The sequence below is a fragment of the Peromyscus maniculatus genome, chromosome 16, assembly GCF_049852395.1.
Source record: "Peromyscus maniculatus bairdii isolate BWxNUB_F1_BW_parent chromosome 16, HU_Pman_BW_mat_3.1, whole genome shotgun sequence".
NCBI lineage: Eukaryota > Metazoa > Chordata > Mammalia > Rodentia > Cricetidae > Peromyscus > Peromyscus maniculatus.
In genome coordinates, this window is record NC_134867.1 from 47,471,919 (window position 1) to 47,760,276 (window position 288,358).

At 40.6% G+C, this 288,358-nt stretch overlaps 4 protein-coding genes, 2 long non-coding RNA genes, 1 other non-coding gene and 1 pseudogene across 11 annotated transcripts; 6 read left to right on the top strand and 2 right to left on the bottom strand.

Annotated features, from left to right (window-relative positions):
- The first annotated feature begins 81,192 nt into the window (after positions 1-81,192).
- On the top strand, positions 81,193-82,111 carry LOC121823085 (uncharacterized). Of its 2 annotated transcripts, none has more exons than XR_006064393.2 (3): positions 81,193-81,281; positions 81,533-81,624; positions 81,841-82,111. It is a non-coding gene; the product is annotated as an uncharacterized LOC121823085 (long non-coding RNA). The 2 variants fall into 2 exon arrangements; XR_006064392.2 differs by having other exon boundaries at positions 81,193-81,285; positions 81,841-82,110.
- Positions 82,112-93,426: 11,315 nt separating this feature from the next.
- Positions 93,427-211,616, bottom strand: Epm2a (EPM2A glucan phosphatase, laforin). Of its 4 annotated transcripts, XM_076552756.1 has the most exons (4): positions 211,071-211,413; positions 152,594-152,768; positions 103,905-104,146; positions 93,427-95,926 (listed from the first exon to the last, which is right to left on the bottom strand). In XM_076552756.1, the coding sequence occupies exons 1-4, from the start codon at positions 211,357-211,359 to the stop codon at positions 95,649-95,651; spliced, it is 984 nt and encodes a 327-aa protein (XP_076408871.1). In that variant the 5' UTR covers positions 211,360-211,413; the 3' UTR covers positions 93,427-95,648. The 4 variants fall into 4 exon arrangements, with proteins under 4 accessions (XP_076408871.1, XP_076408870.1, XP_076408872.1 ...); XM_076552755.1 differs by lacking the exon at positions 152,594-152,768 and having other exon boundaries at positions 211,071-211,616; XM_076552757.1 differs by lacking the exon at positions 103,905-104,146 and having other exon boundaries at positions 211,071-211,433.
- LOC121820813 (uncharacterized) lies at positions 115,528-152,732 on the bottom strand. The gene is given in 3 exon segments (XM_016002913.3): positions 115,528-115,556; positions 115,559-117,210; positions 152,594-152,732. Coding segments are annotated over 2 exon segments (1,590 nt in total). The 5' UTR covers positions 117,120-117,210; positions 152,594-152,732.
- LOC143268900 (uncharacterized) lies at positions 123,340-124,448 on the top strand. The gene is made up of 2 exons (XR_013045090.1): positions 123,340-123,429; positions 124,233-124,448. It is a non-coding gene; the product is annotated as an uncharacterized LOC143268900 (long non-coding RNA).
- On the top strand, positions 188,608-193,209 carry LOC143268898 (uncharacterized). Its single transcript, XM_076552758.1, has 2 exons — positions 188,608-190,265; positions 192,001-193,209. Exons 1-2 carry the CDS (start codon positions 189,827-189,829, stop codon positions 192,054-192,056), a joined length of 495 nt encoding a protein of 164 aa, XP_076408873.1. The 5' UTR covers positions 188,608-189,826; the 3' UTR covers positions 192,057-193,209.
- Positions 190,273-193,209, top strand: LOC143268899 (uncharacterized). Its single transcript, XM_076552759.1, has 2 exons — positions 190,273-190,449; positions 191,269-193,209. Exons 1-2 carry the CDS (start codon positions 190,289-190,291, stop codon positions 191,522-191,524), a joined length of 417 nt encoding a protein of 138 aa, XP_076408874.1. The 5' UTR covers positions 190,273-190,288; the 3' UTR covers positions 191,525-193,209.
- A 4,105-nt stretch (positions 211,617-215,721) lies between the features above and the next one.
- Positions 215,722-227,409, top strand: LOC107402145 (small ribosomal subunit protein uS2 pseudogene; annotated as a pseudogene).
- Positions 226,267-226,399, top strand: LOC121823322 (small nucleolar RNA SNORA70). The gene has a single exon (XR_006064732.2). It is a non-coding gene; the product is annotated as a small nucleolar RNA SNORA70 (small nucleolar RNA).
- Positions 227,410-288,358: the final 60,949 nt, after the last annotated feature.

The following is a 288,358-nucleotide window of genomic DNA, read 5'->3' on the forward strand; positions in this document are numbered from 1 at the left end:
AGCCGGGAGGACGTGACTACAGAGCAGAAGACAGTGTAAGGGTTGACTCTCTAATTTTGCTTTGCAGAGAATTAAGAAATATTCTGAAGCTCCAGAGCTCAGCCCTGGATAAGACTTGAGTTCTCACTTTGCTTTCAGTTGTAAGAGCTAGGTTTGCTTTCTCGAGTACTTTAGGAATGTCTTGAGATCACCTTATATGTTTAGTATTTAAACAATTGGCTCCAAAATTCCTGTTGGAAAAATTACCTTTCTTTAAGGCAATATCTTGATAATCGATTAAAGCTCTAGGGGAAGCTTCCAGGGGAAGCTCTACCTGGACTTTCTATTTTAGTATCTTCTAGACTGGCCAGGACAGAGAATGTTCCTCTGGCAGGTTTGTAATGGAGTCCAAACCAAATGAAGAGAGAGAGAGGTGTGGAGGACACCTGAACTAGGAGACTGTGAACTGTAGCAGGAAAGATGAGTGGGTAAGAAAAATGTGCCATACACACATGGTAGAGTTTATTCAGTAGGAGAATAAAATCATGTCATTTGCTGGACAACAGAGGCTATTTGTTTAGTAAATTGTAGAGTGATATTACAATATCTCTTTGGCCTCAAATCATAATCTCAACCACTACAATACGAAATGTTACCTCACAGGTTTAGACTGTGGTCGTTCATCATCATTGCCAACTTAACTGGATTTAAAACCACCTAGGAGATACACCTCTGCATGTGTCTTGAGGGCATTTGAGAAATGAACCCCAGACCATGAACTAGAGCCCCAGAGGTAAAAAGGAGAAACTAGCATTCCCTGCCCTTGCTTTCTGACTGGACTCAGTGTCACCACCTGTGTCACTGGACAGTCCCTCTGTTCTCTAACTTCCGGTGGTATCCTGAGTAAGAGGAATGAGTCACGTGAACAGAAAGCCATGAAGGAAGGAGTAAGAATGCTACTAAGTGAAAGGAAAGAGAGAAAAGAGAAACTTCTTGCTGAATGAAAAAGGACCTGCAAGGGTTTGCCCTGGCAATCAAGTATCGATATGGCATGCAAATAAACAAATGGGATGGATTGTGTATGTTAATGAATTCATCCATAAGCTAATGAAGTCTAGCCAAGGTCTCATCGGGAAACTTATAAACATGAGTCTTTAATATCTGTTTTACCTGGGGATAGGGAAATTTCTTGTAAAAAAAAAAAAAAGTAGGCATAACATTTAAGTGATCCACATTTTCAACTGGCATAATCATGCTAGACAAGCATCTGTCACCAGTCCACCGACAGGAGACACCATCATCCCTCTCTGCCTGCCTGTTGTTGAATCTGTCTGTATCTTGTCTCAATGATGGCCAAGAAATGACATGTGCACTGTTTATTACAATGCCAGGTAAATGTAATGGAGGTATGCTAAGGAAGCTTTTACGTAAATTCCCCAGTTTTCTGGATGAAAAGGGAAATAAAGTTTCTCTCTTTAAACTGAAGGAGAAATGGGTCATAACTGGAAGTTTGAAGAGATCAAAGAGGATAGGAATAGTTACCTCGTATAATAAGAGATAATAAATCTAATTTCCAAAGAAACCCATGAAATTCAATGTCAAAAGGTAAAGATGACACCAGTGAACTTGATTTTGTGTTTCCTTTCTAGCAACAATGAGGAACAGGTAAGGGTTCAGGTAACAGGTGACGGGTTGAACTTACCTTTGTCTGGTAAGTGCAGTGCAAGAGGCAAGCTCAAGATCAGGACTGACCACGAATTTGAAGGGGCAAAGATGGCAGCAGAGCACCAGATGGTTGTTCCCACTGGGACAGGGGTATGTTTGAGTTAATACATGAGAGGTAGTGAGCTGGTAATGTAGGAAAAACAAAGTCTGGGATGGACCCAATTCATATTTGGGAGTGGTTCAACATATTGTTAATAATGATGTACAGAACACGACCATGTGGACAGCCATGTTGTTAAAGAATTCAGCACCCACAAACTGCTGAAGAGTAACATCTAAATCTTTGCCGTACATCCTACTTTAGTTCTAAATACTGCATGCTTTGAAAGGACTTCCTATCTATCCATTCAGTAAGTCCCACCTATTAACTACTTGTGCACAAACAGGAAACAAGTACCTCAGCTATGACATGCTGCTGTGTGTTGGGTGTGAAGTGTGATCTACAAGCCTATGTATCAAAGGCCTATGTATTAACCCCCATCTGGTTTCACAGCTTAGAGAAGTGGTTGAAATTTTAGGAGGGCTTACTTTGCAGAAGTAGGTCACTGAGGGTTTGACCTAGAAAGACTTGCCAATTCCTGACTCCTCCGCCCTCTCTCTTTCATCCCTGGCTTCCAGAGGTGAGCATCTTTGTTCTACCATTGTCCCTCCACCATGATGCTCTGCTGAACGAACATCTGGTCCAAAGCATGGACAAATGTGGACCAAAACCTCTGACACCAGAAGCCAAAAGCAATCCTTCTCCTTATAAATTTCTTACCTCAGGTATTTTTTCTCTGCACTGAAGGACTGAATAAGACACCTAACTTGAGTCTAATTCATTATTTGACTGTTCCTTCTGCAGGCCAAGAAAGTGGTGTCATCCATCTTGTCTACCTAAGAAAGCAAGCAAGGCTGCCCAGTCTCTCCCATCCCTTACCAGCAACATGAAAACAATAACAGCTGTTACTGATTTAATCTCCTCAATTTGTATTTTGAATGATCTTCATTCCCCAGTCCAACACTCATAGCCTGATATTTATATCCTCAAAAATACAAAAGTTAATTATTGTAGGAATGTTTTAGCTTCTTTGTTCTGGCTTCATCTGTTCTTAAATCAGTGTTCCATGTTCCTGTTGGGCTATGATTTCTAACCTGCCTAAAATGTTTCCATGGCTATGTATCATCTTCCCCACAGAACCTATCCTTTTTAACAAAACTAGTCCGCATTTGCCATAGCAAGTCTGCCTATCTCTGGCTTCACCATTCTTTGCTTCTCAGCATGCCACATACCTAGTGCCCTGACACCTGTCAGATACTTGGCTTTTTCACAATTCAGCCTTTGCAAAGACCTTTATTTTTCAGGAATGTCCTCTCGATCCCCTCCACACCCACCTTCTTCTGTAGCTGCTTCAGTTTACACTTCATTCGCCTCAAGCATGCTTTCCTTCAAAAGCCTTCTTGAGAGTTCCTAATGACTTGAAGGACTTCACCCGAGCGCCCTTCAAGCTTCCTGGTCCTTTCCATATTGAGGCATTTTTCATGTTGAGATTGCTTGTTTCTACTTTGTCTTTTCTATGAACCGTGAGCTTGTCTTTCCGGCACTTTGTTTTTCCAGTTGAATATCCCACCGTTCTTAACACGGTTTCAAAATGAATGATGGGAAATCAATACAGATCTTCTGCTTGAATGACTGGCACTTATCAAATCTTATCTTTACTGCTTTGGCAATGAGTACACATCCTGTGGTTTCAAAAACTTAAAAGTTCTGCATGTACCAGTGCTTTTTGTAGGTCCTAGAATATATACAAAAGGCTGGCAACCCAGTGCAGGCATGTGGATAACACTGAGCTGCAGAGCTGCATGGGTGATAAGAGCTGGGACCCAATCAACCCAGCCAACCTGGGATCTACTAGATTAGAGAGTGACTGGGGAAAGATGACGAACACCGTCTAGAGTAACGTGGGTTGGTATTTCTCACTTAGAGTGAATATTTGGCTTTAGACTCAATAGCTTTCTTTCCCTAGTTGAAAAAAAAAAGTTCTTTGCATTAAATTTATATAGAACAAAAGAGCAAGCATATTTGATGACTGAGATAAGGTCTTACATTCCTACATGACATTTCCTATCTTTTTCTTTTAACAGCATGAGGTAATATCTTTATGGGACATGTTTGGGGAACGATTCCTACTCATGAAAAACAGGAAACAAAATTAAGCAATTGTCACCTTGGGGGTTAAAAACATAAGGAGACTGAACTCTCCGGCTTTGATGGTTGCCTAGTTGTAGCAAACCACCTTTACTCGCTCAGCCAAGGGTCTTCAAATTGCACCTAGCCGGCCAGTTCAGGAACTGAGATGCAGTAGCAGATGACATGGGCAACACCATCCTCCAGCATGAGCCCCCCGTGTCTGCCTTTCTCTTGATCCAGAAGCTCCCAGAGATTCCCGCAGTAGAACAAGGTAGCAGGACAATTTGGGACATTCCTCCTTGATTAGCAAATGGAAATGTGATCCCAGACAGGGGGATAATGTCATTACTGGTTCTTACAGACTACTGTCTGCAGCTCTGTTTTACTTCTGTCGCTGTCTTTGAATTGGGAGTTGGTGCACACCAGGCATTGAAATGTGCTTACTGGAGCCACTTAGCTACTTAGCAGAAGAGACCATTGATAGAAAAGTGTTCTTACACTCTAAGTAAGCTTACAGTTTAGAGGCGGGGTCTTCACTCTGCCTCCAACTCACCAACCATATTATTTGGCCTGTTATTCAGCCCCCTTGAACCAGAATTCCCTCATCTATAAAATAAAGATTATGTCCCCATAAATGACTGTTGTGAATAGGAACTGAGATCACACATGTAATGTGCCTAATAAAGGCCTTAGCAGAGCTGCCAATCAACGAAGAATACCCACTCTCCCAAAGAGTGTAACAATCCACTTGGGACACAGAAATTTACATAATTAACCATAACAAAATGTTATAAATATAATTAAGCAAACCCTATGGGACTCAATGCAAGGACGTAATTAATTCTGCTGGAAGGGGATGAGGGAAGGAGGGGGAGGTATTACAAAGAATTCTCTGACTTTGCTGTTTGCTGTTGACTTTCTTCTCTTCACCTCTATAGTCAACAGACAACATACGTGCTCTGGTAAACCACTATTAAAAGTAACCTTCCTTTGGTGCCACACCTCTCTCTAGTCAATTATTTCTTTTTTCTGCTATTTGAAGCGCAACATAGAAAGATTTGGGTGTATATGTGCGGTGGGGTTGTTTTAAAATTACTATGATCTAACCAGTATCCTTTCTATTTCAATATCTTTTATCCTGTTGGCCACTCTGCAGATATCTTACAGAGCTTCTCTTCTTGGGCAAACACCTAGTTTAGGCTCTCTTTTTTTTTCTCTCCAAATTCTTTCTTTTAAAATCTCATCTAGCTCTTTAAATATATATGTGTTCCACAATGACTCTCAGATCTATATTTTCAACTTTTATCTACTTCCTGAGCACTTAACATATTGTATATTCAACTGCTGATTTGACGTGACCATATGTGTGTCTAACAGGCTTCCCAAACACCAATCTAATGTATAATGATTTCTCCAAACTTCCTTTAACAAAACAAGTACAACAAAATATAACCTCTTCGTGGTTATACAGCATTTGCCTGGTGTATGCAAGAATCTCACTTGCATCCTCATTACTAAGGAGGAGGGAGGAAGAAGTGAGGAGTAAAGAAGAGAGGAAGGAAGGAAAGGAGAAGGAAGGAAGGAAGGAAGGAAGGAAGGAAGGAAGGAAGGAAGGAAGGAAGGAAGGAAGGAAGAGAGGGAGGGAGGGAGGGGGGGACGGAGGGAGGGACGGAGGGAGAGAAGGTGGGAGAAAGGGAAGAAGGAAGGAAGCAGGAAAAGGTCTATTCTTTATTTCTCAGTTGGTAAATGATGACATCAAGAGTTGCTGTTCATCCCCTTTGTTCATACACACGGTTTCTGATGCATCACTAACTCCTATTGATTCTACTGCCTTCCCCAACCTCCAGCTCTCCTGCATCTGCCATGGTTGTCGCTCACTTAGACTCCTTGCAGTAGCATAGTGCATTAGTTACTTTTCTGTCACTGTGATGAAATACAAACAAACAAACAAAAAAAAAAAAACCACCATGACCCAGGCAACGTATAGAAGAAAGAGTTTATTTTGGCTTGTGGTTCCAGAGGGCTAGAAGTCCATCATGGAGGAACAAGCATTAGGGGTGGTGGAAGAAAGGGGAAACTGAGAACTTACTTGTTGAGCTACAAGCACAAAGAGGCAAGAGCAAGGTCAAGGGGTGCAAACGCTTTAATCTCAAAACTCTCTGCCCAGGGCCATGCTTTCCCCAGCAAGGATGCACCACCTAAACCTCCCCAAACAGAACTGGGGACCAAGTATTCAAATGCCTGAGACGCTGAACATTTCTCACTCTTACATCTTACAGTGTCCAACTGTGCCTCGCCATTCTCTGATCTTTGTAAAGCTTCTGAAGTGGTTTTCATACTTGACTGAGGAGATGGGTCAGTGGTTAAAAACACTTGGATTGTGTTTAAGAACCACTCCATAAGATGGAACCTGTTTGGCTATTTAACACTGCTAAAATAGCCGAAAACCTGAGAGTAGGTAGGTCATGGGCCTGAGGGTAAAACCTACTACTGTTTGTCTGCTAAGTGAATATATTTATGCATGAACTTACACACACACACACACACACACGCACGCACGCACGCACGCACACGCACACGCACACGCATATGCATACATATGGACAGACAGACAGACAGACATGTATGTAACAATAATAATCATAGAAAAAGAGGCTATCAACCTGACAGTGGGGGGAGTAAGAAAGGGTAGCTGGGACAAGCTGGAGTGAGGAAAGGGAGGGAGGAAGTGATGGGCTTCTATTTCAATTGAAATTAGTAAAAATAATATTTTTAAATAAAATATTTTGAAATGTGATTTTTATAAAGTACAAATCATGTGACATTTGGTTGTTTTTAAAGCTTACACTGTCTTCTCATTTCAATTGCAAAATGAATGCCGTACCAACAACTAGACATCTGTATGTCATCATACATATCAGCTTGCATTTGTTTCTTCACTCAATTGCAACTTTGCCCCCAACCCTTACAGACCTGGTCTCTCCCAAGCTTCCTATATTTCAGAGGCCTGTTCCAATGCCCTCTCCTCAGCAACTGAGTCCATGCTCCTGTCCCAGGATCACTTTCTGTCCTGCCACTAAATTCTGCATGTGTAGTCCCTTCTCAATGCATGCTACATTTTGTGCCTGTTCTTATCTCCCTCTTCTAGAAACTGGCTCACAAGAGAAGGCATCTCTGGCTGCATTGTTTACTGCTGTGTCTTTGGCACTCAGATCAATGTGTGGCATTTGATAAACACCCACAGACTGTTTGTTCAATAAATGAATAAATATGAGAATGGAGTCCTGGAAGCACTAGGTAAGTGGCATTGTTGCATATATTAAATTAAAAAGAAGGCATAGTATTCTTTATGGTTTTATTTACCTATGTATTTTTTTTATTTCAGTAGCAAATGTATTTGAGAATACGCCATTGGGAGAAATCGGTGGTGAAGTTGGTGTGTGGATCACAATCTGGGGGCTCTTTCAAGAGCAATTCTCACGTAACGATAAGTAAAGAAGGAATAATTCAGGCTGCCAGTGCACTGCAGTTTCTGGAAGGTCCTGTGCACAGAATGGCAAGCGAAAGCATTCATTTACATTGAGCAAGAATAAGAACAGACCTTTTTCTCCTAGATGGACGAAAAGGTCAAAGCCAAGGAGAACACTTGTGTTGCTCCAAGTGTTAAAGATTAGTGCACCCATTTTACAAGGATGTAGTTCTATCGATGTACGGTGCTGAATGAAGCTGAGACACAGCTTACAGCAGGCATTCAAAGTGAGGCCGAAAGAAAGAATGCCCTACATAGTGCACATCCCAGGGGACCTCAAATGCCATGGCAGGAAGCATTTGTGCAAAGGAAGCTGGGGTCATGGTAAGTCCAGCAGCCAGACCCTCTGTTGCTGCAGATTCATGCTTTGGTGAAGGCTCCAGCATGCTGCCTGATGTCCATAACTCTCCAGTTATGAGGGCTTTTAACAGGATAGTCCTGGCGCTCTTTCATCTTCCTCCTGTGGAAGAGCCTGGATGTATTTTTGCTCTTATGAATGGTAGGAAAACCTATCCCTCACAAAAAGGCATCTCAGTCATACAACCATCCACCGCCCAGCCTAGGAGGCGTGATAAGTGCACTGCCTGTGCCATCAAATCGTTACCTAAAGCTTCCTCTAACTCACCAGTGCCAAGAGTAACCTCATCTCTAGACTATGAGTCTTTAATTCAACTTCAAATGGCCACCGGCACTGTTGAAAGGACATTGCATTAACACGAGGTATGTGATGTTATGTCATTACAGGCTGTTTTATACAGCAATCGTGAATTGTACTCACTCTTCCTGTCTTCGCCTGCTTCCCAGATAATTATGAGTTTCATATTCAAGACGCAAGCAACAGAGCAGTGACAGCTTGTGTTCTGTGGCCCCTTCCATTGTGCTATTACTGTAAATCAGGTAATACTACAGAGAGAGAGAGAGAGAGAGAGAGAGAGAGAGAGAGAGAGAGAGAGAGAGAGAGACCCTAGAATAAGTACCATCAAACAATCCAGGCAAAACCCCAGAGCCAATTTTGAGATATCGGTGCTAATGTCACTATAAAATGGACAAGGTGGAAGTTGCTTTATTAAAACTTGACAACCCTCAAACAAAGTGAATACAATGCGAGGTGACACTTCCTGTCAAGAAAATCTTGCTTCCGAGGGGGGACTTTTTAACATTATTGCACATTAGAATCCTCTGAGAAGCTATTTTTAAAACACACCAAGAGGTTATGATTTAATTGGTTTGAGGTGGGATCTGATGATAGACATCTTTTTTAACTCCCTAGAATGTTCTAATGAGCAGTTACAGTGGAAAATGACTACTCTTGATGGATGAGCAGGAACCTGTAGCTTCCACGGAGCCAAGCTAAGAGAGCAGACTCGAGCTTTGAAGCAATGACTTCTATAGCCAATAATACACAAGCAGGGCAATGCATAATAAAAATAAATGAGAAATAAAGGAGCACAACACGCTTAGCTGGAAATCAGTGAGGGAAGGAAGAGGCACTGAACAGTTGAAAGGCCTTAAACACAATTGTGCTATGCCCGTGGTTGCTGGTAAGTTAAGAGGCATGTAAACACTGTGGTGTTGGTTTTGGTTCTTCTGATGATGGTTGTGATACCTTTACTTTGTGTGTTTTACTTTTTTTAAACCTATCCCGTAGGAAAGCAACTCCCTTTGTTGCTCTTCTGCTTAAAGGCCCACTTTGAGGTATCTAGGTAAGGGAGGAAATCCTTTCAAATGAATTTCAAGGCTGTGTCAACGCTGTTTAGAAGCTAGAAAAATATTATCATAAAACTGGTAGAGTCAGTAATATTTGGAAATTTCTCAGCAGGACAACGAACAGTTCTATCACTCAGCTTGCAGACCATTGGCTCTCCTGTGTCGTCACCTGAGAACCCCAAAGCAACAGTTCTGCTTGACTTTGCCATTGCTACAACTGCTTCTCAGCTCTTTGCAAATGGAGTTTCACTTGCCCCTCTTGTCCACCCATTTCTTATTGCCTCCTTCCTGACAAACAAACTGTCAGAATGTCCACTTACAAAGCCCAAAACCATCACCTCAACCTTTGCAGTCATGGAGTTCTCCTTGGCAGTAAAGGGAGATTGCTAAAGTGCTAATCAGTCCCTTGTCTTTCTTGGATCTGTGGAAATAAAGACTAACCAAATATGGATAATAGAGGCTATTTATTCTGAATCTGCACTATCAGTGGAATGGGCCACCATTATCTGTGTTTTAGCAGAGGTTCCAAGATGGGAAGAAGAGTGGAAAAACTGTACACTGAAAGAAGGCTTTGGTTACATCTTGACTGGAGATTGTTGACCTAGGAAGGCTGTGGCCAAGCTGAGTGAAAGCCAGGCATTGATTGGAAATGACTGATGAGAGGTACATAGCTCTCTATTTGGTCCTAAATCAAATGTGAGAACATAAATTGGGATTTATATGTTTTTCATTCATTTTTTATTTTTGTTTTGTTTTGTTGTGTTGTGTTCTTGAGACAATGACCCAGGTATCCCAAATTGACCTTAACTCACTACATTTCCAACTCCACAGTTCTGGGTTTACAAGCATGTTCTACAAGGCCCCTAATATGTGGTGCTAAAAATTGAACCCAGGACATCTTGTGCATTGTGTAGGCACTCTACAAAATGAGAGCCATATCTCCACCTCCAAGGATGGAAATTAAGAATGTAATCAGTTATCAATTAAATCCTGGCCATTTGTGGCCACTTTTTACCAGGACTACTGCTTGACTTCTGGGGCTGATTTCCCAGATTGACCACTATAGATAGGGTAGATTTCTAGAAGAGTGCTGTAGGGTCAAAGTTCAATAATGCTATGGTGTTGGATTAGGGTGCTATTTAATCCTCTGTTTTCTAATTTGTTCCACATACCAACCACACTGATAGCTGCCAAACACACTTTTAAAAACACACTTTAAAACATCTTTTATTTTAACACACCACTCTCACCAAAAGATAGATCTACCAGACTGAAACTTAACAAAGAAATAAAGGACCTAACAGATGTTATGACTCAAATGGACCTAACAGATATCTACAGAATATTCCATCCTAACACAAAAGAATATACCTTCTTCTCAGCACCCCATGGAACCTTCTCAAAAATTGACCACATGCTTGGACACAAAACAAATCTCAACAGATACAAAAAAATTGGAATAACCTCCTGTATTTTATCAGACCACCATGCCTTAAAGTTAGAACTCAATAACAACAAAAATTATAGAAAACCCACAAACTCATGGAAACTGAATAATACCCATCTGAAACATCAATGGGTCAAGGAAGAAATAAAGACAGAAATTAAAGAGTTCCTAGAATTCAATGAAAATGAAAGTACAACATACCCAAACTTATGGGACACTATGAAAGCAGTGCTAAGAGGAAAATTCATAGCTCTAAATGCACACATAAAGAAGATGGAGCAATCCCATACCAATGAATTAACAGCACAACTGAAAGCTCTAGAACAAAAAGAAACAAACTTACCCAGGAGAAATAGACGCCAGGAAATAATCAAATTGAGGGCTGAAATCAACGAAATAGAAAACAAGAGAACAATACAAAAAATCAATGAAACAAAGAGTTGGTTCTTTGAAAAAATCAACAAGATAGACAAACCACTAGCCAAATTAACCAAAAAGCAAAGAGAGAACACCCAAATTCACAAAATCAGAAATGAAAAGGGAGACATAACAACAGACAATGAGGAAATCCAGAGAATCATCAGATCATACTTCAAAAACCTGTACTCCACAAAAATGGAAAACCAGGAAGAAATGGACAATTTTCTGGATAAATACCAAATACCAAAATTAAATCAAGACCAGATAAACCATTTAAATAGACCAATAACCCCTAAAGAAATAGAAACAGTCATCAAAAGTCTCCCAACTAAAAAAAGCCCAGGACCAGATGGTTTCAGTGCAGAATTCTACCAGACTTTCAAAGAAGAACTAATACCAATCCTCTTCAAAGTGTTCCACACAATAGAAACAGAAGGAACACTACCAAACTCTTTTTATGAGGCTACAATTACCCTGATACCCAAACCACACAAAGATGCAACAAAGAAAGAGAACTACAGACCAATCTCCCTCATGAACATTGATGCAAAAATACTCAACAAAATATTGGCAAACCGAATCCAAGAATACATCAAAACAATTATCCATCACGACCAAGTAGGATTCATCCCAGGGATGCAAGGATGGTTCAACATACGGAAATCAGTCAATGTAATACACCATATAAACAAACTGAAAGAAAAAAACCACATGATCATCTCCCTAGATGCTGAAAAAGCCTTTGACAAAATCCAACACCCCTTCATGATAAAGGTCTTAGAAAGAATAGGAATACAAGGAACATTTCTAAACATAATAAAAGCAATTTATAGCAAGCCAACAGCAAACATCAAATTAAATGGAGAGAAACTCAAAGCGATACCACTAAATTCAGGAACAAGACAAGGCTGTCCACTCTCCCCATATTTATTCAATATAGTACTAGAAGTTCTAGCTAGAGCAATAAGACAACAAAAGGAGATCAAAGGGATACAAATTGGCAAGGAAGAAGTCAAACTTTCACTATTTGCAGATGATATGATAGTATACATAAGTGACCCCAAAAACTCTACCAGGGAACTTCTACAGCTGATAAACTCCTTCAGTAAAGTGGCAGGATACAAGATCAACTCAAAAAAATCAGTAGCCCTCCTATACACAAATGATAAAAGGGCTGAGAAAGAAGTCAGAGAAACATCACCCTTTACAATAGCCACAAATAATATAAAATACCTTGGGATAACACTAACTAAACAAGTGAAAGACCTTTTTGATAAGAACTTTAAATCTCTAAAGAAAGAAATTGAAGAAGATATCAGAAAATGGAAGGATCTCCCATGCTCATGGATAGGTAGGATTAACATAGTAAAAATGGCAATCTTACCAAAAGCAATCTACAGATTCAATGCAATCCCCATCAAAATCCCAACACAATTCTTCACAGACTTGGAAAGAAAAATACTCAACTTTATATGGAAAAACAAAAGACCCAGGATAGCTAAAAGAATCCTATACGATAAAGCAACCCTTGGAGGCATCACCATCCCGGACCTCAAACTCTACTATAGAGCTATAGTAATAAAAACAGCTTGGTACTGGTATAAAAACCGACATACGGACCAATGGAATCGAATTGAAGACCCTGACATTAATCCATGCACATATGAACACCTGGTTTTTGACAAAGGAGCCAAAACTATACAATGGAACAAAGAAAGTATCTTCAACAAATGGTGCTGGCATAACTGGATGTCAATATGTAAAAGATTACAAATAGATCCATATCTGTCACCATGCACAAAACTCAAGTCCAAGTGGATCAAAGACTTAAACATAAATCCAGTTACACTAAACTTAATAGAAAAGAAGATAGGAAGCACTCTTGAACGCATTGGCACCGGAGACCATTTCCTAAATAAAACACCGACAGCACAGACCCTGAGCACAACCATTAATAAATGGGACCTCTCAAAACTGAGAAGCTTTTGCAGGGCAAAAGACACAGTCAATAAGACAAAAAGACACCCAACAGATTGGGAAAAGATCTTCACCAACCCCACATCTGACAGAGGATTGATCTCCACAATATATAAAGAACTCAAGAAACTAGACATCAAAGCACAGAACAGTCCAATTAAAAAAATGGGCTAAAGAGCTAAACAGAGAATTCACAAAACAAGAACTACAAATGGCTGAAAGACATTTAAAGAAATGCTCAACATCCTTAATCATCAGAGAAATGCAAATCAAAACGACTCTGAGATACCACCTTACACCTGTTAGAATGGCTAAGATCAAAAACACCAATGACAACCAATGTTGGAGAGGATGTGGAGCAAAGGGAACGCTCCTCCACTGTTGGTGGGAATGTAAACTTGTACAACCACTGTGGAAATCAGTATGGCGGTTTCTCAGAAAATTAGGAATCGAACTACCTCAAGACCCAGCCATCCCACTCTTGGGCATATACCCAAAGAATGCTGATACATACCATAAAGATACATGCTCAGCTATGTTCATAGCAGCACTATTTGTAATAGCCAAAACCTGGAAACAACCTAGATGCCCATCAATGGAAGAATGGATGAAAAAAATGTGGTACATATACACAATGGAGTACTACTCAGCAGAGAAAAACAATGAAAGCATGAAATTTGCAGGCAAATGGATGGAACTAGAAAAAATCATCCTGAGTGAGGTAACCCAAACCCAGAAAGACAGTTATGGTATGTACTCACTCATTGGTGGATTCTAGATATAAAATGAACAATCAGACCACAACCCATAGAACCATAGAGGCTATATATATAGCATGGAGGTCCCTAGGATGACTGTGGCATATAATAAATTTCAGTTTTACTCAATTATTGAAAAAAAATAGCCAAATGAATGGAAACACATGAACTATGAACCAAAAGCTGAGGGGCTCCCAGCTGGATCAGGCCCTCTGAATAGGTGAGACAGTTGATTGGCTTGATCAGTTTGGGAGGCATCTAGGCAGTGGGACCAAGTCCTGTGCTCATTCCATGAGATGGCTGTTTGAAACCAGGAACTTATGCAGGGACACTTGGCTTAGTCTGGGAGGAAGGGACTGGACCTCCCTGGACTGAGTCTACCAAGTTGATCACAGTCCTCGGGGGAGGACTTGTCCTGGAGGAGGTGGGAATGGAGGGTGGGCTGGGGGTAAGGGGAGGGCGTGGGAGGGGGGAGAATAGGGGAACCCATGGCTGATATGTAGAACTGAATGGTATTGTAAAATAAAAAATATATATCACAAAAAAAAACAAAAAAACAAAAACAAAAAAAAAAAAAAAAAAAAAACCCTGCCATTCTGCAGCTCCAGTAGATATGAGTTGGCAAAGAGAAACTATTTTGGAGCATGCCTTATGGTGCCTGCCTGTTTGATGTGCTCTCCCTGCCCCCTTTCTTCCAAGCAGGGAACATGAAGGGTTAAAGAAAATGAGATAAAGAAATAAAATTGATCTGTATGTCCAGATACCCTCTGCCTATACTCTGGGTACTCACAAAAGTATTACAATAAACATTCACTTAAATGCAATTAAAAAAAAATCTTTTAAACATTAAGCTTTAAAAATACTTCATAGATATACACATTGAACACTGAGGATATTGCCCATATCTACTTTGCTGCTCTCACCTCCTTCTCTCAGTGCCCTTTGTTCCTTTAGACAGTTTCATTTCGACTTTCATGTTTTTGTTTTGTTTGTTTTAGTTTTTGCTTGTTTTTTGTTTTGTTTTGTCTTTTGGAGACAAGGTTTCTCTGTATAGCCCTGGCTGTCCTGGAACTCACTCTGTAGTCCAGGCTGGCCTCAAACTCAGAGATTCACCTGTCTCTGCCTCCCAAGTGCTGGGATTAAAGGAGTGCACCGCCACTGCCCTGCTCATGCTTCATATATATACATATATACCGTATGTGTGTACATGCACATATTTATATGATTCATATATCTGTATATAAAAAGCAAAAGAAGGCATACAATATTCATCTTTTAAAGATTGACTTAATTTGCTTAATAACATTTATGCCATTTTCTTGCAAGAAACATAACTTTAGTCTTTATGGCTGAAAAAAAAAATCTGTTGAGCTCAAGACCGAGCACTGTTAGAGACAAGCTTTGTAATTTATACAATCATACTTCTCAAATGAGATGACCAGGCCTCAAAGAGTCCCAGAAAAACACAGCAAATACAATGCACAGCTTTAGTCCCTAGGCTAAAAGTCCGTAATGAAGGTCATATGAAGTCCCAAGTTGCAGAGACAATTCAACACACAGGCCTGGCAGCATTTTGTACTTACAGGAGCTATTTACATGCTGCCCAGAAAATCCTGTCTGTCACCTTGCTCCTTCCAAATAGTGACATGGGGGGAATTATTATAACACAGGGGCATACAATAAACTTCTTCTATACAAACTCAGATCATATCCTGCCTCAGGGAACAATGGCCTAGTACAGGTTTATCGACACTGCATCCTTAACTGTCACTCAGGATTCCACAGTGCCACATTCTCCACTTTGGCATTAAATCTGTGGTTAATTTGAAATCACATTCTTGCCTTTGTTATCTCTGGTTTTCCTCCAGGGACCTTATCAGTATGTGTGTATGTGTAATAAGGATTGGGAGTTTTATTTTCTTAGTCGTTGATGGTAGCATTTGTCATAGAGAGGGGTGATAAAATAAAGCTCCAAAAAAAAAAAATCAAACTCTTGGTTGTAATAGAAGCTGAGACTTCTGCAGGCCTAACTAAATATCCACTCTGCCAAAGGCAGCAGGGGAATTATTTTTTATTATGTTGAAAAGTGGGGGAAATGCTAGCAGAAGGCAGAAAGCAAGAGAATTCCTTTTAATGCCTTGTAGTTTTCCAAAACACTTTTCAGCCCAAAGTAACACAAACACAATCCTTGTTGTTATTGGGGCTTTTGTGGAAACGAATGAACAGGTTACATTTTTGTTCTATTCTATAAGGCCAAGAAGGAGACAAAATGGTAGCTCTCTGTCATTTTGTTGTTTATTCTGATGTTTTGATTGTTGGGGTCTTATTGGCTCTCTTGAGGGACTCTCTCTTCTGAAGTCAGCTCCCACAAATAACTAGCCCACTAATGTGGTTTTCAGAAGCAAACCAACCAATCTAGAATTCATACGCCAAACACCTCCATCGTCAGGCTTTTGCACTGTGGCTGTTGTACCTCATCTGTGCTAATGTGTCCTACCTGTACCTAACCATCATAGGACCAAGAAAGAACCGCACAGCCAATGATAGCACCACAGCCTGCTGAGTCTACTTACCTGCCTTGCCTGTTCCTCCATATAGAAACCTGACCAATACCTTTGGTACAGTTTTCCCACTTGACTATGCGTCTGCCTAGTTTTGTTCTTTGGAGACAGTGCATTCCTATATGCCTGCGGGAGCATGGCCACCTTCTTAGGCTCTGTGACTAGCGTGGCATCTTTCCTGTGACAATCACTCTCTGAACCGCTGGTCTTTCTGTACCTCTGTTTTTTATATGAAGAGAATCTAAAAGTGCTCATGGAAATTGTCCAAAGAAAGACAAATGGAGATCTATGTGGACCATTACCGACACTGCTGAATTCTCAGAGCAGGGACTGGGGCTGGCCAAACTGACTTTAACCTCTGATGGGGGAGGAAGGCTCACAGCAGGTTCAGAAGAATGGATCTCCGCTCTGCCCTTTGTATCACTTGCTTCCCTTCTTTTCCCTGGAATCAATTGTAGCATGAATCTTACAGAGTCTTATTAATAAAATCAAACCCAAGGCCAGTTATTGGGGTCAATGCTGGTAGATCAGAGAGACAGAACAAGCCACAGATATCTCACCTTGCCAGTTCTCAGCTGGTCCTGTTTCTTCAGACTGGAAGCCTCTGAGTCATCATCCAGAATGAATCTCAGCTGAACTGTGTTGCTCCAAAGCCTGAAAGCTTAACCAGCCAAAATGCTTAACCAGGCCAAATGCTGCTAGCCAAATGCTTCTAGTTTCTGGTCTCCATGCCTTATATATCTTTCTTTTTTCTACCACCACTCCCTAGGATTAAAGGCTTGCTTTCTGGGATTAAAGGCGTGATGAGTCACCATGCCTGTCTGTATCCTTGAACACATGGATTTCTGCCTCTGGAATGCTAGGATTAAAGGCGTGCTGATCCTTTATGTTTAATATTGTGGCTGCTCTGTCTCTGACCCCAGATAAGTTTATTAGCATGCACAATATTTGGGCAAATACAATACCACAGTCAATGTCAAGCCCAAACAAACAATCCCTAATGTTTTCTATTGTAGCACCGGAGACTCTCATACACCCGTGAGACTGATGGGCAGTTGGCTCCTGACTTAGGAGGATTCTGCTTACGACTGGCTGATGTCAGTATATACAAGAATGACACACATGCAGCAGGAACTATGCTTTCATCCATCTTTTCCCAGGCTAGTGTTAGGTCACGTGGTCTCTCAAGAGTCTGGGCAAGGGGAAAGAGCCACAGCTGGACCGCACAAAGGGAGACAACAGACGTCACAAAGCACTATGTTGCTGATTATGGAGCTCAAGAGGCTAGTCTAGGTGCACTAAATGCATTTGTTACTTCATACTTTCAGCATACGTGGGATGGATGGGTCTCTTATAAGTTAAAACACATTGGTAGAAGGAAGACATCTGAAAGGTCCATGATCACGTCTCTGAAACACAGCACAAATCTTTAATCCTGTGTCTTTATTCTATTCTGATTCAAACAGAATGATGGAAAAGAATGCAACATTTTGCTCATAGGACAATTTGTCTCTTAATAATAAGGGCATACTTAATAAAATAAGCTTTATATTCAAGAAGTATAAAGAAGGTGGTATGAAAACATTCATTATTTCATAAAATTTCTTAACGTCTAGGCAAATGTTTTAGCTGTTATAAATTCCCTTTATACACACCTCAAAGCTTTTCAAAAATAGAAAACCCTAGCTCATTTAGGCTTTTATAAATTCCTTTTATTCATATCTCAGAGCTCCAAAATATGAAAGAAAAAATTAAAAATTATGAGTATGCTAAGTCTAGAGTTCTAAGTCACTGAAAAATGTGAGTAACTTTAACGGTAGTTGTGTATGATAGAAATTACCTCCAATTCCCATTTTTAAATGAGTTGAAATTTAGAATAACCGCAATTATGCTACATTTATTGTTATTTTTGATACATTACAAAATAAAAATAGACAACCAAGTACAAACTTCGTGACGTAACTGAAAAACATGTAGACTATATTTGGGGATGGAGCACTTTAATTACAAATTGTCTGCAAACACACATATACACAAGGCCGGTGCTTTTCTAATTTTAAAGATATTGGCACATGCCTTTGACAAAGGAATTAAGCACATATGAAAACTGCTTCACAGAGAACTAAAAGCATTAATATATTCCTATATGCATTGTCCTTTCTGGTTATCCGTCATTAACGGTAAGCCATTTAAAGAGATGAAAATATATGCGTTTACTTTTATTTAGGAAGCCAAACTTTTCTGGAATGAGATTTTCATATAATGTATGTTATCCAAGCTTTTCCAGGAGTATAGATTCTGAAGAAAAAGACTGTGTGTATGGTTCATGCCTGTCTCACATTTAAGACCAGGAGTCAGGAAGCGACAGGAGAGGAATCACTGAGTTTTAAGACAGCCTTAGCTACACAGTGATTTCCAGTCCAATTTGAGCTACAGAGTGAGACCCTGCCTCAGAAAACAAGAGTAAACAAATAAATAGTGATGTTTTCGTGGGTACTAGGACTAGTTTTCAGCATATGCTCCACGCATGTCAGTTACAATTCTCAATAAGGTGTCAAGAAAGAAGTCTTCTGTTTTCTCCTGTGTTTTCTTGGCATTGGTGGCATCTCAAAGAAGGAAGTACAGGATTAAGGATAAAATTTCAATGGCTATCATTAGATGTCAGGTTCTTCCAGAGGTAGGAACTACACAATGTCACTGTCTCTAATTATTACCTATCAGGAGATATTCTTGTGCACCCAAACTATGTAGAAACTGGGTTGGTTTCTGTGCTTTCAAAGTCATAGAAAATCATATAGCAAAACCTTGTGCTTTTACAATTTCTGCTTTTTATATGAAATCATAGTAAAAAAAATCTGAAGTTCCTCAAATAATCAAAAATTCCTTTGAATGATTTGGAGACTAATATGTAACTAGCGGAAAGAATTATGACCTTACAATGATAAAACAAATAATTTAAAGGAAAACATTGAGTCCAAAAGGCAGAACTCTCTCTTCATGAAGATTAGTGATGGCTGACTCCTTAAGACTGAGAAGCACCAGGTGGTGGTGGCGTAAACATTTAATCCCACCACAAAACTTTAATCCCAGCACTCTCGAGGCAGAGCCAGGTGAATCTCTATGAGTCGAGGCCATCCTGGTCTACAGAGTGAGATCCAGAACAGGCATCAAAACTACACAGAGAAACCCTGTCTCAAAAAAAAAAAAAGAAAAGAAAAAGAAAAAGAAAGAAAAGAGAAAGAAAGAAAAAAAAGACTGGGAAGCACGATAGAGGCACCAAGACATCCTGTTCCTCAGCTAGCCCAGTTCCATCGGGATAAAGAAAGTAAAGTGCATCCCTCCTTCCTGAATTCCCAAGGCCAATACAAGTTGAAAGCTCCAACATTCCTTCTTCCTTAAAAGGACCTCAGGGCTTGCAGCATGCTTCTGCTAGAAGATAAATATGCTTCAGGCTTGAGTGAGCCTGTATCCTGAACTGCGGCTGTACAGTCATCTTCATTTCTACCTGGAATGCCTTTCAAGATGCCTACTTAAAGAAAAGTGGAAGAAACTTGCAGAGGAAAACAGTAGAGAAAGAAGCAGAAATCATAAAGCCTGCTGCTGAAGCAAAAACGTTTTACTGAAAGCTCAAAACCGCCTGAGAATGAAATCCTTTTTACAAAGCTCATCAGATAGTCTTCATGTGACTTCAGTCTCTGGGTGATGTAAAGCAAGTGTCTTCTCTCCATCCCTGTGGACAATTAACTTCTGCTCTGGATTCTCTAGTCTCTTGGTATTTCACTGTAATTTTTGCTGTTTTCATGGTTTGCTCACCTTGTTGGTCTTCGTATCTTATGTTGTTTGTTGTATCTGTATTGCTAGGCAATTTTCATTGCTATATTAAATTTCTGAGATTAAAAGAATAAGACATATAGCCTCAAAAGATACAAGCAGAATGGAGATGAAGGACGCTCCTGTTTTTTAATCATTAAAAGTGAATGGCACTCACAGTAATCAATGCAGTCAAAATAAATTACTGGAAGGTCAAAGAATGATGAGTGAATCCTGAGAGAGGTCTACAGAAACAAAAATAGCATGAGGAAAATAATGCAGCTGGACTAGAATCAGCTGACAAGCCACAGAATGAAGAGCAGGGCCCCTTGTCAAAAAAATTACCCAAAAAAAAAACTGGTTCACATTCCAGATGAGAACTCCATAGCTCTGAAATGCTAAATGGTTTGCCCAAGGCTAAACATTGGTCATGCAGGACAAAAACTAAAATCAGTTTACTGGTTCCATATCCCTGGCCCATACTATTGAAGCCATATTTTTAATAGCTGAATTTTGAAACAAAATATTTCAAATTTGTAGAGGGCTTTTCTTCAGTTTATGGGAGAAGCTTGGATTGCTAAGAGCATATTTCAGGAATTCCTTGGCTACTAAGATGCTTATTATATAGACAACACAGTTTATAGATTTCTGCATCACTTTGATCTTTGTCATAGTCTTCCCTCATTCATGGTTGTGTTTCTCCTCGACTTTCAAGAAGAGTAGAAAGAGAAAGAGAGAAACAAATACCAGTACACATTGGCAAATGCTAACCATTATAATGGAAATCTTAAAGAAACACTGAATGTAGGAAGATAGAATGGTATATTGACCTTCCGGACTTCACCAACTTATAAAGATAATTAACAACTATATCTGACTGTCGTGGTTTTGAGTTGAGGTCTCATGTTACCCAGGTTGGCTTCAAACTCACTAATCATCAAAGATGACCATGAACTACTCATCCTCCTGCCCCCATCTCCTAGGACTGGCATTACCAATGTGCACCACTATTTCTGGGTTATGTGGTGTTGGGCATAGAAGCCAGAGCTTCATGTGTGCTTGTCAAGCACTCTACCTACTAAGCTACATACCCAGCCCAACTATCCTGACTCATATCAAACAGTAATGAAGTTTTGCCAGTTCTAGTGGCTAAGTTCAGCCACTGAAAGGAAAAAATGGACAAATGTAAGTTGGAGTTGCATCTTGAAGAGGCAAATCCAGCAGGCAGAACCCAGAAAATGAACTCAACAAGCTAAATTGACTGATGATGAGTCACAAGTGAGTATGAATCACTAACCTCCATCAGAATGACCACAGGGAGCTGGCTGTCCACAGATGGCTGAGCCCTTAATGGAGTGGAGATAATGTTGAGTCAGACTTCACCTGAAGTCATGACTTTTCTGGAGTTCATGAGCCCTTTTTCTCCACAACCGGTCTCCTTACCTTTATTCATTCCATATGTCAATGAACCATGCTACTTGCAGCTTACTGACATAGGAAGAAACATACTTCATTGCTTTCTTGGAAAAAAATCAGCTGTAAGAATTACCTGGCCAGGAAATTGTGTGGAAAAAGAGCAGGCTGGAAAGTTCAGGCACCAAGGATGCCTTAGGCAGAGAGGCTGGCAAGCATCCTACACTTCACTATAATAAATAAAGGTGTTCAGTTGCTGTTGCTATTGTTATTTTTGTTGCTTTGTGAGAGTGAGGGCTTATTGCTTTTGAGCAGTAGAAACTGTCATCCCTGTGGCAATCTCAGAGACTAAACATAGCTTGATCCCTCATTGTTAATAGGAAAGGTATTACATTGACCAGCAGAGTAGCAAGTATTTGAAGTTTAGATTGGTATTGTTTCCTTCAGAGCAGCAATAAATGCTCTCAGGCTGCCTCCACCCCAGTGGATTCCTATGACCATTTAATTTTTTTTACAAAAATAATTATGTTTATAAATATACTTAAAAGCTTTGGAGTTATTCACTCATTTCTTAGGATTCTAAGGATGAAGATTTTGCAAAGGTCTGTGATTGCATATTATTATTTATTTTGTTCACACAGATGCTTCCTTGTGACCACTTCTAAACATATATGGGATATATTCAGTTTTTATTACTTTTACTATTATGTTATTCCAATCTACCAGTATTTCCCACCTAGACCACTAACTTTTCCCCTTATATTCATTCTTAACTCTAGGTAGTTTAGAAAAAGTGTCATGTGATTGTCTCAGTGACTGTCTGTGGCTAGCTTGTATCAGGTCTGCTCTGTGTCTCAACAAGAAACCCATGGCTCCCTGGACATGTTCTTCACATGACTGATGCAGAGACAGCAGGCCAAGAAAAACCACACAAGCACATCTATAGCCCCTGCTCAGGTCATATCCACATGGCATTGGCCAAACTAGTCAGGTGACCAACCCTAATGCCCAGCCCACCATAAATCACATCACCCCAATGATCTACTGGGGGTGGGTGCAAATGTGCAAATGCAAGGCTAACAGTTTACCATCCCAAACCAGGGAGAGCTTTTCAGTGGACACTCTGCTTCATCCTACTTCTGTTCTGTGATTTCATTATCACATAAATAAATGTGCTCTGTAGGGCTTTCTCTACAGGAACAGACTCTGCTTGCCTTCCGAGCCTTATCCCTTACCATCTTCTTTTGCCATTGCCAAACTCTAGCCATAGCAGACTTGTTTTAACAAACTTTGTCCTAAATTATATAACTCTCTGATCATGATATTTCCACTGCCTAGAATAACTAGCCTTCCTTTTTCCTTTATTCAAACTTAGAGCTGAAGGATGTCTCTTCACAGAAAAAAAGTCCATGATCAACAAGACAGGGTAAAATGCTCCCTTAATACACTTATCAATATATTAACCTATGGTCTCAAGAGAAATAAAACCAAAGGCTATTTAAAGAGACATAGATATATGGCAGATGATTTATTTGGGATCATGTAATTATCAAGGTTGTTTTAGTTGGGTTACTATTGTAATGAAACTCTGATCAAAACCAATTTCTGGAGGAAAGGCTTATTTTCATCTTACAAGTTGTAGTCTGTCATCCTGGAAAGTCAGGGCACAAACCAATGCAGAAGCCATAGAGCAATGTTGCTTACTGGCTTGTTTCTCATGGCTTGCTCAATCTGCTTCTTACAGCACCCAAGACCACAAACTCAGGTTTAGAACCTTCCCCATAAACTGAGACTTCCCACATATATCATCAATCAAGAAAATGCACCACAACTTGCCCACAAGGCAATCTGGTGGGGACATTTTCTTATTTCAGAGTCCATCTTCCAAAATGACGCTAGCTCAGGCTGACATAAAACTAGTCAGCACAAAGGCTGAGAATTCCCAAGACAGTCTGTTTGCAAATTAAAGAATGAGGAAAGCCAACACCACAGCATAGTCCAGTGCCAAAAGCCTCAGAACGATGGAAGTCAACAGCATGACTCTCAGTCTTGGGCGAGAGGCTGGATAAGCCAATGACTGTTGATTCAAATTTAGAGAACTAATGTACATGTTTTAGATCAGAGCGTATAAATAATGAACAGAGCTGGACAAACTTTATGGCTGTGGGGTTAGAGTTGAGTGCAGGCAAAGGGAAGATTAGGACTGGGTCTAGACAGATTGATGTAGAGCAGGTCCAGGTGGGCAAGCATGAGAATGGGCAGACATCAGTTCCAATAGGCTATGTCAACAGCAGAGACCTAGACACGCTGAAGGTTTGGGGATGGTTGGGAGTTCTTTGCCTATCATTCAGGTAAAGCTCACACTGGATGGTTAGAGGACTAGTTAGTGAGTCTCGGGTTCATTATGGGGTCCAGATGAACATCATACACTTTTCTTGGTGTGGTATTTCTGATGGGCTCTTGACCCTGATTTTTCCTACATGATTACTATATGCCACCATACCCCTTGTATCCCATTTCACTCCGATAAATTTCTAGAATGGCATCATTTGTACACTAAGGGATAACTTACATATCAATCTATGACACAGGGGTGATGATGAACAGATAGTGGCATCTATGCATCCACTGCATCCACCAAAGCATAGATTTATCCCCCAATGTCAAAATAAAGTAAATTCAACTACGTTTAGTTCATTGTTCAGATACGTTAACTTGATTAGTTTAATTACTCAATTAAACTAATAGCTTTGGACACTTTAAAAGAGCTCTAATTTGCTTGTATATAAAGGCTTAATATGAGTTTTCCTTGTTAGGGTCAGGGTGTCTTCTCACCCATTATTAGCAGCTGTAGACAGATGTTAAAGCAGCTGTTTGTTATTGATAATAAAATATATCAAGTATTGTCGGGCGGTGGTGGCACACGCCTTTAATCCCAGCACTCAGGAGGCAGAGCCAGGCGGATCTCTGTGAGTTCGAGGCCAGCCTGGGCTACCAAGTGAGTTCCAGGAAAGGCGCAAAGCTACACAGAGAAACCCTGTCTCGAAAAACCAAATATATATATATATATATATATATATATATATATATATAGCATTATAAAAAAAAGTAAAAAATTACTTGTAAAATGGAAAGTCCCAGGCACAGAAAAAAATATAAAACCACTGTTTTGCACAATATGAAGTAACTTACAGCAGAGTACAGCTTGATGTCAACAAAACCAAAGGTCAAAATACCTAGCATTCTGATGTGTAAGAAAAATGGGGCAGGGAGGACTCCTCCATGGCTTGAATGCATCTCCATAGTTTATGTGTCAAAAACTTGGTCATCACTGTGTAATATTGGGAAGTTCTGTAGTAGAATATTATTTTACGGTGTGTTACTTTTGTTGCATGTTGCATTTGTTTAACTCGGTGAAGCTGTGTTACTGCGCCTGTCTAAAACACCTGATGGTCTAATAAAGAACTGAATGCCCCATAGTAAGGCAGGAGAAAGGATAGGCAGGGCTGGCAGGCAGAGAGAATAAAAAGAAGGAGAAATCTGGAAGGAGAAAAAAAATAGCCAGAGAAGGAAGAGGACATCAGGGGCCAGCCACCCAACCATATAGCAAGACACAGAGTGTAAGAGTAAGATTTATAGAAGTAAGAGAATGAGAAAAGCCCTGAGGCCAAAGATAGATGGGCTAATTTAAGTTAAGGAAAGTTGGCTAGAAACAAAGCCAAGCTAAGGCTGGGCATTCATAATTAAGAATAAGCCTCTGTGTGTGATTTATTTGGAAGCTTGGTGGCAGGCCCACAAAAGAGAAAAACAACAACAACATTTTAGTGTACCAAGGTGGGGCTCTCAAATTTCCATAGGGCCTGAGAAAGTTAAAACAAGCAAACAAAAACTGGACATGGCTCCTTTAAGAGCTTCTGCTGATCAGTAAACCCTTGAGCAGCCAATACACTGAGTAGGAACAAAGTAAAAATGCCTGCACAGCATAAGCATCAGCATTCTAGCGCTCTAGGAAGGTGGAAGGTAGTTCTCAGCACAAACCACTTGTGAACTTTCAGCTTGGCTGTCACAGCCTGAGAAGTGGGCAGAGCCAGTCACCAAAGCCACAGCAGAGATCCTTTTTCTTTTTTAAATAATTAAACATATAAGTTTATTGTAGGCCAATTATACCCCAATAAATTTGTTTTGAACCTCCCCAAATAATTACATTTCTTTTTTTTTTCATTTTTCTTTATTAAGAAATTTTCTACTCACTCCACATACCACCCATAGATTCCTACCTCCTCCCTCCTCCTACCCCCCAGCCCTCTCTCCCAAGCCACCCCACATTCCCACATCCCCCAAATCAGGGTCTCCCATGGGAAGTCAGCAGAGTCTGGCACACTGAGCCTAGGCAGGTCCAAGCCCCTTCCCATTGCACCAAGGCTACACAAGGCATCATACCACAGGCACTGGATTCCCAAAAGCCTGCCCATGCATCAGGGATGGATCCCGATCTCCCGTGGCAGAGATCCTTAGCAGTTTAAAGTTTGTTCAAGTGGTCAAAAAGGCTGAAGATATTCAATAAAGGAGGTCCAGACCACAAAAAAAAAAAAAAAAAAAAACTCTAAATAGGTTACAGTATGTTTAACAATGTACTTAGGCTTAAGAAAAGAAAAGGGGATATAGTCATAAAAAAAATGAATAGTTTATAAAGTAAAGTCAGTAAAGAGAGAGTAAAAGAAAAAAAAAGCCACATAAGATGGGAAATACACAGGGAGTTGAGTTTGTATCCTGTATAGGATTGTGTTGATTTTGAAGTTTTTGAATGCTAAAGAGCAAAAGACAGCTGCTAGGACACTTGGGATTGTGAACTGGAGTGCTAAATGGAACCAATCTAGATATTTTAGGAATGTCTTAACTTTAAAAAAGAAGTGAAAAAAAATATATTTGTCAAATGGAAATCAAAAATGCTTTGCAGAAAAGGTTTTGTTTTTGTTTCCACAAAAAACAAGAGGCTGTGGATTCCTTCAGGGTTAATATGGATCAGGTTTGATCAGGTGAGACCTCCTGAAACTTGACAGATGATATCTATCAGCAAAAGTCACTGCTGGTCTTCTCAGGATTTGGCCACTATCTCAAATTTTCTCCCTGGGACCCTAAAGATACTTTGTTCACAGAGAGCATAGAGAAAACTATGCCCATATTCCCAAGAGTTGGGAGGATGGGGATGGTTTTCGGTATTTGGTGGGTTATGGATGTTTGTTATCATTTTGGGGAATATAGAATATTGATATAAATTTAAAGTTATTTTCATTACACTGTATATATGTTTCTACTCTTTTTTTTTCTTTCTTTTTTTTTTCTTTTTTCTTTTTTGTTTTTTTTCGAGACAGGGTTTCTCTGCATAGCTTTACACCTTTCCTGGAGCTCACTTGGTAGCCCAGGCTGGCCTCGAACTCACAGAGATCCACCTGGCTCTGCCTCCCGACTGCTGGGATTAAAGGCGTGTGCCACCACCGCCCGGCTGTTTCTACTCTTATTTGGGGGATTTTTGTACGTTGATAAAAATTTAAGGTTGTTTTTGTTACAACATATTGTATGTATGTTTCTATTTTGTTTGAGGTATTGTGCCTATGCAGTTCATTTGGAAATGTAGGGGGAAGTTCTAGTTTTTAAAAGCTATTATTATAAACTATATAGGATAATCAGGAAACATAGGTTAGTGGTTAATCATTTATAACAATCAAAATTGTAGGTATGTTAGGTATGCTTTCCAGATCATATAGAGATATATTTAGATAGATAAATGGTTTTCAAAGACCTACAGAATATGGCATTTAGAATGTTTTGTTAACTTAGGGTTTTTCATGACAATGAGACACATCTGCTCCTGGCAGTACCAGTTTACTTCATAGATGATGGGCATCAAAGAAATTCCTTATGGATTTTGTTTTCATTGTGGCAAGGTTAGCCACTGGGCAAATAAACTGTTTTTTTACCCTTGACTGCTGCAAATGTGCTGTGCAGACTGGACATGCAGGACACACAGAAAAAAAGACTGTTGTATTTTGCCAAAACAAGGCAGGACAGCCTTTCAAACTTCCTGCTTTACAGAAGAGTCTGTCAGATAATTTGGCAGAACACAGAGGAAAGTGACTGACAAACTTTGCCAATACAAGTCCTTCAAAGTTCCTGCTTCACTGAAAAGTTTGCTAGATATTCTCGGCCTGTAGGCTGAAGATGGATGTGCCAACAGTGCAGAGGAACTTTGGGTGGCTGTCCAGGCAGCCAAATGTCTTTGTTGCTAGATAATATTATATCTTTCTGGGTCTTTGATGGAGTTGAAGACCAGATAATTACAGTTGCAGTTTTCCTTAGTTATGATAGAAAGTAAATTAGGTATAAAACTTTGGAGTCACTAAGATGGATGGATGGTGGAGTGCTTTCTCTGAATTTGCTAAATGCAAATGGACAAACTAATTCTTACTTGGTAACTGTTTTGTTGTGTATGGTTTTACAGAGGTTTTAAAGTTAGAACCTTTTTTTTATTTAGACAAAAATGGGGAAATGTAGTAGAATATTATTTTAAGGTGTGTTACTCTATGTTGCATTTGTTTAACTCTGTGAAGCTGTGCTGCTGTGCCTGCCTAAAATACCTGATTGGTCTAATAAGAAGCTGAAGAACCAGTAGCAAGGCAGGAGAAAGGATAGGCGGGGCTGGCAGGCAGAGAGAATATACAAAAGGGGAAATTTGGAAGGAGAAGAGAAGTAACCAGAGGAAGAAGAGGACTCCAGGGGCTAGCCACCCATCTGCCCAGCAAGCCACGAAGTAAGAGTAAGATTTACATGAGTAAGAGAACGGGAAAAGCCCAGAGGCAGAAGCTAGACAGAATAAGTTAAGAAAAGCTGGCAAGAAACAAGCCAAGCTAAGGTCGAGTGTTTATAATTAAGAATAAGCCTTCGTGTGTGGTTTATTTGGGCCCCCCAAAAGAGGAAAAACAAACAGCAAGTGAGATCTAATGGGGTCCAGTTCCTAATAAAAGGGAAAGAGCCCTTCTGATCCCCATTCACCCTGTCTAGCCATTTTACCTCCTGCTAGGGCACAACAAAAGCAAGGACGCTCACACCAGACAGCAGACACTGAGTTTGGGATTTCACTCTCTCCAGACCCATAAGCAAAAATGTTTGTGCTTATTAAATGACCCAGGCTCTAGTATGTCCATGACAAGAGTCCAAACCAGACTGAAACAGTATTTGTGTTCTAGGAGAAACAGAGAGAAATTCTCAGACTACCAGTCAGTTAGGAATATCCCGCTGACTCAGTCCACTGCTTCAAATACCAGTCTTTTTAAAAAGCATTTTATAGATGTACTTAGAAATTATGCTTTCCACGTTACCTGGGTCTCCCTATGTCAGACAAATCAATGCTTAGTATATTATTTCAATGCTTCTACACAATATTCAGAACACACATACACAGGATGAATTAAGGCAGTAAGATAATATAAATGCAAACATGAATACAGGCATATGGGAATCAATATGAATTTCCATGCTCCCATAGATAAAGACATATGCTTTTTCTTTAATGACCTTTTCCCTTCATTTTACTCTTTCAACACTTCTTTGCTGGTGAAAATAAAGCCCTGTGTTTACATCTCAGCTCTACCATTTCCTAGCGGTGTGTGTTGAAGTTAATCTTCCTGTGCCTTGATTCAGCTACAAGATAGCATCTCCTGCTTTTCAGAAAGGATGATTTAGATTAAATGTGCATGGACAAATGCTCAAGCCATTGTCACCTTCTCCATCACTGCCTTCTTGTCTAGCTATCAGGCCCAAATATCTCTATTTCTCCTGTACAGCTCCCCTGGATTTTGCTAGCAGCTATTGTATAATCAAATCTAACAGCCTTTTATTAAAATTTAGAAGTCACACTAAGCCCGATTTTGATTAACTTGTTAATACTTTCTGGTTCAAAGTCTGAACTCCATTGCCCACCGGGCTCCCTCTAGCCTCACTCTCCAGCTGCACTGTACTGAACTCCTCTCCTTAGTTCGTTCTAGACTCTCTGCCCTGGTTATGCATCTGCAACTCCTGACACCTCTCCTGGGCTTTGTTGGTAACTCCAGGCTCTGGTCACTGCAATCCAGCATCTTAGCAATGACACCCTCATGCTTGGAGCAGATCTCTAAGCAAAAGTCCTCAAGGATGAGCAGCTGCACTAGGTTGCAAAGTAATGCATGCCTCATGATGACAGCTTCACTTTTATAAGTTTTTATACACAGAATCATAATTTAGAGGGAATACAGAACATAGGTGTCATAGTTACTGTGAAGGCCCTATGAATCAGGATCTTTGCAGAAAATACCAAGCTGGCATTGCAAGTGTCCCACCCCAAGATCCCTGACACCAGAAGAGAGACTCATGTCCCAAGCCAGTAGTTTAGGTCCACAGCAAAATCTGCACACATGAACTTTCAAAAGAAAGTTGTCTTTTCTGTAAATTGTAACATTGTGATAAGGGCAAAACTCAGATTACTATTTCTCCAGTTTGGATGGTAAAGTCCTATTGCTGAAGACAACACACACACACACACACACACACACACACACACACACACACACACATCACTGAACACAGAGGAGTCAAGCTGTTGCCTAACTAGAGCCTTCACCCCTACTGACTAGTGTTCATGGCACCAGAAGGTACTCTGTACACCACCAGAAAAGGTAAACACCAACCCAGCAACAAACCCTTCAATCTACAGTGGTTTCCTGCCTGCAAGATGTACTGGTACAATAGTGGCACAAAGTTTGTGGGAGTCACCAACCAAAATCTGACTTGAGTTATGGCCCAGTCCTTGAGATGGAACTCATTCCCAATGCTGCGTAGGTGGCCAAGCACCTGAAACTAGATATATTATGAACCTAAGAGAAAACCAAATACTACTTTTATGCTAAAGGGACATAGCAATAAAATGATTCCTAATGATGTTCTGCTATGCCCATAGATCAGTGTCTCACTTGGCCTTCATCAAAGAAGTTTCCTCCTGCAGGAGATGGGAATGAATACAGAGACCGACAATTGTACAATGTGCAGAGGAGTGGGAGACCTTGGAACACTCAGTCATGAATGAGATGTCTTTGTTAAACATAAGTGTGATGAGGGGAGGGCTCTTCGGGGCTAAAGGAACTCTGTGGAAGAGTAGGCAGTTTGTAAAAGGCAGTGGGGATGGGAGCCACCAAGGAATCTGTGCCTTCTAGACACAATAGGACTGACACACACATCAACTCACAGAGACTGAGGCAGCATGCACGGGGCTTGCACAAGTCTGTGCCAGATGGAGTTCCAGCACTGAGAGGGAAGTGGACACCACAAGCCCCATCCCTAACCCAAAAGTTATCTCCAATGGACAACCTCACAGAAAGGGAAAATTAGTTTTCTCCAAGGGAGACTCACTGAGTATGTAAAAAACATTTAAGGAAGCCACACAGTAGACCAGCCGTAGATGGTCAATATAAAATAAACTCAGCGGTATTGGGGGAGATGTTTTGTCTCATATTGCTTTGCCTGACATTTTTTTAAAACCTTACTTGCCTTTTGATTATCTAGTATGGTTTCAGATTTTATATTTCTATGAGTTTATTTTTCTTTTCTTTCCTTTTTCTTTTCTTCCTTTTTATTTGTGTGTGTGTGTGTGTGGTTGTATATGTTTCTCATGTTTTTTCTTCATTTTACTTTGTTTTTTTTTTTCTCTATTTGCTGTTTTATTCTAGTTTGTTTACTTATTGGCCTGTTTGTTTTCTAAAGAAAGAGAGAGAGAGAAAGTGTTCAGTTGGATCGGTGAGGAAGTAGGAACCACCTGGGGGGGAGATGGGAGAGAGGAAGCTTGTTCAGAATATACTGCATGGAAAAAAAATGTTTTCAATGAAAAAAAAAATACTTTTCCAGTTTGGGCCCAAACTAGTAATCAATTCATGTTATTTCATGTATATACTCTTTTTTTTGTTTGTTTGTTTGTTTTGTTTTGTTTTTTGTTTTTCGAGACAGGGTTTCTCTGTGTAGCTTTGCACCTTTCCTGGAACTCACTTGGTAGCCCAGGCTGGCCTTGAACTCACAGAGATCCGCCTGTCTCTGCCTCCTGAGTGCTGGGATTAAAGGCGTGCACCACCACCGCCCGGCTCTTTTTTTTTTTTTTTAAATGTAGATAAACATTGTGACCCTGGGATAAGCTTTATGGCTGGGAATTCTGCTGACATTACCAAAATATTTATTTGCTTCAAAAATGTTTCTTCTGTGTTGTTTAGTTTTGTATGACAATAATGTGTTGTTTTAGGAAATAATTAAAAGTGTGTTGCTGAGGTGGCTCAGCTGATAAAGAAACTTGGGCCAAGCCTGATGACCTGAGTTTAAACTCTGAGACCCACATAGTGGGACAGAACCAACTCCTGGAAGTTGTCCTCTATCTACATATACATGGTAGCATATGCCTGCGCGCGCGCGCACACACGCACACACACGCACACACACACACACTGTAATGCTTTTTTAAAAAGAAGTCTTAAAAAAGAAACAATTTATAAATACAAATAACCATCCCCAATCTAAGTCCCAAACCAATATTCCACGGTTTTCTTTTTCGGTAGTAACTGGAATCCAAATGGCCAATGTTCGCCTTTGCAGTCCATCAAGCTTTGGCTCTGGACTGTTGTTCTAGCCTTCCTCTTGCTGTGTCTCCTCACATGTCTCCATGTTGCAATTAAACCATGTTTTGTTTTGGTTTTTATCCTGGGTAAAGATGACCTCCTCGATTTTCACAAAGATACTCTCTGGATCTCTTCTCCATACTATTTTAATACATTTCTAATAAAGAATCAAGTTCATTTTTATTGTAGAGTTTCATGGGAGCTTCAAGGGCCTGCTCTCTGACAACTGTTGAGTTTGAATAAAAAAGACATTACGAGTCTTGTTTCAAAATGACCTCTTCTGAGAATATTTACTAATTCCTACCCATATGGCATTGCACAAAATATTTTCTTATTTCTATCCATCTTAACCATGTCCATCAGAAAGCAGAGGATAACCAGGTTCCTGGGATCAGCCTCTGTATTTAACTTACAATGCCCTGGAAATAGAAAACAGCCTGGTCTAACTCCATAATTTAATTAAGTTCAATTCTGTGGTTGAATAGCATCATCTATTAAAGTCTAATACTTTAATATTTTACCTAGTGCACCTGGAAGATAGGAAGGAAGTTTCGCATGGTCAAGACACCTAACCAAACATCGTATCATCACCCTTGATGCTCCCTCTTTGCCTCAAACCCTTCTCACTTGGCAATCCCCACTGCCCTTTAAAACACGTCTTCCTTTTCCTGAGAGTGAAATAGTTGTTTTTGTATTTATTCCATTTGCTTTACTCAGTAAATCAAAAGCTGAGCATATAAGCTCACACCTTGTTGGCATCATTCCCCACTTCACAGAAAATTATCAGAGTATCAGCGTAACAAAAGGAGAGAAGGGGAAATTCCATCACAAAAAAGAAGGCAAACTTTTCATGTTACTGTTCATCCTTCAAAGACCAATGTCAATGCCATGTCCTTTAAAAGGCTTTCCCGGCTTTCCAAGAATAGACAGACTCATCTGCTCCCAGCCCCTGAAGAGTGGGTTGAGTAATACACTCTGCAAGGTTCTAGGGAGAATTACTAATGGACTACCTACATTGAGGAGGAGGAGGAGAAGGAGGAGGAGGAGGAGGAGGAGGAGGAGGAGGAGGAGGAGGAGGAGGAGGAGGAACATCTATGGCTGGTTTGGCACCTGTCCAAAGGTGACTTTAGTTCTCCCTTCCTGTTGTTCAGAAGAAATTCTTCAAAGACAGCATGGAAATCGTCAAGGCAAAAGTGCATGGCAAGAAACCATGCCCCAAGCCATACTGCAAATTCATGAACTGTGAGTGACAGGCACAGGGCCCTTCCCATTTCTGGGGATTCACACCTGTTGGAGTGAAACATGACAAGGGGCAGTTTTACTTCACGTGCCCTCTTTGTTTTTATTTCAAAGTTTAGAAGCCTATTTATCCAGTCAAAGCACTGTCAAGTGGTCTGACATAACACTGAAGAATTAGAGCCTGACATTGTTTTCATTTTTTGAACTCGTCATTGCTGTTTCCTTTACAGTGATGTCATTCAATGCCGCAAGTCTGTGGACATCCAGTTGCTTCAGACTCATACTTGGAACACTGTTTTCATGAGGCAGAACGCAGCTAACAGCTCAAGACGAGGGAATGTTTTACTTTCCAAATGTGTGCATCGATGATAAATTATCACACTTCCTCATCCTTTGCCAAAAAGTAATGGTTCTAACATTTCAAACACTGATATTTCAAAATATTCTCAAGGAACAGATGACAGAAACACATCCATTATGGTAACAGAGCTAAGCACAGGAAAATTGCTGAGGGAAATTGCATCTGGGTGAGTGGTCCCAGATGGTCCTCTTGATGAGCAACCTGCTCTTCCCCATACAAACTTATGGTGACTGGATCCTCAGACCAGAAAGAGAGTGGGTGAAATTCTGCCACACCCTGCATTCGTGCTTCGGCTGCCACATCACGTAGCACATCCCTCAATGCTCTCCATTGCCTGTGCTGCGTGATCTATTACGTCTGACTGATGATGGGTAAAAATGATCCAAGAAGCTCCCTAACTTGAATCAATAGAAAGTCTCCTTCATTTCCAATATTGCAGAATTCAGGATAACAGGAAGCTCCTGAGCTGGTATATACATTTGCAACTTTAAAACTCCAAGTCAGGGAAGTCAGGGAAATTTGCTCAACTGAGTTCTGTTCTCTGCAATACAAATATTCCCATGTCTTCTAGTCAAATGTTCTTAGCAGAAAGTAGGTTGGTAATTTTTTCCTATTTACTTCTGATTTCAACAATACGGAAGGTTGTATACAATGAACCACTGTTCTGATTAAGATACATAAAATATTTTTCTACACGTCATGTTAAATGCACTGCTACTGAGATGACACACATGAGAAAACTGATTTTAAAAATTAGGTGAAGTGGTGACTCTGGTAGCAGACAAACAAGGGTGGCTTTTCCCTAAGGATTTCTGTTGTGCTAATATGACCTGGAACTTCTGATCTCAGTTGCTTATGGTATTGGGACCTACAGGAAAATCCCAAGGCACTCCCTCATGCACTGAAAGCCCTGCTGTTGCCAGATGGGGAAAAAAAAAAGGAATTTGCCTATCTTGTTTTTGACACTGGATAAAAGTTTAAAAAAAAAAACTAACCAACCCTGATAATTTGAGACATTAACCTGGTCCTCAAATCAACTTCTGTCCCAAATTCACCAATCAGTATCTGCCCTTTCACATTCATTGTAGCATACTTCACAATAGACAATTGATGAATACAATCTAAGGCCAACCTACATACCACTGATGGGCAAATGAACAAAAGAACTTCACATACAAAGGAATATCACTTAGACCTGAGAAGGTCTTGCCTTTTGAGACCACCTACAAGAACCTAAAGGGTATTATGCTAAGTGAAACAAGCCAGAAACCTATTTGTGATCAATGTTACTAGAATGTAGAATCTAAATAAAAAATTCAAATGTACTAAAACCATAATAATCAAAGACAGGAGAGTGGAAATGGGTGAATATATAACAGAAGAAAAGGTAGCAGACTCATGAGATGAACAAGTATCTACTCTAAAACCTGACATGATAGATCATTAAGTTGTGCTGTATGTAGGTTAAATCAATTTGCAACCAATAAAACATGTAGTTTGCACTAAACACATGTGCACATAAGCAACACCAAATGAGGTCAGTAAGATATAAGTGTGTGTGTGTGTGTGTGTGTGTGTGTGTGTGTGTGTGTGTGTGTATACATGTGGTATAGGTGTAAAATTAAAGAAGTCATGAATTTTAGAGGGAGTGGGGCCTTGTGGAGGGAGTTGGAGAGAAAAGATAGAGGTGTGTAAATGATGGAAGTATAGTATTTATGTTCAAATTCTTTTTAAAACTGAAATTTAAATTAAAAAAATAAAAGCACAAACAAGTAACATGTCATATTGTAACTTGATTTAATGAAGTTCAAAATTAATTTATTAGAAAATAATAAATAAAAAGAAAGGAAGAAAGAAAGAAAAGAAAAACCTTAGCCAGGCAGTGGTGGCACACACCTTTAATCCCAGCACTTGGGAAGCAGAGCCAGGCTGATCTCTGTGAGTTCAAGGTGAGACTGGTCTACAGAGTGAGAACCAGGACAGGCACCAAAATACAGAGAAACCCTATCTCGAGAAACAAAATAATAATAATAATAATAATAATAATAATAATAATAATTTTAAAAAATGAACATTTTATCATTAATCTTATAAAAGATTAAGCAGCAGATTGTTGCATAACTAACTCAAATACAAAATATAAAAACTAGAAAAGAGACTGGATTGACAACAATGGCTATAATAATGCCTAATTAGAGACTCAGAAAAGATTTTTAAAAATCAGAGACAGAAAACACTGGAAAGTTTAAACAAACACACAAAGCAGTGAGAACTTCTGATAACTTTGAAAGGCCTTTAAACAGAGAAAGTGCAATATATCTCAGGTAGCAAAGATCACACTGAATTCACTTTTAGACACAGGAATAAGACTGAAAATGACACAAAGAACAACAAGCTTCCAAGAAAAAAAAAAAAAATCACCTGCAAAGGGATAGCAATAGAATGACGGCTGGCTTCATCAGAAAGAAAAACAGAAAACATTACCCTGTACCCTCGGTTGTATTCCAAGCAAAAGTGCCTTCCAAGAACTAAGAGGAGACAAAGACAACATCAGACAAAACAGAGCCAGGTGGGTGTATAAACAAAGGGACCTGTGAATGTAGAGTACAAGGTGTATGTTTGATATAAAAGAGTGTGTAGCTAGAGTTTTCCTGCTTTGCCCACAGTCAGGACAAATCTTTGTCACCCGCCAGTCCCACAGCCGCTCAGACCCAACCAAGTAAACACAGAGACTTATATTGCTTACAAACTGTATGGCCGTGGCAGGCTTGTTGCTAACTGTTCTTTTATCTTAAATTAACCATTTCCATAAATCTATACCTTGCCACGTGGCTGGTGGCTTACCGGCGTCTTCACATGCTGCTGGTCATGGCTGTGGCTGGCAGTGTCTCTCTGCCTCAGCCTTCTGCTTCCCACAATTCTCCTCTCTCCTTGTCCCACCTACTTCCTGCCTGGCCACTGGCCAATCAGTGTTTTATTTATTGACCAATCAGAGCAATTTGACATACAGACCGTCCCACAGCAAGAGTGGTTCTTCACGGGAGTCTGACATGGCCAGAGGAACAGCAATATAAACATGTGAGCCAAGCTGTGGAGCTGCTGACTACACACAACTATGAAATCAGTCTCTAATTTGCAGTGACACTAAAACCATGCACAAAGGATAAAATATATGTTTTACTGAGTATACGCTTTGCACATGGACCTTGAGGTCTGGCTTTTCTAATCCTGTGAGCAAATCCCCACAAATATTGCTCATTTGATTTTTATCTGGCTGTGACTAAAAGAAGAAAAGTGGTAAGATGTCGTCCACATCACAATTGGCACTTGAGAAATCAGTCTTCCTCTTAAATACTTAGAATACTTGGCTTGTGATTCCAGTAGAGTTTTCTGCTTCCTTTCAAGTTGAATTTTGTTCTTGTTCTCTGTACACCAAGCCTAGATAATTTACACACACACACACACACACACACACACACACACACACACACACACCAGCAGGGGATAAAATGGTTTGCGTACTATCTCCCTCTACTTCTTATGTGACCTAAGTAGACATTGCCCATTGCAGGACAGCCTGTTGGCGAGCTCCTTGTCATCTCGGAACACTTCTCAGGTGCTCCAGACAGCCATTATCAGTCAATCAGAGCCGGCACTGGACATCGCACCCTGCTGCCTTTCCCAGATTACTGGCTAACAACTTTGCTTTCTATGGCAATGGCCCTTGATTGCTTCTCTCTTGCATCGTTAGAGAAACTCCACTTTACTTTTTGTCTTAGAGATAGTCCTTTGCCTCTTGCTGCTGGTGAGGAGTAAAAAGTTAAAACAAAATGTTAATACTGCTAGACATTCATTATGTATGGTTTAGGAATAGCCAATCTGACTTTCTTCATTTTTATTAGCATGTATTCATTGTACAAATTAAACTACTTTATTATGAAGTTTCACATATGTATATAATATACGTTGATCATCTTCAGTTTCCTAGTGTCTTATGTTGTCCCTGACTGCTCTCCTTTCTCTACCTCAAAGCCCTCCTTCTACTTTTGTGTATTATCGCCATTTCTCTTTAATTATTATTGGTACATGTTTACATACATATAAATATATAAGCATAGCCTAATGAGTCCGTGTGGTATTGCTCATCTATGTTTTTTAGGGCCGACCACTCGGTATTGGATGACCACTTATAGGGCACATCCCTAAGGAAGAATAATTCTCCTTCTCTCAGCAGTCATTAGTTGCCTGTAGTTCTTCATCTAGGGGTAGAGCCTCATGAGATAGCCCATGTCCATAGTGGCATGTCAGCTAGTGTTGTCCCTGTTCGGGTCTTGCTTAGACAAGCATATTGCTGAAATTTCACGAGTGCAGCTTCCCTGTCCTGTGTAGAAGACACAGTCTCCCAGGAGATGTCCTGGTCCTTGACTCTTACAGTCTTTCTGTCCCCTCTTCCATGATGTTCCTTGAGCTGTGGTGTAGATGTGTCACAGATGTACCAATTGGGGCTGGCAACCCCACACTCAGTTGTTCTCAGCATTTTGGCCAGTTGTGACAATCTGACTTCTAAATAAACACACTCTATGTTTACTTCTTAAAGTCCCACATGGATTTCATGGCTTTCTATATAACATTATAGCTCATAGTGTATTACACTTTAGACATATGAAACCACATCACACAAACCTTTTGTTCCACACATAATGAGTGAAAATACATGGGGGGCACAATGCTAGAATACAGGGAAACAAATGTTTCTATCTTCGTGAACAAATGGTCTAATAAGGCAAACAAACACATACTCATGTAAGAACTACAGTATTAAAAACAAGGCGAGGATAGCATGATGCAGTGAGTAAAATCATGTACTTTGTGTGTGTGTGTGTGTGTGTGCCAGATAAACCCAAGTTACTCACTGTCTTGCAATGTTGGGCTACAATATAACACCTACTTGACCTCAGACTGTGCCAGTAGGGTTATCAAGAGAGACAGAACCAACACATATGATTAGATACACAATAGAGTATAGGAAAATGCATAATGCGTAATGGATGCATGCATGCATGAATAAATAGGGAGGGAGGGAGATTTAGTCTAAAGAACCGACAGATATAATGGGTCAGAGTACCTGTCCACTCTGAAGCAGAAGTTCTGGTGGAAACTAAAGTTACAATCTCAAGGCCAAAGGCAGCCTAGCAGCTGGATTCCTGCATCTCGGGACCTGTCCTGAAGATTTTCACCTGAGTAACTGAATGGAGGAGGAACACATGCACCACAGGAATGAGCTCTTGTCCTCGAAGGCTAACCATTTGTGAGTCAATTGCATCAGTGTAGCATTGTAGCCTAGTCAAGCTGACAAAACTAACTTTAACAGGGTCATTTCTTCAAGGGTGAAATTGGAGTTAACAGTGGAACTTGCTTCATGGGCTTCTTGTGTGGTTGCAGATATATCTCCTTAGTTTCTAGATGAAGTATCTGTTAGGCATCATAATGTTAATGTCATGGGGGCGGTGCAGCTCATCCTGTGCTTCACTGTCAGGGAAGCCTGCACTAGAGAAGCCTGAACTGGTGAAGCAGAGACTCCACCAGCCTGGCTTTCCCCTCCTACAACCTTTGTGAATGTGGCTTGCTCTGTCCAGGACACTTAAGCCAGTCTTTATGCCTAAACTAAGTCAAAATCTAATGTGGCCCATAAGTCAGCTCGAGTCATGAAAAAGTTGACAATAGTTGACCATCCTTGACTTACACACTCTGCAACTTCAGATGGTTCACTTTAATAATATTAATCTACTTTGTAGCAGTTCAAATATGGATTAAAAAGAAATCTCAGACCAAAATCTAAAAATAATTGAAAGTAAATAGGTGGATTAAGTTCTGAATCTGAAAATGAAATCTCTAAAATTACTTCTCTCTCTCTCTCTCTCTCTCTCTCTCTCTCTCTCTCTCTCTCTCTCTCTCTCTCACACACACACACACACACACACACACACACACACACACACACGCGCGCGCATGCACACTACATATGTGGATTTCTTTATAGATGGTACACCTCATACAATGTCTATACCTCATACAATCCAATACAATCCTGTAGCTCAGGATTGGTACAACTCTCATACCTTCCTGTTTCTTCCCTCTGAACTTTCTGATGAATTCTTCAAGTCAGACTTATCGCATCCATCTATCATGTCCACCAGGCACAGTCTGGGGAAAATGAAGCTTCTATGGTGGAAGAAGTCAGTTAAGTCCCATAGTATCCTTTTCTGATGTCATAATGTTTCATTTCATACGCGAATAATCTATTTCCATGTTCTATTGGGTTTTTGTTGTTTGATTTTTAAAATATGATTTTACTCTGCAGCCTAGACTGCCCTTTAACTCACTATGTAATTCAGGCTGCCCTCAAACTGACAACAATTCTCCTGCCTCAGTCTCCTGGGGGCTAGCATGATATTCCTGACCATCTCTGGCTTCTATTACTTTTTTATCTGTATGAATTTTGTGTCCTATAGTTACAGCCAGTCTGTTACATGAAACAAAAAGCAAAACCCAGCATTTCCCATACTTGGCTTTTGTGTCAGCATTTTATTTTCAATAAACAATGCTTGTCATGGATAGAAATGTGATGAAATCATTCCGAGATTCCCCAGGCTTCCGACTGCATGCCTGTGGAGACACCTTCAACTGACAAGTTGTAGAATATTCTTCCCTTCTTCTAGGAGCAGGGGGTGCCCGCTTAATGATGTATTTTAGTTTTTCCTCATTTCTCTGTGCAAAGCCAGCAGGTTCCAATTTGTTTCTGATGAGCTGAGATCTTGTAAAAGTTACTTGACCCTGATGTGATGGAATTTTCTGAGCTCCGAATATGAAGAGCCCCTGCTCAACTCCCTGCTGGCTTCCCTGGGGCTGGCAGGTTAATAAGGGAATGTTTAGATGCCAGAAAGCATTAGAAGAGAACTCTGGAAGCGAGGCACCAAGCAAACGGGGAGAGACTGACAAACACAAAGAGAAACACAGCCGGAAATGAGAGGGATCCCGCCAATGGCTTGAGACCCTTCAGCACGGAAATATATGAAGGCTTCCTGAGAAACGCTGACATGCAAGCCACCCTGAAGTGCTCCGCTCATCTGCTCACACAGAAGTCTCCTTGGAATGACCATCACATGTTTGCCGACAACAACTGGCCTCCTTCCCCTTAGAACATCTCCCACTGGATCCTTGGATATATTGGAAATATGAACAACACATTTATACACAGTCTTTTTTGTGTTTGTATAGCAACCATTTAAGCATGTGTGGTGGGGTCGGCATGAAACACTGTACATAGTAACATTTTAAAATAGAAGCAAAGCATGCTGGGCATGGGATCTGTTCTATCTCTAATGGAATAAGTCATCCATATGAAAATAGAAAATAACCATGCCAATACAGAGAAGACTATCTGACAAGAGGAAAATACCAGTATAAAAGAGGAAAAGTTGACAAGAGAAGGCAAGGGAAGGGGGGAGATACAATCAAAGGACATGGTGCACATGTTTTCAAATGTCTTCCTAAGAGCTCTTACTTTGTACAATGGATATATACAAATAATAAACAACACTTTGTAGTCAAACCTTCACCAACCAGAATGAAGGGTGCATTTTCAAAAGCTGGATGGAAAACTGTGATCTTCCAACCCCCAAAATAAAATTAATTAGAGTGGACAGTAGAACCCAGATGACACGAAGGTGGATATATTCAGGGTTAAAGGTTTATGTGGGGACAGGAGGACAGGGGAGAGGAAGAGAGGAAGAGAGGTAGAGGTGGGTTAGCCAAGTCTACGGACACATGGAGAAGTCGTATAGAAATCCATGAGTTTGTAAGCTAATGGATCTATTCTTTTTTGTTTGTTTGTTTGTTTTTTGTTTTTCAAGACAGGGTTTCTCTGTGTAGCTTTGCGCCTTTCCTGGAACTCGCTTTGGAGACCAGGCTGGCCTCGAACTCACAGAGATCCGCCTGCCTCTGCCTCCCAAGTGCTGGGATTTAAAGGCATGTGCCACCACCGCCCGGCTAAAGGATCTATTCTTTAAAAGGAATGTAGAGAGGTTAATTGGGAGGGGCTAAGGCATGAAAGGGAGCAGAAAAGTTATGTAATTCTATTTTAACTAAAGAAAAAAACCTGTAAAAATGAAAAGAGTTAGAACATGTATCCCGAATGAGTGGACAATGTTTGTCTCAGAAGACGTGAGTTTTCTTTCTTTCTTTCTTTCTTTCTTTCTTTCTTTCTTTCTTTCTTTCTTTCTTTCTTTCTTTCTTTCTGGAGACAGGTTTTCTCTGTGTAGCTTTGGTGTCTATCCTGGATCTCGCTCTGTAGACCAGGCTGGCCTCGAACTTACAGAGATCCGCCTGGCTCTGCCTCCCAAGTGCTGGGATTAAAGGCATGTGCCACCACCGCCTGGCTAAGACATGAGTTTTTAAACAAAAATCTCAGTGCCAGGTACAGGATACCTGGCACACGTTATTGATTAGAAAGACATCTGGGGCACCCAAAGAAACACAAGTGATTGTCACTGTTCTTGATTGCCTACCATAAATAGATAACAAGACCCAATTGCTGGAGATACCACTTACTTCAGGTGTAGGGCATTGAGAAATCAGCCTCATACTAACTAGGAATCTCTCCTGATAGCTAAGTTACATAGTTATGCAGGCTGCTGGGAGCAGAAAAGACATCATAATGATCTTACCCAACACTAGGCACTGAATGCGACAACACTGACCCATTGGCACCCTGTGCAATAGTGCATCCACTGGCACAATAGTGGCATGGAAGTTATGGGCTAACCAACTGCTTTCTGATTGGACATGAGGCCTGTTCCACAGAAGAGATTCCATATCTACTACTGTAAACCTGGTCAACTGCCCATGACCAGAGGGATCATGGGCTGGGAGTAGAAGATGTTGTGTTACTAAATGGTCATGTCATCAAACTAAATTGAAAATATAGACACTAATATCCATAAATTTTACTGCTTTCAACTTTGGGAGAGAAGTTTCTTTTTTTTTGCGGTGGATAGCAGCTAATGAATAGACTCATAACTGGTCAAAGGGCAAGTATAAATAACTGCGTACTCAGACACAGATGGGTCATCTAGATCGACCTCCCACCATCCTAGGCTCAGGGAACTTCAAAGAGGAGGAAACAGAAAGAATGGGAGAGCTGGCAAATGGAGCAGAATTCTGTGAAATACTGACTTCAGGGTAGGATGTGGTTGTTGCATACCTCAGTGCATAAGCCCTGCACAAGATCGAGCCAGTCAAATTTTCAGCATGAATATGGAAGGAGGTCCCTGAAGTCCCATATTTATCAGAGGAGCTATTGGAAATTGATGGATGCTAAAGAAAGGACAGTCACTTTCCTGTGGGGATGTGGCTGCTGGTAGTTGCTTGTGCCCCAGTGGATAATCACACACCCCTGTGCATATAGGTAGCACTAATTGAATTCAGGGGATAATTAATAACAGAAATTATAAATATCATTGAAAAGAAGTAACACTGAACTGTATTATGAAATTTAGATTTATTTTCTTTACTTCAGTTGACAAATATAAACTATATATACTGGAAATGTATGTGTTGCTCAGAAATATATACACTGTGAAAAGGCTAAATTAAAACCTGCACTGCTTTATAAGCTTATTATTTGTGGAGATGAGGACACTTAAAATCAACTTTCTTCACAGTTCTTTAACATATTGGGCTGGGGAGATAGCTAAGTGGAGTGTTTAACACGCAAACCTGAAGACTTTAGTTTGAGTCTAAAATCCACATAAAAATGTCAGGTGTGAGGATGTGTGCTGATAATCACAGCACTATAGGCAGATTCTTGGGGCACACTTAACAGCCAGCCTAGCTTATTGGGTAAGCCATTGGCCAGTATAGAGACCCTGTCTCAAAAAGCAGGGACTGTGGCTCCTGAGAAATGATGCCTTCGAAAAATACTCTCTGTGAATGAGTTCAGCCAATTAGATTCCACTAATACAGGACATCACACAATCTTTATCTTTCTATGCCTGGCTTATTTCACTTAATTTTCTTCAGGTCTGTCCATGTTGTTGCAAATTGGGCAGATTTCTTTCTTAAGGACCTAAGAAAATTTCATGGGGTGTATATGCCACGTTTTCATTATCTGTTCACTCATTAATAGACATTTAGGTTGATTTCACATCTCGGTTATTACAAATGTTACAGTGAATGTCAAAAGGCCCCTCGACTCCAAAGCATATTCATTTCATTTCCTTTAGAAACACAATCATAGTGAGAATCCTTTGAGCAATGTCTATACTGTTTTCCATAACTCTGTGCTAATCAACAATCCTATCAATAATTTGCAAAGGTTCTGTGTTTTACCACTTACCTGATTTACCACATAAAAGCTTGTGTTTTCTCTCGCCCCCGACCCCACACACCACCAACCACTTTTAACTCCCTCCACGCCTGCCATCCTCTTTCTTTACCACATTCCTGTCTTTTTGTTTTGTTTTATGACACACCAATTTTTGCAAACACCTTCTGTGTGGTCATGAGTTTGGAACTATCCACTGGAGCCTGGTGAGTTCATCTGGCAGCTACACAGCTAAAGACTTTGAATTTATGTGCTGGCAGGAAAGTGCAAATAAGCTAATTTCATAAAACACCACAAGCAAGAACAAGTAAGGCCATGTAGATACTGATAAGGTTTTCTAAACTTTAGGAATTTAAAAGAAACTAGAAATCTGGGGTTTTACGTAAAATCCCTTGATTGCATTTAATATGGAAATGAAGCTTGCTTAAACAAACAAAACACTTAGCAAATCCAATCCAATCACTGTGTTTCGTGTCCATGTCACATTGGGGAATATAGAGAAAAAAAACCTCTTCAAGGCCTGTCCTTCAGGAGTGTTGAGTACACACGAGCTCCCCTTCCCCCTCCAGGGCATGAAGAGGGAGGAGTTGCAGCGAGATCTGGAAAGCAGAAGGCACTGGGTAGTGGCACCATTGTTGGTACTATTACTGCTTGCTTACTATAATAATGAAAATTATAAATATCATCAAAAATTTCTGTTCAGAGGTAATTGGGGTTAATATTTTGATATATTTTTAAGATTTATTTTATGTACATGAGTGCTCTATCTACCTTTATGCCAGAAGAGGGCATTAGATCCCACTAGAGATGGTTGTGAGCCACCATGTGGTTGCTGGGAATTGAACTCAGGACCTCTGGAAGAGCAGCCAGTGCTCTTAACTGCTAAGCCATCTCTCCAGCCCCTTGATATATTTTAATATGCAACCAATTACATGAAATTAACACTAAACATGGAGATTTTGCAGGTGTGCATATATATGCTAACACGGGACTGAGGATGTACCTCAGTTGGTACAGTGCTTGCTTAGTGTGAAGGAGGTCCTGTTTGATCCCCAGTGCCACATGAGTTAGAGATGGTAGCAGATGCCTGAATCAAAATGTTAAGGTCATCCCTGGCTACATAGTGAGTTTGAGGATAGCTTGAGAGATTAATGAAACCCTGTCTCAAGAGAAAAAAATATGGTCATAATCCATACTCAATTTTGATCCTGCCACGTTGTATTAATGAACATTTTTATATACTAAATGTTAAGATGGTATTTTTACTTTTACTAATGTATAGCTCTGTATCAAAGCAAAAGGAGACAGCAACCCATCCTTTCTGATGATAACACACAAATGGTTGCTATGATTAAAAAGAATAACCATGAGTCAGACACATTCTAACAAGTGATATAGTATTTTCCCTATTTATATATCATCTCTGGATTGATAATGGGAGGTTACCTAATGTTTATGCTAAAGCCAAGTCCCAAATCATATCATCTTGGGAACAAAATTCTTTCACAGACTGCAAATTTAAATGCCTACACCTACACACAGATAAACTAATTTCATGAAACCAAGAAAGTAGGGACAATTATTGGTGGGTCTCTGAATGCATTTGAACTATTTCCCAGCGTGTGACCATCTATGAGGACAGTAAGATGGATTCACATCTTTATGTTTGACTCTCCTTGGTTTTCTCTTTGTGGAAACCTAGTTGTTACTCACCACGTGACAAACACGTGTCTCAAATCACACAATTCTCTAAAAGGGTTTTGTGTAACTAGGGTGAGATAATACAAATGCGGAATAAAAATGATGAGAGCATTGCATATCATGCAAATTTAATGAGCAAAATAATTCAGGAGGGTAACAACTATAAAGTATTAGTACATAGGCTGGGTTTGCAACAAATGGCCTATATGGTTCCTCTCCAGACCAACCCAATTCTTAACCAGCTTGAAAGTCATATAGAAGCCTCTTTCCATGAACTTGTTCATTACTTACTCCACCAGTAATTCAGTATTGACACCTAGCAAGGCCACCAGGCCCTGGTCATATCTGTTATTCTGTGCCACTGTTGTACAGGTTACATTATCTTATCAGGCCCAAGAACTCTGTCACTCCAAAGGCCTGCTTAGCTCGTTGACAGTCTTTGGAAAGATTGAACATTAGTGGCCCACTACTGTGCTCTTCGGCAAACCTCCAGCTACGCTGGTCAGTCTTGCCCACACTGTGTGGCATCACCTTGAAGCTGTTGCCCCAGCTCTTCTTCCTGTGAACCTCAAAACCCTTTCTCTTGTGCCCCATTGCACGGGACCGTCCTTCTCTCTCCTGCTGTGCCAATGTACTAATATAATATGTTCATCTTAATGGATTAAGTTTTTACAAAACACACAACGGACAGTGTATTTTAAGCTCCTCGTATGTTTCCCTTTGGCACAATTCCTTCGAGTCTTAACTTCTGCTTGAAATGGGGAAGACGGAAAGCAGAGGGAGAAAAGAGCCACAAACATTTCAGTAAAGATTTAGAAGTGACATCAACCCCCCCCCAACTTTGCAGTCATTTAGCAGGATTCAAGGAAGAGCTTCTAGACTCTAGGCACAATGGGTGTGTTGCTCTTAAACATTAGAGAAGAGTCAGGAATTTCCAAGTAAATGAAGTTGCACTGTACCGGGACATGAACAGTGAACAGTCATATTCTGTTCAGAAAATACTAAAAACAGCTGGGAGCATGAGATATGCTAGGAGGTGCAGTAGGTTACAGGAGGTGTTGGTGCCAGCTAAAACACTATTTCATTGTTTTAAAGACAACAGAACATTTTAAAAAGGAAGATGAAATAGAGAAAACAAAAAGAGCAATGCTTTAGAATGACTGCCAGAGAAGTCCTCTGGAAGAGGGTGTGTCTTAAACTTGACAAAAAAGACATGCATTCTTTGTGGATTTCTGGGGACCTCTCCAGCACTCCACCTCTTCCCATTCCCATGGGGTCTTCATTTATCATGGTCTCTTTTTCCTTGTTCTGCCTCTCTAATCTTGATCCAGCTGGGATCTCTCGCTCCCCCAAGCTCTCCTTCGCTCGACCCTTGCCCTTCATTACCCCCACTCATGTCCAGTTTGCTCATGTAGATCTCATCCATTTCTCTGTCGTTGGGTGATCCCTGTGTCTTTCTTAGGGCCCTCTTTACTAGGTAGCCTCCCTGGAGTTGTGAGTAGCAGTCTAGTCATCCTTTGTTTTACATCTAGTATCTACCTATGAGTGAGTACATAGCATGTTTGTCTTTCTGAGTCTGGGTTACCTCACTCAGGATGATTTTTTCTAGACCCATCCATTTGCCTGCAAACCTCATGATGTCATTGTTTTTCTCTGCTGAGTAGTACTCCACTGTGTATATGTACCACATTTTATTTATTCATTCTTCAATTGAAGGGCATCTAGGTTGTTTCCAGGTTCTGGCGATTACAAATAATTCTGCTATGAACATAGCTGAGCATGTGACCTTGTGGTATGATTGAGCATTCCTTGGGAATATGCCCAAGAGTGGTATAGCTGTGTCTTGGGAGACATTGATTCCCAATTTTCTAAGAAGGTGCCATATTGATTTCCAAAGTGGCTGTACAAGCTTGCATTCCTACCAACAGTGGAGGAGAGTTTGTTCCCCTTGCTCCACATCCTCTCCAGCATAAGCTGTCAAAGATACCTCCACAATAGATTACAGGCAATAGTCAAGAGAAAGCCCAAACTGACCTACTTTGGTGATTGATGGCCAAACACCCTAACTGTCATGGTAGAACTCTCATCCCATAACTGATGGAAGCAGATGCAGAGATCCACGGCCAGGCCCCAGGTGGAGCTACAGTAGTCCAATCGGTGAGAAAGAAGAGGGATTGTATGAGTGAGAATTGTTGAGACCATGATTGGAAAAAGCACAGGGACAAATAGCCAAACTAGTGGAAACACATGAACTATGAACCAATAACTGAGAAGCTACCAACTGGATCAGGCCCTCTGGATAAATAAGACAGTCAATTAGCTTGAACTGTTTGGGAGGCCCCTAGGCAGTGGGACCAGGACCTGTCCTTAGTGCATGAGCTGGCTGTTTGGAGCCTGGGACCTATGCAGGGACACTGTGCTCAGCCTGGGTAAAGGAAGGAGGGGACTGGACCTGCCTCAACTGAATCTACTAAGCTGAGCTGGATCCCCAGGGGAGTCCTTGCCCTGGAGGAGATGGGAATGGGGAGGGTTTAGGGAAGGGGGGGAAGGAGGAAGGACAGGAGAATCCATGGCTGATACATAAAATTAAATTAAATTATAAAATTTAAAAAAAAAAGGCAACATGAAATTTACCTCTCAGCATTAGGTTTCTGTGTGGAGGCTAATGACACCACCATAGTTACTAAGAGCATAGCAACGGATTGTTATGATGGGGAGCATAAGGCAAACACTCAAGCCAGTCCAAAATAGCTCAAGAAAGAGGGTGCACATGATACTCATCCATTTACACCTGAAAGGGGGCAGATTTCACACAGGTGCACAATAATTTCTGGAAATCATGCATCTTACACTGTACTTATTGAGGTTGCTAATCAAGTTGGGAAATATATTTTTGATTTATGCCTTATCTTCTTCATTTTTCCTAATTGTGTCTAATTTTGTCTTTCAAAGTTGTTCTTTGTTCCATGTCATTCCACAATGTCTATTCTTCTAAAATAAAACTAGGTTGGTGCTCAGTTGGTATCATTTTATTCCTAAGGCCCTTCTGTTGTTATTCCCAAGAATCTGTTTTTAGCTAACTCAAAACTGAGAAACGTTCGTGAGACACTGACAGGTTTTGTGTGGTGTTTTATATTTAACTTGTTTATATCAGATGTCCAAAGGTTGATGATATTGAGGGTAAGTGCGTGCCTATGGACTGCCATGTGTGGAGGCTGTAAGAACCTCATCTCTTCTTGTTGGTCATAGTGCCTCATGACTTTACCATCTGACTGTGGGGTGAAGGAAGTTTCTAAGACAAAAAAAAATTAGAAAGGCATCAATTTCAGTGTTAATTCTGCTTCCAAGGCATCTCACTTGCCTTATCCTCATTTTGGCCTTAGTAGGATTTAGTTGCAGAACAACCTTATTAGCAGGCAAATATGTATCTAACTGATAGAATACCTGGCATCATTACTGGGCCAAGAAACTATGGCTAGACAGCTCATAAGTCTTAGGGGAGAATACTCTACTATTATGTTGTAAAGGGAACATAGTATTAAATGATTCCTAATGACTTATCACTATACCCATAGATCAATGCATCTCTTAACTGAGAAGCTTCTATTTGCAGTAGATGATGATGAAAACAGAGACTCACAACTGGCCAAGGGGCAGGGGACAAGAGGCTGAAAAATGCTCAGCCCTAAATGCACTATATATATATATATATATATATATATATATATATATATATATATATATACACATTTGTGTGTGTGTGTGTGTGTGTGTGCATGCCACACTTCCTTTCTCAAGGCTCAGGGACTGCTGTGGTAAAGAGGGCAGAAAAACCATAAGACTTAGAGGCAGTTAATAACTACAAGGAAACATTTTCTGGACATATCAAGAAAGCCACACATATGAATTCACATCAGTTGGGACAGCATGTACAAAATCTGCAAGCCCAAACCAGGCAAAATTCCAGCAAGGAGAGGGGAGCTGGGTATAGAATCCTACGACCAGCTGTGGAGTGAATGACAATTCTTAGCTGCTGGGAAAGGGAGGCTCAATTTTCTCTAAGTGTATAGGTCCTGGTAAGTTGACTGTGTACAGAAGGCCACATATCCAAGACTGTTTGGGGCAACATAAATTGGTCGTCAAGGATTCTTATAAGGACACAAAGTTGGGTGGATAGGGAACGGAGTGAATCTGGAAAGAGCTGGGAGGTGGATATTACCAAAACATATTGTTTTGAAACTCTCAATGTGTGTGTGTGTGTGTGTGTGTGTGTGTGTGTGTGTGTGTGTGTGTGGTGTGATAACAAGTTATTAGCAACCATTAAACAGAACTTGCAACTTGCTTGTCAGATCATCCAATTGGAACAAAATCCACCCAAACTGTTTTTAATGAAGTCATTGGACACATGAGGAATAGGGCATCTGAAAGGACTGGAAGCCGGTGGTTCTGTTCTAAGTGCACCTGTGATCTGGGCAGGGCAGGAAGTGGGTGAAGAACAAACCAAAGAAGAAGAAGGTCAGCCAATCTCTGAAAATGACACAAAATCTGTGCCAAACCAAGTTTGTACCGTGTAACTATGTAAGCCTAGCACACATAGCCCACACCCCACACACCCTGGATGGGAGTTTAATGTGCTTGCTCACTTACCAAAATGCTATTTTTAGGGTACATTGTTGTGGGATATTTGTTTACACTGTATGAAGATGTGTCTATACTTTGCCTCACCCGTCTAAGGTACCTGATTGACTTAAAGAGTTGAATGGCCAATAGCTAGTCAGGAGAGAATAGGTGGGACTTCCGAGCAGAGAGAGGAAATCTGGGTTAGAATCTGGCACAGCGGGAGATGCCAGTGAGACACGGAGATAAGCTGGACACACAGAATGGAGGAGAGTTAGAAAGTCATGTGGCAGAATGTAGATTAATAGAAGCAGGTTAATTTATAAGAGCTAGTTGGGAACAAGCCTAAGCTAAAGGCCAAGCTTTCTTTTTTTTTTTTTTTTTTTTTTTTGGTTTTTCGAGACAGGGTTTCTCTGTGTAGCTTTGCACCTTTCCTGGAACTCACTTGGTAGTCCAGGCTGGCCTCGAACTCACAGAGATCCTCCTGCCTCTGCCTCCCGAGTGCTGGGATTAAAGGCGTGCGCCAGCACCGCCCGGCAGGCCAAGCTTTCATAATGAACAAGTCTCTGTGTCATTACTTAGGGGCTGGCAGTCCAAAGGAAATCTGACAAAGTCCGACTATGGTGCAGTGGTACTAGCTTAAATCCAAGTCTTTGGGAGGTAGAAGCTGAGCTCCTGAATGTTTAGCCAGCCTAGGCTTGATAGTGAAAGTGGGTGTGAAAAAGGAGTTTTAGAGTTGGCTAAATGAAATATTTTAAAAATTACTTCTATAGTAATTTTAAATTGCTTGTTATTTTATCTTAGAATTGTTTAAGCCTTGATATATATATATATGTTTTATATGTGTGTGTACACATACCTGTGTGTATATATTGATTTGAATGAGATGTCCCCATGATCTTGACACTCGAATACGTGGTCCCCAGTTGATAGTGCTGAAGAATAATGTCACTAGATGTTGTCAAAGAGATGGCCTTTGAGAATTTAAAGAATCATATTATTCTAGTTCATTTTCTCAGCTTCATGTTTACAATCAAGGTGTGAGTTCTCAGCTTCACGCTTTGACCATCATACCTCAACTCTGCCATCATGGACTCTTGCCCTCTGGAATCATAAACCCAAATAAACTCTTTTTTGTATAACTTGCCTGGTCATGGTATTTTATCACAGCAATACAAAAGTTATTACATATTTACACACACATGCATACACACACTCACACACTCACATATAAATACATGTATTTGGGTAATATACTAAAAGCAGTTTACATACTTATATATAATATATAAACTATATGAATGAATAATAAATATATACACATACATATATAAACATATATACACACATATATGCATACCTAAACACATATGCATATATATGCACAGGTATATGCACAGACGTTAAAAGATAAACTCTACGTGATAATAGTTTATTTGATCGTTATGTGATTTGTTGGTTGGGCAGCACTAAGCAAAGGAGTTCCAGAGAGTTCCAGCCAGCAGCTTGAGGGACACAATTTATATTCTAGACTCAGAGGCTCGACCATAGCTGAGCGTTCACTTTATTTGGGCATGCTATGTGATAAGGCATTAATTATCCTTATCCGGGCAAGTTTTGACTAGTTGGCTACCTGTGGTTATCTCAAGTTTATCTGGTTATGATTGGATGTACCATGGTTATCTGTTATGGAAATAATGCAAATTGTTAGATTTCAGATTGTTAGCATATTTATTGATTTAGCCTGTAGTTTGTTGTTTAGGAACTAGAAGTAACAGCCTTGGGCTAAAGACCTCCTCCTTTCTTACTTTAACAAACATACAAACATATGTATAAGTGGATACATATGACACAACTCTCTCTCTCTCTCTCTCTCTCTCTCTCTCTCTCTCTCTCTCTCTCTCTCTCTCTCTCTCTCTCTCCCCTTCCCTCTCTTCTCTTCCTGTCCCTCTATCCCCCAACCTGTCTACCCTCCCTTTCCTCCCTTCTCTCCCTTCACCCTCCTTTCCTGTCACACCCCAGCATCTTCAGTTGGTCATCTTTCTGTGGGAACGCTCACCTCACGATGCCAAAAAGTGAAGAGCCGAGGTTTTTTATCATCTACCTGCTGTTCTTCTCTGCCCACAATGTGTCACATTCCCAGCACGTGGAACTAACAACTGCCACTCATGGCAACATGGCCCCTGTGGTGTGCAGGTGCACATGCGAGTTCACCACAGGGCGCCAAGCAGCTGCTGCCTCATCTGTGGGGGCAGCTGAGGCAGCATTTAGGACAGTGGGCGGGCAACCCATAGGGAAGGGGGAAAAAGTAAAACACGAACTCAACTTTACATTCAAACTGGAACTCTGTAAAACTGCCGCCCTGAATCATGTTCCTGATGCTCTGCCCTCACAATCCATCCACCAACCTGATCCCTGCCTGGCGTCTGCCATGTCTGGACCTGGAAACATCACAGGGTTTTTTTATTGGTTCCCAGAAACAGGCAGTTTCCAGGGATTCAGGGAGGAAAGTAGCGACCTTTCCCTGGGAAGTTCTTAGACCTCTGAGAGCCACACAGTCCATACAGAAGCAGTCTCACCTGCTAAGTAGTCCCAGGAGGTTTTTCCCTCTCCCTTGCCGCAGAGGCAGCTGGGGAGCTGGATCCACTTTGAGACAAGAAGAGCAACATTCACCTCTAGTCCCAAGGAAAGAGAAGTCAGAATGGGAAGGGGGATGTAGAGCCTCTGCTTACACAAACTCCTCAAAACTCTGAAGTGCTTAACACAGAAAGAGGATGCAGGGCCCAAGCAGATGACTCCACTGCTAAACATGTTTGATGTCCTGCGTTCAATCCCCAGGACTCCCATGGTGTAAGAACTGACTCTGACTTCTGCCGTGTGCCATGGTGCACGGGTGTGTGCATGTGCACACACACGCACCCCACAGTGACAGTATCAGGGAATTTCTACATACAAACAGAAGTTTCTTCTCAAGGTCGGTAAACAAATGCATGAATGAGTGTTGTTTCCCCACTGCAGATACCTGCATAGTACATCTCAGGGGCCAATATGAGAGGCAGTTACTGGTGATTGACAAGTTCTAACACGCTTCCTGAATCTTTCCGCTGCATGACATCAAGTGAATCCCTTCATAACTGCACCCACTGATTTTAAAACTCAGAACATGGGAGCATTTATACTAAAAGAACTCTAGACTTCCTTCTACCACTGCCATTATTATCTTTGTTGGTTTGAATGGAAAAAGCTTACCACCCTCTGGGCAGCTCCTAGACTGTGGCCAATGATCTTCCTTAATACCCTGTGATGTCATGCCACCTGTGTTTCCTTGAATGTCCCCACCTTCCAATACTGTTTTCCAGCCTAGTCTCATACTTGTGTACCTCTGATGCCTCCTCACAGGTAAAAAACAGTGGTCTGCAGTGTCTGAGTGTCACTCACATTGACTACCATGTTAACTCCATCTCTTTGCACTCTCCCCCAGCCAGTGCAGGTCACTGAAGGTGACTTGTCTAATGTGAAATGAGACTAAGAGGCCAAAAACCTACTGCCACTACCCTAAAGTACAAAACATAGTGAGGAAAGTACTGAAGGTCGCCTTTCAAAATGCTCACAAATCTTTGTTTTTGCCAGGGGTCAAAAGAACCTACTAAAGTTTGACTCTTTCAAAACACAGGCTACTCTGAGGTATCTTGGACCAGTGGATTTAAGCTGTTGCCTGGCAACCACCCGAAAGCAAAGATGGCCTAAGGCCTAAAGAAATCTAGTAAATTAGGGAAGAAAATTGCCTTGGTGCCTGTGTCAAAGTCATTCTGATTTTGTAGTTCTCTAAAAGGACAGTAAAAATCTAACATGCTGAATATTTTTTTCCTCAGGAAAAAAAAAAGGAAGAAGTTGACTTGGCTAAAGGAGAAAACATGCCTGATACATTTTCCCTAAACCTATCGCTTATGAGTTCACTGTGGCCTACATTCCTAAAGCTTTCCCTTCACCATCCTACTGAATTTCCCAATGATCAAAGGAAGAATGGTACAGGGAGGACCTTCAGCGGCTGCTTCACAGTGTGGCTCCTCTGCAGTTTGTTGAAATACTGCAATATTTAAATTGGCTTACCTTTTTGTTAAGAGTTCTCGTTTGTGAAAGTCTGGCTAACGCAGTCTTTCTTAAGAAATGTATTGAATCTTTTTCTCTAGAAAGATTTCAACACACTTCCATATCTGCCACCCTGTTTTAGATGTGCCAGTCAACACTGCCGGTGGCAGTGAACAAACCTCCAAACTCCAGGTAGCCTAAACCACAAAGGATTATTTCTTGCTGAAGTTTAGTTCAGTATATCCCATCTCAGTAGCCTGGTGCATCATGGAGCTATACCATCTGGATCCTGTGATGTCCTCGGGATAGAAGAAATCTGATGGTTCAAATTGGTTCTTACTGCCTCCATCCATATGACACCAACACACTAGCCTGAACTGGCCACAGGCCTTAAACAAACTTTTCTAGAGCCTACAGGCTATAAGGAGCAGTCCAGAATTTAGTAGATGCTAACTACTTCGTCATGCCAAAAGCAAGCACAGTGATGGGAAAGATGATGCAGAAATGCAGGTTTGATTAATCAGATTGCTATTGAATCCTGGAGGCAAGTCACACAGAAGACCTGAGAGGGCTTCTCTGATATGCAGGGAGAGCCCAGCAGTTCCTGGACCAGGTCTAACATCCAACCTTGCATTCCCTTTGAAGTCCCCAGAACATGAAAGGCAGTAAAATACACTCGCACACCTTCTAATGCTCCTCGGTTCTTCCATCACACAGTCTGGTATGCTGTCCAGACATCCAACCACGTCGACAAGAAGTCTTGCAGTTTCTATCCCCATGTTCAGAGACCAAGAAATTAATACTAAAGAAGTATACTATATAACTAATGTTATTAGTGTTGATCGAAGTTGTCCATTGAAAATGTGACCAGAGGTCTACAGTGTGCCTACCTACACTGTAGCTCATATGTTCTCCAGGAGCTGAGCAAGAAATGCTCTCTAAGAGAGAGATGTTGGTCTTATGCAATGGGCTCATGTTTTTGTCACTTTCGTTTCAGAGTCAGAAAAATGAGACTCAGAAAGATTGACTGGCTTATCTGTGTATAGGACCTGTAAATGCTAAAGCCTGAGTAGAAGCCCAGGATCTATGAATGCTAACCCAGAGCAAAGGGTTTGGTTCAGGGGAAGCCCAGAACTAGCTCTCATTCTCTGCAATGCTTTCTTTGCAAATGCCAAAATACTATCATGTATCTATGGCGAAGGAAATGACAGACAGCCAGGCCACTCTGATAACAGCCCCTGCAGTGTCAGCTCTGGGCTAGTAATAGGCACCAACAAATACATGCTTAAATCAGGTAGAAATTAGTAGTATGATGAAGATGAACAAGGGTCTTTGATGGAGTAATTGCATCCCTGTAGGGTGTTCAATTGGCTTTGTTTTGCTGATGCCCAGACTAGAAACTGCAGTCTCCACAAGGGAATTGAAGGAAGGAGAAACAGGCACAGGCATGGAGCTTTCAAAACTAAATGATACATGAATAGGTGAAATGCTGTTCAGGAAAATTTACACCTCTTTAATGGCTGTCTTTATACTCTGAGAAAGAAAATGTCAAAATAGCAGCGTTGTACCATAGGCCTGCCCCGAATCCTGCCAGGTAGGAGTGAGCCACACACTTGCGTAATCATAGCCAGACTTCTTTTGTAAAAGCCTATGTTAAGCCCTTGTGGACTTTGCATGCATGTTTTAGTCTTTCAACATTATAGCATCTGGACAGTCATACCACTAAAGGGACAGTACAGTCACAATGTAACTTTCAGAAAACCTCATAACCCCCAAGCATGCCCCTGATGAAGGAGACTCCTGAGGCTTCAGTGAGATGTCACATGCATTCTAGGGGACATGGGTTGATTTTTCATTGATGTCATCTGTGTAGAATTCTTATGATACCCATCTAGCTCCTTGATCATTATCGAAGAAAAACCTGTCTCATTTTTTTGAATTAGCCAAATGCATTATTTAATATATAATATATAACATATAACCCTTGTGGGTTATGGAATCTGAATTCTCTTAAACAGAGTAACAATTGTTTAGATTTGATAGAGATTTTTGTGCATTTCTGTAATTACATTTTAGTATAAACAGGTTCCTAGACCTCTATGGTTCAGCTTCCCATTTTCCAACTTTACCTGATACAAATGTAATGTGCATCAAATAAAAATGATACTCGCTGTTTGAAAATTTGGTCTTTCCTCCAGCTGGTGGGCTCTAGCTAAGATGTTCATTATCCATGTCAGACAAAAACAGCTGCAAATTCTGCTCAGTCACACCACTGTCCAGCACCACTGTCCCAGCAACAACCGAGATTCTGATACATACTCTGTGGCTGAACAATAGTGTCTGGTGTGTTAGCAGTACTAAGTGCATTTTGACTTGTGTCTTCATCTTCATAGTGGTTCTATCAGAATGCAATCTCACTGCAAACTGAACAGCAGCAGCAATACGAATGTCCTAAAATAGTGATTCTCAATTTCACAGACCTTTCTTCAATGGTCATAAAAATTCATTGTCCTTTAAAGTCATTAAAATAAAATGAAATTAACAATGGGACATAGATCCATGTTGTTTTAAAGTTATGCACATCATTCCACACTCCAAAGATTTTAACACACTCCTGAATTTGACCCTTTCGTATCACTCTCCTCCCAGAGTTCTTGTTCAGGAAGATGGTCCCTCTGGGTGGTTAAAACTTCTGTGCTGTTTGTGTGCATATTTATTGATTGAATTGATCTTATGGGTGTTCATGGTTTTATTGATATTAACATTGATCCTTGGTAGATAAAGCTGGCCATCAAGTGAGTAGATTTTTTAAAAGTGTGATATAGATACACAATGAAGTACTATTCAGCCATGAAGAAATCATATCAAAAGCAGGAAAATGTATAAAGTTGAATACCATCATGTCAAGTAAAATAAGCCAGTCCCACCAAAAAAAAAAAAAACTATCACATTTTATCTTATACAGAGAATATGTGGAGGAAGAGCAATACCACCTAAGTAGAAGGGAGACGATTAAAGGAGAAAGGAGGAATCTGAGGAGGGACAGACAAAGAGAACAAGGGTCATATGTGGAAATATTACAATGAACCTGACTATTCTTATAAATAATATGCACTCAAAAAGAAAGCAAAGCAACCAGACTGACTTTTAGGACAGGGCATAGACAACAGGGAATGAAGGAAGATGCCTCTAGGCATCAAGGATTTCCCTCTGAGGCCCTTGTGTTTTCTCTGTGTTACATTTTTCTGTTAGTAAGATTGGTAGGAACCACATTTAAGAGCAAGAAACTTCTCATAGAGACATCAAAATGACTCGAACCAGTTTGCCTTAACTAATACAAAATCCCAAAGTAAAGATTTGATTGGCTAAATGGTAAAGAGCGGTAAGATCCCAACATCATTGGGGTTAACATGACATCCAATAATGATACACATGGGAAATCTATAGGTTGATGGGTTTGGATATCTGTGAAATCTGTGAAACCATCCCTACAGTCAAGATTCACCAACCTGAGTCTGTTTCCTCATTTCTCCTCTCCAGCTCCTTACCTTCAGTCAGGCAATCATTCATGTGTTTCCCATTTGCATTTTCTAGAGCCTAACATGAATGGAATCCATTAGTCATGTGATATGGAGTCTGGTCTCATTCATGGAAGACAATTATTCTGGATTCTTACACATAGCTCATTCCTTTATATTATAAACTCCTAGTCTATTACACACCAAAATGTGTTTACCTACTCACCTGCTGATGTATATATTTCAGTCATCCCCGCCTTGGAATTTTTGCAAGTAAAGCTGCAATGAGTACACATGGATAATCTTTGTGTGCCTGTATGTTTTCAGTTATCTCAGTAAACACTGAGGAGTGGAATGATGAGATCATCTGGCATGTTTAAGAAAGTGTGTATGTAAGAAAGTGCCCACCTCTGCTGAAGCTTTTGTATCACTCACCATTCTAGCCATCATGCCTTAGATGCTGCTCTGCGTTCTGTCCAGGGTGGTCAATATTGTCAAATTTAGCTCTTCTAATAGTGATGGAGCAACAGCATTTTATTGTGGCTTTAAATTGCATTTCCTTAATAGCAAATTATGTGAGATAGTTTTCCATGGGCTGATTTGCTATTTTTATATCTGCTTTTAGGAAACATCATTCAGAATGTCTTCCTATTTGTAAATGTGTAGTTTATGTTCATTTTACTGAGTGGTAAAAGTTCTTTTCTATTCTAAGTGGATGTTTTTCACACAAATATGACTTGAAAATATTTTCTTCAATCATTTTATGACTTCTTCGTTGTTTTCCTTTAGTGTGTCTTTTTGTGTACTCATTCATTCATTTTTTGAGACCAGGGTCTTGTGTACTCCATGGTAGCTTCATATAGCCAGATATGACCTTGAAATTCTGATCCTCCTGGCTTCATCTCACAAGAACTGGAGTGTCTGGTTTTTGTTGTTCTGAGGACTGAACCTGGGGCTTTGTACATGCTAGGCAAACACTCTACTTACTGAGCTACATCCTTGGCCCTTAATAGTGACTTTTAAGAAATTTAAGTTTTGGTAAAACCCAATTTATCTTTTTCTCATTGATGGGTCATATGTTTAACGTTGTGTCTAAGCAATCTTTGTTTCTGCAACACTACAAAGATTTTTCTCCAATGATTTCCTTCTGAAAGTTTTACACTTTTGAGAAGTGGTCTAGTACTCATTTGCAGTTTGTCTTATATGGTGTAATATAATCTTAAGTTTTCATATATATAGTCAATGGAATATATGTAATTATAAATGAATATATATTCAATTATTCTAATACATTTACTGAAAATACATGCTTTGTCCAACAAATTGCTTTTGTACTTTGTTATAAACCAGTTATGATATACATGTGGCTCTACTGTTATTTCCTATCTATTTCCAACTTTCCTTGTCTAGTCTTTCTGAACAATGCTAACACTACATTGTCTTAACAATTGTATCTTTTTAATAAATATTTATTCCAGGTAGTTGTAGTTGTCCAACTTTGTTATTTTTCAAGATTGTCCTTGGCTACTCTAAACAATTTGTATTGAATATGACACTTAGATTCACACTATCAATTTCTATTTAAAAAAAATGACATGTTAGTGCTTTGAATATAATTAAGTCTGTAGATCAATATGAGAATTTCCATTAAAATGATATTCACATTTTAGACCAATAAATACAGCACATAATTTCATTTTTCAAAATATTTTCTGTCTCACTAATTTTATGGTTTTCATGATACAGGTTTATACACGTTATGTCAGATATATTCGTAAGTATTTCATTTTTGATGCTACTGTAAATGACATAATCTTTAGTTTTAATTTTCAATTGTTAAGACAAATACATAATTGATTCATGTATAATAATGTTGTATTTTACAATCTTACTAAATTGCCTTAGTTAACTGTTGGTGTTTTCTTTTGCGAGATAGGTTTTTCTCTTTAGATATGTTGGCCTTCAAATTACAATCTTCCTGCCTCATTCTGTACATTCCGTGATTATAGACATGAACATCCATACTCACGAGTTTTATAATCTGTTTTGTGTACTTACCATCATTCTATGTGAATGTTCTCTATAAACAGCAAAAGTTTCACTTCTTCCTTTCCAATCCGTGTTGTACTCACATTTGAAAAACATAAAACTCTTGGTATGGACTATAATTTTGCCAGCATTTTGAGTAAGAGCCTGCTGAATCGACAGAGCAAGTTGGATAGAACTGACATCTTGACAACAGTCACTTTTCTCATTTGTCACCATGTCCATTATTCTTCATTAATTTCTTTCAACACAGTCTTCCTTGGTGGAATTTTACTTTTTCTTGGCTTTTGTTTCCTTGAGGTTTTTTTCTTGGTTTTCTAAAACATAATCTCGCTTTAGCCAAGTTGGTCTAGAATTCATGATGTAGCCCAGACTCATCTTCCATTTTTTTCCCTCCAGGTGTTAATTTAGAAACCTTCTGTTTCTGTGTGTACTTCTGCAATGCACATACCCAATCATCATACATGTAATTTCATATATTATAGTTTTCACTTCCACATATATCCAACTAAGGAGCTAGAGATATGGTTTTACTAGTAGAGTGCTTGCCTAGATGTCCAACTTAAGTCTTTTTTATGTCTTTCTACTCTCTATTTATGTGAATATATGAAATACTTTTGTAATGAACTTTTTAATTTCTTTATCTCCCAAATGTAACATTGGTGGATCTTTTGGTTAATCAATTTTTATCTTTTCATCACAGGTTGTATTTTACTGTTTCTTTTTCTATAGGGTAACTTTAAAAAAAAAACTTGTTTATAAAATATATTTTAATCATGTTTTTCTTCTCCCTCGACTCCTCCCAGATCCTCCCCACCTCTCTACCCACCCAACTATATATTCTTTCTCTCTTTAAAAAAAAATAAATACAGAAAAAAAAGAGAAACAAAAACAAATCCAAAAATCAAAATACCCACAAAAACATAAAACTAAAAATCAAAATAGGCAAAAGACGGGAAAAAAAAAATGATTCCCTACCCCAGGAAAAAAAAAAAACGCAAAGAAAACAAAAAATTCACAAAACTATCATTGCTTTCATTTTGTGGTAGCTAAGTGGGCGTGGTACCTACCCTGAAATGAGATTGATATACCCAATAAGACTGAACTTTCCTTTGCTAATGGGAATCAATTGTAGATAGCTTTTTGGTTAGGGGTGGAGCCCGTGTCCACTTCCAACTCTCAGTACTGGGACCTCATCTGGCTTGAATCTCTGGGGGTTTTATATGTGCTGCCTCTGTCTCTGTGAATTCATACATTCATCTGTCCTCTTGTGTCTGGAAGATACTGTTTCCTTGGAGTCATTCATCACCTCTAGCTCTTAAAATCTTTTTGCCTTCTCTTCACAGAGATGTGTGAGCGTTGAGGAGACGGGTTTGATAACTTTTAATTATCTACCAATATTTTCATCTATTTATAAATATTTTGACTTTTGCCTTGCTTCAGTTGAGTTCCTTGGAAACAGTTTGACCTTTTGGTGAATTGTAATTAAAATATGTTAAGCATGTTCTGAACAGCTTTTAGTCTGAGGCTAATTTTGCCTCACTATTGATGCAAATTCCTTCTGTGTGCTTAGTAAATTTTCAGTGGATAATTAGCTTTTCTAGTTGACTTGTAAAGATACTCATTCCCGGTCCTGTGGCTGGGGGTTTTGCATTTACTTTTAATCTCTCTGGTTCAGCATCACCTCTCCAGCACACTGTCTTGCCATCTTCAGCTGATCTGTGGTCCTCAGCTCCATCTCTTCCACTTGGGGAGTCTTCTGGGACTCATCTAGATTTTGATTCACTGGCCCAAATCATGGAAATTCTCTCTTTTTTTTTTTTTTTTTTTTTTTTTGGTTTTTTCGAGACAGGTTTCTCTGTGTAGCTTTGCGCCTTTCCTGGAGCTCACTTGGTAGCCCAGGCTGGCCTCGAACTCACAGAGATCCGCCTGCCTCTGCCTCCCGAGTGCTGGGATTAAAGGCATGAGCCACCACCGCCCGGCGGAAATTCTCTTAAGGAGGTAGCCTGGGACCAAATGTTTTGTTTCTAATCACTCAAGAACCAATGTCCTTCACTTAGTGATTAATAACATCAAGGCCTTTTTTTTTTTTCATTTTGTCTGTTTTTTGCTTGTCTAATGATGGACTGTTCCCTGACACCATCTTCATGGCCCTCTTTTTAAAAAGAATTGGGACTACTACTGTTATTGTTACTGTTGCCACCTTATAAATCTTATTCTTTCTGTTTGTCTGAGATAAATCTTGGTGCTCAGAGTGATCTTTGCCTTGGGAAAGAAACAAATCAGTGGCCTACAGGTGTAACATCGGGATGGTGCCAGGGTCATTATGTCCCCATAGCAACATTTATGCTTTGAACTTATATTAACTCCTCTTCGTTGTGTCTATTGTCCAGGTCTCTACTTTTTTTAGCATAATAAGAATGAAAGAACGAAGAGGTGATCACCACCAAAGGCAAAACAACACTGTACCTTATATACAGGATACATGTTCAACATTTTTGTCTTCTTTACATCTTTACATATAGTGTAGATAATTATGTGTGCCCCCAATTAAAATCATCTCACAAACATTGACAAGCAGCAAGGAGAATTCTGGGAAGAGGAAGGCTGAGTCAGAGGAGACACCAGCTCACCATCCAGGGAGCAGCATGTAATGGCACACAAGGAAAGTCACAGAACAAATGGCAACACATAGATTAACAGAAATGGGCTGAGTTTAAATGTAAGAGCTAGTCAGTGGTAGGCCTGAGCTAATGGTCAAACAATCTTAATTAATATAAGCTTCTGAGTGGTTATTTTATAAGTGGCTGCAGGGTCCGTGGACCAGGAAAAACTTCAGCTACACATTGATCGTTCTCTGCAACCCTAATCTAAACTCCAAACAAAATATTTATTAATTTACCATAGGGATAGTTTCAAGGACTGCCCAAGTTCAAAGAAACGCATACCACTTACTCTACACAAAACAAATTCTAAATAGATGTGAAGGTTTTAGGGAATAAATGGTAATGAATATATATATATCTTCTAATGTGGTTCCTAACCTAGTTGCTATTCTACCAAAACTCAACTACTTGCCAAATCCAATGACTGTGGCCACTGTTAAGCTTTTTGTTCATTTGCTTGTTTCCTTCTACATATGACTTCTCTGAAATAGTTAAACTCCTGAAAACTTGCATCCTCTTGCAATCTTTTCCCAATCACTGCTCTTGTGGGTTATTCATCTATCATCTCGATTATTATTAAAATGTAATTATGGACGGCATGCAGCGATTGGTATGCTGGGAAACAGAAGACCACAAAAAGAAGGAAAATCGGAGATGACTCATTTGAAAGAAACATTCCCATCTTGCTATGTTGTTCCTTTGATTAATGAGGGAAGTAAACCCAAATCATGTTCCTATTTTAGACTCATTTTATTCAATAAAGAATTGTGTTGCACAGCGTTCTGAATATATAAATCACTAATATGCCTGGAAGTGCTGTTCCTCATGCAGGGAGAGGAAGAGTGATTGTCTGGTGTTTACTCTCACACACACACTTCATAATCCACAACAGAAGACAAAAATATTGAGGAAACAAGTTGCACAAGAGTGAAAAATACCCCCTGACCAGACGGCTGTGTTTATTCTCCTGCTGTGATCCATCAGCGAACAGCTGTTCCTGGGCTTCGTCAGATAAGAATTCTCTCAGTACAGCAAGTTGAAGGAAGAAGACACTCATTCTTTTTCCAAACAGGTAAAGCTACACCGTTTATAATTACTTTCACTGTATCGCAAACATTAGCTGCCATATATATATATATATATATATATATATATATATATATATATATATATTGATGGTCATTACTGAACTAAACTCCCAATCCAGCTCTTCTATCATGACCAAAAGAGCAAGAAAATGGCAGTTTGTATTACAAGCTTATTGGATAAGGTACAAACATTTAAAAATTAAACATTAAATTCCACAGTACAAACATTTAAGAATATTAAATGTTAAATTCCATATTAGTTTTTAAAAAAATAAATCTACTTTATTCTCTGTCAGAATTTATCAAAAGATTTATAAGTGAAAATTGAATGCTAGTAAAACCTTATATCAAAAAAATGCCTACATTAAAATACATATACAAATTAGATAGCATTCTACTTGGAAAATAAGTCATAGGTTCAGCTGTTATTTATTTTTTTTCAAAATGTACTATCACTGGTTGCTGATGATAAAGATAAGCAGGATACCTTTTTCTGGTGAGCTATAATGAATCCACACATAACTAGCATGTCTTAGCAGTGTGCTTTACAATTACAGAACTATGGAAACCCCAGAGAGTGTGGCATTGACATGTTTATCTTGAGAGAAAAATATAATCTAGCAAATTAATATTTTTTAATATTGGGAAGAAACTAATAGAAGCCATGAGTACTGCAGAGAAGTGAATTAGTTTTGCTTTGGAGGCTTATTTATAATTCATTTAACAAGAATCATGCAATTTGTGGATTAATTCCATGGAGGACAGGATTAAAATTCTTCATGTGGAACATGTTTGACTTGGAGAATTGAAATCTTTTTGAGTAATGTCTCTAAGGAAAATGTATCCAAAATTTCATTACTAATCCTAAAGTTAATCCTAAAATGATTGAAATGTGGGAAGAGGGTGAACATTAATTAGCACTCCGTGGTGTATGCTATTTTTTCTTTTGTTTTATACATGCATATAAGCACTCCTACTTTGCCAATAAAAACATCTCATCACTATTAATCACTCCAAGTATTTTTGATCACCTACCACAGGGCAGGAATAGCATAAGATGTCAAAGATTGAATGATGAGTAAAATACAGTCTAGGACTTATGATTTATTGTGTATCAGCTTAAATTTCTAAAATAAAAGGCAAACAGATATATGAAAAGTAAAGAAAATGTCAAGTAACAAATGAGTCAAGTTCATCCATTCAGATACTCGAGTCACCTGTTATTTTTGGAGGGAAATTTTCCTCTATAGTATCATTACCGAGTAGAAAATAGCTAGCTACTAATATGGGAGAAGGTGTCTAAGAGCTACACAAAAAAAAGCAAAAGCCTCTTAGGCTCAGGAAATAACAAATCTGGGGCCTGGTAGAGAGCTCTGTCCATGACAAGAATGTAAAGCCCATTGGTATCAAAAATCTTGTCATATAGAAAGGGGTTTTGTTGTTCTATGGTATCAAGTTTGGCCTACAGTTGCCTAGATGTGTATTAAGTTTGACTTGAAGTTGTCCCCATATGCAGTGAACTTGTACTCTTACTCAGTGTGAAGCAGCCGATTGCCTAATCTATGCCAAGTAGTTACATCTCCTTCAATTACAATCGGCAAGTGTCCAAACCCTGTTTGAACAAACCAAACTGAGCTGGGTGCAACCAATTGGATTGTTTCTAAACCTCACTTCGATTTTCTGCATATCACTTCCATTTCCATGGCTATAAAAACCTGCTCGTGTAGGTAGAGTTTGGCATGTTGAATCATTTTAGAACCATAAAAAAAAATAATTAAGATGTGCAAAAGCAGATTTGTTGTAATTGTCTTTAACATAGCCACGGTCTGGGTTGTTGGACTGTGTGGTAGTCTGGAAGTAGAAGCTTCTGGAACTGATCATTACAGGAGGGCATGGATAGATCATAGTCCTAAGCAGTGACTGCTGGTGTACACAAGTGTGGTCTGGGGGAAAACTGGACAAATGTGAAATGACTCCACTTCTCTTGCAGATACAGCAGTGGGCACTCAGTCTGTAGTGTTCAACTTTCACTGGAGAAATGGGAGATGAGCAGCAGTGCTATGGGGAGTATACATGTGTACATGGGCATGGTGAAGAGTGTCGAAAGCTGCAATCAGGAACTTTGCAAAAGATACGTCACTGCCATCCTTTCCAATGCCTCAGTAAGTCTAAATCTTCTCTTATACATTACATCCCAACCTCAGTTTCCCCTCCCTCCACTCCTCCCAGTCCCTCCCCCACCTCATGTCTCCCCCAGATACAGATCCACACCACTTGTTTCAGAGAGAGAGAGAGAGAGAGAGAGAGAGAGAGAGAGAGAGAGAGAGAGAGAGAATAAGACGGGGGCAGGCCTCCCAGGGATATCAACCAAACATGGCATAACAAGTCACAATAAGACTAAGCACAAACCTTCATATCAAGGCTGGACAAGGCAACACAATAGGAGGAAAAGGGTCACAAGAGCAGGCAAAGGAGTCAGAGACAGCCCCCACCCCCACTGTTAGGAGTCCCACAAGAACACCAAGCTACACAATCATAGCATATATGTAGAGGACCTAGCTCAAACCCATACAGGATCCATGTTTTTCACCTCAGTCTCTCAAAGCCTCATCAGCCTGGCTTAGGTAAGTCTATGTGCTGTGTTCTTGTGGTGTCCTCAACCCCTCTGGCTCCTATAATCCTTCTCCCTCTTTTGTGGGAAACCAGAAGCTGGACACATCAGAGACCTCGGTAAGTCTTAAGATGATAAGAATTTGAAAAGAATGATGTTGTAAGTGGAACTGGATTTTATGTGAAAACTTCCCCTAGTGACTGAATGTTAGGCCAAAGAGGCTCACTCCATATAGATGCAAAGGTCATTCATTTCCCTGCTAGTCAACCAATGTCATGGCCACTATGCAATTCAAAATTTAGAAAGAGAGAAATACAGTCAAAGCAGAATTAAACTTTATGAAATGCTGTTCTGACAGTGTTTGTTGGTCCCAGAAAAACTTGCAAACGTCAAGCCCACCTTCAGGGTAAGGTAAAACTTCCTTACTAAAAGCCAACAGTCTCGTCAGAGTTGAGATCCTGGGATAGGCCATCACTCTGAAATCCAGATAGATAGAATACAGAGAATCACATCTAAACTCGGATTACCTGAAGCAGGTTATGTGAATGATAATATTAACCAACTTATAGAGACTAGATAGGACAAGAATGAGAAACTACCAGGGTCCAAAGCCTTACAGAAAATCTCACACTTTTATGAGATCTACCTCCAGAAATATCAGCAGCTATTTATATTCAAGAACTCCAAGAAACTCCCTTGTAATTCTGGAAGAGAAGGAATGGAAAAGCCATCTTTGAAATATGCTTGGACTGCTCTCTGCTACAAAAGAAGACTTTAGTAGACTGTTGTCTATCACACACAGAGAGGGAAGGGCACTTACCCTACTCTAACCATCTGTGGCTTCCTATCTCACCTGTGTGGAAGAAAATGGGGAGTTCTAATTTCAGTGGGAACACCCCACCAATGAAAAACAATGATAGCCAACTTTTATTTGGCCTCTTCCAGAACAATGTAATAAAACAGGATATTAACCTCAAAATATCAACCCCTAATAATAATATTGGAAACTCAAAAGTCCCAAATAACTAATTACGTTATCTAAACGTGATGGAAGTGTGTTACTATTCTAATACTCTCTGTCTATACATTATCATATCCATTATATATATTATGATATATCACAACCAGTTTATAAAGTGTATTTATTAATCATTATAGATAGTAATAAGTAGCTTGAACCCTTGGATAGTCTTTTGATTAGCAGATTCCCTGATGAAATATTCTCATGTTTCATCAGTATGCTGAGTATGGTTTAATATTCCTCTTACATATTGTTAAATAATATTTTCCATTTTCTATAACTTGAATGTATAGTCACAAGCAACATAAAATTGCTCAGCAGGAAGTGTGTGTGTGTGTGTGTGTGTGTGTGTGTGTGTGTGTGTATGTGTGTGTGTGTGTGTGCCCACACAGCCCATTTCAGTATTGTCAATGCATGGAAAACTTGCTAGTTTGTTTGGAAATCAGTTTCAGTTGCAGAAAAATACTATTTCTTGGACTCAAAGAGCAAAACAGCCTAAGGGGTGTTTTTTTTAATGTTTGTGTTTCTTTGAAGGTTAGTTTTGAACATTTCCCCCTTTCTTGTAAGCTTTATTTTCTTCATCTATTAAGTTTTATCATTTCAATTTTATGAGAAAAATCATGCCATTTAAATTTTCAAACATTTACATATACTCTGTTTTTCTGAGCTCTACGTTTTCTCTGGAGTCTTTGCATTGTGTTTTATACCTTTATAATATTTTATTCTTACCAAGGGAATATAAGATGACTGATAGCTTTGAACAGTGCCATTTCTCTTCAGAGGACTTCAGGTCCTAACACTCAAGTCTTCTCTTCTTTCTCTTCTTGTGTTTGTTTGTTGTCATTCATGGATTTAAAAAAAAACCTCTTTGTTCTACTTATTGTGAAATTTCTTTAACTTACCTTTCTATGCATTGCTGAAGTTTTATTTTCATCTATTATATGTTTAATTTTCATGAGGTGTTTCTAGTTTATTCTCTCCTTTTCTTAGAGGTACCAAATTTCTCTTTTCTTTAAATCTGTTAGCTATTTTTCTGTTTCTGGATGGTTTGACTTTTTCTGACACATTAGAAGCTTTCTTCTAAGCATATTCATCATTGAATTTTGCTATATACTTAAGAGTGAAACATTAAGACTCATATTATGCTTTACACATATGACCAGAGTTCTCTAAACATGGGTTTCATTCTAGAACAACTGAGTGACTAATTTTCTTTTCTTTCACTCTACGTTGTTTTTATTGTGGTGCATGTGCGTGTGTGTGTGTGTGTGTGTGTGTGTGTGTGTGTGTACATGTGTATGCCATTGCACACATGTGGAGGTCAGAGGACATCTGTATGGAATTGTTTCACTCCTTCCACTTGACATGGGCTGTTGGGAGCACACTCCGGTCTTCAGGCTTGCTCAACAAGCACTTTTATCTACTAAGCCATCTCTCTAATCCCTGATTTTCTTTTAATGGATCACTTAAGTATTGAAATCGAACCCTCATTTGTAAATATAATGCAAGTCTCCATTTACACAAGTTTCCTAGAAGATTCTGCTCCCAGTATCTGTTACCCCTGTATTCTTTAGGGTGTCCTTTACTCTTGAGTAATTGCTTCTTTTCATTGCTCTGTTTAAGACATGACAAAATATCATCCATTGTTAAAACATGACATTTAAAACATTCCAAAGAAGCTCTTCCATATAATCAGGATGCTTATAAAGAATGGGAAGCATCTCTCATTCCCAGAGACAATTCACTGCAGGTACATTCAGAATTTACTTTACTTTCTGCCTATAAATAACCACAGTGCACAAGGCTTTTTATTGTTTCTAGACATATACCAATTCTAACAGCATCAGTCTGGTCAAACTTTTATTTCCAGAAGCAGTAGTTCTGAGAGGCCAAACAAAAGTTCTGAAAAATGGATAAATATTAAGACTCTACAAATGTCTCAGAATTTGTCTTTGGATGAGGATTTTTGAAATGTGCTCAAAGAGCACATAGAGTTTTCTAAAAGGCTTTTAACAAGCTACCTGGGGAGCCCAGTTTTAAAAAAATGATGTACTGAAACAAAGAGTTCCACACAGCTCCAAAACATTTTATAAGCAAGAACTTTCAAAAGACAATCCAGGATCAGAAGTGATGCCCATGATGTATCTACATTACAATGTTCAAGATGATGCCTCATCTTGGTTATTGGAATTGTCTCTATAATTTCCTCCTGAATAGCAGTCATAACCAACCTGGCCTCCACCACTGTGTCTGTAAACCATCTATATCCATATCCGTATCCTCTAAGTCTATTGTCATACCATACGCTTTCATAGGCCTGGTACCCACCTCTGGTGCCCTAAGAAGACAGGCCTGCATGATCCATATGGACCTGGCATCCATCCAGGGACTCTCCATTCAAGGCTTTCATGACATCTGAGAAATGCTCTGAGGTGGAAAAGTGACTGTCCAAGTTCGTCCAACTTTCAACTTGACACAAACTAGACTCATCTAGAAAAAGTCTCAATTGAGTAATGAATGGTCTTTGTCAGGTGAGTCTGTGGGCATGTCTGTGGGAGATTATTTTTTAACTGCTATAGGACAATGACCTGGAACTTTAAGCCAAATCAATCTTTCGCTGCCCTTACTTTGCTTTTGGTCAGAGTGTTTTATCACAGAAACGGAATCTAGAACAGTGACAAAGTCAACATTGCAGGATTGCTCGATCTCCCTGGTCTTGAAAACAACTCCCTCGGGTGGAGGACCAAAGCTGCTCCGGCTGCCTTCAAGCAGACCCTCACTAGTACTGAAGCTGACCGCGTCCACAAAGAGCTTCCTTTCTTCTGAAGACTCAGCAGAGAAGTCAAGTCCTACACTGAGAACGTGTAGAGCGACGGGAGAAATGATGCGCATGTGAGGGAAGTCAAGTGTCTAAAGTGAGAACCAGGGATTAAAAGCAGCATGGAAAAAAGACAAACAAAATTAAATGACAAGAGATTCAGGAAAAGACTAACAGAGAACTGTTATTTCTTTATATTAAACTTTCCCTGTTTGTACTGCTGTATAACGTTCTGGGTCCCAGTTGACCCAAGAATAATATGATACAATATAGCCTTCTTACTGCCATTTAATCTACAGATCTGTGGGGACTACACCTACCAGAATACACTTCAACTCTTTCTCCACTCTGGATAGGAGCAGGAGTGATAGGCATTATGGAGATTTTTCTCACCCTCCCTCACCTTTTATTAAACATTGATATTTGCTTTACACCATATATCCTGATTATAGTTTCCCCTCCCTCTACTCTTCCAAGTTCCTCCCTACCTCCCCCTCCCAACCAGATCCACTCTCTTTCTGTCTCTCATTAGAACAGAATGGGCTTCTAATAGAACAACCAAACACAACAAAATAAAATGTAGTAATATAAAACAAAAACTACCACATAGAAGTTGGACAAGACAAGCCACCAGGAAAATAAAAGAGGCCCAAGGATCAGAGACCCCTTGTTCATAGACTTAAGAGTCCCATAAAAAATACTAAACTGGGAGCTATAACATATACACAGAGAACCTGAGGCAGACCTGTGTTTGCACTGGTCTTGTTGCTTCAGTCTCTGTGAGTTCCTATGTGCCTTGCTCAGTTGATTTAGAGGGCCTTGTTCTCCTGGTGTCCTCCATCCCCTCTAGCTCATACCTCCTTTCTGCTTCCTCATCTGTGAGGTTCTCTGAGCTCTGGGGAGGAGGGATTTGATAGAATCATCCCATTTAGAGCTGTGTGTTCCAAGGTCTCATTCTCTGTGTTTGTTCCCATCTGCTTCAGGAGGAAGCTTCTTTGGTGATAGCTAAATAAGGCATGGATCTATTACTATAGTATAATCATTAGAGATCATTTTATCACTAATTTTTTAAGACCAGTAGTATTTGGTTTTACCCTAACACTCTGGGCTATCTAGTCCAGATAGAACACCCAACTAGTGTTCCATTTCATGGAGTGGATTAAATCAGATATTAGTTGGTTACTCCCACAAACTTTGTGCCACCATTGCCTTAACATATTTTACAGGCAAGACAGATTGTAGATCAAAAGTTCTATGGCTGGGTTGGTGTTTGTGTTTCCCTTTTGGTAGCCTGAAGAGTACCTTCCTGTATGAAAGACACCAGAATGTAGGGGTAAAGGTTCTAAGTAGTCAACAGCTTGCCCTCTCCATGTTCAGTGAGTTATCTGGGTGTTGTCTTCAGCAATGGAGTCTTGCTGTCAGTTTGTGGAGAGCAGCCTACTGTCTTGGCAACAGTATGGGTTATTTGGGGATTTCCATGGGGCCCCTTTGGCCAACAGCTCAATTGGATGTAACCCAGTTCCTGTACTCAAAGCTTCCTTTGGTGGCAGGAGATGGCCAGTTGGGACTCCATCTCCCTCATTATTTGGAGACTTCACTAGGATCACCTTCATAAATTTTAGGAAGTGGTTTCCATACCACTCCTCCAGTGCTCCTCAGTTCTAGCTGTATCTCCCCAAATTCCCCCCTCCAACTCCATCTCTCCTCCCAGTCTCCACCTGATCCTCCCATTCCTGCCCGACCCTGGTCCTCCCATAAAATCTACGGTATTTCTCCCTCCCGGGGAGATCTGTGTACACACACCCCAGTCCCTTCCTGTATACCTAACTTCTCTGGGTCTACAGATTGTAACTTTGTCATCACTTATTTAATGGTTAATATCCACATATAATTGAGTACATACCATATTTATCTTTCTGAGTCTAGGTTACCTCACACAGGATGATTTTTTTTCTAATTCTATCCATTTGCCTGAAAATTTCAGGATGTTACTTTTTTAACATCCAAGTAACACTCCATTGTGTAAATGTACCATGTTTTCTTTATCTTTGGTTGAGGGTCATCTAGGTTGTTTACAGTTTCTGGCCATTATGAATAGAGCAACAATGAACATGTTTGAACAAGTGTCATTGTAGTTGAATAGTGTCCTTTGGGTATATATGCCCAAGAGTGGTATAGCTGGATCTTGAGGTTGATTGATTCTCAACTTTCAAAGGAAACATCAAATTGATTTTCATAGTGGCTGCACAAGTTTGTACTCCCATAAGCAATGGAGGAGTGTTCCCCCTTGCTCCATATCCTCATCAGCATGAGCTGTCATTTTTGTTGTTGATCTTAGGCATTCTGACAGGTATAAGATAGAATCACAAAGTAGTTTTTGATTTGCATTTACTAAAGGCTAAGGATGTTGAAAATTTTTTAAGTGTTTCTCAGTCATTTGAGTTTCCTCTATTGATAATTCTGTTTGGATCTGTACACCATTTTAAAAATCGGAATATTTGATTTTTTGGTTTCTGGTTTCTTGAATTCTTTATGTATTTTGGTTATTAGTCCTCTATAAGATGTAGAGTTGGAAAAAACTTCCCATTCTGTAGGCTACTGCTTTGTCTGAATTATAGCATCCTTTGCCTTGCAGAAGCTTCTCAATTTCACAAGGTCCCCATTTATTAATTGTTGATCTTAGTTCCTGCACTATCAGTGTCCTTTTCAGAAAGTCTTGACTTGGGCCAATGCATTCAAGGCTAATCCCCACTTCTCTTCTGTCAGGTTCAATGTATTTGGTTTTATGTTGAGATCTTTGATTCAGTTGGAGTTGAGATTTGTGCAAGGTCATAAGTATGGATCTATTTGCATTCTTCTACAAGCAGACATCCAGTTTGACTAGCACCATTTGTTAAAGATACTCTCTTTTTGCCAGTGGATATTTCTGCATTCTTTATCAAAACCAAGTGTCCACAGATGTGTGGATTTATGTCTGGGTCTTCGGTTCAATTCCATTGATCAACATGTCTGTTTTTATGCCAATATCTTGCTGTTTTTATTACTATAGCTTTGCAATTCAGCTTGAAATCAGGGATGGTGAGACCTCCAGAAGTTATTTTATTATTCAGGATTGTTTTAGCTCTCCTGTGTTTTTTTGTTTTTCCATATAAAGCTTAGAACTGTCCTTTCAAAATCTCTGAAGAACTGTGTTGGATTTTTTATGGGGATTGCATTGAATCTGTAAATTGTTTTTTGGCAAGATGGCCATTTTTACTAAGTTAATCCTACCAATCCATAAGAATGAGAGATCTTTACATCTTCTAATAACTTCTTCAATTTATTTCTTCAAAGACTTGAAGATTTTATCATACAAGTCTTTAACTTGCTTGGTTAGAGTTATGTTATTTGAGACTTATAGTTATAGGTATGTTTGAATTGCTTATCTGATCTTGGTTTAACTTTGGCAAGTGGTATCTATTCAGAATATTACCCATTTTGTTTATTTTTTCCAGTTCAGTGGAGTATAGGTTTTTAAAGTATGACCTTATGATTCTCTGGATTTCCTTGGTGTCTGTTGGTTATGCCCACCCTTTAATTTCTAATTTTATTTTTTTTTTTTTTTTTTTTTTTTTTTTTTTTTTTGGTTTTTCGAGACAGGGTTTCTCTGTGTAGCTTTGCGCCTTTCCTGGAGCTCACTTGGTAGCCCAGGCTGGCCTCGAACTCACAGAGATCCGCCTGGCTCTGCCTCCCGAGTGCTGGGATTAAAGGCGTGCGCCACCAACGCCCGGCTCTAATTTTATTAACTTGGATATTATTTCTCCACATTTTCGTTAAGTTGGATAGTGGTTTGTTGATCTTGTTGATTTTCTCAAAGAACCAGCTCTTTGTTTCATTGGTTCTTTAGCATTTCTTTGTTTCTATTTTATTGGTTTTAGCCTCCATTTTGATTATTTCTTGACATCTACTACTCTTCAGTGTGATTTCTTCTGTCTGTTCTAGAGCTTTCATGTGTGCTGTTAAGTTGCTAATGTGAGATCTCTCCAACTTTTTATTTAGGCACTGAGTGCAATGAACTTGCCTCTCAGAACCTCTTTCATCGGGTCCCATAAGTTTGGGTATGCTGTGAATTCATTTTTACTCAATATTAGAAAGTCTTTCAGTTCTTTCAGAATTTCTGTCTTGACCCATTTTTCATTGAGTAGAGAGTTGTTCAGTTTCCATGGGTTTGTAAGCTTTGTGCTGTTCTGTTGATGTTGATATCTATCTCTAATCCATGATGGTCTGATAGGATGCAGGAGTTACTTCAATTTTCTCATATCTGTTGAAACTTGCCTTGTGTCTGAGTATGTGGTCAATTTTGGAGAAAATTCCATGAGGTGTAGGGAATATGGTATATTCTTTTGTGGTTGGATGAAATGTTTTGTAAATATTTTAGGTCCGTTTGGTTCATGATGTCTGTTAGCTCTAGCATTTCTGTTTAGTTTTTGTCTGGATGACCTGTCTATTGGTGAGAGTGGGATGTTGAAGTCTCCCACTATCAGTGTGATAGGTCAACATGTGATATAAACTGTAGTATTTCTTTTACAAACTCAGGTGCCCAAGTTTGGGACATATATGTTAAAAATTGGAATGTCATCTTGGTGAATTTTTCCTTTGATGCATATGTTATACCCTTCCTTGTCTCTTCTGACTAGTTTTTGTTTGAAGTCTGGTTGTTTTTTTTTTTTTTTTCATTTTTTTTTTAAATTTTACAACACCATTCAGTTCAACATAATAGCCAGATTCCCCTGTTCTCCCCCTCTCACCCCCCTCCCCCTCCCCCCAGCCCACCCCCCATTCCCACCTCCTCCAGATCAAGGTTTCCCCCGAGGACCGGGATCGACCTGGTAGACTCAGTCTAGGCAGGTCCATTCCCCCCCTCCCAGACCGAGCCAAGTGTCCCTGCATAAGTCCCAGGATTCAAATAGCCAACTCATGCAACGAGCCCAGGACCCGGCACCAACGCACAGCTGCCTCCCAAACAGATCAAGCCAAATGACTGTCTCACCCATTCAGGGGGCCTGATCCAGTTGGGGGCCCCTCAGCCTTTGGTTCATAGATCCTGTGCTTCCATTCATTTGGTTATTTGTCCCTGTGCTTTATCCAACCTTGGCTTCAACAATTCTCACTCATATAAACCCTCTTCTTTCTCACTAATTAGACTCCCAGTGCTCCACCAGGGGCCCAGCCGTGGATGTCTGCATCCAGATTCCTCAGTCCTTGGATGGGGTTTATGGCACAACTATCAGGGTGTCTGGCCATCCCATCACCAGAGTAGGTCAGTTCCTGCCGTCTCTCGACCATTGCCAGCAGTCTTTTGCGGGGGTATCTTTGTGGATCTCCGTGGGCCTCCCTAGCTCTCTGCTTCCTCCCCTTCTCATGTGGTCTTCATTTACCATGGTCTCCTATTCCTTGTTCTCCCTCTCTTTTCTTGATCCAGCTAGGATCTCCCACTCTCTTTCCCTCGACCGTCGCCCTTCATTTTTCCCACTCATGACCAGGTTGTTCATGTAGATCTTGTCCATTTCTCCGTGTGTGTTTTTTTTCCAGGTAGCCTCACTGGTGAAGTGAGTAGCAGTCCAGTCATCCTTGTTCCACATCTAGCATCTTCCTATGAGTGAGTACATACCATATTTTTTTTTAGATGTTAGAATGGCTATACCAGCTTGCTTCTTAGCCCCATTTGTTTGGAATATCTTTCTCTAACACATTATCTTAGAGATAATGTCTATCCTTGATGCTGAGATGTGTTTTTGGATGCAGCAGCAGGATAGATCCTGTTTTCAAATCCATTCTGTTAGTTTGTACCTTTTTGGGTAATTGAGGTCATTGATACTGAAAGATACCAGTGTGCCATGATTGTTAATTCCTGTTATTTTGTTGGTCATTGTGTGTGTGTGTGTGTGTGTGTGTGTGTGTGTGTGTGTGTGTGTGTGTAAGAGAAAGAGAAAGAGAGAGAGAGAGAGAGAGAGAGAGAGAGAGAGAGAGAAAAGGAGGGAGGGAGGGAGGGAGGGAGGGAGGGAGGGAGGGAGGGAGGGAGGGAGGTAACTTCCTTCTTTTGATTTTGCTGGTCTGAGATTATTTACTCTGTGTTTTTTTTTTTCCTGAGACAGCGTTTCTCTGTGTAACTTTGTGCCTTTCCTGGAACTCACTCTGTAGCCCAGGCTGGCCTCGAACTCACAGAGATCCACCTGTCTCTGCCTCCTGAGTGCTGGGATTAGAGGTGTGTGCCACCACCGCCCGGCTATTCTGTGTTTTAATGGTGGTAGTTAACTACCTTAGGTTGAAGTTTTCCTTCTAGTGCCATCTGTAGGGCTGGATTTATAGATATATGTTGCTTAAATTTGGCTCTATCATGGAATATCTTATTTTTCTATCTATGGCGATTGAAAGTTGGGTTTTGTTGGGTATAGTTGTCTGGGTTGGCATTTGTGGTCTTCTAGAATCTGCAGCACATCTGTCAAGGCCCTTTTGGCTTTCAGAGCCTCCACTAAGAAGTCAAATACAATTCTCAGAGGTCTACCTTTAAATGGTACTTGGTCTTTCTTCCTTGCTGCTTTCAATATTCTTTCTTTGTTCTGTACCTTTAGTGTTTTGATTATTATGTGCTGAAGGGACTTGCTTTTCTGGTCCAATCTATTTAGTGTTCTATATACTTCTTGTACCTTTATAGGTATTCCCTTCTTTAAGTTAGGGAAATTTTCTTCTATGATTTTGTTGAAAATATTCTGGGCCTTTGAACTGAGTTTATTCTCCTTCTTCTTTTCTTATTATTCTTAGATTTGTTTTCTTTCATATTGTTCCAGATTTGCTGGATGTTTTATATCAAATTTTTAGACTTAACATTTTCTTTGATGGATGTATCCATTTCTTCTACTATATCTTCAGCATCTTAGAGTCTCTCTTCCATCTCTTGTATTCTGTTAGTGAAGCTTGCCTCTATAGTTCCTATTTAAATTTCTGATATTTTATTTCCAGAATTCCCACAGTTTTCGTTTCCTTTATTGATTATATTTCCTTTTTCAGATCTTGAACAGTTTTATTCATTTCCTCTCACCATTTGTTTGCATTTTCCTGGATTTCTTTAAGGGATTTATTAATTTCCTTTTTAAGAACCTCTATTATCTTCATAAAGACAGTTTTAAGATCATTTTCTTGTGCTTCAGCTATGTTGGAATATTCAGAGCCTGTGTGGTAAAGTTGCTGGGCTCTAGTGGAGATACATTGTCCTGGCTGTTATTACCTGTGTTTTTATGCTGGCATCTAGGAATCTGAGATTGGGATAATTATAGGTCTGGGTGCTGATTTCTGCTACTGTATTTGTTGGGTGGATGTTTTGTACTTTAGTTTCTGTTTCCTCTGTTTCTTGAGACTTTGGAAATATAAAAATAAGGCGGCAGTGAGGGTGGTCCTGCAGTGAGATTTAAACATCAAACAGAAATGAGTGGACCTAAGCTAGGTAACCATTTCCAAAGGAAGAGCTGAGAGTGTGCTCTAAAAGATAACCCTGTATGGTATGTTCCCATGTTCTGTGTGTGTGTGTGTGTGTGTGTGTTTCCCAATGGCATGTCTCTTGTCTTCCAGACTTTGTTAATGGACAATTTTCAATCTATACTAGCAACTTTATTCAAGGCCTATTTTAGTGGAGGTTTTGTTTAAATAGTCTGAAACTCTTGCCTAAGCTGGCCAAAAAAAAAAAAAAAAAAAGAAAGAAAGAAAAAGAAAAAAATCACTGTAGCTCCCAAGCTACTCTCAAACTATACTAAAATGCTGTTAGTCATTTAATTCTGCTCAAAGTACCTGAAAACTACATATCCTGTTCTATGTAAATTAATTATCCTAACTCCATTTTCTTTTAAGAGGACTTCAAAAAGGCCCTGGGTTCTCTTCAAAAGTATCTGACATAGGCAGAAGTTATAATGAGAGGAAATGGAACTAAACAGACAAACAATGTCTTGGTTGTTTGTATTTGAAATGCTTGCTTTTTCAAATTTTACAAAACTTGTGAATAAAACAAAAACCCCGCATTTTGATAGGAGCCCATGCAAGTGAGGAGCCCTAAACTGTAAGCTTATGTGTCCTTCTTCCTATTCTGTTTTTGTTCAGTTTTGCAAGGTAGTTATATGAACCCGTGGGCTTCTCACCAGCACATCTCCATGAGGCAGCCAGAGAAACGCTGGTCCAGAGGCAGAGGGCGAGGTGTCTTCTGGCTGGCTGCAGTACCCGGTGACAGCAGTGCTCTTCGTGGTGTCTATGGCAGGCAGTAGTGATGACAGCATGACTGAGGGTGAGCTTTGATGTTATTTCTGGCCATGACACCCCAAACCTCCAGAGTTCCCTTTCTGCACAAACTGTGCTAACTAGAAGGAAATCTGCATCAGCTGCTATAAGAGTTTAAAAAAAAAAAAAAAGAAAAGAAAAGCTGGGTGTTGTGATAGATGAATGTAATCTCAGAACTCCAGAAACTAAGCAGGGGGATTGTAAGTCCAAAGTCCAGAACTAGCCTGGGCTACAGGGGGTGGGAAAAAACCTGTAGAAAAACAGCAACAGAAAACAAAACTTCAATCCAAACTCTTACTTGATAAAATGCCTGAGCCTCATCCTTCAACTTGTGGATTGTCAAAGTGAATAGACAAGAGGTCTTCACTCTTGCTTCCTTCGCTATTATTTCCTAAGTGACAAGTTCACATCTGTCTCCCACATTTTGGCTCCTCAGTTTAATTACCAGCACTCACTACCTGGCATGTACGTAGTAGAGGCTCACTCAACACATGTTAAGGAAACATCATAGCACTCGTTAAATGAATAAATTATTCCCACTCTATACTCCATACTCATGACTCTCGTCACATTTAACCCATTTTGCTAAAATTTTCTCTTTTTGCATTTGCACAGCCCAAGGTTATAAGCTCTTTAAATGGCTGACAACATTTTTCAATTATTAAAAAAAAAAAAAAACTAGTTAAGTACTCAACAAATGTTTGTTGAACTTAGTGTGTCATGAGCTAGGAATTGGTATTTCTGACAGACAGTTTACCTGGCTTCTTTTTATTTCTGTAAAATGAGAAAGTTGGTCTGGAGATGGCACCATAGTGTTCCCTGCAGTTAAGTAAAAAAATACAACATACATTTTCCTACCTCAAACTACTAACACTATCTACAAAAATTTTAATGTAAACAAAAGGCCCTCCAGGTATATGAACTTGCAGAGAGAAATTTCATTAAAGCACATTGGATGGAAATGTGCTGATTATTTTATATTTACCCAAAGGAATTATAAACAATAAAATGTTTATTCATGGAAGCCATATTGAATAACCATAAAAAGTTTATTCTGTTTTGAGGCCAAGATAAACTTGTCATAAATGAGTGTGCTGTTTTAAGACTTTTTAGGAAACAAAATGTTTTGTTCTTCTTGGGAATTTGTGAGTGTTTTTACGCCTGCTGTGTGATATTACCACACACATTTGATGGTCTCCTGTAGGAATCTTCTGTCATATTCAAGAAAAATATTTTAGACATGTGGTCACATTGGACCATTTCGGATAACTCATTTTAACTAAATTTGGTTTCTGTAAAAAATAAATATAATATAAATTGCACACATTTGAATAGTTCTGTTTGGGCTTTCAGCTGGCTCCTATGAATCTAAATTTTCTATTGAATCTTCCCAATAAAATGAATGGAAATTCTAACCTGATGCAGGAGAATAGCTTACAATATCCTGCATACATAAAATAATGTTCTTTCCCCATGAAGAGGGTTTTCTTTATTAAGTTCAACTATAACCTTTGAATTAAATAATTAGTGGGCATAGTTTGCTGAAAATGTATCTAATGGGACTGACTCCAGAGGAGAATTTCCAGAAGTCAAATAACTTAGAGCAACAGTCTATGGAAGGAAGGGAATGAGGAGAACGGACAGAGGAGAGCAAGTGCCCTTTCTCTTCTCATACTCTCATACAACAAAAGAAAAATGTCCTTGAGTCATTGAATTTGTTAAGATAAAAAATAACTCACTTATATCAACCCTAATAATAAATAAATTGAATAAAGCCAGGAGGGTGAGGAGAAAGGGCCCTCACACATGTCTAAAAAAATAAAAAACCATTTGGTCCTGCAACCAAAACTTTTGCCAAGGGCTTTTCAAGGTGCAGCTTGCTGCATGAGACTCGAGGCCAGCAACCTTCAAATTTGAGATAATCCCGGGTACTGTCTCACTAATGAATTGATATCAACTCCTGCAATGAGACCCTGAAAGCAATTGTTCTCCTTGTCCAGAACAAATTGTACTCAATCCTCTCTTTACCTCTAGAAATTTCCAGTTTCCCCAACCTTCCTGGTCATGCTCTTAGTCTGCACTGGCATGCACCCACACACAGCAGTGTTTCTCCTTACTCCCTAATAAAGTTATCAAGAATAATGAGAGGCGGTCCTTCTGTGCTGTTGCTTAGATTGGTACAGTAACACTATTTCTTCTTTTGTGAAAGTTAAAATAAAGCAGATCTTCTAGCTCCTAACTGTGACATCTTTCAAAGGATTGAGATACCCTTAATTGTCATGATGGAGACAGTGTGCTAGAAAGGTCTAAGTTAGAGAAGCACAAACACAAACCCCTGGTCTCTGCAGGTCAGCTCACCGTGGCTGCTACAGTCCTGGGCCTGTTACTACTTAATATTTGTTCTTTGGAGATTTCCCAGTGTGGAAGGAGTGTGTGTGTGTGTGTGTGTGTGTGTGTGTGTGTGTGTGTGTGTGTGTGTCTAATTTCTAGAGGAGCACTAACACAGCAAACAATTATCCTTCTGTCACCTTGGAACTCAGAATGTGGTCACTGTCCAGTTGTGAAAACAATTCACAAGAGGGGACACCCAGAGCAACAGCAAACAGATTCGATGGAACGATGGCTCTGAGCTGAAACAGGGTGGGTAGGTCTGGGGATGTGGGTAGAGAGGCACCCTTTACATTCAGACTGTTGCTTGTTGGCACAGCCGGGGCCACAGACATTAGAGAAGGATAATTGCTGCTCAAATGGACAGCGAGGGATGGCAAACTTTTAATTTACGATTTTGCTGATGACAGATGGTACATTTTATGGTCTGCTTACTTTGGAAAGTTACTCCTGAAAGTCACAAAGTGGTTTCAATGACAACCTGTGCTTTATTTTTCTTGGAGGAACTGCTAAGACTCTCCAGGAGAAGCATAGAAGTTATTCTACACTTGAAATTCCAAGGATGTCATTACAGCTCTAAGCAGGCAATGTACAGGTAAGTAGCACACCAACCATGTGTCGGCAATTCCATCTGTGTATGCAAAGGCTCTTTTCCTGCTCTGAACCTTCGGAAACAGTAGAACATGTTCTGGGCAGTGTCAGCACTGTCCTGCCCTCAAGACCTCCAGCTCCTGGTACCTGGGGCTGCCTGGTGCATGGGTTTGATAACCTCTGCAATTGCTTACCTGGTCCTCTGTCTTCTTCATAACAGGGCTGCAACCCGGGGAGTCCTGAGAAAGGTGGGCACATGAGGATGCAAATCCCAGAAAAGAAAAGTCTGTTGTATTCCATGGAGATGAAGCCATACAAGAGGCAACTATGTGTCACTTGTAATGTTCACCACATTCACAAAAAGAGTAGAAGACCTTGGCATCAGATTTTATTGTGTATTTTATCACTGTGTCTATGAAATAGAAAAGGATTGAAATTAAAGGCGCCACAGCCAAAAGGAAACAAAACAAAATAATCTGCTTTCAGACTCAAGAAGAGCAAATATTAACATTGAATGCAGGTGCATTTAACACAGGAAGCAAAAATGTATGGAAAAATCTATAGACAAGTTCTTCTAGAGATCCCGGCCACCCTAGCCATTCATCTTACAGCCTAGGGAATACATGTCATGCTGAAGAAACTTACTTCCATCACTTGATAACTGTCCTAGCAACAGTCTACATTCTTAATCTTACATGCACTAAATTCATTGAAAAAGAAATCTATTGCACATGAAAACAAAACAAAATTACCTGTGGGTTTTGTATTCTCTGCTCAGTTAGTCTAGTACCTTGTGTGAGCTTTCAAGTATACACGTAGCATTGACTTTTGCTCTTTGTTAGTGGTGTTTTGGGGAACAGGGTCTCCTTATATAACTCAGGCTAGCCTCAGACTCGCTATCCTCCTCCTGCTCGGTCTCCCAAGCACTGGGACTGTACTTGTGTCCCACCATGTCTAGCTTGCATGTTTGTGTGGTGGTTGGAGGACAGGTTTCAGGAGTCAGGTCTCTCCTCTCCTCCTATCCTAAGGCCCAGAACTGAACTCAGGTCAGTAGGCAAGTGTGTTAACCCACTGAGCCCTCTTCTGGGCCCTGACATGCATTTCTTAACATGTTGGAAAAACAATACTTGGTCTCTTGGTATAAATTTAAAATTCATGATTTTAAAGCATGACAAGGAAGATGTAACTTGGTCAATTAGCTTTGAAAAATAAATCCAAAGACTGGTTCTAGAGAATCCATTGCCAGCTGGGCCTCTCATGTGAGCTGAGCTGCTTGATTTACAAATATAAATGAAACTTCCCTTGAGCTTTCTTATATATGGATAGTATGAAAAATGAAACTTAAGGCAGGTGAGCCAACCATCTACTAACTACATCTATCTAAGTAGGGACTTTGCAGCAGGACAGACATACAAAGTAACTATGTAGCTAATCAAATGTATTATCTGCCTTATTCCTGTGCTCACCCTGTAAAAGTCTTGTCCTTGCCTTACCTCAGTGGAGCGTCTGAGCCAATTCCTATTTTGGAGCTGCCCAATTCCTGAATCTGTGTTTGCTGCAAAAATTGCTGAAACTCAAAAACTCCTCAAAAACAAAACAACAACAAAAACAACAACATGTATATTGTGCCTCACTTTACCCTTTAACTCTCTGAAAGATGAAAACCTCACTGAAGCTTCTGAGGCTGCTTTGAAAGGTGTGGCCTTTGGATGCCAATGACTACATCATAAGAGTTCAGACGGATTTGTGTAACACGACTGAAGGTCATGACCCAAAGAACAGACAGCAGGGACCTGGGCTCAAGCTCGGTTCCTCAAGCTCCGATGAGTAATGTGTGGCTCTCAGAATTCTAGAATACTCAGTCCACTGCACGAGCCTTACCTTTGGAGCAGACAGGGGAGAACACGAACACACAGTGGACCAGTGAAGTAAACAACAAGGACCACAGGATCAATGACAATGTCAAATCCAGAAGGTGTCAATAGGGAGTCTGGAGGAAGTGAGAAAAACACGAAGGGGACAGACAATGCGACTAGATTTAGAACAAAGAGCACATACAGCGTGAAGAAGGCAGGAGGGGTTAGAGTGATACTTGTCTGTGGCTCGAAATGAGAGTGGGGTGATGGGTGACAGCTCGCTGCTTGACAGCAGGCACAGGACATGAAAGGAAGGAGCATCTCTGTTGTGTCTCCGCACCTCCCACTGCCCCGAGAGCTCCGTTCCGGTGACTTCTATAAACAGGGCTGCACAAATCAATAGGAGGGACATGAAAAGGACAATTCCATTTGTGTTTTTATGCCCTCACTGCCGTGGGTGCCAGCACTCACCCGTTTGCCCGTTAGAGCATCTTTGTTTATCCTTTGGTTAATACCACTTGTCCAGAGTTAGACACTATGGCTGTGGCTTCTAAGTCCCTGTACATCAGATTCAAACACAGTTTGATGTATACACATACTCCGGCATGCACACCTAAAACTTTACCTTCAAAAGCAGTATCAGAATTATGTTTGGGATGCTACATCATTCCTGCTCTGTTCTTTTATTGTTCTCTCTTGTAAAGTAATCATATGGAAAATTTCCTTGCTGCTTGTCCTGTGTGTCTCCTACATATTGCTTCATAAACCATTCAAGGTCTTGGTCAATGAGAGGAAATTGTTCCTTTTTCCTCCTTAGCTGGCCATCTCTCTTCAAGCAAAGCATATTAGCACTTTTCCAGTCAACAGGTAGCACAAAAAAAGTGCTACTTTGGGGGCTCATTTAAGCTTCATATATTTTTAGAGTCATTAACAGTACTGAGGAGCTAAAGATGCAGGTGCCTCATGGGGGAAATCATGAGACAAAAAGCTGCTTCGAGAATGAGCCTGTAAGAGCCAACGCGCATCGAGAGCTAAGAGCCTCTGCTTCTGAGTGGACAGAAAATGTTGAATTGACACAAACATCGAATTGCCAGGACCTAACTGGCAGTAAAGGATGTTGAAGTAAAGAAATTAAAGAACAGAGGAAACAGAGAGAAAACGACTCAGCAGATTGTCTGATAAATGAGATTCAACACCAGCCTTCTCTTTAGGTATGCTTGGCCAACATATCATCCTCACCAGTAGTTCTCGCCCTTTGAAAGTAACAGACAGTAAGTTCTTCCAAGGGCAGACAAGGGGTGGTGTATAGTTGGAAGATTAGATAATTAATCAAAACTTGGTATGTCTATTACACTTGCTTTAAGCAGTGCTCTGATCCACCACTTGACCTGACAAGCTCAAAATTGAATTACAACAAATAAATACAAGGGCCAGACTTGACTAGCCAATATGTTTAAGGTAACTTGGTCCACAGAAGTATGTCAATCAGTGGGTGAGAATTAGCATGTAGCATGAATTCTAATTCGTCTTAATAACAAAAACCCAGAGTCAGATATAGGAGTAAATGCTGAAAGATCAGAGAAGTAAGGGAGCCAGCCACTAGAGAGACTTCTTACCTCTCCTGAATTCTCAGACTGAAAAGGGGGTGAGCTCCTTTCTCCTCCTGCTTTATATTCCTCTCCCCACACAGCCATATCACTTCCTGTCTCGACCTGCCTTAGTGCTGGGATTAAAGGCATGAGATCCCAAGTGCAGAGATTAAAGGTGTGTGCCTCCAACATCTGGCTCTGTTTCTCTTTTAGACTGGATCAATCTCGTGTAGCTCAGGATGGCTTTGAACTCCTGATCTTCCTGTTTCCTCCTCCCAAGTGCTGGAATTATAAGTGTGTGCCAACACTGCCTGGCCTCTACGGCTAACTAGTGGCTAGCTCCCCACTCTGATCTCCAGGCAAGCTTTATTTGCTAGAGCACAAACAAAATATCACCACAGTAGCTTGTGAGTGATCAAATGTCAATTACTGCCACCAGATTGAGTTTTCATCAGAGTGGCCTTAATGCATTATCTTCATGAAGAGTTTATAAGTGAAAATAGGAGGAATAAGCCGGGCGGTGGTGGTACACGCCTTTAACCCCAGCACTCGGGAGGCAGAGGCTGGCGGATCTCTGTGAGTTTGAGGCCAGCCTGGTCTCCAAAGCGAGTTCCAGGAAAGGTGCAAAGCTACACAGAGAAATTCTGTCTCGGAAAAACAAAAAGGAGAAAAAAAAAAGCACCAATACAAATAAAATAAAAATAAAAAAGAAAATAGGAGGAATATAGTGATTTATATTCAGTCAAGAAACCTGAACAGCCAATAACTTTGGACAACGATTACCCCAACAAAGACATCCTGTATTTCTGGGATGTCTACTTTCTTTACAAGTTCTCATTGGGGAAGTTATCCCATTGGTTCTGGATAACTTACTCTAGTATTCCCTACACACATAACATGAACCCCGGCATACACAATATGAACCGCTGCACGTCTCAAAGGATTATACTGTTTCTGCTGTACACTCCTCTTTCCCAATCTTCTCTAACATCTCTAGGAAATGGCCAGATCCAGGGGAGCATCCTGTTTACTCTCTGAGCCCTGCAGGCTCCTTGCACTTCTTATGTACTTCTTCTTACTTGCTTTTGTGGTGCCTTGGTGACTATGAAGCTGGAACTTTAATGTTTGTGGGAAAGAAGAAATTCTATGTTGACCTAATCAATAATTAGAATCATAGGTTGTTAACTTGGAGGGAACCTTATAAATGGCATGATGAAATCTGTCTTTCAATGATCAAACCTCTTCAAAACATTGGCAGGGTAGAAGAGGGAGTGACTTCAGATTTGAAATTATTTAGTGACAATGGTCTCTCTCACAAAACAATCTGGTTTACCATTTTCCAATTCTACTCACAGTTGCTTCTTAAAATAAGCTGCAGGCTACCCTGCTGTTAACAACTAATTATTGTTGTCCGCTGCTACAAGATAATTGCCTTATTTATATACAAATATTAACATCATTTCTTTCCATGGTCTTCTTTTCTCCAACCCAATCATCCTAAACTCTTATTTCAGTAATTACAACCTCTTAATATGAATATCCTATGTGCCAAGTGTGTGCAAACCCTGCACAGTACCTGGGAGGTAGTAACCATTTGCCCAGTTCTTCAAAAGGTAGAATTACTATTGTGCCCACACATACACACACACACACAATGAGTCTAGTTGATTCCACTTATGCTGATGAAGAAGTCAAAAATCTTTGCACACTTGTTCCATATTCTCTTAAACATGGTGGGTGACAAATGTAGTTGGAAGGTTTCTCCAGGCCAACCAGGCCCCCATAGCCACTCAGACCCAAATAAACACACAGGCTTATATTAATTACAAACTGTATGGCCTTTAGCTCAGGCTTACTACTGACTAGCTCTTACACTTAAATTAACCCATAATTCTTATTTATGTTTAGCCATGTAGCTTGGTACCTTTTCTCAGTTCTGCCTTGTCATCTTGCTTCCTCTGTGTCTGGCTGGCTGGTGACTCCTGACTTAGCCCTTCCTCTTTCCAGAATTCTCCTCATCTGCTTGCCCTGCCTATACTTTCTGCCTGGCGACTGGCCAATCAGTGCTTTATTTATCAACCAATCAGAGCACCACATATTCACAGCATACAGAACAACATCCCTCAGCACTGAATGCTCAGTTTCACAACCATCAGACCACAAGTTCATGATACCCTTTCCCTGAAGTACCCAAAGATGCCTTGTTTACATCTTTCAACCTGTGATAAATGAGCCCCCTGTTGGCCTCTTCTTAGCATCAGCAACAAATGATTGACTCACTGAGATACTCTTAGACCATTTTCATTTGAAACACCACTAAATAGCTTTAATTTTGCAAAACTTCTATATGATAACCTTTCTATGCTGAGACACTGGGAACTCATCTGACAATTGAAGTAGAGATGTAGTACATGTATTCATCATTTCCATCAGTGAAAACAATGATGAAAAATTAGATCCTACATAGAAAGATTCTCTTTGATCTGAAAAGAAAAAGGACTATTGAGGGTTAAAATATATTTTATATTGACAACAAATATTTTGGTGAAAGTAATTTCTAGACAGAGAATATTATTAAACACCTCTAATTAAACTAAGATATTTTCCCAGTGACAACTTAAGGCCACTCTCCAGAGACTTGTTTGTTTTGTATCCATTATTATTCTTCCCATAGATACAGAACTATTTAAGCACCCAGACGACGAAACAAATTTTGTCTACACAATTATAATTACTACTTCCCAATGACTATATATACAAAGCTCCTTCAGTTAATGTTTTTAAATATATAATGATCCCATACCAGCTGTTTCTTCCATTTTGAAACCACAGATTTAATAAACTAATAACATTAAAAATACCCTATGTGTACAGAATAGAAATATTTTTAAGAAACAAATCAACAAAATTGTATGGCTCTTGGAGAAAATGATATAATATAGAGAAAATGATCAAAATTAGGCATTAACTTCAATAAATAATAACAATACTGACTGTTTTCTGGGATGGAGAATTCCACTCGTCAGACACCTGAAGTCCACAACCAGTGTGCTTAATCTTGGCTATGGCTTTGACTTATGATTTCCTAAAGCCTGTCCATGTTTGGGATTTTTTGTATGTTTGGCTTCATTTGGACAGTAGAATAGACAGAGGAGGAGTGGGGCTCAGGGGACCCCTCAGAATGTTTGTTCTGTTGATCGTAAGAGAAACTATGGAGAGGGTGTGATGAGGCAAACTTCTGCATTAGTCAGAAGAAAACCTGACTCCTGAGCCTGGAAAAACTTTGTTCTGGAGGAAGCTTGGAATGGAAGCCAGAATTCTAGTTCATGCCTGCTAACTGTGGCAATGCGTCAATCAAGTCAACACACCGGCAGATGCATAGTCTGTGCATCTGAAACTATAATCTGGTATTTATGCTCCTGTTGGAGAATAAGGGAAATTCTATTTTTTTAGGGTCTCTTCATCCCCAAGACAAACTTTACCCAAGAACATACATGACATACATGACACTCTCTCTTTTCTCAACATGTAAACCAACAGTGTATATTACATCATCCTCTATGTTAAGCAAAAGCTTAATAAAGAAAAATGAAAAAAAAAACAGTTCATGACTGAGACCAATGTTAAGGAGCTTTCCATGTTCTGAAAACTTTTTGTTTTTTATCTTTTTAAAGATTCATTTTTTATTTCATATGTATAGGTGTCTTGTCTGTCTGTATGTATGTATGTATACCACATGTATGCAGTATTTAAGGGGGCAAAAGAGGGGGTTGGATCCCCTGGAGCTAGAGTTATAATAGTTCTGGGGCACTATGTGAATTTCAAATCCAACCCAGGTCCTTTGTAAGCACAAACACTGCTCTTCACTGCTTATCAATGTCTTCAGCCTCTGGTTTCCTATCTTCTGTTTACAACATTAATGCACATTGGGCCTTGATGACAGCACCTTGGCTTTTAAATATTTCCTTTAATAATATTGGTATGTGACCTGGCATAACTACAGCACAAGAACCCATCCTGTCTTGTGTTTCAGCAGCTCCAAAGTTCTGCCTCTCTCTATTGTTTATTAATACTCTCAAGTGACAGATCTGTGAAAATGGGAAAATCCACCCCTTTCTCAACTCTTTTTAACATCTGCTCCCAATTTTCCTGGGTTTTACTTCTCTCTCTTCTTGTCTCTAGGTAGTTTTTATAGTATTACAGATTTAATTATGTATGTCCCCTCCAAATTAACATGTAACAACCTCCTTTCAAATTGTAAACACATTAGAAAACCAGGCCATTAAAAGTGCAGTTAAGATGATGTCACAACGAAGGTGGTACTCTGACATGATTGATGTCCTTGTTTTGGTTGTCAGGGAGACAGCTCAGTCAGTAAAGTAAAAGTGCAAGTACATGAGCTTAATCTACAAATGCAGTTTAAAAAAAAAAAAAAAACGGGTATGTGGCATGCATTCATTAGCCCATCACTGTGGAGGAAAAAAGTGACATATATTTGGGGTTCCCTGGAAGCTAGCCTAGCCTACTTGGCAAGGACCAAGCCAGTGGGGGTTTCTAAATGTTTTTTTAAAGGTAGATAGCACCTAAAAATATGTTATTCTCTGAATTCAACATATGCATGCAGATCCATGTGCATTCATACACAAATAATAAAAACCAAAACATTTGAACATGGACTCCTGCATATGGCATATACTGAGTGAAGATGAGGTCTGAGAACAAGATGATGCTATCTCTGCAACCAGAAATATGTCAGGAATTTCTGAAAAGGAAGGAGATGTAGAATACGGCCTCTCAGTCCTCAGAAAAACCAACCCTGCTGACATTCTGTGCTTGATATTCTAAAATCATCAAAAGATGCATTTCTGTTGTTGAAGACACCAAGTCTGAGGTACATTGTTATAGCCACTCTAGCAAACTGGCACACATCGTATGCCTAGAGTTTATATCAAAGGTAGGGGTGTGTGTGTGTGTGTATGTGTGTGTGTGTGTGTGTGTAGCCTTAGAGAACAATGCTTGTAGCATTGTATGCTTGCAATAATTACTGTTGCCATCCATCTCTGTTGTACTATGTGCCAAGTTCTGTAACACTAAGTACTTCACCAAAGGGTATCAATTTCTGACTCTATGAAGTCTACATCATGGTAAGAAGTAGACAACACAATGAGTAGACAAATCTTGTATTATATTATCCCACCATAAGTTCTCTAAAGAGAAGTAAAGCAGTGACTATGGGACAGGAGAGGCGAATCCAGTCAAGGTGTTTTAAATAAGTGGTCCTAGTAGGCATCATGGAGGGAAGAGTACATCTGGAGAAAGCATCCCTATGTGTACTTATCTGTTTTCTGTTGTTGGAACAGAACTCCGGAGGCTGGGTGCTTCACAATTAAAACAGACTTGCTTACCTCAGTTTCAGAAGCTGAATGTTCTAGATCAGAGGGGCCAATAGATTCAACCTCTGGAGAAGATTCACATCATTCTGTCACACATGGTAGAAGAGAGATAAGGAAAATGGCAGGGTGCAAATGATGCCAGAGCATCAGTGCCCTTGCCCTACAACACTCACACGAAGACCAACTAGGGTCCCATAAGAATTACACTAAGCCTTTCCTGAAGGCATTGACATAAATGATCTAATTACCTGCCAATAGTGTCCACTGCCTAAAGTTTCCAATGCTCTCCACATAGCCACCCAGAGGACCATGTTTCCAGCATGTAAAACTCTAAGAGACAAACCACAACCTAACAACAACACAATCAGGATAACAATAAGTCTAAGAGTTCTGAGTGTGAAACCTGCCCAGAATATTCCAAGAAAAGCAAGAAACCATGGTTGGAGCAGAGCAAATAACTTAGAAGATAGCAGCCTATTAGGTCAGAAGGATGTCAGGAATATAGATTGTGTGGGCCTGTGGAAGTTTTGATGTTTACCCTCAGTGTCATTGGAATTTAGGCACAAATCTGACATCTCACAGTCCACTATGTAGATTTGATAGGTGTGGGAATTAGCGAGAGAGGGAGGTGACAGAATCAAGAATTGCATATAGTCAGAGTATTTATACCAGAGATATGACATGCTATCCTGATGGATCAAATGTGATGGCTGAGAGGAAGAGGAGTCGAACAGGACTTGGGTACAAACCTACTGCTCATTGTGTCCCCTGGAAGAACAAGTACAGAAATCTTAATTCTTTGATGTATCAGTGTAGGGAGGTGGAGTCAGAGCTCTCATGGATAGTAAATATCTCTCATGTAGGAATGGTTTAGCTAGCATGACTCCAATTTCAGTCTCACCTGAGACCATTTGTCCATTTTTCATGAGTTGAAGTGCCGCAAACCCCATCAGGAGCCAAGCAGATCTTGTCATCACGGTTTTGGACTTCCAAGGCTCCAGAATCATGAGACAAAAGTCTTCTTCTTTATTCACTAGCCAAAGTAGCCTCAAGTATTATGTTACAGCAATGAAAGGAAGATATACATATCCATGAAATAGATTTGAAAAGACATTTGCTATAATGGTTTAGGGAACAAAGGAACAGATCCATTTATGCCCTTCCTCTTCCCTTTAGTACTGTCCTTATTTTTATACAGAAGGAGCTTCACCAATTTCTCCCTCTACTCTTAGGCTTGCCCTTTCAGACTTGCTTTCCTTTTCTAGTGGGTGATAAAAAATGTATACTGTTCCCACTGTTGACTCCAAACATTACTTAGTGCTGATTCTTCTAAATGGGATTTTAAGCCTCAGAGAAGTCGCTGCATGCTTAGCTGGTCTCTTGAGCACAGAACTTGGCTCTCCATTCACTTCCATTGTTGCACCATCTTCTTGACTCCTTCTGAAAGCACCCTCCTTCCTCCTTTTTAGAAATTGTGGTGGTGGGAATGAGAATGTCCCCATAGATGCATATAGGTGAATATTGGGTTCCCAGTTAGTAGAACTGCTTGGAAAGGATTAGCAGGTGTGGCATTATTGGAGGAAGTGTGTAACTAGGGGTGGGCCTTGAAGTTTCAAAAGCCCGTGTCATTCCCAGTTCGGGCTGGCGCTCTCTCTCTCTCTCTCTCTCTCTCTCTCTCTCTCTCTCTCTCTCTCTCCCAAACTCTCTCTCTCTCCCAACTTTCAGATACAAGCTCTCAGCTACTACTCCAGCACCATGTCTGCCATGCTTCCCACCATGACGGTCATGGACCCTAACCCTCTGAACCCATTGCCTTGGCCATGCTGTCTCTCCACAGCAATAGAAACTAAGACAGGAATAGAACTTAGCTTTTCTTGTGCACCCTGCTTTTCCTTCTGCTTATCCCATCTCATCAACCCTTCCATCCAGTCTTCCCCTCTACACCGTCTGATCTCGTTTGCACTAAGTCTACTCTGTTCCTCCAAACCATGATCACTTACCTGTGTCCCTGCCTGACCCGTCTATGCTGGTCCTCAGTTACAACACTTTGCATTGTAATACAGTGTCTTGGCTCTTTCTCCTCTAAAGGAACTGCATGTGGTTACCTTTAAAGGGAATTGTGATCTTAACGTTCTGTCTTGCCTCTGTTGCACAGTGTATGGAGAGTTCTAATTCCCATCTAGTTCACTTTTGAGTCTCATTTCATTTTTTTCCTTCTCATTCCCAAACTCGTTTTGTTTTGTTTTGATTTGTTTTGTTTTGTTTTGTTTGAGACAGGGTTTCTCTGTGTAGTTTTGGTGCCTGTCCTGGAGCCTGCTCTATAGACCCGGCTGGACCAACCACAGAGATCTGCCTGGCTCTACCTCCCAGAGTGCTGGGATTAAAAGTGTGTGCCACTGCTGCCTGGCCCCAAACTCTTATTCAACATTTTTTTTTAGGACAAGCCAAGTGGACAAAGAGAATATATATATTTATGTTTTGCTAATTTTTTTTTCTTTTTACCAATTTTGGCAAACAAAATAAAAGAAAGACATGTTTGGAGTCTAAAAGGCAGTAATGGTATCTCGGTACCTTGGTGCTCCTTCACCAAGCAAGAGATCTTCTTAGGATTTCCTGTGAGAATCCTTTGAGTGAAGTTTCATTGGTCTGGGGATATAGTTCACTTGTGAGGCCCTGGGTTCCATCCCAGCACCCCACACATATCCATAACCCCCAAAAAGTGTTTAACAAGAGTCACTTGAGACAGCACCTTCCATGGTCTTCTCCTAGATGTTCCCAAGTGCCGCCTTCACTTCTCTGTGGTGCTTCCATCTCAGACGTCCGTCAGCCACCCCTTCTCATTAGAGCATGAACAAAGAGGAAAAAGCAATTTGGTGAGCCCAATGCCCTTTTTACAAATAAAAAAAAAATGTGTTTTTCTAGATTTCAGAGTAGGTTGACAGCATTAAACAATTCTGTGGCACAAAGGTCTTTTTTTATGCTTTTATTTAGCAAAGCTCCCAGGTGATTTTTGAGATGCATTAGACAACCCACTAACTGAGGGCAAGTGGGGTCATTCTAAAACGTTCATCTGTAGTTCTAAACAATTTCATCAGAGCCATAGATAAAAAGCCACCTGGAAAAGGCCACTGTACAGTGGAATTTGTACAGCTGGATTTCTTAAGACATTAAGTCACACACACACACACACACACACACACACACACACACACACACACACCATTATATTCATTTAAAATATCCCATTTAAAAATTAAATTTTACCTAATACATTGTGATTATAAATTGGCTCTTAGACACAGGTGCTGCATCTAGCTATATTTTGTAGGAGAGGCCGGGTACTTTGTAACTGTAGGAGAAACGTTTCGTGCAGGGTACTCTATTCAAAACAAACGCCACCTCCCCTGGGTGTCTTACTGTCATGTTGAAACATCTCTCTTTCTCTCCCCCCCCACCCTTTGCTACCTCCTCTGAGTGCCTTCATTCTGAGACATCTCTCTCTATTCTGAACACTACTGGAACTCAGGCTGTGGCCTTCTTGTCCCCTCTGCCTCCCAAATCACCATCGCTGCCATCTATTAACACATTTCTAAAATAAGGAAGAGAAACACATTTAAATATCACACTTTAACTTTTGATGGTATGGGATCTGAAAGACAAACCTAGCTTTGCATCTCATCTCATGGCCTCCATCAACGACAACGGCAGTCGACAGGTGTTTTCGTCTCTCTGGGCCTCACTTCCCCATCTCAACAGACACAATAACCCATCCCAGAGTGAACTGTGATGGCATTAGACATAGGAAATCAACTGGCTCACAGTGGCACTCAACTAAAGTTAAGTCCCTTCTGTGCCCTAATATGTCAGTTGGGGACTGTCTTCCCCAGGATGGAACACAGATCTGTTTCTACATTTTATATCTTGTGAGGCAAAGTTTTGCTGACATTTGTACTTCTGATAAAACCTAATGGAATAAACCACATGTCTGGGAGGAACAGCAACGTGTGTTATACTGAATTGAGTTCTAAGCCAGGGTCGGCCCCTAGCTGCCCAACACTGATCTCTGGACATGGCCTCCTCAGGCTCCTTCCACTCATGACCTTGAGATCACACACCACAGCTTAAAGGAGGTAGAGCAGAATAAAATGGTTTTCCTAAGTTTTTCTTTGGGAGCTATTCAGAACATTGTCCCATGTCTCACTGTAGAAACAACTGCAGGGATAGTGACCTGAGACAGACAAAGCTACACCCATGACAGTCTGCTGAAAGACTAATCGCAGGGAAGGCAGCACCGAGCCAGATAAATTGAATTACAAACTTCATCTTGTTCCTGCTTACCATGAGACTTGGGCAAGTCAGCTATGCTCAAAAAGACAAAACTGAAAAATGGTGGTGCTGAGTATGGAAGCATACACCACAATCCCAGTTCTTGGGAGACGGAGGCAGAAAGATCACCATGAGTTCAAGACTGACCTTTGTGCGTTATGTTATACTAAAGTGAGTAAACAAACTCTGTCTTGAGGGGGGAAAATAGCAATTAGAAGGCCAGAAGAAACAGAGGGCTAACGACTTCTGCTGTCATGTGAGGAGGACAGGACAATAAGGAGGTGCCTCAGAGATGTTGACAACTATGAAATGGAATAAAGAAAATTATAGAAAACTGATGTTTTATGCCCATGGCGAGCTCTTTCTGCGTCATATTCAGGTGTATATACTTTTCCCTTCCACTGGCAAATGTCTATAATTTCATGTCAGTAAAATGTTGTGTTTGTGCACGTGTGTACATGCTCTGTGTGTGTGTGTGTGTCTGTCTGTCTGTCTGTCTGTCTGTCTGTCACTCACAGTAATGATAAAATCCACATAACCACTCTCGTCTTCCGCATGCCAAAGCATCACAAATCCCTAACAGTCTATTCAGGGCCCATAAGCAAAGGCCCTGGCCTATGGCAGCAGCAACTGTGGCAACCATACCACCACTGCCCAGCTGACTTTGAATTTTTCTCATGTGGCACCCAGTTGCCTTTGTAAAATATTTCAAAGGTAAGCCCTACCGAGCTGTAATAGAAGGTATGCCCAGGGGTCCTGAGGGCGACAGTCCCCACAGTTCCGATGGGGACTTTGTCTATAGGCCTTCCACTAACCACACCCCCGGTTCCTTATTAAGACAACTACGAGAGGCAAGCTGGTCGCCTACAAGCTGCATATGGAAGAGTGAATCTTCCCAAACTTCTGAAAGAAGTCTTCCTGTGCCCGGGCCAAGGCATCTTCATCAATGTAGACCGCAGGCCTCTTGGCCATGACGAAGTACTGCACCTTCCGCAGATTCCAGCCGATCACGTAGTGGAGCCAGCCGCACACTGCAGCTGTGGAGCGGCCCACCCCAGCGTTGCAGTGGACATACACGGTGTGTCCGTTCTCCAGGAGGGCGTGCAGGAGGCACACAGCCTGTGGCAGCATCTGCACTCGGCCTAGAGAGTAAGCACAGAACCGATGAGGACAGAGAAACTGTCATGTCACAGCTAGAAATTCTACCAGTGCACTGCAGCAGAACCCTGAGCTCGGGGGAGGCGGGGCGTGACAGTTTGCTTCATTTATTGTTTTCATTGAAAAAAGAGTGAAACCAATTTAATACCTGAGAATACCAAGGTGGAGAGCGCATCCCAGGGGCAAGAGTCAGTTCTGAACCTGAACTTGACCCCAACTATTCCGGGGATATTACTGCTTTTTGAGCAGCTTCGCCATTGATGCGAATTTCTCTACAACGTTAACGACCACGTTTTTGGGGGGACAGGGGTCAGAAGAAAGGATTTTAACATCTTTTTAGAAGCATTCACAGAGATTTGGCAGTGGTTTTAGAGGGTTTCAAAGAAAACCTGATAAGTCCTGACTCCCTTAATCTCTTACTCCTAAGTGTCCTTCCCAGCAAATGGAAAGCACATAATGAGTTCACACTGGTTAGCGACTCAGTCGTACTCACTGATTAGACAAATGCAATTTACAACAGAGTTTAGTACGCTGATTTCCATTCAAGGACTTGAGTGGCTAACTTACAGCTGGTGCATGTGGGATATCCAATCATTTTTGCCCCCACAATACAGTGAACACTGACACAGACTTGATTTCTTTCTATGTTATTGGAGAGTTGTGATCATAGTTGCTACTGTCCTCTGGCTGCTATTCTGATGATCAAATGTCTCCTCATCCTGAGAAGTATGCTGTGTCCTGTTGAGCCCCAACAGCTCCTGCATCCTGCTGGGTAGGGGAGTAACCAACCACCAGCCTCTGAGCTCTGAGATGACCATTCTTTGTGATCAGAGGTTCTCGCTACAGAGATATTTAGTGAGAGTGTTTATCTGCCTGGTATTTTGGTGGACAGCATCATGATAAATTACTTCAGAAGGGAATGAAAGAGGGTGACCACCCAGAATTACTGGATTTAAATGATACACTTACAAATCGGCATTCTCTAGTTTCTCGGTACATCATAGAGAAGGACACAATGGCCCCAGGAGGATCTCTCAGGACAACAGAGAACATCTATCTCGTGTCCATATTGCGGTTCCTCTTGGATGACTGACGAGGTGAGAAGCCCCTCCCTCACCTGCAGATCTTCACTGCAGCCTAGAATTCTCCCTGGAGCTTTCACTCCTGGGGCCTCCTCGTCGGAAGTGCTAACTCCCTGAAGTGACCAGGTCAGGACCTTGGAATCAGGAGCCAGTGCCTAGGAAGGTGGAGTTTTCACAGGAGCTCATCATGGCTCCAAGGTCCCCTCAGTCCCCAACCTAACTTCAGGCTTATCATGCCCTGAGACAGAAGGAACCTGCAGCAAAGCCCTGAGGATCCTCCAGTCTTCCTGTCTGACTTCCGTCAGCCCCTCTCAGTAAGAGATGAAAAGCTACAGGCACCACCCAGCAGTTCTGAAATGTGTTCACGGAAATATGTATGAGCGGGCACACAGGGCAACCTCTCAAACTAACTGTCTGTCTCTCTCTCTCCCCTCCTCCCTCCCTCCTTCCCTCCCCCCCTCTTTCTCCCCCCTGATACCAGTCCCTAAAAACATCTACATTAGGCACACACCAGCTCCCATGATGTTCCACAGAGGCGCAGATGTTAATTTCACTCAATCTGCACCTCTGGTTTCAGCTGAGTAGCCTGCCACACGGTTACTCAGGGGACCCTCCCAGAACCACTCCATATCCAGAGCATCACATGGGCCAGTGGGTTGCTCCTGGCAATCTCAGTAACAGGACTGTGTGCTGGATCCACCACTTGTCTCAAGAGATCGGAGGCGGCAAACATCCAGAGTACGCTGGAGTGACTATGCTAAGAAGGGTGTGATCTGCTCCATCACAGCGAAGTCTGTGAGCAGTTTCTGGCATGAAAAGAATGCCCCTGATAAAATTCTAGGAACCATGGCTTCTTTCCGTTCTGCCACCAAGTCCCCTTGGACAAGCTCCCTGTAATAGTTGCCACAGCAGGAATTTAACAGGACTATCTTAAATATACTTTTTAAATCAAATGTCCGATCTATAGAGAGACCAGAGTGGCTGTTTGCAGTGGGAGATGTGGGGCTCAGAACCTCAGCTAACCAATCTGCCAGACTGTGTCTTCCACAGAACCAATCCAGATGGACTCTGTAGACAGATGTTCCCAAAGGGCAGCTCTGCTCCAACAGCCTAGGTGATGTAATACACTTCCCCTTTCCTTTCCATCTGCAGGAGATCATTCAAGAAACAAGAACACTGTACAGCCGCTATGGAATCAGTGATGGTTCCTCAGAAAGCTGGGAACAGACCGGTACCTAATCTAAGATCCAGCTACACCACTCTTGGGCATATACCCAAAGGACTCTCCATCCTACTAAAGAGGCACTTGCTCAGTTGTGTTCATGGCTGCTCTATTTATAATAGACAGAAACCAGAAACAGCCTAGATGTTGGCCAGTGAGTGAATAGATAAAGAAAATGTGGTACATTTATACAACAGAATATTACTCAGCCGTTAAAAAAGAACATCATAAAATTCACTGGTCAGTGGAAGGAGTTTGGAAAAAATCATCCTAAGTGAGGCAACCCAGACCCAAAAAGACAAATATGGTACATACTCTCTTATATGTGGATGTAAGCTCTTAAGTCTTTGATAAACAGGCTACAATCTGCATAACCACAGAGGTTAGGTGTGGAGGAAGGGACTAGGGGTAAAGGGAGGATCTCCTTAGGGAGGGAAAATGGAATAGATATCTCTGATGGATGGGGAGGGGACTAGAATAGAAGGATCAAACAAGGAGGGGGAGAGAAGAAAGGAAGGGGATAAAGGAGGGTCAGGGAAGGAGAGCCAAACCTAAGGGCCATTTGAGGGGTCATATGGAAACTGAAAGTACAGTAGAAGCTTCTTAAAATATATACATATTTGAAGGAAATCTAAATGGAATTTTCAGGTAAAAAGGCCCAACTAGACATTTCTTACCAGCAAAGGAGACTGCCAATGCCAAGAATGGGTTCCATAGAATTGAGTTGCTGGCCAATGGACTCCACCGAAACCCACAAACAACCCAGGCGATTGGTTACTCTCTACACACTGCTAGTGAGGCCCTACTGATGAAGACACAACTCATTGAAGACAGAGAAGTTCTGAGAGGAAGAGTGGACCCATGCCACAACCCTAACCCAGATCTCCAACTGATAACCGTTTCCATAGGAGAAATTAGTTTTCTCCAGTGGAATCTCATTGGGTATACAGACCATAGGTAAGGACAGGCTTCATGCTCAGTCGTAGATGGAAAAAACAACAACAAAAAACACCTAACTCAATGGCATTTTGGGAGGGTGTGTGTGTGTGTGTGTGTGTGTGTGAGAGAGAGAGAGAGAGAGAGAGAGAGAGAGAGAGAGAGAGAGAGAGAGAGAGAGAGAGAGGAGGGGATGAGAATGCTTTGCCTGGGGTTTTTTTAAGCTTACATATTTTTGCTTATATATTACAGTTTCCAGTTTTGTCTCTGTGTGTGTGAATGTGTGTGTCTCTGTGCCTCTTGTGCTTTTTTTTTTTTTTTTTTTTTTTTTTTTTTTTTTGCTCCATTTTTTTCCTGTTTGTTTTGTCCTATTCTGGTTTGTTTTTACTTTGTCTTGTTTTATTTTTTAGATGCCTATTTGTTTTCTAAGGAGAGAGAGAAAGGTTGAGGATTTGGATGTGTGGGGAGGTGAGAAGGCTTTAGAAGGAGGTGGAGGAGGGGAGCCCAAAATGAAGTATATCATATGAAAAAAAATCTGTTTTCAATAAAGAAGCAAGTCCACAGCTTAGGAGTTAGGAATGGAATCCTGCGAATCTGAGGGTGTCCTACCACAGGTGCTGACTGTCCCCCTCAATATTTACATGAAGGAGCCAAGGCAGAGACTTGGCCCATTGAAATCCTGAAGTGGCCACTCAAATGCTGCCAACCTGACTCCAACGCCTCTGACCGAGACTCCGTTCCATGTTCCTTCCTAATCTACCTGGTTGCTGGCACTTTCTCTCATCTCAGTCTGAATTCTCAAAATCCCTCCATGTTGCTGTGACCCTGTGGGACTTCAATGTCTTCCCAGCGAGGTCCCAGTGCAGAGACCCTGAGACACCAAGGAATGAAAAGAGGGTCCTCACTGTACAAGAGAATCTGTGTCAACAAGAGCACACAAAGTTACATTTCACCTCCGTGTGTGTGTGTGTGTGTGTGTGTGTGTGTGTGTGTGTGTGTGTGTGTTTCACATGAAACTTAATTTGACAAGTTTCCAACTTTTAAACAGTGGGGTAAAAACAAAATCAGATTCTTTTTCGCAAGGTTTACTTGTTATCTTATGTGTATGAGTGTTTGCCTCCAGGTTTATACGTGTACCCTATTCGTACCTTGTACCAGTAGAAGCCAGAAGAGAGTGTCAGATCCCATAAAACTGTTACAGACTGACTGTTGTGAGCTACTATGTGGGTGCTGGGAACCAAACCAGAGTGCTTTGCAGGAGCAACATGTGCTTTTAACCACTAGCCATCTCCCCAGCTCCCAGATTCTTTTTTATGGAAAATATTCTAGCTTTTAAATGTTGCTAACTAAATTGAAAAAATTACAAACCTTATGTAGGTCAACCAAAACTCTCCACCATCTGTGTTTCTCCCCTTGGAATTTAAAACAAGCATTGGGTGTGAGTAGATGCTCGCTCAACAATCATTAAATACCTCACTAACAACCAGACAAGGAACAACAGCAAAGCAGCACCGCTTGTTTGATCTGAGACACCGTTAGACTTCTCTGTTCTACCTGGTGTTCCAAACCTGCTACAGGCTAATCTAAGTCTGGGATGACTAAACACTTCCTAAAAGGGAAGTAGGTGCCTAACAAACCAAGGTTATTAATAGAAAAAGAAGAAGAAGAAGAAGACATTTTTAGTACCTGACACCTTAGGACCTGAAATAAGGGAGGGCAGAAGCCCCTAGGGGATGCTTTGCTTTGTCTAAGGTTGACCAAGAAAGAAATCCACACCATGCATGCACATCTTTCCTTTCTTACCCTGGAGTGGGGGGGAGGGGCAATATTTAACTGTACACATTGTTATTTTACTTAGACAGACTTGTTTTCCACCTTTGAGCTATAGTATAGATGAGAGTCCATCTTATCTGTAACATCCTTCACTAGAAACTTAAAGAACTCCCTAAGTGAGGAGCTATAGACCCATGACAGCTTCTAGGCAGAGTCAGTTTTCTTCACAAGCATGTCTCCTGTAGGTTGACCAGGCTGCAGAGGATGGCCCTGCACCATATGGTCAGCACAAAACAGACCCCTTGAGTTATTCACAAAATAAACAAAAGAGAATACAACGTGGGAAGGGTAGAAGAAGGTGAAGGTGTGCATGCAGGTGGATCTGGGAGGAATTACAGGGAGGAGTCAGGGTGAGTCTGATCAAGATATGTTTTATGAAACTTCCGTTTTATGAAATTCTAATTCTCAAAAAATTAATTTTATGAATTAATAAACTATTTTTAAAAACTTGTGACTAATCCTACAGTCTACTATAATCTAGTTAGTAGAGATTCCCACCCTTGGGTGTCTATCTAATACAGGAATTAACCTGCCCATATTCCAAGCTACTCAATGCCTAGAAAGCTCCAGCTTGCCCAGCTTCTGGTCCCATGGTCAGTATCTCTGCATAAAGAAAGAGATGAATTCAGCCTGCTGATGAGAGAGTGACCGACCGAGGCTGTGGTAACAAAACAACAGCCGGAATTTTAGAGCTCACTGGGAAGGGAAGAGACTGTTCCTGGAACAGAGATCAACCCTGAGTCTGACTTCCCCTGAGAAGGTAGTTCTAATGAGCAAATGCAGTTTATTTCACCAAGGTAAGTACTGGAATTCAGAGATTTTTCATTTCCCAGGTGAGAGAGACAAACCACATTTTACAAAAGAAGTGAGAAGAGGATGATGTCTGAGCCTTATACGACAAAATGTACAACAGGGAGTGTGGACAAGACAACTGATTGTAGCAGGTCTGCGACAATTGAGTCTAACACACTCTCCTTTGCAGACTTAACCTGACAGCAGCACACAGCAGCTCAGAATGCTTCCAGACGGATCCCATCCCTCCCCCTGGAGTTCTAAAAATATCCCGGTGGATTAATCTGTATGTGCATTGGTCTATAACTGTGAGCTCCATAGACTAGTCTGTTGGTAGACGGTCACCCTGGCACTCAGGAAGAGTTAACTCTTTGAACACTTCTCCAGGTTCAACTGAAGCAAAGGAAGACTCTATTCAGTGTCAGTTTGTCCTGCTGCAGGTAGGGGGGCCAGAGGTGTATACTCTGCCTGAGGTGTACGAAGAAACACGTAGTTGCTGCTTCACAGCCTGGCTTGGGAAGCAGTGCTGTGAGTCAGACTGTTACCCTCCAAACCTGGTTGTGACATGACCCTTTCCAATCTGAAGACCTGGTCCCACTACACACAACCTTTTGTACCTGTCTCTCCCTCTGCAAAATGGAGGTGACTACAATGTCTACCTAGAACCGTCTGAGAACTTGGTGAGTTAAAGGATGTCAATCACAAGAGGGCTGGATGCATAGCATACCTGGTACAGAGAAAGCTGAGGGAAGAAATGTTTTCTGGCTTCTTAGCTAGGCACCCAGAAGAGCAAATCACTTCCCTCCCCAAACTGATGCACTCTCTACAGCTCTCTGCTGCCCTCTGCTGACACATTGTCAACACTGTCATCAGGATGTGGTTCCCTTACCTGAAAAGTTACCCCTAACTCAGCAACTGTCTATCATATGTATGTATGGCTCTGCTAGAACTCCAAGCTTCTGTGCCTTTGTCTATGTCCTTTATTGCACCCACATTGCGTTCTCTCTGTCCAAGCCAGGCCCGCTTCAAATGCCATAGAATTCATGTAGCCTGCCTACCTGCCCTCCTCAGAAGGAAGCCATAACCAACCCCCAAGGCACGTCATATTATTCATTGTCCACTCCCCCCTGCACTGTAATTTGTTTTGAGCTTGCCTTACTGCATCTACTTATGTCACAAATGTGACTTATTTGTCTCCGCATCCCAAGCAGCAACCAACCATGGTAACCCATTCATAAAGACTGCTCTCTGGTGCTTGATCATTCAATGGCGACTCTCTACCCTCCTCCCTACAGCGCCCACGCCTCATCTCTCACATTATCACCCATCTTACTGCACCCACCTCACTGGATGGCCAGGCACAGCTCCAAGCTGTCCCCGCTGCCATGGATGTAGACTTTTGATGAAAACACTAAAGCAAGAAGAACCTTGGCATTTCCCAGTTTCTCATCCTTTCCCCTGCTGTAGCTACTCTCTAGTGGTTTGACATTCTTACTGTAGCCCAAATTCTGGTGGTACTTCCACATGCTAAGCCCCTCAACCACACTGGTCTCTCAGTTCATAACATGCCACATCCTCTTCGTACACCTCGGCCAGAGTCTTGAAATCACTCCTTCTGGCATTCTCTCCCATCTTGTCCTTTCACCAGTTACTGCCTTGATATGACCTCAAACACCACTTCCTCAAAAGCATTTCTAGATCATCCTCCCGAGCTCTGCAGAATAGCCGCGCTTCTTTAAAACTAAGCCATTGTGCTTTCAAACTCATGTTTAGTTCATAGCATTAACACTTGCCATCCCTCGGGGACTATACACTCCTTGTTCCCTGACACCAGCATAATTCCACACAGTAGATACACACAAAATATATATTATAAAGTATATATTTAGTATACAAATATAAAAAAAATTAAAGAAGCCATGTTAAACAGAATCCTGTCAAAGTGTCTAAAGACATATTAGCTCCAAATCCTTGAATTAATGCCATTTTTAAAATTAATATTTAACACATTCAATTATAGATGACTGAAAGATGGACAGTAAGCATGTCTGTGAAACAAGTCCACCTAAGAACTAGACTGCTTCTTCTGACCCTCACCCTCAGTGCTCATGTCTGGTGTGGGCATCCAGATGTAGGCCAAGCCTTCTTCCTTGTACAGCTTCATCATGGTGTCCGGAGTCATGGGTTCAGGGTAGCGGTTACAGCCTGAAGAATTCTGGATGATATCCCATTCGGTCTGGAAATTCATGACAGCTGTAATTCCTAATTCATGCTTCAGTTTGATGGTCACATGTTCTAGCTGGCGAGGGCAGCTACCCAGCCAGACATTTGGCAGAATTCTAAAAGAATGAATGGAATCAACAATTACTACTGCTCTAACTTGAGATCTCAGTATCTGCATACAACATGTATCAGTGAAGTACAACTAATCTATTAATCCGATGAGGAAAAGCTGCATTGTTTTGAGGTTATAAGAGACAATACTGTTTTTTTAAAGTTTCTGAATTGATCTTGAAAGGAAAATTAAGACGCCATCAATTAGCAGGAATGGACTCAACAGAAATTTTAGTATCTTTTATGAGTGAGGAAATTTCCTCATTGTGGACAGAAAATGAACATTGGCAAAGAGCTTAGAGTACTTTTTTAGGAGAGATTGGCAAGTGATACCCCAACAGTAAGAGACTTCAATTGATAAAAAGAACCAATTGGATCTTTTCTCACACTGTGCAGATAACATCAATATCTGGAGCACCTACATTCTATACTGATGCAAATAAATCAGGAAAAGCAGGCTATATATCAGAAAATTTAAGTAAAGTGGCTCAAAGCCCTTATGGTTCTGTTCAAAAGTCAGAATTATATGCTATTCTCATGGTATTATTAGATTTTCAGAACCTCTTAATATAGTTACTGACCCTCAATATGCAGCAAGAGTTCTTTTACATCTACAAACAGCTGAACTTATTCCTGATGATTCAGAATTAACTTTGTTATTTATACAATTACAGGAAATAATTAGGAATAGGAATCATATATATATATATATATATCACATATATATATACCACATATCAGATCCCATACCGGTCTACCAGGTCCTCTGTCACAAGGGAATGATGAAATTGATCAGCTATTAGTAGGATATGCACTAGAAGTCTCAGAATTTTGTAAGAAACACCATGTCAATAGCAAGGGTTTGAAAAACAAACTAACACTTGGCAACAAGCCAAGGAAATGTCCTACTTGTTATTTGTATAACCAAACTCCACTACCTTAAGGAATTAACCCAAAGGGTATTCAAAGAAATGAAATTTGGAAAATGGATGTGTTTCATTTTGCAGAGTATGGAAAATTAAAATATGTACACCACGCCATATATAAGTGTCCAGAATTTCAATGGGCAACTGCTTTGAGTTCTGAAAAGGCAGATTCTGTAATTATACATCTATTATAAGTTATGGCCATCATGGGAATACCTATACAAGACTTACAATGCTCCAACATATGCCTCTAGTAAAATTAAACAGCTTTTTGCATGTTACAACATAAAACATATTACAGGTATACCACACAATCCTACAGGACAAGCTGTTATAGACAGATCTAATTGCACTTTAAAAGAAATGATTAATAAACAAAAAAGGGTAATAATAACCCTTAAAGATAGATTGCACAATGCTTTATTGACTTTAAATTTTCTAAATGCTAATGAAAAGGCAACAACAGCAGCAGAAAGACATTGGATGGATTAAAAAAAAAAACTGAACTAAATCAGCTGAGATACTTTAAAGATGTGCTGAATTCAGAAGGGAAACCAGGATATGTGTTACATTGGGGAAAAGGTTTTGCTTTTCTTTCTACAGGAGTAGAAAAGTCATGGATGTCATCAAAATTGATTCAATTTGAACACAAGAGACCTCTTGATTAGGAAAGGTGATAATCAATGTGGTGATTCAACCTGATGAAAGGGAAAACTCGCCAAATTAAGGTCATGGCAGGGTTTTGTTTTTGTCTTTCCAGAAAAATGAAAACATCTAATTGAGAAATCTAAAGACTTGAACAAGTGAATGATCAAAAAAAGATAAGACACTTCCAGAAAAAATTACCACAGAAATAAGTAATCTTGCCTAATGGTATAGAATACTTCCTACAGGGTAAAATTTCATACACCTTTCAAAATGTCTATTTTTGCTGGTCTCTACAGACATGTTAAACAGGTGGTCTTTATGTAGTCTTAACTCAATTAAAAACCAATGCTGACTTTGGAGTTCGAGTGTGGCTCTCTCCTTCTCTAAACCCAACCATATTTGTTAAAAGAAAATTCAAAGTTTCTGTCTCATATCAAAAGAGCCACCTGGTATGGAACAGAAGAAAACCAAAATCTAGGGACCATTATATTGTCACTAATAACATACCACTCTAATTTATTTTGAATCCTTAAAACGTTTTTGAAGGTATAAGCAGTATCTCAAAATTTGAAATTTTTTATATTAATGATATTACAAAGTACTAACTAATTCTAAACTTAGGTTTCATGTAGCTTCCTATACATGACTTCAGGCTTGAGTTCAAACAGATATTTAGGAATTATGCCTGGATAACCAAGATATATTTAATATATCATGGTCCTTCACCCTCCCTGATATTTACACCATATAGCAATTAGTATCTTTAAGTATTCTACAATGAACGATAAACATTCCTAACAACGTCTGAAGTCTCCAAAAGGATGATGGGAGCCCACAAAGATGATTCTACCTGGATTGTGATAATGCCACTAATCTGATAAACATTATCCAAAGATCATCTTTGGACTACAAACTGCTCAGGACAATTCAAAGGTAGCTAGCTGAGATGATCCACCCTCCTGCACTACTCTCAAATGATGCAGCTAGTTCTTCTGGACTTGACAATTGTTTCTGTTTTTTCAGGGTCCCCTAGAAATGCAATCACCCCCTCCCCACCTAGACTACAGGAAGTAATTTTAAGAACATGACACCGACAACTCCAAGAAGCAGGATGGATAGTTTTTGGTCTTTCACTGGGTTAGGGATAGTTGTCATCGTGTCTTGTATGTGTGGGTGGGGGGTTGGTTACAAGTTGTTATTGGATATGGTCAACAAGAAAGGGGGATAAAAAGGAAGATTATTGAATCTACTTTTTTAAAAAAAGCAACTACTAGTCTTAAATATTTTACATTGGTATGGATTTTTGTATATTGACAAAATTTAAGGTAATCATCCTTATACTGTTCCTTTGCTTCTATTTTTGCTTAAGGTATTACCTATACAGCTTGTACCTATAAAGCTTGTCTAATTACACAATGTGAAGTTTTAGTCCTTAAAAAGTATTTAGGATAATAAAGAAATACAGGTTAATAGTCCCCCATATCTATCGGCCTTATAGTGATGTTAGATAGGTTTTCTAGATATAGAGAGATACATTTCAGATAGATAGGTAATCTTCAAACCTACAGAGGATAGAACTTGAAACATATTAATAACTTATATTATTCTCAACTTGAGATATGACTGTTCCTGGTAACACTGACCTACTTTAAAAAGAGGATGATGGACATCAAAGAAACTCCATATCAAGTTTGCTTTCTTTGGGGCATAAGCTAGCCATTAGGAAAAGAAACTGCCCTTGCCTTGACCGATGACAGTATGCTGTCCAAACTGGACAAACAGGAAACAAAGAAAGGCAACTGTTGAAATTTGCCAACACAGGGTGGAACAGTATTCCAAAATGTCCTGCTTCTAAAAGAGTCTATCAGATATTCTAGGCCTGCAGGCCAAAAACGGATGCCTCAACATTACAGAGAAACTTTTGATGACTGTCCAGGCAGCCAGCTATTTCAGTTATTTCTCACAATTTTTGAAGTTGCTTATTTGCACTTCCTGCTTACTCAGGTAATATTATTTCCTTCTCATGTCTTTGATTGGGCTGAAGACTAGACAGTTACAGTTCTCCCGAATCTTGGCAAAAGGTATATTAGGGACAAAGTTTTGAAATCTTCAGGACAGGATGGTTAATGGAGTAATCTTTGTGAATTTGCCAATTACTTATGGATTAGACATTGAGAATGTATTTTTTACTTGATAATTATTCTTGTTGTATGTAGTTTCATCTTTTTTAAGGTTACTACCTTTCCTTTTTATTTGGACAATAATTGATAATAATTTTTATTGTATACAGTTTTACTATGTTAGAGATAGAACTTTCCCACTTAATTAGACAAAAAGGGGGAAATGCCATGGGAATCCTGTCATCAGCCCTCAAGCCAATTAAGAAGAGTGCTTTGGCCCGAGGGGCGGGGTTTACATTGGGAATGAACATGACCAAGAGAGGGGGTTGGTTTTTACAAGCCAGGAAGCAGTGGTGCTGGAGTTTCTCTGCAGCAGCGTGTAACCAACCTCAGGTGTGTATCTTATATTCTAATTTTTAGGTTTAAAATAAAAATTTAAAAGAAATCAGTAACAGTAAACCAGCACAATTAAATGTTTTTCCATGGTGTCTCTTCACGGCAATAGACAGGTGACTTAAAGGGAGAGGGCAGTATCAGTTTTCTTTAAAAAAAAAAAAAAAAGCTATCAGGAGAGAGGAGAGAAAAACAGACACACAGAAAGAAAGAATATTACCATTATTTTGTCAAGTGTGATTCTACATCTAAAACTGCTCAATGCTGAGCCCCAAGCTAATTTTCTCACTCTGTAGCTCTAACTTGAGAACTTCTAGTACCCAACAATTTCCTGGGTGATGTTGATTATTCAAATTTTAAATCTTGAGAAATGCTTCTCTAGAGACTGGATGACACAAAATAAGTGAAGTCATTAAATCTTTCAGATTAAGATATGTAGGTGAAGGAAAAAACAAATAAGAGTTTTGTTTCTACTTGCAACACACAAGAAGAAAAGTAACAGAAAGAAAATGATTCTGGTGTAAAAAATAAGAACAAACTCTAGGACAATGAAAAATATATTTAACCCAAAAGGATAATGAAAGCTTATTAAAAGACATGAAAAGAAAAGAAAAATTGAAGCTTATCATAGCCATTAATCAAAAAAATCTATTATCTTACATGTAAATGCTACCAAAAATGTACATACTTCACAAACCAGCAAGCATAATGAATGTATAATTTAACACATTTATATAATGTAATTCACATATAAGCTTATTCTACACATATACATTCTCTCCAGAATGAAGGGATAGATACTGTATTTCAAATTCCAGAATCACATCATACGGGAATTAACTGAGGTTAGTGATGCACATTACTCATATTCAATAGCATCTCTTGGTATTCCCTTCAAAAAGGACAAAATCCTCTGTGTCAAAGTTAGATGTGTCCCACTCAACTTGCTTTTATTAATAAATGAGCTTAAGTGACAAGTGCCGCTCCCTACTGGATATATTTAAACTAAATGCATGATTCCCTGTGTTCTCTTCCCCTGCTGCAGTGAGTGGATATGCATGTGAATGTGCTTCTGGAACACTGAAGCTATCTAGAATTCCAAGCTGCAGTTATGAGAACACCTGCCCTAGAGAGCAAAGAAATTGCTATGTGGATCCAGTTGGGGCTTGTTACCTCACCGACGCACCTGTCTGATTTTGGTAAGACAGCAGCTAAGTCCTTAATGGCTTGAAATCTCTAACATGCAAGACACAAACTGGGAAGCGGGGTTGCATTTGCAGTAAGGTCCCGTCACATTGACTTTAGCAGTGTTGTGTGATAGTCTGATCGCATTCTGACAATAAAGTTTATTTTAAATCAGAGGGCAGAGCTAGCCACTAACTAACCAAAATTAACCATAGAAGTTGTGGAGGACTGAGGGCAGATAGAGTCCAGAAAGGGGGAGGGGGTGACTAGGAGAGGATTTCAGGGCTTTTGGATGGAGAAAGGGAAGAGATAGGAAGACATTGGTCACTTATCACCACTTCTCTGATCATTCGGTTCTTACCTTGATATGCAACTCCCAATTTGTTATTGATAATAAAAAATAATAATAATTAGATAAATGCACCAGAGCAGTGGTCATGTACTGGGTCAGTAAGCTTTGGCAATATTAATGAAATATTTGGGGTTCTAACACTGGATAATGGCCATGTGCACCTGGCAGCTTAATACCAGTAGTGTTTCCGAACATCTACAGTGCAGAGGCAGGTCCCACAACAAAGAACCATCAAGTCCAAATGTTAATAACACAAACATGGAAAAAAAAAATACAAACTCTGCCTTATAAAAATAAACATGCCACTGACTCGTTGCCCTTTGAAGAGAGGAAGGCAACATGGAATAGGTACAAGCTCACCATATCTCACCAGGGATTGTGGGGCTCAGAGTACATCCTGTTCTGACTGAAAACAGTGTGCTCATGCTGTATTTTAAAATACATACATGTGGAGCTGGAAATGGCTCAGTGGTTAGGACAAGTTACTGCTCTTACAGAGAGGACCATGTGCAGTTCCCAACACCCACAAGGAAGCTAATGACTGTCTCTAACACCAGCTCCAGGGCTGCTGATACCCTCTTCAGGCTTCTGTGTGCATTTCACACATAAGGGGCACAGAAGAAATACACTCAAGCAAAACACCATATATATAAAATTAAAATAAAAGAGTATTTAAATATTCATATGCATAAACATAAGAAAGATCTAGAATGAAATAGGAGCTCCATATTAGATACTGGAAAAGCATTCTCATGTTTTTAGCTATAGCGGAAATGGTGTTGCATATAGCCAGAAAGACCAAGTTCAAATGTCAGTATTAGTACTTAGTAACAATCACATGACTTTAGGCCAAATCATTTACCATCTCTAAGCTTCTGAGGTACTCATTTTTGGGATACATATAAAACTTACTAAATCACAGAAATTCTATACAAAATAAGTACAGTTAAGCACTACTGTATTTGAATAAGGCACTCACTGATACACAAGAAACATGAGTACAGTTTATGTCAGGCTATAATATTAATACATATTGATCAATAATACTGACAAATGACTATCATACTGACTAAAATTCTTTTTCATTTTTGTTTTCATCACTTGAATGCTGCAAGGTATAGAACAGTCACTTATTTTTTAGCATGAATTCTACGGTGGCTTTTTATTCCTTTGCCCTTTCTTCTGTCGGCTCATTTTTGCTTTCTCTCTTTCGGCAACACTTGTTATTGATTTGAACATGAAAACAATCCACTCACTTCAAATGTGGATATTTCTCGCCCTCAGTAGAAATATCTCAAAGGACTTAATCATCTTTCTAAGCCCTATTTAGGAGATACGGAAGGTAACCTTTTTCTCTAGTTAGGTTCTTACCTAAAAGGCATGTAGCCATATGGAAATCCTTATTAGTATATTAAATGGTGAAAATGAAGGTAATAAAGTAAAAAGAACCATGGTACTGGAAAGATGGGCATGTGATTTCTTGACCTCAACAAATTCTGAGATAGTCCACTGGGCACAGTAGACAAAGAGAATGATCACAAGCATGGCACTCACACATGTCCAGACCTGTCATTGGCAGGACAATGGTCCTGAGGGCTTAACATTCACACAAGTGTTGAAACTTCACAGCATCTTGGGTTACTATCTCTTCCCTCTGCTGAGGAATGGGAACAGGATCTGGCTCCATCTAGAGGCACACCCTAGCTTCAATTACTCTTTGCAGACCACACCTCCCGGATCCTGCAGAATGCTTGTGGAATGGTAGTGTGGGGCTTCCATATATGTACTCTGGAGCTGAACTGAGAACACTAAGTCATCCTGTGCTGTGGTAAATGGAAGCAGGAAACTCATTTATGTAATCAAGTAACATAACCTATTGAATAGTGATGACTGTTTTCCAGGAAAAAAAATTTAAGTGGACTGGTAAAATGTCAAAATGGGTATTGATGACAGAAAAATTGAATTTCAAACGTTACTCAGAAATTCTGTTCTCTTTGATTGAGGGGCATTTGAATAGAGAAAGCCAAACAAAAAAATTAGGCCAAAGGTTAACATTAGATAGAATGATACGTAGGTAGGTAGGTAGGTAGATAGATGGACAGACAGACAGTAGATAGACAGACAGACAGACATCAGACACTGTATTTCTGATGAAAATAAGTCATTACAACCACATGCCTGCATCACAAATAAGTATTTCCAACATTTTTCATAACCTACATGACTCTTCCTCTAGTAGTATGATGAGTTAAGTGCTATGGTTAAGAAAGAGTATTAAATGATACCTGATTCTTTTAAAAAAAGATGCTGTGAAGCCAGGATACAGATAACTAAAGATAAACTTTGCAGCAAGCATGTACTAAAAGACAGAGAATGAGTTATACATAGAATCAAACTGAGTATTTTATGGCTCAGGAAGATAAAGGCCGAGGCTTGCTAGAAACATACAAATCAGTGCTAAACAGCCAGCCAAAGTGTCCCTTAAGGCCTTTCTGTTTCCATTCATTCTCACATCATGTGATGTGGTCCTACTTACATGGCACACTGGAAGTTATGAGGTGCACAGCAAGCTTTCTTTAAGTATAACTCAGCTTGTAGTTCACTCAAAAGGATAATTTGACACCATTAAATTCATTTTTATTCATCTCATCTTATGTCTAATCTTCTATTGGTGTCAGTGGTAGTTTAACTAGTTTTTAATATGAAGGATTTTAAAGTAAAAGTAACTATTGAAATACAAAATTTACAGAATAAAAATCTCCTCTAGATAAATCTAAGCCTATAATTAATGAACAAATGGTATGACTTGCAGTTATGTTACAAATTACAAAATAAGACCCCCGGAGAAATATTTATGAATAATTTACCATAGATTTTTAAGTTATGAGAGTTTTTTGGCTGCAGTATTATAGATTATGTAGAAAGGTCAGATGGAATTCACTGTGCCAAATTAATGGTGATACTCAGTCAACCCGAATTAAGTGAAAGTACCTTTATTAAGGCATCTATTCCCCAGGATCCTGTTTCCTTTTCTGTGTTCTTAGAAATTACCCATTTATCTGTGAAATTCTATTACAGACCCACTGGCCTGACACATCTCAGCAAGAGGTGAGAGGAATTTACTGTATAAATTTTAGTTCCTTTTATTTTTTTCATTGGCAATAGGATTCAATTTGTCCATTTTACTCTATACTTTGATGAAAATGTTTACAATCTGAAAAGAAGACAATAGTTCAGTGATGTGATCTTTAATCTTATTTGAGAATTAGTGAGACAACTTAGTGGAAAATGTCTGTGGTGTGCATGGCTGGTAACATTATCTTGATCACCACATGAATATGAAACAAAGTAAAACCCTCAGTTTTCTTCCTCTCTCCATACATCTGACATAGCCTAAAACCCCATAACCACATTACACATACACAACAGAAAATTAAAAACAAACAAACAACAACAACAACAAAAAAACCATAAGTCTCATTGACATTACATTATCTGGCATCTTTGGATAATTCCCTTAGAAGGCAGTACTTCCAGTTCAAGGGCCAAATGGATCACTGATGGGGACATGAGGATGTATTGAACTTCAAATAATATATACATATCCATAGTACATCAAGTTATACTGTGAAATATACAGTTGATTGCTGATTATCCTACCTCCTTATATCTCTTCCAGAGAGATGAAAATTCTATTTTGGATACACACATGAAATACTTAATATTTCTTACATGTTTCTCTTCTACTAAACACTTTAACATTAACATTTTCAAACTATGTTGACAAAACAGCAAATGTTGGGGGTATATCATCTGCCTGTGGGCTTCTACTTAGGAGGATCATGAGTTCAAATATATCCCAGACTAATTACAACCTAGGATGGATAACAAACAACATCTTAAGGGAATATATGAAAATATGAAAAACAAAACCAAAGAGAAAAACCCACCACCTTTTCATAGACACCTTTACTTGAAAAGTATGATCACACATGGCCTGATATTTAAATAAACAATCGACTACTTAGATGATGGGCATCACAGTCTACACATTACAGCAAAAAAAAAAAAATCTATCTCTAAACAAAAGCACAATCAAAGATGAACAAAAACCACAGGAGAAATATAAGGACCATAAATTAAACAAATCAGATTTGTCACACTTTAATAGGTACCTCAAATGTTGCAAAACAGAAACCACAATGCAGTGATCTCCACCATCAGTCTTGAGTGAACATGGTAATTTGCTTTCTTTGCTTTGATGAATTAAGGTTTTGTTCTTAAACATGAAGACAACTCTGATGTCTATATTCTTTACAAAATTATTTACATGAAAAGGTTTCTCCTCTTGCATTTCTTCACTATTTCCTGACATCAAGATGATATAAAAAGGCTTTAAAGTATTTAAAAGACTAGAAACATGTCTGAGCAATTAAGACAAGTTCATTCCCAGGACAAAACTCAGGTTCTTGAAAACTTCCTGTAATTAATGTGACATGAAGCTCCCAGGGTCTAACCTTCTTGGGAACTAGAGTGCACAAAAAGACACATTGACATCACATAATTGACATCACATAAGTTTGTTTAATCAAACAAACTTTTTCTTGTGTTCTTCTCTTCTAAGCATTCATTCCTATAACACAGGTATTGAAACTTTTAAAGGCTGACAAAATTTTTCTCCATCATGAAGTGGTTAATGTAATAGGAATGCTAGTATGTAGTCTTGAAGTCAGAGAAATCAGTCCTTCTCGGCTCATGGTATAATTTAGGAAGATTTAAGAAATGCTGCTCTGCTGAAGAAATATGTCACTAGGGGTGAGCCTGCGAGTTTCCAGCTATACATCATTTCCAGCTCCTACTCTCTGCTTCACGGTGCCAGTTGAGAATGAAAGGATCTTAGTGTCTTGTTTCGGCAGGCAGCCATGTCTGACAGTTGTTGCCATACCACTTTCACAGTGATCCTGAATCTCTCTAGAACCAAGGGCCAAATTAAGTATTTTCATAAGTTGACTTAGATATTGTTTTGCTACACCAACAGAAAATGGACTATTACATATCCATAAAGTCTTGCTCATGGGTTTATTTCCTGTGAATGAAGAGAAGTATGAAATCTGAAAGGGTTAATTTGTAATTTAGTAATAGGTCTTTTGTCTATAAGAGTTTGGAGGTACCAAAAAATAGTGACATCATAACACTTGAACAGGTTGTTGACAATTGCCAGATATTTTTTCTCCAAAATCAATAATCTTGTGTAACTGAATGTAAATATGTTGGCTAAAGATTTTACCAAATCCTTTGGTATGTGTTTTTTTTTAAGATCCTCAAACAAATTAATGTTATATGCAAAGGCTTTAACTGTCTAATTATGTACTTAAGTTTTACTCTTGTATAAACACTACCATGACTTGCAAAACTTTGCCATACTGACTACATTTATAGGGTTTCTATGCAGTAAGATTTTTCTTGTGCTTTTGAAGACTAGTGATTCATGCTAAGCTTTGCCACACGGATTACATTCATAGGGTTTTTATGCAGTATGTGTTCTTTTATGATTTTGAAGATGACTATGACATATAAAGGCTTTACCACACTGATTACATTCATAGGGTTTCTCTCCAGTATGTGTTCTTTTATGTATTTGGAAAGTATTCTGATGTGCAAAGGCTTTACCACACTGATTACATTTGTAGGGTTTCTCTCCGGTATGTATTCTGTTATGAGATCGAAGTTGACTAGCACATACAAAGGCTTTATCACATTGATTACATTTGTAGGGTTTCTCTCCAGTGTGTGTTCTTTTATGTATTCGAAGATGACTACGCTGTCCAAAGGCTTTACCACAATGACTACATTCATGAGGTTTCTCTCCAGTATGTGTTCTTTTATGTATTTGGAGACTACGCTGACAAGCAAAGGCTTTATCACATTGATTACATTTGTAAGGTTTCTCTCCAGTATGTGTTCTTTTATGTATTCGGAGACTATTCTGATGTGCAAAGGCTTTACCACATTGACTACATTCATAAGGTTTCTCTCCAGTATGAGTTCTTATATGCAGTTGAAGAATACGTTGACATCCAAAGGCTTTACCACACTGACTACATTCATAAGGTTTCTCTCCAGTATGTGTTCTCTGATGAGTTTTAAGATTACTACGACATAAAAAGGCTTTATCACATTGATTACATTTGTAGGGTTTCTCTCCGGTATGTCTTTTTTTATGTAGGTGGAGACCATTTTGACATACAAAGGCTTTACCACATAGATTACATTCATAAGGTTTCACTCCAGCGTGTCTTCTTTTATGTCTTTGAAGACCTCTTTGATAAGCAAAGGCTTTACCGCACTGATTACATTTATAGGGTTTCTCTCCGGTATGGGTTCTTTTATGAACTCGAAGATGAACACGCTGTGAAAAGGCTTTATCACATTGATTACATTTGTATGGTTTCTCTCCGGTATGTGTTCTTTTATGTATTTGGAGTTTACTGTGTACTGAAAAGCCTTTACTACATTGATTACATTTGTAGGGTTTCTCTCCAGTATGAGTTCTTTTATGTATTCGGAGACCACTTTGACATACAAAGGCTTTACCACATTGATCACATTCATAAGGTTTCTCTCCATTGTGTGCTCTTTTATGTCTTTGAAGACTACGGGGACTTGCAACACCTTTACCACACTGATTACATTTGTAGGGTTTCTCTCCAGTATGTGATCTTCTATGTATTTGGAGACCACTGTGATGTGCAAAGGCTTGACCACGTTGATTACATTCAAAAGGTTTCTCTCCAGTGTGTCTTCTTTTGTGTCTTTGAAGACTACTGTGATGGGCAAAGGTTTTACCACACTGATTACATTCGTAGGGTTTTTCTCCAGTATGTGTTCTTTGAAGATTGTTCTGATGTGCAAAGATTTTACCACATTGATTAAATTTGTAAGTTTTCTCTCCATTATTTGTTCTTTTATGACTTTGCAGAGGACTGAAATCCGCAAAGGCTTTATCACATGGATTACATTCATAGGGTTTCTCTTCAGTATAGGTACTTTCGTGTAATTGCAGATGACTGTGATATGCTAAGGTCTTAACACATTCAGTATTTTCAGAGACTTTCTCTCCAGTACGATTTCTTTCATGTCTACCACATCTTCTAGAACTCTGAAAATGGTTTTCAGTATTATGATCTTCCCAACTGTAGCCTATAGCAGTGAGGTTCCTGTAGGTCTCCAGCATCACATCTTTGTATAGCTTCTTCTGGGAAGGATCCAGCAAAGCCCACTCTTCCCGAGTGAAGTTGATGTGTACATCGGCATAAGTCACTGCATTCACGTCCTGGCTTCCCAACTCGCCCATGCTCTCTGCTCGGCTCCCCGCAGCAGAACTTGCACAGCACACAAAAACAATGGCACCAGTTCCTCTTCAAAGCCAAGTCTGAATTTAGTTCCTTTTAAAGAGAATAAATATTTGCAAATAAAATGAGAGACTACTCAGCTCAACACCTACACTTCTAAATTCAAGTCCTCACCCTTCTCCAAAAGATTCATACACAGAATGAGAAATTGGAAACTATTCATGACATAGTACTTCAAAAGAGGAGGTGTACTTATATTTTAATGTACACTCTTCTCAAAAATGTCCAAAATAAGCCTGCTTGTGAGACTTGAGAAATAGTTAATAAAGTTATATGCATCAAGAATGGAATGCTGGGGGCTGGAGAGGTGGCTTAGTGGTTTAGAACAACTGTTGTTCTTAAAAAATTGAAACCCGACTTCATTTCCCAGCACCCACATGATGGCTTACAACCATCCATAAATCCAGTTCCAGGGGACGTGATACCCTTCTGTGGCCTACCTGAGTACCAGGTACACACATGATACACACACACACACACGCGCGCGCGCGCGCGCGTGTGTGTGTGTGTGTGTGTGTGTGTGCAAGGAAACCATTAATACATATAAAATAAAAAAAATCTAAAAAACATATTTTTTATGAGAACAGAACTTTGTGTTGAGGCAGGAGAGTTGGCTCAGTGGTTAAGAGGCTGTACTGTTCTGCCAGAAGACCCAAGTTCTGCACCCAGTACCTACATCAGGTCACTCACAACAGCCTGTAACTGCAGACCCAGTAGATTCAATGCGCTCTTCTGAATTCTGTGAGCACTGAACTCATATGCATAAATCCACACAGAGATATATGCACACAATTAACACTAAACACTTGACAGAAAAATGGAATGTTGAAGGGAGACATGACGTGAAACCTTGTATTCTGCACATGATGGGACGTCTGCACACATGAACTTGTGGCAGCTCGAGGCGCCTGCACTAATCTACAAAAGATGAAACCAGTTAAATTTTCCAGCATGGAGCAGGGGGGGGACTCCTGAGATCCTACCCCAAGATGACTTATTAACAGTTGATGTCTGTTGGCACAAGAGGGTCACTTTTTTCAAGACTGTGGCCACTAGGATTCCCATTCCCAGGTGGATGGCCCCATGAATGTGCACATGTGGGCAGCACTAACAGAACTCAGTGTAATAAGTAAATAAATAAATTTTATAAAGGAAGGACATGAAATTGAGAAGATAAGGTGAGAAGTCCTAGGGGAAGCTAGAGAGAGGTAAGATATAATCAAGATACATCATATCCATATATACATATCCATATATATACATATCCATACACACGCACACACACACACACACACACACACACACACACACACACACGCACATACACATTAGGAGAATAAACTTTTTTATAAGAGTCCAACTTGGACTGGTACTGTTTCTAATGTGATTCAACCCACTTCCAGGTCAATAAAAACGCAACCTAATAATACAAAAACTTAACAGAAGACCATGGAAAACAAGTGGCTAGCACTCCGCAATCTTGCTTTCTTATTGCAAATCAAAATAACTTTAATTCATTTGAATGAACATGACTTTGGGATGCCAGGCAGTCATATTGTTAACAATGCTATTGGCTTCACCTGCCAGGATGGCACCTGTGGCACAAGAGCTACTGAGGCATAAGAATAAGGGTTGCTCGAGTGCTGTCTGTCAAAGCAAACCTCACTAGCAATAATGAGGACATCAGGCAGAATGCGAGTCCAAGCACTCTGAAAAAATCCACTTCAGGGGACCGACAGGAGAAGCTAGCATGGAAGCGACCAGTCTATTACATAGACACAGCAGTGGAGGTGTCATGCACGATTGGAGACAGCAGAATATCCTTCTCCTAAGAGGGGTAATTAGCATCATTTCTGGCCATAGATAATAAAATGATTAGGGAAAGAAGAGAAATGCTGGAAGAGGCTTTTGTTTAGCTATCACAACAACAAAATAAAACAAACAAACAAAAAGAACCTAGCTATGGAGCTGGAATTACTTCTTGATAAACAAACCACCAAAGTATATTCCAAGAACAGAAAACAGATTTTGCTGAAATCCTGTTCAAAACCCAAAACCCAGGTGAAAACCTGAGAAACAGAAAACAATAGTGTGTGTGTGTGTGTGTGTGTGTGTGTGTGTGTGTGTGTGTGTGTGTGTGTGTACAGAAAACTGCCTAAGCTGGATAACTGTGTAGAGTTGAGCTTATTTAACATTTTATGGCCAACTCAATATGAAATTAAAATGTGACCTGGCTAATAAAAAGAGTAAAGAAGAAAATTCTATCAGTCCCATCATTTTTATCTAATTAATATAAAAACAAGAGAAATATTAAAATCTGCCTCTAATATACTCCTGGATTTATGAACATATACAGTCTCCATTGCTGAAGTTTGTCTTCTAACAGTGTCAAATTTCTGCCCCAAAGGGTGCTTGCAACACATGCCAGTTAACCCTGAATAACTTCTTGAAGATAATTTCCAGTCTGGATAGTGGTACTGATTAGTTTCTTAGCTAAAACACAGCTCTGTTAGAGTTTCCTATGGGTCACTGTTGTTGGAAATTTGTACACTGTGTGAAGATGCATTGCTGTGATTGGTGCAATAAAAAGCTGAACAGCCAACAGCTAAACAGGAGGTGTAGGCGGGACTTCTAGGCAAAGAGAGAACTCTGGGAAGAAGAAAGGCAGAGTCACCAGCCACACACAGAGGAAGCCGAATGGGCAGTATGAAGATGAACAAACCACATGGCAGAACGTAGATTAATATAAATGGGCTCATTTAAGTTGTAAGAACTAGTTGAAAGCAAGCCTAAACTAAGGTTTTCATAATTAATAAGCCTCTGTGTCATTATTTATGAGCTAGTGGCCCAAAGAAAAGTCCTGTTACAGGTCACAGACAACAGTATTAATACAGCACATGTTGATTTTGGGAAGCACAGCTAGTTTCTTGTTTGGTTTACAGGCGTTACGTAGCTAAAAGGTTGTGTTGGTTCAAATAAGAAATATCATCCATAGTTTCAGACGTTTGAGCACTTGGCTCCCCGGCTGGTGACACTGTCTGGGGAACGTTAGGAGGCAGAGCATCGCTGGAGGACGTATGTTCCTGGAGGTGCACTTTAAAAGTAAAACACTCCACATACTTCCCAGTTTGCTCTGCTTCCTGATCCTGCCAACATACTAGCTGTTTGCTGCCAAGCTATCCCTTCCAATACGGACCCTAACTCTCTGGACAAAGAGCCAACATATTCTTTTTTTTTTTTTTTTTTAAAGTTGCCTTGGTCATGGTATTTTATCACAGCAAGAGAAAAGTAACTAATACAGATAGTATATGAAATAAATAATTTCTCCTATTGTTCTTTCATTTTCTATGTTATTAAGTACCATATAATTAAATCAATTATGGAGCCCTATTGTGGATAGATCCTTGTACTAATTGGTTTTAGCTGTCAACCTGGTACAGCAAAAAAAAAAAAAAAAAAAAAATCTAAAAGAGTATCAGTTGAGAGATTGCGAAGATCAGATTGTCTTGCGACCATGTCTGAAAGAGATTGTCTTAATATATGACTGATATACAGGTCCCAGCCCACTGTGAGAATCACCATTCAGCATGTGGACCTGGGCTATATGAAAAAGCTCACTGAGCATGAACATGTGAAAAGAAAGTAAGTCAGCTAGCCTGGTTCCTCTCTGGCAGTGGTACCGAACCTTCCCCAGGGGTCGCACATCAGATATCCTGCATAGCTGACATTTACATTACAATTCATAACAGTAGCAAAATTACACTTACAAAGTAGCAACAAAAATAATTTTATGATGGGGGGGTTCACCACAACATGAGGAACTGTATTAAAGAGACAGCATTTGGGGAGGTACAAAACCACTACTCTATAGGTTCTGCTTCAAGTTCCTGCCCTGACTTTCCTTAATGATGGACTACGATCTGAAAGCATAAGCCACATAATCTCTGTCCTCCTCAAATTGCTTTTGGTCAGAGTCTTTTGTCACAGCAACATCATGGAACTAGACCAATACTTTTGTCTAGGCTGAATTCTTGACTCGGTTTCTGAAATTGTAACCTTATTGGAGGTAGGTTCTCCACAGAAGCAATCAAGTTAAACTGAGGTCACTCGTGGGAACTCTAATGCAATATGACTGGTGTTATCATAAGAAGGAAGCATCAACACAGAGACACTAACAGTGTGATGACACAGAGGGTAACTTCCTGGGAGCCAGGAAGAGGGGGTTAGCAAGTACTCTTGCACAGACCTCAAAACAAATCAATGCTGCAGACCTCTCACCATCCAAGAAAGTGAAACATCAGTCTCATAGGGCTGGTATATGGTGCTCTCTGTGGTTGAGTTTAAAGAAATAAAACAGCTGTCTCCTTTGCAACTACAATGTGTTGGGACAGCACACAAGTCAAATCTAAGGGGAAAATGCTTACAGCATTAAGAAGCCCAAACTGTTGGACTGACTACTGTTAACAACTGATAAGCCTAACCCTCAAATAAGACTGGGGGGCTGTATGTTTGTACTTCATCTCACTCTTCACTGAGGTCACTTTTCTTAAAGCCAGACCACAGAATACACAGGAAAGACTCATTACAAAGAGTGACATCAGAACTAACGTAGTAAAGAAACACAACAATCAAGGCCCTTAGGGTAAAGGACAAGGTACACTTACAGAGAACTGAAAAATCTAGAGACATAGAGTGCATGGCAGCCGATCAGACAGTCCGGAAGCACAAAATGGTAGTTCATTGGCATTCAGGAAATCTACATAGTGATAGAAGGCAGTGAAGACTCAATGGAGGACTTTTAAGTAGAAGAGTGACTTGGACTTAGATTTGCCTGGCTACTGGTGGAAAATTGGTGAAGTAGGTAGTACAGCATATATTAGAGGAAAGGAACAACCTTGGGATGAGATGGCTTGGGATATAGTTAGTGTGCAGAGAGGACATGAATGCATTCAAGATGGATGCCAGCAAAAGCGACCATGGAACCTCCAGAATGACTATATGTAATGACAGAAAGGGAAGATTAACAGTGGCAAAGTCACTGTGGTCCTATAATTTACCTTCTACTGATAAGGTGTTCCCTTTTTTATTAAACTCACCCTAGCAAGGCCTTCAGGAAAGTTTCCTTTCAAATCACTCATTCCACTGAGCACTTCATTTCTCTATAGTGAAGTGACTCGATGAAAACTATCAGCCTCAAAATTTTGTAAACTACAATTTCTTCCATGTTTCATGGCCCAGGACACTGTCATCTCTGTTTTATATGAGAGGTACATTTATTCTACTTTCACTACTGAGTTCAAATGTGTGAAGATCTCATCAAAGCTGGAGAATATACGTAATATATAAATCACCTATCCTTAAAACAATATAAACTATCATACAAATCTCAAAAGAAAACTCAAAAGAGACCCAGTGTCTACCAAGTCCCACCTGTCACAGATATGATGTCATAGAGAAAGCTTTATGCTAACGTCCTCTGTCCCAAATGCCATCACTATGTATTGACACATGTCCCACGGGTCACTCCCATTAATCTGAATTCCTTGCTTATTTTTCTTAACCACACTTCTATCTCCTATTTTCTCTACATACCTTCTAAGAGCGAAATTTTCTCAGGGATCCAAACTCTGATTTTTCATCAGTTTCTTGTTACCAAGATATCTCACTAGCTTGTTTTAGCTGCTGTATATATTCTGGTAGATTCAAAAATCTATGGCCCTCAGTTCAGATCTCAACCTGAAAATTCTCCACTGGATAGATAACGTTCAGCATTCTCTGAACTCATTTCCACCACCTTACATGGGCTTGCTCGCTGTCTACAGTTGCCTCTGTTTCTCCTGACTCCATGAACTGGGCCTGCCACCCAGATACCTAAGCAAGGAAACTTCATTCGGTTCATTCCAGTTTCTCTCCCTTCAAATCACTGAACCAGATCCACAGGTCATTCTCCTCTGTGGTTGTGGTCTCAGCTGATACTCAGTGTCATGACTTTCCTTCAGATCCTCAGCATTTAAAAAGAGAGTCACCCTTTGGCCTTCGAGGTGATCTCCTGGCCTACCTTCCTTCCCCACCGTATTGGGGTGTTCTTTCTAAAACACAAACCATGCACGTTCCCGGCCAAAAACACTTGAGGTGACTACTCATTGTTCTCATATGACATCACAATGGTTTGAGCCAATCTTCTCAATTCTAACTCTTATGGATTTCTCTGATTCCATGCTATCGTGTGAGCTTTCCATCCAGTTTAGGAGAGTAAGTCTGCTGAGGTGCCATACCCCTCTTTCTCCTGCCTCCTCTACTACTCTTCTTGGATTGCATTTGTAGTACTCATGTGTCTGATTTCACTGATTCTATCTCACACCTCCATCAGTGTTCCTTCTGATATCCCACTGCATCTCGTTTATTCTTTTGCTAAAAGGAGGTACAAATAATTGCACACCTTTGGTTCAGGCTCCTGCCCCTCAACTCTGAATTACTGCTTTTGTTCTTTTGTATGGCAAATTCCCCAAGAATAAGAAATGTCATAGTTATCACCATATCACCAGTGATTAACATTGCAAGCATTTTATTCGCCTTAAAAGCAAAGGCAATGAAGAAATAAGTAAACGAGTCATCAGCTGATGACTCATTCAAGTCAATCCCACAGCACTTCTACGACTTTTGTAAAGCTGTAGTAAACTGTATTCTCCCAAGAACATATGTGTTAAATTATTGGTTGAGTTTTGCTCAAAGTAACAATTTTCTCTGCAGACAAACGTGAAAGCTGGTTTTACCCAGAGTATGAAACAATATAACCCAACATGTTTCCCCTTTTGCCCTCAGTGCCAGAAAACTTAAACTTCAAATTTAATAGTAGTAATTACACTGTCTGGAGTCCCTAGTATTTTGTATTCTGCCGCTTGTTCGCCTAGATGGACTATTTCTATCCTAAATTCTTCTACTATACACAATTGCTTTTCTAAAGTCTTCTGTTATAAATAATTATATATTTGTAGGTAGGTGGAGAATGGTAGCAAAATCTAATCCTTTGTAACACTCGTTCCTTCCCCTTTCAGTTTCTCCAAGTAAGACAGTGACAGAAAGGCAGAAAACAGACTCTGTAACTGAGCCACAAAGATGCACGGCCACCCATCAGAATCCCCAAGCCGTGGTCAGTTGAGTACGGCCACAACGCCTGTCAATCCAAAATCACCCTCAAACAGAATTGATTTAAATATTACAGCCCTCAGTACAGTTCATCTGTGATAATAAAGCTCCATTCCTACATAGAATGTGGTCATATCTTTATTACTATAACCCATGTACAGCTGAGTGCAGTTTTATTTATTCATGCCATATGGTATTTTAAAGTCAAGCTGTTAGTGCATGTGGACATTTTAGCTTACAAAAACTAAATGAGATTCCAGGGTAGCGTTTGCAGTCTAGGCTATATATGCAAGACTCTCCTGAAGGTTCTGTTGTCATGATTCTGCAAGATCCTCAATGAAATTAGTCTCTGAGCCAGTGAGCTAGTGCTCAGCATCCTCTATTCCAATCACTGCCAAGTGATTCTTATACAAGTTGGGGCTTCAGTAGAGCCCAGTGGAGGCCACGGGTCAATGGAAAAATATGTCACCCCCTCTTTGGGAGTACAATGCCTCTCATGATGTCAAAAAATAAAAATAACTCCACCTATTGTGTATTTATCAAAATGAAATGAAGCTGTAGAAATAAAATTTAAAGTGAGAAATTAGAAGCAATTATGCATATTTAAAGGGATTTTGTCTTTGTGACAGTTAAGAATTACTCCTATTTCCAGGCCTTCCCAGTGGTGCCTTCATTGATTTCAAGACCTGTTAATCCGTTATCAATGACCGAGTGACCTTTGCACAGTTGCTTGCATCCCTCTGGGCCTCATGTGTCTGTCCATACATAGAAGACCAAACTGGTAATACCATCCCAGTGCTCCTGATATCACATACAGGTATATCAAGATGATTTGTGGAAATGAGAGGGAAGTAGCTCACTTGATGTCCAGCTCCATTCTGTTTCCTCAGCCAGCATCTTGGTTTCATCATCTATAGATGGCTGGGATTCATGGTGCAAAATACTGAATAGGATTGTGTGTATAAGTGAAGTAATACAGATAAGAGACTAGTTCTGGATACCTATCAATCACTATTAAAGCATTATCTCTCATCTGATTATTGATATTACCCCTGGAAAGGGTCCAGGGCCCTTCATATGTTAGTGTTTAATTAGCCTCTTCAAAATTATATGTGACCAACTACTGACTATTTCATTATATGGTGATGGCACTCAATGTTTGGAAGAAAACTGGATCACATGACTTCTTTAAACTCAAGTATAAAGTGATATTTTTAATAGAACTCAACACATTCAGTTATTTACACTATGTTGGCTATAGTAAATTTTCTACAACCAGAGCAGATTTGAATAACTGCGACAGAAACTACATGGTTCACAAAGTCTAAAGTATATCCTGTTTACTCCTTTAAAAAGAAAATTGCTAATCTCTACCTTTGAGATATAATATACTAGAAAGCCCACATTTCTACCCCATAGAAACTTAATCATCAAGACCAGTTTTATTTCACGAGTATGTATTTCTACTCTATCTAGATGCATAAAAGGGATTGTCTATGGAGGAAGCAGGCTGTATGATACATGATGAAGGGGGCTGCCTATGGAGGAAGCAGACTGTGTGATACACACTGAAGGAGATACATGCTGGCAAAACCAACAGTGGGAAGCACAGAGATGCTTCAGATGGGAAAGGGAGGGGGGGGAAGGCAGTAATAAAAACTGTGTCAAAGTTCTCAACTGGGGTTAAGAATCTTATGGAGTACTGGCCCTGCCAAAAGCTCAGGGACAGAAAGAATGCAAGTGCCAGCAGATGGGGAGGAGTGTTGTGAAATGCTGTCTTCTGGAGATGGCACAGCCAATACACTCACAGACGCAGACATAGATACATGAAGGAGGGAGGAGGAATTAGGGGGAGTCTAGTGGGCGTTGGGATGGGTATGATCAAGATACGTAATAAACATTAATGAGACTGTCAAAGAATAAATAAAAGCTATCCTTTAACATGTTCTGGTTTATTGGGCAATTTCTTTGCAATGGTTTATATGGACCGCCTCAAAAATATTTTATTCACTTATTAGTAAAGTACATGCTCAGAAAAGACGTTTGTTTTGCTATTCGACTCTTACAGCACAGCAGTTATTGCCCTAATGAATAAACCAGGGCACACACTTTAAGCACATTCTGCCATCTAAGCAATGGCTGATCTTGCAAAAAACTTCATTCTATGAGACTCGGGTTTTCCATGGGGCCTCTTGAAACTGTCCGGTTCTAGAATTTGCTGCTCAACTCTTAAGTAGAGAGAAACATTACATGAAGTTTTGATGACCAGGATTTCCCACACTGTATTAAACAATGGTTCATCACAGGACAAAGCTTTATGCTCTCTATCCATTCTAATCTATTGTTCTCAGGAAGTTCAGATCTTCATGATAGGATGGAGAATGGAGAGGCAAGTTAGAGTAAGGAATCTGACCGCATCTTGTGTATCGAGCAACTCTCATGAAATTTATCTTACCAGGAAAGAGAAAGTAGGGGGGGGGGGGGGTTGCACTCGTGTGAATAGAAACACAGGAAGCTACTGTAGAATGAAAAACTTCACTGACTGAAACCAGCAGGTGCAAGCATGTCTCTTGGACTCCACTGCCAGTCAGCTTTTCTTAGGCAAATGTAAATGAGAAGAAATATAATTTAGTGTTTAGAAAATATGTCTAATTTACTACCAAAGCTATACAATTTGTCTTGAAGTAAGGAATTCTACATCAGCTTTTTAAAATGATGGTGATTAAGTAGCCTACAATGTACTTCCACTGTTCCTTGTCCTTTCATTATTTGTGGCACCCTGATGAAAAGTAATTATGCTTTGGCGAGTTTTCCTCTTAGATGTAATTTGGACCACTTATCTAAAATTCTCAGAAGGGAGCTGCCTTGACGACTCAAAGAGAACACCTGCTTCAATCAATGCAAAGGAAGCCTCTCCTGAGAGCCTGCTTCTCTGTTAGCATTGTGCAACCTGAAATATGGAGTGACGTATTTATGAACTGCCTTCCTAGCAAGGATTTTCAGTTCAAAGAAATCAGGAATTGCATGGTATACTGATTTATATTTGCATAAGAGAAAAAGAAAGAATGGTCAGGAATGAGATGCTAAAAGAGAAAACTGAGATAAACTGACACCCAACCCTAGTGACCAACGCAGCCTCAATAACAATGCCCCTCAACTACTTGGGAACTCTTAACAAAACCTCATATATTAAGATTCTGATATATTAAATTACTCAAGGGAAATCAGCAGGAATTGCATATTTCGTTGTCTGCAATGAAGATTTTCTGTCTGTGAAAATTCTATCCTTCTGCTTTTCAATGGCATGAAAAAAAACAGGTAAATGGATGGGATGTGTGGCTCACAAAGGAAAGGTGGTCCCAATGCTCTATTGAAGAACTAAATTATCCCATTTCTAAGTACGACTTGTAAAGCATCAAACGAACTTTGAAAAGGTGATTTGTCCTTTTATAACCTATAAAGAGGCAGCACTATTACATGGCTTCTCCACTAGGTTCCAATGGATACCAAAGAGCGCTTTCACAAACAGAACCACTTGGCCTCTCTGAGTTCTTGAGATGCACATAAGTAACTACAGTACACAGAATCACAGTACGTAAGTAACCACAGTCCCAATGATCTAAAGCCAAATTTCAGCAAATCTGCAGCAAATTCATAGTGGATGGAAAAGTTTGTTGTCCTCTGTCTGTATTCTACCACCTCTTTTTGTTTGCCATTAATGGGAACCTAGTATTCTGGTGGAAACCACTGAAGCAAAGAACTGCAACAAATTATTTTGGAGTATTTATCCTTATATCCACAATGTACTGATTTTAAGAACATTTGCAAAGCTAAGTACAGTGCTATAACAATCCTTTATTGAAAGGTAACATGAACTAAACGTGCCCATGACCATACTGCTCAATTACTTTTTCTTAACAAACTGGGTATATCTGTATAGCAACACCCAGATGCAAAAACAGAACTATTTCGAGCCCCAGGAAGGCTCCACTCACACCTATTTCTAATATTAAAGGGATCATGACTACCCTGACTTTCAACAACACAGACTGGCTTTGCTTCCTTGTCTAGGAACTTCCATTACATCAATTCATCTGCCAACAAAGAGGCATGGAGAACTGGGGTTAACTATACAATACCACACAACTCTTAAAGAGCGGGCTCAAGACTCCATATAGTGGGCATCCAAGGAAGTACCTTGGCCTCTAAAAGCCTCCCTAAGAACCAGTAGAAATCATCTGGGATGATAACCTCTTTTGCACATTTGGGTAACTTCTGACTGTTTCAAAGTATCAAAGGATGCTCTCCTTCAGAGCCTCTCTAGTAGACATTTGTATTATTCACCCTAAAACCTCTAGCAGATCTACCAAGAAGAGAAGATTAAGCACCAGGAAGGGAAGCCATAGATGCATTATAATCATGCTTTCAGTTAATTTTCTCTCTGCTCAGGTCACAGCACTCAAGTGTCATTGCTCAGTGTTCATCAGATTCTCCGAACAGACAGAATGCACACATGCACACAAGATCAGCAGTGTATCATCAGCTCCAATGTTGAGTAGATCTTGAATTTCCTTGATTCTGGGCTGTACTAACCACAGAGCTCACTATTATTTGTGAATTTGGTGGCGTATTCTTTATCAATTTTACATTTACTGATGCACAGACTATAATCCAAACTATTTGAAAGCACAGACAAGTGGTAAATGATTTTAGGATCAGGTTACCAGGGTCCAAACAATAATTTAACAATCAATACTGCTCAAAATTTTCAAGAATTTAGGTAATACAAATATGGGTTGGGGTTCTGGAGGCGTGGCTCAGTGGTCTTACAGAGGACTGGAGTTGAGTTTCCAGAACCTATATAGGGTGGCATTCAACTACCTGAAACGTCAGCTCCAGGGAATCTGACATCCTCTCCTGATGTCTGCAGCCACCTGCACACATGCACATGTGTCCACACATGTACACACACATACACGTGTGCACATACACACACACACACACACACACACACACACACACACACACACACCACAAAATGATGACAATAATAAAATATTTTTTAAAAATGTTTTGATCTGCCACACTGAGAATTCAAGAGGAACCCCCAGTTGCCTACAGCACTAAGGCTCTTTTATGACATTTTACGCTTATGACATCTGACCTCCACCCACACTCACTTGTTACGGGGAGGCAAGAGGAATCTACTCACTAACATCACTTCCTAAGTCAGGAAAGCAGGAAAGCGGGCTTGGACAGAGAATTTGATAAGTGGCTATTGAGTCACTAGCTAATGTAAATTAACAACTAATTCAAGCTCGAGTCTAAAATTCTAACAAATTTTCTTTTTCTTAGAATCTTGGTATTTCTGATGATATCCCCAAGCTTCCAGGGTTCCTGTGTATGAAACTGCCCTTTTGGAGAATGAAACAATTTTCCCAGTTATACACAGTTATTTTCTTGCTATCGACTGTAAGCCCCTTGAAGGTAATTTTATTGTGCATCATTATGAAATGTTTCCTAGTTCCCCAAGCTTGTTCTGTTTTCTCCAATGTGGCCTGGGTAGAAAAACATGCAAGCATGCATGTTGGCAGAGGCATGTGCAAAAAAGCAAATGCCCCACACTTCTCACATTGGCCAACAATGGAGCACAACTTCAATTCTGAAAGCAGTAGGAAGCATGCATTCAAACAGCAATGTTTACAATAAAACGGCAGCAGACTTGACTTTCCCAGCGACTGACCACCATGACAGTCTATTACTGTACAATCAGGGTACTATCCAAGGAGTGAGGGGAGTGTAAACTCACTATTCAGCACATCAAGTGTCCTCGTGTAGATTCTATGAACAGTGAGGAAAATGCAAAAGAACTGTTAGTGACTGGGGGCGGGGGGGGGGGAGGAGCATGAATTCTTCTCGCAGGTATGAATTCAGCTGCAAAAATTCAAAGGCAAATAAGATACAGCCGCTAACTTCAAAAAGCCTCTTCAACAATGAGATGAGTCCTCTAAAATGGAATTTGAGAGGCAGAGACAACAATCTGTTTAATTTTACAAAACAAAATGACTTCATAACAACATCATAATTCAATAGCCCAAGGGCTCAAATTTATGGGAAAGTTGAGTTCTTTCATGAGGACGTTACTTCTTCTGAATGATTCAAAGGAGAATCTCTTGAAGATATGGCAGAACAAAACCAAATCAAAAAACCATCTTTTGCCGGGTGGTGGTGGCGCATGCCTTTAATCCCAGCACTCGGGAGGCAGAGGCAGGCGGATCTCTGTGAGTTCGAGGCCAGCCTGGACTACCAAGTGAGTCCCAGGAAAGGTGCAAAGCTACACAGAGAAACCCTGTCTTGAAAAACCAAAAAAAAAAAACATCTTTTGGTTGGCATTTTTATTAAAATTGTCCTTGCAAGACCAAAGTTATGCTGAGTATTAAAAACGGGGGGTGGACCCTTGTATTTATAAACTGAAAAAAATTATTTCCAGTTAGTTTATGGAATCAAAATTATATCATAAAGAAAGAAACAAATCTGGTTCTTAGAGCTGAGAATTGCTATTTGAAAATCTTTCTATGTTTATTCAAAAATACAGTCTGGGCATTGAGCTAGGGCCCATCTTTACTGCTAGATTTGAAATGAAAATGTTCAGAGCAAACCAGAAGTCCAGGAACATTTCCACAGAGATAGAATTCAAGCTCAAGGTTTGGTTTTCAAAAGGCTATGGATGATGATAAAGACGAGGCACAGAAATGTCAACAAACTCTCCTGACAAAAATATCAGAGCTCATCAAGAATTTTGCCAGAAAAAAAAAGTATATTCAGTAAATATGAGTCTTTATCCCTGCCTATCCATTCTCATTTCTGAAAATTAGTGTTTACTTTTAATCACATTTTATAAGACAACAAGACACACAGATGAATCTTGTTAAAATCAGACAGTCGTGGGATTGAATCCCCTCACTGGTTAAATAAGGATGGTTAATGGATTTACCTTACAAATTATGAGCTTCCATCCTTGTCATTAAATTGAAGGCACTAAATGTTGAAAGAATTAAGGGAATTCATTCAATGAATTGTCTGGCTCACTACCTAGCAGTTAGTAAACATTCAACAAAATTATATTTCCTTTCTTACTAATAATGTGGGTGTCTTCTACCACTTTCAAGTATCTTGTATTTTGCTTTTACAAGCTAAGAATAATAGATAAGCAATAGAAGACTACCTAAATCACCATCGTGAGGACTAGGTATGTGGTTCAGTGGTAGAGCTTTGTCCATTGTACATAAGACCTTGTGTTCAATATCCCAAATTGAAAAAAAAAATCATCTTATATTTATTTCTATTTAAAATAATGCTGGGGTGGAGAATTAGCTCAGCTGTTAAAGGCTAAGTGTCCAGAGTTCAATTTCTACTACCTGTAACACACTTGGTCTCATCTATTTAACAGATCTTAACATCTTAAAGTAAGACCACTTCCAGGAAAAAGTCTGCGCTATAGTGAAGACCCAGATTTTCAAAGCTTCCTTCACAAACCAAATATACACCAAAAATATGTAACGAGGGCTGCAACTACAACCTTATGCTACCAACTTCAAGAGATGGTCAAAATATAAAAACTATTTGAGTAAAGCCACTATGGAAATCAATGTGGCAGTTCGTAAGAAATCTGGAAATATATCTGCCTGAAGATCCAGCTATACCACTCCTAGGCATACGCCCAAAAGACTCTGCATCCTACTATGGAGACACTTGCTTATCAGTGTTCACTGCTGACCTATTCAGAATAGCCAGGAACTGGAAAAAGCCTAGATGTCCTTTAACTAGTTAATCCCTTAACTAATGGGTATAGAATTTAAATTCAAGGATAATGAAAATGTGGTACATCTACACAATGGAATATTATTCATCTCTTAAAAATGAAATTATAAATATTACAGGTAAATGGATGGAGCTGGAAAAATACTTACTGAATGAGGTAATCCAGACCCATAAAGACAACCATATGTTGTCTTATATGTGAATGTCAGTATATAAGCCTTCAATAAGTGTGGCGCAATCTATATAAACAACAGAGGTTAGGTATTAAGTAAGGTATTAGTAAGGAGGTTATTAGGGAATCTACCAAGGAAGGGGAAATAGAATATATAATTATGGAGAGACAGAGTAGTAACTGGAATGGAGGATTAAATGAGGTAGTGGTGGATGAGGAGAAAGAGAGTAGATATCAAGAGGTATAGCTAACACTAAGGGCCATGTGTGGGGTCATATAGAAACGTACTACTGTAAGTTTCTAAAAATATAGACATATATGAAATAAATATGAATGGAATCACCAAAAAATATGGAGACGAGCTGGGCGGTGGTGGTGCACACCTTTAATCCCAGCACTCGGGAGGCAGAGCCAAGCGGATCTCTGTGAGTTTGAGGCCAGACTGGTCTACAGAGTGAGATCCAGGAAAGGCGCAAAGCTACACAGAGAAACCCTGTCTCGAAAAAAAAACCCAAAAAATAAAAAAAAAATTTAAAAATTAAAAAAAATATATGGAGAATGTCTCAACTAGATATCTTTCATCACTAAGTGGAACCTCCAATGTCAGGAATAGTTTATATTTAGTTGAGTCATTAGCCAAAGGGGCCCCATGAAAATCCCCAAACAACCGAGGCTATTGCAAGGTTATTGGTTGCTCTCCACAAACTAATGGTAATGCCCTATTGCTGAAGATGACATTTACACTTCTCTTTGAGCACAGAGAAGTAGAAATAGTGCCTTGGGAGGACCTTCACCCTTAGTGTTCGTGGTTCTGGAAGGTACTGTTCAATACTACCCAAGAAGAGAGGTAAATACCAACCCAGCTTCAAGCCCGGTGATCTGCAGTGGTGACCTGCCTGCAAGATACAGTAGCGCAGTAGTGGTACAAAACTTGAGGTATGACCAACAGCTATCTGATTGGATTTAAGAACCACTCCAGAAGACAGAACTCACACCTGACGTTTCTCAATTAGCCAAGAACCTGATACTAAATAGGCCACAGACCTAGGGGAAAATCTAATAACCCTCACTGTTCCACTAAGGGAATATGGCAATAAAATGACTACTAACACATTCTTCCATACTCATGGATATCAGTATCTCTGCTATCATCAGAGAACCTTCCCATTGCAGTAGATGAGAACTAATACAAAGACCCACAAGTGGACAATGTGCAAAGGCTGAAAGACTTTGGAACACTCAGTCCTGAATAAGATGTCTTTATCAAATCCCTCCGCTCAGAGTTCAGAGAACTATGTGGAAGAGAAGGCAGGAAGACTATAAAAGCCAGATTACTCCAAGGAAAACAAAATCTTCCAGACACATGAGGACTGATGCACATATGAACTCATAGAGACTGTGGCAGCAAACGTAAGACCTATACATGTTCAAGCCACGTGAGGTCCTAACACTGAGAGGAAGAAGCGGACACAGGCTCCCACTCCCAATCAAGAAGTTTTCTGCAATGAATACCCACTTGCAAAGGGAAAATTCATTTTTTTCCAGTGCAGTCTCATTGGGTTTATCAACCACACTTAAGAGCAGGCCTTAAGCCGGGTGATGGGGGCACACGCCTTTAATCCCAGCACTCGGGAGACAGGGCCAGGCCGATCTCTGTGAGTTCGAAGCCAGCCTGGTCTACGGAGCGAGATCCAGGAGAGGCACCAAAACTACACCGAGAAACCTTGTCTCGAAAAACCAAGGAAATAAAAAATTAAAAAAAAAAAAAAAGAGTAGACCTTATATCCAGAAGTAGAGGGAAAGAAATGGAACATCATTTCTGTCCAGGATGTCACTTTTACAGGCTCAAAACTGGCTGCAGTAAACCCTGTAACACGGGACAGACTCGCATCCAAACTAACTGGTTGGGCAGAGTTAGAACATGCATGACTCAGGGGAAAAATAACAAGCATGAATATAGACCAAGATGGAAACAGCCTGGAAAAGTTAACCGAATGTTTGAGATTCAAACAGAAATATATTACAATAAGTTGTCTCCAGGTGGTAGTGATGCACGCCTTTAATCCCAGCACTCGGGAGGCACAGGCAAGCTGGTCTCTTTAAGTTCAAGGCCAGCCTGATCTACAGAGGGAGTACCAGGAAAGCCAGGGCTACACAGAACAATCATGTATTTGGAAAAAAAGAAGTCATTACACAGAGACAAGAGAGATGTCACCCTATCAGCCTCAAGTTGCTCCATATGATAAGCAAGGATGAAGTAAAAACCAACAAGGCGTGCTGAGGAAAGAGCTTATCATGCCAGCATGAGGATCTGAATTTGACCCCCAGAGCTTACATTTAAAAAGTCAGGGATGCTGCTGCTACACAAATTTGTACCCGTTATGGGAAGGTGGAGCCAGGCAGACCTCAGAGATTCGTTACTCTAGCCTACGAAATTATAGCCAGTAAGAGACTCCTAAAAAATAAGGTTCCCTGAACCTGAAGAACAGAACCTGGGGTTATCCTATGGCTTTCATGCACATGCACACACCTCTGTATGCTTACCTCCACATACATGAACTCTCACATAAATGTAAACACACACAAAACAGCTGACGATGTTTGAAGACAACTTAAACACTCTATATCTAACCAAACGATATAAAGAAAATATAAAAGCATATTAAATATGTGGAAAAGGTTAAAAATTCATCATCATGAATTCTTTGAAAACTCTTAGTAAATCTACCTAACCCTGGAACAAATATAAGATTTGGCACACTTGTGTGTGCTTGCATGTGTATGTACATGTGCATGTTGCTGTGTATGTTGCTATGTGTCATGGGAGGCCTGAAATGCATGGAGGCCTCAGGAGTCTTCTTAATATTTCTACACCTTCTCTTTTGAGATAAGGTCTCTCACTGAACCTGGGAGCCATTGATCCAGCAAGGCTGGCTAGCCAGGGAGCTTCAGAGATCTGCCACCCCCCACCGATCCTGCACTGCTAGAGATGCACTTAGGCCCCTCATGCCTGTGCAGCAGGCCACATTCGTAGTCCAACCAATAATGGTTTAAAAATAAAAGGGAGCTGAGATAAATATCATTATCATATGAAAGACTCACTAATAGCAAGCAATTAATTTAAATAAGTAATCAAGTTTAAACAATTGATTAAAATGTCAAAACAATGTATCATCAAAATCAAATTCTATGCAGTTTAAAAATAAAATAGATGATTAGAAGGAACAGAGAAAACACCACCTAATAAGAACAAAGAAGTGAGATCAAAGCCAAAGGGAGGAGTTGTTTGTGCAATAGTATCAACAATCTTTGAAGCAAGAGCATGCTGACATTGAAAAGATAACCTTTAGTAGAATAAGAAAGAATATATAGACCCATTCTATATGCCTTCCAATCTTTCAGAAAGATGATAATTTATAAAACGGAAAATTTAGAAAGTCTTACAATAAAAAAAATTAAAAGTTAAATCGTGTAAACTGGGTATTATACAGCACTGAGTATCAATAGGCTGTATGTATCCTCCCAAACATTATTAATAAACATAAAAATCACTAGAGAATAAAATGAAGCCTTTAAATATAAAATGCATACTAAAAAGAACGTAATTTGGAAATGTCCCCAAAAATGGCTTGGAAGATGTTATCTTTTTATCACTTGTTTACTATTAAATTACTGCTTATAAAAATAAATTAAGCTGAGCTGGAGAGACGGCTCAGCAGTTTAGAGCATGCACTGTTCTTGCAGAGGACACAAGTTCAGACACCAGCTCACTACTACCTTTGAAAGGCAGGCCAATGGGACATCAATGCCTCTGACCTCCAAGGGCACCTGTACTTGTTTACACAAAAATACATACACAAGGCCATAATCAAAAACAAATCTTTAAAAAATAAATTAAGACTTAGGATGTTTGCTTGTGAAAGTTATCTCACTATATTGTTCAAAATCCTCCTGCCTCACTGAAATGGGCTCAGAACAACTTAAAACTTAATAACATGCAAGGGTGAATTCAACACAAAAATTATAAAAGAGTTTACTTTACATGAAATTTAAAACTCTTGACTATTCCACAGCAGGAAGCTTTCTGTCTAGGAAGCTAAGTTTCTATTTGTTGAAAGCATATGTGGATTTTGATCTTGATACATATTTTACAGAGACAAGGAAAGGACTTCCATATTTAATTCTGGGGGATAAAATAACTTTTGTGCTTGTTTTTTTAATACCTGTTATGATATTTAATTGTATCAATATAACAAAGCCTTTAAAATATAAAATGCAATCTGAAAAGAAAGTAATTTGAAAATCTGTAAACTAAATGGATAGGAAAGTGTTACAATTTTATCACTTTTAATCTGGGCACCAACTTCAAAAACTTTATTGTTAGCATTCTTTAATAATGGTACACTGTAGCTAATTAACTTACCCAAATCCTACTTGTAAAGTAAAGCAGAAATTCAAACCAGGCAATGTAACTCGGAGTTGGGATTTTTAATAACCACATTAGAAAATGAAATGAAAACACTCCACTCTGACCATAGACACACCTATGTTCAGGATTCCTATAAACTAAACAGGTACCAGCTATGGCAATAACGCTACTGACTGGAGGCCATGAACTTCCTGTTCATGAGCACCAGGATGGACTCAGAACATCAGCTGGGCCAGCTGCTAGAAAGTGAATGTGTCAGGACTCCCCAAAGCTACCCCTATTTTTATAGAATGGGTGTTTGAGTCCTCAAAATTTATGACTTGAAGTCATGAACTCCATGGTGGTAATGCTAAGAAGTCGAGCCTGTGGGACATGAGTAGGTCAAAAAAGCAGAACCTGTATGGGATTAGTGCCTGTAAGAATGAATGGGAAACAAAATGGCAAAGCTCCCCGGATGTTTTCATGACTGGAAGGTTCTATGTATGAACCAGAAACTGGGTTCCTACCAGACACTGAATCCATTTGTTCCTTGATCTCAAGACTTCTCAGCCTCCAGAATGGAGAAACAAATCTCCATTCTTCATAACCTACACATTTAATGGGACTTCATGAGATCGTGGTGAATGAGCCGACATCCAGTATCTGTAATTTTCTAGATCACACAAGGGCCTTTTTACTCACAGCTGAGTTCACTGAGTAGGATGGAAAGATACAAAGCAAGTTAGCAAAAAAAGAAAAGGGCATGCAGACAGGACTGGAGGAAACAGGTGCAAACATGCAAGGGTCCCCTCGACAACAAAATGCCAAGGACATGCTCAACTCCCCCAGCAAAGAGCTGGGGCATGGCATGAAAAGTGTTGTCTACCAAAGAGCCTCACTGGAGGCTCTCTGCCTACAGTTTCTACTGAATCCTGAGAGGTGGTCACCCTCTGCCTAGTACATAATGAATTTCCCCAGAAGGGAATCAGGTATCAAACATAAACACATTCTGGCCGGGAACACAGCACAGTGATTATAAAGCAATTGCCATATAAACATGAGGACCTAAGTTCAGATCCCAAGAATCTACATAAATGCCAACGGGGAATAGAACAGCAATGACACCAACCTCAGGCCTCCACATGCATGTGCACATATGTGCATGCACAATCACTCACACAAAATGAAAATATATAAGCATCAACACTTTGTTTTGTGCCATTTTAGGCATAGTGAGCTATGTTTGAATAGAGAAGTTTTAGGTTTTGCTTTGTTATGTAATGCCAATGGAAAGAAGCCTCTCCAGACACATTTTGGAGTCCAGAAAAGGCCATGCTCACCTTTAGGCTTCTCTAAAAGCAGTTAGTCTCTGGACTGCTGAAGTTTTATGCCAACAGTGAGTCAGAAGCACCCAACCGCCTGCTTCTTCATTTGCCTTTATGACTGGAAACTGATGAACTCTGGGAAAGTTTACAATGATAGGTCCAATATTCTTGTAATAAATTTATTACTTTCCACTCCAAACTGCCAACAGAAGCCGCTGAAAATCATTCTGTTTTAATTACATTGATTTACTTATTGATGTGGGTATGTGTATGCATATGTGTGGGTACAGGCATGCCAATAAATGCCTGTGGTGGTCAGAGGACTACTTGATGACGTTCTCTCCTTCTACCAAGTGGGTCCTGGGGATAGAACTCACGTCTTCAGGCTTGGCAGCAAGCACCGTTATCCACTGAGCCATCTAGGCCACTAAAATTAGTACTGACAATAACTGGTTCTTTCTGGAACCCCACTTCTTGTTGCCATCAATGTAGGGACAGATTCTAGTAGCCCAGAAGATTCAAAGGGGAGAAGTCATTCCACCTGCTAGATGGCTATTCTCCAGCTCCGTGGCAATTTGATTGTCATCTCCCCAGCTTCTCCCTCCGCTACGCCACACAAGGCCTACTAGTGAGTTCAAAAGCTCTGAATACATCCCAGGATGGCAAAAGACAGTGAGACATTAGACTTCACCAATTTCACAGCTCAATCTAGATAGAGGTGCCAGAGTGGGGTGCCCAACACATCAACAGCATTGACTAGTGATGAAGCTGAATTCAGACATGAACTGTGCATTGAAACAGTACAAAACCTTTTCATGGCGAAGCTGAAATGAATCACTGAATACCTTTCACACCAAGTCAGCTAAGTGCAGGCAGTGGGACTAGGAAAGCAAATGAGAATGAGACAAAGTCTCTACCCTCATTACCAAGACGGGTGTTACAGGGCTGGCCACATCAGACAGGGGGCCTGGCCAATATGATGATATGATGTTAAATCCTGACAAACAGGTGACAACACTGTGGCACATTTGTAATGCTATTAACAATGTCCCAAGCCACTAACTCTCTTATGTCCTTACTACTAGAATTCATGTAATGTATTTGAAGTCTCAAAAAAACCTCTAATTCATAAGATTTTCAAAGATCCCTAGATGGCACTGCAACAGGGACTTTTCTCAATCTTGTGAATAAAAGTGGGCACAATTGGATATTGTAGTATTTAAGGTAAACTATCCTTATGGCTCTTATACTTGAGAGCTTACTGTTTAGAAAAGCTGGATTTATTTTTTCCAAATCCACTAGTAAAGAAGTGATTCATTTTAAAGATTTTCACTAAGTCCAGAATTGTCTAGATAGTTGGAAAAATACAACAAACCAACCAACATGATGGTCATTTTCCTTTGGGGAAGGCTGTTCCTTCTGATCCTTTTTCCAGGATTTATTTTCACCTTCAAAGACTTATTAATCTTCTCTTCTTAGGCTTGCTAGCTTCCACTGATCTTCTCTGTCTCCCCATTCCAAGTCTAACCTCTCCTAATGATTCTATCCCTAATAATGGATCGGCCTTCAGTATCCATGGCATTTCTGAAGCACCTGTTCAGTCAGTTGGGGTCTGAGGCTGTCACAGGACAGAAATGCATTAGAACTTAAAGAAGACAGAACAGTCTTTTGTTTAAAATCTTCAAGTTCATTTTCAGGGCCAACTCCATGCTTTAATCAGAACACTGTTACTTTGATCTTAAAATAGTAGAAGATTTACAGCCTTCAATCCCAGGGTCTACGGTACTCAGATATAGCAGGTGCTCATGTAATACATCTCTTTGGATAGACCTTCAACCTTGTTAACAATGATAAAACTAATACCCATTCCCTGGAATTATTTGTGTATATACACTAACTACTTGTACAGTGTCTATATTTCCTATTTAACCGCCACCCCCTAAAAATCCATTTGCATTAGCAAAAAGCCAGACTAAGACAAATACCTTAAATATGTTAAAGAAATTATTTTGATGAATAATACAAATACTTCAAACCAAACTTGGGAAGTAAATTCTGTCTGCATCTGCCCAAGCATACAGCTGCATTTTACCTTCTCTTTACTTTGCATTTTAATTATAGATATGTTCCATTAAATGACTGACCTGTTCTGCACTCTAGAGCATTTTTTAAATTTATGGCCTTCTTACTTTTAATGAGGATATGTGGTTTGGATTCACCATTTCTAACACAATGGCTTTGCTCCTAAGCTTATTTCTCCTCATTGCCATGACTCTCTGCACCATTTCCAGTCAGAGGGTCAGTTGATTTCACTCATTTCTTAAAAACAAAAGCCCTGACAGATGCCCTTCTTATTCTTTTCATTTAAGATATAAACAAAAAGTCTTATTTTGTTCTTATTCCATAATAGTGTAGCTCACTGAATTTCAGATGAATGTTGTGCTCTTTTCATTAAAATTCAATTCATAATTAAGCAATAAAAAAATCTACTCTAGGATGACACACTTCTTATTGGGCTATTTTGCAAGTTAAATACATAGAAAATTCTCTTTTGCCTTTGTTGTTCAAGTAATTGAAAATGGCAACGGCATTCTAATTTCAAATACTAAATTAGTTTTATGTGTAATTGAATTAATGTCAGTTGAATTTTTAACATTTATTTCATCTATACAAATTTATGGGGTACAGTGTGATAATTTCACATTACACATTTGCAGCATAATTAGGAAAGTTAGTTAATATCTCCAACTTTTTATATTTTTAAAATCTGTTAACACATAAAAATGCCCCTTTATGGAGCACAGTGTGATATTTCAATATATATATACAATATGCACTAATAAAGTCCGAGTACTTAACATCTCTATCTCCTACTTTGTGTGTGGAGCCTTTGCATGTCATTCATTAGAATGGACTGAAGCATTGGAACTTACTCCTTCTAGCAGTGTTTAGTCTGGACTGCCTAGCCTCGCACACACTCCCCAACCTCCCACAATCTCTTTTATACAGCCCAGGTGCTCCTTTTTGAACATCTTACTAAAAGGGGAAATACACTGAATGTATCTTTCTGCACCTGACCTATTTCACGTAATATTATCTCCTATGATGTGGCGCCATCTGTTTTGTTGCAAATGATAGGATACTGTTCTTTTGTGGCTAAATAATACTCGACTGTGAGAAAATATGCTTCTAGTAAGATGTAAACGTTCCACCTGAGCGTCAGTACACCCTAAGTGGTCCTCTGCACAGAAACACAATGGCAGTTGTTGATCTTGCCAACAGACTTGAGATAATGTTTTAGATTCCTGAACTGGTTATCTTTCTCATTGATGGGACAAATGTGACATGAGGAGGGGCTTGCTTTGGCTCACAGTTTGAGGGTAAGAGTACAATCACTCATGGTGGCAAAGGTAGAGTAGCAGGACCATGAAGCAACTGCTCACATTTTACCCACAGTCAGGAAACAGTGATTGTGTATGCTCTGGTTGATTTCTACTTTTACAGTCTGGAACCCCAGCCCATGTGATGGTCTTACCCACATTAAAGATAGGTCATTCTAACACAGTTAAACCAAAGTTGAAACTACACACACTTCTGAAAGGCTTCTTTCTAGGTTATTCTAGAACCTATCAGGATGGCAGTTAAAATTAAACATCACAGGCTCCATTTTCTACTATGTTTAGAAATACTTCTCTTGACTTGGTTCCCCATAAAAATTCCTAAACACTTTGTTAAGACGGTGAAGCTGGGTAAGCTTAAAAACTACCAACACAAGAGACCTTAACTAACTCAAATACTTCCAATGGAGATGTGGCAGACTCAAATAAACTAATATTGGTAATTTCTTAGAAGCAGTCACTATATCATATATATGTAATATACATTATAAAAACTATAATATATTTAATATACAACAAAACTATTAACCCTTCTAAGACTTGCATTATATTGATGCATGGTATCAAAAATAATTATCCAAGCAATCTTTTCACATACAGCAAGGTAGATTTTGTACGACATAGAAAACATGGTGTGAAATGGAAGAATTCACATAAACTATTGTATAAACCATATACTTTGATGTCATATGAAGCAAAGTCTGATTCTCAGCAGCATATTAAACTTTACTTTTTAACAATAAAAGTCTAAAACATAATTTTGACAGAATTATAATTTACCTAGAAGCCTTTTCCTATTCTTCAATATTATAATTACTAAAAATACTTTGTTAGGATGAGAAAATAAGAATGTGAGATAAATTAAACTTTTATGAAGTTCCTTACTTCATACAATTTTAATTAACACGGTATCTCCATTTTTTAAGAAAAATTGCTCCTGGCTATTAAATATTAAATACATTTTTGAAAGCAAAGTTACATTGCAAATGTAGTAAGATTTAAACAGGACTCCAAGTCCTTGATGCCGTTTGGGCCACTTAAAAAAAAAAGCTGAAAAAAATTCACAGAGACATAAAAAGTAACTTAGCTGCATTAATATTAACATAGAAATGTATATTTCATGTGCCTTGACCATGAGACCATTAGCTTTTGAGACAGAACAGGTACCTCTCACACCTAACTTCTGGGGAAAAGTACTCAAAAACTATCCAAACACCGAACGGATGAAAGGAAAATGGTCCCAAGTCACCTAACTGCACAACACGATCAAAAAGTACACAGTATTTCAAAGATGTGTTCAGATAGGAAGTTCAATCTCACACTGCCCGACTAATAAAGAATCAAGAAGACAGTGTAAGAATGAGGGTGTGTCATAGCTTCCTTTCTGCTGCTGTGACGACAGCCCGGACAAAAGCAACTCAGGGGAAGGAAGGATGCATTTGGCTTATACTTTCAAGTCACAGTTCATCACTGAGGAAATTCAAGCAGGAGCTTGAAGCAGAAACCATGAAGGACATTGTTCACTGGCTAGCTCAACTTCAGCCCAGGGCCACCAGCCCAAGGCAGAGGACTGTCCACAGTAAAATGCGCCTGCCTACCTCAATCACCTATCAAGATAATCCCACACAGGCCATCTAGGTAGACCCTTAAGTGCGATTCCCTTCTCAGACGACTCTAGGGTCTAGAGTCGAGGCTGTGTCAAGCTGACAATTAATGCTGACTAGAACATGCTAGAAAAGAGAAGTCAGGAAAAGAACAGAGGAGGACAAGAGAGAGGAAAGATGGCAAAGCTGTGGAAGTAAAGAAAACAAAGATGAGTAGGGCAGAGAGACTGTAGGGGGGAAGACAGAAAATGGTGAAAAATAGAAAGGAAAGGGGGACATAGAATAGGCACAGATGTGACAGGCAACAGTGCCACTGCCTTCCCATGTCAAGTTTTACAAATATAGATCCTCATCCGGCAATCCACGAGCTGTTCAAACTTCCCACTACTCACTGCTGAAAGGTGAACTAACTAGGAAATCATGGCACAGTCCAGAGGGTGCTTCTCTCTATTTTTTTCAAGTCATATAGCAGTAAAGGACCCAAAAAGATCCCCCAGTTACTATTCACTTAGGTGAGGGGAGATTCTACCCATTAGCTATATTCTGAGAGTATCTGCTTGCCTGATATGAGGGATTATTTATAGAGCAAAAAGCACCTTTGCTGCCATCTAAATGTGACAATACTGTTAAACTAGAGCATTTATAATTCCTAACACAACATACGTGTGCTATATAATCAAAATTATATTTTAAAAATTCACATTCTCTCTTTTTGAAAATGGAGAATAGTAATAGACAAACTCTCAAAAGAGCATTTTGAAAGCAGATGTTTTGATGTCCAATAAGTATTGTTTAGGCAGAAAATACTTATTATGCAACTGAGACTCCATATAAATAGATACTGTGTGTGTGTGTGTGTGTGTGTGTGTGTGTGTGTGTGTGTGTGTGTTTGTAAGTGCATCTGTATTTATAAGCCCAATATTTTTTGGTAATATTCATACTTTTAGTGATATTCATACCTGTTGATCAATTAAGCTAATATTTTTATCACGATTGATTCACTTATCAAGAAAAAGAAGTCTAAGAACCATAAAGAAAAAACAGGCAGCTCACAAGGGTATAACTAATGGTCTTATAATGGCTATATTTAGGATCATAAATTTTAAGGTATCTTCAAAGGGGGCTAAATGAATTTCAGGAGGCCAATAAATGTTGCGCAGAGCCGCTCCTGAAAAGTAGGTACTACACCAGCTTGAAGAGGATTTTGAAAAAGAAAAGGCTTAGCTGGCATGCTACTGTTAACAAATGGAGGTCAGTGACCTTCAGGGTTATTTATCCTTAATCTCCAAGGTGTCTGGGTGACACATTCTCAAACATACTTGAAAAAGCAGTTACCTTCTGGAGAATCCAATCACATGGCTACAGTTCCTAGGCTTACGTTAATGCTTGCTTGTTAATGCCAGCTTAAGTCATGCTGGGGTTAAAAAAAAAAATGAGCCTTGGCTGTTCCTGTTCCTGGAGTTGTATCCATGCCAGTGGATGCCCAATTACTTACTGAACACTTATTTATTGAACTTATTTACTTAGTGAAGTTTTAAGATTTAACAACTGGTATTTATTATAACCCATTCTGATTGCTTTCCAGTCTACTCTGGCCACAGATAAGACTGTTGCTCATCCAGGAGCTTCAGGGTGAGGAAGGGCACTTGTAGGGCTTTTCTGACAGAACTGTCATCATGATCAGCTAAGGGGAAGCAGTCGCTTGCTGAAAGAGTCAGTCCAGCACCAAGTATGCTGGCTTCAAGAGAAAAGGCTGATGGTGAAGAAAAGGCCCTTCAGCAAACACTGAACTATCATTTGCTCCTTCACACCCTGTAACTGTTTCTTTGTGCTATCTGAGATGTTTTCCCCCTCTGTTTAATTTTACATTTGAATAAAACTAATTTCCAATGGTAGAAAAAATAAATAAATAAATAAAAATTTAAAATATAAATATAAATATAAAAAAAAGAACAAGAAGTCTATATGACATTTAATGAGAAAAACTTTAAGATCTTGGGAAAACAAGGATGGGGAAGTATTTTAACGTCAAAACACAAAAAAATAAATATCTATCTTTTCAAAATTACTTAACAATGAACTAAAAAGTCACAACAAAGCTTCTGTGATACCTAAATAGGTAAGGGCAAGCCATTCTCACATGAAGTAAGAAATGTATGCACGTTTGCTGTCTTTTATTGATCGTCTCCATTAATGTGATAATCCTTCCTTTCTGTTCACCCAGGGAAGACTGTAATCAAGGAACCAGTTATTTTAAACCAATTTAAATGATTGCTTACAATGGCTGACAAAGTGATTTAAACACACCAAGCCTCTAAAGAAGATCAAAACGTTCTTTGACTACTTCTTTACTAACATAAGCAGATGGCCTGGCTTTCTAAAGTGAACCTGCCATAAAAGCAGGACACATTTAACTCTATCCACGCCACCACACTGTGATGGCATGTTACTTAGATTTCTGTATGATCTCTCTGGAGTTACACAAAGACTATCTCAGCTTGTCAAAAATACTCACTCTGCCTTCTGTACTCATTTAATCTGGGAGAATAACTTTCCTGTGGTTGTCATAGACGCTGTGATATTGGAATTGAGAGAACCTTGTGAAACTTAAAATTCATGATTCATTTCATTTACATTCCATGAGTAACTTGGTCTAGATACCTCATTTTCACCTAAAATTCGTTTTGCTCCCTTCTCTTCCTGCTAAAACTGCGCTTCATATTTCACTGAGAAAGTAGAAAGCAATCAAAACGTGAACTTCTACATGCTCTCACTACTACAGCAACCTACCACTTCCAAGCCCAAACTCTCTGCTTCCTCCTCCCATGATCGTGGAGGAACCCTCTGTTCTCCTGGAGTCTATTCTCTGTCGCTGCAGAAAAAAATCTGCATCTGTTTCTCGCCCCCTTTCTCTGGTTAATCACTTGTCTCCCATCCTAGGGGACCATTTTCATTAGCATGAAGTTATTCTACAATAGCTATCATTTTAGGCCATTTTCTCTTACTCAATATACCCTCATCTCACTTTTGTGATGAAGTTCACAGGTGACAGTAACACTGCCTCACTTTACCCACATATGCCTTGTGAACCTCATTTCCTTTCTTCTTTATTACAAAAGAACCCTCCACTCGCTATCATGCTTATAACCATGACCTTAGGTCTGATGCTCACACACTCTCATTCAATCTTCTCTCATTCGCCACTGATGGAGACATTTGAAGACAATGGAAAATCATAATTTAAATGCCAATGCTGTGGATAATGTATAAGACAGCACAGAATCCAGCTGCTTCTTTTATAACCGCACTGGCGCCACGACAGCTTTATCAGCAAAAACTGACATCTTCACACACTTGAGTAGATGGGTGACTCTAATTTCGGGCCTTTCATCATTAATAGGTTTCCTTTCACATGATACTGTTCATAAATCATCCCAGCATAAGTACGTTTGTAGTGCAAAACATTGTATTTAAATGTTTTACATAAAATTTATGTTCAAATCTGGAAGAAAAGGACACCTGTCAATAACTGGCCATAAGAAACATGAGAGCACTATATGTAAATAGGAAAAAGAAACCTTCAAAGGAATCCCACACATCTAGTTAAAACTCAGTAGAAAGCCTTCCCTGGTCAGAAGAAACATGCAGTTTCCCCTTCCTTCAACTATGAACAACTATAATCTCATTTTAAGATTTAAAGAATCTCAAATCATTTGACCAGATATAAATACCAGTTGAAACTGGTTGAGCTCCTTTGACCAGTAATATTTACTTTTGAACTACAGAATTAGGGAAATGCAATCTGTTGGAAATACATAAAGAATTCTGTGGCCTGTTTCTATCTATTCCAAAAGGAAAATTATTATGAAAGTTTGATTTTAAACATGAGTAATATAAAAATTATTATATACTGTAGGAAGCATTTGCATACTCACTGAAGACAATTCTGCGCTGGCTATGAGATGTGTATTTGTAAACATGGCTTCTATAGACTTGAACAGAATATGTGCCTAGGGCCACAAAAGTGAAGAAAAGCATCATTTGGAGATGGAGCATTTGGTTCCTGGATCTGAAACCAGAAAAGCTAACATGACAGTCATTTTAGGTGAACAAAACATGTTGACAAAATGTCACCTAGGCCGTCTCTCTAATGTCATTAATCTTAGTCCATTTCTAGCACTGCCTTTACAGACATATAAATCCACATCTTGCTTTGCAAATTGGAAAGATAATGCTTACAGAGCCATTATAAGGATTGTCCCAAGGTTATGCAAGAGAAAAAAAACTGAGAATAGAATCCAAGTTGAGCCTTACTACCTCCATAGTAATTACAGAGTAATTAATCTCATGATTTAAAAACATGCCAAATAAAACAATATTTTAAAATATACAAAGCCACTGTGCTGTGATGTTTAAAATAACTGTCTTAAAAATAACTATGCATTTTTTTCTTTTATAAAGCAAATGCCTGTAAAGTATAAGCAGGCTTTTACAATACATTTTCTAAATTGTAACATGTCAAGAGCCTAAAGTGTTATGTTCATTAAGTCTAATTTATGTCTCTTGAAGTGTGTTCAATTGGCAATAAACCTTTTCAAGAAACAGAAATTATAGCCCTTTACAACTAATGTTTCATTAAATTAGTTGTCTGTGTCTTTAATGCAAATCTGTTCTTTTGCAAGAAGAAAGTTCTATTGAAGAGGGAGGCGCCATTTTCCACATATAGCTGGAACATGGAAATATAATGTTGATAAATAACAATCTCTCTGACTCTTGAATGTTGAGGGGGGCTAGGATACTCTTTTCTAAGGAAAATGCCTGCCAAGCTGCCTTGTTTACCAATGATACTGAAACAGTCCAGTGTTATACTTGTTATCCAGGCTAAGGAGCAAATATCCCTCTTTTGCCCTTCAAAGTAACTTGGCAATACAAAACAACTTGGTCATCTGAATTCTGCTATCATTCCTCTGTTCAACCACACTGGACACTCTCCTTAATTTGACCTATCTTCCCCAGATACCTATTAGGAAAAAAAAAAGCCCAACCCTCCACATTCCAGCTTACGTTCCTCCTCATGAAGATTTCTTTGAACTATAATTTCTACCCCTTACTACACTGCATGTAAAACTTCATTGCAACAATAATCTCTCTGCATTATAGATTCGTATATGACTCTCTTCTTCTTTTAATATATTATGAGTCCATTGAGAGCAGAAGCCTCTGATAGCCTAGCATTCAACATGAGCTATGTTGTAGCTCTTACTGAATGAACATACTGTCTGTACATCCTATGACATATTATTTAATAGTTATGTATTTTTATTCTTGGAAGACTAATCATGTAATAGATCCTGACCACTCATTTTAATACACTTTACCCCTAATCATAAAGGAATTCCAGGCATAATTATCTTACCATATTCAAACTAAATAATCTGTGTTTATATCCTCTTAAAAGGTTTTAGCCGGGCATTGGTGGCGCACGCCTTTAATCCCAGCACTTGGGACACAGAAGCAGGTGGATCTCTTTCAAGGCGAGCCTGGTCTCCAAAGTGAGTTCCAGGAAATGCGCAAAGCTACACAGAGAAACCTATCAATCGGGTGTTTTCAAATGAATAAGGACCTATATACATAGCTTTTCATTTAAAACTAAATACACATTTTATCTTGTCTAGTTTAAAATGAAGGTATATTGTAGTTAGAATATCCCATGTGAATTAAACTAAAATATATGCATATATGTAAAAATATTCCTTCTTTATTCAAAACTGCTGCCTCTTTGGGGAAGTTACAGTAGTTCTTAAATACTGTGTGCACAATAACCACATGGAGATGATGCAAATGAAGGTCCTCAGGACTCGGAGGAATATATACATATACACACAGATATTATAAAGAAATATAACATGGATAGTTAAATACATATTCGCTTGCTTTCACATTATTATACCCTTTGCAAGCCATGTGGAAAGGTCAGAATTTGCAGGATCCAGTTTTTTCCTTCTACATGTGGGTTCCGGGAATTAAACACACATTGTCAGCCTTGGCAGCAGATGTCTGTACCCAATGGGCTATACCACAAGCCCCACATTTTAAAAAAAAAAAAAAAAAAAAAAGCACACCCAACAGTCCACTTAGTTTGGTTATGACACTTAACAATCAAAAACATCAGATGAGGGGCTGGAAAGATGGCTCAGAGGTTAAGAGCACCGACTGCTCTTCCAGAGGTCCTGAGTTCAATTCCCAGCAACCACATGGTGGCTCACAACCATCTGTAATGAGATCTGGCGCCCTCTTCTGTATACATAATAAATAAATAAATCTTTGCACTTTTATGTGTTATGATATATTAACAGCAGATTAAGTTACCTAAGAATTCTGTAAGACAGATTTGGGTGTAAAGCCAAGTTGCTTTAAGGAAAACAAATTCTACCTTCCTTACTCAGTTGAGTCCATGACACATCATTCCTTCCCACCTCATTTACAGCTTTGTCAGTGTATGTGGAGCTGAGTAATCTGCAGTGATCTCGAAGAGCAGAAACGCCCCAAGAGACACAGTTGGGTGGAGAGAAACAGAACCTACTTGTGTCGGGCACTCAACCAACACTCTCAGATACAGAAGCCAATAATCGTAGAAGCTCATGCCAACTATATGTGATAACCAAACTAGTTTTTCAAGCAATAAATATAAGCAAATAAAAATCACTGGCCATTTTAGAACTATAGAAGAGAAATATTTAAATAAAAAAACAATTAATTTGGGGGGAGGAGACAAGATCATCTTGGTAGAATGTTAAAGTAATTATAAGTATTATAAGAAAGATCCACGACCCAGCACTCGGGAGGCAGAGGCAGGCGGGTATCTGTGAGTTCAAGGCCAGCCTGGGCTACCAAGTGAGTTCCAGGAAAGGCACAAAGCTACACAGAGAAACCCTGTCTCAAAAAAACAAACAAACAAACAAACAAAAAAAAAAAAAAAAAAAAAAAAAAAAAAAGACAGATCCACGAATATATTCATTCATGAACTAAAATCAAGGTAAGATTAAAATTCCCAAAATTACGAAAAGTATTCTATAGTGTATTTTGGGAAAAAAAATACTGAGAAAGTTTCCAAAATATAAAACAATAAAACGACAGGTGAAGAATATAGAATTTAAGAATGGAATGTGAATCCATCACACATCTAAGAAGAATATTTAGGGACAGCCATCAAAGGCAGTAAGAGTTATAAGGTAATCATGTCCTAGAAGGAAGTCTCTGGAGCCCAGGACCCAGCTCTTTGGAGGGTCTAGGGAGTTTTGCTCATGACAAATGAGAGACAACCCCCAAGCACATCCTCAGAAAGCTTAGAACAGCTCAGTGGTGCTGCTATTCACCCTCGCTGTAATACCTGCTTTCCCTGACATCTAAACTGTATGTACCCAACGGTGCATATTTTCAATTCATCTGTTTTTCCTTTATTTCACTCATTTGCGACATTATCTCACTAGACTTATCACTCTTAATGTCATCGCCATTGTGAAGACTCACAGGTGCATCTCGCCATTTCAAATCCCCCCCCCTCGCCCCCCGTGAACCAGACTGCTATCTGTTCTGCCATTTAAGGGGCATTTCAAAGATGTTTTTGTTCATGGTTCATGTGTAACCCCTGTCCATCTCACACCATGCATTTAATCCAGCAAGACGAACATCAAACATGAATTTGGAAGAAAGTATGTTTAAAAAGAATAGCAATGTTCTTATATTTTGAAGAATTTACAGTCTTTGCCTATTTCCTTCCTCTCAAGAGATCTCATCTAAAGCAATACATTTATGAAGGACACACTGCAAGGAGCTAGGGAAATGCATCAGTGGTTAAGAGCACTGACTGCTCTTCCAGTGGACCCAAGTTTTATTTCCAGCACCCACATGGCAGTTCACAACTGTCTGTAACTCCAGTCCAGGAGATGCAATTCTCTCTTCTAGCCTGCTCAGGCACTGGGCACACATGTAGTACGCACGCATACATAAAAGCTAAACACCCATGCACATAAAGTATAACTTAAAAAAAAATTCTAAGAACACACTGATGCTTCTTGTCCGATTGGCACAAGCACTGTGTGTTCAACAGGAAATAATATATAATATTTGAAGATTGGTCTACATTTTAGGCAATTAAAATATGAAAGACTTATTTACTATATTACATATAATTTCTTTTTTTTTAAGATTTATTTATTTATTACGTATACAGCATGTTTGCCTGCAGGCCAGAAGAGGGCATCGTTACAGATGGTTGTGAGTCACCATGTGGTTGCTGGGAATTGAACTCAGGACCTCTGGAAGAACAGTCAGTGCTCTTAAACTCTGAGCCATCTCTCCAGCCCATACATATAATTTCTATATATCTTAAAATGTAAAAGTAATGACAATGAATCACTGGAAGCAGATTTCGAAAAAACAAAGGCACAAAACATAATATGCTCTTATAAAGTAGGAAATGACAAGACATGGCCAAGAACTGACAGGTCATAGAATTACAATTTTTATGAAGGTGAGAAACATGGATATAACAAAGTCGTGTGATAGAGATTAGAGTAGGGGACAGGAACAAAAGAGGGTCAAAATTCACACTTGTAATAGAGGAAAATAAACAATGAACAAATAAAGGATGTGGATGGTATTTAAAATTCCACAGAAAGTTGCCATGGAGTGGTTTAACATAATCACTTCTGATAAGTGACAATGAAGGAAATGTAATGAGTCTCTCATTCATCATCCTCTTTGGTGGCTGCATTTTTGTTAAGGGTATGTGTTGCTATTATAATATTTAAATAAACAAGCACATAAAATAGTAATGAATGATAAGCAAATAACAATCTATTTATTTGTCTTAGTTTTTAAACTAATATTTCAGAAAACTTAAATAGGGAGACTATTGGAGCCCACTAGGTTTCCTAGTAACTGTACACAGCAAAAGGGGTTGATTGGACCACGGGCTTGGATACCAGGTGCTTGTAATGGTCGAACTAGCAAGAGGGAGGTCTTTTGCTCCACCCCTTGGCATTGTTATAAATAGACCTTTGGAATAAAGTTCTGGGCCCTCTCGAGTCTATCCTGTGTTTTCTCTCTGTAACTTTCCCTCCCTATTTCTAACTAAATCTCTTGTCCCTCACTCATTCCTCAAGAGTTCCTGGGGAAATAAGTGTGGGTGCTGGTCCACTACAGGAGACCACAAACATCTGTCTCCCTCCTGTATAAAGTAATATAAAGGACACAAAGTGACAAGGGATATAGTAGAGCAATTTTTATAGTCAACTCATTGAATCAGCAGATTGGTTAACTACTATTCTGTCTAAATATGCAGATACCTGCATATACATGAAATAAAGAATACATGAAATAAAAACTCTTTCACAGAGAGAACCAAAAGGGCTCATGTACTGACACGCTGTTATTTATCTGCTCGAAGCACTGCACTTTTGAACTCAGTAAACATTTCCATTGTCCTAACACTACCTCTCGTCCTACTTTGAAGATTATAAACATGGCGCTATTTTTACCTTGAATAATGCATGGCTTGGTGGCCTGCAATGTTAAAATAGAAGTCTGTTGTGTGCTTCATTTCACTGGTGTGCCCAGTGGCCTCAATCCAGTGTCCTACTGGGAGACAATAAACACCATCCACTAAGTTGTTTTCATTATATGTACAGCAACGGTCATGGTGAGGTCCATTGCCTAGAACAAGAAATAATAAACAGCAATTGAGTCAGTGTTTTGCTTAGACAACCTTGAAATAAATAAATTGGGATAAAATTAATATTACAACGAAAATAAACACAAAATCACTTAACTACAAAACAAAACAGACTAGAGTCAAAGAAAAGTGGGCATTTGTAAAGTTACTTATGAAAATCTTAGTGCCTATGTTCCCTGTAAGTACATGGGTTTTATTAAAAAGCTGCTTATTAGCTTTTTCAGAATTTCATAGACCTTCTCAGTACCCTACAACAAGCTATGACTCATTTTACAACCCAGTAACTATTTGAAACAGTTTAAGCAGTCATTAATATGCCTAGATTCCTTGTTATCTTTATGGTATGCAAATGTACTATTCAGGTCAGAAATACAGTATCTTAGTGCCAAGGCAAACAGTAACTACATAAATATGAATACACGAATAAATAGTAAAATAAATGATCACAGCCAATTTAATTTGCAGGAAAAACCTGGATTAGTGTTACTTATAGATGAGGAAACTAAGTCTCCCAGAGGTTAATTAGCTTACCTAAGCCCGCTGAACTTCTAAGCTCAGTGTGATTATTAAGCTGACTCCCACTGGGCCTCTCTTTTAGGCACCTCGTCTCCTCCTACTATGCCCTGCCTCCTTCACATGCACAAAAACACATGCTCCTCCTTCCCGGTGCAATAGAGCAAAGGAGAAACAGAAGAGCATGTCTCTCTACAGAAGAACATCATCTGCCTACTTGGCTGTTTTTTCCAGTATCGGCCACACTAGATATTGCTACCTGAATGTCTGTGTGCTCCCCAGAGTCCTGAAGCTCCTCCGTTCCTCCTTCTTATAAGAATACAGCTAGCTGATGCCATCTATGAACCAAAAAGCAAGCCTTCACTAGATGCTGAATATTGCTTGGTCCTGCTTTTCCCCACACTCATAACTCTGAGAAATATATGTCTGGTATATTAAATTTCTCTGGCTATGGAATTTATTAGAGCAGGGAAAATAAGACATTAGAGCCTTTATTTCTATGTACATTAAAATTCATACTATATTATAATTAGAACTTACATGCTCATCTCATTTCAAATTATCTCCTTTTTTATCTCACCTATTACATATTATAAATTAAACAAATGTCTGCGATTTGCAGGAATAAATCGTACTTGTTACGTATACAAAAATTTTGACGCAATTCCTACTTTTCAACTGAAAGTTGCTTGGCATAAAATCTAAAAATACTCCCTTAACTAGTAGCTGATTCTCTAGAATATAACTGCCTCCTTTCAGCTAATAGACATGGAATTACTCGCTTAATAAATCATTCCTGATCTTCCTAAACAAGACTCCTCTCTCTTCTCTTGGTGGCTATCTGTCCACTGAGTACCTTGATATTTAATAGATGATATCCAAACAGAAAAACAGCAACTCAACTTCGATGAGAATATCCAACACAGAAGTATATACACCAGTACTATTTTAACAGCAAATGCTTCAATAAATATTTGAGACAGGTAGTGTGCAAAGTCATAGTAAGGATTTAGGTATTTAACTTAAGGAAATTTAAAATTTTCCATTCTTATGTAGCCATGTCACAAGACCACACTTTTGTTTGGAAATAACTGTCTAATTAGTGAAAAAATTAATTCCAGAACGATGAAGTTGAGAGTCCAGGAGCTTGGCCAATAGCTCAGTTAGTAAAGTACCTGCTTTGCCAAGCATGAGGACCTGAGTTTGATCCCGAGAGCTCATATAAAGAGTTGGCACAGCAGCACATGCTGTAATAAATATCAAAGCGGGGGAGACAGAGACAGGTGGGTCCTTGGGGGGCACTGCACATCCTGCATTGGCCTATTTGGTGAACTCCAGGCAAATGAGAGATCCGTCTCAAAAATGAGGTGTATTGTACCTGAAGAAGACATCTCGAGTTGTTTTCTGACTTCTACACACATACACATACATGTACATTTGCTCCCACCACAAATATCTGAACACATACTCAGATGTACACACACACACACACACACACACACACACAGAGGCATGCGCACGAAGTAGTGAGTCCATTTAGAAAATAACTGCATTAGGCCAGGAATGTGATGAGCGAATATTGTTGGTAGAAACATAAAAGATTGGGTAGATTCAGAAGGAAAAAGCTAGTAGACTTCTGAATAATCAGACATGGACAGAGAAGAAGACAGGGGATCAGGAAAGACCTCTAAACTTTCAGCAAACAATGTAGTGTTTATAGAGTAGTACCATTTGCTGAGAGGAAAAATCTGGAGGAGATCAGTGTGAGAATAATGGATTACAAGTGCTACTCAGATAGCCAAAGGATAATATCAAATAGAGCTGGAGTTATGGATTTGAAACCCTGACTAAGGACCTGGACTAAAAATAGCTAGCAATCATCTGTGTATAAATGGCATTGAGGTATATATATGAGTCACTGAGACAAACAATACATTGTTTCATTCAATACCTGGAAAAGGAAAAGAAACTTACAGACACTCAGTAAGAAAAAATGGAGGGTAGGAATTGTAGAAGATGAAAAACTGTAAATGGACATGTCTCTCCTGCGAACCAAGTCCCAAATAACCACTCAGAGGCTTAATATTACTTAAACATGAGCAGTTGATAGCTCAGACATGTTACACACTAACTCTTACACTTAAATTAACCCATATTTTTACTTATGCTTTACCACGTGGCTTATAGCTTGTTACCTCATTTTCTACATATCCTGCTTCCTCAAGCAGGTGGCTCATCTCCTGACTCTGCCCTTCTTCCCAACAACATTAGTATGGTCACCCCGCCTATACGTCCTGGCCAACTACTGGCCAATCAGGGTCTTATTAACCCAATTTGAGTGACAAATCTTTACAGTGTATAAGAGGCAGAAGACCAGCCTGAGTTAAAATGAAATGTACACCAAAGTAGACAAAGCATGTGTGGTGCTAACAGTGATTATTCCTGGGAAGGGTAACTCAGTGGAGGAAAGTATCCATTCCTAAACTATCCAAACTAATTGATTTGTTACAATAAATGAACAGCTCATTCTCAGAAGAATCCAATATTTTATTAGCTTAATAAAAGAATATATATTGTCGGGCGGTGGTGGCCCACACCTTTAATCCCAGCACTCGGGAGGCAGAGCCAGGCGGATCTCTGTGAGTGCAAGGCCAGCCTGGTCTCCAAAGCGAGTTCCAGGAACGTTGCAGAGCTACACAGAGAAACCTTGTCTCAAAAAAAAAAAAAAGAATATATCTTTTCATATCATCACTATAATAGACTTATGCTGACTTAAATAATACCTTCTAAGTACACATAATTATTGAACAGCTAAAATATAAATTAGAATGTTCAATAAAAATTAGATATTATCTTCCAAAGATTTTTTCACTGCTAGAATTTATTTCTGAATACTCATTTTTATACACAGATGTTTTAGACAATTTTTATGGGAGTCTCTTATACCTAGCAGTCTATGTTATAGAAATTATGTAACAGTGATTAAAGTTTTTTTTACAATAACATCGTTACCTTTTGAATTTAGCCAAGGAAATACCAAAAACTAGTAATAAATTTTATTTGGTGGAATTTCTACATCCAGGACTATGGAGCAGATTTATTTGTTCTTTTTCCAGAACTGGACATTTAATGCAGACCATCATAAGGGAACTTAGAGGAGCAAGGAGCAGAATAAGCCACCTGGGGACTCTGGGGCATAGTGACAGCGCACTCCTGGCTGTCTTTGTTTGCTTTCATACCCCAGACTCGGATCTGAAAAGCCAGTGACCTGCTACCCCAAAAGGGAAAGACAAGCAAAAACACAACAGAACTGCAGACTCTAGCAAGGAAAGGAGAGGGGTGGCTAAAAAAAACAAACCTCTTTCTTGTATGTGTGCACACAAGTGAGAGAGAGAGAGAGAGAGAGAGAGAGAGAGAGAGAGAGAGAGAGAGAGAGAGAGAGAGAGAGAGAGAGTGTGTGTGTGTGTGTGGTCTGCAAATCTAGGTATTATCACTTCTCGGCCTTTTGGCTAAGATCAAGTGTAAATCTATGTATTGTGTTTATATGTGTGTTGTGTGTTTGTGCGTGCATGTTGTATGTTTGTGTATTTGTATATGTGTACATGTGTGCATGTTTGTTTCCATGTGTGGAAATGTGTGCATGTGTATATGACTGTATGCTTGTGTATATGTGTATTGTATGCTTGTATATGTGTTCATGTGTGTGCTGTATAACCATGTATGTGTTATATGTTTATGTACACATGTGTGTATGTATGTGTTATATGTGAGTGTTCTTATGTGTTATGTTTGTGCATATGTTCATATATTTATGACTATGCACATGAGTGTACAGGTGCATGGGCCTTTGTTGGTAAGAAAAGTTCTCTCACTAAATTGACAGCTTGCCATTTTGGGTAAACTAGCCAGAAAACCTCTAGGACCCCCACCACCACCACCTCCTGACTGGAGTTACAGATATGCTGCCACACCTGACTTTTAGACAGGTACTGGGGGTTGAATTCACACTGTCATGCTTGCACAGCAAGAATTTTAACCACTGTACCAAATCTCCACCTCACACAACTGTAATCTGTAGGTTAGTACCTACTTTGTGCCAGTCACACACCACCAAGGCATGGACCTACACTCACCCACACAAGCAACAGCCATGTGTGACTCCATGGTCACCAGGCTGGAGTGAGGCCCTACAAGCCACTCACTAGGGCAGTACTTACTACAGGAGGCCAAATAGAGGACTGAGACTGGCAGAGTCTGTGGAGAACAGGCCGAATGTAAACATTTACCTTCATATAGCCTAAGCAGGTGTCTCATCCTTTGCCACTGAGGAAGCCAAGTCAAAAACAAGGTTCTCACAAGATCCAGTATCTCATTAGGTATTAACCCGGATGTTCAGTTTCCAAGCATAAGCAACCCACTGTATCCAGAACCATGACAACCTCAAGCTTATTTCTTAAGGAAGATGTTTGGTGGATTCCAGCACACCAAGATGACAGATATAAAGACTCAACTGTCTCTTATGACCAGTTTCAAACAAAGAAAAAATCATAAAGTCCCAGCAAAGAAAAAAGATAGTGAAAATCAAAATGGAACTTTTACAACTAAAAGAGAGAGAGAGAGAGAGAGAGAGAGAGAGAGAGAGAGAGAGAGAGAGAGAGAGATAAAAACACAATTCAGTGGATAAACTTAAGAGTAAGATGGAAAGATGAAAGAATCAGCAAACTTCAAGAGAATTACAGAAATTACCCATCCAGAGAAAACAGAAAAAAAAATAGACAAACAATCCTCAAAGATGTTTACTACTGCCCTGGCATGACTCTGTCCTACGTGTCTGTTCTGAGGAGCAATAGGCAGTTTTCTCCACACCAAAAGTATGCACCTCCACCTCATGGAAGACTGAATGGACAAGGACACGAGCCCTGTTAGGCCTCATGACTACCTTCTCTACAGCGTAAGAGTGAAAGAAAAATGCTTTAGGAAATAAGAGATCCCTTCCAGCATGCAGGGGTGGGGTGGGGTGGGGAATGGATGCCAATCAGGAAGTCTCCTAGTCTCATTTCAATCCCCTTTCCTGATTGGCCATCCATTCCCCACTCTTATGCTGTCGAGAACTTTACTGCCTTTTACACCTGGGCATATGCCTCATCTCTGACCATGTTTTAATACCTTTGTGTCCTTAGCTGCTCAATAAACTTTTGAATGAACCAAAAAAAAAATGTTTACTACTATAACAAAATATTTAACATTCTTATAAGGCAAAGCAGCCGGGCGGTGGTGGCGCACGCCTTTAATGCCAGCACTCGGGAGGCAGAGGCAGGCGGATCTCTGTGAGTTCGAGGCCAGCCTGGACTACCAAGTGAGTTCCAGGAAAAGGCGCAAAGCTACACAGAGAAACCCTGTCTCGAAAAACCAAAAAGACTGCTGCGGGCCGCAGGAATATATCATAAGAACTCAGCTGGTTATGGCAAAGTCACTACCTGGAGGGATCATGGAATTCCTCCAGAGGAAGCTCTGAGACCAAAATGAGCAATCGTAGAAATAAGACCAAAATGTTTTCACCCTAAAATTAAGGCCTAAGATTTCTCCTTTTGGGAATAGGCCATTAGTTACTGAAACCAGTCAGTTCAGATTCCAGAAACCAGGAAGTGTAAAAGTACAGAGTCACAAGATAGTCACGAGGTAATGCCTGCCAGACTATGGAATGTCCTCTCCCTGGTTTCCAGGGTAACTGACCACAGAAATGCCCCCCACCTGAGGGCAGCCAATGAGAAATGGTGGCGGGCAACCACTCCCTTAGAAGTAATTTCTAGAAGTCCCTAGAAGCGAGCCAATCAGAATTGTACCTGTACTAGCACCCCTAAATGATGTAACCTTGTGACTTTTCCCTTTAAAAACTGAGCTTGCAGACAGGTGGGCGCTTCCTCCAGCCTCCACTGCGTTGGATGTATTGGACAAAGTCCCTGCCTAGGCTTGTATTGCTTTTGGATATCCAGAATTAAACCTTGCTTTTGCATTCCGGCATGCTCGTCTTTGGTGGTCTCTCTGGGGGTCACGATCTGGGCACAACAGAAGCCAAATCCCAAGGAGTTTTTGGTGTTACTTGGCTTGTTATAGATCAGCAGTCTTCTGTTATGAAAATCATGTGTGCCATCATAGTTTTCCCAATTGACTTTTCCCTAAGAAGGGCTAACAGTGTAGACTGATCACTCTCTGGACATACACATTCCAGGTATTTGGAGAACAGCCTCAGGAAAGGCTTTCTCTGGAATCAGATTATCTATCTCCCTTGGCCACTTTCAGGGACTACAGGAAACACCACCCAGGTGGGCGCCCATGGTTAGTCCCAGGTGGACTAACAATGGTAACAGCCCACGTGCAAGTCTCCTGACTTACAGTAAATTCCACAAGGGGACACCGCCTAGGAGAGGTGGACGTTAATAGCTTTACACAATTTAGCTCGGACCCTCCCTTTTTATATACCGGGACTTCCAGGGCAGAGGAGGAGAAGAGAAAAGAGAATGGAAGAACTAGATGGGTAAGAACTTGAGATGGGGAAGAAGTAGATTGAAGGGCTACAGGAGAGTACTAGAGGAATGAGATGGAAGATGAGGAAGAGCCAGATGAGAGAGAAGGAGACGGGAGAGGAGATGATATGGGAAGGAACAAGATGGATGAGAACCTAGAAGGGGCAGAACTAGATGAAGGAATTAAGATAGAACTTAGAGGGGATCGCAGACAAATGTAGAGAGAAATCAGGCTAAAGATGATCTAAATATAAGAGCAAAATATAAGCTTATAACTGTCACAGAATAATAAAGTATATGGACTAAGGAGTTTTGTGTACATAGATTCACTTCTTTTCATCAAAGATTAATTATCAGCTGGTTGTAGATTCTTCCCGGACCCTGGGAGAGGACTATTGAGGGGCTGGACCCTCAAAGTCCCCGATAAAAGACAAAGCAAAGATGGCATTGAAGAAAACATTTGAATAAATAATGCCTCAAAAATTGTGAAAGTTATCAAGAAACATAAACATAGATTTAAGAAGTTAAGTGAGGCCTAACCAGGGTACATAAAGACACATTGTAACTTCTTAAAACTGGCAACAGAAAGTTTTAAAAAGTAGGCAGAGTATAATAATAAAAGAAATTCCAGCCTGGAGTATGTGCTTGCCTGCTTGCCTGTAATCTCAGAAGTTTGCACTGGGATATGGAGGCAGGAAAAACTCAAAGTCATCCTTGCTACAAAAGGAAATAAGAGGATAGAGGAAGGAAAAGGCTATTCTAACATCAGCAAAATTTACCACTAGAAGCCACACAGTCCAAAAAAGGACATGACAAGTTTCAAGCACTGAAAGAAAACTACTTGCCAAGAAGCTCTCATTCAGTAAATGCATCCTCCAGAAACAACAACAACAAAAAAAAAAATAACAAAACAATGCTCAATGAAATAAATCTAGAAAATTTTCTTGCTAGTTTGTAGGAGGCCGTGGGAGTATACAGCAGGTGACAAACAGTATTTAACAGGTCGACCCACAGGCCTCACCTGATGAAGAGCCCAACCTGGCAATGCTATGGAGTCACTGACTATAAATGACTGGTTGTTCCTGTCTGTAACTTTTCTCATGTGCCATTTCATTTCTTCCCTAATTGTGGCGAGCCACAGGAATATGAAATAGAAGTCCAGCAGTATATTATAAGCTATACCTGGACGAGGCCAAGGGTCAGTCGAGTGGGAAAGCCAATCAGCAAGGTCTATTGGTGTTAGGCGGCTTAATATTCAGTTGTGTCTTGCTATGTATTCCTTGTGCTCATAATTCTCCTAAAGTGTGTGTGTGTGTGTGTGTGTGTGTGTGTGTGTGTGTGTGTGTGTGTGTGTGTGTGTTCTGCCTCTGAGCTCCAGGCCCCCTCTTTAGCATTTGTTTTGGGTATCTGCCATTTGCAAATATTATCCTTGAGCTACTTCCTAAGATAAAGTCAGCCCCAAACAAAGTCTTAAAAGACAAGCAAGGAACAGACAGCCTACCAGGCCATCTGTTAGATGCTTGAGACCCCCCAACTTAGATAAAATGTCCTTTCTGAGACTACATGTCTCACAGGCCAAATGACTACCAACTAGAAGAACAAGCTTTGTTTCTTGTGCAAATCAAGGCCTCCTGTCTCTCACTGCCCCAGAGAACCTGTTAGATCAAAGGGAGTTTCCCTTCAGCAGATGTTTCAAGTTCTGATGCAGACTGACTAGCTATCAGTACTGTTCCCCTCCCCACCACCAGCACCCCGCCCTGTCAGGAAACTGGCAGCAGAGGAAAAAAGTGAGTTTTAACTTTTAGTAACCTATAGAGTTTCCCTACCCTATATCACCTGTAAGTCTATAGTTGATAGATTCTCAGTGTCTTCACCTGACAACAATAAGGATATATTTCTGGCAGATAAATTCCTTTTCTGATTTATCCCAACTACTACCTGACTCCACTCTTATCACTCCCCTTTTAGGTTGCAAATAAAGTTGCCAGGAAGCCTCTAGCTGGGACCCCTACAATCTTGTGCTGTATGCAAAACATAAGGTGTTACTGTCTGGGATTGGATATAGACCAGTCCCAGGAGAAGGAGGAGGAGGAAGGACTGAAGGATGAAGGATTGAGGGACTGAAGATTGGAGAGAACTAGGAATGGAAAGAACAGAGAATTGAGGGAATGAAGAATTGAAGGAATAAGGAATGGAAGGACTGAAAAACAGAGGGAACTAGAAACTGAAGATTGAAGGATTGAGGAATTGAAGATTAGAGAGAATTAAGAATTGAGGAAGTCTGGCTGTGAAAGTAAGAAGGAGGAGTGAGGGTGTATGTGAGTGAATGTGTGTGTGCTGAAATGGAGATGTAGCTGAATTTGCAGAATAATGAGAGTGTGTGTGTGTGTGCTGACTGATGTAGCTGAATATGAAGAATTGAGAGAATAAGTAAGAAAATGAGTGAGTAAAGAGTGATGGTATAGAAGAAGTTTGTGTGTGTGTGTGTGTGTGTGTGTGTGTGTGTGTGTGTGTGTGTGTATGTGTATTTGTGATGACAGAGAGAGAGAGCTGTGGGAAGGTGCTGCTGCTATGTAGAGGACCTGTGTAAAATAAAGAGCTTGTGTTAGAGTGTGGAGGGAAGATGTGCAGAGAGACCTGAGAAGAGAGAATGGGACAGGGGCACAGCAAGAGAAATTTTTCAGAGAACGAGACTTTTTAAGGTGAAGAAAAAGAGAAAGTTCCCATCAGAAAATGTGTGTTTCTTCTCCCCCCACCCCATACAAAAGGTCTAGCCCTCAGATAGATAAGACTTTTTCCTAAGCCCTCACAGAATTCGTGGATTTTTTTTCATACCCTGGGTAGCTACTGATACTAGTTGAACTACTTTTAAAACTGACTAACAGAGGACCAGGAGAAGGCAAGGTGTGGTGGTGGGAGCCTTTAATCCCAGCACTCAGCAGGCAGAGGCAGATAGATTTCTTTGAGTTCAAGGGATAGCCTGGTCTATATGGAGAATTCCAGGCCAGCTCATACTACACATTGAGACCTTGTCCTAAAATAGATTAGATAGATAGATAGATAGATAGATAGATAGATAGATAGATAGATAGATATAGAGATACATCATTTAAACATAGATATATGGTTTAAAAATCAGATTTTCATCTGGGCATGTTATCTGTCCAGACTAGACTGGTCAATGTCAATTATTTATTATCATTCATTTAAAATAAATAAACATGAAAACAGTTCATAAGGATGAAATAAAGACAAACCAATCTGTATCATTGCTTAAACTGTAGAAAAGGATCAGTTAAACAAGAAAGCACCAGCTTCCTCAGAGCGTGTTTGGCCACCATCGTATTTGTTGATTAAGTCAAATCGGGTGAGTCTATAGAAAATGGCGACTGGTCCCCAAACCCGGCGGTGCACTGCCCACTGCAGATGGAGAAACCCCAGAACAAAGTCATCATTCGCAGAGGTTTTATAAGGCTGAAGACTAGGGTTAAAGCAAGTTTAGGTTTTTTTTTTTTTTTTTTTTTTGGATTTTTGTTTGTTTGTTTGTTTGTTTTTCCAGACAGGGTTTCTCTATGTAGCTTTGCGCCTTTCCTGGAACTCGCTTTGGAGACCACGCTGGCCTCGAACTCACAGAGATCCGCCTTGCTCTGCCTCCCGAGTGCTGGGATTAAAGGCGTGCGCCACCACCGCCCGGCGTTAAGTTTAGTTTTTATAAACTGAAATCATGTTAGAAAAGCATCACTTATCGGGTAAGTGTAGACCTCTTAAGCAAAATAAAACGTATTTATTATTCATGCTATTTGTTTAAATATATCCTCCTTGGAATTTAATTACTTTACAGTTTTCACTTCTAGCATATGAACATAAATCCTGAGCCTAACACATTAATCTCTAATTTTAGCTATTAATTCACCCCATCTGTCCCTACTTCAGAAACTATCAGTGGATAAAGCAGCAAAAAACATGGGAGACTTGTTGCAAACTCTTTGGCATTGTAATATTGTTCTAATGGCACAGAGAGAGAGAGAACAGAAAACAAACACCCGAGATGTGTCATCTGCCAGCTGCTTGCTCCTTGAGAGGGTGGGTTAGGCTGCAGCAGGCCTCAATAAACTAAAATGTGACGGTAGAAAGCAGCTGAGGTTGGCTGCAGTGATGGAGAGAGCCGGGCTGTTGTACATAATGGGAAATCGGCTGAGGTGAAATTAAAGGAGAGAACAGAGAAAGCTGTGCAGAGGGTGAAGAGAAGACTATGTCAGAACAAAAAGAAAGAAGAAGAAGAAATCCAGTTAGCAAACTGTCTAAGGTGAAACGGGACAGCAGACATTCTGGCTGTGAGACCATCAAAGGAAAACCCTAGAGGGCAAGCATCGTAGTGTTTAATTGGACGTTGTTTGCACTTGCAATTAATTATCCTCTTCTCTCGAACCTTCATTGTAACCCTCTGTATCCCTGCACAGAAGAGAAAATAGAGGGTACGCTAAAGAAAATTTATTTAAAAACTGAAGTCTTTGCTTATGTTGACTTGCTATAGACAAAGCTGTAAGAAATCATATTTGCCAGACTGAGCAATATGACAATAATAAAGCAAAGGATGGCTCTGAGGATGTAAACCCTTCTCACTATGCAGGCATCCAGAGAGGATTACATTGATAAGGAATACCATGATTAGAATCTTAGAATTAAAACAGAAATGAAACATGCACATACAGGAAGGTGACTTCAACAAAGGTAGCCAGAACACAAAATAGGGAAAGGACAATCTCTCCAGCAAATGGTTTAAAAAAAAAAAAAAAATCAGGGAATTCACATGCAAAAGAATGAGAATGCACACTGGGGGAAACATTATATGACCACACGTAACAACGGACTGACTGCATCCCCATCTAAATCCTAATGACATTCTTCACAGAACTAGAGAAAACAATCCCAAGATTCCTATGGAAACACAAAAGGCTTCCATTTGAGAGCGAATGCATCACATACTACAACTCAAGGTATATTCCAGAGCCACAGAAACAAAAGTAACATGGTGCTGGCACAGAAACGGACACGGTAATACAAGACTGAGAAAACCAGTCAGTTGTAGCAAGCTACTTCTTGCCAAGCTCCAAAGGTATCCTTCAGAGAAAAAAGACTGACAGACTGTGCTGAGAAACTGGCTTTCTACGTGCAGGAGAATGAAACAGGATTCATTTCCCCACCTTTCATAAAAACCAATCCAAAATGGATCGAAAAATCTTCGTGTAAGATCTCAAACTTTCAAACTGCTATAGGGAAATATGGATAAAACACTTCAAGATACAAGGACAGGGGCTGTATTGATGAACCAGCCATTAAGAGCTCAAACTGCGCTTCCAGAGGACAAGAATCTGGTTCTCAGCACCTACGTCAGGTGGCTCACAATTCCAGAAAAGTCTAGCTCCAGGGGTTCAGATTACATCTTTTGGTCTTTCCAAGCACCTGCAGTCACATGCACAAATGCACACATGCACATAATTAATTCAGAAATAAATCTTTAGTAGAGATAATATGCATAGACAGCATTTCAATAGCATAGGAAATAACGGCAAAGATTGACACATGGGATTGCGTGATGTTAAGAAGCTTTTATAAATCAAAGCTAACAATCACCGGAATGGAGAAACCACCTGGAGAATTGAGGGGGAAATATTTGCTAACTACACATCAGGCAAGGGATTAATACACAGGCTACATGCAAAGCTGTAAAAATTAAACACCTAAAACCCAAGTCATCCAATCAATAAATGAGTTAATGGACTGAATAGACAGTTCATAAAAGAATACAAATGACCAATACATATTGGAAAGTGTTCAATAGCCACAGTCATCCAGGAAATGCAAATCAGAACCACCATGAGATTCCATCTCGCCTCAGTCAAAATGGCTTTTGTCCAGAAAACAGTGAAGTGTGAAAATCTGCGTTCAGATCCCCAGCACCCACACAAAAGCCTGGCACAGCAGCTCACATCTATAACTTCATCACTGGAGGAGCAGACATCCACAGATTCCTGCATAACACTGGCCAGACTGCCTAGCTGAGTCAGTGAACTTCAGGTTCTTTAAGAGACCCTGAAAACTAATCTAACATGACTATAATTTTGATTATCATAGAAGATTAATTATTAATCTGTATTATAATGGATGGCAATATCCATTACCATCTAAATGAGTTTCACAAACATAATACCTCAAATGAGAATAGAAATATATATATATATATATATATATATATATATAGTATAACAAAATTAACTTTAGGGAGGCAGAGCCAGGCGGATCTCTGTGAGTTCAAGGCCAGCCTGGGCTACCAAGTGAGCTCCAGGAAAGGCGCAAAGCTACACAGAGAAACCCTGGTCTCGAAAATCAAAAAAAAAAAAAAAAAAAAAAAAAAAAAATTAACTTTAAATTTGTATCAATAAACTAAAATCCATAGCAATGTAAAACATTTCAAACAAGTTGTTGCTCTTTAAAAGTAGGTTCAACAATCTACCCTTTTATCCTATCATATCTATATCCTATATATCTATATCGTATCCCCCTTTCTTCTTTTAGAAAGATAGTGTATTTATAATTAACCTGTTCTAAATAAAATTATTGGTTTTTCTCTGTCCCACACCAGAGGACTCTTATGATATGGGACACAAGAATCTCTCAACCTTTTCTTTTAGGAATATGCTTGGGTTTATAGAAGGAGTCAGCCAATTCCATCTCTAAAGCCAGCTTGGTATTATCTGGGAATTTTGGGCATAGTTTTTTATATTACTTCCTGCTGGATGAGGGCACTATATTGTTATGGGGACATAAAGAAATTTTTAGGATTATGGAGTAGTCCGTGAAGCTGTATTATCTGAGCCAGTTGCCGTGAAACCATTCTGAATGTTGGATCCTCTGAGCCAACATTCTGGATGTTGGATCCTCTGGACCTTTCAGGGGGTCTTGGCTGGTCAAACCTTATGTATCTTAATCTGGAACAATCCATGCTTTCTGTGGAAACAAAAGCAGGGCCTCCTTTCCAAAGTAACATATCCTTATATCCAAATTTTGAAGTCACGATATCTTTAAAATATATATATTGGATTAACTCCGCTGTCTTTACAATCAAATATCTCTCTGCAGTTAAAAACCCCAAAGACAACACAATCCAGATTCTCTGTGTGATATCCATCTTTACGTGGCTTATTTTTTATAATATTTTTACTTTGTCTTTAAAGAATTTTTTTAAAACTTTCTATTTCTTTACTATAACAGTCTATATTCCTTTTTTTTTCCTCTTTCAAGCCTACGTACATTTTTACACACACTGCAAGCCATTTAAAGTCTTGTTCCATCTGAATCTGTCTTATTGTGAATCTATTGCTTTAAACCGCAGCATTTGTTAAGACTAAAATGGTGCTATGGCTGCTGGCTCCGCCCATGTCCTCTTTCCAACATGGCGGAGGTGCGTTTACCGCCAGCTCTAGGAGCCAACTCTCAGAAGCAGGGGGTCTATGGTTCTATCAAAGCAGCGTGTAGCCCAGAAACCTCTTTTTTTAAGACTAGCAAAGGCTAAATCCACCACGCACCCTGTTGCATGGCTTACAGAAACCTCTGTGTAACTAGGCGGGAATAGGCCAAGCCCACATGTTGCCAGCCCGCCATAGCGTAGCTGAAGCCCACATATTGCGGCATCTTGCCGCCCACATGAGACATGTTTCCGGCTCCTTTTAGAATTGGTTATTAAGTAGTTTCAGGTTTTAGGTGGAAACTCGAGCCGTTGGGTGCCATTTGTAGCTAGGGTTTTCCTGCCTGGCCCACAGTCAAGACAAATCTCTCACTCACCAGCTCAAACCCAACCAAGTAAACACATAGAGACTGATATTACTTATAAACTGTATGGCCGTGGCAGGCTTCTTGCTAACTGTTCTTATATTAACCCAGTTCTAGTAATCTATAAGTTGCCACGTGGCTAATGGCTTACCGGTACCTTAACATCTGCTTCTCATCATGGTGGCTGGCGGCATCTGTCTGCCTCAGCCTTCCACTTCCCAGAATTCTCCTCGCTCCTTGTCCCGCCTATACTTCCTGCCTGACTACTGGTCAATCAGCTCTTTATTTATCAATGAATCATCCACAGCAGTAGTCCTAGGAGAGGGCAGTGGGGGAGGGTGACAAATGAGAACAAAGTATCATGATACCACAATGAAACTCACGACTTTGTACACTAATCTAAAAATTAATTTTTTTTTTTTTTCAAGACAGGGTTTCTCTTTGTAGTTTTATTTAGTGCCTGTCCTGGATCTCGCCCTGTAGACAAGGCTGACCTCGAACTCACAGAGATCCACCTGACTCTGCCTCCCAAGTGCTGGGATTAAAAGTGTGCACCACCACCACCTGGCATAATGGGCTGGAGAGATGGCTCAGCCGTTAAAAGCTGGGCTCACAACCAAAAATAAAAATTAATTTTTAAATTGAAAATTTTTCAAAAGAAGACTTTAAAATGTCTAAGAAGTTCATGAAAAATACTCAACATTGGTAATCATTTGGGAAATACAAATTTAAAGTCAGGTGATGTTATATACCTGTCAGAATGGCTATTACAGAAGCTAAAAAGATGGCTAACATTAGTGAGTAAAACAATGCTCACAAGATCATTAGTAGACATCCAGTCAGTGCAGTCATCATAGCAAAGAGATACAACAAAAAGCTAAATACAGAAATCATCAGGGCCAGCAACCCACTTCTAGATATATCCAGTCAAAGCATTTGAAATTAATACACAAAAGAGGTATTTAAACTCCTAAACCCCCTACAGCGTCATTCATGATAGTCAAGACATAGCAACAGCCTGAGTGTTCGTCAGCACAAATAAAGGAAATCTGGTTCACATACATAAGGGATTCTATGCAACATAAAAAAGACAAACCCATCATTTGAAATAACATCCATGAACCTGCAATACCTTATGTTAAGCAGAACAGACAGGCACCAAAAGACAACTCAAGATCACATTCACATGAGGAAACTAAACAATCTTTACTCATAAAAACACAAAGTAGGAAAATGGTTACCAGAGGCTGGAGGGTTCAAGAGGAATAATGAGATTTTTTTTTTCAAAGTGCAGAGATTCACTTAGACAAGAGCAGTGAGTTTTTGAGAACTACAGCATAGAAGGATGGTAACAGTAAAATATATGTATTTCACAATTACTAGGAGTAAACATCGAAAGCTTCTCCACAAAAATAGTAAGTGGGGGGCTGGAGAGATGGCTCAGAGGTTAAGAGCACCAACTGCTCTTCCAGAGGTCCTGAGTTCAATTCCCAGCACCCACATGGTGGCTCACAACCATCTGTAATGAGATCTGGCTCCCTCTTTCATATACATAATAAATAAATCTTTTTAAAAAAATAGTGATACATGGCATCTTAATTGATATTAATCAATATTAATTGATTTATCCAGTCATTCACGCACATAAATTAAAATATCACATTGTACCACATAAATGTACATGGCTAGTAATTATTCATTTAAAATATCAATAAAAAAATACATGAAACCATTATTTAACAAAGCTAGGATTTCAAGCACCAGGGAGAAAAAAATCAAGCACAATAGAGTCATCACAGTAATAAACAGTTGGTATAATGCTCTGTGAGTATATGTTTCAAGGTAGAAAATTTACTGTGGAACATGATACTGCTTTATGGGGAATAAAAAGTACACTGAATGTAGACTACATAATCATCAGCCTTTCTGTGCATCTATACATGAAAACTTGTCTAGCCTTTTTAGTTGCAAATGAGCCACACAGCCTTAAAGCAATTATTTGATGGAATTACAAGTCAGTGGACTAACAGCTCTGTACAGAATTGGTTTGGCCTCATTTGTTCCCATTAGCAACCGCACTCTGGATTCTTTGAGAAAATAGCTAAGTCCTTGAGACAGTTGTTTAGAAGTCTGCTGCAATGCTTTGGTCCTCTCCAAGGTAAGCCTGAGGCACAGAGAAAAGAATAACATGGCTCGGACTTGGACTCACTGCCCTACCTTCAGGAAAGCTCTCCAGGGGAAAACTCCCAAAGAGCCTAGGTCAGCTCTATGATGACAGTTAGGGTATTCATCAATCTCATTACCAGGGTAGGCCAGTTTTGGCACCCTCTCCACTACTGCTAGTAGTCTAGGCTGGGGTCATCCTTGTGGATTTCTGGGAATTTCCCTAGCACCAGGTTTCTCCCTAACCCCATAATCAGACTGGTGAATACCCAGTTATCATAGAGCTCCGTCATCACAGAGCCTTCATCCAGCAACTGATGGAAGCAGATGCCGAGATCCACAACCAAGCACTAGGCCGAGCTCCAGGAGTCCAGTCAAAAAGAGAAGAGGGATTATATGAGCAAGAGGAGTCAAGATCATGATGGGGAAATCTACAGAGACAACTGAACCAAGCTCATAGGAACTCATGAACTTTAGACCAACAGCTTGTAGCCTGCATGGGACCGGACTAGGCCTCTGCATATAGGAGACAGTTGTGTAGCTTGGTCTGTTTGTGTAGCTTAGTCTGTTTGAGGGGCCCCTGGCTGTGGGATCAGGATCTATCCCTGGTGCATGAGCAGGCTTTTTGGAGCCCATTACCTATGGTGGGATGCCTTACTCAGCCTAGATGCAGTGGGGAGGGGCTTGGTCCTGCTTCAACTAAATGTACCAGGCTTTCCTGACTCCCCATGGGAGCCCTTACCCTTTGGGGGGAATGGGTAAGGCTAGAAGGGAGTGGGAGGAGAGATGAGTGGGGGATCTGTGGTTGGTATGTAAAATGAATTTTAAAAATTCTTAAATTAAAAAAATGAAGAGTTAATAGAGAACTATATTCTTACTTAGGTAGAAAAAATGTTTCTGCTTAGGCTAAAACCACAGCTCTTGCAAAAATAAGCTGTTTTGCAAAAACCACTATATGTACCCAAAGATTTCCCAGAAACTGCTTACCTACCCAAAGCCACCCAAAACCGCAAGACTCAGCCAGGTGGCTGAGCCCTGAGTAACCCCTCCACCCCACCCGTGTGAAGCTGCCCTATAATACGCCTGCAAGCTTGAGCTTCAGGGTCTTCAGTCCTCTAAAAAAAAAAGAAAGGAAGACATTAGATAATGCATCTTTGAGAAGTTATATGGAAGGGTGTGGGTGAATATGATCTAAAGACAATACATGTATGTTTAAAATTCTAAAAGAATTAATAAAGTGTTATGTATTTGGGAAAAAAAAAAAAAAAAGAGCCTATGTAGCTAGAGTTTTCCAGTAGCTCGAGTTTTCCAGCCTTGCCCACAGTCAGGACAAATCTTTGTCACCCGCCAGTCCCACAGCGGCTCAGACCAAGTAAACACGGGGACTTATATTGCTTACAAACTGTATGGCCGTGGCAGGCTTCTTGCTAACTGTTCTTATAGCTTCAATTAACCCATTTCCATAAATCTATACCTTGCCACGTGGCTGGTGGCTTACCGGCGACTTCACATGCTGCTGGTCATGGCGGCAGCGGCTGGCAGTGTCTCTGCCTCAGCCTTCTGCTTCCCAGAATTCTCCTCTCTCCTTGTCCCACCTACTTCCTGCCTGGTTACTGGCCAATCAGTGTTTTATTTATTGACCAATCAGAGCAACAGATTTGACATACAGACCATCCCACAGCAAGCCTAGGTTGGTTCAGCTCTGAATTTTAAGGAAATGTTTCATTTTAAAGACCTTTCAAGCAGGCCAGACAACACTACAGGGAGATCTCTGTGATTAGGGAAATGGGGATAATGGAAGCTTTTTTCTACCTAAATCAAAGTTTAATATGATGAAGGAGGCAGACTTAAATGGGAGTGGGGAATGACTTCTTTCCAAAAGATATTTACTAATCACTTACTATCTCATAGACATGGATTGAATTGTGCCTCTCCAAATCCCACATACTGAAGCCCTAACTCCATAAGCCCATATTTGAAAACAGGAAAATATGAAGGTAAAATGAGATAGGAAGGTCAGGCCATGATCTAACCTGCCCGAAGTCCCTAGGAGGAAAGTAAGAACAAGAGACACTAACCCTTCTGTCCCCAACCCCCCTCACAAAAACACTGAGAATATAGTCATGTGCAAGCTGGGATGAGCCTGATCAAAAGCCAAATCTGCCAATATCTAAAACAGGACTTCTAGTCATTAGACCCCCTGGGGAGTGATTTCTGTTTAATAAATTTCTGTTATTTGAGCCACACAGCCTGTGTCTCTTGCTTACTGCAATCCTAGTGCACTGTTATTCTTATATATACAAAATACTCTAGAATGCAATCCAACTAAGAGGAAAAGGTTATTGAAAGCTGGTTTTTTTTATCCGCTCCTGATAGTTGAGTAATCTATGAAATTTAAAACATGACTGCTACCAGGGATGGACTTGCTGATGAGACAAAATTTTTACAAGGCAACTATTATTTAAATGAGTTAAATTATGAAATTGTAAATTGTATAAATTATACACAGACTATTCAGAGAGCGTAGAGAAGCTATGCCTCCATAGCATCTTCCAAGTGCGAAGACCACAAAGTGGTATTGAAACAGATTCTTAGAAGCACGAGCTCATTATAAAGAAAATTAAGATAGTCTTTCATAGATGGAGAACTTTAAAGATGGAACACACTAGAGAAGGAAGCATCAGTGAGAGCTAGAACTTAGGGGATATGATAGAGAAATGGGGTGGGTTTTAGGCTGTGACTAGTACATATGATGAGGAGCACAACAATGTATGAATGAGAACAATTCAAAGCAGACAATGATGAGACCAAATTAATCCAAGGGGTAGAGAGAGCAACAACCATTCAGTCCGCAATGCATATTACTTACTAAAGCAATACACTATAAGACAACTGTATTTCATGGCTTGGGTAAGGGAAGAACTGAATGATATCTACCTTTAATCATTAAGAAGGCTCTCTCCGTAGCTCTCCCAGAACTGACTTCTGATTTCACTGTGTTTAACACGTAAACACAAATCCAAGCTTTAAAAGTAGATACAACGCTTACATCACTGTTAGTCTCGCTAAATAAAGCAAATGTTAGGTCTATGAGATGACGGCTCAGTAAGGAAGAGCACTTGCCACAAAGCCTGACCACCTGAGTTCCACCCCTGACATCTACATGATGGAAGGAGAGAAGCAACTCCTGAAAGTTATACTCCAACTTCCATACATGTGCTTTGGCACAGAAGTGCCCACATACATACACATGGGAGCACCAAAAAAAAAAAAAAAAAAAAATTAATTAAAAAAAAAAAAGCAAATGCTCCAAACCATATTTTGCTGCTTCATTTGACATACCCGGAAGCCTATGAAAATGCTTCCATCTCACCCCTTTGTATAAACAAGTGTTCTCCCAGCACTGAGCCGCAAGCCAGGATCCTCCTAGGTAGCCGAATCTCAGCACAGCCAGTATTAGGATGCAGGGAACGTAGAGCCATCATACTGATCCCAGGAATTCCTCAGAACGTGAAGAATTATCTTGCTTTCAGCTCCACCCTAACACAGCCTGGCAAACATTCATTTTAGCAGTTTCACAATAAGTATTCTGGCATGAAATATCTCTTCAATTAAGTTTTTTTTTTTTTTACAATGTAGATTAAGTAGTTTAATAAAACATTCCCTTCAGTTGATCTCGTTCTGCTGTCAAAACCATCCGTTTTACGTGTCAGCTTCTGCTACACAATGTATTTCAGGAGTGTTATGGACATGCAGCTACAGTGAGCACCACATCGACCCTGCTCCAGTTACTGGAAAGAAGGAACTAGAAATGCAAAGCTAATTGTGGTAGAGGAACTGAGCTTTCACATGTAACTTTTTTAAACACTAGTCTTGAAAAATGATAAACCACGTTGTTTTAAAGCCTTTCAATGAGGTGTTGTTATATAAAAGAGGGTCTACTTAACTAGGGAGCGCAAGTCACACAGAGATTTTTAACCCCTATGACACTGCATTTATGAGGATGATCCCATAAAATTATACCATTACTAAGGTTATTACATCTTGGTTTCTGTAGTATACTCTTGATGTTTGTACAATGATGAAGTTGCCTAACAACACATTTCTAGAACATAACTCTGCAGATAAATGTTACGGGGCTGTTTCTTAGAATTTGCCATCATTGCAAATAACACAGGTGTAGGACTACACCTGAAAAACATTATTAATGGTGGTGACGTAAACAGAAGTCTGTCCCACAGAATGAGGATGGAAGACGAGACGGCCCAGAACCAGTCAATATTAAGTTCCTTGTAAAACCCAAAGCTTTGTCACCCTGAACACACAGACTCTGTTGTCATGCTTGTCAACCCATCCAGAGAGGGCGACCCCTCAGCTTCATATCTAGAACCCCCGAAGAAGGGAGAAGCACATGCCAATTAGTTGAATGTTCCCCTTTTTAGGAGAAAAGTTGATGCTTTTATGACAATTTATTCCAAAAGATTTCACTCATCCCATTGCCTACAATTAACGGCATTTATATATAGGTCAATGGCTAAGCATGGGAGTAAGATAAAAATTCTATTAGCTATGAAAAATAGGGAGAAGTAAATGCTTCCCATGGTAAGGACATCATCTTTTGCAATGAAGACATCTGTGGAACAATCTAACTTAATTCAAAAGTTTTGTTTATTAGAGCTATTGTGGATGTGTGTGCACATAGCGCATGAATGGCGTGTCCTCGCGCTACAGAGCACAGAGAGGTTAAAGGAAACCTCAGTCTCTTCTTCCTCCGTGGGACCCAAGGATCAAACTCAGGTTGTCAGGCTTGTGCAGCAGGAGCTTACCTGCCATGCCATCTCTCCTGTCCCCCAGTACATTACACTGTTAGATATATTTAACTTCTAGTTAAGTAAATCAATAATAAAATAACATCATTTTAATGTACTTGATAAAAAAAAAAACTGAGGGTACTCACATACACATAAACAGATTATTTTTCTGGTTCTTAACTGTGTTTACTTTTACAAATTCTTTGCTATAATACAAGATTCTCCTCCAAATCCATGCCTTAAGCCACCCCCAAAATCCATCCTCTTCTAGTTTTCCAACTGTTCCCCGCTGCCTATAATTGTACCTAGGGCCTCAAGCATGCTAAGTAAGTACTCTACCACTGAGCTCTTTCCCCAGCCTACTTTGTAATTATTTTGTTTAGAGACAGCATTTAACTAAGTCACCCAAACTAGCCTTAAATTCATTTTGTAGCCCAGATAAGCCCTGAGTTTATGATCATCCTGCAACAGGCCCCTGAGTATCTGAGAGTATCAGCCTACATCACTGGTCCCAGCTATACCACCATTTCTTTTAAACTACCTTTTCTATGGCTAGCCTGCCTCCACCCAACACTCCTATTCCCTATTACTCTTCATTTGGTAACACTACAATATGGCATTTTTCCTCAGTACTCCACTGGAGACTTTAAATGAAATCATCTCCTAACTGCCACATTAATTTTTCATCTTTTTTTACCTGCCTGTGATACTCAAAACCAAGGCATCCTCTGGTGAAGCCCTCCTCTACATATTCATCATTCTGTTGTCCCAGAAGACCTCAAGCTTGACCTCATGATTCGGACTCAGAGTTCATTCCAAGCCCTACAGTCATCTCTCTGGGTTCAGGGATGCTCATGCTCTTACATAAAGTGGTGGGGCATTTGCATATAACATATGCACATCCTCAGTATACTTCAAGCTATCTTGTATACTTCTAGGCTTCTTGTGCTACCTAATACGACCCTAAGATGACAAAAATAGTTGTAGCACTTTATCATTCAAGAACTAGTAACAAGAGAAAAGTCTGTACATGTTCAGTGCAGACGCAATTTTTTCAGATAGTTTTGACTCAGGGTTGGTTGGTAGATGCCAGATGTGGAATCTAACAATAGAAAAGGCTGAGTGCCTTGTTTACTGTTTGTACAGTCAGTAATGAGAAAATCATTTAAGCAACCTGTGCTTGTGTCTTCTCATTTGCGGAAAAAGGACAAATAGTCCTAACAACCTCATGGGGTTGCTACGAGGGAATCAATTAGATAGTCCATTAAAAGGATTTAACACAGGAACTAACACAGTTGGTGTTCCACAACTCAGCAGCAGCTCTTATCTATGACTTTTCTCTAGCAAATCCCAGCCCTTCTAGCTTGCAGGAAAATCTGCACACTGATTTGTAGAACACTACTGAAACATGTTTAGATGATTTGGACAACAGCTCTGTGCACACTGTGTTTCGAGACTAGATCACAGTAACAGTAACTCCATATGGGCTCATGTGATTTTTTTTTCCCCAGTAATCCATCTAGTTTACAAAAATTTCTGGGCAAACCATGGAAACTGCCCCTGAAAACTGAAAGTAATTAAAACTCCAAAATCTTTCCTCTTGATTACATTAAAGGTAAATAATTTTCTTCTTTTCTATTCTTGTAAAATAATGCAAATATAAGAGTTCTTTCTACTGATTTCTTCTTACTGGTTTAATCCTATTTGGGGGAGAACATTTATGAATACTAATTCCCTCAAAAAAATTATTGACTCTCCCTATTTTTCCTTGCCAGAAAATTTGACAAACATGCTTCCTGACGAGAACTGAGCAGGAAGGGACCTGATGAAGGTTACTCTGGCTCTCACTCACTCTATCTCCACACTGGTACATTAATCAGAGTCCTGGAGAACCCACTTGTTCACCTTCCATGAATCTTCTTAACTAACTCATTGGCAAGCACCTCCATGTTCAAATTTATAGACAAAGAAATTGTGTGGGGTCTCTGGAATCCTTTCCTGAAAATGAAACTCACCATTCCTGACACATTTTACCCCTTAGACAAAAAGGGACTGGTCTTTTATTAGAAATGAATTCAAAGGTGATTTTCAAAACATCAGAAATGCATTATGATGATGAAATTGAAGAGGTTTTTCACTTTATGTGGTTTACAATATCCTTTATAAATCAGTGCAAAATTATGAACTAACTCATCAGAAACAGGTTTTAAAGACTTACCTGCCAGGGACCAGCCTCAGCAGTTTTTGGGGTCTGAAGGACAGGATACCTGGAAGGCGTAGTAACGACTCAGAGACAGTGCTCATGCAAGCTGACAGGTCTCACTTCAGGCTTCTGCAGTTGCTAAGTAGCTTCTGCTACAGCTTCTGCTTTTGCCTTGGTAGCCTCACTCTTTTATTTTCATAAGCAAGGGGAAACAGAAAAGGGGAAATCACCCAATACGGAGTGTTCTCATGACTCCAAAGATTATTCTTAGAAAATCACCAATATATTCTTCATCATCTTTAATTAAACACAGAAACTATCCCAGGTTTAACACCAAAGCAAGCATAATATATTTTTATTATTAATGATTATACAATCTTCTGATCACTTGACCCAGAGGCTAGCAACATGCAATTTCGCAAAAAAGGTAAAAATAAGAACAGTGGTTAACGTACCAGACAATCATTTCCTTCTCGCACAGCCTGCTCCGACCTCAAGACCTCTGCAGCCGCCTAAGTTCCTCCTCAGCCCTCTGCAAACACCAAGCCCCATGACTGGTGGGCCACAATGACCTCAGACAGGAAATCTGTCCCTGTAAGTCAGCGACTTTTCTTTCTCATCCCAACAGTTCCAAGGAAGACCTGATCCAGTTTTCAGAGCTTCCATGAAAGGAAGCTCACCTTTCCTGGCAGCTCTTTTCAATCTAGGAACCCAATAAAGCTTGCAGCAATCACTCCAGCCACTGCCCCATTGTCTCCACACTCCTTCAGGAGGAATCAAAATATCTGGATTAAAGTTGCCATCTCCCTTTCTTGGTGGAGGCCACCATTTTCCTCCTATTCTAGGTTCCCACACTTCTAGTCTGTCATCCCATCTATGTGTTACTCCATCCACAGTCCTCAGCCAATACCCCTTAGGGTCTCAAGTTATACACAATGTCCTTGTAATATCCTCAGAAACTGAATTATTCATCATGGCCAATTTGAGTCCAATGTGCTGATACACATCATGCCATGTGCTATAGTTGACCACACACATTTGGTACAGTTTATCCAAGCCTGAAAAGCTTCACCAGGCTGCAGGTTCTTTCCTATGACCTGCATAACTGCCTTGACCCCAGCCTGGGTGATCATCTCACGAAATTTGTTTTATTTCCATCCCGTTTCACAGCAAGTACTGTTGGTCTAGGAACACAGAACATGAAGATCAGATAGAAGAAAAAGACTAGCATTACAAGAAGTAATTATATGGAGGAGAACATGACATGTGCATGCCATAAAGCACAACATCGGGACACGTAGGCATTTCTGCCTTGGCCCTCTAGAGGCATGCAAAGCAGAAGATCCAGAGGGGGTTGGCAGTCCACAATCTCGGGTCCCTTGTCTCCAGTTTCTGCTGGCAGCAAGTCAGGCATCTTATATGCCGTCCCTGGCACTTACCCACATAATGTCCACAGGTCCTCATGGTTCTGTATAGGACAAGGATGTAGTTTACAAAAGACAAAAAGGAAAACTGGTCTGATGACACACACCTGTAACACTATGGGATTTAGAGGTAGACTTGGTTGACTCAGAAACCAAGGTCATTCCCTTGTATAGTGAGTTCAAGGCTAGCCTAGGCTACATGGGACCATAACTCCAAAAAAAAAGAAAAAAAGGTAAGTGAGGAGGTGGGGGACATGCTTCAGAAACATACTCTAGACATTTTAAAGTAAAATGACCTTTTTTCCTTCCTGAAAACAGCAAAGAGTTATTTGGCAAAAGGCAATTAAGATTTTTGTATCATGTTTCAGTTGTTTAAAAGCAAACATAACCTCTATCTGGATCAAATTTAATAAACAACTTTAAATGGCCTAATATTTCAAACAGCTATTTTCTCTTGGATAATATGCAGTACTTGTGGTACTGTCAAAACTGCCCCTGCCTGAGTGGACACTACACTGCTGAATAACTCTTAAATTTTTTCCTTTGTAACAGGGTAAGAATATTGTAACACACACATATGTCCACTCATAGAGAAGCCTTAACGTCAACAGACATCAGCAAGGAATCATTTATTGAGGTTCACACGGCACTTTTCTCATGCAATTCATCTCGTTGAATTAACTCTCCGGGAAACTCTGACGCAGAGCGAACCGATAAGAAGCCACGATAACGCATGTCTCGACCATGTCATCATGGTCTCAAAGGCACGGGGGTGACGATAGTGGGGTGATCTGACCTAAAGAGCACAGTCCACATCGCTGTCCGAAGCGTCCGCACAAGGACTCGGGAGATGGCTCAGTGCACGGAGCCCTGAGCTCACAAGTGTGAGGAACTGAATTTGGATTCCCACCACCCATGTGACGCTGAATGCTCTAGCACACATCTGTCATCCCAGTGCTAACCTCCCAGAGATGGGAGGAGGCAGGAGACTGCCCATAAGCTCACAGGCCAGCCAGCCTGACAGCCACAGAAGCCAACAACCGACTCAAACAGGGTAGAAGGCCCAGATCAACAGCCAGGGTTGCCCTCTGACCTCTACATGTGTGCCCATGCTCACACACATATATATGCATGCACATCATACACACACTCCCAAAGATGCTATAACGAGCTGTGTACAACCTGAGTTTATTTTAAATATAGCTGCTAAAGCATAAAGAACAAATCCTAAGGATATTTTAACTGATCTTAATTACCACATCAAAGTAATTTACATATTGTGGAGCAACATAAAACTAATACTTTACTTCTTCTCGTATGAAATCATTCTAGAAGTACTAAATCTTATGAAACTCTCTGTTTTAACTGCGTGGGAAATTTGTTTCAGAATTCCTTGGGATGCAGTGGGCATGTAGAAACAGGGAGAAAAAGAGGATTGAGAGAGAAAGAGGAACTCATTTAAACACTAACAAGCTGGATGTGGGGGTGCACACCTTTCACCCCAGATCTTGGGGGGCAGAGGCAGGTGGGTCCGTGTGAGTGGAAGGCCGGAGTGGTCTGCATATTGACTTTCACACTGACTTCCCGGCCAGCCGGAGAAAGGAAGTGGAGAGAGGAGGAGAGCGAGAGTGAGGTCACACACAGACTGCACACGAGCGCACCAATGAAACACTGCCACCCAGTGGAATCAGACGGAAACACGTCTTTAAAGGACGGCAAGAATTTCACGGCACGGTCGGAATACAGAAGTGAATCTTCACAATGTGAGACAGCTTAAAAAATCCAGTTGTACATAGAGCAGAAGGGTTATTACCTGAGTCTGAGAATGGAGTCCATGTTTATGCAGTAGCAAAGCCTAGCGCTCCTGGCTCCCAGTCTCCCCTGTTCACCCACAGGGCCACCACTCCTAAGGAGCCTGTGAGTCCTGTTCTTGTCCAACTCTGACCTCCACAGAGGGTTAGACTGAGACTCAGAGGCCACCAAGGTTCCAGGCACGTCTACAGTGTCTCATAACAGCCTGAGAGGGAAGTCACTGGCATGAAAATGCTTGGAAGACTTATATTATTTTCCTTTAAAAATTGTAAAATTTGGCCGGGCGGTGGTGGAGCACGCCTTTAATCCCAGCACTCAGGAGGCAGAGGCAGGTGGATTTCTGTGAGTTCGAGGCCAGCCTGGTCTCCAAAGCGAGTTCCAGGAAAGGCGCAAAGCTACACAGAGAAACCCTGTCTCGGGGGAAAAAAAAAAAAATTTAAAATTTGGTTCTATTTCAAGGATGAGTATATCTAATTTTTAAATTCTAATTTTTAAATGTTTTCTGTTTTCCAATGTCTCTTTTAAAAAATGGGGTTCTGGACAATGTTCCATCTTTGTCCAGCGTAACAAACTCAGCTCACTGGCACACAATGACACTGAAGAAGAGAACATGGAGAGTATGAATACTCCAGTTTGAGATCCTGGAAGGTGACTTTCACCGGTTCATTCATTCATCTAGTGTCTAATAAAGTATCAAGAATTGTTTTAGGCTTTAAGACATGCTAGAATAACATGTGTTCTCACATGGTAGATGAATAATTCTTTTAAAATATGTATTTAGTTGTGATGTACTGATACATAGTAGACAAGCAGACAGGAAGAAGGTCTTTATAATGCTGTGAGTATGGAGCCTGGCTCTGAGATCCAGTTCTGCACACACTACTATGTCACCACAAACTCACCAGAACCACTTGTGTCTACATCATAGCACGTAGATTACTGTACATATACCTAGTTAGGTGGGAGCATCAGGGCCTGCATGTACAACTGATATCTAGAATCAATATATTAGCTAATTAACTAATAGAATTCCAAGTCGATAAAGAGTTGAGTGATGTCAACAGAGACAGGAAGTACACAAGTCATACAAACAGATATCCAACATCTGCCAGCTGGACCTCCAGAGCTATGAAAAACAAGTTTCCTTCATTTGTAAATTACCTAAACTAAGCTATTTTTGTTATATCAAGGCAAGCAGACTATGACATCACCTCTAACGGGTTTTCACATCACAGCAAGACCGATGGAATGAAGATAGCCTAGTTCTCTGTGGAAATGAGACTGCCACAGTTGAGACAGAAATCCATGGGATGGGCATGGCACTAAGAAAGGAAGAGTCATAGGATGCTGATGAGAATTAAAGGATTAACAGCCTGACTTCAGGGAATGGGAAGAAAAAGTAGGCAAAAGTATGTAATCAGGAGACTAGGGGTAACTAGAAAGGCTGTATTAAGTTTACATTTTTATTTTCTAAGAAGTAAAATCCATCAAATAATTTTGATAGTGTGTGACATTATCCCACCTAACTTTAGGAAAATAATTCTTTATAGAAATGTGAGGATTGATAGAAAAGAAATGCAATAGTGACAGCATGTGGAAGGCCACTGAAATGACAAGGAACGATCTAGACATCTATAGCATAAGGACTGGAATGAAAATATAAATGTCTGGGATGGATGCGGATTATATTCTAACTGCAGAATCTAACAGCTGGATTCACACCAGTTCTTCATCAGAAGCACCTGGATAACTATATTTTTTTTTCCATTCTACAGTCAGGACCAGAACTACTAAATTAAAATCTCTATGAGTGTGGTCAAAGAAATATTTATCACACCCAGGATCTTACAATGCAGGCAGCCCAACCTATGTTCTCATTCCATAGGCTTGAGTGACTTAAGATGCAGGATGTTTAAATCAGGAACACAGAAAGGAACACAGAAAGAAGTTCAGCAAGGGTTTATAAAGAAGTATGGTTCATGGGGTCAGGATGCATAATGTGAAACCCACAAGCAATCAATTTTTAAAAAAAGAATTATGGTTCACATATACTGACTTTCACATAGTCACATGAATTCCATGTGTAAAACTCCAGTAGAAACTGAACGTGTTAACATGGAGCCCAGAAGAGCTTTATGAACTAGAACATATGGTCAGAAGACTGGAGGATGGATGTACCTTCAGAGAAAGAACATAGCATGAAATAAGCAATGTGCAGAAAAAAGAGCAAAGGTCACTGCTGTGGAACAATCCTTTTCTACACTATGAATATGAAGACTCTCATTGGTTAATAAAAAACTGACAGGCTGGTAGTTGGGCAGGAAGTTAGGTGAGAAAGCCTATGATGAGAAGAAGGAGGGCAGAGTTAGGAGTCGCCAGCCAGACACAGAGGAAGCAAGATGAGAATGTCATACTGAAAACAGGTACCAAGCCACGTGGCTAAGCACTGATAAGAATTATGGGTTAATTTAAGTGTAAGAGCTAGTTAGTAGTACGCCTACCGGCCAAGCACTTATAAGTAATATTAAGCCTCTCTGTCAATTATTTGGGAATCAGCTGCCAGGTATTTGGGAGTTGCTGGCGGGGCAGAAACTTCCGCTTACAGAACACTTACACTTCATTGCTCAGAAAGATGGCAATAAAGGGTTGACAGAGTGCTGCAAGGTGCAAAAATATACCAAGTAGGATTTCAGCTGATTAGGACAAAGCTAATACCTGGAAGAAGCCAAGGGCCTTCCAGAGGTCAAGCTGAGGCTCAAGGACCCTTGGTGATATTTGGCTTTTGATTATCAGCCGTTTCCTGTGTGCTATGAGTTTCTTGTGTGCTATTGTAGCTTTTCCATCATTTAAGGGCACCATTTCCCCTCCACTGAAGGAATATTTAGATAACCTTCTGCGCTGACAGCTATGCTCAGCCCGAAGCCCAGTTCTAGCCTCCCTGTAATTATCGTCATTGGCAGCATCTGGCCAGGTCCATCCCCAGATGGAGGAAAGTACCTTATCAGAGATACCTCTGTACTCTCTAAGAAAAGACTTAAGCATCCAGACTACCTGCTCGAGAAGGCCTGGCGGATGTGCCAATTAAGCTTAACTTCCTCCTTTCCCAAATCTTACCTCTAGTTCCAGATCTCCATGTAACTATCACCAGAGGCATCTAGCTGTACACAGGCTGCCTAGCGACCGAGCACACTTCCCCCCACCCTGCAGAAAAACGGCAGGCAGATAGCTTGGACAGTTAGGAGCCACTGGAAAAAAAGAAGGCAGTTTTCTTTTCTCCCATTGACCTAGCAACTTATAGATTTTGTTGTTGTTGTTGTTTTGAGACAGGGTTTCTCTGTGTAGTTTTGCACCTTTCCTGGAGCTCACTTGGTAGCCCAGGCTGGCCTTGAACTCACAAAGATCCACCTGGCTCTGCCTCTCGAGTGCTGGGATTAAAGGCGTGTGCCACCACCGCCCGGCAACTTATAGATTTTTAACATTTTCTACCAATCTCGTTTAAGATTATAGTTGAGCACATAAGATCCCTCTTCTTAGATATTACCCAAATTTAGCCTTTAGTTAACTCATTAGTCACTTCCCTTTGGGGTTGCAAATGATAATTAACAATTACTGCCCCTCTATGTAATTGTTATCATCCCTCCATTTAACCCTGGAAGCCTGACAATCACTGCCTGGGGAAACTCTTACCTGCCTTTATGACCACACAAGAATTCAAACCTGGTGACCTTGCTCGACCAGGGGACTGCTATTGCTTGGGTTTATAACTGGACTCTGGAGAAACTTGGGGGGAAACAGAGAGAACAGAAAGGGACAAGAATTTTGTCCAGAGAGAACGTGTGGACGAGATGGAAGATGAGGAAGAGTCAGATGGGGAAGTACTAGTTGGGTGAGCACGAGATGAAAAGGACCTAGATGAGGCAGAATTAAGATGAGAGAATTAAGATAAAATTTAGAGGGAGCATTAGACGAATATAGAGAGAAATCAGGCAAGAAAGGAGCTTGGCATGAGAGCAGAATAGAAGCTTGTATAGAGGGAGGACTCACACAGAATAAAGTTTATGGACTAAGGAGTTTCATGTACATAGATTCATTTCTTTTCATCAAAGGTTAATTATCAGCTAGCTGTAGATTCTTCCTGGACACTAAGAGGGGACTATCGAGGGGCTGGACCCCCATACTCACCGACAACAGGGAAAGGGTAGATGTACGCAGAGATAATTCCATTCTGTTAACATTAAACCATCCCACCCTACTTATTTACAGCGAAGTGAAGAACTCCATGAAACCAATGCATACATTTCTAAGTTAATGTTAGGGGATTGTCTGCCACACTAGTCCATGCCCTACCTTTGTGTTGGGAAACACAAAACTCAAAAGTGTATTTATACACTTTGTCTCACCTCACCACCAACTCCCTTGTTTCTTCTTGTACTCAAAACAAGTGTGTGTGTGTGTGTGTGTGTGTGTGTGTGTGTGTGTGTGTGTGTGCGCGCGCGCGCACGCGCGCGCGCAACCATGAACATGTATGTGGAGGTAGGAAGATGACTTTGAGAACACATTTCTTTCCACCTTGTCATAGACTCTCTCTTGTTGTGAATGCTGTGTCCTCCAGGCTGACGGATCTTCTCTGATCTGTACCTCCCATCTCACTGTAGGAGTGCCAGGATTACAGATGTAAGCCACTGCATCCATCTTTTTATGGGTTCCAGGGATCCAACTTAGCTCCTATGTGTAGCTGCTAAGCAATCTCATCCACTGGTCCTCAAAGGAGACAACTTTTTAAAATGATTTTATTATCTTCATTTCTATAATTACAGTGAAATGATAAATTTGATTTGCTATAGTTTTCATTAGATACCAAACTCAAAATAGTATGTCTTCTACAAAGCCTTCCTTAACCCTCTTTCCCAAACTCCCAAAAAGAATAACCTTCTTCCACATCTCTAAGTATTATAGCTTCTCAAACTTCTGAACAGTTCTTAACAGGCTGTGTGTGTGTGTGTGTTATAAAACTTTATTTTTCTACAACAGCAGCCACAATTCCAAGTGTATAAGGTAGTCACAAAGGTGTTAAAGTTAATGAATAAATAAAATGATGATTCTGATTTACAAGGCTTATGTTGGGGAAGTGTGCTTACTGTCTGGATTTGTGAGGCATGGTCTCCTATAGCTCAGGCTTGCCCTGAGCTCTTGAATCTCCTCCCTCCACTTTCTGCACACTGGGACTACAGCTACAGACCACTAATCCTGGGTTTCCTATTTTTTTTTTAACTTGGGAAAAAGAAGTAATGGTGGTATTTTCACAATGACTCAAATTAAATTTAGGGAGCACTGGGAGTTTTTAGGGCAAGAGCTTGAGTTCTAGCAACCCCAACAAGCCATTTGTTCCCATATGCCAACTAAAGAGATGACTAGTAACACAAGCCTAGAGAAGAGGCGTGGCCACACTGGGAAGAGGAACAGATAAAGGGCCCACTGAGCCCAAGTCCATCTCCCAGCTACAGACAAGAGCTTTCGGTCTGAGCAGAGAAACATTCAGGGGACCAGAGACCTGCACAAACAAGCAGTCCTGCTCAAGGTGTGTTCTGCTGGGTCACTGTTTTAGCTCTGGTTCTACAGGTGGTCTGGAATATTCCTTATCTGTCACCATTTGAAGGGTTCATCCTGGATCCTACCAGATGACCAATTCTGCTGCAACATGCAGCTTTGCTTTCATGGGTAAAGTTACCCTCCAGGGGTAGGAGAGTGGGTCTGTCCAGGAACTTTTATTCTTCCTGGAATTTAAGGGGACTACAGATTGGGGAAAGAGATTTACCCATATTCCTTCAGCCTTGGATGAAATAGTTAGACAGAGCTCTGAGGGAGTAACATGCCACACTGCATATATAATCAGGTGGCCCAAAGGGAAGAACACACAGAATGAAGGCAGAGAGAATACAGGCTTTTGTGACCTCATGAGAGCTGGTGTTTTTCTACAGAAGCAGCTTCTACTTCAAAGATCTAAGCAATATGAAAGCATGGAATTTTGAGAAATTAACACTTTCACTGTATAGCACCTTTCCCTTTGCAAACCTAGAATATCTAGTTTCTCTTTTTAAAAAGGTTCAATGTGGATTGTGTCTTTCTACATCTTTATTTCCAATTAGATTGACCTGTGCACGGTATCTAAGTGTCTTTCTCTGACAACAGATTTTCTTTATTCACAATCCAAAGACATTCAAATCAAGTGAAAATCTCATGTCCAAATTCACAAGGAGTAAAACTGAAGGCTATCGCTCCTGCGGGAACACTCACAAACACACAAACACACACACACACACACACACACACACACACAGAGCTTTTTTGAAGAGCACTTTTAAAAGGAATATCCATCTAATCCAATCTACCTTGACTGCAGAGAAAATGTAAGAGATCATAAAAAGTAACATAAACCCACAACTACATATTCAGTCAGTGTTTTATACAAAGTGTATAGAGTATTTACAAAGATTATTTATATACATTGTCTCAGTTATCTAAATAATTATTCTGAACTCAAGTTAAACCAAAGTCTTCTACACATTCTTCAGAATTACCTTGAGCTCAGCATTCAGTGGGTGACATTTACAAAACTTCTGCCTAACTATTTCTAAATCTAAGTGGTACCAAGATGGTACAACTAACAGTGTAACATCCTAGTCCAGTCTTTCAAGTGTGAGAGAGTTGGATGTCAGGTATCTAATTAGGAATTACTAGGTTTGAAGGTCACTGAGGATGGACCCACCCTCATAACAAGCAGCAAACCAGGACTATAGGACTTCAATTCCTGATCCACAGAATGAGATCTGAGTCATATATTTCACTCTTGATGAAGACATGACATTCTAAATTATCTAAAAGATAATAAATTTACTGCCTAGCATAAATTTTTCTAGTAAAGAACGAAGACAACCATTGTCGACTCCCTTAAGAGTTAACTCGCGCCGGGCGGTGGCAGCGCCAGGCGGATCTCTGTGAGTTCGAGGCCAGCCTGGGCTACAGAGTGAGTTCCAGGAAAGGTGCAAAGCTACACAGAGAAACCCTGACTCAAAAAGCCAAAAAGAAAAAAGAAAAAGAAAAGACTATGAAGCCTACCAAAACATATATGTAAGCACAAGGATCTCCCAGCCTCAGGAGCATTTTCCTCTGTAGCTGTCCCTCAACTACTCCCAACTCTGACCTCCTGAAAGTGTTTTCCTCCACGGTGGACTTTCTGCCCGTCTGCTCTCACCCTGACAGTGTTTTCCCCTGCAATTGTACTTCAATCACTGTCCACCCTCACCCTTTAAAACAGTCCCACTTTACTCCGTGATAAACACTGCACCTGATCAGCACTCTATCCCATAGGTCTTCCTCCCCAAAGCCACACGCACTCTAATTATGAGAAAGATCCTGGGAACATGTTCAGAGCACCCAATAAGAATCCTTTATAACTATCAAGGTCATCTTAGAAACAAGGAAGGTTGCTTGAAGCAGTTAGTGTACTGTGGTAATATAGTTGAGATTCTTCTCTTCCAGGCTAGCCTCAAACTCAGAGAGATCTGCCTACTTTTGCCTCCTGAGTGCTGGTATTAAAGGTGTGCTCCATGCTAACTGAGTGAATGAGATTCAAAGCAAAAAAAAAAAAAAAAAAAAGTAAATTAGGTTGAAAAATGAAAACTTGGGCCGGGCGGTGGTGGCGCACGCCTTTAATCCCAGCACTCGGGAGGCAGAGCCAGGCGGATCTCTGTGAGTTCGAGGCCAGCCTGGACTACCAAGTGAGTCCCAGGAAAGGCGCAAAGCTACACAGAGAAACCCTGTCTCGGAAAAAAAAAAAAAAAAAAAAAAAAAAAAAAGAAAAATGAAAACTTGGATAAGTATGCACGCTCATTAATAATGTCTTGTATAATATTAGAGGGACCAGCCTGAAAGACCCCCGCTCCATTATGAGGATATGGGGCGTTGGGCCGATGTTATGCCCCCCCCAATAACTTGGCCTTAGAAACGCCATTCTGCAGGAATCAGAAAAACAGGAGTTCACAGCCATAGCCAGCTACCCGGCCTTGACAGAGATAGCTATGGCCAGCCTTGAGAGAGATAACTGTGGTCAGCAGCCTTGGGAGTAAGACAGTTGATATTTTATGGCGGGCCCCTGGCCTTGAGGAATAAGCAGCTGGCCTGGACAAGGCCAAATCAGCCACACACATATGACCCCAAGTTCACCCTGGCCTTCTTTGAAACAACCAATAGGGACCCTGTAACTATGCTTCTCGCTTCTGTAACCGCGCCTCTGCCCCTGGGATCCCATAAAAAGTCCCCCTTGCCCTAGGAAAGCGCGCAAGTCCTCCAAGAGACTTCGCCCCAGGTACCTGGTCTAAATAAACCCTCTTGCTTTTGCATCTGATCTGTGGTTTCGGTGTGTTCCTTGGGTTTGGGGTCTCTCCCGGAGAAAGATCTCAGCCGGGGGTCTTTCATTTGGTGGCCCGTACGGGGATTGAGACCCCTCCCTGGGACCACCGACCCACCATCAGGAGGTAAGCCGGCCGGCCTTGATTTATGTCATCCCTGTCCAGTCTGAGGGTTGTCTGTTTGTCTGAGTGTTAAATGTTGTTTGTTTGTCTCCGCGCCTGCGTCTGATAATCTGTCTGTGTCAGTGGATCTGAAAGGGGGGACCGACGGGTCTGGACTTCGCCACTGAACCCTGGGAGACGTCCTAGGGGAATCTGGGAACCTGGAAGACGTTCCACGGTTCATCTGAAGTGCCCTCTGTGGCACGGTCTGAAGACCCCTCTGGGGGCACGGTTTTTCTGGTTTTGCTTTCGGTTTGGAACCGAAGCCGCGCAGCGAGTTTTAGTCTTATTTATATTGGTCTGTCGTTTTTTTTTGTTTTCTGTTTAACCGTTCTCCTCTTAAAAACAGCCATAGGACAGACTGTCATCACCCCCTTGAGCCTCATGCTTAAACACTGGTCAGACGTAAAGAAAGACACGAGCCAACAACAAAGGAGTCGTAATCAAGAAAAAAAAAAAAAATAGATCACTCTTTGCGAGGCCGATTGGGTTAAAATGGATGTAGGATGGCCTCGTCAGGAAACCTTTAACCTCAGTCTTATTTCACAGGTGGAAAAAAAAAAAAGTTTTTGCTTCCAGTCCCCATGGCCACCCGGACCAGGTCCCATACATTGCCATGTGGAGACTCCTGACAACAGAACCTCCCCCATGGGTTAAGCCGTTTCTCTTCCCCTCAGCCCCCCGGCGGCAGCAGCGCTCGCCGAATCCCGGAGCCGAGGAAGCCAGATCGGCGGATCCCTCCCACTCCCTGTTCCTCCCTAACCCCACACCAGCAAGTCTTTTCCTCTCCCCGCGGGCCGCTGCTCCGGCGCAGGCGGGCGCGCGGGCAGGCTTGCAGGCGGGTGCGGGAAAAGGAAACGCGCAGGCAGGGCTGCCGGGAAGCTAGGGCGCCGGGACGCCCCCTGCCCAGTCCCCGCAGGCCGTCAGCGGTGATGGCGGTGGCGGCGGCGGGTGCCGGAGCTCCCCGCGCCTCCTCCCGTCCGCGCGGCCGCGGCGCGGTCGCGGGGGTCCGGGACGGCGCTGGGGGGGGCTCCCCTCACTCCCCGCTCTCCCCGGCTGTCCATGTCTCCCGTGCGGGCGGAGGAGTCCGCCCCGCCGGGCCGTGGTTTTCCGCGTGGCGCCTAACAGCGGACTTGGAGCTGGTGCAGACCAGGGGAATCTGATCGCGGAGGCCCGGGGCGGCGCGGACATGGGCACCAAGCAGAGTGGCCCCGCCGCCAACGGCCGCACCCGCGCCTACTCGGGCTCGGACCTGCCCTCCGGCCGCGCGCGCGCGCGCGCGCGCGGCGGCCCCCGGCGCGGCTGGCCGGGACCCGGGCGGCGGAGGCCCGCGGCGACACAGGCGGGGCCAGGGGCGGGGCCGGCGACCAGCCGGACCCGGGCGGCGGGGAGCCAGCGGCGGCGCAGGCGGCCTTGGTCCCGGCAACGCCCCACAGCCGCTCGCTCGGAGGGGCGGTGGATAGCGCGATGGGCGGCCGAGCGGCACAGTCGGCAGCGGCGGCGCAGGCGGACACGGGATGTGGCAGGGACACGCAGGCGGGGCCGGGGATGGGGTCGGCGAGGGACCGCCCCCTGGCCGGCGACCCACAGCGATGTGCCACGACCGGCTCCGGCCCAATATGGGAAAGGTGACTAGGGGGCGGCGTCACCCATGGACGCCGAGTCACCCCGCCCCGAGTGTTACAACCCCCCCCCCGACAGCGCCGGAGGGACCGGCGGCTCCTGCAGCGGCCCCCAAACAGCGGAGGATGAGTTCCTGCTTCCTCCCCAATTGCCGGTCGCCTACGAGAAAGGCGGGACAAAGCAGCGAAGGTAGGGAACACCTACATCTCTGGCCAGTTGCTCTTAGCGGGTCTCCAGGGGCTCTAACCCCCTACCGATTGGGCTCAGGTTACCAGAAAGAGACGCCGGCAGCGCGTTTTTAAAAAAAGAACTTAGAGAGACACGGAGGGAGAGGAAAAACAAACAAAAAAGTCCTGGCCACTGTAATGTCTCAGGGACAGGTCAGAGAGGGAGTTAGGAAGTTAGGACGGGAGATCAAAAAAAGAACACTGCTTGACAAAGACAAAGTGCTTACTGTAAACAGAGAGGACATTGGGCTCGTGACTGATCAAAAAAAGCCTCAAGGGTCTCGGAGACCTAAGCCAAGGGTCCTCAATCTGGAAGATTGGGGAGGTCAAGGCCAGGAGACCCCCTCCCCCCGACCTAGGATAACTCTCAAGATTAGGGGGCAGCCAGTGACCTTCCTAGTGGACACCGGGGCTCAACATTCAGTCCTGACCCATACCGGAGGCTCTCTCAATGACCGCACAGCTTTGGTCCAGGGGGCCACAGGTAACAGGAGGTATCAAAGGACCACCGAAAAAAAAAAAAAAAAAGGTTCAGCTGACATCTGGACAGGACCCAAAGGGAGCCCCCTACAAGTCCTAGCCCTTTAAACTGTTCGTGGACGAGAACTCAGGCTTTGCAAAAGAAATGTTGATACAGAGACTGGGGCCATGAAAGCCCGGTAGCTGCAGGATGGCCCGCCCCCCTGTCTACATGTGGTAGCCATTGCTGTTTTGCTCAAGGATGCAGGGAAACTGACTTTGGGACAGCCATTAACTGTGTTATCCTCCCATGCGGTAAAAGCTCTGGTCCAGCAGCCCTCAGATCGAATGGTGTGCAGACCAGTTGTCTCCCTCAACCCCGCAACCCTGCTGCCTGGTTCATGGATGGGAACAGCTTCCTCCAAGAAAGAGAACGGAGGACTGGAGCAGCCGTCACCACCGAATCGGAGATAGTTTGGACCTCACCACTGCCACCTGGAACATCGGCCCAAAAGGCAGAGCTGATCGCGCTGACCCAGGCCCTCCGGATGGCGGAAGCCCGGAGGACCAGGAACTAACAAAGAAAATGGGGGCGAAATAAAGCCCCGAGCGACACGCTTACATCATAGATGGACAGAGGCCTTGCCTACCAAGAAAAAAAGACCACTAACGTGGTAACCAAAAAACTCCTAGATGACATCTTTCCCAGGTATGGAATACCCCAGATATTGGGGTCAGACAATGGGCCCGCCTTCGTCTCCCAGGTAAGTCAGGAGGTGGCCAGGCTACGGGGGATCGATTGGAAACTTCATTGTGCATACAGCCCCCAGAGCTCAGGACAGGTAGAACGTGCAAATAAAACCATTAAGGAGACTTTAACCAAATTAACGCTTGCAACTGGCACTAGAGATTGGGTGCTCCTACTCCCCCTAGCCCTTTACCGAGCCCGGAACACTCCTGGGCCTCATGGCCTAACCCCGTTCGAGATCATGTATGGGGCTCCCCCACCAATTGTAAATTTCCTTTACTCTGATATCTCCTCTTTTGCCACTAGCCCTCCAATTGATGCAAAAGACGGTGCAAAAACCCCTGCCTGCCGGGAGCAACTGAACCGCCCGGTGATGCCTCACCCATTCAAGATTGGGGACTCTGTCTAGGTCCGACGCCATCAATCCAGGAACCTAGAGCCGAGGTTGACGGGACAGCGGCTTGGGTCCACACGTCACATGTAAAGACTGCCAAGGAACCCGACGAAGCTGAGGGCACCGAGACATCTAGTTCAACGCTCTCCAAACCCACTAAAGATAAGACTCACCCGGGGGTCCCCTTGATCCCCCTAATAGTCCTCCTGACATAAGGAGGGACATCACCAGAGAGCCTGTTTCCCTGACGCTGGCCCTGTTACTGGAAAAAAATTACCATAAACAAAATAGCTGCTGGGGTAGATACAGGGACTGCAGCCCTTATGGAGACCGGCCAATTCAGACAGCTCCAAGTAGCCATGCTCAACAAAAATGATTTAAAAGATAGTTCCAAAGGTCACCGTGGTTTATGACCCTTGTCTCCACCATTATGGGCCCCCTAATCGTCCTCCTGCTCATTTTATTGTTTGGGTCATACATCCTCAACAGATTGGTGCAATTCATCAAGGATAAGGTTTCTGTTGCCCAGGCTTTGATCCTAACCAAACAATATCAGAGGCTCAGACAGTCAGAGATAGAGCTAACCCCTTATTCTCCATCCTAAAATGAAAGATTTCATTTGGTACAAAAGAAAATGGGGGAATGAAAGACCCCCGCTCCATTATGAGGATATGGGGCGTTGGGCCGATGTTATGCCCCCCCCAATAACTTGGCCTTAGAAACGCCATTCTGCAGGAATCAGAAAAACAGGAGTTCACAGCCATAGCCAGCTACCCGGCCTTGACAGAGATAGCTATGGCCAGCCTTGAGAGAGATAACTGTGGTCAGCAGCCTTGGGAGTAAGACAGTTGATATTTTATGGCGGGCCCCTGGCCTTGAGGAATAAGCAGCTGGCCTGGACAAGGCCAAATCAGCCACACACATATGACCCCAAGTTCACCCTGGCCTTCTTTGAAACAACCAATAGGGACCCTGTAACTATGCTTCTCGCTTCTGTAACCGCGCCTCTGCCCCTGGGATCCCATAAAAAGTCCCCCTTGCCCTAGGAAAGCGCGCAAGTCCTCCAAGAGACTTCGCCCCAGGTACCTGGTCTAAATAAACCCTCTTGCTTTTGCATCTGATCTGTGGTTTCGGTGTGTTCCTTGGGTTTGGGGTCTCTCCCGGAGAAAGATCTCAGCCGGGGGTCTTTCAAGCCTTAATATTATATATCCCAGGGGCTCAGGAGAGAGAACTACTGACGGCGAGGACTATTTTCTGTAAATATAATCTCAGCACACAGAGTTCTATAGTCCACTTGCTTTAATTCCTCTGGCATAACATCCTTTATACACAGCTTCAGTTCTGTTCTCATGTCTAGTTCCTTTCTTGCCTGATTTCTCTCTATATTTATCTACTGTCCCCTCTATGTTCTATCTTAATTCCTTCGTCTAGTTTTGCCCCTTCTAGGTTCTCATCCATCTTGTTCCTTCCCATATCATCTCCTCTCCCGTCTCCTTCTCTCTCATCTGGCTCTTCCTCATCTTCCATCTCGTTCCTCTAGTACTCTCCTGTAGCCCTTCAATCTACTTCTCTCCCATCTCAGTTTGTTCCTCTCAAGTTCTTACCCATCTAGTTCTTCCATTCTCTTCTCCTCTCCCTGTCCTCTGCTTTACAGTTATATATCTCCCCAAAATCACAATCCTCCCCTCCACCCAGGACACTCAGCCTGAACTTCCTCAGGCAGTGATTGTCCGCTATCAGGATCAAATGGAGGGTTGATAAGAATTACAAAGAGGGGCACTAGTTGTTAATTACCATTTGTGACCCATAGGGGAAGTGACTAATGAATTAACTAAAGGCTAAATATGGGTAATATCTAAGAAGAGGGATCTTACGTGCACAACTATAATCTTAAATGTGTTATGTTAAAAATCTATAAGTTGCTAGGTCAATGGGAGAAAATAAAACTGTCTTCTTTTTTCCTGTGGCTCCTATCTGTCCAAGCTGTCTGCCGTTTTTTCTGCAGGGTGGGGGAAAGTGTGCTCAGTCTCTAGGCAACCTGTGTACAGCTAGATGCCCCTGGTGATAGTTAAAGGGAGATCTGGAACTGGAGGTAAGATTTGGGAAAGGAGGAAGTTAAGCTTAATTAGCACATCCACCAGGCCTTCTCAAACAGGTAGCCTGGATGCTTAAGTCTGTTCTTAGAGAGTACAGAGGTATCTCTGATAAGGTACTTTCCTCCATCCGGTGATGGACCTGGCCGGATGCTACCAATAATGATAATAATTACAGGGAGGCTTGAACTGGGAGTTCTGGCTGAGCATAGCTGTTAGCATAGAAGGTTATCTAAATATTCCTAGAAGTGGTTAGGTAAGTAGTTAGAGGTCTATAAAATTAGTAAGGCTGTAAGAAAGGAGGGGTCTGAGCTAAATTGTGTAAAGCTATTACTTAATGTCTACCTGACCTAGGCGGTGTCCCCTTGTGGAATTTACCTTAAGTCAGGAGACTCACCTGTGGGTTGTTATCACTGTTAATCCTCGGAAATTGGGTGACCACCTGGGTGATGTCTCCTTTAGTCCTTGAAAGTGGCTAGGGGAGATATCTGATTCCAGAGAAAGCCTTTCCTGAGGCTGTTCTCCAAATGCCTGGAATGTGTATGTCTAGAGAGTGATCAGTCCACATTGTTAGCCCTTCTTAGGGAAAAATCAATTGGGAAAACTATGAAGGCACACATGAATTTCATAACAGAATACAGCTGATATATAACAAGCCAAGTAACACCAAAAATTCCTTGGGATTTGGCTTCCTCTGGAGGAATTCCCTGATTCCTCCAGGTAGTGACTTTGCCATAACCAGCTGAGTTCTTATGATATTCCTGCGGCCCGCAGCAATAATGCATAAATAAATAGCAGTTCCTTCAGTTTTTACAAGTGTAGCAAATCAATATGAAATGTTAGCAATACAGCGGGGGCTGGAGAGATGGCTCAGAGGTTAAGAACACTGGCTGTTCTTCCAGAGGTCCTGAGTTCAATTCCCAACAACCACATGGTGGCTCACAACCATCTGTAATGAGATCTGGTGCTCTCTTCTGGCGTGTAGACATACATGCAGGCAGATCACTGAATACATAATAAATAAATAAATAAATAAATAAATAAATAAATAAATAAATAAATAAATAGATCTTTTTAAAAAAAAAAAAAGAAATGTTAGCAATATAAGGGAAGTACCCAAGACACATAATATATAGTGCTCTGTACTGACTCTGTAACTTTCCTGTACACCTAAAACTATAATAGTATATTTTTGAAAATACATGCAATATAACCTAAAATGTTTTTAAAAAATCCACAAGTGAAGCTCAGATATGTTATACACAAAAACAGATTATTTCCCAATATATCAGAAAACATATTAGAAACTACACTTAAATGTGACACCCTCATAGGAACCAGAAGACAAGGTCTGTAGCCATATGTTCAGTATGGTCAAGAATTTAAACATGAACTAATTAAGAGAGCAAGGAAATATGAAAAAAATAAACTAGGTGAAACTGCTAGAAATGAAAATACAGGATCTCAAGGGAAATGCCACCGCCTGTGATTGACAGCAGACTGAATTCTGAGGAAAGCCTCACTCTTCTGATTTGCATAATATAGAAAGGAATACCAGCCTCTGTGCTGGCCTGATGACCAAGGGTGACTTCATGGAATGCTCTGAGGAAGTCCTGACACTCAACAGTGGTAGACACTGGATAACAACATCCATCTCCTCTGCTCTGTGCTCCATCCCCTCATCCAATGGTCCCCGAGCAGCTGTTATGTACCAACTACAGCTGCAAGGTGTAAAATGAAAAACAAAACATGGAATCCCTATCCTAGTAGGGCTCAGAGTCTGGTAAGAAGACCTATCTTACACAAGCATTGCACTTGATCTCTTTTGTTTTAAAAATGTAGGGGACATGCCGGGTGGTGGTGGCACACACCTTTAACCCCAGCACTCGGGAGGCAGAGGCAGGCGGATCTCTGTGAGTTCGAGGCCAGCCTGGGCTACAGAGTGAGTTCCAGGAAAGGCGCAAAGCTACATAGAGAAACCCTGTCTCGAAAAACCAAATGTAGTGGACATTGTTTTGTTTTAGTTACCTACATCGAACCTCCTCCCCTTACTCTTCTTGGAAACCAAAACCACAACTTTCTTCAGGAGAGCAGCAAAGTTGGGTGAAATTCTGTAGTAGAAATACGGTGGTGTGAGAAGAAACTTCCCTCGTAGACTCATGTATTTGTACTTTTGGTCCCCAGTCAGCAGTGTTGTGATTACAGACCCTCTAGGAGGCACGGACATACTAGAGGAAGTATGGTACAGGACCCACCTTGAGGGTTTATAGCTTCACCTCACTTCTGGTTCTTTCTCTGTTTCCTGGGTGTCGATAAAATGTGACCAACCAGCTTCCTGCTCCTTCTGAATAGAGAACAAAGGAGGAAACCATCAAGAGAAAGTGTCTTTTTCACTAACCCCCTCAGATAGAAAAGTCTGATACACACCAACTCCATGGATTTCCCTTTGGGCCCTGTGCTGCTGGGGGCTGGTCCTCCAGGCAGCGGGAAAACCTGCCCTTCCTGAAGCTGCTTTCTGAAGTTGCTTTCGTTCTGTATTTATCATAGAAACAAGGAAAGTAACTAATACATAACCAACATGACTGTACACTGTAATAAGCGGTAATGTGAGATATGAGGAAAAAGACGTATATAGAACAAAAAGACATTAGGTAGGCTGAAAAGATGCCTCCGCAGTTATGAGCACTTACCGCTCCTACAGAAGACCCAAGTCCATTCAATTCCTAGCACCCACCCACATCAGGCAGCTCAAAACTGCCCGTAGCTTCGATTGCAAGAGATCTGCCTCCCTCTTCTCACCTTCCTGAGCATTTGCACACCCAATGGTATAAATCATCTCCTGCAGGCACAAACATACACATAAAAAATAAACCTTTTCCCAACAGATGTTCAGGAAGACTTCTTCGAGGCAACCGGAAAGAAACGGAGACCTAACAAATAAGTCAATGCCAGCCTGGAGAAGCACTGAAGGTAAGCTTTCACATCTGCATCCCTCTACACCCTCAAATGGCCTCCGTGAAATGAACGTGCAGTAAAGGCAGTAGGAGAAGGTTTCCCGGGGAAGGTCCTAGAGTGAGTGAGGCTTGGAGAGCCGCACCAGCACACTGAGGGAGCTGAGGCCCTGCCCAACAACCCTGGGGCCAAGGGAAATGGGAACTCTGCTCAGTAACAAGCATCGTACTGCTGGTCACCGGATAGGGAAAGATGGCTACCCAAAGTTAGCCCAGACAGATTTCCCTCAGGAATCAGAAACCTAAATACATTGCTCAATAACCTTGTGACTTGGAGGCTCTGTTTATTGGGTAACCACAGCTCTCTTATTTCCCCAACTCTCATCAGCCAGAGAGCATTCATCACTCATGAAACTGGCCTGATGACTTCATAGACACACACACACACACACACAAACTGGCCTGATGACTTCATAGACACACACACACACACACACACACACACACACACACACAAACTGGCCTGATGACTTCATAGACACACACACACACACACACACACACACACACTCACACAAACTGGCCTGATGACTTCACAGACACACACACTCACACAAACTGCCCTGATGTCTTCATAGACATAGACACAGACACAGACACACACAGACACACACACACACACACTCACACAAACTGGCCTGATGACTTCACAGACACACACACACACACACACACACACTCACACAAACTGGCCTGATGACTTCACAGACACACACACTCACACTCACACAAACTGGCCTAACACCTGCTTTACCTTAAAAGGGAAATTCTCCTGGTGTGGAAGGCCCTACCCTCCAGCCTTTAGACACCCTCTATAACACCATCTGGCTCCCTGTGGCTGCACTGCTGTTCTCTACTCTAGGGAGACAGCCCGGCAGTTTGTTGCCCCAATAAACTGCTTCTTCTCCCTCAGAAGTGTCTTGTTCAGTGGTTTGTGAAAGGACCAAGCAGATGCCATAACAGGCTGCTCAGTCTTCTCTCAAGAGATCAGGCCTCAATTTCAGTTTCCTGAGACTGAGCAAGCAGTCCTCTGAGAGGGCCATGAACAAAAGACATAGTCCTTGCAGTAGCTCCCTTTCTGCAGGTACTCTGACTGCTCAAGGTTCAGCCAGTTGTTTACTGTCTGGGACCCCTCACCAACTTAGAGTTATGTGCATGAGTCAAGGACAGAGCTTGGACCACTGAACCAGCCCCCAGTCAGTACGTGCTTGGCCAGCCAGCCCTCATGGCGGCTCAAGGACAAAGCCTGGGACTTGTGCTGGACTGCCCCCAAAGTGATAATTGTAACCACCAACCAGTAAATTCAAAGGTTACACACCCTCACCCAATTAAAAGAGAACAGAGAAAAAAATAAACCAATCCGGCCGGGCGGTGGTGATGCACGCCTTTAATCCCAGCACTTGGGAGGCAAAGCCAGGCGGATCTCTGCGAGTTCGAGGCCAGCCTGGGCTACCAAGTGAGTTCCAGGAAAGGCACAAAGCTACACAGAGAAACCCTGTCTCGAAAAACCAAAAAATAAATAAATAAATAAACCAATCCGAGTTGCACCCGTGCAAACCCCCACCCCAACCACCCTGAAGGGCTTGTGGTTTTTGCCTTTAAAGAGCTAGCCACACAAAGGAAGAGCAACTCCTCCCTGCCTCACTGTATTGGGTGTAGGAATGAGTTCCTTGTCTAGACTTGTATCTACAGAATAAACCTTGCTGTTGCTTTCTGGACATCCAAGGTCTTCGGTGGTCTCTTTGGGGTCACCATCTGGGCATAACAGTTTGCACTATGCATGCTTACATGTGGTGTCTAAACTCATTTCCCTCTGCTGACGGCTCTCATCCGTCACATGTGACTCCAGATTCATTCTGTCCCATCCACCATTTCTTTCTTCTTCCTGCCTTCTTGCCTCTCCCCGTCTACTCTGGTAAGCGTCTTTCTCTCAGAGCTGCCTGCTCAACATTTCCTTCTCTGTAAAGTCTGCACGCTGGGTAGTCTCCCTACTAAGGAAGTCCGGGTGTTAGCTACATCCCGAGTGGGATATCTGAGAGAAAAAAAAAGTCTACGTACACTGTGTTCTTATGTCTGTTAACTTTATTCCTCTAAAGACAAAATTCTATCGATTCAGCTATAGCTCCGGCAGGCATTCAGGACAAGACAAAAATACAGGTACACCAAGTCCTTTATCCGTCTACTCTGGGATGAAACCCTGTCCCCATAGCTTCAGTTCCGTCCAGTTCCCTAGCTCATAGTCCTGCTAACCACTAATCTCCTATGCTTCCAGCCTCCTCTTCATCCTCTGCATCCTCTTCCTCCATCTCTGCTGCTCTCTACTCCTGGCACTCAGAAGACTCTACCCGAGATCCGCTTACCCTCCACGGAAACTCTGTCGTCCTCTCTTCTCTCTGGCCACGCTGCCTTCTGTCTGTTTCTACAGAAAATGCCTGCCCTTTCTTTCCCCCCGGCTCTCTGCGTCCTCAGGAATGTTGTTTTCCCTCCCACCTTGATAAAATACCTCTTTTGTTCTCAGTCAATTGCTCTGGAGAACCTCTAGGCCTCCTCAAGGCCAGGGGATGGGGCTGAGCTTCATTAGCACAAGAAACAAAGTTAGGCGTCTCCAGCCAGCTCGTTTCCTATGCTCAGCAGGGGAGTTGGTAACTTAGTAGTTCAGCAGGTCTGGGGAGCTGAACTGTTTGCCAATTGGTCTGGGCCTGCAAGAGTTTCATAGCATAAGACAGCTGGAATATTAAAGGCTGGGTATCACCAAACATTCATCATAAATGGCTTGCCTTTTGACAGGCCCTTGGCCGGCCAAAGTATAGCTTTAACACACAGCTGAATCTCTGTGATATATTCTTGCGGGCCCCCAAGACCCTACGACCTCCTTGGCATCTGTCACCTGGTGAGGACACCCATCCCTCAGGATCTTGACAATCTCTGGATGAACCACAGCCACTTGGGGATGCCCTCTGGATCAAGAGTCCATCCAACAGCACTGAACCTCTGCCACTCCCCCAAAGCGCTTCCCCTCTCCCCTCAGCAGTGTCCACGTCTCCCTTCTGCTCCCGTCCCCTCTCGCTCTTTCTCCCTCGGGCGGACCTCCCTCCAGGTGCCCGCCTGATAACATTCTTCTACTCCCCGCAGAGAAAAGCCTCTCCCAATTCTTCTCCTCCTTTGCTCTAATCCTGGAATTCCCTAACTGCTACCTTTCCCTCAAGGACACCTTCTCTCCTCCCTCTAATTCTTCTCATTCACAACAGGGCTCTTCACCTCCTCCCGGCTTGAGTCTCTTTCCCCGCCTTGGACTCAGGGATAGAATTAAACCTCACTGCCTTATTTATTTTATTATAATACAGTCTGGCTTCAATATAAACTTAATACCTAGTCTCAATGGCCAGAAAAATGATACATAAAACTTCCAAATTCTCAGAGATCCGAATTTCTTTTCTCTCTGCTCCCATGTGTCCCTTTGCGCCTCCGGTCATACCCACCAGATTCTCCTAGAAAAGGCCTAGGTCTCCGTCCAAACCCTTTCAGAACACAGAACCCTCGGCCTCCTCTCTGTTAGAATTTGATACAGAGGACACGGCTCCCCCAAGGGTTCTTCACCAGTGTAATCCACTGGCACATCCCTTAGCTAACCCATCAAGGCTAGATATGTCTTTATAAGAGAGAAAAATACTCGATTACTTTTTCAGGGTGTCTGCCTCCATCTGTAGATACACAAAATCTAATCATGGATATGCAGAACACAACACAGGATTCAATCTTACAAAGATTCAAACGTCTTTTGAAGATAGAAAATATTTTTCCCCTTCTAGGTCTTTTTTAGAAAATGTTTTAGTACAAAGGTATACTACTGGATGTTTCTATTTTTAAGTATATTCTTTTTTTTTTTTTCCATACTTCAACATCATCAGAAAGTAATTAATGCCTAAGAACTTTGATTGATCTCAGAGAAGTAATAGATTGACTACTAATTTTGTCTGGAAGTCTGGCAGAGTTAAATGTTGTACATTTGGTGACATTTTTTTCTTTCGTATTTTATATTTTAAAAATATTTTTAGAGTTTTTGATGAAGAGGAAGCGCATACGCTTTCACAGTCCACAGTAGTAACTAATATGTCATTAGTCCAGGCCATGTATCAGTCCTTAGGGTTCTCCCAGACAGTTACTCCCATGTGGCCCCTGCTTCCGCCACTCTATTGCTTCCTCAACTCACCCTACATATGAAGGGAGAACTTCATACTCTCTTCCAAGTCACCCACAGAAACAGCTGGGCTGCAGCTCTCCCGGCGACCTCAGTAGCGGCTACAGGTCTGGCTCAGGGGGTGGGGGAGACTGGGTCATAGCTTAGTTCTACCTCAGCAGATGTCTACCCAGTTGGCAGACACCAGCCATCAGTCAACCTCAACCTTACAACTGCTCCAGAACGAACTCACCTCCCTTACCTCAATGGTCCCACACAACTGGAGGGCCCTAGACAGACACACTGGCTGCCAAAGAGGAAGGCACTTACTTCTTCAATAAAAATATGGCTGGTACTATGTAATCAGTCTGGCCAAGTGGAAGAAAGGATCTTAAAAAAAAATTCTTACATAAACTGATTTGTGAACCTGGACTTCTATGGGCCAATTCCAATGCAGGATTCTCGGTATGCCCCCTCTAGGGCCCTTGCCCTTACCTCTGCTCGGCCCACTGGTCTCTATCCTTCTCATAATGTTAACTGTTTCCTGTCTCTTTAGATTATTTCAGGAAACATTAGTAACATGACCCAATGGTCAGGGAGCCAGAGGCTTTTGACTGTGGGGGCCCACAGAGACCCCAGCTTGTGACTTGTTTTCACTTTGACTCAAAGTCAGAGAGTCCGAGCTTGTTTTCCCGGGCAAGGCTACATAAATTGGATGTTTTGGCCAAAGGCGTGGTTACCGGGTGTCTTCTACTTCAAGGCCTATTTTACAGGATGCTTTGCCATAAGGCATGGTCACCAGATGTCTTAAATACTAAGGAGGTGTTTACACTTGATTGTACTTTGTACTTTGACCCATGATGTCCTGTAACAGGAATCTTTAAAAAGTCTTAAAAAAAAAAAAAAAAAAAGAGCCAGATATTGGAGTGAAAGCTGAAAGATCAGAGAGATAGAACAAGCCACAGCCAAAAGTACTTACCACTAGGAAATCCTCAGCCCCAGAGAGAGCGACTTGCCGTATACTCACACCTATGTGCCTTTCTGTCCCCTGCCATCTCACTTCCTCTCTCCACCCAGCTACATCACTTCCTCTTACTGTCCAGCTCTATCACTTCCTGTCTATCTGTATAGACCACCAGCCCTCTATGGTTAACAGCCCTCTATGGTTAACTAGTGCTGGGGTTAAAGGCATGTGCCACCACACCAGGCTCTGTTGCCAGTGTGGCCTTGAACTCACAGAGATCCCGATGAATCTCTGCCTCCTGAGTGCTAGGATTAAAGGCGTGTGCTACCACTGCCTGACCTCTATATTTAATATAGTGGCTGGCTTTTTCCGCTGATCCTCGGGCAAGCTTTATTTGTTGGAGCACAAATAAAATATCACCACAATGTCCTGCAAAGGGGAAGGTCTTTTTGCCCGCCTTGCTTTGGGTATTTCAAGGCTGTGAGTATTGGTATGGACGCAGCGCCCTCCCAAAGCTATCCTGTGTCTCTGTCTTCTCCTTCACTATATCTCTGTTTCATAGCTATCATTTCCCAATTCCACACTCCCCCTTCAGAACTGCTCAACAGATCGAGCGGGACCCGACATTAGACAAAATTCCCTCGAAGCTCTTCTAGTCGCCTGCCATCCTAACCTCCAGCTTTGGACCAGCATTTCTGCCTACCCCCTCACCTGTTCAGAGGAGGGTTTGGATAAACAAAACCAACCTCAACAGCAGAGCTACCCACATATGCTTTGTCCAGAGAGCAGCCATCCAAAGATTACCAGATATGTGAGGGAAAATCTATAGCACGAATGAAGCCATCCGGAGCAAATAATGGCTGGCAAATGGGAAACTAATGAGAAACAAAACCAACCTTAATCAACTCTATTCAACATTCTTTGGACGTTTCAGATTAATAGTCATATGTTCACAACAACCTGCTCTGGGGGAAAAAAATGACACCAGAAGAGAACAACAGTAACAAAAATCTAGGAGATTGAAAATAGAACTGTTGGGGGCTGGAGACATGGCTCAGAGGTTAAAAGCACTGGCTGTTCTTCCAGAGGTCCTGAGTTCAATTCCCAGCAACCACATGGTGGCTCACAACCATCTGTAATGAGATCTGGTGCCCTCTTCTGGCCTGCAGTCATACATGCTGTATACATAATAAATAAATAAATCTAAAAAAAAAGAAGAAAGAAAATAGGACTGTTGGAGTCAAGAGAGATGGCTCAGTGGTTAAGGGCCCGCTGGCTGCTCTTCCTGAGGATGAGGGTTCAATTCCCATTACTGACATGGTGTCTTGTATAATATTAGAGGAACCAGCCTCAATATTATATATACTTCTCAGGGGCTCAGGAGAGAGAACTACTGACGGCGAGGACTATTTTCGGGAAAAATGAATCTTACCACACCAAGCTCTTAGTCCATTCACTTTTTCTTTATTCTCCCCCTCCGTCCCTAGCTTTACAGTTATATATCCCCCCCAGAAATCACAATCCTCCCCTCCACCCAGGACACCCAGCCTGAACTTCCTCAGGCAGTGATTGTCCGCTATCAGGATCAAATGGAGGGGTGATAAGAATCACAAAGAGGGGCAATAGTTGTTAATTACCATTTGTGACCCAAAGGGGAAGTGACTAATGAATTGACTAAAGGCTAAGTTTGGGTAATATCTAAGAGGGATCTTATGTGCACAACTACAGTCTAAAATGTGTTTGGTAAGGAATGTTAAAAAATCTAAATATTCGGGCTGGAGAGATGGCTCAGCAGTTAAGAGCACTGACTGTTCTTCCAGAGGTCCTGAGTTCAATCCCAGCAACCACATGGTGGCTCACAACCATCTGTAATGAGATCTGGCACCCTCTTATGGCCTGCAGGTATACATGCAGACAGAATACTGTATACATAATAAATAAATAAATAAATCTTTTTTAAAAAATCTAAATATTCCTAGAAGTGGTTAGGTAAGGAGTTAGAGGTCTAAAGTTAGTAAGGCTGTAAGAAAGGAGGGCCTAAGCTAAATTGTGTAAAGCTATTACTTAATGTCCACCTGACCTAGGCGGCGTCCCCTTGTGGACAAGTCAGGAGACTTGTATGTGGGCTGCTATCACTGTTAGTCCTTAGAAGCTGGGCGCCCCCCTGAGCGGTGTCTCCTTGTGGGATTTAAGTCAGGAGACTTGCATGTGGGCTGTTACCATTGTTAGTCCTTGGAAGTTGGGCACCCACCTAGGTGTTGTTTCCTGTAGTCCTTGAAAGTAGCTAAGGGAGGTAATCTGATTCCAGAGAAAGCCTTTCCCTGAGGCTGTTCTCCATATTCATGGAATGTGTATGTCTAGAGAGTGATCAGTCCACATTGTTAGCCCTTCTTAGGCTGATATATAACAAGACAAGTAACACCAAAAACTCTTTGGGATTTGGCTTCCTCTGGAGGAATTCCCTGATTCCTCCAGGTAGTGACTTTGTCATAACCAGCTGAGTTCTTATGATATATTCCTGCAGCCCGCAGCAGCGGTGACTCACAATCATCTGTGACACCCTCTTCTGGCCTGGAAGGTACTACATGCACTTAGTGCACAGACGTATGTGCTGGCAAAGCACCCATGCACATAAATAAAAAAAAAAAAGCAAAACAATGACTGTCAACAGTGAAAGTTTCAGTGCACTGACAAAATTATGAAGTGGATGATTTTAGAAAATCAAGTGGTAAGGTAAGAAACATAGGAAACATATCTAAATATAAGAGATAAAAATGAGCCAGGCAGTGGCGGCGCACGCCTTTAATCCCAGCACTCAGGAGGCAGAGCCAGGTGGATCTCTGTGACTTCGAGGCCAGCCTGGTCTGCAGAGCAAGATCCAGGACAGGCACCAAAACTACATGGAGAAACCCTGTCTCAAAAAACAGAGAGAGAGAGAGAGAGAGAGAGAGAGAGAGAGAGAGAGAGAGAGAGAGATGAGAGAAGGGGGTTTTAGAGATGCTTAATGCATATATGGCAATCACATTTCAGAGGGAGGGGAAAGACAAAAACATAGAGAAGAAAATAGTCAAAGAAATACTTCCATGAATTGAAGGAAATAACTCTTGGCATTAAAGGAAGCAACCAAGGATCAAGAGACTCAAAACACAGTGAGAACATCCTGGCACAATAATATATTTTAAAAATTAAAGCTTCAAGGGAAAACAAAACAGGACCCCCACACATACACACCCAAACAACCGGACTGAGTTATCTGCCAACATTGATGCTCAGAGGTCTTGAGATAAAGCCTGCAGACGGCTTTGAGATCAGAATGCTCTCCTCAATGACTAATGTGGAACTGGGGGGCCCTCAGACACTGCGTGTCCCACCTGCCACTTTCTGAACGTTATTAGAGAACACGACAAACAGAATGGTTAAGTTGCTCAAGAAAGCTGACGTGGACTCCAAAGCAGGGCAGCAGATGGGGGTGCTGTTGGGGACTATTGGGTTCCAGCCCCTAATAGTCTCCTTTCCAGGGTCCGCGGAAGGATCTATCAACCAGCTGATAATTAATCTTTAATGGGAAGAAATGAATCTATGTACACGAAACTCCTTAGTCCATATACTTTATTATTCTGTGACAGTTACAAGCTTATATTCTGCTCTCATATTTAGGTCATCTTTAGCCTGATTTCTTTCTACACTTGTCTGCAATCCCCTCTATGTTCTATCTTAATTCCTTCATATAGTTCTGTCCCTTCTAGGTTCTCATCCATCTAGTTCCTTCCCATATCATCTCCTCTCCCGTCTCCTTCTCTCTCATCTGGCTCTTCCTCATCTTCCATCTCGTTCCTCTAGTACTCTCCTGTAACCCTTCAATCTACTTCTTCCCCATCTCAGTTTGTTCCTCTCAAGTTCTTACCCATCTCGTTCTTCCATTCTCTTCTCTCCCACACTGTCCTCTGCTTTACAGTTATATATCTCCCCAAAATCACAATCCTCCCCTCCACCCAGGACACTCAGCCTGAACTTCCTCAGGCAGTGATTGTCCACTATCAGGATCAAATGGAGGGTTGATAAGAATTACAAAGAAGGGCACTAGTTGTTAATTACCATTTGTGACCCAAAGGGGAAGTGACTAATGAATTAACTAAAGGCTAAATATGGGTAATATCTAAGAAGAGGGATCTTACGTGCACAACTATAATCTTAAATGTGTTTGGTAAAGGATGTTAAAAATCTATAAGTTGCTAGGTCAATGGGAGAAAATAAAACTGTCTTCTTTTTTCCTGTGGCTCCTATCTGTCCAAGCTGTCTGCCGTTTTTCTGCAGGGTGGGGGAAAGTGTGCTCAGTCTCTAGGCAACCTGTGTACAGCTAGATGCCCCTGGTGATAGTTAAAGAGAGATCTGGAACTGGAGGTAAGGTTTGGGAAAGGAGGAAGTTAAGCTTAATTAGCACATCCACCAGGCCTTTTCAAACAGGTGGCCTGGATGCTTAAGTCTGTTTTTAGAGAGTACAGAGGTATCTCTGATAAGGTACTTTCCTCCATCCAGTGATGGACCTGGCCGGATGCTACCAATAATGATAATTACAGGGAGGCTTGAACTGGGAGTTCTGGCTGAGCATAGCTGTTAGCACAGAAGGTTATCTAAATATTCCTAGAAGTGGTTAGGTAAGGAGTTAGAGGTCTATAAAGTTAGTAAGGCTGTAAGAAAGGAGGGGTCTGAGCTAAATTGCGTAAAGCTATTACTTAATGTCTACCTGACCTAGGCGAATTTACCTTAAGTCAGGAGACTCGCCTGTGGGTTGTTATCACTGTTAATCCTCGGAAATTGGGTGACCACCTGGGCGATGTCTCCTTTAGTCCTTGAAAGTGGCTAGGGGAGATATCTGATTCCAGAGAAAGCCTTTCCTGAGGCTGTTCTCCAAATGCCTGGAATGTGTATGTCTAGAGAGTGATCAATCCACATTGTTAGCCCTTCTTAGGGAAAAATCAATTGGGAAAACTATGAAGGCACACATGATTTTCATAACAGAATACAACTGATATATAACAAGCCAAGTAACACCAAAAACTCCTTGGGATTTGGCTTCCTCTGGAGGAATTCCCTGATTCCTCCAGGTAGTGACTTTGCCATAACCAGCTGAGTTCTTATGATATTCCTGCGGCCCGCAGCAGGGTGCTTGTTGTTAAAGCGTCCCGCAGGTGGCCATGCCCGGGCAGCTTCACATTGTGGGTGACTGCAATGGGAATCCCCGGTCTGCGAGGGAAGGTGTTTTTGCGAAATAAACACAATTACAATCATTAAACTCTATGATTAAGCAGGAAATCTTGAGAGCTAGTGTGATTCCTCTGTTAAAACAGTTAAGAAGAACAAATCTAAAATTAAGTTGTGAAAAAACTTTTCAATATAAGCATACAGTAAACCAAACCCTGAAATCATTTTAAGGAAAATTTAAGCAAGGTTGGCATTATAGTGAAGAAAAGGGACTTCACCCATCCAGGGGTAGTTTCTGCCTCTGGGAACTCATTTTCTTTTTAAAAAAAATATGTATTTATTTTGGTGGTTTTTGAGACAGATCTCTCTATTATGTAGCTCTGGCTATCTTAGAACTCTCTTTGTACACCAGTCTGGTTTCTAAATTCAGAGATCCCCCACCCCTGTCTCCTAAATGCTGGGATTAAAGGCCTGCGCCACCATTGTGGCCTCCTCTTTTTTTTTTTTTTTTTTTGAGTCTGAAAGCACCACTCGTTTATGGTGACAATTGTAAATTACCAAGCATGGTGGCTTCCACCTGTTATCCCAGCACTCTGGAGGCGGAGGAAGGAGTGACTGCCACCAGCTGCAGCCTGGCCTGGGCTACACGCAGTGTGAGAGAGCCCGTCAACTCTATCTAGCCCTTAATATATGCATCACTTTACATCAGTCTGTGCCATTCTAATAAACCATACTCCAGGGTAAGCCAGTTTAACCCTGCCAGTGACAGACAGCATAACCATCCTTGCTCTTTTTTTTTTTTTTTTTTTTTTTTTCCCCATCACAGGCAATTTATTTTGTTCTATTCATTCACAATTAATACAGAAAATACTTGGAAACATTTCCATATAATGTTTGACACAGAAATCATCAAATAGAAGTATACAATGTTGACAGGAGGCAGCCATCCTTGCTCTTAAGACACGGGGCATTGCCACAATCTCCTCCTTAATGTCTAATCCTCAGCACCAACCAAACCATCTACAAGAGGGCATTCATTGGTAACAGTGAGAAAACAGAACATGAACATGTAAAAGCTAAAGAAGAAACAAAGATGGGGTAAGGAAAAGAAGAGGGGTGTGTGCGTTATTTTTAGACATCTCTTATTTAAGAGCAATTTTCTTTAATAAGGTAATAATGAACCCTCTACAAAGTAAAAGTCAGTATCATTTCTGTAATTTAAAATGAGGATACAAAATCAGCAGGGAAGAAAGAGGTAATGAGCGCGGACTAAATTCTCCATATTTTTTAGCAGGTGCAGTTGTTAATTTTATGCATTTACAGCAGGTGTCAATGGACATAAATTTTTACAAATTATATATAATGTATATGGTCACTATCAGAAAAATAGAAAACAGACCGGCTAAAGTGGGTGCATTAAGAAATAGCAATGAAGCAAATTATTGGGCGTTTTGGGCGATGACAGAAAAGCTAATAAAGGAGAGAAGCTGGAAATGGAAGACCTAGTATACCTTACACTGTTTTTTAAATTATCAGATGCTATTTTTTTAAAAAGATTTATTTATTATGTATACAGAAGAGGGCGCCAGATCGCATTGCAGATGGTAGTGAGCCACCATGTGGTTGCTGGGAACTGAACTCAGGACCTCTGGAAGAACAGTTGGTGCTCTTAACCTCTGAGCCATCTCTCCAGCCCCTATCAGATGCTATTTTAAGGTGGAGAAGTCCACAGTAATATTAACAGAAATACTCTTCAAAGGAAGAACAAGCAACGGCAGGCACCTCTCACTTCTAGTATAATGAAAGACAGTAATGCCAGCTGACCTTCAAACCCAAGAGTGGCCAAAAAAAAAACCAGCAGAAGTAATAAACATATGCCCGTAAACCATGCTCTTCTGGTGGTGTTTGTTTTGTTTCTGGATCCTTGGCTTCTACATCATTACTGGTTAATGGCCTGTTTTTCTGCCCATACAAACTTCTCAAGAAGCACTCCTTCCTTGGTGTTTAAACAATCATTGAGCCATACTGTCTCAGTTAGGGTTTCTATTGCTGTGAAGAGACCCCATGACCACGGCAGGTCTTATAAAGGAAAAACATTTCATTGGGGTGGCTTACATTTTCAGAGGTATAGTCTAGTATCATCATGGTGCAACATGGTGGCATGGAGACAGACATGGTGCTGGAGCTCAGAGCCCTACATTTTGATAGGCAAGCAACAGGACGTGGTCTGAGACACTGATGTGGCTTCAGCATATATGAGACCTCAAAGCCTACCTCCACAGTAAAACAATTCCAGACAAGACCTAACCTACTCCAACAAGGCCACACCTCCTAGTAGTGCCCCTGCTTTTGGAGGCCATTTTTTTTTTTTTTTTCAAACCACCACACATATACTCTGTTTTCCACCCTGCTCATTTCCTTCAAAGAAAAGGCTGCCTCAATCCACCTGTGTTGTGGGCAAACATGATGGTACTGTTTCTTCAGGACATTCCTTACTGAAATGTAAAGTGGCTACATTTTGGCTTCTCTGAATCTACTGTACAGAAATACTTCAAATGCTGGAAAGAAAACTGTGCGCTTGGATTCCAATCCAAAAATCGCTAAAAGCAAAAGGAGCTTTAATGCAGAGTGACAGGTGCACAGTATTTTTTCACTTAAAAAATAAAACACACCCATATGCAATAAGCTGTATTAATAATACTGTTAAAGGAGAAAAAATATATTCAAGATGATATATTGTACAATGTTTGTTCAAAAAGTTACACATACACATGCCTGCCGGCAGTGTGCTTACGGTGTTGTATGGCAGAAATGCTGCTTTCACTCATATTTTTATTTTTATAGTATTTTTGTGAAACAATATATTGTTTGTCTCACTCTGTAGCCTAGGCTGGGAACTCCCAGAAATTCTGTTTTAGCTTCACAAAACTGGGATTACAGATTTGTGCCGTCACACCTGGTTATTTATTTTTATTGTTATTATTATGTCTTTACAACCAGTATTACTCTTCATGTATTTGAAGAAATCAGGTCATGTCTCAAATTCCCTTGTGCCAGGGCAAGCTTTCATTGGGGGAGGAGCTTGCTATTTCCCACTGGTTCAGTCTCAAAATCTAAGGGAAAATTCCCTGCAGTTAGTGGCCCTTTGTAGCCCGGGATTGGCGACTTTTGAGTGGGTTAGAGACCTGGGGCGAAGCGGAGGCCGCGATCCACAAGGGCTGGCTCTCAATCAAGCCGGCCTAGAGCGGCGTGGGGGGAACGCGGTGCAGCGGGGTGGGGTCAAGGTGGGCAGGCCGGACAGTGGGGTGCGCGAGACCCGAGGCAGCGGTCGGGGTGCACCGGGGGTGCTGCGGGGTGCAGGCAGCGGCCGGGATGCACGGGGGTGCTGCAGGGTGCGGGCCTCAAGACAGCGGCCGGGGTGCACGGGGAATCTGCGGGACGCACGGGGGAGCTGCAGGGTGCACGGGGAAGCTGCGGGGCGCAGGCCCAGAGGCAGGGGCCGGGGAGCACGGCGGAGGCCAGGGGTGCGCAGTACCTTCCCAGCGCAGCTCGCCTCCCGGCTCGCGCTGCAGGAACTTGTACCAGAACGTGTCCACCGGGCCGCCTGCCGCCCCCTCGTCGGGCGCCAGCTCCACTTCGGCGAGCCACAGGCCGGGCTCCTGCAGCGCCAGCGCGGCCGCCCCCGCCGCGGTGCCCGCGGGCCTGAGTCGCACGGCCCCGCGTGGCTCCCAGCGGCCCAGCTCCGGCCGCGATCCCGCGAGCAGCAGCTCGGGCCGCGCGCCGGCCACCGCGGGCGGCACCACCACGCCGAAGCGGAAGAGCATGGCGCTGGTCCCCACCCGAGCACGTCCAGTCCTGGGCGCCTGGCGAGCGGCGGTGCGAGCCCCGGGGCAGCGCGCGGACACGTGCCGCGCCGCGCCGCGCGTTTGTGGTCGGGTCACGCGGCCGCGGGTGTGCGTTCCCCGTGCACCCGGGAGCTGCGGCCGCGGGAAGCGAGCGTTCGGGGCCCACCGTGGGACTAGGGGGGGAGGGAGATGGCACCGGACAATCTGGACACATGGTCCAGTCGTCCTCCTGGAGATCGGGAAGTACCTTTACTAAGTACCTTTACTAAGGAGGAAATAGTATCCAGGCGGAGCCCCCACCCTCACCCGCAGTGAAGTTGGGGAAAGATCCCGGACTTAGCAGTAGCTCTCAGCAGCCCAACCTTTAGTCTCTGTGGGCCTCTGTTTGTAAAGTGAGAATCATGCAGATGGATAATGGTCTTGAGAGATGTTCCACTCCAAACGCAAAGCCCAGAGTTCAGCAAGCACACAGGGAGACTGCAGAGCAAAAAACAAACTCCTTTGTAGCCTATGGAAAACGATCTTCCCAAGAACAAAACACGACAAAACTTTGTGAGATGATAAATATGTAAGTTTAGAAACAAGGCCTCACAGTGGAGACCAGAATGACCTCAAATTTTCAAGATTCTTCTGCCTCTCTTTCCTAGGATTACAGACCCAGAGCCCGGCTGTGTGTGTGTGTGTGTGTGTGTGTGTGTGTTGTTTCTTGTAAATATTAGCACTGGTTTTTCATCATAAAACATCTTTGGGTCAAGAAACAGCTTTGTCATTATTTTGAAAAAAAAATCTACATCTTGCAGGAGGCAAGGGGGATACTTCCATTTGTTACTTATATGAATAAAGAAATGTTCTGTTCTTAATTGCTTTATAGTATTACTTTGGTATTCTTGAGATGTTCACCAATATTTAACCTGATACACATCTCCTAAATGAGTTAAAAGTCACAAGCAGCATAGTTGTCAGTATTTGGAAGCTGGTGTAGGAGAAAACCAGAATTTTATGCATGCAGAAAATCTGTAAGACAAAAGTAGGAAAAAAATGCAAAATACACAAGACTCCCTTTACAGAACAGTTAGTAAAGGAATACAACAAGTCACTCTTTAAACAATGACATTCCACTCAGAGCTTGTTTGGTTGCTGTGTTTATGGATGAAAATGTGAAGACGGTAAGGCTGGCCAAACTTGGCTGATTCAGAAACAAAACAGAAGTGAGCCGAGAGTGGCAGACGGGTCAGTTTATTTAAAGTCTCTGTTACAAAACATTCTTGGAGTAATTTTAGGAAGATAATAGTCATTTGGCCATGCAAAGAGGACTACTTGTCTATTTTGAAATCCAGACTTCAGTGGTTTATTGCTAGGAAGCAAGTTCTAGCTCTTCTTCAGCTTTCTTGTGTAGGGTGCTGCCCGCACTGGGTGTTTTTCATGTAGATGTCTTCCCACCAGACCTCCAGAGTGATCCCTGCCCTCTCAGAAGTGAAGTAATGGCAGAAAGAAAATAATATGTTGGTTTAAAGGACTTTGACTTTTTCTTCTTTCTCATTATAAAGATATTAAATGTCTTAACCATTGAAAGAAGTACCCTTTTCAACCATTAAACAAAACATGTGATCATTTATTTAGACATGGATCTGAATATGGTGAAATGTGATGGCTACATTGAGGGCGGTGGCGTTTACCCACCAACCCCACAGTTTCCCAGAGTTTTCTTGAGTGCTAGCCGCAAGAAATATTCTATAGAAGGATTTAGATTGTGGAGATAAACAGAAAATACAGGAATAGCCTCAAGAGGGCCTGGAACCTATTCCAATGGGCCCTGACTGTGTCTGCCCCAGGGTATTTATAGAGAAGGCAAGGGGTGGAGCAAAAGACCTCCCCGCAGCCCAGCCAAGTGCAGACCATCTCAGACACCTGCATTCAGGCCTGTGGTCCTAATCATCCTCTCTATGCAGACCTGCTGGGTCAAATCATGAGGAACCTGAAAACGGGCTCCTACAGGTCCCCCTTTCTTAATATATAAAAAATAATTTGTTATTAATGGCTTACAGCAATCTCCATGACTGTTATACCTCCCAGTATGGGAGTAGAGGATGATAAAGATGGCATTAACTTTTTTGGATTAGGTCCAAGGTGACTACAGCAGTCTTAGCTGCCTCAAGCCCTTTCTAAACCAAAAACTTTTTTTCCCCCTTTGGTTTCTTCGAAACAGTATTTCTCTCTGTAGTTTTGCACCTTTTGTGGAACTCACTCTGTAGCCCAGGCTGGCCTAGAACTCACAGAGATCTGCCTGGCTCTGCCTCCCAAGTGCTGGGATTAAGGGCATTCGCCACTACCACCCAGCTATCTTTAAACCAAAAAACTCTTAAGGCGACTACAAACTTAAAGAATCCCTTAGCTTCATCATTACCATTAGCAGGTTAACATAAATATTGCTATACATAGTCACAGATTCTCCCAATCTTACAACTCAAAGCAAACTCTTAACAGAACCATTTGAATTAACATATATGGTGCTATATATAGTTTACAATTTTCTCTGTCTTACAACTTTAACTCTTAATAGAACCATTTGAATTTTCTTGCTAACAGAACATAGGAAAAACTCCTGATGTATTCACATCAAACTTAAATACTTAAATATTTCCTTAACTCCACAAAACCAGGTTGCATAAATATCAATAGGTTAAACAAATTCTGCAAACATAATCCAACCTTAATTCACTCATAACTCCATAACTCCTTTTTTTTTTTTTTTTTTTTTTTTTTTTTTTTTTTTTTTTTTTTTTTTTTTGGTTTTTCGAGACGGGGTTTCCCTGTGTAGTTTTGCACCTTTCCTGGATCTCACTCTGTATGTAGTCCAGGCTGGCTTAGAACTCAGATCTGCCTGCCTCTGCCTCCCGAGTGCTGGGATTACAGGCGTGCACTACCACTGCCCGCCTCTTTATAATTTCTTAAAACAAAATCTTGAACCTAGTTAGAAAAAACCCAAACTTATACAATTCCTACAAACCCATATTGAAAAGTAATATTCTCAATCTAACCATTAACACTTTGAAAACTTTTAGCAAAACATCCAAAAGCAGTTTCTTAATAAAACTCTTTACACTTTAAAGGTAGTCTTAGTTTATATACCCCATTTGCATTTTTTACTAACAAAACATGACATTAATTCACTCAAACAACAAGAAAATATTTTTAAATTAAATAGACTAAGGAATATTACTTCTCCCCTTTCTTTATAATTTTTAAGCAAAATCTCAAGCCTAGTTAGAAAACCCAAACTTTTCCATTTAAACAGTTACATTTGTAACACAAAACCAGTTCCATAAGTCATTCCATTTTTACATAAACAGTTCCATAAAACAATTCATGAATCACCAGTTAATAAAACATATATGCATACACAAAACTGCATCTTGATTCTAGGTAGAAATAATAAATTTCATTTAAACAGTTCCATTTTTAACACAAATAATTCCAGAAAACAGTTGCTAAGTCATCACTATAAGCAAATTCAAAATTGTCCCATTGCACTGAAATCACTATTGTTCATTAAGTCCCAAAATTCAAATGATAAATTCTGGTATGAGCCTTCCAAATATGAAGAAATCCATAACAAAAATCTTTTTGTAGTTTTATCTCATTTTTTTTAAGTTCAAAAAGTTCAAAAGAAGTAAATTCTGGTATCAGACTTTTACTTCCAAATACGAAGAAGCATTTTACAACCAAAACTTTTTGCAGTTAACAATTTTAGTTTAAACAAGCGTCTCTGAACTTTCATTCTCAAGCTGGAGACCTTTTTAGGTACAGTAGTATTCTAAACCGCACGCACCGTTTTTGATGTAAGCTCAGGTTTTTCTGTGTTGCGTTGATTTTCCATGGATCTCAGCTGCAGATGCCTTGTGCTGGTTCTGGCGTCCACCATTCTTAGCTTCTTAGTGGCTTCTGGAGCTTTTGAAACCATTCAGACTGCTTACTTTGCAGTCTATTAGGACACTACCTTCTGTGTCTCAGGTTCTTTCACCATATACACTAAGCAGACTCACACTCAATATTTATACTTTTTATAAACTCACATATAACATTAACATCTACTTTATACTTCTTAAGGAAACTAGAACTACTTTAGCAAATATATTTCTTAGTTACTTCTTATTTTCATCTTTTATAAGTAGAATCTTTACTTATTTACTTCTTTTATTTTTATTTAAACTTACATTTACAAATTCTATTTAAACTTAATTTAAAACTAGCATCTTTACTTCTTACAAGCTTATTACTACATGTCTTAAGACTACCTTAGGCTTTCCGCGATACTCTGAGACGGGTCTATATGGCGTTCTTGATTCCTGCCGTAACTTAAAGGGAAACTTACACAATGTCCGGAGCCATTTATGTCCTGCAGATGGAGGAGGAGGATGTCCTCAAATTCCTTGCTGCAGGAACCCACTTAGGTGGCACCAACCTTGACTTTCAAGTGGTACCTACATCATAAATCTGAAGAGGACCTGGGAGAAGCTGTTGCTTGCAGCCCGTGCTATTGTTGCCATTGAGAACCCTGCTGATGTCTGTGTCATCTCCTCCAGGAACACAGGGCAGCGAGCTGTGCTGAAGTTTGCCGCTGCCACTGGAGCCACTCCTATTGCTGGCCGCTTCACCCCTGGGACCTTCACTAACCAGATCCAAGCAGCCTTCAGGGGGCCGCAGCTTCTAGTGGTGACTGATCCCAGAGCTGACCACCAGCCCCTCACAGGGGCATCTCCTGTCAACCTGCCCACCATTGCGCTGTGTAACACAGACTCTCCTCTGCGCTACGTGGATATTGCCATCCCATGCAATAGCAAGGTAGCTCACTCAGTGGGTCTGATGTGGTGGATGCTGGCCCGGAAAGTACTCCGCATGCGTGGCACTATCTCCCTCCCGTGAGCACCCATGGGAAGTTATGCCTGATCTTTACTTCTACAGAGACCCAGAGGAGATTGCGAAGGAGGAACAGGCCTCTGTTGAGAAGGCTGTGACCAAGGAGGAATTCCAGGGCGAATGGACTGCACCAGCTCCTGAGTTCACTGCTGCTCAGCCAGAGGTGGCAGACTGGTCCAAGGGTGTACAGGTGCCCTCTGTACCCATCCAGCAGTTCCCTACAGAAGCCTGGAGTGCCCAGCCAGCCACTGAGGACTGGTCAGCAGCTCCCACAGCGCAGGCCACCGAGTGGGTTGGAGCCACCACTTAGTGGTCCTCAGCTCCTCTGCAGACACCTGAGCAAAGGGGAAAAAGGTGGAAGGAAAATAAAGTTCCTACAAGCTGTCAAAAAATAAAAAAAAAAAAAAGACTACCTTAGATACTTCTTGCAAACTTATATTCTTTTTTTTTTTTTTTGAAAGATTTATTTATTTGTTATGTATACAGTATTCTGTCTGCACATATCCCTGCAGGTCAGAAGAGGGCACTAGATCTCATTACAGATGGTTGTGAGCCACCATGTGGGTGCTAGGAATTGAACTCAGGACCTTTGAAAGAACAAGCAGTGCTCTTAACCTCTGAATCATCTCTCCAGCCCCGCAAACTTATATTCTTAAAGGAACTCTATAGATCTATTTTACAAACTTATATAGGGCTACTATTAGCATATATCTAACTTAGCAAACACCTAAAGATTTCTTAACACAGAGATCTAACAAGACAGAATAATTTCTACAAACTCATATCTTATTTTCATCTTTTTCTACTTCTTACTCTATTATCACTGTCTCTATTAGAAAGATTCTCTTAACTAGACAGGAAGTACGTACATCATTTCTAAAGCTTAGAGTTTATAGTCAGCTTTGCTATACTGTAGCAATGCCTGCATTACTACCTATTCACCATGTCTGAGCGAGGGGCTGAGGATTAAACAGAGAGACAAGACAGCGGGTCATTGGTCTCAGTAGAATGCCCTTTATTGAAGGAGGGAGGAGGCCTTAAATACAGACTTACAGCACAGTGGAAGAACCTGGGAGGGCAAAAGTAAGCTACAGATGTTTTACATTCTAGCATTACACCAATATGTGGGATACGCAAACAAGGAACCTTCGGTAAGCTGTTTAGGAGGAATGAAACCGGCAAGGAATTAGCATAGGGAGGACATCTGATCAAGGTCAGCAAGCAAGGCAACAGCTCCCCAAGGAATGGGGGCCAGGGCCCAACACTATACAACACTGGGATTTAGTGAGTGTTGTCATTATAGAATTGTGATACTTGTTGCTAGGAGACTGTAACATTCTCGGGACAAAGCCACACCCCAAAGTTGCAGAGTTCTCTCAGCCATTCCGGAACCAGCAGAGATGCACTGTCAGCGGTAAACGGTTTTTAACTAGACGCTGTCCCTTCACCCAAATTCATAATAGCTCCCCTAAGTGCTTCAATTCAGACAAACGTTTCTATTACAGCAGTATTTTTGGTTTGTTCTACTGAAAAACTTCACTTCACGCTGAGGGTGAAATTACCGTATTTAGCTGCTGTAAAGCTCTTCACGCAATACTGCACAGCTATTAGGTGATATAAAGTATTTTTCTAAAGGCGCTAATAAAGCCAAAAGCAGCACAGCTCCTAACTCTATTTCCTTACGGTTTACATTAACCAGTGACAAAATCTCAGAAACACTAATCCAGCCACTTTCATTCTGGTTCCTTTATAGGAACGTCATTGGAGCTGACCTTCTTTATTTCCACATTCCTTACCAAATGCTCCTGTAACCACCAAGCTTCATTGTCCTCTTGTGAAAAGACAAAAACATGTCCTCGACCCCATATTAACACAGGATTGGGACCCTTCCATAATCCTGAGCAGGAATCTTTCCATTTCACTTAAGCAAAAGTCACTTGGGTGCCACTGTGCCAAAATCTATCTGCAGCAGACTCCTCACAGACATCCATATTCAAAAAGTTCAGAACAAAAAGACCATGATTTAATACATTATGTGGTGATTGAGGGTAAATTTCTTTTTTTATTTTTATTTTTTGAAGTTGTATTTTAAGACTGCTATGAGCCCTTTCTACAATACCTTGTCCCTGAGGATTATAAGGAATACCTGTTTTATGTACGATTTCCAATTGGGTATAAAATTGTTGAAATGCCTTACTACTATATCCAGAACCACTATCAGTTTTAATAATTTTTGGTGTAACCATATACAAAAAACACTTCAAGCAGTGCATAATTACATGTTTTGTAGCTTCCCCAGGTTGTGTACTAGCCATTAAAAATCCTGAATAATTGTCAATGGTCACATGTACATATCTTAATTTGCCAAATTCTGCAATATGAGTAACATCCATTTGCCATAGATGATTAGGAAAAAGACCTCGAGGGTTAACCCCTAAATGAGGGACAGGAAAATATTTTGGACATATCCCACATCATTTAACTATTTGACGAGCTGCTTCTTTGGTAAGATTGAATTGCTTTCTTAAGCTTTTGCTATTTTGATGATGAAGAGCATGTGACTGTTGAGCCATTTCCACTTGGGATAATGCTACTATCTTTGTTAACTTATCAGCCTTTGCATTACCCTCAGCTAAAGGACCAGGAAGATTGGAGTAAGCTCTAATATGGCCCACAAAACATAGCAGCTTTCTTTTGTGAATGGTGTCTTGAATTTGTTGAAACATTTTGACTTGATTGTTGTTAGCTCCAATATTTTCACCAAAACTGTTACTATTCAAAGGAGTCAAGAACATAGATGTTCTTTCATGAAACATATCCTTCATTAGCTTACTTTGAGAAAGTGTATTTTCAGGATTTAGTATTTTCACTTCATTATCTTTAACTCCTGATGTTATCATTAATAGCAGCTGTAGTATTTAGCATTGATTTCTTATAAGGAACTTTCAGGTGAAGCAACTGTTTTTGTTTTTGTTTTTAAGACAGCTTTTCTGAAGTTTGTTTCCATCTATAAATCAGTCATTTCTTTTTTGAATGCCTGTTTCCTTGTCTCCCTTATTAGATTTGCAAAGAAATCATTCACTGCAGGCTGTTTGTTCAAGAGGTAAAGAACTTTAATTTCTCATAAGTTTCTTCATATCTAAAACAATGTTCAGTGTATAAACTGCTTTCTCTTGTTTTCTTAAGGATTTCAAAGTGGCTTGTTTGCTCTTATAGGTAGCTTTTTGTCTGATCTGAGTTCTCAAGAGGTAAGATTAAGCTTTCTAGCATTGCTTTGAGAAGAAACTTCATTTTGAGCTGAAAAGTTTTTGGACAGTATTGCCATCTTTAGCTGAAATACTACATTTCCCAGAATTCATTTCTCTTCATCAGCTCACTGTTAAGAGCTAGCTTTCAGACTTCATTTCCCATAGTTCTTTTCGGGTCTGCGAGTCAACTTCTGATACTTTTACTGGACTTGCTTATGAAGTTTTTGCTTTTGCAACAAGAGAGTTGAACCAAGAGTTTTAAGTTTTCAATTATGAGACATTGGGAGATTTCTGTTCTCTCCTCAGCTGGTTTTAACAGGTGTCTCTCCTTCATTTGACACTGCCCCCCCCCCATCAGAACCACACCTGCCTCCTTAGCGCGCATTGAGACTGGCATTCCTGATAGCAACTTTCCTCCAGGCTTGTGCTTGCCTTAGCCAGTCAGTGAAAAACAAGAACATTTACAACAGAGCTTTTCCATAGCTCCTTCAGAGATTTTCTCCCACTGATCTTATTCTCATTTTGCTTGTTCTTCCCCCCCCCCCCCCAGATGCAGAGCTTCAGATACCTCAGGCTGCTCTGTTCCTCTGCTAGCTGCCTTTGGAGGTGGGGGCTTTTACTCCCCCCCCCCCCAGCCAAATCTGCCTCAAATTCTAGCAGCTTTTTCAGGTCATGCATTTTCTGGGGAGGATTATGTCCCTTCTCTGTTTCTTCAGAGTCTTTCTCCCAGACAGTTCCACGTTTGGTCTCAGTTTATACCCTCTACCCCAGAAACATTTCCCAATGCCACAGTGACAGCTTTTTTGCTCCTGAAGGTAGGGGCTTTAGTCCGTTTCTGTTTTCAGGGTCTGTGTGGTTTACATACAGATTGAAAATCAAGCTTCTGCTTTTCTAACAGGTGAGGTTTTTGCCATCTCTAAACTCCCATTAGGACAGGTGTTTTTCCCTCAGGCCTTTCACCTAGCCCAGTCCCCCAGTGGGTTGCATTTGTTTGTCCTGCTCTCAGATAGAGCTTATCCACCTGAGGCAATCAACCCCTCAGGGCTACACTCCCTCACCTCACCGGGAGTCAGTTGAAACAAAGCTTTTCTCAAAAAGATGCTTTCTCTGACAGAAAAGAAAGCTTTACTCCTGGATAGTTCTCTTCTGCCCTGGCTGGGCTCTTTCCCCAGCCAGCATTCTTGACTTGGCAGTCAAACTGCGGATGCTGTTTGGCTTTATTGCTTTTCCCAGAAAGGTCCTCTCTCTGATAGGAAAACTTTTCTCAGATTTCTTTTTGCAGCTGTGGACCTATCAACCCGGGACTTGTAGGAAAGTGGGCAACTGTGCCGTTCCCACTGGCTTTAGCTTTGGTTGTTCATTAGCAGTTTTCCCCTGGGTCTTGCACCTTCCTGCCTCAGCTGTGCACTCCAGAAGTTTGCAACTGCAGGAACCCTAGTATCCCTGAAAATCATTTCAACTCAGAGACCGCTGACCAGTCTGGGTTGTTGGTCTAAAGCAAGGAAACAATGCTAAAAGAATTTGCATTGCTTCAGGGGATCTTTGTGTTAGGGCAATTAGGAGTACCTTTCACTGATGCTTACTCAAACAAAACCCTTGATGCCTCAGCTCAGCTGCAACGGAAAAGCTTCGCTTTTTTTTGCTTTCCCCAGTAAACAGTTTCCTGCCCTATTGGGTTCTTTGTGGCTCTTTACCCTTACTCTCCCAAGCATTTCCCTCAGGGTACTCTGACCCACACTGTCTTTTACTAGCTTGAAGAGACAGAGCTTAGAAGAGGTTTATAGGAACTTGTCCCTGCTTTCTGTATTGCAGGGAGGATCCCCCCCCCCCCCCCCCCCCCCGAGACAGGGTTTGTTTGTGTAGCTTTGCGCCTTTCCTGGAACTCACTCTGTAGCCCAGGTTGGCCTCGAAGTCAGAGAGATCCACCTGGCTCTGCCTCCCAAGTGCTGGGATTAAAGGCGTGTGCCACCACCACCCCGCCTGCAGGGAGGATTTTTTTTAAACATTTCATCTATTTTTATTTATTTATTTTAATTTATTTACTATGTATACAGTGTTCTGCCTGCATATATGGCTGCAGGCCAGAAGAGGGCACCAGATCTCATTACAGATGGTTGTGAGCCACCATGTGGTTGCTGGGAATTGAACTCAGGACCTTTGCAAGAGCAGTCAGTACTCTTAACCACTGAGCCATCTCTCCAGCCCCGCAGGGAGGATTTTTAAAGCTTGAAAATTTAGAGAGGTTTTGCTGTCTTAAGAGGTGTGTTGTTTTCCCTTAGAAATAATCACAGGTGGTCCCCATACTAAAATCTTCAGGTAATTCTAATTTTTGTCCTTCTGAGAGAGGCTTTAGTTTTTAAGTTTTTTTTTCTTTTTTCTTTTTTTAGAGAGCTTTTAGTTTGAGAGACAAAGATTAAGGCTTTTTAGAAAGATTTTTTTTCCCCAAAATTTCCAAGGAAAGCTTTTAGTTTAAGAGAAAGATTTTTCCCCCCAAGAGAGAAAGACCAACTTTCCCCAAAACTTCTGAACTTCAAACTTTTTGGCTTTTTACCGCCACCCCCCACCCCCCCACCTCACCCCACCCCAACCCCCCCACCCCACCCCGAGCATTTTTGCCTCAGGGAGAAAACACTTTCTCCTGTCCAGCTGTTCCCAGGTCAAAAGCTTCCATAGGAAACTGTTTCTTCTCCATAAGCTCAAAGAAGAGCTTTTTTACTACATGTAAAGCTCAAAGAAAGATTTTTTCCCCTAGTTTGCATTCATAGGCCCCCAAAGTTAGAAAACTGAAGAGGGCCTGGCGGTGGTGGCACACGCCTTTAATCCCAGCACTTGGGAGGCAGAGCCAGGCGGATCTCTGTGAGTTCGAGGCCAGCCTGGGCTACAACACGAGTTCCAGGAAAAAGGCGCAAAGCTACACAGAGAAACCCTGTCTCGAAAAACCAAAAAAAAAAAAAAGAAAGAAAGAAAGAAAAGAAAAAGAAAACTGAAGAGTTTTTCTGTCTAGTTGCCTTACTTATTTTTTTCTACACAATCTTACACTTCTAAGTTTTTCCTACATTACTACAGTAATGTACAGTAGTAATTATTTTCCTTTGTCTTTAGTCCCCATTAGTTTGTCTTTACTCCCTGTTCATTTGTCTATAGTTCCTATTTTTTTTCCTATTTCCTTTAGCCCCTGTTTGGGCGCCACTCTGCAGGGCGTTTACCCACCAACCCCACAGCTCCCCAGAGTTTTCTAGAGTGCAAGCAGCAGGAAATATTAGATAGAAGGATTTAGATTGTGAAGATAAACAGATAGAAAATATAGGATAGCCTCGAGAGGGCCTGGAACTTATCCCAATGGGCCCTGACTGTCTCTGCCCCAGGGTATTTATAGAGCAAAAGACCTCCCCCCCAGCACAGCCAAGTGCAGACCATCTCAGACACCTGCACTCAGGCCGGTGGTCCTGATCATCCTCTCCATGCAGTCATGAGGAGCCTGAAAACGGGCTCCCACACTATATTGTGTACCAAGCAAAGTGCAAGTGGAAAGCAGATTACCAAATTAGGGAGTAAACAACATGTCAGGCCTCAATCAAATTTTGACTGTCAATCATTCGGCTATATCAACCATAGTAATAGTCACTGAGAACTCATTATGAGCCAGACACAGTAACTACAACGTTATCCCCATTTTCAGATGCAAGGAAACAGAAGTGCAGAAGGGGTCAGTCCACAGGAAGCAAAGGGAAAAGTCATATGCTAAAAAAAAAAAAAAAATCCATTTTTGTTAACAGTTGAATATGTAAAGGCAGGTTGGTAAGAAATTTTTATATGGAATGCATTTAAATCCATGTGTATTTTTCAATTTTATATAATACATTTATTCCGCGCGCGCGCACGTGTGTGTGTGTGTGTGTGTGTGTGTGTGTGTGTGTGTGTGTGTGTGTGCCCGGGGATCAGAGATCAAAGTCAGGTCATCAAACTTGGCATCAAGCACTTTTACCTGTTGAGGAATCTCAAAGCCCTGACTGGTCTCAAACTCAACTTTTGACTCAAATTGCCCTTAAATTCCCGATCTTTTTGCCTCAACCTCCTACATTCTGGGATTATAGGCTTGAACTTCCATACCCATTTTATGCATTTGTTTCGTTAATAATAGAAACACAGTTTGAAGAAGACACGATTGAGTATTCATTGGTTAAACTGCATTACATCCAGTCTTTTTCCTTCTTGGATTTTGTCAAATTTCCCTTTATATTTCAAAGAGTGTTGGTAGTTTTTCAAAGAGATTATTTATTAAATCCATTTGCAGTCAAATTTAAATGCTAGAGTGACATGCTGAATTTAGAGCAAAAACTGAGCCCAGTGGAGTAACATCATTTTTTAAAAAACCAACCATTTTTATTCCATTTCTATAATGCCATCTTATATATAGCTATAATATTTCTTGGAGAATGGGTAATAAATTCAAACCTAAGAGTTTCAGGATCCAATTCAAATATGCATTCATTCAAAGTCCCCTTGGAGAAAGCCATTGCCTGGTTTGGTTGTGATTTATGTTTCTGACTCTGTGTTTCACTAGTCAGGAAGCTGTTAATCTTCCCTTGTGGTACGGTGTGTATGGATGGACACTCGCTGATAGAAGTCACACTTTAAGTATAAGTTTATTGTGGGCGCCATGGGCCCTGGCCCCCGACTAGGAGTGGCTGTGGCCTTGCTTGCTTGACCTTGATCAGATGTCCTCCCTATTCGGATTCCCTGCCGGTATCCACCCTTCTGAATGCTTAAGGGAAGTTCCTTGTGTCCTCCCTATTCGGATTCCCTGCCGGTATCCACCCTTCTGAATGCTTGAGGGAAGTTCCTTGTTGTGTATCCTGCATTTTGGGCGTTTACTAACATTGAGTCTGGAATGTAGACCATTGACAGCGAACTTCTGCCCTCCGGGGGTTCCTCCATTTGTGCTGTAAGCCTGTACGTATTTAAGGTTTCTCCCCTCTTTCAATAAACGGCATTCGACATCCAAACGTACGAATGACTCGCTGTCTCTTGTCTCTATTTTTTAATCCGCAGCCCTTCGCTCAGACATGGTGAACGGTTAGCGGTAATGCGGGCGTTACCGCTACAGTTTATTACTTCAAAGAACATATCTAAAAGTTAAATGTGGCACATATACTTTCCTGACTTTGTGCCTTAAAGAGCAAAACCCAGAGAAAGTTTGATACAGCATTATCAAGAAGTGTGCATTAGTCAGTTGCAGCTAATTCTTTCCCCAGTGGTTGAGGCTATTCGAAACCCCTCTGGAAATGTGAGTCAACAGAAGAAACCTTCCTTCCTCGGCGTATCAGCGCCGGCCTCTTTGTCATGCTCCTTTTTCCTTATTTATGTTTATATTATTCATTTATACTATAAAAATGTTCATTTAGGGCTGGAGAGATGGCTCAGAGGTTAAAAGCATTAGCTGCTGGTTGCTCTTCCAGAGGTCCTGAGTTCAATTCCCAGCAACCACGTGGTGGTTCACAACCATCTGTAATGAGATCTGGCGCCCTCTTCTGGCGTGCAGGCAGAACACTGTATACATAATAATAAATAAATAAATCTTTTAAAAAAAAATGTTCATTTAAAAGCTATCCCCCAAGGGGCTGAAGAGATGGTTCATTGGTTAAGAGCATATCCTGCCTGCGCACAAGACTGGGGTTCAGTTTCCAGCACCCACCACTGCCTATCACTCCAGCGCTAGAGGATTCAACATCGTCTTCTGGCCTGTTCAGATAGCTGCACTCACCTGCACACACCTCCACACAGATACACATGCATACACATAATTATGAACAAAAGGAAGATCCCCGGGATACAATTACAGTGCAGCATACGCCATTTCAAAAGACATGGTGCTGCCCTTTCTCTGCCCATCTCATCCCACCCTCATCACTGTGACCACACCTCCTCCCTCAGCTGAGAACCCCTACAAGCCCGAGTTAAGGCTGTGACCTAAATGGGCTCTGCCAGGAGAGAGTGAGGGACAAAGTGGTTGGTTGGACCTTGAAGTTAAAGACACAGGTTTAAGGCTTCCTTCAGGTATAAAAAATATCCCAAGTCTGTGGTAACTTGGTTGACAACTGACTAATTAATGCCTTTCTTTTCTTTACACTGAGTGATCACTGGAAGGGATGTTCTTACAGACTCTTGAAAAGATTTAGAGCCGGGCATTAATCCCAGCACTCAGGAGGCAGAGCCAGGCGGATCTCTGTGAGTTCGAGGCCAGCCTGGGCTACCAAGTGTTCTCCAGGAAAGCCACAAAGCTACACAGAGAAACCCTGTCTTGAAAAAAACAAAAAACAAAACAAAAACAAAACAAAACAAAAAAAAAAAAAAAAAAAAAAAAAAGAAAGAAAGAAAAGAAAAGATTTAGAGCACCAAGGATGAAGGTTGGTGAAAGGGGCCATGGGTGGAGCAAATCTGGAGAAAAAAATATACTTAACAATTTGAACTTTCTGTAATTCACTGTTTGCTTTTTTCCCCCTAACCATTTTGTGTGTGTGTGGTGTGTGTGTTATAATAAGAATAAACATAGATTTTTGTTCTACTTTTTGAAACATAATCTTGACTTCCTATAAGGATTAGGCTGGCCTCAAACTCACTCTGCCTTATGAGTGCTGGGATTAAAGGCATGCACCACCACCACCACCACCACCACCACCACCACCACTACCACCACCACCACCACATTCACTGAATAAACATATTTCAGGTTAAGTTCACCACGTTCCTTTCCTCATGCAGCCCTGGTGAGTAATGGCTGCAAACAAGTCTCTGGGAGCAGAGTGTGTAGCCTAAGCTTGTCTGGGTTTCCATGGGGATCTGTGGAGACTGTTTCTGGTGGATATTCCAAGTCTGATCTCCATGCTTTCCCAAGCAAAGCTTCAAACAGTTATGCAGTGCCGTTGGGAAGCTCCAGGGCACAGTGGCCAGGACTCACATGGCCAAGGCCATCATGTCCTCTACTCCAAGTTGTAGAACACGGAACATGTGATGGAGGCCCTGTGTAGAGCCGTGTTCAAGTTCCCTGGAAACCAAAAGATCCACATCTCAAAGAAGTGAGTGGGGCTCCACTAAGTTTAAAGCCAGTGAGTCTGAAGATGTGGTAACTGAAAAGTGGCTCACCCTTGGCGGCTGTGGGACCAAATATATCCCCAGTCATGGTCTCCTAGCAAACAGTGGGCCCTGCACTCCTGTGTGCTGAATCCCATACTCTGCCAGTCATACTTAGCAATAACTCCCACATCAATCTATTTTAGACATGAAGTAGATTAGGTCCAGGCAGAAGGTAAGTTTGAAACCATTCTTTTTAGACATTTTTATTGTGTGTATTAATGTGCATATGTTCATGTGCCTTCAGGTGCCCCGTTGAAGCCAGGAGAGGGTATAGGGGAACTTAGTTGGGTGAGTCTCACCCTTCAAGTGCAAGGGGCCTCCAGGAGGATGGCCGCAGCTATGAAAAGGTCTAAGGAAAAAGCAACGTTAACCTGTCTGCTTCTGTTTCTCCCTGAGTCAGTGCACCTATCTCTTCTGCTCCATCCTCTGCGGTCATCAGACTCCAGCTTCTTCGGCCTTCCAATGTGGACCGAATACCAGAGACCCTCAAGGGATCTTCCAGGTCTCCAGTGCTGTTTTGGGACTGTTGGAGTATCCAGCTTCATGGAGTGAGCAGCTTCTCAACCTCTCCAGCATGCACACGCCCACTGTTGGACTAAGACCCTATCATATAAGCGGATCTAATAGATCCCCATTCATAATGTATATGGGTGTACGCATGCGCACCCAGACACGTGCAGGCGCAATTGCTTTTGTTCCTCTAAAGAACCTGTGTAATAGCTGGAGGTAAGATACTCATATTTAATTAGTGGAGCCAAGCATATATGCCAAGATAAATATTTATTGGAGCATGCAATAAGGATACAGTCAACGTACAATGTTCCAAAGTAGCTCTTAAGTAAATAAAATGAGAGAATGGGTATTGGTAAACTAGTTGAAGAGAATTCAATAAACACTGAAAGAAACCTAGAGAAAGATGGCTAGGCTACCATGCAAATTGTTACTGGGCTATTGAACTGCATTTTCAGTTGATCTATTATACTAGAGAGAATGTGCCTGCCTCCCCAACAGATAAATATGTACAAAATTTCATACCTAGTAAACATTGGACTTTGGCCTTTAGTAATAGATAGTAAAATAAATAAAGGCATTGAAAGCATATGGAAAATGAAATAATCCTTAGCTGGGCAAATCCCTCTAGGGAGGTGACAGAGACAAGAGGAGAGGAGCAAATCCCGGCCCAGCCTGGGCCAGGTGGGCTGGACTGTCCTGGTGTTCCAGTCTCTACCACTCAAACTGTGTTCCACAAACTAAGTCCCGCCTCTTGTTGAGTCTTCTACTGGAAGAGTCCACTCGGTAGCCCTCTTCAGCCAATAGCATATTTTTTTAATATAGCATGAATATTGAGTTTGGGTAGCTTCATCTAATGCTCATGAGAATGTAAAATAATGAAATCAATTTGACAATTCCTCAAAAAGTGAAACATACAGTGGCTATACAACCCATCACTTCCTTTCCTCTATAAGAAAACATGTCACTCAAGCTTTTGTGTGAATTCTTATGGAAACATCACCCAGAATAAACCTATCCTGAGACATCCCAAATATTTATCAACTAATAAATGGATCAACAACTGTTATATCATGGGATGGGATGGGATGGAATAAAATCAATGAGCAAATGATACTTGTCACAACACAGATGAACCTGAAAGTATGGTGCTAAGCAATAAGACAAAAAGCACCGTGGAGAGTATGATTCCATGTGTATGAAATGAGCAGACTCAGGAGATCTGCAGGGGTAGGAAGTAAGTTATGTGTTGCCAGGGATTGGATGCAAGAGTAGAAAAAATGAGAAATAACTACTAAAGAACTTAAGGTTCCTTGGGGAGATGACAAAAAAAAAATGTCTTAACATTAATTTTAGTGACGGTTACACAACACTGTGAATATTCTTCACAATCCCTAAGTTGTCCACTTTAAATAGATAACTGGGGGAGGGGGAGGTAGAGAGATGGCTCAGTGGTTAGAAAGCTCCGGCTGCTCTTCCAGAGGACTGGATTAATTCCCAGCACCTGCATGGAGGCTCTCAAGTGTTTATAACTCCAGTCCCAGGAGCTCTGATGCCTATTTCTGCCCTCCATGGGAACCTCATACACATGGCACACAGACACATATGCAGGCAAAACACCCATACATATAAAACAGATAATAATCAAAAATGATTTTTAAAACAGATGTCTTATATGTCAATTTTACTAAATTATTCTGTCTGGTGTTTTTAAGTTCTTTGAGTTTTGAATCCCTAGTTTTTTTGAGACAGAGCCTGGAATGTAACCCAGGCTAGCCTCAGACTCATAATGATCCTCCTGCCTCAAAATCTGAACTATTAGGATTGCCCAGTCCACCAACTTTCAATAGAGAGTGCCCATAAATCCAATTACTCAGAATTTAGAAAAGCAGATATGCTCCTGCTACCCCACAACAGGGTACGGATTTGCACTTTGTAGAAGTAGGTAACAACAATAATTTTTGATTTATTCACATTCTTCCCCCAAAGACATATCTATTTGTAAAGCAATCCATCACAAATACTTTTGAGAAATTTGTCATTGAGTTAGGTCATGTGGAGTACACAGATATGTCCAAGATGTGTTCCATGCCCTTGCAGAGCTCAGCATAGCTGGAGAACATAAAAACACAGTCTTTACATTTTTGTCTTGTTTTTTTGTTTTTTGTTTTTCGAGACAGGGTTTCTCTGTGCAGCTTTGCACCTTTCTTGGACCTTACTCTGTAGCCTAGGCTGGCCTTGAACTCACAGAGATCTGTCTGCCTCTGTCTCCCGCGTGCTGGGATTAAAGGCGTACTGTGGTGGTAATCTAATTGTATTGAAATATTATTCTGATTTGTACTGAAATATTAATTTGATTGTATGTTAATAAATAAAGTTGTCTGGGGGTCAGAGCTATTAGAGCCATAGCAAGAGTGTGGCGGTGGCGGCACACGCCTTTAATCCCATAAGATCTCTGTGTGTTCAGGGATACAGCCAGCATTGGAGACATATGCCTTTAAGACCTAGGGGGCTGTACATTCAGACAGTGACGAGGCAGTCATGTGTTTGGGTTTACAACCAATGAGAAGGCAGAACAACATACTTTAAAAATACGAACGGACAGGAAGTAGGTCTCTTTTCGCGAAGCTGGGACAGCAGAAGGAAGGGTGAGATTTTAGCTCTGAGCTCTGACCTCTTGGCTTTCTCTTTTACATTGTTTCTGTGTCTCTTATTTAATAAGACGGTTGGTTACATCTACATCTGGCGCCCAACGTGACAAGAATCCATTAAAAACTGCTTGGCTTGGCGGCAGGTCCGCTTTCCCGCAAGGGCGGCAGGCGGCCCGCGGCGGCGGCGGCGGCGGCGGCAGCGGCGGCACACGGCGGCCGGCGGCGATCGGCTTCTTAGTCCGAGCTGCTGGCTTCCTAGTCCGGGTAGCAACTTCTAGCCCGGGCCTAGGTCTGTGAGCAGCTTGCCTAAAGCCGGTGCTACAAACAACTCAGACCTGCCCTGCCGAACAGGGCTCTGCCTGTAAAGCCAACGCACGTGGTCGGAGCTTAAGGAAGCCAGACCCAAGCCTTGACTCGGCACAAGAGGGAACACGTGGCTGCATTTAAGCTTTAGCCGGCTACGCTTTCTTGTGCGTTCTCTCTTTCCTCTCTCTCTCTCTCTCTCTCTCTCTCTCTCTCTCTCTCTCTCTTTCTCTCTCTCTCTCTCTCTCTCTCTCTCTGGATTTACACCTGGGACACTAGGTGGCTGCTTTGAAAATCCCCTCGGATTTCTACTGTTCTACGCAGATTTGGTAAGTCATAATATATCAGATATTTTAAAGGAAACTATCTAAAAGAGAATTTTTTTCCACATTAAAAAACAAATGGGTTTTATGTGTACATTGGAAGAAAATTGGTTTTTGTTCGAAATTTTAGGCAGTCTGGCAATGGAACAACTATATAATATTAGTATTGGTGGAATTATGCACCTCATCACTATAATAATCCACATTTTAATATTTAAAAAGATAGTCAATTTAAGTGCCAGGATAACAGCGTTAGAAGAACTTGTTAAACCTGTAAAAATTCAGACAGAAGAAATTAACAGTGAAGTTGTTTCAAGTCGGGATCATAAGGTTGCAGAAAGAAAGCCTGTTTTCACACAGTCACCCTTAATTTATCCTGTAACAGTACAGCAGATGCCTGATCAAATGGCTACACAAAATACTTGGGCTCCAATTGAAATGTTGGATTTAAAAAGGTTTAAGGAGGCAATAGTATCTTATGGCATGCATTCCCCATATGTAAAGCAAATGTTAAACACTTGGTCAACATATAATAGGATAGTACCACAGGACTGGCGGGACCTCGCACAAGGTGTTCTGGAACCCAGCCAGAGACTTCAATTTCTGACTTGGTTTAAGGAGGAGGCTAAAAACATAGAAAAACAATGGAGGGATAAAGGAGTACAAGTTTGCCAGGATCAGCTTATGGGCGAAGGCCAATATGCTTCAGCACAAGCACAATGTTTATATGATATCCAAACCCTAATTTTATGTCGAACGGCAGCCTTGAATGCATGGGACAAAGTTGAGGAACCAGGAAAAAAATCTGAGTCATTTACAAAGGTGAAGCAAGGCCCAAAAGAGTCTTTTACAGATTTTTTACAAAGACTGGCTTCAGCAGTAAAGAGAACGGTCTCGGATTCAGAAGCTGGTAAGGCAATAATTGAATCTTTGGCCTTTGAGAATGCGAATGCAGCATGCAAAAGAATAATCAGGCCATTAAGGGCAAGATCTGCACCTATGGAAGATTGGATTAGAGAAACAATTAATGTTGAAGCTGATGAGCATGATGATACATGGGTAGGAGAAGTAATTTCAAAAGGTTTGAGGAGTGTTAGATGTTTTGGATGTGGAAAGCAAGGACATTTGAAAAGGGACTGTAGACAGGTCATTTCCAGAAACAATATTTCTTCAAGGAACAATGGCAACAGAATGCCCCTTCCTTCTGGAGTATGCAGAAGGTGTGGTAAGGGAAAACACTGGACCAACGAATGTAGATCAACAAAGGACAGACAGGGTAATCCTTTGCCTCAGTCTTCGGGAAACTCCCAGAGGGGCCTCAGGCAGGCCCCCAGTGCAAATCCAGTTCAAACCTTTCCGGCAGCCATAGAGGAAATGCCTGCTCTGGAGAGCGATTAAATAACCAAATGCCTATTGGAATAAATCATGCTGGTCAGAATGATGAAACAGAGAGAATAGAAAATTCAGGAGAAAACATAAAAAAAATTTTTTGGCAAACTTCTATTAATGAACAAAGACCAAAATTAACGATAAAAATAAATGGTGTTTTGTTGTCTGGTCTGGTAGACACAGGTGCGGACGTTACCATAATTGCACCAGAATTTTGGCATCCAACTTGGCCTCTTCAGGAGGTAAACGTTCAACTGTTAGGAATTGGGACATTATCTCAGGTGAAACAGAGTGCAAGATGGCTCGAATGTATAGGTCCAAAAGGACAGAGAGGAAAATTAAAACCATATGTGGCTAACATAACTATGAACCTGTGGGGTCGAGACTTGTTGCAACAATGAAATACTCAGATTAACATCCCTCCAATCTCAGAAACAAATCATAAACTAGCACATGTTACTGAGAGAAATATTAGAAGATATTGTTCTAATGAGTGGTCACCAGCCATCCATATTATACAAGAACAGGGCACAATAACTGATGATCTTCCAAAGACACCAACAGCTCTACCTTTAAAATGGTTAACAGACAAGCCTGTATGGGTCCAACAATGGCCTTTAACAACAGAGAAACTCCAGGCTTTAGAAGAGCTGGTAGAAGAACAGTTAAATGCTCAGCATATTGAAGAATCAACCAGCCCTTGGAATTCTCCTGTATTTGTTATTAAAAAAAAATCTGGTAAATGGAGAATGGTAACAGACCTTAGGGCAATTAACAAAGTAATTCAGCCAATGGGTTCTCTACAATCTGGGATGCCTTTGCCTACTCTGTTACCAAAAGGATGGCCTCTCATAGTTATTGATTTAAAAGACTGTTTCTTTTCAATACCCTTACAAGAAAAAGACAGAGAAAGATTTGCTTTTACAGTGCCTACTTATAATAATTCTCAACCGGTTAAAAGATTTCAATGGAGGGTCCTCCCACAGGGAATGTTGAATAGCCCAACTCTGTGCCAATATTTTGTACAACAGCCATTGGAAGTGATACGTAAAAAATTTCCTAAATCTATAATTTATCATTATATGGACGATATTTTACTAGCTGACTCAAATGCAGATACTTTAGAAATAATGTTTGAAGAAGTAAAGAAAATTTTGCCTCGCTGGGGATTACAAATTGCTCCTGAAAAGATACAAAGAGGAGATTCTATTAATTATTTAGGATATAAAATAGAGCTACAAAAAATTAGACCCCAAAAGGTGCAAATTCGGAGAGATAGACTACAGACTCTTAATGACTTTCAAAGATTACTTGGAGATATTTCTCATCTACGAACTATTGTTGGGGTAAAAAATGATGAACTGACTAATTTGTTCAAAACCTTAGAAGGTGACAAGGACTTAAATAGTCCAAGAGAATTATCACCTGAAGCTGAGAAAGAATTAGCCTTGGTAGAAAAGAAAGTGCATGAAGGACACGTGAATCGTATTGATCCAAAGCTGGATTGCATTTTGGTTATCTTACCTTCTAGGCGTTCTCCTACTGGAATATTAATGCAGAGGGAAGATATTATATTGGAATGGATATTTTTACCAAATAAACCAAATAAAAAATTAAAAACTTATGTGGAAAAAATCTCTGACTTGATTTACAAAGGAAAAATGAGACTTCGTCAATTAGCAGGCATAGACCCAGCAGAAATTGTCGTACCATTAACTAAGGAGGACATTGAAAAATTATGGACAGAAAGTGAACCTTGGCAAAGAGCTTGCAGTAATTTTTTGGGAGAAATTAACAGCAAATATCCCAAAAGCAATAGAATTGATCTTATAAAGAGAGCTGATTGGATCTTGCCTCGAATTGTACGGCAAAAACCCATATCTGGAGTTCGTACATTTTATACAGATGCCAACAAAGAAGGAAAGGCAGGTTACAAATCAGAAAATTTAAGTAAAGTGGTTCAAAGTCCGTATAATTCAGTGCAAAAATCAGAATTGTATGCTATTCTGTTGATATTAATGGATTTTTCAGAACCTCTCAACATAGTAACTGACTCTCAGTATGCTGAAAGAGTGGTGTTACATATTGAGACTGCAGAATTTATCCCTGATGCTTCAGAATTAACTTCACTATTTATTCAATTACAAGATACAATCAGGAAAAGGAATCATCCTTTATATATAACTCACATTCGATCCCATACTGGTCTGCCAGGCCCTCTAGCACAAGGCAATGATGAAATTGATAAATTATTGATAGGAAATGTGCTGGAGGCCTCAGAATTTCATAAAAAACATCACGTTAATAGTAAAGGTTTAAAAAAGGATTTTTCCATAACCTGGCAACAAGCCAAAGAAATAGTAAAGAAATGTCCTACTTGTTCCTTCTACAATCAGACGCCATTACCAGCAGGATGTAACCCAAAGGGTACTCAGAGAAATGAAATCTGGCAGATGGACGTGTTTCACTTTGCAGAATTTGGAAAATTGAAATATGTACACCACACTATCGATACTTATTCAGGATTTCAATGGGCAACTGCTTTGAGTTCTGAAAAAGCTGATTCTGTAATCACTCATTTGCTAGAAGTTATGGCCATCATGGGTATACCTGCACAAATCAAAACTGACAATGCTCCATCATATGTCTCTGTTAAAATGAAACAGTTTTTTGCTTATTACAATATAAAGCATATTACAGGCATACCACATAATCCTACAGGTCAAACAGTTATAGAAAGATCAAACAGAACTCTAAAGGATATGCTAAATAAACAGAAATGGGTAACAAAAAACCCCAGAAATAGACTGCATAATGCTCTTCTAACTTTGAATTTTCTGAATGCCAATGAGAAAGGAACAACAGCTGCAGAGAGACATTGGATAATAGAAAAAACTACAGAATTAAATCAGCCTATATACTTTAAGGATGTGCTGACCTCAGAATGGAAACCAGGGTATGTATTACATTGGGGACGTGGTTTTGCTTTTGTTTCTACAGGAGAAGATAAGCTGTGGGTACCATCAAAATTGATAAAGGTTCGATTTGAACAAGAGAGACCTCTTAATTAGAGGAGGTGATAGTTCATCAACCAGCATGAACATCCAATTTAAACTAACTTGTATCAATAAAACATGCCTTTTCATTTCATCAGATAATAACTTGCCAAAAAGGAACATCCCCAAAATTAGTCTTGGGGAAAAGTTTTTGTTTTTGTCTTTTAGGAGAATGAAGGTTAAGGAATCTGAAGAACACTGGACAAATGAGACAACTGAAAAAAAGGGACAAATCATCTATCCCAAGAAACAGAGTGAAACGGTGTATGGGTATATATTATCTAAAAAAAAAATTTTATGTCTTCCTAAATGTTTGTTTCTGCTTTTCTCTAAAGATTTAACACTCTTGGTTTTCTAATAGTCCCAGTTCAATTAAAATTTAAAGCTGACTTTGGAGTTGGAGAATGGCTCTCTCCTTCTTTAAAATCAAGCATGTTGTTAAAAGGAAAATGCAAACTCCCTGTATCATGCCAGAATAAGAGCCATCTTCTGCTATGGTACAGGACAAAAGCAAAATTAATTAAGGGACTATTCTATTACTAATCTCAACTCTTTGATTCTATTCTGATTCTTTAAACTTTTCTCAAAGTATAAAATTTATATCAAAATTTATAAGATTAATATATATATATACATTTTAAACTTTGTTAAGATATGAATGGTCACATAGAGTACTAACTAATTCTAGAAAAAAGGCTAGCTGCATATATATGTTTTTGTGTTCGAGTCTCTTATCAGTTTTCTGCAGGAAATCACGGCCAGGCCTAACATCAACTGAAGTCTCCAGAAAGAAGATGGGGCCCCACAACAACAACAATTCCACGTGGACAATAATAATATCATTAAGCTGACAAACATCATCCACAGATCAGCTTTGAACTACAAGGTGCTCAGAGCAATTTTGAGATGACTAGCTGAGATGATCCAGTCTCAAAGACTACTTGAATAAGGACTTGAGATAAACCCTGAACTTTGGCATTATACACAGACTGGATAGTGAAGGATATAGTTACCTCTCTTAGAATTTGACAATTAACCTAAAATTTTTCTTTCAGGATAAAGAAAACTTCGCCCATACCCAGCAGGAAGCAATTTTAAGAATACGACGCCCACATTCCCAAAGAGGTGGTGTGGGGCAGGTGGTTTTTTGGTCTTTTTAATGGGTTCTGGGTCTGGGATAATTTTCAGTATTTAGGGGGGTTGGTTACAAGTTATTGTCAAGGGTTAGGAAAAAGGCTAAGCAAAGGAGATTAGATTTAAGGTTCTTGTTTAAAAAAAAAAAAGAAAGAAAGAAAGAAAAAAAAAAGAAAAAAAAGAGAAAAACAATTACTAGTTTTAAATACTTTACATTGGATTGAATTGTTTTATATTGTACACAAATTTGAAACTGATATTGTTAGAAAATGCTATATGTATATTTCTAATTGTATTTATTCCATCCATTTAACAATGTAATGCAAATTTCTGATCCTTGAATGTTATTATTATCAACTATTAGGATATAAAGAAATGAAAGCTAGTAGTTAGACATTATCATAGAACTTGTAGTCATATTAGATATGTTTTAAAAATTGAGAAGAGATGTTTTAGACAGGTCATCTTCAAACACTTCAGAGATCTACAGAATATGGCATTTAAAATGTTTTAATAACTTAGAAAATTTTTCTTTTTTGAGACATGTCGGCTCCTGGCAGTACCAATCTACTTTAGAGAAAATATGGGCATTGAAGAAACTGCATATGGAGTCAACTTTCATTCTGGCAAAAGTTAGCCACTGGACAACAAAGTATCCTCGAATCAACAGGACAAAATGGACAGACAGATCACGAAACAAGGGACTACTGATTCTTGCCAAAACAAGTGTGGTTATGGCTTTATCAAAAGGCATCTTCTGAGGCCAGGACAATATGGCCCCATCCCTGAAGTGGCCTTCGCATCCGGAAAAGGTACGGTGCCCTTTTCTTCGAAGGCAGCTTAACAGGCAGAGGGCCGATGGATTCTGTTGTACAATGGAACAGCAGCTGAAAGCTCATGCCTCTCAAAAGTAGACTGGCATTTAATAGAGGGATGTGGAGAAGAAGGGGATGCTGAGATGAAGCCATATATACACAGCCAAGAAGAATGGACAGCTGAATTAAAAAACTGTCAACAATTTCCAGAATTTAAAATCCTGAATCATGACAGGACACTAGTGGAATTCAGGTGTTTCTGGTACGTGGACTGCTCTCACCCAATGTGAGGTTGAACTGTTGACCTTGTGTACATCCTACTTCACAAATGAGTCTGTCAGATACACTAAGCCTATAGGCTGAAGATGATGCCCCAACACTGCGGAGAAACCTCAGGTGACTGCCCAGGCAGCTGGCTGTTTCTGTCAACTCACAAAATTTTTTTGGAAGTTGCTTGCATGCACTTCCTGTTTTTATTTTTGTTAGCTAATATTATTCCCTTCTTGGGTCTCTGAGGGAGTTGAAGATTAGTTAGTTATGGTTGAAGATTAGTTAGTTATAGTTGAAAATTAATTAGGATAGAAAGTACATTAGATACATCTTGGAATTATCAAAATAGGATAGATAATGGAATTATTTTCTCTGATTCATCAAATACCTGTTTAGGTATTACTTGTATATATTGTATATAGTTATTGTACTTTTGTATATAGTTTTTCTTTTGTTAGTTATAACCTTTTGCTTTTTTTTTCTTTTTATTAAAATAGAAAAGGGGAAATGTGGTGGTAATCTAATTGTATTGAAATATTATTCTGATTTGTACTGAAATATTAATTTGATTGTATGTTAATAAATAAAGTTGTCTGGGGGTCAGAGCTATTAGAGCCATAGCAAGAGTGTGGCGGTGGTGGCACACGCCTTTAATCCCATAGATATCTGTGTGTTCAGGGTCAGAGCTATTAGAGCCATAGCAAGAGTGTGGCGGTGGCGGCACACGCCTTTAATCCCATAAGATCTCTGTGTGTTCAGGGATACAGCCAGCATTGGAGACATATGCCTTTAAGACCTAGGGGGCTGTACATTCAGACAGTGACGAGGCAGTCATGTGTTTGGGTTTACAACCAATGAGAAGGCAGAACAACATACTTTAAAAATACGAACGGACAGGAAGTAGGTCTCTTTTCGCGAAGCTGGGACAGCAGGAGGAAGGGTGAGATTTTAGCTCTGAGCTCTGACCTCTTGGCTTTCTCTTTTACATTGTTTCTGTGTCTCTTATTTAATAAGACGGTTGGTTACATCTACAGCGTACACCACCACCGCCCAGTCAGTCTTTACATTTTAATGACCCTAAATTGCTTGTGATGGAGTAATGTCTAACCTAACCCTTAGTCTGTTACAAGTCAGAATAGGTTGCAGCATGAAGAGCCTGGGCAGCTCTGAGATGTCATCACAGAGGATTTGCCACTAAACCCTGGAGTGTTAGAAAAAAAAAAAAAAAAAAGGATGCTCTCTCTGCAGGTAGAAGGAAGCTGGTCTCTAGGCCAGGGACCAATATCAGCAAAAGCGGAGGGGCAGAACATCTCAAGCATGTAATTTTAGAGTGATGACTTCAGAGTCTCATAAATTGTATGTTAAGATAATTACATGGCAAACGTATTTTGCCTTTCTCAATCACTTTTACACTAATTATACACTTTATATGTTTCCCAATTCGAAATTTGTAATGTAGACAATAGATGAGGAGATAAGCATGGGAGCTCTGTAAGGAAGAAAATATGTAAGTATATAGTATTTGGGATATTTAACGTGAACAGAAAGAAAATGAGTCTTGTTAAAATCAAGTGACAAGCCATTCCATAGCCCCTGTTTAATAAAAGACAGGAGTTCAGCGGTGTTGTCTCATTTCTCCTGGTGGCAGAAATTTGCATAGTGCAAGCTGTCATAATCTACTTGCTCATTACTTTCAGGAGTGAGTATGTGTGTTCATGGACCCAGAAGCTTATCTGGCAAATGTTATCAGTCATGGAAAGACTAATACACAATTAACAATCTCCCTAAGTTACCAATCCTGTTCTGTGTTCAGTACATGAAATTGCTTTTCACAAGTAAATATGTTTGTATTGAAAACATTTTCTTTTTAGAAAATATGATGTAATCTCGCTCTGAGGAGATGGTTGATTTATTTAAAAAAATCTTTAACTTTCAGTTAAATGTCCAGGTCACTTTGAGGCCACTTAAAAGCACCTGAATAAAACAGCTCACAGTTTAATTAAGTTTACATGTTCCAGGTGGGGTGGCAATTGGTTCTATGCCACAATCGTGACTAGAAATTTTTCCACACAATAAATAAAAACACAATTTCATTTCAACATATCAATCTCTTTAATAGTCAATTTAATGTTTTTAGTTGTATGGCTAGGCAATCAAAAACAGAACTGTTAAGCTTAGAGCTACAGGTCACAAGAGGCACAGTCCTATGTTCTGTTTGCATTGTCTAATATATTGTAAAATAGACTCATATGGAAGTTTATTATGTATTTGTTTTCATTGATAAACTAAGATTCCTGAAACTGAGGGATTAACAGAGATACAGTTCCCTTAACATGAATGATTCTTATTAACTGAAGGACTACACCACAACATCAAGAGTTCATGAAACACCGAATGTAGTAACATACAGTCTGTGACTGAGAAGAGTCATTACTTCAAGAAAAGAAAGTCTGTTGAGGATGTAGCGCAGCTGGAGGAGCACTTACCTAACGTGCATGGAACTCTGGATTCTGTCCCCAGCACCATGGAAACCAAGGATGGTTGTGAATTCCTGTAATCCTAGTACTAGAGGAAATTCAGGGCTATCCATGGCAACACATACTGAGTTCAAGCCCCACCGAGTTACACAAGAGCCTGTATCAGAAGTAGGAAAGGGGGAGGGAGGGAGGGAGTGGAAGAAAGGAAGGGATGGAGTGAGAAAGGAAGGAAGGAGGGAGGGAGGGAGGGGGAGAGGGAGGGAGGGGGAGAGGGAGGGAAGGAAGGAGGGAGGAAGGAAGGAAGGAAGGAAGGAAGGAAGGAAGGAAGGAAGGAAGGAAGGAAGGAAGGAAGGAAGGAAGGAAGGAAGGCCGGCCTTGCATTTTGTTTCCATGGACAATATAGCCACAGAATGCTTTGTTTGGAATATTTTCTACTAATCTTTGAAGGCAACAGTTCCATATTTAAACAGCATTTTAAGCCTCACTCTTTTTCAAAGGACATTCTAGGAAGCAGTATTTGTGCTGGGATACTATTCTAAGTTTTGATACTATCATCTTTCCAATTTACATCCATCTAAAACAGGAAGAGCAGCTCTGGCACATTTAGCTGAAGCAGAAACCATATGCTCAGCTGTGAGTTTCCTTGTTTCTGCTTTACTTTATCTTTTAGGCACAGAGCCTCCTTTAATCCTAGTAGTCAGTGGGTATGGACCTGCTCATTTATATTATAGCATCCTGCAAGCCATACATGCATCATTTAGTTCATTTTGAGTCTCACTGTAGAAGGAAGAGAAACACAACCAAGTTTTAAACAGGAGAAGTACATTCTATTGGATCTAAGTGTGGTTCTGGTGTCCCAGCAACTCTAAGAACTGAATGCTGAAAAGCTGGCAACCTTTGATCTCTTCTCTGGTGTTCTGCCACTAAGCATGACTCAGCCTTTCTCTCCTGTACCTTCCATTGCTCTTCCTATGCCCAACTTTCTCTTGAACGTAACTCAGCCCAAGTCATCAAAAGTATGTATCTGATTGGTTTCACGGCTAGAATCCAGTGCAATTATCCTTGACAAAACCCTCAGCCCACACTTTCTAATAGGCCAAGCCACACTTCCACAAAGAACACAGGCTACTACACAGATGACCATCTGGGGCTAGAAAGGGAGTGCAGGGTAATGCAATATAACTTTATATACTGTTCCCATGTATAATTTCTACCTAAAATGATCTGGCAGTTTCATTAGGATGCAGAGAGCCAAGTTGAGGCTTCTTTCATAATTGATCTATACTTTTCACAAGTGCCATACCGTGACAGACCAAGGCCAGATGAGTCACCCACCGTAAAAGTGACAAAGGCTTGACAAAATGAAATTCATGATCCTAAAGTGGACCCTGACACTGGAAACAGATGCACTAATGAACATTACTGGACCTAATAGCAAAAGTGTAAAAGGACTACGTGGATTATTGTATTTATGTTAAGTTTCTTAATTTTAATGATTCTATAATATTCATTCATGAAAGAGAACATAGCCTTTTACTATCAGGAAACCATCAATGAAAAATTTAGAATGGACTCTTCCCAGATCACTTTATAATCATAAATATAAACATAACATGTATATGTAATATTAATATAATATTTAACATGTATATGATATTAACAGATTGCATGTTTTATAAATCACCATAATCATGTTTATATAGTATACCTACTATGTACATAAATGTAGATATATATGTGTTCAATATAAATATAATTAACACATAGGTAAAGTGAGAGAAAATTAGAAGGGAGGTGAAAAAAAATTAATGTTTGCATCTCTCTCTAATTTTAAAATTTATTGGACTAATAATACATTCACAAGCTACAATAGTTTCATTGACTGCAATTTACCAGGAATCACATTTTTCTTGATAGTGTGGCCACTAGCAATCTTAATCACTAATATTAACTCATACATTATACTGTACACAGTAGTGTGTGTGTGTGTGTGTGTGTGTGTGTGTGTGTGTGTGTGTGTGGAGAGAGAAAGAGAGACAGAGGGAAACAGACAGATGGAGGGGGTGTGCATGGGCTAAGGTTAAAGAGGTCTCATATTGTGGTGGTTTGATTAAGAATGATCCCTACAGGTTAATATAGTTGAATGTTGGTTTCCAGATGGAGAATTGTTGGGAAGAACTAGGAGGGCTGGTCTTGTTGGAGGTGTATTCAGGGGGTATGGGAGCTTTGAGGTTTCAAAAGCCCATACCACCACCTACCATGCCTCCAACTTCCCAAGAAGATGTAAGCTCTCAGGTACTGCTCCAGCACCATACCTTCCTACCTGCAGCTACGCTCCCCACCATGATGGTCATGGATTCACCCTCTGAAACTATAAGTGAACCCTCATATGAAATTCTTTTATAAGTTGTTTTGGTCATGGCATCTTGTGGTGGTAATCTAATTGTATTGAAATATTATTTTGATTTGTACTGAAATATTAATTTGATTGTATGTTAATAAATAAAGTTGTCTGGGGGTCAGAGCTATTAGAGCCATAGCAAGAGTGTGGCGGTGGTGGCACACGCCTTTAATCCCATAGATATCTGTGTGTTCAGGGTCAGAGCTATTAGAGCCATAGCAAGAGTGTGGCGGTGGTGGCACACGCCTTTAATCCCATAAGATCTCTGTGTGTTCAGGGATACAGCCAGCATTGGAGACATATGCCTTTAAGACCTAGGGGGCTGTACATTCAGACAGTGACGAGGCAGTCATGTGTTTGGGTTTACAACCAATGAGAAGGCAGAACAACATACTTTAAAAATACGAACGGACAGGAAGTAGGTCTCTTTTCGCGAAGCTGGGACAGCAGGAGGAAGGGTGAGATTTTAGCTCTGAGCTCTGACTTCTCGGCTTTCTCTTTTACATTGTTTCTGTGTTTCTTATTTAATAAGACGGTTGGTTACATCTACATCTGGCGCCCAACGTGACAAGAATCCATTAAAAACTGCTTGGCTTGGCGGCAGGTCCGCTTTCCCGCGAGGGCGGCAGGCGGCCCGCGGCGGCGGCGGCGGCGGCGGCGGCAGCGGCGGCACACGGCGGCCGGCGGCAATCGGCTTCTTAGTCCGAGCTGCTGGCGTCCTAGTCCGGGTAGCAACTTCTAGCCCGGGCCTAGGTCTGTGAGCAGCTTGCCTAAAGCCGGTGCTACAAACAACTCAGACCTGCCCTGCCGAACAGGGCCCTGCCTGTAAAGCCAACGCACGTGGTCGGAGCTTAAGGAAGCCAGACCCAAGCCTTGACTCGGCACAAGAGGGAACACGTGGCTGCATTTAAGCTTTAGCCGGCTACGCTTTCTTGTGCGTTCTCTCTTTCCTCTCTCTCTCTCTCTCTCTCTCTCTCTCTCTCTCTCTCTCTCTGGATTTACACCTGGGACACTAGGTGGCTGCTTTGAAAATCCCCTCGGATTTCTACTGTTCTACGCAGATTTGGTAAGTCATAATATATCAGATATTTTAAAGGAAACTATCTAAAAGAGAATTTTTTTCCACATTAAAAAACAAATGGGTTTTATGTGTACATTGGAAGAAAATTGGTTTTTGTTCGAAATTTTAGGCAGTCTGGCAATGGAACAACTATATAATATTAGTATTGGTGGAATTATGCACCTCATCACTATAATAATCCACATTTTAATATTTAAAAAGATAGTCAATTTAAGTGCCAGGATAACAGCGTTAGAAGAACTTGTTAAACCTGTAAAAATTCAGACAGAAGAAATTAACAGTGAAGTTGTTTCAAGTCGGGATCATAAGGTTGCAGAAAGAAAGCCTGTTTTCACACAGTCACCCTTAATTTATCCTGTAACAGTACAGCAGATGCCTGATCAAATGGCTACACAAAATACTTGGGCTCCAATTGAAATGTTGGATTTAAAAAGGTTTAAGGAGGCAATAGTATCTTATGGCATGCATTCCCCATATATAAAGCAAATGTTAAACACTTGGTCAACATATAATAGGATAGTACCACAGGACTGGCGGGACCTCGCACAAGGTGTTCTGGAACCCAGCCAGAGACTTCAATTTCTGACTTGGTTTAAGGAGGAGGCTAAAAACATAGAAAAACAATGGAGGGATAAAGGAGTACAAGTTTGCCAGGATCAGCTTATGGGTGAAGGCCAATATGCTTCAGCACAAGCACAATGTTTATATGATGTCCAAACCCTAATTTTATGTCGAACGGCAGCCTTGAATGCATGGGACAAAGTTGAGGAACCAGGAAAAAAATCTGAGTCATTTACAAAGGTGAAGCAAGGCCCAAAAGAGTCTTTTACAGATTTTTTACAAAGACTGGCTTCAGCAGTAAAGAGAACGGTCTCGGATTCAGAAGCTGGTAAGGCAATAATTGAATCTTTGGCCTTTGAGAATGCGAATGCAGCATGCAAAAGAATAATCAGGCCATTAAGGGCAAGATCTGCACCTATGGAAGATTGGATTAGAGAAACAATTAATGTTGAAGCTGATGAGCATGATGATACATGGGTAGGAGAAGTAATTTCAAAAGGTTTGAGGAGTATTAGATGTTTTGGATGTGGAAAGCAAGGACATTTGAAAAGGGACTGTAGACAGGTCATTTCCAGAAACAATGTTTCTTCAAGGAACAATGGCAACAGAATGCCCCTTCCTTCTGGAGTATGCAGAAGGTGTGGTAAGGGAAAACACTGGACTAACGAATGTAGATCAACAAAGGACAGACAGGGTAATCCTTTGCCTCAGTCTTCGGGAAACTCCCAGAGGGGCCTCAGGCAGGCCCCCAGTGCAAATCCAGTTCAAACCTTTCCGGCAGCCATAGAGGAAATGCCTGCTCTGGAGAGCGATTAAATAACCAAATGCCTATTGGAATAAATCATGCTGGTCAGAATGATGAAACAGAGAGAATAGAAAATTCAGGAGAAAACATAAAGAAAATTTTTTGGCAAACTTCTATTAATGAACAAAGACCAAAATTAACGATAAAAATAAATGGTGTTTTGTTGTCTGGTCTGGTAGACACAGGTGCGGACGTTACCATAATTGCACCAGAATTTTGGCATCCAACTTGGCCTCTTCAGGAGGTAAACGTTCAACTGTTAGGAATTGGGACATTATCTCAGGTGAAACAGAGTGCAAGATGGCTCGAATGTATAGGTCCAAAAGGACAGAGAGGAAAATTAAAACCATATGTGGCTAACATAACTATGAACCTGTGGGGTCGAGACTTGTTGCAACAATGGAATACTCAGATTAACATCCCTCCAATCTCAGAAACAAATCATAAACTAGCACATGTTACTGAGAGAAATATTAGAAGATATTGTTCTAATGAGTGGTCACCAGCCATCCATATTATACAAGAACAGGGCACAACAACTGATGATCTTCCAAAGACACCAACAGCTCTACCTTTAAAATGGTTAACAGACAAGCCTGTATGGGTCCAGCAATGGCCTTTAACAACAGAGAAACTCCAGGCTTTAGAAGAGCTGGTAGAAGAACAGTTAAATGCTCAGCATATTGAAGAATCAACCAGCCCTTGGAATTCTCCTGTATTTGTTATTAAAAAGAAATCTGGTAAATGGAGAATGGTAACAGACCTTAGAGCAATTAACAAAGTAATTCAGCCAATGGGCTCTCTACAATCTGGGATGCCTTTGCCTACTCTGTTACCAAAAGGATGGCCTCTCATAGTTATTGATTTAAAAGACTGTTTCTTTTCAATACCCTTACAAGAAAAAGACAAAGAAAGATTTGCTTTTACAGTGCCTACTTATAATAATTCTCAACCAGTTAAAAGATTTCAATGGAGGGTCCTCCCACAGGGAATGTTGAATAGCCCAACTCTGTGCCAATATTTTGTACAACAGCCATTGGAAGTGATACGTAAAAAATTTCCTAAATCTATAATTTATCATTATATGGACGATATTTTACTAGCTGACTCAAATGCAGATACTTTAGAAATAATGTTTGAAGAAGTAAAGAAAATTTTGCCTCGCTGGGGATTACAAATTGCTCCTGAAAAGATACAAAGAGGAGATTCTATTAATTATTTAGGATATAAAATAGAGCTACAAAAAATTAGACCCCAAAAGGTGCAAATTCGGAGAGATAGACTACAGACTCTTAATGACTTTCAAAGATTATTTGGAGATATTTCTCATCTACGAACTATTGTTGGGGTAAAAAATGATGAACTGACTAATTTGTTCAAAACCTTAGAAGGTGACAAGGACTTAAATAGTCCAAGAGAATTATCACCTGAAGCTGAGAAAGAATTAGCCTTGGTAGAAAAGAAAGTGCATGAAGGACACGTGAATCGTATTGATCCAAAGCTGGATTGCATTTTGGTTATCTTACCTTCTAGGCGTTCTCCTACTGGAATATTAATGCAGAGGGAAGATATTATATTGGAATGGATATTTTTACCAAATAAACCAAATAAAAAATTAAAAACTTATGTGGAAAAAATCTCTGACTTGATTTACAAAGGAAAATTGAGACTTCGTCAATTAGCAGGCATAGACCCAGCAGAAATTGTCGTACCATTAACTAAGGAGGACATTGAAAAATTATGGACAGAAAGTGAACCTTGGCAAAGAGCTTGCAGTAATTTTTTGGGAGAAATTAACAGCAAATATCCCAAAGGCAATAGAGTTGATCTTATAAAGAGAGCTGAATGGATCTTGCCTCGAATTGTACGGCAAAAACCCATATCTGGAGTTCGTACATTTTATACAGATGCCAACAAAGAAGGAAAGGCAGGTTACAAATCAGAAAATTTAAGTAAAGTGGTTCAAAGTCCGTATAATTCAGTGCAAAAATCAGAATTGTATGCTATTCTGTTGGTATTAATGGATTTTTCAGAACCTCTCAACATAGTAACTGACTCTCAGTATGCTGAAAGAGTGGTGTTACATATTGAGACTGCAGAATTTATCCCTGATGCTTCAGAATTAACTTCACTATTTATTCAATTACAAGATACAATCAGGAAAAGGAATCATCCTTTATATATAACTCACATTCGATCCCATACTGGTCTGCCAGGCCCTCTAGCACAAGGCAATGAAGAGATTGATAAATTATTGATAGGAAATGTGCTGGAGGCCTCAGAATTTCATAAAAAACATCACGTTAATAGTAAAGGTTTAAAAAAGGATTTTTCCATAACCTGGCAACAAGCCAAAGAAATAATAAAGAAATGTCCTACTTGTTCCTTCTACAATCAGACGCCATTACCAGCAGGATGTAACCCAAAGGGTACTCAGAGAAATGAAATCTGGCAGATGGACGTGTTTCACTTTGCAGAATTTGGAAAATTGAAATATGTACACCACACTATCGATACTTATTCAGGATTTCAATGGGCAACTGCTTTGAGTTCTGAAAAAGCTGATTCTGTAATCACTCATTTGCTAGAAGTTATGGCCATCATGGGTATACCTGCACAAATCAAAACTGACAATGCTCCATCATATGTCTCTGTTAAAATGAAACAGTTTTTTGCTTATTACAATATAAAGCATATTACAGGCATACCACATAATCCTACAGGTCAAGCAGTTATAGAAAGATCAAACAGAACTCTAAAGGATATGCTAAATAAACAGAAATGGGTAACAAAAACCCCCAGAAATAGACTGCATAATGCTCTTCTAACTTTGAATTTTCTGAATGCCAATGAGAAAGGAACAACAGCTGCAGAGAGACATTGGATAATAGAAAAAACTACAGAATTAAATCAGCCTATATACTTTAAGGATGTGCTGACCTCAGAATGGAAACCAGGGTATGTATTACATTGGGGACGTGGTTTTGCTTTTGTTTCTACAGGAGAAGATAAGCTGTGGGTACCATCAAAATTGATAAAGGTTCGATTTGAACAAGAGAGACCTCTTAATTAGAGGAGGTGATAGTTCATCAACCAGCATGAACATCCAATTTAAACTAACTTGTATCAATAAAACATGCCTTTTCATTTCATCAGATAATAACTTGCCAAAAAGGAACATCCCCAAAATTAGTCTTGGGGAAAGGTTTTTGTTTTTGTCTTTTAGGAGAATGAAGGTTAAGGAATCTGAAGAACACTGGACAAATGAGACAACTGAAGAAAAGGGACAAATCATCTATCCCAAGAAACAGAGTGAAACGGTGTATGGGTATATATTATCTAAAAAAAATTTTATGTCTTCCTAAATGTTTGTTTCTGCTTTTCTCTAAAGATTTAACACTCTTGGTTTTCTAATAGTCCCAGTTCAATTAAAATTTAAAGCTGACTTTGGAGTTGGAGAATGGCTCTCTCCTTCTTTAAAATCAAGCATGTTGTTAAAAGGAAAATGCAAACTCCCTGTATCATGCCAGAATAAGAGCCATCTTCTGCTATGGTACAGGACAAAAGCAAAATTAATTAAGGGACTATTCTATTACTAATCTCAACTCTGATTCTATTCTGATTCTTTAAACTTTTCTCAAAGTATAAATTTTATATCAAAATTTACAAGATTAATATATATATATACATTTTAAACTTTGTTAAGATATGAATGGTCACATAGAGTACTAACTAATTCTAGAAAAAAGGCTAGCTGCATATATATGTTTTTGTGTTCGAGTCTCTTATCAGTTTTCTGCAGGAAATCATGGCCAGGCCTAACATCAACTGAAGTCTCCAGAAAGAAGATGGGGCCCCACAACAACAACAATTCCACGTGGACAATAATAATATCATTAAGCTGACAAACATCATCCATAGATCAGCTTTGAACTACAAGGTGCTCAGAGCAAATTTGAGATGACTAGCTGAGATGATCCAGTCTCAAAGACTACTTGAATAAGGATTTGAGATAAACCCTCAACTTTGGCATTATACACAGACTGGATAATGAAGGATATAGTTACCTCTCCTAGAATTTGACAATTAACCTAAAATTTTTCTTTCAGGATAAAGAAAACTTCGCCCATACCCAGCAGGAAGCAATTTTAAGAATACGACGCCCACATTCCCAAAGAGGTGGTGTGGGGCGGGTGGTTTTTTGGTCTTTTTAATGGGTTCTGGGTCTGGGATAATTTTCAGTATTTAGGGGGGTTGGTTACAAGTTATTGTCAAGGGTTAGGAAAAAGGCTAAGCAAAGGAGATTAGATTTAAGGTTCTTGTTTAAAAAAAAAAAAAGAGAAAGAAAGAAAAGAAAAAGACAATTACTAGTTTTAAATACTTTACATTGGATTGAATTGTTTTATATTGTACACAAATTTGAAACTGATATTGTTAGAAAATGCTATATGTATATTTCTAATTGTATTTATTCCATCCATTTAACAATGTAATGCAAATTTCTGATCCTTGAATGTTATTATTATCAACTATTAGGATATAAAGAAATGAAAGCTAGTAGTTAGACATTATCATAGAACTTGTAGTCATATTAGATATGTTTTAAAAATTGAGCAGAGATGTTTTAGACAGGTCATCTAGACAGGTCATCTTCAAACCCTTCAGAGATCTACAGAATATGGCATTTAAAATGTTTTAATAACTTAGAGAATTTTTCTTTTTTGAGACATGTCGGCTCCTGGCAGTACCAATCTACTTTAGAGAAAATATGGGCATTGAAGAAACTGCATATGGAGTCAACTTTCATTCTGGCAAAAGTTAGCCACTGGACAACAAAGTATCCTCGAATCAACAGGACAAAATGGACAGACAGATCACGAAACAAGGGACTACTGATTCTTGCCAAAACAAGTGTGGTTATGGCTTTATCAAAAGGCATCTTCTGAGGCCAGGACAATATGGCCCCATCCCTGAAGTGGCCTTCGCATCCGGAAAAGGTACGGTGCCCTTTTCTTCGAAGGCAGCTTAACAGGCAGAGGGCCGATGGATTCTGTTGTACAATGGAACAGCAGCTGAAAGCTCATGCCTCTCAAAAGTAGACTGGCATTTAATAGAGGGATGTGGAGAAGAAGGGGATGCTGAGATGAAGCCATATATACACAGCCAAGAAGAATGGACAGCTGAATTAAAAAACTGTCAACAATTTCCAGAATTTAAAATCCTGAATCATGACAGGACACTAGTGGAATTCAGGTGTTTCTGGTACGTGGACTGCTCTCACCCAATGTGAGGTTGAACTGTTGACCTTGTGTACATCCTACTTCACAAATGAGTCTGTCAGATACACTAAGCCTATAGGCTGAAGATGATGCCCCAACACTGCGGAGAAACCTCAGGTGACTGCCCAGGCAGCTGGCTGTTTCTGTCAACTCACAAAATTTTTTTGGAAGTTGCTTGCATGCACTTCCTGTTTTTATTTTTGTTAGCTAATATTATTCCCTTCTTGGGTCTCTGAGGGAGTTGAAGATTAGTTAGTTATGGTTGAAGATTAGTTAGTTATAGTTGAAAATTAATTAGGATAGAAAGTACATTAGATACATCTTGGAATTATCAAAATAGGATAGATAATGGAATTATTTTCTCTGATTCGTCAAATACCTGTTTAGGTATTTATTACTTGTATATATTGTATATAGTTATTGTACTTTTGTATATAGTTTTTCTTTTGTTAGTCATAACCTTTTGCTTTTTTTCTTTTTATTAAAATAGAAAAGGGGAAATGTGGTGGTAATCTAATTGTATTGAAATATTATTTTGATTTGTACTGAAATATTAATTTGATTGTATGTTAATAAATAAAGTTGTCTGGGGGTCAGAGCTATTAGAGCCATAGCAAGAGTGTGGCGGTGGTGGCACACGCCTTTAATCCCATAGATATCTGTGTGTTCAGGGTCAGAGCTATTAGAGCCATAGCAAGAGTGTGGCGGTGGTGGCACACGCCTTTAATCCCATAAGATCTCTGTGTGTTCAGGGATACAGCCAGCATTGGAGACATATGCCTTTAAGACCTAGGGGGCTGTACATTCAGACAGTGACGAGGCAGTCATGTGTTTGGGTTTACAACCAATGAGAAGGCAGAACAACATACTTTAAAAAAACGAACCGACAGGAAGTAGGTCTCTTTTCGCGAAGCTGGGACAGCAGGAGGAATGGTGAGATTTTAGCTCTGAGCTCTGACTTCTCGGCTTTCTCTTTTACATTGTTTCTGTGTTTCTTATTTAATAAGACGGTTGGTTACATCTACAGCATCTCTTCACAGCAATAGAAAAATAACTAAGATGTGTCCAAAGAAACCTCACTGAAGGCAGAAGCAGAGATCTAGTAAAGATGTATAAGGATTGGACTGGCGAGACGACGACGAGGTGGGTAAAGTGCTGTCTCTGAAAGCTTAAGGACTGAGTTTAGAGTCCCCAACACACACACACACACACACACACACACACACACACACACACACACCACACACACACACATACACATACACACACATACACACATGCACACACACATGCACACACACACACACACACACACACACACACACACACACACACAGAAAGCAGACAAATAAATAAATAAATGAAACAAAGAAAGTCACTGAGGGTGGTTGATGACAGTAATCCCCCCAGTGCCTAGATGGCAACATTCAGAACTGTGAATGGAGACAGGACATAGGAATGATCAGGATGGACAGTCAGACTGAAAGGTAGACTGAAAAGACAGACACGTGAGCAGAAAGTCGAGTGGGTGGCATCAGTCAGGGAGCTGTGTGGAACTGAAGCCCCAGGTGCAGTCAAGAGCTCTCTAACTGCTCATCCCTTGCACATGTGCCCAGCGGTGACATGGCAGGGGAGAGCAGCCACTGCCACCACACTCTTGGAAGTGCCTCCTTTTTATCTTACATGATCCAAGTAAGAGGTTTCATCCTTGCTCTGGTAGATTTGATAAGTTCATTGACCTGGTTTTTCTGGTAAAGTTTTAATGCACTAATGTGCCCGTGTGTTCCCAATCTACTTGAACAAGTGGACAAGGAAGTTATCAGAAGGTTCATGCTAGGCAGGCACATGCAGGAAGGCACGGTGTTACACGACATGCAGGAACTGGGAACAGGACAGTAACTTAGAGAGGGCACTGAAGCTCAGGGGAGGGTGGGAGCTTAGAGCTGTGTACCGCTTATTCCACGCAATGGGTCAGGCTACAGCTTCTATCAAAGGATTTTGTGTTTTTGTTTTGTTTTGCGTTCGAGATCTTCTTTCACCTTTTCTGTACGTTTAAAGTTGTTCGAAAATTAAAAGAGAGAAGAAAAATTATAGAGTCATATACAAGGAAACCCCAGAGGCAGGGGGTTCGTGATTAAAGTGTGTCTCAGTTATGTATAATTGAGTGCCGAGAGAGAAGAGAGAGAATTGGGCAGGACAACTATATAAATAAGTCCTGGTCAAATTTTTAAAGCCAGCTCTGGAGATTTGTACTCCTAGCTACTCAGGAGGCTGAGGCAGGAGGATTATTGATTCAAGTCCATTTCGAAAATCTAGAATGAGTTCAAAGCTAGTCTGAGCAACTTAACTAGGCCTGTCTCAAAATAAATGTATTTTAAGGCTAAGGGTAAATCTCAGTGGTAGAGCACTTACCTAGCTTAAGCAGAGCCATAGGTCCAATCCCTAACACCACATAAAAATGATGATTTTTCAAATTTAATGAATGAGATTTATATATGTGAAAATGTTAGCAAATAAGCAGAATAAAAAAATACAAAGAGGCTCATTCCAAGGTTTCATATCAATGCCAAATATGGAGTGTTCACAGAATGCTATCATTAGATACATGTTTGGTAACGCTAATTATATTGGTTTCCTAGGGCTTCTATAACTAATGCAAACTAGAAACACATTTTCTCATAGTTCCAGAGGCCAGAAGTCAGTGTCTGAGGCACAGCCATGCTCCCAGGAAAGCTCTGGGGACAGTCATCCCTTGGTTCTTCCTAACTTTGCCTGGGGCCAGCAATCAATCCTTCATGGTCCTTGCCTTTCAGTTTGAGTCATTCTAGTCTCTGCCTCCATGACCACATGGCCGTCTTCCTTCTGCACTTTTGTCTCTATTTCTCAAAATCTCCTTTTTCTTCCTAAGAGTGCTAGCCACTGATGTGGGGGGTGGGGTGGGGGGGACTCTAATCCAGCATGACTGCATCTTGACTTGATTACATCTGCAAAAATCTCCAGATCTGCAGAATTCCAAATAAGGTCACATTGACCGACACTAAGGATTGGAATCTGAACATATCTTTTTAGGGACACAGCTCAACTCACTACAGGATGTGGAAGAGCATGATTATTCTAAAAGGGGACACTCTGCCTCCTTGTCTTTGGCTATAGGATAGACTACAAACAAATCAGGCACAAGATCGAATTGTGAGTTCCAAATGCTGAATTAGAAGTCCCAGCAATTATCCCATATCAAATCAAAGTCCTGATAAAGGAGTGGGACCCTGAGAACTAGGACAGGAACAACCCAGTTTCTGGCCCTACAGGCTTAAAATTTTTACTTTAATTGTCTCTAAGTGGGTGAGTGTTTTGTCTGCATATATATCTTTGTACCACCCATGTGGCTGGTGCTCACAAAGGCCAGGAGAGGGTGTCAGAATTCCTGGGATGGTAGTTACAGACAGTTGTGATCTGCCATGTGGGTGCTGGAAATCCAACCCAGGTCCTCTGGAAGAACAGCTAGATGAACTATTTTATTATTATTATTATTGCTGTTTGATAACCCTTAGCCATTGAGCTATTCTCTAGCTCCTGGGCCTAAATATTGTGAAGCAGGTTATCTGGACACCCTGAGCTGCATTACTGCTACCTCCAGCTACAGTACAGCTGCCTTTCCCTGCTTGAGGATGAAAGATAGTAAACCAGAATGGGGAGCACGGGATTTGCTTTCAGACTTGTATTTTACTAGCCTGTTCTAACTGGCATGCTGTCAATAGAGACAGGTGGATCCCTGAGTTTGAGGCCAGCCTGGTCTACATAGAGAGTTCTAGGACAACTGAGAATACATAGAGAAATTCTACCCCAAAACAACAAAAAAAGTCAACAACAACAAAATCATAACTTCAAGACTAGAGCAGAGGACAATCATTGACAATGGGAAAACATTATTTCCTCACCCAATTTCCAAACCTAAGTCAGTTCTCATAACTATTCCCCATCAATTGAAGGGGAAGCCAGGGATCCTTCAGGAAGAATTTTTCAGTGTTATAGCAAGGACTTAACTAGCCATTTTTTCATGATCTTTCATCAAAGGGGAGTGTGTGTTCACTTACTCCAGTAATTCTGTACAGATGGGAAGGAACATAGCCCTCTATATCTTTAAGACTCTACCCCTGTAGTGATAATGCCCATGCTACCACCACCCGTTCACCATGTCTGAGCAAGGGGCTGTAGATCGAAAAACAGAGACAAAAGACAGCGGGTCATTCACCTCAGCAGAATGCCAAATGCCGTTTATTGAAAGAGGGAGGAAACCTTAAATACAGTCTTACAGCACAACGGGAGAACCCCAGAGGGCAGAAGTTCACTATTGATGTTTACAATCTTGCATTTAAGCTGTTCACGCCCAATATGCAATACACAAACAAGGAACTTCCCTTAAGCATTCAGAAGGGTGGATACCGGCAGGGAATTAGCATAAGGAGGACATCTGGTCAAGGTCGGTAAACAGGCAATGGCTTTACTCAATATGGGAGGAGACCAGGGCCCTACAGGTCTCCCCTTTTTTACTAAAAAATGAGCTTCTGACTTAGGTTGCATGGGACGTCAGCAGACCACCTTACCCGTCATAGAGACACCTGCCCAGGCCACACAAGTGCTCTGTCTTAGGTTGATGACCGCCCCCCAAGCATTACCAGTCTCTGAATACTCATTATCATACAGGCTCAACCACGTGAGCTGTAGAGTAAACTGTTGCCAAAGATCTCAAAATGGTGCTGGGCTTGCAATCTGTGTGACACAGAAAAGACCAACAGAAGTCCTAACCCACCCATAGCCAGGAGGCTAAAGGCAATTGAGCCATTCCCTTCCTTCAAGCCTTATGCAAATTGGAGTCCTTGTAAGATGGTATCCCAAAAGCAAATGGAACTTGAGTTTTAAATTTTACAACTTACAAAACAAATTCAAATGTATATAACTGTTGAATTAAATTTATCATACCCAATAGAATGGAAGATTAATTAACTGTGGTAGCTACTTTTGCTGCCAGAGTCTCCATTGTGCTAGTTGTAAGAAATAGCAATCCCAGAAACAGTAGCAGCAATGGCCATGTGGTCATGGAGGCAGACTAGAATGACTCAAACTGAAAGGCAAGGACCATGAAGGATTGATTGCTGGCCCCAGGCAAAGTTAGGAAGCACCAAGGGATGACTGTCCCCAGAGCTTTCCTGGGAGCATGGCTGTGCCTCAAACACTGACTTCTGGTCTCTGGAACTATGAGAAAATGTGTTTCTAGTTTGCATTAGTTATAGAAGCCCTAGGAAACCAATATAATTAGTGTTACCAAACATGTATCTAATAATAGCATTCTGTGAACACTCCATATTTGGCATTGATGTGAAACCTTGGGATGAGCCTCTTCGTATTTTTTTATTCTGCTTATTTGCTAACATTTTCACATATATAAATCTCATTCATTAAATTTGAAAAATCATCATTTTTATGTGGTTTTAGGGATTGGACCTATGGCTCTGCTTAAGCTAGATAAGTGCTCTGCCACTGAGATTTACCCTCAGCCTTGAAAATGCATTTATTTTGAGGCAGGTCTAGTTAAGTTGCTCAGACTAGCTTTGAACTCATTCTAGATTTTAGAAATGGACTTGAATCAATGATCCTCGTGCCTCAGCCTCCTGAGTAGCTGGGAGTACAAATCTCCAGAGCTGGCTTTAAAAATTTGACCAGGACTTATTTATAATTGTCCTTCCCAATTCTCTCTCTTCTCTCCCTTGGCGCTCAATTATACATAACTGAGACATACTTTAATCATGAATACCCCACCTTTGGGGTTTTCCTTGTATATGGCTCAATATAACTTTTCTTCTCTCTTTTAATTTTCAATTTATCAATGCATTATTGTGTGCTTAACTGAAAATGAGTAAGTTAACTAAACAACTTAGTATTTCACCAAAGTAAAAGCAAGAATTCTATCAGAAACCTGAAACCCAAAGAAAAACTAGAATGACTGACTAACTCTGAGCTAGTAGCTATCCAGACTTAGCAATACACTGTGACGTAGACATTGATGGTTGAATGTTAGATGCTAGATGTGAGAATTGTGAGTTCCAACCTATGTCTGAAGCTTGGCAAAGTAGAACACTTCGGAACGTGGCCAGTAGTGTGCCTAGTCATCTGTTAGGCTTCGTTTCCTCAGAATGCTGCTCACTGGCCACATCTTTGTCCTCTTTAGATTTTTGCTACTATGTGATAATGAGTTTGTACTTTCTAATCTTTCCAGATATGCTCATATTTTTCTGTTTCTATTTTATTTGATTATTCCTGAATTGTTTTTTAGTTTTCTGATTGCAGATTTGAAATTGGGGAGTTCCTGCCAGACTTACGATGGAAGGATGATTTTTTTTTCTTTTCTGTTCTAGAAAGGCCGTGTCTCAGGGTTTATACAGCCCTTACTAAGATTATGCCCAATTAGGGCCTAACTGGAGAATGATTCACCCCCAAGAGGGAACAAATTACTTACTATGTCACAGGACCTATCTACTATATACAGACAGGAACTGTGAGGACATGTCTGAAACAGGACCTAGAATAATATAAGATATGCTTTTTAACTTTAGGGTACTCCCGGAGACTCAGTAAATAATGTCTTAGCAAGGACTGCTGAGGCCAGACTCTAATACATTAGTGGAATGGTTCCTTAAAATAGAGGGGAAGGGGTAAGATGATAAAGCAAGATGTGGAAACTGTCGTATGACAGATTATGAATGAAGTTATGACTACTTCAGAGTATGAAGGAAAGGAAAGAAGATATGTGGGTGAGCACAACAGAACGTAGTCAGAACCAGAGGCACCACCAGCTGAACACTGAAGGAAGTAAGGGTTTTCTTCTTGCTCCATCAACAGCAGATACACTATTGAGGGAAAACCAGCTGTCAGGTAGACAGCTCTTCTTTTAGGTCAGAGCTCAGAAAAGACCACTATGGGACATTCAGTCCCAGCGGCGGCCCACAGAGGTAGACAGGCCCGGCGGCAGAGACAAGCAGACGCAGGTAGGCCTGCGGCGGGGGCTGGTGGAGGTAGACGGGCCCAGCGGCGGCAGCTGACAGGGATATTCAGACCCAGCGGCAGCCGGCAGAGACATTCAGGCCCAGCGGCGACCCACAGAAGTAGACGGGCCGTAGACGGGCCCAGCGGCGGCCCGCTGAGGTAAACGGGCCCGGCGGCAGTGGCCGACAGGGACATTCAGGCCCGGCAGCAGCCGGCAGAGACATTCAGGCCCAGCGGCGGCCCACAGAGGTAGACAGGCCCGGCGGCAGAGACTAGCAGACGCAGGTAGGCCTGCGGCGGCGGCCCGCGGAGGTAGACGGGCCCAGCAGCAGCCCGCTGAGGTAGACGGGCCCAGCGGCGGCAGCCGACAGAGATATTCAGGCCCGGCGGCAGCCGGCAGAGACATTCAGGCCCAGCGGCGGTCCACAGACGTAGACAGGCCCTGCGGCAAAGACAAGCAGACGCAGGTAGGCCTGTGGCGGCGGCCTGTGGAGGAAGACGGGCCCAGCGGCAGCCCGCTGAGGTAGACGTGCAGCGGCCGACAGGGACATACAGGCCCGGTGGCGGCCCCCAGAGGTAAACAGGCCCAGGGACGGAGACAAGCAGACACAGCTTGGAACAGGGACGCCCCTAACCCCAACATCTGGGGAAGAAGCTATCTCCGTGGGTCAGAACCAGAACGAATCTGAACACTCCGTCTGAGGACAACCCAGGGCCCAGCTGCTGATCCTGTGAAACCCAACAACTTGGAGGTGTTGGTGAGACTACCCTGCTCAGCTGAAAACCATCTGGGAGAGGATTCAGATGCCTACAGTTTAAAGTCTGAAGAAACAAGATCAGCTGAGGAGTTGACAAATGAACAAAAAGTGACCTGAGAACACAGAAGAAGGCGCTACCCAGACACCAAACCAGATCACCAGAATCATAAGTATATAATTCACCGATCGAAATCAGCTGCCCCTGAAGAAATAGCCCAAAAGCACCAATTTAACCAAGAACCCCTACTAAGCCAAGACTAAAAATTAGAACAAGAGAGGCACTCTCAGACACAGACACCACCTGCACCTCACAGAGGAAGAGATGAGTAGGCGCCAGTGCAAAAATACAGGCAACAACATAAAGACCTATATGGCAACATCAGAACCTAGTGATTCTACACCTGCAAGACCTAAACATACCATGACAGAAGAAACAGAAGAAATCAACCCTAAAAATGACATTAAGAAGATGATAGAGGCCCTTAAAGAAGAAATAAAACATTCCCTCAATGAGGAAATAAAAATTTTCCTTAAAGAGGAATTGAAAAACTACCTTAAAGAGGAAATAAAAACTTTCCTTAAAGAGGAAATAAAAAACTCCCTTAAAGAGGAAATAAAAACTTCCCTTAAAGAGGAAATGAAAAACTCCATTAAAGAGGAAATAAAAAACTCCCTTAAAGAAATGGAAGAAAAAACGAACAAAAAATGGGAAGAAATCAAAGAAAGCCAAGAAAAAGCAATTAAACAGATGAAAGAAACATTCCAAGATCTGAAAAATGAATTTGAGACAATAAAGAAAACACATGCTGAGGGAATGCTGGAAATAGAAATCCTGACAAAACGAACAGGAACTACAGAAACAAGCATAACCAACCGATTGCAAGAGATGGAACAGAGAATCTCTGACACTGAAGACACGATAGAGAAAATAGATTCGTCAGTCAAAGAAAACAATAAAGACAAAAAAGTCCTAACACAAAACGTCCAGGAAATTTGGGACACCATGAAAAGACCAAACCTAAGAATAATAGGGATAGAAGAAGGAGAAGAATACCAACTCAAAGGCACAGAAAATATATTCAACAAAATCATAGAAGAAAACTTTCCTAACCTAAAGAAAGAAATACCTATGAAGATACAAGAAGCTTACAGAACACCGAATAGGCTGGATCCAAAAAAAAAGTCCCCTCGCCACATAATAATCAAAACACTAAACACACAGAATAAAGAAAAAATATTAAGAGCTGCAAAGGAAAAGGACCAAGTAACATATAAAGGCAAACCCATCAGAATAACACCAGACTACTCAATAGAGACTATGAAAGATAGAAGATCATGGACAAACCTCATGCAGACACTAAGAGACCATGGATGCCAACCCAGACTATTATACCCAGCAAAACTCTTAATCACCATAGGCGGAGTAAACAAAATATTCCAGGATAAAACCAGATTTAATCAATATCTGTCCACAAACCCAGCCCTACAGAAAGCACTAGAAGGGAAAATTCAACCCAAAGAAGCTAAACACATCCATGAAAAATCAAGCAATAGATAATCCTACACCAACATACACCACAGAAGGACAACACAACACAACCAAAAAAATAACAGGAATTAACAATCACTGGTCATTAATATCCATCAATATCAATGGTCTCAACTCACCTATAAAAAGACACAGGCTAACAGAATGGATTAGAAAACAGGACCCATCCATATGCTGCATACAAGAAACACACCTTAACTCCAAAGACAGACACTACCTCCGAGTAAAGGGCTGGGAAAAGGTTTTCCAAGCAAATGGACCTAAGAAACAAGCTGGTGTAGCTATCCTAATATCTAATAAAATAGACTTCAAACTAAAATCAATCAAAAGAGACCAGGATGGACATTACATATTCATCACAGGAAAAATCCACCAAGATGAAGTCTCGATTCTAAACATTTATGCTCCAAATACAAAAGCACCCACATTCATAAAAGAAACACTACTAAAGTTTAAAACGCACATCAAACCCCACACATTAGTAGTGGGAGATTTTAACACACCACTCTCACCAAAAGATAGATCTACCAGACTGAAACTTAACAAAGAAATAAAGGACCTAACAGATGTTATGACTCAAATGGACCTAATAGATATCTACAGAATATTCCATCCTAACACAAAAGAATATACCTTCTTCTCAGCACCCCATGGAACCTTCTCAAAAATTGACCACATGCTTGGACACAAAACAAATCTCAACAGATACAAAAAAATTGGAATAACCTCCTGTATTTTATCAGACCACCAAGCCTTAAAGTTAGAACTCAATAACAACAAAAATTATAGAAAACCCACAAACTCATGGAAACTGAATAATACCCACCTGAAACATCAATGGGTCAAGGAAGAAATAAAGACAGAAATTAAAGAGTTCCTAGAATTCAATGAAAATGAAAGTACAACATACCCAAACTTATGGGACACTATGAAAGCAGTGCTAAGAGGAAAATTCATAGCTCTAAATGCACACATAAAGAAGATGGAGCAATCCCATACCAATGAATTAACAGCACAACTGAAAGCTCTAGAACAAAAAGAAACAAACTCACCCAGGAGAAATAGACGCCAGGAAATAATCAAATTGAGGGCTGAAATCAACGAAATAGAAAACAAGAGAACAATACAAAAAATCAATGAAACAAAGAGTTGGTTCTTTGAAAAAATCAACAAGATAGACAAACCACTAGCCAAATTAACCAAAAGGCAAAGAGAGAACACCCAAATTCACAAAATCAGAAATGAAAAGGGAGACATAACAACAGACAATGAGGAAATCCAGAGAATCATCAGATCATACTTCAAAAACCTGTACTCCACAAAAATGGAAAACCAGGAAGAAATGGACAATTTTCTGGATAAATACCAAATACCAAAATTAAATCAAGACCAGATAAACCATTTAAATAGACCAATAACCCCTAAAGAAATAGAAACAGTCATCAAAAGTCTCCCAACTAAAAAAAGCCCAGGACCAGATGGTTTCAGTGCAGAATTCTACCTGACTTTCAAAGAAGAACTAATACCAATCCTCTTCAAAGTGTTCCACACAATAGAAACAGAAGGAACACTACCAAACTCTTTTTATGAGGCTACAATTACCCTGATACCCAAACCACACAAAGATGCAACAAAGAAAGAGAACTACAGACCAATCTCCCTCATGAACATTGATGCAAAAATACTCAACAAAATATTGGCAAACCGAATCCAAGAATACATCAAAACAATCATCCATCACGACCAAGTAGGATTCATCCCAGGGATGCAAGGATGGTTCAACATACGGAAATCAGTCAATGTAATACACCATATAAACAAACTGAAAGAAAAAAACCACATGATCATCTCCCTAGATGCTGAAAAAGCCTTTGACAAAATCCAACACCCCTTCATGATAAAGGTCTTAGAAAGAATAGGAATACAAGGAACATTTCTAAACATAATAAAAGCAATTTATAGCAAGCCAACGGCAAACATCAAATTAAATGGAGAGAAACTCAAAGCGATACCACTAAATTCAGGAACAAGACAAGGCTGTCCACTCTCCCCATATTTATTCAATATAGTACTAGAAGTTCTAGCTAGAGCAATAAGACAACAAAAGGAGATCAAAGGGATACAAATTGGCAAGGAAGAAGTCAAACTTTCACTATTTGCAGATGATATGATAGTATACATAAGTGACCCCAAAAACTCTACCAGGGAACTTCTACAGCTGATAAACTCCTTCAGTAAAGTGGCAGGATACAAGATCAACTCAAAAAAATCAGTAGCCCTCCTATACACAAATGATAAAAGGGCTGAGAAAGAAGTCAGAGAAACATCACCCTTTACAATAGCCACAAATAATATAAAATACCTTGGGATAACACTAACTAAACAAGTGAAAGACCTTTTCGATAAGAACTTTAAATCTCTAAAGAAAGAAATTGAAGAAGATATCAGAAAATGGAAGGATCTCCCATGCTCATGGATAGGTAGGATTAACATAGTAAAAATGGCAATCTTACCAAAAGCAATCTACAGATTCAATGCAATCCCCATCAAAATCCCAACACAATTCTTCACAGACTTGGAAAGAAAAATACTCAACTTTATATGGAAAAACAAAAGACCCAGGATAGCTAAAAGAATCCTATACGATAAAGCAACCCTTGGAGGCATCACCATCCCGGACCTCAAACTCTACTATAGAGCTATAGTAATAAAAACAGCTTGGTACTGGTATAAAAACCGACATACGGACCAATGGAATCGAATTGAAGACCCTGACATTAATCCATGCACATATGAACACCTGGTTTTTGACAAAGGAGCCAAAACTATACAATGGAACAAAGAAAGTATCTTCAACAAATGGTGCTGGCATAACTGGATGTCAATATGTAAAAGATTACAAATAGATCCATATCTGTCACCATGCACAAAACTCAAGTCCAAGTGGATCAAAGACCTAAACATAAATCCAGTTACACTAAACTTAATAGAAAAGAAGATAGGAAGCACTCTTGAACGCATTGGCACTGGAGACCATTTCCTAAATAAAACACCGACAGCACAGACCCTGAGCACAACCATTAATAAATGGGACCTCTCAAAACTGAGAAGCTTTTGCAGGGCAAAAGACACAGTCAATAAGACAAAAAGACAGCCAACAGATTGGGAAAAGATCTTCACCAACCCCACATCTGACAGAGGATTGATCTCCACAATATATAAAGAACTCAAGAAACTAGACATCAAAGCACTGAACAGTCCAATTAAAAAATGGGCTAAAGAGCTAAACAGAGAATTCACAAAACAAGAACTACAAATGGCTGAAAGACATTTAAAGAAATGCTCAACATCCTTAATCATCAGAGAAATGCAAATCAAAACGACTCTGAGATACCACCTTACACCTGTTAGAATGGCTAAGATCAAAAACACCAATGACAACCAATGTTGGAGAGGATGTGGAGCAAAGGGAACACTCCTCCACTGTTGGTGGGAATGTAAACTTGTACAACCACTATGGAAATCAGTATGGCGGTTTCTCAGAAAATTAGGAATCAAACTACCTCAAGACCCAGCCATCCCACTCTTGGGCATATACCCAAAGAATGCTGATACATACCATAAAGATACATGCTCAGCTATGTTCATAGCAGCACTATTTGTAATAGCCAGAACCTGGAAACAACCTAGATGCCCATCAACGGAAGAATGGATGAAAAAAATGTGGTACATATACACAATGGAGTACTACTCAGCAGAGAAAAACAATGAAAGCATGAAATTTGCAGGCAAATGGATGGAACTAGAAAAAATCATCCTGAGTGAGGTAACCCAAACCCAGAAAGACAGTTATGGTATGTACTCACTCATTGGTGGATTCTAGATATAAAATGAACAATCAGACCACAACCCATAGAACCATAGAGGCTATATATATAGCATGGAGGTCCCTAGGACGACTGTGGCATATAATAAATTTCAGTTTTACTCAATTATTGAAAAAAAAATAGCCAAATGAATGGAAACACATGAACTATGAACCAAAGACTGAGGGGCTCCCAGCTGGATCAGGCCCTCTGAATAGGTGAGACAGTTGATTGGCTTGATCAGTTTGGGAGGCATCTAGGCAGTGGGACCAAGTCCTGTGCTCATTCCATGAGTTGGCTGTTTGAAACCAGGAACTTATGCAGGGACACTTGGCTCAGTCTGGGAGGAAGGGACTGGATCTGCCTGGACTGAGTCTACCAAGTTGATCACAGTCCTCGGGGGAGGACTTGTCCTGGAGGAGGTGGGAATGGGGGGTGGGCTGGGGGTAAGGGGAGGGCGTGGGAGGGGGGAGAATAGGGGAACCCATGGCTGATATGTAGAACTGAATGGTATTGTAAAATAAAAAATATATATCAAAAAAAAAAAAAAAAAAAAAAAGAAAAGACCACTATGGAACTGAGCTCCATGTTATCAAATAGGAACAATAATTTTGAGGAAGGAAGTATGTTTGCTGTGGAGACCCACAGAGGCTTCCTAGTGAGACCTTACTCAGGGTCAGAGAATCTGAGCTTGCTTTATCCAGCAGGGCTGCATAATAGGATGCAGGGGTGTGTTTACCAGGTATTTGAAATGGTCCATATTTGGCTGTATGGTGTGCTTTGATCTTGCAAGGGGGAGGTCTTTTGCCTCTCTCCTTGGTATATTATAAAAAGCTCTTTTGAATAAATGCCTGGGGTGTGTGGGTATTCAGCCAGGCCCTCCTGAAGCTATCTTCTGTCTCTGTCTTTCTCCTCTTCATCTAGATCTATCTTTCCACCTAATTTTTTCTCATTCCTCTCTCCTCCCCCCAAGAACCCTTTGAAAGGTAGAAGCAGGTCAGAGCTAGACTCTGGCAGACTACCACACTCTACCTTGTGTCACATTGCTTATTGAAGGGAAGTTCTGGCCCCTCAACAAAGGAATTTTCAATGCCACAGCAGTCATCTGTACAGTTATTTTCAAATCCTCACACCAAAAGAACACGTGTAAGTAACTTTATGCTGCCAAATCCAGAACTTCTATGTCTTTGAAGAGCTCTTAGACATAAGGCCTGGCATGAATTATTAGGAATCCAAAATATCATGGGCAGCCAGCTAGTCAGTCAGTCCATGGTAAGTTGATTCCTGGTCACTGCCTAGTTTACATTGATCCCAATGAATCTATGGAATCACCCACGCTTATTTCACAAGTCCTTGAATGCTTAATAAAAATGGGTGTGTTTAGGGGGCTGGTAGATCAGATGAGTTTTAAATTGGTTCCTTGACTTGAGGAGTAAAATTATTATTATTATTTTTTTAAAGATTTATTTATTTATTATGTATACAGCATGTATGACTGCAGGCCAGAAGAGGGCACCAGATCTCATTACAGATGGTTGTGAGCCACCATGTGGGCACTGGGAATTGAACTCAGGACCTCTGGAAGAGCAGTCAGTGCTCTTAACCTCTGAGCCACGCTCTAGCCCCCGAGGAGTAAAATTATATAAAATATAGTACAAAATGTTTTTTAGGCCCTTGAAACCCCCTTTAATGTATATAAGACAAACAATTAGAAATAGTACCTCTTTGGGGATCGAATGGCAATGACTAGTGTCTCCCTTGAAAGTATAAAAGATTTAGGGACACGGTTCTCATCATAACTCTATCCAGTTCATCACCTTTGTTCTTTCTAAACTACGTACATCATGATGGATGGTGGTAGAGTATACCATTTGGGGGGGGGGGGCGGGCAGGACATCAGAATCTCCACCTGACCTGAAGCATGGTGTAGTTCCAAGGAACTTCCATCATCTGTACATTTTACTGAATGTTTCAATCCATGGCATGAGACATAATCACTGGAGTCGAAGAGCAAGAAGTGGCATATGCATACTAGATGGACAGTTGAATACGATCTTCAAAAGTCCAAGGTTCTGCAACACCAACCAGTGAAGGAGGACAAGTATCACACATTTCAACTAGGATTGAAGCAAAATCGTAGGTCAACCTCTTTATATTTTGGAAAACACACACCACATCTGAAAGTGTTACCTCAACTCTTCACTGGATAAACTAGAAAACTGCCAGTTGCTGTTGGGCCCAGAAAGAGAAATGGTTCAGTGGCATTTCAGCCTGTGGACTCAGGAATGACATCTTCCAGAACACGCACCTAAACTAATCTCATCATATTTGAGATGTTAGCAGGAGACTGGGATGCTGCGTGGAGCCTCTGTGAACTCCACAGCAGCCTTCCAACAAAAGCAGACAAAAAAACGATGTTGAAATAGCTCTACTTCATTACCCCTAAAATAAATTTGTTCTCCATACTTTCCATGGACTCCCCATGAGTCTCTAATGAGATTAAAATCTAGATGCTGTGAGAGCTGGCATGCAAACACAGTGTTTTCTCTTTCACCCCTTACTACACCACTGTGGTATTTTTCTTCCCTTACTAAATAAACTACTTGATTAAGCCCTATTGACATTGCTCATAGGTCAAAAAGGGGTTTTTAATTTCATGTTTTACCTTAACACTTGAACTTGAAATCCTTATGGAGGGTCTGCTTCAGGGAACACCTACACTAAAAGTTTTCATCAACTCTTTTTTTTGTATAGATGAAATTATTCTGCTTGTATCCTGTAGTACTTCTTGTTTGGGGCTCAACACATACTTTTGAAATTCACATATTATAAAACATATAGCTATAGTTAAATTACTTTATTTATGTATGACATACTCCATTGTTTGAATAATCCATATTTTATAAATTGTTCTATTAGTGGGCAGATGACTTATCTCTATTATGGATCTAATATAAAACATGAAGCAAATAAACCCTAGTGGGTGCATATTGTACACTTGCCCACAACTGTTTCCTACAGTATATTCTTTAGCATAGAACTGCTAAAGTATAGCATGTATTCTATTCTGTCTGTTCCTTAAAGAATATTCAAATTGTGAAAAGACATCCTTCCAAGCATTACTTTGCACTGTGTCCAACATCCTCCTAATCTCCAGTTTCTACATAGTATACCTCCTGTGCATAAAACTTAGTATTATGCACCAGACACTCACTTAGAGCAGGAGGGAGGGCAGAGGTGTGGTTTTTTTTATAGTACATTCTTCCTCTATTTGTTCCTCAAAGAGTATATAACCTCTCTAACTTTTCTCTTTATTTTAGTATGTAAACCCAATTTCTTTAGTCATTTTTTTTGTGAGGCCTGTCTCTAATGCTCTAATCACTCCCATTGTGCTCTTATATGTGACTCGAATTTTTCAAATCTCACATGACCATGCAATCTATTGTTTAAAACGGGCTACTGGGGAAAGGACTGCCAAAGTAATGAACAGTGATAGCAGATATAATCTAGATCCATCCCTAGCAAATCAGAATGCACTGTCATTTTATTCATAGTACATGGTGTATGTATGTTTGCAAACAAGCAAAGAATGTTTATGGAGGACCAGCTCACATTAGACATTGAGAAGGGTGGCTGACCACATGACATGCCCTTATTTTTAATGCCAGATCCAGAGATTTTACTATAAATTTATTATGCATAAGAAACAGCACATAACAATATCACTGAACAGGAAGGGCAAAGCATAGGCCACTTATGACAATGAGATAATGTTAGCTAGGTTTCAGCTGTGTCCTTTAAGGACCTGGTCACTGTGTATTTGATTTTCAATAAAAAAAAAAAAATTACGTCTAAATGGTAATTTAATATTCACAGGAAGTTTTTTTTTTTTTTTAAAGCATTAACTGGTTGCCAAGTAACTGTGGAAAACCAAGTTGAAATAAGGGGAAATGTTAATTTCTTTCTCATATTTACTGACTTCAGAAAACTTCACATTTACATAAGACTTATTTAACAATTTGTACGTGGGAAACTGTAAGTGTGACATTTTTCTACAAGCAGAAATATACAAAAACAAAACTATTTTAGGCACACAGAAATTTTGCAGGGTATTTGTTTTTATAGAGCAGTCTATCACACGCACCATCACTTAGATAAGCAAAACATCTGAAAAAAAGAAGAAAGTTTGGGAAAAAGTCTAGCCTTGGAGACACTTGCATTTTCTCAAGCGATTTGGCAATAAGAGTTGAAGCATCTATTGAATGAGAACTACTTTGTGGACCTCACCAAGCTTTATCCTTTGTCTACACTACCAAATAATATCTCCTTAACAATTGTGTGAACTAGAAAATGACGGTCCAATTTGACTGAGTAAGACAAGATGATCAAATGGCTATATAAATTCTAGGTAATTAGGCAGCTAAGTTGACATGGGAAACTTCAGACCAATTCCTGAAAGGTTATTTTTTTTTTTTTTACTTTAAGTATTTAGAAGCTGTAATTTCATTTACTAACATAAAAGATGCTATAGACCAAATAACATTAAACTAATCTGGACGGTAAAGACAGTGCCAAAACAAGGATGTGACATTACAAAAACATCAATTAAAATGAGCTAGAGGTTTGGGAATTCAGTTCAGTGAACAGAAGCCATTGTTTCATTTTAAAAGTATCATTTAAGCCAAGAAACAGCCTTCTGGTCAACCAGCCTAGACAAGTGGGTTGAGCTCCAGGTAAAACTGAGAGAGAGAGAGAGAGAGAGAGAGAGAGAGAGAGAGAGAGAGAGAGAGAGAGAGAGAGAGAGAGAAACAGAGACAGACAGGCAGGCAGGCAGACAGACAGACAGAGTATTTTTAAAAATTGTTAGAATGAGTGAAGGAAAAGTCTGAGAATTAAGCCCTGTGGGCACACTAAAAGACTTCCAGAACTGAGAAGAAACAAATATTTGTGCATCTGTGTGATGCACTGAACTTAGTAATACGAGTGAGAAATGGCTTTGAATAAGAAGAACCAAGGCCGCATCCTTGAGAAGTCGAGCTGGCAAGCAGCCTAAATAGATAACTAAATAGCAAAGCAAGAGGAGATGATGTAGAGGGACGTTTGCAATCAAAACTCTTCAGTCAGAGATTTTTTGAGTAGGATAAGAACAGAAAAATATCCCATGGAACATTTCACATTTTAAAAATGCTTTCCTTGGTGTTTGTAAGGGAAATCAAGTTGCTCAAGGTGGCTGAGAATGAGACTCAAGTTAATAAAGGGTAAGAATAAAGAAAGTCCTATATGAACAAGTCCTGTCTCATACTTCGTATGGTATTTAAAAATAAATAAATAACCACATTTGAAAAAACAAAAGAAGAGAGTAAACCACTCTTTGAAGGGACTTGACATGAAGAAACAAGAGATGGGATGGGGGTAGGATGAAATGCGGATGGTAATGGCATTTCCACTTGTGTGATGAAAGGAAGGTTTATTGGCGTGCTGGGGAAAAGTTACTGCAGAGAAAGGAATTGAATGCACAGAGCAAGCATGCTACTTCGTGGAGCAAATTTCTCCTGAATGTGGATGTGGGGGGTGGGGTGCTGGCAAAGGGATTCCATTTGGAATTGAGGAGGGGCAACTATCTGAAGGGAAGAGGAGATGAATTCACTGGCTGGAAAACGATGGCGTGTTGCAGAAGCACCTCCGCTCTCTGTCCTTTTAGAGATGAGCTTCCCCTCTGAGAGTGAAGGAATGGAGTTGGTTTAGCTGATAGGGATACAGATCAACTGAGGAACTGTACATTTTCTTCAGCGTTTTGTCTAGAGGATTCTTGTTTGACACATAGATGGCACTCAAGGAAAACACAAAGATAAAAGTCCCTGCACAGCCTTGACACCATGAATACTTGGGGTATTCAGGATAGCTTGCAAGGAGAAAACTGCTACAAGAAATCACTGATTAGAGCGATATCAGAGTTGAGAAAGATGGCAGGAAGTGACACTGTAAATGCAGTAACACAGTAAGGATGTTTTGAACTATTAGAAGAAGTTACTATTTCAGTAATTTAAGACTAGATCATCTTCAAGCTCTCATTCTGGTGTCACACAATCAATTTGCTATTACCATCACATGTCCTAAGCTTGACAACAAATCACCTTTTCAAGGCACTCATTGGCTTTCCAGAAATATCTGGTAGAGCGAGAACAAAAAGAAGCCAAAGTCAATATGAAGAGAATGATAAATAATAAAACATCCGTTTTTCTGGGACAAACATATTAATAATAATGATAATAATTATCACAGTGGCACCATTTACTGTTGCAGACTTGTGCATTATTAAATATGCTTAAGAACTGTGAAGTCATAATAATTTTCCTTTTATTTTGAATTATTAATACAGAAGGAAGCAATGATAAATGAAGACAATTTGAGAGGTAGATCTTCTTTGCAATATACAAATGATACTAATCTAAGTATTATTTTGTTTGAGCATAGCATGCTGTTGAAAATCAAATGAGGAACTGGCAAAATAAAGCACAGGTGAAAACACAGAAGCCCAGCTTAGGTTAGTAACATTAACCTGACCTAACACTGAACTTCACATACAGCATCTTTCAAAACGGAGCCACAACTTACACTACAGCATTCACTATTTGTTTATCATAGACAAGTTTTCACATATCCCGGGCTGCCCTCAAAACTGATATGTAGTCAAGGATGACTTTGAACTCCTGATTCTCCTGCCTCCACCTCCCAAGTGCTACAATTATATAGGTACAATCCCTCCACACTTGGTTTGTGCAGTGCTGGGGGCTGAACCCAGGGCTCCACCGACTAAGATGACAATAATTCTAAAGGAGTCTACAACTAATGAAAGTTTCAAAACATCTCAAGTAAATATCGACAGGATTAAAAAAAAAAATCCATCCCAAATCATAATTGGTCTTTTTTTCTTCCCTGTCCTGTGTGTGTGTGTGTGTGTGTGTGTGTGTGTGTGTGTGTGTGTGTGTGTGTGATGCTGGAGACTGAATCCAGGGCCTTGTATATGCTAAGCAAACACTCTACCATTGAGCAGCATTCCTAAACATTTACAATCATAATTAGGAAATAAGCCTTCTTTCCTCAATCATTGGAAGAGTGCAAAAGGAATCACCAACGTTTTATAATGTTTGAATGGCAATTACTAAATGTTACAGCCTGTACTATAGAATACACATTCTGTCCAAGTGAATACTGGCTTTTCATTAACATTGGCTATGACACAAATATCATGATAAATCAAAAATGTTTGTAACCACACATATGATATTCTCCTTACAAAACAGGATTAGAAACCAATAATGACTACTATTGATAAAACTCCCAAATTGGAAATTTAATAAAATTACTTCTAACTAAGTATATAAAGACAAGCATAAAAGAAATATTTGAATAGGATTATAATGGAATACATATATGAAAGACTTGGGGATTTTACTGAAACAGCAGTTAGAGAAATTTTTATATGTTAAAATGTCTACATGATAAAAGAAAAAACATTTAAAAATTAGCTGTCTGTTTCCACTAAAAGAAAACAGTAAACAAAGAGAAAATTGACCAGAAGATGAAAACAAAAGAAATCATGGTACAAGGTGAATGTAAACAACAGTAAAAATTAACAAGCCCAATTGGCTGTTTTTAAAAAATTACTTCTTTTTGGATACCCTGTAGTGGATTGAATGAGAAAAACAAAAACCCGAAATTACTAGTAGCAGCAATGAGAGATGGTTATGAGGCAGGTCCTGTATATATGAACAGTATTAGGCATTCTGAGAAGATGGCTAAGCAGTTACAGCACATGCCATACTAACATCCATGTAAATACTGGATGAGCGAGGGGTCCCACCTGTAATTACAGCCTTAGGAGTTGGAGAAATGGGATCCCTGGAGCAAGCTGCTTAGTTTGACTAGCCTTATATGAGGCTCTGGGTTTTCTTCTAAACAACAAGGCAGAATACAGGAAGACTTCCTAACACCAAGTTCAGGTCTTCACACATATATGCACCCTTATATGCAAGCATGCATATGCATATGAACACATACCACACATATATATGCATGAAAAGGAGGGAAAAGGTATTAGGGAATTGTGGACAACATAACGTTTCTATAAAAGTAAGTGAATATTTGACATTTTAAAGTAGATCAGAATATTTGATATTTTAAAGTAGATCAGTTGAGATGTTCAATTTACTAAAACTCACTGAGTGAATCAAACCTAGTGAAGTCCTATATGTACTAAAAAATTTAATTCCCAATTTAAAAAAAACACAAAATTTTATGTTCAGAAAATGCTATACCCAAGTAGGCACTAATAAATTATATCAAGCACTTTAAAAACAAACAATAGTGATCAAGACAAACTATTGTAGCTTGATTTTTTCACCTTGCCCACAGTCAGGACAAATCTCTGTCACCCGCCAGTCCCACAGCCGCTCAGACCCAACCAAGTAAACACAGACACTTATATTGCTTTCAAACCGTATGGCCGTGGCAGGCCTCTTGCCAACTGTTCCTTTATCTTAAATTAACCATTTCCTTTTATCTTAAATTGATCCATTTCCATACATCTATACCTTGCCATGTGGCTGGTGGCTTACTGGCATCTTCACATGCTGCTGGTCATGGCGGCGGCTGCAGCCTCTCTGGTCATGGCGGCGGCTGCAGCCTCTCTGGTCATTTCGTTGGGCGCCAGATATGGATGTAACCAACTGTTTTATTAAATAAGAAACACAGAAATAATGCAAAAGAGAAAGCCGAGAGGTCAGAGCTCAGAGCCAAAATCTCACCCTTCCGCCTGCGGTGTCCCAGCTTCCCGAATGAGCGCTTCTTTTCCTGTCTGTTAGTCTATTTAAAGAGACAGAACAAGCCACAGCTATCTCACCTCACCAGTTCCTCAGCTGGTCTTGTTTCCTCAGACTGGAAGCTTCTGTGTCCTCATCCCAATAGCTCTCAGCTGAACTGTGTTGCTCCAAAGCCTGAAAGCTTAACCAGCCAAATGCTTCTAGTTTCTGGTCCTCACGCCTTATATATCTTTTTGCTTTCTACCACCACTCCCTGGGATTAAAGGCTGGCTTTCTGGGATTAAAGGCGTGTGCCACCACCGCCACACTCTTGCTATGGCTCTAATAGCTCTGACCCCCGGACAACTTTATTTATTAACATACAATCAAAATCATATTTCAGTATAATTAGATTACCACCACATTTCCCCTTTTCTATTTTAATAAAAAAAAGCAAAAGGTTATGACTAACAAAAGAAAAACTATACACAAAAGTACAATAACTATATACAATATATACAAATAATAAATACCTAAACAGGTATTTGACAAGTCAGAGAAAATAATTCCATTATCTATCCTATTTTGGTAATTCCAAGATGTATCTAATGCACTTTCTATCCTAATTAATTTTTCAACTATAAGTAACTAATCTTCAACCATAACTAACTAATCTTCAACCCCCTCAGAGACCCAAGAAGGAAATAATATTAGCTAACAAAAATAAAAAACAGGAAGTGCATACAAGCAACTTCCAAAAAATTTGTAAGTTGACAGAAACAGCCAGCTGCCTGGGCAGTCACCTGAGGTTTCTCCACAGTGTTGGGGCATCATCTTCAGCCTATAGGCTTAGTGTATCTGACAGACTCATTTGTGAAGTAGGTTGTACACAAGGTCAACAGTTCAATCTCACATTGGGTGAGAGCAGTCCATGTACCAGAAACACCTGAATTCCACTAGTGTCCTGTCATGATTCAGGATTTTAATTTCTGGAAATTGTTGACAGTTTTTTTAATTCAGCTGTCCATTCTTCTTGGCTGTGTATATATGGCTTCATCTCAGCATCCTCTTCTTCTCCACATCCCTCTATTAAATGCCAGTCTACTTTTGAGAGGCATGAGCTTTCAGCTGCTGTTCCATTGTACAACAGAATCCATCGGCCCTCTGCCTGTTAAGCTGCCTTCGAAGAAAAGAGCACCGTACCTTTTCCGGATGCGAAGGCCACTTCAGGGATGGGGCCATATTGTCCTGGCCTCAGAAGATGCCTTTTGATAAAGCCATAACCACACTTGTTTTGGCAAGAATCAGTAGTCCCTTGTTTCGTGATCTGTCTGTCCATTTTGTCCTGTTGATTCGAGGATACTTTGTTGTCCAGTGGCTAACTTTTGCCAGAATGAAAGTTGACTCCATATGCAGTTTCTTCAATGCCCATATTTTCTCTAAAGTAGATTGGTACTGCCAGGAGCCGACATGTCTCAAAAAAGAAAAATTTTCTAAGTTATTAAAACATTTTAAATGCCATATTCTGTAGATCTCTGAAGGGTTTGAAGATGACCTGTCTAAAACATCTCTGCTCAATTTTAAAACATATCTAATATGACTACAAGTTCTATGATAATGTCTAACTACTAGCTTTCATTTCTTTATATCCTAATAGTTGATAATAATAACATTCAAGGATCAGAAATTTGCATTACATTGTTAAATGGATGGAATAAATACAATTAGAAATATACATATAGCATTTTCTAACAATATCAGTTTCAAATTTGTGTACAATATAAAACAATTCAATCCAATGTAAAGTATTTAAAACTAGTAATTGTCTTTTTCTTTTCTTTCTCTTTTTTTTTTTTTTTTTTTTAAACAAGAACCTTAAATCTAATCTCCTTTGCTTAGCCTTTTTCCTAACCCTTGACAATAACTTGTAACCAACCCCCCTAAATACTGAAAATTATCCCAGACCCAAAACCCATTAAAAAGACCAAAAAACCACCCGCCCCACACCACCTCTTTGGGAATGTGGGCGTCGTATTCTTAAAATTGCTTCCTGCTGGGTATGGGCGAAGTTTTCTTTATCCTGAAAGAAAAATTTTAGGTTAATTGTCAAATTCTAGGAGAGGTAACTATATCCTTCATTATCCAGTCTGTGTATAATGCCAAAGTTGAGGGTTTATCTCAAGTCCTTATTCAAGTAGTCTTTGAGACTGGATCATCTCAGCTAGTCATCTCAAATTTGCTCTGAGCACCTTGTAGTTCAAAGCTGATCTATGGATGATGTTTGTCAGCTTAATGATATTATTATTGTCCACGTGGAATTGTTGTTGTTGTGGGGCCCCATCTTCTTTCTGGAGACTTCAGTTGATGTTAGGCCTGGCCATGATTTCCTGCAGAAAACTGATAAGAGACTCGAACACAAAAACATATATATGCAGCTAGCCTTTTTTCTAGAATTAGTTAGTACTCTATGTGACCATTCATATCTTAACAAAGTATAAAATGTATATATATATATTAATCTTGTAAATTTTGATATAAAATTTATACTTTGAGAAAAGTTTAAAGAATCAGAATAGAATCAAAGAGTTGAGATTAGTAATAGAATAGTCCCTTAATTAATTTTGCTTTTGTCCTGTACCATAGCAGAAGATGGCTCTTATTCTGGCATGATACAGGGAGTTTGCATTTTCCTTTTAACAACATGCTTGATTTTAAAGAAGGAGAGAGCCATTCTCCAACTCCAAAGTCAGCTTTAAATTTTAATTGAACTGGGACTATTAGAAAACCAAGAGTGTTAAATCTTTAGAGAAAAGCAGAAACAAACATTTAGGAAGACATAAAATTTTTTAGATAATATATACCCATACACCGTTTCACTCTGTTTCTTGGGATAGATGATTTGTCCCTTTTCTTCAGTTGTCTCATTTGTCCAGTGTTCTTCAGATTCCTTAACCTTCATTCTCCTAAAAGACAAAAACAAAAACCTTTCCCCAAGACTAATTTTGGGGATATTCCTTTTTGGCAAGTTATTATCTGATGAAATGAACAGGCATGTTTTATTGATACAAGTTAGTTTAAATTGGATGTTCATGCTGGTTGATGAACTATCACCTCCTCTAATTAAGAGGTCTCTCTTGTTCAAATCGAACCTTTATCAATTTTGATGGTACCCACAGCTTATCTTCTCCTGTAGAAACAAAAGCAAAACCACGTCCCCAATGTAATACATACCCTGGTTTCCATTCTGAGGTCAGCACATCCTTAAAGTATATAGGCTGATTTAATTCTGTAGTTTTTTCTATTATCCAATGTCTCTCTGCAGCTGTTGTTCCTTTCTCATTGGCATTCAGAAAATTCAAAGTTAGAAGAGCATTATGCAGTCTATTTCTGGGGGTTTTTGTTACCCATTTCTGTTTATTTAGCATATCCTTTAGAGTTCTGTTTGATCTTTCTATAACTGCTTGACCTGTAGGATTATGTGGTATGCCTGTAATATGTTTTATATTGTAATAAGCAAAAAACTGTTTCATTTTAACAGAGACATATGATGGAGCATTATCAGTTTTGATTTGTGCAGGTATACCCATGATGGCCATAACTTCTAGCAAATGAGTGATTACAGAATCAGCTTTTTCAGAACTCAAAGCAGTTGCCCATTGAAATCCTGAATAAGTATCGATAGTGTGGTGTACATATTTCAGTTTTCCAAATTCTGCAAAGTGAAACACGTCCATCTGCCAGATTTCATTTCTCTGAGTACCCTTTGGGTTACATCCTGCTGGTAATGGCGTCTGATTATAGAAGGAACAAGTAGGACATTTCTTTACTATTTCTTTGGCTTGTTGCCAGGTTATGGAAAAATCCTTTTTTAAACCTTTACTATTAACGTGATGTTTTTTATGAAATTCTGAGGCCTCCAGCACATTTCCTATCAATAATTTATCAATCTCATCATTGCCTTGTGCTAGAGGGCCTGGCAGACCAGTATGGGATCGAATGTGAGTTATATATAAAGGATGATTCCTTTTCCTGATTGTATCTTGTAATTGAATAAATAATGAAGTTAATTCTGAAGTATCAGGGATAAATTCTGCAGTCTCAATATGTAACACCACTCTTTCAGCATACTGAGAGTCAGTTACTATGTTTAGGGGTTCTGAAAAATCTATTAATACCAACAGAATAGCATACAATTCTGATTTTTGAACTGAATTATATGGACTTTCAACCACTTTACTTAAATTGGGCGCCAAATGTAGCTTGATTTTTTCGCCTTGCCCACTGTCCGGACAAATCTCTGTCACCCGCCAGTCCCACAGCCGCTCAGACCCAACCAAATAAACACAGACACTTATATTGCTTGCAAACCGCATGGCCGTGGCAGGCTTCCTGCTAACTGTCCTTATCTTGCTAACTGTGCTTTTATCTTAAATTGATCCATTTCCATACATCTATACCTTACAGATGTAACCAACTGTTTTATTAAATAAGAAACACAGAAATAATGCAAAAGAGAAAGCCGAGAGGTCAGAGCTCAGAGCCAAAATCTCACCCTTCCGCCTGCGGTGTCCCAGCTTCCCGAATGAGGGCCTCTTTTCCTGTCTGTTAGTCTATTTAAAGAGACAGAACAAGCCACAGCTATCTCACCTCACCAGTTCCTCAGCTGGTCTTGTTTCCTCAGACTGGAAGCTTCTGTGTCCTCATCCCAATAGCTCTCAGCTGAACTGTGTTGCTCCAAAGCCTGAAAGCTTAACCAGCCAAATGCTTCTAGTTTCTGGTCCTCACGCCTTATATATCTTTTTGCTTTCTACCACCACTCCCTGGGATTAAAAGCTGGCTTTCTGGGATTAAAGGCGTGTGCCACCACCGCCACACTCTTGCTATGGCTCTAATAGCTCTGACCCCCGGACAACTTTATTTATTAACATACAATCAAAATCATATTTCAGTATAATTAGATTACCACCACAAACTATAAAATTGTAAAAGGAAGCAATGAAACCCACTTCTTTTTATGAATCAAGCATAATCCCAGTACCAAACTTTGACAAAAGCAAAAGGAAAGAATAGGACACAATCTTTCATATACCTTGAAAAAGTTCTTTATCAATTAACCAATGAAATATATATATACATACATACATACATACATACATACACACACATAACAATAGCAATACACAATGATGCAGCAAGGCTTTCTGGAAGCCTTTAAGAAATCAATGCAATTCATTGCAGTAATGACAAAGTAGAAACACTGAAGAATCATCTTGCCAGATGTAGAAAAGGCATTTGATACCTTCATGATCTAAAATTCAACACCCATTCATGATCTAAAAAATAAAAAATCTTTCAGAAAATTAAGAATAGAAAAGAACTTCCTGAGTTTGACAGAAGGTAGATGGGTAGATGTATTAATTACTTTTCAATTGCTGTGAAGAAACACCATGACCAAGGTAACTTATTTTAAAAAAGCACTTAATTGGGGCTTGCTTACTGTTTCACAGAGTTAGTCCCTGATCATCATGATAGGGAATATGGCAGCAAACAGGCAGGCATGGTACTAGAGCAGTGGCTAAGAGCTTACATCCTGATCCCCAAGTTGGAGACTGAGTGAGACTGGGCTTGGTGTGTACTTTGAAACCTCAAGAGCCCACCCCCCAGTGACAAAGTTTCTCCAACAAGGCCAGATCTCCTAATCCTTCCAAGGAGTTCCACCAATGAGGCAGCAAGCACTCAACTGTATGGAGGCCATTCTCCTTCAATACCACCACAGTAAGTAAAACCTACTGCTAACACCAAACTTAATGATAAAATGAATACTTTCCATTGAAGGTGGATAGAAGGAGATAAATGTTTGCCTCACTCATTTCTGCTTTGCAATGAACTAGGCCGATTACTCAATATAAGGAAGCCAGAAAATACAAAGAATAAAAAGATGTAGTATATTGCATGGCCAAGCACTGTGATTAGTCATCTGTTGCAGGCTCCATGCACCATCACTGTCCACCTCTGACCCTGTAAACATCATTGGGCTGTGTGGTCCAATTGGCAAGGTAGTTTTCATGGCATCCTAGGTGTTATGGTAGTGTTCCTACTCTGGCTTCAACAAAAATTAATTTTTTTGAAACAACGCAGTAAAAAAGGAGAAATAGGTGCCCAATGAGGTACATACTACCTCTAAAATGCAAAGGCATCCAGCAAGTGTTGTGCATCTTTCTTGGTTTTTGGAAGGCAATATAAAACAGCTGCAGCTTGGATGGGGAAGATGGACATATCCCAGATTACTGGATCACAGACATTTCACTACGGCGACAGGACCACTTAGTTTTGTGGACTTTATTTCCTTCCCACTGATGAACAAGTGTCATACCAAATTGTCTGTGTAACTTGCTAATTCTTGCTCACCAGGTCTTACCACTTTTTGTGGGTTGAAATGTGGTCCCTCCCAATCAAACTGTGTCCTTATTTAGAAATAAGGTCTCCGTCGACACAGCTGTTAAGATTCAATTACACTTAAGTAGGTTGGGCTCTGCTAATCCTTTTGGAATGGTGTCCTTATGAAGAGGTAAGTTTGGACACAGGCATGCACACAGGAAGAACCCCACCGGACATGACGGCTGAGGTCAAAATGTGCAGCACAACAAGGGGATGGCAAACACTGGCAGAAAGGCAGCAAAGCTGGAGGCTGGCTCCACAGGCAATGCTCATCCACTCACTCCTGGACCCCAAAGCCGCCTGTTGACTTTTTGTCCCCGAAGTTTTCTTCCTGTTCTAGAATTTCACGTAAGTGAACAAAGTAGTGTATACGCTTTTGTGCCTTGCTTCTTTTGCTCAACTCGTGGATGTTCTTGCTTTCTCTAATAAACAATGTCCACTGAAGGGTCTATAACTAGAACAGTGTTCTGTACAACCTGGGAACCCAATCACAAAGTCATTTCTTCATGAATATGGTGTGTGCCTGTGTGTGCAGCTTTGTGTTTGATTGGCAGTGTCATATTCAAAGCAAAATTTTGAGCATAAGCCTAAATTGCTCTGGTTATTTGTTTTTAAAGAATTGCCAGATACTTTCATGTGTACAGCTTACTGAAAACAGAATGGAAACATTCTCCTCTTATTCTGTCCCACACAGTTCATGTCCCTCCTGCCAAATCCATTACGTATTTTCCATCTTTTGACAAGGAAATTTCCTCTCCTTCCCTGCTCTACTTTATATGCTGAATGCACCCGATTTTTTTTTTTTTTTTTTTTTTTTTTTTTTTTTTTTTGCAACTGCATAGGTCGCCCCTTGCAATAAAATTCCCATCGCCCGCGCTACATTGAGATTCAGCTCCACACATGAATTTTAGTCATGAAATTCTGTTTCCTTGCCGGTCTCTGAAGCTTTCTAACACTAAACTAAGTAAACAGTAAACAACGCAAGGCTAGTTTTGTAAACAGAATGTAACTCTTCTGTGTCGCTTGGTCCCTACCAGGATTTGCATTGGAAAAGCAGTCAAGACTTCCAAACGATCTCCCAGGGAACACAGAAAGCTTTCGTGTAAGCTATGCCGGTATTTTTCAGTCCTTTCTCTCCTTGCCAGTCCTTCCCTTCCATCCCGAGTCCTAACCTTTCGAAAGCCCTTCCCTACTCTGCATTTTTACCTTGTACACAGCTCAGATAAGGAAGCTCTCTGGAGCCCTTTGGCAGACCCTAATAGGAGGACTGCAGTGTGGACCTTCAGAAATTTGGAGCATGGCCCTGCCATTCTCTGCAGATAACCACTCTCTTTTGAGAGACAGGTTTTTGGCCTGCTGCTTGGCTTTGGGAGAAACTGAAGGCCTCATCACAGGCTGCCAAGTTACCCCTGTGACCTGAACTGCCTATTATGAACTGGACACTATCTGGTCAACCAGAATAAAGTCAGGTATACAGAGTAAGCACGTAGTTACCCAATAGAAGTGGTATATATGTCATCAAGCATGAGCAGGTTGAAGGCACAACTAAGTTACATGAAAAAGTGGTCCAAGTGCGCATGGTTCCCACTGTTGCGATAGCCAAGGCTGTACCCATTGGGCTCATGGGGAGTTCCCCAACTGACATAAGAAGACCTGGGCCTGGTTTACAGTGCCCCTACCCAATATACAAGCACTGCTCTAAGGTGGACAACTGAAGCGCCACAGCACTGGGATGTCTCTGAAAAACAGTGGTAACAGGGAAGCTTCCCAGCCAGCCAAATTTCAGGCAATACACCAAGACCTGGGCTTTGCATAGAATACCAGATATAGCATGAATCTTAAAGAGTCTTATTAATCAAACAAACCCAGAGTCAAGTATTGAGGTGAACACTGGATGATCAGTGAGACAGAACCAGCCACAGCTAACCTCACCTGGCCAACTTCTCAGCTGATCTTGTTTCCTCAGACTGGAAACCTCTGAGTCCTCATCCAGAATGAATCTCAGCTGAACTGCTGCTCAAAACCCTAAAAGTTTAACCAGGCTAGTTCCTGGTTTTCACGCCTTTTATACCTTTCTGCTTCCTGCCATCACTTCCTGGGATTACAGATTCTTGTTACCATGCCTGGCTGTTTCCAGTGTGGCCTTGAACTCACAGAGATTCAAATGGATCTCTGCCTCCCAAGTGATAGGATTAAAGGTGTGAGTGCCACCATTTTCTGACCCCTATGTCTGTCTAGTGGCTGTTCTGTTCTCTGACCCCAGATAAATTTATTAGGGTGTACGATATATTGGGGAACACAATATCACCACAACCAGATGTGTGGTTGTATACTAATTCATGGACAGTAGGCAGAGCCTTGTCTGGTCAGGAACTTGGAACATGAGTGGAAGACTAGTAAAGGAATATGGGGAGGGGTAGGAGAATTTGTCAGTAAAGTGCTTTACTGGCAAGCACGAATACAGGAGTTCAGTCTCCAGGAACCATATTAACATTGTGCAGTAGCATGCATTTGTAATCCCAGGGCTGGGGAAGGGAGAGGGGAGGATATTCCAGGCATGGAGTCATCCAGTCTAACCTGTTTGTTAAGCTCCAGGCCAGCAAAGGCTGCCATCTCAAAGGAGGTGGATGCCATTCCTCAGGATGAGACTTGAGGTTGGCCTCTGCTCTCCATGCACATTCATACGTATGTGCCCAGCATATACACATGGACACACATAAACACACACATTAAGGCAAAGGAATCTAGAGATGTGTAGAGAATTCTGAGTGGCCAAAGAATATAAAGATATTTGTGTTCCATATAAATGTTCACTAAATGGTAGCCTTATTGTGTTTAATAACCAGATAAGTGAATAAGATGGCCTGTTCCATGGAAACCAGTAAGTCTCTTGCTCCAACCACCCATGTCATCACCCAATGGGCCTGTGATCCAAATGTCCATGATGGTGGGGTTAGTATCTTCTGATCACCAAGGCTGGCAAGGCTATGGCCACCAATATGCAAAATTCGCTAGAAGTAAAAGCCATTGGAATCCCAATGATACTATTCCCTGGAATGATCAGCCAACTACCAACAGCAGCTTGATTCCAGTAGGGGAAGGTCAGGCTTTGGTCCTTATTGGAATAGACAGCTATTCTGGGTACGGATTTGACATCCCTGTATGTAATGCTTCCATCAAAACTACCCACTGTATACTTACCGAACCTTATACACCATCACAGCATTTACACAGAATTGCATCTGACACAGCTAAGGAAATAGAGCCATGCATTCATAATCCTGGAATTCACTGGTCTGGTGACGTTCCCATCACCTAAAGCAGCTGGCTTGACAGAATGATGGAATAACCATGCAGTGTTAGCTAAGTGACAACTTTGCAGGCTGAGGCAAGGTTTTCTAGAAGGTTATACATGCAGGTACATGTATAAGCACTCAACATATGCTATTTCCTTCACAGACAGGACTCATGAGTCAGGAACTAAGGAATGGAAACAGGAGCGGTATAACTCACCATTAACACTGGCACTCCATACACAAAATTTTACCTCCTGGTGCCAAACACTAAGCCCTGCTGTTTTGAAGGCCATAATGTCTCAAGGAACAATGATTCCACCTGGAGACACAATGATTTCACTGAAGTAGAGGATGAGACTGTTACCTGACCACTCTGGATTCCTCGTGCCTCTTGAGTCAGTAGCCTGAGGGGAGTAACAATATTAGCTAGGATGATGACCCAGAGCAACCAGGGGATCTTGAACTAGTACATCACAGTAGCAAAAAAGAAGTATCTGGAATACAATAATCCTTCCTGCAATCATGCCTATACTTAATATGGATGAGAAATCACAACAATCCAATCCAGTAATAAGAATGTCTGAGAGCCTTCAGGAATGAAGGTTTGGGTCACGGTCAGGTAAAGAATGATAACCAGGTAAGATATTTGATGCCAACAAAGGTAATACAGAATGAGTAGTGGAAAAGACAACTACAGTGTGGCAAATTACACATATTTAACTGGTTTATTTCACATTTCATTTAGATACATTTGTAGGTGTGCTAAGTTATTGTCTTCTGTTCTCTGACTCATCAGGGGTGTTGAGTTTACATCAGTACTTATGTGCTGTTGAATTTACATCATAGTAGGTAAGTTATAGGCTCTCAGGAGAGGAGAAAACACTACTCACGAACTTTTCTATCTTCTCAGGAAGAGATTAGTAAATTTCTAGGCGTATACAAAATAGCTGTTGAACCACAGGTAGAACTGTAACCTTGCTATTATTTTAAAGATGAAGTGTGGTTTGAAGACTTGCATATGCGTGTCATATTGAGAAGGAGCAGAGCTGTAATTTGACTGATTTGGGTGTAAAATTTAAGTACACTAAGGATTACCCAGTTAGCTAGAAAAATATTATATATCCTCAGTGCTTTGGTAGGACCAGAGCTGTCTGCTAAAAATGAAACCAGATGGAAACTAATTTCACTAGAATGCCTGGGCTGTCTAGGATCCATCTATCACAGTACTGCCAAAAGAGACTGGCACTGGAAGCAGTGGACTGAGCAGGAAGGAGCTACAATCATTGTGGACCTGCACCATCAGATCAACTAGGGGCTCAGATCTAGCAAGTCAGCTCTCGGGAGCTGGGATGCCTTTCTCCTACTCTTGGATATCAGAGCAGTTCTCTGACTTTTGGACTCTAGGATTCTCACCAGTCATCCCCTGAGTTCTTGGGCCCCTAACCTTAGGAGGAGATAAACACACCATGGGTTTTTCGAAACCATTCAAGTAGAAATCAGAGTAGAGCAAGTAGAGCATGAATTGTTACAATATTATTTATCTTTCTCACATCCTCTGTGACTTTGGACCTTCTTGTATTGAGCAAATAAAGCTACTACTGTATTGCAGATCTCTCCTTGTCTACTTCATGCTTGTCCAGGTAGTTTCATTCTATTAAGTTTGCTTCATTATACTTATAAACATGAAGAATACAGACCCAGTTAGATGGCAGGAATAGCTATTTTAAACCCTGATTTGAATCAATTAACTTTGTAAAGTTGACTCCAAAAGTACAGTAAGAAAAAAAAAGTCTTCTAAGTACTTAAAAATACCTCTTTGCTAAATGATGAAAACAAAGGTGTTCCTTGGCTCTAAGACCTCTGGATTGGATTGAGCCATGCCATGGGTGTTCCTGACATCCAGTGGGCAGGTGGCCCAAGGTGAGGCTTCTCAGCCTCCTTAACCAAGCAAATAATTTCTCCTCTCTCCCCCGTCTTCCACGCATACAGGAAATATATGGTATGTATTTCCTCATAGTGTCCCTATGGAATTTGTGTTACCATTAGGTGCAAATGTATTGTCATGCATTGTTCTCAGGATAGAAAATAAGACAGCTGTAGAGATATTTAATGAGCAGTGTCTACATGCTCATTAGATCACTGCAGAGGTACTTTCCCAAATACCTTAGTGAACCAAAAGAAGTAATGATGAAGCTAATTACCTTTGCAAGAAAAGCTGCTAAGATTCTGATTTTTTTTTTTCATAAAATGGCTCAATGAAGTAGTAACTTATGGTTTGAATTTCTGGTTAAAATTATTTCATAAATCACTGATGACAGTGACTCCCAAGTCTCAGAAAACATAAGACACAAAATGCTTGTAAAATTCTAATCATCGGTAGAGAGTACTATTACAAAATTCAAATTATCACATATAACATAAGATGATACATATACATATATAAAATCTGGTTTGAAGTAATAGGCAAGATGCTTCTATTTTCTTGGACTTGACATTAAATTCCTTTAATGTCTAATATATAACTTGCTTTAAATTTATTTATTGAAAATAATTTTCATGCAGTGTATTCTGATCATGGTTGCCCCTCCCTGATCTCCTCCCAGATCCCCCCACCCCCACTCAACTCCAAGCCTTCTTCCTCTCTCTCTTTAGAAAACAAACAGGCCAATAAACAAGCCAGTATAAAACAGCAGATACAAAGAACAAAAAGAAAACAGCACAATAAACACATACACACACAGAAAGACACACACCCATAAAAACACAAAATTGGAAAGCATAATAGGTAAGAAAAAGACAGGTAAAAAATGCTCCAACAAAGCAGTGAGGCAAAAGATCTCCAAAAACACCATTGAGTTTGTTTTGTTGGCCATCTTCCACTGGGCATGAGGCCTCCCGTTTTGCATACTCAATGTGACTCGATTGAAGAAAACTGTTTTTTCCAGCCGGGCGGTGGTGGCGCACGCCTTTAATCCCAGCACTCGGGAGGCAGAGCCAGGCGGATCTCTGTGAGTTCGAGGCCAGCCTGGGCTACCAAGTGAGTTCCAGGAAAGGCACAAAGCTACACAGAGAAACCCTGTCTCGAAAAACCAAAAAAAAAAAAAAAAAAAAAAAAAAAACAAAACAAAAAAAAAAACACCTGTTTTTTCCTTTGTGAGCTGTTGTCAGTAGCTTCTGGGTTAGGAATGGTGCCCCCTGGCTTGGACCTGTTCATGCTGCTATAGTCTCTGAGTTCACATGTGCATCAATACCATTGCCTAGAACTCACTGTTTCTTTGGTGTCCTCCACTCCCACTGGCTCCTAAAATCTGTCTTCTCTTCCACAGTTCTCTGAGTCTCGAGGAGGTGGGTTTGATAAAGACATCCCACTTACGACTGAGTATTCTAAGGTCTTTCATTCTCTACACACTGTCTAGTTGTGGGTCTCTGTATATTTAGTTCCATCTACTACAGAAGAAAGACACTAACCTATGAGCATAGCAGGATATTGAGTCATTTATTACTACGTTCCTTTAGCATTATAATAGTTTCTCCCCTAGGTCCATGGCATATCATGTCTCAGGTTCTTGTCCACGGGAGGAGTGTCAGGCATGGATCCCATTTCATGAACAGGACCTTAAATCCAGACAGTGGTTGGTTACTCTCGTAACTTTTGTGCCAGGATTTCACCAGTGTATCTTGCAGATAGGTCACTATTGTACACTGAAGGGTTTGTAGCTAGGTTGGCTTTAGCTTTCGCCTCTGGCAGTGTGCAGACTACCTTCCAGTACCACGAACACTATGGGTGAAGGCCATAGGTAGGCAACAGCCCAGCTTCTTTGTATTCATTTATTTATGTAGGTAGTCTTCGCCAACAGGGTCATACCATCAGTTTAAGAAGAGCAACCAATAGCCTTGGCAATGGCCTGAGTTATTAGGGGTTTCCATGGCACCCCTATGGCCACAACTCAGCTAGATGTAACCCATTCCTGGCCCTGGGGGTTTTACTCGGTGGTGAGAGATGTCCAGCTGGGTTTTGCCTCCTCCATTATTTGATGATTCAGATTTGTCATATATGTATTTTAAAGTTTTAACATGACCCCTCCCCCCATGGCCATTAGTGTTGGCTGTCCCTCCCTGCGTTTCCTCACTCCTCTCTTCCTTGCCCCTCTATTCTTTTTAGTTCTTTTTTTTTTTTTTTCGAGACAGGGTTTCTCTGTGTAGCTTTGCGCCTTTCCTGGAGCTCACTTGGTAGCCCAGGCTGGCCTCGAACTCACAGAGATCCGCCTGGCTCTGCCTCCCGAGTGCTGGGATTAAAGGCGTGCGCCACCACTGCCCGGCTCTTTTTAGTTCTTGAGGAAAGCAAGAAAAAAAAAAAAAAAGATTCTAAGGTTTCAATTTGTCTTACTATTTTGTATTTAGGATCTTTGCTACAATGTTGAAAGGATTTGAGGAAGATGAAAATTTGTGATATTCTACTTTAAGGCTTAATTGGATGATTCTCCCTATTCCTGGATGTTATTCATTTGTAACATGATTGTGCTGCTTTTCCAATCAAGAGGTAGTTTATTTCATTGACCATGGGGCTGCTTTGGAAAATAGAACATTGATAGATATTAACATGAAGTGGGATGGAAAGGATTTGTTAACTGGGTCCTACTCGCTTGCTGCTTTTGCTACTGCTGTATAAATAAGTCTGGGCTGGCCTGATGGATGATGAAAGACATGTGGCCTAATCACCCATCACTCTGGCCAGTGAGTGGCCTGCCAACTGTCAGACATGTGAGATCTTAAATCAACTAATCCTCTGTTCATCAATCAGCTGACTGTGGACATGTGAACCAACCAGGAAGCAGTTAAGTCAGGCCAAACAAAACCAGTGTAGCCAACGTAGCATGAGTTTGGCAGACTGTTGCTTAAAAACCAGCAATTTGGAGTTGCATATTATACATCAAAAAATAAATAGCACTAAAATTAATCTTTATTCACTAATTATATCAATAAACATCTAATATTTTCCTTCTTATGTAAGGGTCTCACTCAGGCACAGAAACTCACAGGATCTCTACCTAGAGAGGACACAAATAACCTTGTTAAAGATACTAGTAAACAGAAATGGTACTGGAGTGTGATTAATGCTGGAAAACAATTAGAAAAACAAACAAAAAAAGGTGATGAGAAAGTCTAAAAACAGTGTATTTAGGATTATATCTTCACCAGTGAACAAGGCAAGTGGAAGGAGAACATTTTAATCAAAGGAAATAGATAAAACAGTTCAGTGACATTAACGGTGGAGAAATAAGTGCAACGAATCAGAAAGAAGGTAGAGTGCAATATGGAATAGAAAGACAATGGAATATGGGTTAAATGACCTATTTCCTAAACAGTAAACAAGTTCCATTAATAAGAAATCACTTGGGTTAACAAAGTACAATAAACTGTCAGAGCATGAATACACAGTTATTTGCTGTGCTCTGATTCTGAATCTGGTTGCACTGTGTAAGTACAGCTATTGTAGTACAAGTCTCTTCTTGTCTTTTTATCCTGATGATCTAGTTCAGTATCCTCATTCTGTTAATCTCATTTAATTATACTCATTGTCATTCCACTTGGAGAATATACCCTTTAATTGGCATGAATACTCCCAATTATAAGACAAGCACAGCTATTTGCAAAGCAATTTAACTTTTAATTGTTGAGTCTGCGATTTTAAAAAGTTGGTATCTTAGCACTCTGTGTAGTTGTGAGCTTCAAATGACATGAAATCAACGCCTCCCAGAATCAAGAGAAATAAATGAATTCCTTGAGGGATTACTTATGATCATATATATATATATATAAGTATGCCGAAGAACAGTTCTTGAAGTATTTGAAGAATTATGTGGATAAACATTGTAAGTGAATCTTTACCTTAAATCTTTGTTTTACTGGAATTTGTCCACTTGTCTGGCATCACTATTAGATGGTAAAGGATAGAAAAATAATAAATTACCTGTAAAACCCAAGAGTTGAAAAGCCTCCCAGAGTCATGCCTATGGGGGAACTGGAATGAGCGTTCAATAAGTGTGCAATGAACACAGTAACAAGTTCAATTTCACCAGATATTAAATGATCATAAGAGGCTTACAAAACTCAAGATTCAAGTAGTTTCTTTTCCACAAGACAATACAAAAGGATTTTTTTAAAAAATGTAGAGTTCAATTTATTAAATCTTGCCTAATACATACTGTATTTGTTTTTTAAAAGGAACAAAGTATAAAATTTAAAAAAACATGAAAGTACATTTTTTCAAAGCATGATTCTGAAACACATTTTTAAAAGTCACAGGGATCATAACAAAAGGCAAGAAGTAAAAAATATCAACAGAAGGGAACTCCTAGGGCACAGCTGTCTTCAATACAAGGAAATTGTGAGGAATTAGCTTTGTTTCTACGGCTGTCAGCAGTAAGTCTAAGATGGGACTCATGGACTTTCCTGAGAATTTTAACCTAATACCTTTGCCACATTATTAATGCTATCTTAATTCCAAACTACAGCTTGAACATTTCAGAAGCCTTGGGAACATTTATTTGGGGGGTGGGGATTTAATAATGACCTCAAATACCCCATCCTTCTCAAAATATAAGTGTAGCAAATACATAGTACATACATTTACCATCTTAAAGTATATTTGTGGCAATCAGTGCATCCCAACACTGTGCAAACATCATCATGGTCATGATCTAGAGGATTTCTATTACTCCAAAAGGAAACCCTGTACTCATTAAGTAGACATCCCCCTTTGCCTTGGTAACCACTAATCTGATTTGTTTCTCTGGAATGACCTATTCTAGATCATATAAATACAATTACATGTGGCCTTTTATGTCTAGCACCATACATTTTTTTCCAACTAA

Coding starts and splice junctions, on each gene's coding strand:
- LOC143268898 (XM_076552758.1), top strand. CDS start 189,827: ATGGGCACCAAGCAGAGTGGCCCCGCCGCCAACGGCCGCACCCGCGCC. Junction 190,266..192,000: donor TCCGGCCCAATATGGGAAAG/GTGACTAGGGGG, acceptor TTTTGCCACTAG/CCCTCCAATTGATGCAAAAG.
- LOC143268899 (XM_076552759.1), top strand. CDS start 190,289: ATGGACGCCGAGTCACCCCGCCCCGAGTGTTACAACCCCCCCCCCGAC. Junction 190,450..191,268: donor GGCGGGACAAAGCAGCGAAG/GTAGGGAACACC, acceptor ATGCGGTAAAAG/CTCTGGTCCAGCAGCCCTCA.
- Epm2a (XM_076552755.1), bottom strand. CDS start 211,594: ATGTGTCCAGATTGTCCGGTGCCATCTCCCTCCCCCCCTAGTCCCACG. Junction 104,147..211,070: donor AGGCGAGCTGCGCTGGGAAG/GTACTGCGCACC, acceptor TCATTCTTTTAG/AATTCTGCCAAATGTCTGGC. Junction 95,927..103,904: donor ACCAGACATGAGCACTGAGG/GTGAGGGTCAGA, acceptor CTTACTCTCTAG/GCCGAGTGCAGATGCTGCCA.